This window comes from Lagopus leucura, unplaced genomic scaffold (genome assembly GCF_019238085.1).
Source record: "Lagopus leucura isolate 7727_CA_CO unplaced genomic scaffold, USGS_WTPT01 Super-Scaffold_100019, whole genome shotgun sequence".
Classification (NCBI taxonomy): domain Eukaryota; kingdom Metazoa; phylum Chordata; class Aves; order Galliformes; family Phasianidae; genus Lagopus; species Lagopus leucura.
Genome location: NW_024962273.1, coordinates 10526374 through 10814731, shown reverse-complemented (window position 1 = coordinate 10814731; position 288358 = coordinate 10526374). Strand labels below are relative to the sequence as shown.

General features: G+C 43.3%; 5 protein-coding genes and 1 non-coding gene across 23 annotated transcripts; 2 read left to right on the top strand and 4 right to left on the bottom strand.

The window, feature by feature from the left end:
- Positions 1-29295: 29295 nt before the first annotated feature.
- On the bottom strand, positions 29296-63188 carry TFCP2L1 (transcription factor CP2 like 1). Of its 2 annotated transcripts, XM_042877961.1 has the most exons (15): positions 63017-63188; positions 60200-60351; positions 47323-47399; positions 45652-45757; positions 45257-45363; positions 44542-44694; positions 43173-43283; positions 41351-41442; positions 39711-39759; positions 39519-39612; positions 38398-38488; positions 37613-37713; positions 36932-37074; positions 35173-35224; positions 29296-34735 (listed from the first exon to the last, which is right to left on the bottom strand). In XM_042877961.1, exons 1-15 carry the CDS (start codon positions 63076-63078, stop codon positions 34698-34700), a joined length of 1428 nt encoding a protein of 475 aa, XP_042733895.1. In that variant the 5' UTR covers positions 63079-63188; the 3' UTR covers positions 29296-34697. The 2 variants fall into 2 exon arrangements, 1 of the variants encoding a protein (XP_042733895.1); XR_006180339.1 differs by lacking the exon at positions 37613-37713 and having other exon boundaries at positions 34702-34735.
- A 12653-nt stretch (positions 63189-75841) lies between these two features.
- CLASP1 (cytoplasmic linker associated protein 1) lies at positions 75842-231160 on the bottom strand. Of its 17 annotated transcripts, XM_042878002.1 has the most exons (40): positions 231124-231160; positions 221205-221679; positions 197263-197341; positions 197028-197131; positions 196426-196517; positions 196262-196337; positions 193122-193219; positions 192269-192336; positions 163161-163313; positions 162163-162233; positions 160966-161058; positions 159506-159651; positions 158776-158911; positions 158026-158096; positions 157046-157105; positions 156294-156371; positions 154564-154731; positions 153972-154021; positions 152563-152733; positions 144047-144154; positions 140648-140815; positions 135464-135571; positions 131390-131452; positions 130492-130494; positions 127401-127504; positions 124928-124951; positions 123774-124018; positions 120824-120887; positions 119544-119707; positions 117902-117980; positions 116702-116845; positions 106354-106497; positions 105257-105363; positions 97031-97181; positions 96081-96327; positions 95103-95296; positions 93861-93989; positions 83996-84202; positions 81564-81680; positions 75842-79850 (listed from the first exon to the last, which is right to left on the bottom strand). In XM_042878002.1, the coding sequence occupies exons 2-40, from the start codon at positions 221397-221399 to the stop codon at positions 79764-79766; spliced, it is 4566 nt and encodes a 1521-aa protein (XP_042733936.1). In that variant the 5' UTR covers positions 221400-221679; positions 231124-231160; the 3' UTR covers positions 75842-79763. The 17 variants fall into 17 exon arrangements, with proteins under 17 accessions (XP_042733936.1, XP_042733918.1, XP_042733919.1 ...); XM_042877984.1 differs by lacking the exons at positions 130492-130494; positions 131390-131452; positions 135464-135571 and adding exons at positions 110304-110399; positions 119940-119942 and having other exon boundaries at positions 162163-162236; positions 231124-231159; XM_042877985.1 differs by lacking the exons at positions 130492-130494; positions 131390-131452; positions 135464-135571 and adding exons at positions 110304-110399; positions 119940-119942 and having other exon boundaries at positions 231124-231159.
- LOC122183760 lies at positions 197972-198089 on the top strand. The gene has a single exon (XR_006180355.1). It is a non-coding gene; the product is annotated as a U4atac minor spliceosomal RNA (small nuclear RNA).
- An 8247-nt stretch (positions 231161-239407) lies between the features above and the next one.
- Positions 239408-242947, bottom strand: NIFK (nucleolar protein interacting with the FHA domain of MKI67). The gene is given in 7 exon segments (XM_042877907.1): positions 239408-239812; positions 239815-239959; positions 240885-240962; positions 241180-241391; positions 241927-242035; positions 242605-242730; positions 242817-242947. Coding segments are annotated over 7 exon segments (840 nt in total). The 5' UTR covers positions 242943-242947; the 3' UTR covers positions 239408-239768.
- A 379-nt stretch (positions 242948-243326) lies between these two features.
- Positions 243327-248256, top strand: TSN (translin). Its single transcript, XM_042877804.1, has 6 exons — positions 243327-243417; positions 243494-243587; positions 244906-245002; positions 245670-245785; positions 246346-246425; positions 246739-248256. Exons 1-6 carry the CDS (start codon positions 243352-243354, stop codon positions 246973-246975), a joined length of 690 nt encoding a protein of 229 aa, XP_042733738.1. The 5' UTR covers positions 243327-243351; the 3' UTR covers positions 246976-248256.
- A 6119-nt stretch (positions 248257-254375) lies between these two features.
- LOC122183630 lies at positions 254376-268555 on the bottom strand. The gene is made up of 7 exons (XM_042877838.1): positions 268519-268555; positions 265199-266931; positions 260067-260241; positions 259102-259306; positions 258068-258690; positions 256559-256704; positions 254376-255760 (listed from the first exon to the last, which is right to left on the bottom strand). The coding sequence occupies exons 2-7, from the start codon at positions 266767-266769 to the stop codon at positions 254965-254967; spliced, it is 3516 nt and encodes a 1171-aa protein (XP_042733772.1). The 5' UTR covers positions 266770-266931; positions 268519-268555; the 3' UTR covers positions 254376-254964.
- Positions 268556-288358: the final 19803 nt, after the last annotated feature.

Sequence of the window (288358 nt, the reverse complement as noted above, 5' to 3'; positions counted from 1 at the left end):
GTTTATCATCTTGCTTTTTACACAACAGTATTTACCATCTCAGCTCCACTGGATGTGAACATCTTACTCCCTTCTGTCACATTCTTATTGTTGGTCTACAACATAAGTAGGTTCTTGCAAGACAGACCTGTCTTAGGTTCCAGCCCTGCAACTAGATCAGCAAACGGTCATTCTAGGGAAAGCTTTATGCTCTGCAAACCTCTGAGCGACCTGCTGCTGTCAAATCTCAGTGATCAAAGACATGACTCACACTCTGCAAAAACTGCACGTTTAGGTTAGACATGATAGGGTTTAAAACAATGTTAGGTAATTAACATTGGGCAGAGCTCCACCCAGCCAGGTGTGTGCATAGGATTAGCTCTGCACAGCCCTGGAGAAAAGAGGTACTGCAATGTGCACAGATGGCAGCAACTGCAGCCTTTCAACCAGCCATCCTTCCACATCCAGCCACTGGCTGAGACAGTGGTACTAGCCATATGAAAATTCTAGCTACCATGAAGCTTTGTGGATTTACTCCTAAAAAGGAAGGAGAAATGGAACCCACAAATGGGTTCACTCAGCCTGCCCTCCATTCCTTACACCATCACATATCAAATATTTTGTTGACCATATTGCTTCTGAGAACAATCCTAATATAAAACAGATGTGGAAAAAAAATCTTTTCTGGTTCTGATTTCAAGACTTCACCAGAAGGGAGCAGGAGAGACTTGCAGAAGAGCTCCACTTAACATCTGCACTGTGGACAGTGCTGTCCTGCACAGAGCCTGATCACAGTCAGGCTCCCAGGAGATACAACTGCAACAGTAAGAAATCTCATCAACCAGCTCTTGTGACCTGGGAAATTGTGCCTTTGCATGTGTCACAGTATGTATTATACATGCATGATAGAACAAAAGTCCATTTTCACATACTTCTATAAAAATGTCACTGTATCTATGCTAACTGCTAGGACAGGTCAGGACCAATCTTATCTTTCTTACTGACATAGTTATACTGCTCCTCGTGTCCAAGGACTAAGAAGTCAAGTCTTAATCTATCACCATGAAAAGAATAGTAAGAAAGAATCTAGTTTTAATCCTGCCTGGATAGGAAAAATATTTCAGGACTTGTTCAACAAAGAAAATAAAATACACAACTGAAAAAAAAAAAAAAAAAAAGAAGAAGAAGAAAAAAAAAAAAAGGAAGAAAAGAAAGAAAAGGGAAAAAAAAAAGAAACAATAGATAGAGAAAATGAAGCTTTTCCCCATGCTGAACAGATTCCTAGACAGCAGTCCATGAACCCCGTCCTGGACACAAGACTCCAGCTGCTGGCTGGCACACAGTTGCAGAGGCAGCCCTGGAGCAAATTGGACAACTGGTTTCTTGGAAGACCAACATTAGCAAAGTGTTGTAAATACATCAGGATGTAAATACAGTGGTCCTTAATTGCTTGGAGTCTTGCTCTTACATACTCTTGTCTGGCAGCAGCTCCCCTCATGGGCAGGGCTCTGGAGTGTCAGTGCTGTACACACGGCCTTGACAAGAAGAGAAGGGCAGAAAGGTCTGTGATTTCACATCTGGACAAAATTGAGGGTCACAGGCTTTGGGAAGGCTGTGGCCCTTGTCCCAGAATTCTCATACTGCCTATGCTTACAACTAGTGGATGTGGTAGCTGAGAAACATTGGACACCCAACCCAATGCATTTGGTTGTACATAGTCTACCCACACCTGAAGAAAGCCTGACACAATGGATGTGAAGGCTGTGTTAAGCCTATCTTCTTCATGAGTGAAAATTCAGATTTATAAGCTATCCTGAACGATGTCACTCAAAACTTGGCTCTGCAGGACATTTGCTCATTTGCAAGCTGATTAAAGAGTTAAGCAGGAGAAATGCATGCAGGTTTCTTCTCAAGTCCAAGAATAACTGTCCTTGCTGGGTCTAGCAGTGATGGCCTTGGACATTTACTGTCTGCCTTTCACTCCCTGGCTCAGTGCTGATGTTGCCAGAGTTCATCTGGCAGACAATGCCTTCAGAGAGGAGTAGCTGGCACTTTCAGACACACACTGCTGTCCATCTGCCAGAGCTTGCTGTGAGCACTAACTTGGATTAAATAGTTTCAGTGTTGGCTCTGAGTCATCTCAGCTAATTTTGCTCCGTGTGAAGGAGGGAAGAATCACACCTGCTGCTAAGAAGGTGGAAGACAACAAGGACTCAACAGACAGCGGTAGGCAGGTGGTACCCAGGCTGATATCCATCCTCACCCATGAGAGCTGACTTTGCCCCACAGTGGCTGAAGGATGCTCAGAAGTTCCAGGTTCTGGGTAGCAATGGGGTTCCCCAGCAAAGCTGCAGAAGGGCACAGGCAATGCCCAAAACCTATCTAGATATCTATGGGAATGTGGAGAGGAGTTCGGTGGGCTGAGGAATTGACCCTGTTTGTCCCCTAGACACAAAGCAGAGTCAAAACTCAGGCTTTCCTAGCAGCTGGTTTATATACACAAAATACTGGGTGTTCATGTTTACAAGACATAGAGCTCATTTCTGTTTCTTTCTATGAGGAAAGAACAAAATATGTAGGTACTTTCTATCTAAAATAACATTTCTCTTATCCTTTTGCCTCAGCCATCCAAGAATGAAACTGTGTGCAACTGGAGAAGGAAAATGCTTAGAAATCCTTCTTTTTCTACTGCGGCTGTTCCTTGCTGACATTTAGCCCAGACAATGTGAGCACCACCCTCAGCTACACCCAGCTGGGCTCACCGACTTCACATGATGCAGCACAGCTATAACCAACAGCACGAACAGCCCAAATATTTCTGTGCAGAGCATGACACTGTTTGCTAGACTTAATTACTCTTTGCTTGGTATAGTTTGGGAGCTATGTAAGTTGTTTCAACCTTGCTGCACCGATCCTGCTCCTAGAGGTAACAGGATTGGATGTAAGAAAGAAGTGTTTTACAATAAGAGTGGCAAGGCACTGGCACAGGTTGCCTCAAGAGGTGGTGGATGCCTGGAGACATTCAAGGTCAGGCTGGATGGGGCTTTATGCACCCGATAGAGCTGTGAGTGTCCCTGTTCATTGCAGAGGGTTGGACCAGATGACCTTTAAAGGTACTTCCAACTCAGATGATTCTATGACAGGGCAGAAGAGCCAGGGACATAGATTCCCCTCCTGGCCTTGCCCTGAGGACAGCTTTCACCTCTGCTCCTACCTTGTCCCTGGGGAGGAGACCTTCACACTGGTATGTAGGGCTCTGCAGGTTGTAAATCAAAGTGTAGACTGAGAAGCTGGCAACTGTTGTAGTTGCTTTCACATGCAACCTTCAAAATACTCACTGCAAAGGGCAATGGTGGGTCACTGAAGGGTGTTTATGGGGACATGTGGGGTCTGATGAAAGAAGCAATGACTTGGACTGCTGCTCTGCTGATGAATTCAAATCTCAACCATTGCAGTGTGGCAAATCTTGTCTCTGAGATTAATCAGAATGGCTGAAATATTGATCCAAACATAGAATCATTAAGGTTGGAAAAGACCACTAATATCACCAAGTTCAACCATCAACCCATCTTCACCATGCCTACTAGCTATGTCCCTCAGTGCCACATCTCCACAGTTCTTGAACACCTCCAGGGACGGTGACTCCACCGCCTCCCTGGACAGCTCTTTTTTAGAATAAATTTTTCCTACTATCCAACCTGAACCTCCCAAGATGTGCTGAATAGTGATACCCTAAGTGGGGAATGAATGTGGAAGCAGGAATCATCTCCCTGCCAGCTCCTTCTAGGCAGGCCCAGGCTTAAGGAGGACTCTGAGCCAGGGAGCACAAGCCACCAACCTGTGTGTGGCAGGAAGAAAACCCCATTGCAAGGGCTGGCTCTTCACTGAGGGCCACCAGAGCCCACATGCCATCGCACACAATACCAAGCATGGAGCAGATCTCAGCCAGCATCTCGAGACAGCAAAGCCAGATCTCCATCTGAGGAGCAGCTCATTTCACTCGTTTGTTCACCACAGCCCTGTTTTCTGTTCTGGGCAGCCCTCAGCTTAGTTTTGTGGATGCGAGAAAATACGTGCTGCAAACAGAAGGCAAGGATCAGCCTGAGGTGCATGCCTGAGCACTAGATTTCTGTATGCATCCCAGCGGCCCCATCCACACCTCCCCTCCCATAATACAAAAATAAATTTAAAAAAAAATTGGCATCCAGATTGTCCCAGTTAATGCTTAAGTGGTGACAGTTACACAACTTCCCCTGGAACGTCTGTTCTGATGGCTGCGGTACACTGGCGGGCAGGAATGGTGACAACAGGCAGATGGTGAAGAGAGAGTGGGACCGGGTGTCACAGTGGACACAGCAAGGCTTGCAGGGACAGGCCTGCCCTTGCATGGCGGGGGAACAGTCACCATTAGTATGGCTCAGCTCCAGGCTTTGAAAGAATACCGGAGTCCCACTGGCATGGTGAGATCTGTGCAGCTGGGTCACTCGCGAGCACAGATCAGTGCAAAGCAAATGCAAAGCTGATGCCTCAACATCCTTCTACATGTGTTTAAAAACATGCAGTGAGCTCATAAAAAGGCCGAGTCTTCAGGGCTAACTTACAAGCGCCAGACAAAAATCCATCAAGATTGATGAATCCTTTTTTTAATATGGCGTTCAGCACGTCCGACATTTTAGTGGGCTTTAAAAAGCACGGCAGGAACTAGGGCCATTAAACATCTAGGATAAATACAGTCACATAGAAATTCAGGCATCCAGCTGTTCGTTTGCTCGGGCATGTCCTCTACTTGGAAATATGGTAAGCTTTCAAGTTAAATTCCAGGGAAGATCAGCGTAATGCACAGCACCCAGATAACACAGCTCATTAGAAGAGACTCTAATGCAACACCATCTGAGCAGCCCATGCGTGCACCAGCAAGGCAGCTTCTTGCAACAGCTATTGGAGACAAAAACTGCCTGGATGGTAAGAGATGTCATCCAGCCACAGGCAGCACCTGCCCAGAGCTCCAGGGTGATCCAACAGCATGTCAGTGTGGCAACATCCTGTCAGGATTTTGCAAACCTCCCTTGCATCTTCCTTTATATTTATTTGGCTTGCTAAGATGAGCAATGCCAGTGAAAGTCTTGGGCCGAGACCTCCATTTCTGAACACAAACAAGCTGCCCAACATCTCCCTCCTACTGCTGCCTCCTGGCTCACAGAGTTGATCTGGTTTATCTGGGAACCTGAGCTGGGAATCACAACAGCTTGTCACAGGGAGTCAGAAGTGCTGTGTGTGTGTGCAGTTAGAGGGAAGGAGGGGACCAGATGTGACACTGCTTCCAGGCACAGGTGGTGTTATGTGTGTGCACAATGCTCCCTGAGTTTCCCAGCTCTTCATACCCAGTGCTTTCCTAGCAGCATGGCTGCATTCATCTACGTTTGTGGCCTCTACTTGCAGCACTGGCAGATATGTACACTCAGTTCTGGGTATGCCTGCCATTGTTCCAAGGGTTTTACCTACCAGTATAAATCAATTATTTACATCTCTGCTGAAAATGCTTCTCAAGATACCGTTCATGATGCATTTAGTTTTCTGATTTTCTGAGTATGATCTTCTAACACCCTTTTAAGCCTTAACATCAATTAATCTTACAGGAAAACTTTTTCTGTTCTCCAGGCATCCAGTAAAGGGCTTCAGACATCAGAGAAACAACATCTTAGAAAACCCCACATTTGCAGATGTACCAGTTTTGCATGCACTGCATGCCTTTCTAACCCAGGAAAACACCATTTCTAATAGCAGCACTGATGTCCATGCAGCCACCCTGACATCACAAGGGCTTGTAGGAGTTGGTGTCCACCATGAGATAGTAGCATGCTCCATATATCCCACTGATAGACTTAAGCACTCTCATTTCCACTTCATCTCAGGAATACTTGAGAACTAACAAAACTAGGATTTTATTTCCATTCTTGTGAGTTCAGGGTTTACAGTGCATTAAAACAATGCAGTATGACTCATCCAAGTGTTTAAAGAGTACTTTTCACGTCTGTGTTTCTTTCCCATGTTTTGAGTATCAAGCGAAAGGGTTTTCCCTGTCATTTTTTCCTACCAGCACATTTATGGATTTTTTTTCTTCTATTTTTTTTCCATATTTTTTTTCTCTTTTTGTTTTTTTTTTTTTTAGCCAAAAGGAGGACTATGTATGTATGTTTGCCAAGAGGCAGTGTACAAAAGCTCTGTATATCTACAGCATTAATACCTGAAGTTTCAATTTTCAGGAAATATTCAGCCTAGTATATGCAGTGGGCTGATGTCTCATAGAAAGCTCAGGGAGCAGATCTCCATCACACGCCCCATCCTCACTGCAAGGCGCATGCCTCTCCAAAAGAGGGGAGAAAAAAGCAGAACACACCTATGCAGCTCTCTCCCCAGAAAGGATCCAGGGACCACCTTCTGACTGGAAAAAAAGGACCATAAAGAGCACAGTGAAGTATAGTGCAACATAACATAATACAATATATTTACTAGAATTGCAGAGATCAATATCCACGTTTAGAAGAAGTGCCCTTTTTAATCTTTGAGAGCCATCGCTCAGCCCTTTAACAAGCATTTAACTTTATGGTAGTGCCAGTATATCTGTGCTACTGCATGTGATTTAGTCTCTCATACAAGAGATTATGTTTTGGTTACATTTTAACTGAAGTAAGAATACCAGTCATGCAGCTGTTTCATATTTGGTAGAGTCTCATTTGTGCAATGTAATCAAAGTGCCCCCTGAGAGCTCACACTCGTGTTAAAGATGTCATTGATGAGTGCTGTAGAACTGGACCATGGGTAACAAAGCAGCTAATAAAACCATTGTGGAGGTCCATAATGCAAACTGCATTAGATCACAGAATGCCAAGAACAATCATGTTTAGGTGATGGATAAATATGTTTATGATGACTGTTGGTGCTACCCTCAAAAATCTCTGTGAATTCCTGAAGCATCTCATCAAGTCTGTATTTCTGACTGCTCTGGAAGAGATTTCACATCTAAACTTCACATCATCCCTGAGGAGAACATAAAGACATACTTCCAAATGGAATTATGCTCAGCCATACAGTGTACAATCCCAAATGCATTCCATTTTTTCCATGAGTATGGTATAGGAACCAAATCAAGGCAAGCAACAGACAGTCTGATTGTCATATTGGGAAAGCTTCTCTGAAAGAACCTGCAGAAACATGCATTATTCCAGAAACTCTCTGGGGAAACTCCAGCTTTTGGCCAGGTGTATCATCCTTAAGTGTAAAAACTGTTGCATGCATGCATCATGTTGAATATTAGGAAAAAATTCTTGAGTAGGATGGTCAGGCACTGGCATAGGATGCCCAGAGAGGTGATGGGCTCATTAATTCCCTGGACAAATGGCACTGAAAGAGGTGGCTAGTGAGTAATATTGGTGGTAGAAGGACAGTTGGACAAGATGATCTTTGAGGTCTTTTCCAACCTTGGTGATTCTATGATTCTATGGTCAGCCATCAGAAGTCAAGAACACCAAACTACAGACCACTGTTATTGGAGCTATCAGAAAACTGGTCAGCTCTGTAACCAGCTGTTACCCACGGCTTCTCTAAACAATCTGGAGTCTCTGTATCCGCAACATGTGAAATTCTGTTCGTGGGTCCTTAGAAGCTTAAAACTGGCACTGAGGAAATCTGTTTCACAGAGGAAGTCCATGCTCTGATAATGATTTTATATTTCTGAATACACTGATTTTCAAGTGTAGATACTCTGAAATCTTTCAAGAATGGATGCCAGCCCTTTGCACATTACATAAACTCACTGAAGAAAACCAGGACTCTTTCTCAGTGAAAGGATCCCAGCAGTAAATCTCAGATTACCATATTTATGTCAGAATAATTTTCAACTTGTCCCCGAAAGATCAAAAATTGATGCAACACCAATCAAACATTCAAAATATTAAAATGAAAAATTTCTATAGATAATTTTTTTTACTCTTGTCAAAATGAATTAGTATTATTAATAATATGCAGAGATCTGTGTAAATGAAAGTAATATATATGTGCATACATATGTGTGTGACGTTCATTATGCAGTCAGAATTTCCCCAGCCAAGTCAGTTTGAATGTATGCCTTTCCCATCTCACCACCTTTTCTAAAGAGCATTCTTTGGTTTCAAAACTGCAATACGTTTTATGGAGAAATAGCTCCAACCAGTTCAAACTGGTAGAAAATTATGTTCTTTCTACCAGCAATCAGTCTCTTGCAAGGAAAGCTAAAGGGAAATGATCCTTGAAACATCACTGTGAGTGGCTATGGAAATCCTTTTAATTGCATACAACTCCCAGCAGTGACAATAAGTAGATATGACTGCCACTAATGTTGATTGCCATCAGTTTGAGCTGCTATACTTTCACACATATGAACTGCACCTCAGAAAGCCTGCATATAAAAGTATGAGTGATAGTAAACTTGTCCTCAGCTAACCTCAGCTACAAACACCTCCCACAGAGCTGGAGGCGGGCACTCATCAAAGTGGGCTGGGTTGGTGGGGTGCAGCCAGTGCTACTGTGAACACAAGCATGCATGTCATCCCTCCTACTGCAAAATCATGGGTGTTCTACTACAGGTGATGTGAAGATGCACAGGCATGAATCACTGTAATCAACCCACTGGAGAATTTTAGTTTTAACAAGTGTGTACTCCATTTTATTTCTACTAGCACATCGCTACCTTGAAATACTGGTAGGAGAATGAGGATGCCTGATAGCATAATTCAAGCTGGGCACCCAAAACTCATCAAAATCTTCAGACAGCTGTCGATTCAGCCAAGTAACCACTCCCCAAAGATCTTGGAGATACAGAAGCAGACAACTACAATCTGGCTTAGATGGTCACACCAGTCACCTTCTGTCACTACCATCCAGGATGCAGGGGATACAGAAGCCACAGCAATGTGCCAAAATGTCATTCCAAAAGCAAACCCTAATCTCCACAGGACAGCCCAGAGCCTGGCAGAAACTGTACTAGTGTTACCAGGACCAAAGGAGAATACCATATGCCTGCATGCTTACAAGAAAAGTCATTAAAGTTAGAAATGAGAGACATGCTAGGTCAGTCAGTCCTGCACCCACTATTTCTGACAGCTGCATGAAACGAAACTGAGGGGACAGTCAGTCACATCCACTCCCATCCTTTGCTAATTCACTTGGTTTGTTTATACATTATTGCTATATTGAGCAAAGTTCTTTCACCTCTCCCATGCAAAACAGCCTTTTTGTTATTTTGGTTCTCCGCTTCTCTGACTCTGTGCTGGTCTCAGTCTGTTTTCCCTTACTGGAAATCACCACAGTTGCAAACCACAACTACAGAGGATGCCTCTGGAAGTTTTTCTATACACTTTATAAATGAGATTGGAAATATCTGTCCTATAACAACATCGAGCTTTTGAGAAGTCTCTTCCTATTCTTTCACTGCACTGAGGAACTGTCTTCTATTTCATTATTACTGCCTTCATACCTACAATATTTCTAGATGTAATGTTGTATCCCCACTTATTTCGGCATGTAAGAGAAGCAAAGCACATTGAACAAGGTAGTGTCTTTTACTAAGCCAGAAAACGAAGTCCACATTCACTTCCCAAGAATTTCATTGCTCTCCTCTTGTACGGCCAAAATAGCTCCCTCTATTTATTTTGCTTTCACTTGCAAAATCCAACTTGGCTTGACTTTTGACAGTTCCCCCATTATCCATTGGCCTTCTGACCTCTGCCATATGTCTTATCCAATCCATCCTTCCAGTACTTGCAGGCTTTCTATTTACTGCAATGTAACTTGATTAGAATAACCAAGGTGACAAACAATAAACCCATATGTTTACTTTGACTTGTAGCTTGTATATCATGACATATTTTTTCCTAGCATGGGTGCAAGAGCCAGCTCTTCTGAAGGAAAGATCAAGAGGTCAAGGCAAAGCAAAATAAGAGGAAACAAATGACTAACAGATTCATGCTGAAAATCCAGTAAGTTCTGGTTCTCTTAGTGTCAGGTTTCACTAGATTGACAGCAAAGGTTGGATAGAATCTAGAGGAAGTATTGCAGAGAATAACTAATTTTAACAGCTGACTACAGAAAAGGGACCCAAAATATTTTATTAGTAGTGCAGTGTCTGAAAACACCCCTTTTAGGAATACCTTGATGCTCCAACTCTACGCATACAGTTCAGACCAGGTAAAACTAGTCACGTTTCCACTTCCTTCTTCACTGTTATTTATCTAAACCTCTCAACGCACTGATGCCAAGTGACAAGCACTATCAGAAGAGCTTCACTCCAGTGGAAGAACTTAATTCTATGTTTTAAATCAAAAATTCCTGCAAGATATCCTTGATTTTTAGCCTGTCAGATTGAAGAACAGAGAAAAATGTGATTTTTATTTTATTTATTTATTTATATTACCATGAAGGTAGCACAAACTGTCCTGCTCCCCTTTCTTCAAGCAAAGAAAGATTGCATCAAGGTATGTTCACCACAAGCCTCAGTACAGCTGTCAGCCCTAGTGCTCTGCTGAGTTAGAAACACAGAATTGAGTTGGAAGGGACCTTTAAAACCAAACTAGTTCAATCTCCCCGCAGTGACCAGGGACACCTACAGCTCAATCAGGTGCTCAGAGCTCAGTCCAGCCAGTCTTTGAATGTCCCCAGGGATGGGACATCTGCCACCTTCCTGCGCTACATGTCTCCCTGTAGCCTTCTCTTCTCCAGGCTGAACAGCCCCAGCTCTCAGCCTTTCCTTGTAGGAAAGGAGTTCCATCCCCGGGATCATTTTTGTGGCCCTCCTCTGGCTGCATTCCAGCAGCTCCTTGTCTCTCCTGTACTGAAGACTCCACATCTAGATGTAGTGCTCCAGGTGAGCTCTCACAGCACAGAGCAGAGGGGCAGGATCCCCTCCCTCACTCATCCTGCTGGCCACTCTGCTTTGGATGCAGCCCAGGATACAGTTGGCTTTCTAGACTGTGAGAGCACACTGCTGGCTCATGTCCAGCTGCCATCCAGCTGTACCCCCAACTGTTTAACTTATAGGTTCACAGAGGATGAAGTTTCAGAACATGGTAAAGATGTAAGCAGGAATTAACCAAAACCTGTCCCTACAGTGGTGGCTGGTGACAGGTCTGTCACACTGGGACAGCTCTGCTGAGCAAGAGACACCCCAGTGCAGGGGCACACTCTGTACCCATGTGTTAATCCTTGCCATAAACCATCTCTTCTCATCAGAGGTTTTACTGGAGAATGCTTCTGTTTATGAGGCAATAACCATCTTCAGGCCCAAGTAAATTTGATAACCGTAGGCGGAGGAGATTAATGGATAATGCTGTTACTGAGCAAACAGAGAGAATGCCAGTCATTGTGGCTGGCACTAGATAGTAAAAATATAATTTGTTCTGGCCTCAAACCATACATACATACAGGTTAAAGAAAAAAAAATCTACCTAAGAAACAAAAGAGGCAGTGACACCTCCAGGTATTAGGATCCTTGACGTGTTTTCTCTTCCCAGGTCTCAAGACATGCAGCACAAAGGCTTCTTCTGTTCAGAGGACGCACTGCTCCAAGATCTGTCCTGACACTTCTGCAGCCATCTCAGGTGTTTGCCAGCCTTTGCTCCCCAGCTGGGGCTGAGCATGGGTACAGCCCACTGAGGTGTGCCCACACCTGCTGCAGGCTGCTGCTTGGCTCAAGCTTAGCTTTTGATGGGCTTCACCAGAAAAGGGATATTGGCAGCCATGGAAGTGATAAACAATATAGGGAAATTGTGTGTCCAGAGCAGAAGACTGAAGTCTGCTTTGTAAGCGTCTGGCAAAATGGAGAGGCAAATTTGGAAAATCCAGAGAGCTGCCCAAGCACCAGCCTTCCAATAGTAAGCAAGAGCATGCAACCAAGATGTTTCCAAGACACACTGGAATGAAACAATATTTCAGTCCTCTTGGAGCAGGAGGAAGAGCAGACACAAGTGGTTTGTGTGCTCACACTAATAGAAACAGTGCCAGTGCACTGAAATACAGAAAGCAGCTTTGATTTAAGGGTTAAACTATTACATTCTTGTGTACAGTACAATTTGGTATCTTGTGAAATATTGCCTCTAGTTCAGAACTATGTGCTCTACAAATGTGGGAAAAGAGTGAGGGACTGAAGAAATTTTCTTTACAGCGTTTAACAAAAACATGGAGCAGCAGAGGCCATAGAGAAAGTAATGGTTATGTCAATAAAAGACTTGTCTAATCTCAGAATAAATGGTGACTGTAATTGTCAGAGCTATTGCTGAGAATTAGACAGTAATTAAAACACAGTTGGGTCAGGATACCATATTCCCTACAGTTCAAGGTGGAGGTCACAATTGCATGCAGGATTTTGTTGAAAAGCATCAACAAAATACTCAATAGCACTTTACAGTAAAATAGTGGTTGACTCAGCCAATTCCCTTTCCATCATTTGAAAGTCATCAGTACAAGCTGGATATCTTGGCCTCTTCAGAAGATGATTCAACAACACAAGCTGATATACAACCTGAGTTGCTTTGTTCTACCTGAGCATAGTGGAATACAGTATCAGTGGCTTAGATAAATCATTGAACTTCAGAGTACCTAAAGATGAATTCTAGCCACAGTTTGCAATTTTACCTGAAAAGGTCTCAGTACCAGGCAGCAAGCAGTGCAGCACAGACATAAGAACTAATGCTGTGTGGTCTACTGATTTTATTTTCTCCATAGAGTTCAAGAATGAAGTAGATCTTCAAATCCAAGCAGCTGTACAGAAAACTGAGCTTCAGTAACCCAGGTTAGGATTTAAATTGTCGTTCCCAGGCAATGGAAACAGCAGTATTCTGGAAAACAGTGAACCACAGGGAGCTACATTACTGAAGACAGAAGGCTTCTTTCAGTCACTTCTGCCCACAGTTACTCCTGAGGTTCATTCAGCTTCACAAAAGTTATCATTTGACTACCTCCAAAATATCTTAAATTCTCCCTTGAAGAAGGATTTATTCTCAACACTGACAGTCTCTGCCTGATAAATTTGTCATAGAATATTGTAAATAGTCTCATAAATATAACAGTTACGGACATTTAACAAGCCTGGATCTTCAGAAGAACACCAACTTAAGTCAGCACGCTTAGTAACATGAAGCTGTCACATCCAAGTAAATACTGGGACCCACAAAAAGTAACGTCTGTATTTCTGAGTCAAAGGATTGGCAAATATTGCTTTCTGAAGGCTACTGTCTCATCCTTCCCAGCATCCACAAATGGCTTCCCTAATGTTAGAAGGCATCTTATTCCTTTTGCACATCAGGCTCTCTCTCTTACTTCCTCCTCAGGAAGGTTTAGCTCCTTCTGCCCATTTCCTTCCTTAACTTCCATTCTCAACAACAGCACATAACTAGTTAATTTCATACTAATAACTCAGAACCTGTTCACTGTTTTTGCCTACAATATTGCTACAACATTTGGTTTCAGTGCAATCAGTTTGGTCCTGCAATCAGTTTTGCTGCTGATACATTTTCCTTTTCTTATTTTCTATGTGCTTGTAATCTCTTCTATTTCGTGGGTCTCTGGAAGAAGTGAGGTTTCCAGCTTACAAATTTTCCTTGGAACCTCTCCAACTAATATTTTGCTAGTTCTAGTTGTGTCCTTGTGACTGTGTTGAGCTGCCATTCCTAAAGCAATTTTACTGTATTTATTTCTTCCTCTCCCAGGACGAGAACACATAGTTCTTGTTCACATTGTCTTGAATTCAGTCTTCACAGCACTACACACATTTTCAGCAGTTTCCTTCATTGTAGCTCACTTGAATTGTCTTAGGATACATCCCAGAACACTACACATTTTCTCTTCCTTTGTTGGTGGCTGCAGTAAACCCACGAGACCAGAACTGGCATCCTAACTGTTGCTCACCATACTCCATGCAAAGAGACAATTTATTACACTAATGGATTTAACATTCTGCGGCTGAAAATTTACATTCTCAGCCATGCCTGGCACGCAGGGTTGGCAGCTCTGATTACATACCAGATTAGCAGACCTGAATGGCACAGCACATTCTCAGATCTAAACAAAGACCTTTCTAAGCCCCCCCAAAAGGAAGCTGTCAGAGGGAGTAAATTATCGTGGCTCGTGGAAGACAGTGGTACAGTTTCACCAGCCAGAGTTCAAGCTAACTTCATCAATTTCTGAGGCAACTAATCAATGCTATGCAGTCATCTCTTTCTGAAGCATTTCTATCATTTGTTTTTTAATTTCTGCCTGCACTTCTGGTCCTAACGTTGATCTTCAAGCTGTCAGCTGAACAGTTCTCACTTCTTTCAATATCATTGACAAACCATCTTTGGTTACAGTAATGATTTTTGTCTGCTGGTCTAGGTACTTGGCTTGTATTCTTTCACTATAACCAAATTTAGCTTTGCTGTTATGTTGCAATTTTTGGTTAATGCCATATGTTACCATTCCTTTCCAATTAGCTTCTCTTCTAAACATGTGTGATGGAGAAACCTTTTATTTTCTAAGCACACACTGCCAGACAAAATTAACATACAGCATCGCCTTTGTCTCTCAAGTGAGAGCGGTGTATTTATGGCCAAAACATCAATAAAGTTATGACAACACAACTCAGGAGATTACAATTCAGAAGCTGCTTATTGGTGCCACAGGTTGTATTTTCTTTACACAGAATTCCTCTTGTCCCTGAAACCAGGAAAAACAAAAACAAAAAGATAGAAAAAAAACAAAGATAAAGGCAAAGGCAGTTGAAAAATAGATGAAGGAAAGGCAGATGTTCTACAGTCCAACACAGATAGACCCTCTGACTCTGCACGTTCCCATCCTTTGTTTAGGTAAAATGAGATTGAAGGTCAAGGATCTCCTTCCCAACAGTCAGACAAACAAATGAGCCAGCATCAGATGCCTGTGAGAATCATAGAGAGGACAGGTCATGTATTTTGCTAAAGCCCAGGTTACACCCAGCTCTTTGGCCTCATCTGACCCCAACACAGAGAAAGATAAGAAAAGTCACAGCATCATAAAGAAAACTTCCTTCTCCACCCGCTTTTCAGTCCTGTAAGTTGACATTGTCCCTTTACAGTAGAAAGCCTTAAAAAAATTAAGCCTTTCCTTAGGAATGTCAGAGCTTTCATATAACTAGAAAATATTTATTTTTGCAGAAATAATTTGTGCATCTTTAAACTGGAACCTCCTGTCCCAGAGTACAAGTTATCGCTGATCATAACTCTCTTCACAGATAAAGCCTTGTTAATGAGGAAACTGTTCAGAGGCTTTCAAGTTAACAAGTTTCAGTGCATCCATGTACTTTGCGCATGTATGTTTTCCCTGCAGAACTGCGTATGTAGGAGCAGGGCACCACTATTACCATCTTTAATTAAATGCAGTGTCAAAGTGCATTAGACTCAGTCTCAGCACATGCAGCAACCAGTGCACCTGTGAGGTGCATGGCCCTTTTCTCTACCCAAACAGCAGGAGGATGGAGAAACAACCTGGAGCAAGTAATTACCTAGGTCAAGGAAGTCCTTCAAAGGGTGAACATTTCTGATATCATGTAAAAGATTTTCACCAGAACTTAAAGTATGAGGAAACTATTACTGAAATAATACAAGGCTTTATGATTCTCTACCATAATAAACCTGACTTAAATCCCTAAATCGCACCCAAAATACAATTGAGACACTGTAGAGATTGCTTCTCTATGTCTCCTGCCCCTAATGTAATAACACTTTACAGAGATGAGAGCTGAGCTTTCAAATTGCAGAACTGGCTTTTAAGAGGAGCCATTGCAAACTCACAGGGCAACAGGTCAGTGCCTCTCCAGCAATTTTTTAATTTGCTTAATGAAAGCTCATAACTAATTTAAGTCATCCAAGCCATAATTTAGAGTAGCTGTTCATGACAATGAGAATTCAAAATTCAACTTTATATAAAATTAGAGGAAAGGGATTTAGAGAATGAATAGAAGTCCTCCTGCATTGCGGCTGAAGCAGATGAGACATCTTGATGTTTTGTTTACAGTTACCAAATGTCAGACAACACTCAGTATGCACAAGCTGTCATACACACAACAAGATTGTGTTTTTGCTGCATGACTCTATGGCTGTCAGTGAGAAGGAGGCTGCTGGCTTTCCCTCTGATTTTCAGAGCTCAGCTTCTCATCAGTGATGAGATCTGTTAGCTAAGGACTCCCAGAAAGCAGGGAGCACTCAGCCTGGGTGGAGATGGACTTGAGCCGTGAAATCTGGATGCAATCCCATGATGTCAATGTCTCTTGTACATATATGTCTTTCATTAGGAATACATAAGGTGGCTAGACAACAGTCTGATTCCCACCTTTTCCATGTCCCACAATAGCTTCTTTAAGGCCTCGTCACTGCTGCCTCTTGCACAACACATGCTTCTCGTGCTTCTCTCCAGTTGTGTAGGGCCAGGCCATCCTTATGCAATGCTGTTGGCATGGCCCTGGCTTGCTCTCTGCTCCTGCCCCCTGTTCACAGGCAATGTCTTATATATTCCAGCCCAGTCCTTGACCCATAGCCAAGGAAGCCATGAACACTACGCTCTGCCCACACCATGGCCAGTGGAGCCTCCTGGGCCCACCTGCTGGCCCCCTGCCCTAACTGCTAATAAAGGGTGAAGTGGAGGCACAAAGGTTAAATAGTTCCTTCAAGCTATGGAGCAGAGCCTAGTTAGGAATCTTAGAACTGGGCTACAGTTAGACCAGTAAATTTCAAATAATCATTCCCACAAACTTCTTCTGTGGTGATATTTCTAAACAATACCAGGGAACATTCCTTCATAAATTGTGCTGTGTTCCAGTTTCCACATTATAGCTATGATGTAACTCAATAACACTTTGTCCCATCAAGCCCAGCAACAATAGATTTAATCAGGGCATTTGTCTCAGAGAGACAATGGGGAGTTTTGACTAATCTGGCACCTAACTCTGGCAGTTGCCTATGAAGGATTTTTTAAGATTAATTATTTATTTAACTGGGTGCCCTTGGTAGCTCTTCAGTATGCAGTGTGCCAAGGCTGAAGGCTGCCAGGAGAGCTGCAAAAATGTCCTATGCCATTTGACGTGCCAAAAACATACTTCATTTCAAAAATACATTATTTCTGCAGAAGCACAAGGAAGACGACGCTCTTCCCCATATCTCCCATCATCCAATCAAATGATCATCATGGACATCACAATCAACCACAATGGCTGATCTCCGAGACCTCACTGGTGGAAACCCCACTGCAGTGACTGAGCACCCAAGAGAGGGGAGTAGACGAGGGTAGTATTGCATCACTGCTCTGCAGTGGGCTGGTTGGTCCTTTTTGCATTTCCACAACTTTTCAAGCAACTCAGACCATGCAAGTCATATAGGCTGGCTCTGCACATTGAGTAGGTGTGGTTGAAATTCCACCTCAGAAGCCATAGCTTGTCCTTGGATATGATGATTGACAAACATTGAAGACGCAGGAGCACAAGATACAGGCTGGCGTGACTGCAAACAAAGGGAAGACCCAATTCTGTTTCCCCATGTATTTCTGTGAGGCTTGGTATTGTGGCAGGACAAAATAACCCAGATGGTGGTAGACTTAACAACCTGCAAGGCTCCTGATATCTCTTTCAGCAAGCAGTGCCTAGAATTTCCCTCAGGCCTGCAGGGTGAGATGATATTTTTCAACTGAGACTTAGGGATAACTTACATTGTACCTTCTCACAGTCCCCTCTGGTCAATACCGAGCAGTCCTGGCCAGTCCTGCTCCCCAGCTCACATGCCAGCAGCCTCCCCATTCACCTGTCCATCCATTTGCATGTGCTGTTCTCACTACCCACGGCCAGGCTGGATCCCTGCAGCCACCTACCTCCCTAGCAACGTAGTCTCACAAAGCTTTTCTGTGAGAGGTCAGGATATATAAAAACTAAGGTTCAAGCTTATCCTTAAAGCGGATTATTGCCAGACAGTAATGTTTAAACATTAATGCTTAAGAGCATCAACACTTACAAACTGAAAATTTAGTGGGAGTTTCTTTCTTAAATCAGCCTCTGGCATTTGCAATCTAAGAATAATTGGCATGAGGTAGGGAGACGATGATAAAACAAACAAACACAAACCCCAGTGAATAAGACAGAAGAAATATAGTAACAAAAGCATGCAATCAGGTCCCAGTGCAGCTATTAGCCTGCAACTCTCACTACATCCACAAGACCCTTCCACCTCCTGCTGCCACTACTTTCTCTGCAAGAGCACAAAGGAAAATGACTACTGGCATAGTGTTCAGAGAAAGATAGGGAGCTTCTCCATAGGTCTCCATTAGAGAAATGATAAGTAGCAGGAGATGCCAAACTAATACGTGCAAATTGTCCTTCTTTGGCCAACTTTTTTGTTTTGTTTTGTTTTTTTAATAAAAAGCAGCTTTCCCAATATTTTGAGACACAGTAAAATTCCATGTTTTCCATCAACACCTTCTTCTGCTCTCATCTTTTTGCTGTGTTTACAATCTGCAAAGCACTTGTGCTCTCGCAAAAGATTCCCTACATGTTGATGCTGGAGCTGGAGACAATTCTGTGGATCAGTGTAGTCAGCCAGAGAAGGAGCTTGATAGTTACTATCAGCATATTACTCATCTGGGCCAACCCCCACCTCCTGTTCATTTCAATAAAATATGTTCATTTTGTCATAAATCTTGGTTTGATTTGTCAGGAAGTTAAATGCCCATCCCTGCCAAGATAATATGGTACATTGTACATGTCACTACTACACCTTCTATTTCTTAAGAGCTAGAAGTTGTGAAAGAGAAAGATAACTTATATTAATGCCAGATTTTTATCAGATTAATTCCTTGCAGTAGAAGACATTTGTGTATGGAAAAATATATTAAAAATGCTACAAAAAAGTTACCAGAAAATTAGTCTCTGCTTAAAGCATATAAGCCATCCCCTTGTTTACTATATGATTTACCCCAAAACCCCTAGCCTTCTCATGATACCTTCTGCTCTATTTGTTTTGTTTTTAGGGCTTTAAGATAACAAGTAGAAACCTGCCTGGTTTCTTAAAAGCCTGGTTCATCTCCTACCTTGGAGAAATAGACGTGTTTCTCTAAGCAGATACTGCTCCCAGAAATTATTATATGGGTAACTGTACCCACAGTTAGTCAATGCTTATCTGATCAGACACCAGCTACAGTAAACAAGGATTGAAAGCCAGTGATCCCCAGGTGAGTTCATCATCTGAAAATGTTATTCATTCACCCTTAACTCTTTTTAATATAAGGCATTTGACATGTATATTTGGATTTCTCTTTTGAATTTCTCATTTCTCTGAGTCTAGTAAGTTTAATTATTTCCAGATTTCACAGCAAAAATTAGAATGCTGAAACTTAAAACGTATGATTTGAGCATATTTTTTTTTCCTCCCTTAAAACATGATGAATAATCCATTACAATTATTTATGTCTTTGGACTGAGTCAAGTAAGAAAACAACTGTGACATAAATGACATCTTGATATATTTTGGTATACCACTGAATTGCGTCAATGAAAAGACTTTTAGCTTGTTCAGTTTAGGTTCCTGAGAAATCTTATCATGATTACTGTTGAACACAAGCCAAAGTTGATGTTGTTTGCTTTTTTTATTCAAAGTGGCAAATTAAGGGAAAATACAATTTGTTTAAGGTAACTCTGAAGGATAACTCAAACAATGGTTGACTTTGGGAAAGCAGCAATGGCTGTGATGATCTAAAGACACAGGCAATGAGGTACCTGGAGGGAGAAGACAGTATCCCCAAAGTTCTTCTCTTGTGCTTGAAACAAGATACTTTTTCCAACAGTCAGTCAAACAAAAGATGGGGTCTCAACCCACAAGCCTTCCTATTCCAGGAATCCAGTTGCTTTATGTCAGGTGGGATACGAATCAAATCAACTGATGACCTGTTTTGCCTTAAGATGCACAAAGAGTAATTGCCAGATGTATAGGTGCCTTGAGACATGTGACATTGAAGAGCATCATACAGCATGTACCTTTCATCCTTTCTTAGTCAGAATTGGCTTGTCAGTGAATTGACTTGTTTTGATTCAGTTTTCAGTTTGCCATCCTGTTATAGCAAAATCCACTTTTTTTTTTATTTATTCTGCTGAAAAACTTGATGATGGAGCACACTCTCCTAAGTGAAAGCTGGTTCCTAATCAATTCTCATAGAATCATAGAATTGCTCAGGTTGGAAAAGACCTTAAAGATCATTGAGTCCAACCACTACTTAACCATACTACCCTAACTCTAACAACCTTCTGCTAAATCACGTCCCTGAGCACCACATCCACACAGCTTTTAAACACATCCAGGGATGGCTGACTCAACCACCTCCCTGGGGAACCTATTCCAGTGCCCTTTCTGTAAAGAAGTTTTTCCTGATATCCAGCTCAAACCTCCTCATGTATAACTCCTCCAGGAAAACTTTCATTACATTCTGCAAGCAATGCTTTTATGCTAGCAAGAAGATCAGGGTACACCTTTCAGCTCTGAGAGGTAGTTTCCCAGATCTAATCTGATTAGCAGTTTTCTCCTCTGAAAAGCTACAGGTTCTCCATCACGACCCTTATTTTGTTTACAATTTATGTGGATGAGCTTCCAATTGCAATCAGCATTTGGGCTTTCAATGGCCTGTGAGTAGACTAGAGGAAGTTGGTCCATTCACTCATCAGAATCGGTCAGCACAGAAAGGACAAAAACCACAAAGGAGAACTTGCACCACACTGAGTTCAAAGCAAGTTTGTCTTCTTACACATAATCTCTCTCTCTCGAGGAAAATGGGGACGCTCCATTTTGCTGAACAAAACAGGCAAACAGGAATGCAGAAATAGGGTTTAAATAAAACTGACTATCCACACTGCCTTATAGAACGACAGGTACTCTGCATTGATTTTTTTCTTTTCTCCAGTTAATGCCACCCAAAAAAAATATCACAGTGCAAGGATTTGGCACCAATTCCTTCACTTCTGCCAGGTCACTGTATCTCCCAGATCGTATTTGTGCACTGCCAGTGCCATGTGGGAGCTGTTCTGCCACAGCAGGGCTACCTGCAGTGATTAACTGAGTTGACTGAATGTGCACTGAGTCTCTTCTGCAGTCATACTGCTTTGCTAGAACTTTGTGCTGCCATAAGTCATCTTGAAAGAGCAGCTCTGATTTGAACCTTATGGAAGAAGATTCACAAAAGAAATGAAGCAAAATTAGCTGTGCTGGCATCTGTGTGTCGCTGCAGGTAAACAATCTTACGACCAATCTACGCACTCCATGAACTTTACTAAAATGACTCATCTTGAATTCTTTAATGCAATGTTATGGTTAAAAGAAAAAGCCACATCAAGCTGTTTTCCATCGTTACTTTCAAAAACTAATGACACAATGTCTGTTGTTGCAGATAAAAATGAGAGCAGTGTGCGTGAGGTTTCCTGGTTGGAGCAATCCTAACTCTTTACATGGTATGACAATTCCAAGGCTCTCACAAAGTCACTGAGAGACAGTAAGGGCTTCCCCTCCCTTTCCCCTCCTCTCCCCCCACACACAGTTTTCTCTTGAGGGAAAACAAGAGAAAAAGAAAGCATGGGTTTGTTTTAAAGTAAGTGCAAGAGGTGTGGAGCTGTAGAAAAATCAAAGAGTTAAGTTTAAGAAGGGAGCAGCAAGGGTAGTCATGGCTTCTTGCTCTTTAGCTGTAAGTGCTGTGGTAGCACAATAGCACAGGAGAGGGCCAAGAGGACTACCTCCACCCAACAGCTGCTCTGCTCAGAGATATCCCTGTTCTGTGATCCTCTGGACAGTCACCCTTGGCACAGCTTGCCCCTTACTCAGTACCTCTCTGCCATGCTGGTGGCAGTGTATTATGGTTACTTCAGATGGCTTCCTACTGGGACAAACCCTTTAATTTTACTGTGTCCTGCAATAGCATGTACAAGATTTAATAAGCCAGGAGCTTCCCGTTTTTCAAACATCAGTTTGAACAGATCTGCTATTTTTCAGTTAATGATCACAGTACACTTCATAAAGTAGTAAGAAATAGGTTTTCTCAGCTTCTCTTGTCAGCTGGATCACAACCATATGATTTTTACTCCAACTTCCAAGTCTTGTAGAGCCAGACACCAGCCTGCCCACCTTTACATAACTAGAGGAAGAACTAGATGATGAAATTCTCCCAGGTCAAAGGCAGTCATTTATTTGTAACCTAGAGCAGACGCTGCACATGTGCTGGCAAACAGTGCAGGCAGCACACCACAGCCCAGGCTGCAGCAGGTCATGGGGCAAAACCATGCTGAGGGTCACTGCAGCAGCTGAACATCCCCTGATGCAAGAGCCTATGGCAGCCCCCTGACAGCTCATTCTGAGACAAGCAGGCAGGACCAATAGTGGGAGCAAAGCAAACCATAGGTATGAAAGCTGAAAGGAATAGAGAATGGAAAGGAAAAAAAAGGATAAATGTACTGTGAAAGAGAAAGCCACTTTGGCAAGCTTTCTTCAATCTTACTGAGAAGTATGTGTTGATGCATTGCACCAGTGGTATATACCAGCAATATGAAAGCTTTGTTGTTAATGTTTACATCAATCATTGGTTCTGTCTGACCAGATCACACTTTAACCAAGACAGTGTGATGACATTTGCAAGAGCAGGGAAGTAGAAGGTTTTACTCAGATCTGTTAAGAGCGCAGAGGAGGTCCACCATAATGTTTACATGAGGATCTTGCCTCTTGGCAGGTCGTAAGCTTGCAAAGCCTCTGAAGACAGGGGAGGCCCAGGCTGGAAATGTCACCAGCAGGTGCTCCAATTGTCCACAACTCCTGCCATACCCATGCAGAAAGATGAAAGACTGCCCAGGGCAAGGAGTCCCACCTCCGAGCCCTAAATCTCTGGTGACAGTGGGAACTGGTGCAGCCTCAGCTCCCATCCCCTTGTCCCAGGCTCTCCCTGGCTCCATTTTCCCATGAGGAGGGCCCACTCTGTATGGCATGATACACTATAGCTGCTTCGTGCTCATCCAGCATTTGTATGGCTTCTCTTCCAGGGCACTAACCTCTAGGCATGACTGCCATACAAATACACTCTCTCTCCACCACACTTTTTATCTCTCCAGTCAGTAATTGCACCTAAGGAGGCTCTCAGATAGAGATCAGTAGTAACACTTTCTCCCTCAATGCCATTGTTCTTCCACAGCTCAAACGGCTTCAAGTGACAGATTTGAAAAACAGCCAGGGCTTGTAAAGTGTGGGAATGGAAAGTTTCTGAATGCTGGCAAGCGCTTATCAATCCCTGCATTGTAATATCGGCAACCAAGTGGCACTAGAGCTGTGCCAAATTAGGTGGAAAAGGAGAGCACACAAAGAAAGATTGATAGATTTCAAGGCAGAATTGCTATGAACGCAAATGCTCCTGGATAATTTCATCCACTATTTGCTGCAGCAGGTGTTCCTCTTTGGTGGCATCCCTAACAATTGTTCCCTTATGGAAGGGGACAGAAACATCCAAGCTTTCCTGACACAGGACAATATCTACTGTACCTAATTTTGCTGCTTTTATCCTATACTCTCATTCATAGTTACTTGAGGGAAATATTTTATGAATTTATGACTTGCTTACCAAATTAAGATTAGTGTGCTCAGGCTGACCTTCAAAGAGAAGCACTAATGGGTATCAGTTGCTTCATGATACCACAGAAGATGTCCTTGCTCAAGAATATGCACTGAGTGTGTTGATGCATGTGCACTCTGGCCAGTTCAGCCACAGACGGTGTAATCTCACTGATTTGCATGCAGCGCCCAGGCTACAGCACATGGGACATCAAACACTTTGCAGTCATACAACGCACAACTTTTCCCTGCAGTGAAGAGCACCCAGGCACAATTCACAATGAAACTACTCGATGTGACTGAATTTCCATAAGAAATTTTCAGGGGGAAAAAAGAAAAACAAACACAAAAACCAAGAAACAACAACTCATTCAATAGCATAACAGAACAGCTTAATTTAGAAGGGACCTTAGAAACATCCAGTTTCAAGCCTGTGCAATGGGCTGATTGCCACCTCCAGATCAGGCTGCCCACAGCACCATCCAACCTGGCTTTGAACACCTCCAGGGATGGGGCATCTACAGCCTCTCTGGCAGCCTGTGCCAGTACCTCACCACTCACTCGGTGAAAAATTTTCCTATGACAACTAATCTATACCCCAACTCCCCCACACAAAATCAGCTTAAAACCATTCACCCTTGTCCTATCACTATCTACCCTCATAAAAAGTTGGTTTCCCACCTGTTTATAGAAAATCCAACTAGTTAATAAAGTCTGGGTTGAAAACTAATGCTACAGTTACTATTAGCCCTACAGAACTCACAAGAAATCTCAACTGAGAGGCTCCCAAGGATGCTGGATGTCCCCACAGCCAGGTGACATTTAAACATATCCAGCATAATTATTCTTCCTTGAGAGATGGGGAGTAATCACACTGTGGTTTGTTGGTAGAGCAGCTAAGGAGATATTTCACCATGAAGAACATGTTAAGAGCCAAGAGCAAAGGGACAGAAAAACTCAAAAAGACAGCTTGCCCAAATTTGATGTAGTACAGTGAGTGATGCTTGTTCTGTTCCTTTTCTGAAGGCACAAGAAACATAACATTCACTCACCCCATCTGAAAATACATCCTGCCTAAGCCAAGCCTGTGGCACATACAGCTGTAATGTGCCAGGAGGTGCTTCAGCCAAGTCACCGGGTCAGGTGCTTTTTAAAAGACAGCCTGCATACTCCAGGCAGTGAGAACAAAGCGTACAGGCTAAATGACTTAATAAGAAAAAGTGTACCTTTGCCAATTGGGGTTCTACCCTCCTCTGCTGCACTTCATTTGCTGAGGTAAACAATGAATTAAATTACATTTAGCCAAGGGGGAAAAAGTCTGGTGAGTTATGTGAGAATATCCCATTTTGGAAATGAGGCAGGAGAGTTTTGAATAGTAACGCCTAAATTTGCCATTGGTTGAGTCACAGTTTGGAAGTGCTGCTTTCACCTTAAGTATAGATTACACAAGGGGTTGGGAAGGATTTTGCCACTGCTTAAAGAAGCTGCCAGAGCATGTGCTAGAATTTCCAGGGGTCATGGTAATGCCACCACCATGCTTATATGCCCACGAGGTAGAACTGAGGTTCTCAGACTTCCCATGACTTCATGACATTAAGTCTTGCCTATTGTAGCCTCTCTCTTTAAATTAACATGCACAAGAAAATTTGCATCTTCATTGAATATAAGCCTGTGGTTTAATCACTGGTGTCTCTTATCCACCAACTGCAGTCATTTCTCTTGTGAATGAATATCCTTTCCTAAATACAAGAAAAGGTAAGTTAGCACACTTCCTCACAGCTACATATTAAGGTTGGAAAAGACCTCTAAGATCATATAGTCAATCGAGCCACCCACCACTAATTTGCAACAATACTATTAGTAAAACCACAGATGATTTACAAGCTATTGATATGTATTCAGCTCTATTGTGACTACTTAGCAACCATATCTCCCCAAGAACTCTCAGGCTTAAGAGAAAGCAATTACCAAGTTATATACTTTTTTGTTGTTGTTGTTTGCTGGGAAAAAATATTAAGTAAAAAAATACTCCCTAGTTCAATTTTTAAATTGCCTTTTTTCATAGACAAACTGAAAGATGATTACGGCTTGGTGTGCCTGTGTTATTTTACCTTCCTCCCACCCAACACTAGAAAGGCAAAAGCTTTACTTAGTGGATGTATTAACAGATAACAGAGGTAAGAACTGAGCATTATGATCTCAAGGAGGATCCCCTGGCAAGCATTGGGAAAGTCTTCCCTTTGCTGACCCCATAGGATGCTGAGCAGCCTCTGGGCTGGCCCTGTTTCCAGCAACCCTGCACATAGCATGGGGGTTGAAACAAGATGATCATTGTGGTCCTTTTCAACCCAGGCCATTCTACGATTCCGTGACTCTATGAAGTCTGGGCCAGGTGACTTTCAGAAATTCCTTCCACCCTAAATTATTTTATGAGTCTATAATTTTATAGCCTTCATCACAGTCACAGGTTGACGTCAGTCATGCAAGCTGGCAAGGGGATGAAACATGAAACAAATTTCATCCATATTGCCTGTTTTCAGGAGCAATTAAGTACAAAATTACCAGCCTGTAATTAGCTTAATCTCATCATTATGCCTCTCCCATCACCACCAAGAGCCACACAGCCAACACTGGGCTGGTGATAGATTGGAGACCCACAGATGAACCAGACCATAAGAGGCCAGCTCAGCACAGGGCAGCAGCACTCTTGGACACCCCAAGACTTTGGCTTTATAGTTTGGGTTCTGAAACCTAATGGCCTGCATGATTATGTTCTGACCCTTAAACAATCTAAAGAAGATACATTTTGCTCTGACTTGCTCGGGAATTGACTCATTTATCTCCCTGGATAGGCAAAACCCCTGTTCACACAGACTCTGAAGAACAAGCAGATGGCATATTACTCACTGTATAAAGACCATCAGGATTACTAGATGTTCTCATAACAAATTTTCTCCAAACTAAGCTTTTAGTTTCATTTCTAAGGAGGTAACACAAGTTACTATTGACACAAATCCCCATTGCAGAGTCAGCACAGACCAGGCATGCTAATCTCCAGAGAAAAGAGAAAATAGATAGGTGAAAAAATAGAAGTGGAAAGAAAAGGAGAAACAAAGATCTCTATGTTGTGAGACCCTAGTATAAGTGAGAGCTTAATGCAACGCTGAATAAAATGCAGTACACACCAATGATAAAGCCCATACAAATCCAGCCACTCACCTAGAACAGTCCCAGCACAGCCTCCCCTACAGCTACCATGGGGGGAGGGCAGCTGGTTTATAAAGCCCTGAGCAGGTGCAGGGAAGGCTCCTGCTCTGTGGCAGCAAGGCTGACCCCATCACAAACCAATCTGTGAATCAAAAACACCTGGGGATGCTTGGCAACTTGTTTGCATCTCTGAGGATTTATTCTACCAGCAGGAAAAGGGATTGCTAGCTCTGGCTTTCTTACAAGACCTCCTCAGAATTCAAATGTGTAGGGAAAGAAATGTCACTCTTAACCAAGGGTCATCATTTTTTTCTCCAGTGCTTATTAATAAAAGGTTTTTTGCCCCCACCACCTGGCATCCTCCTGTTGGTGTCAGGGACAGGTGTGATTCTGAGCCTTGGGGTTCCAAGCAGTGCAGGGATGGGGTTTAGAGTCCTTGCACTCCTGACTACCAAAATACCCTGTTAATTTTTTACTTAATGGCCTCTCCTGGCTTCAGCTATAAATCTCCACAAAAAGAATCAAGTTAAAAATTGCCTTATGCACAGGGACACACCCTAAATAGACACTGCAGACAACACATATACAGTCACAATGGATCTGTATATTCAGGTCAATTATTAACTCAGTGATGCGCATGAAGTTTAAGGTCTTACCATTCTCTGCTTAATGAGTGCCAAATAAGATTTCATTTCTTATTTCAACGTATGTACTTTATGATCTTTTATTTCACACTTGAACTCACCCCCACGTACATATTCGTATATTCATTCAACTGGGATGGGTGGCAACCCATCAGGACTTCATCACAAGTTGGCTGCTTTGGGTCTGAGTTCTAGCACGTCAATGTTTTATGTTAAATGCAAGTTCAGAAAGGCCCCTGACAACCCCTCCCTCCTGTTGAGGGACCTTTCCCAGGGAGCCTGGTGGACACAGGCGGTTGAGCTACTAAGCCCTGAAGAACACATACATCCCTTCAGGCCATATCCTTGGTTTCAGCTCCTGATCCTCATCTTTGCACCACTGGGGCTCAGAGGCATTACATTTAACTATTACCTTTAAGAACTCTCTCACTGAGAAAGAGCAAGAGAGGAACATCACCTGCGTCTGTGAGAGCCCAAAAGGTCACTGATTAACGTTACTTGGTGGTGCTCATCACATCCACCTCCTGGTATGAGTGGCTCTCCATGGCTGCTCTGCAAATTCGCATCACTCTGCCTTAGAGGCTACACAAGAGGGGCAATGCCTATTTTCCTCGCAGGTTGCTTAACAAGTCATGTGCTACCAGCCAGATGACTGCAGTGAGTCAACAGCGGATTGCCACTTTGTCCCCGTGGCACTAAAAATGATTCATGCTGTGTTATGAGTGAAAGCTAAGTTGCTTCACTGCCTTAGTCGCTGTCAACTAATAGTGGTGGATTTGCTTGAATTTGCCATAGTGGATGGGCTGGGGACCATTTTTTTAATGTGGGCTTCAGCTCCAGTCCATCCAGTGATATACTGGCACAGGCCACCCAGGGAGGTGGGGGGGGTCACTGTCCCTGTCCTTAGCGCTGTCCTTAATGTATGCAGCCTCTATGGTTTCACGCTGAGCCTCTACTGCCAACAAAATCTCATGTTTTTTACTCAAGTTTTCCCTGATTTTTCTCCCGTGAGTTAAACTACTGGGTGATGTCATGGAGATCTTAATTCCCAAAGTAGTGCCAATCATCCAGAAATTTTTCCTTGGGGAAGATGATAGACTCTGATATCTCTTTCATGAAGAAACTCCTCCCAGCATTGCATGTGTTCAAGGCCATCCAATGTAAGATTTCTAGCACCTCTCCTCTTACAGTCCTTGCTGTAATATACTAAAAATAGATGCAGAAATCATTGCAGAATCAAGTATTTCCCGTGCAGGTAAGCCTGGAAGCATTCAGCTCCTTTCGAAGAATGAGAATGAGGAATGTTATTCCTCTGCCTGCTCCATAGTTGGGACTAACACTTTCAACTGAAAGACTGCATTGTTTTATAAATTGGAAAATTAATTTTGAAATGTTTGCTTGCTGTTGAGGATTTATATGAGATTAAGCCACAGTTTTGGCTTAGGAGCTCTACTCTTGGACCATAGCTCTCCTCACCCAAGACCAGCTCTTTTCAGCTCCCGTCCAGTCATAACCACAGCTTCTAGGCGTGTTCCCAAGGAGGTCTTTTTCTTGTATGCTTCCCTCCCAGTGTCTGCATCAAGCAGGCCTCACAGATTATACATGATCTTGTTTCTGCATTGTATCGCTGAGAAATGAAGCCAGTCCCAACAAGAAGAGATGGCTGCAGGACATTTTGCTATGGTCAACCCTCTTTCCCCAGCACTGTTCAGACTTTTCTCCTGTTGATCTTGAGAGGGCACTCAGCACCACATGGCTGCAACGCATGGCTCTCCCGCACACATCCACGCCAAGCAAAGCAGAAATGAAACACAGGCTTCTTACAAACAGGTTTATTTGCATTTTGACTGGAGCACAGATTCTAGATACAGATTTCTTCTGCACAACAGTACAATAGCCAGTGCAAAATATGCTTTTTTTTTTTTTTTAATTCATGTACAAAAAAAACAAACAAACTATAAGACAAAAGGTGTGGCAGTATTTACTCACAACTGGTACGCCTCAGCCTCCAACCCATCCTCCTCTATTCGCCCTCACCCATCACGCCAACTTTGGGGTCAGCATCGCCCATCTCCAATGGCTGCATTGTCAGTGACAAGAAGTAACTCCCATAGCCCTATGAAAGACAAACACTTGCCCCAAGCAACCTGGGAAAACAGCAGGCTACTTAAAGAAAAAAAATAGGCACACCGGCTGCTTACCTGCTCTCCCCACACAGAGCAGAAGTATTTTGAGGGATGGCAAAGAAAAAAAAAAAGGTACAAATCAGAAATGCACAGAAAATTAGGTACCAGCTTAACCTATTTTTAAACAGAGGCAAAGATACTGAAATACATCTCCAGCCTGCCTTCTGATATTCACCCACAGGAGCAATGATTGACACCAAATGCACACTCCCCACTTGGAGCAGTACCCTGTGCTGTCAAGCAGGTTATAATCTTAAGAAAATATGTGCACTACTAGCATAGGGTAAAACCATTTCATAACTGAAGGAGAAAGGCAAGCCACAGTCTGAATACAACTATTTTTCTGAGAACAGTCAAAAAATGAGAACAGAGACAAAAAGAACTGTCCCAGTCATCCACCAGGCAGTTGCTAGAAATACAGCCAATGCTTAAGCAATATAACGTCAAGGTAGGAAAGTCACTGTACAGCTGTTCTGCTTAGGGAGTAACTCTTACTAACTTAAAAGCATTGGGCCAACAATTTATCCTTAACTAATTTTCAGAAGCTGTAATATAAAGCTGCAGTGTTAGCTCAAGAATGTACTCATCTTCACCAAGGCTTGGAATTTATATTGCAGAAATTCATAAAATTTACATAACTCCAAGTGTTCCACACCCAAATCACCCAGAGCTTCTATTGTAGACTTTTTCTACCCAAAAATGACTGGACTTCGAAGCTTGATCAACGAGAGCTCTTTACATTGAACTGCAGTTAAACAAAGTAGAGTACCACTTAAAGGACACAAGTACTCAGGACAGATATGTGTGAAACAATACAGCATGTATGTGTATATGTCTATATGCATAAATATGTATATGTTACACTATAAGGAGAGTGCCGTTCAGAACATCTCAACTGCAAGGATCTTTTTACCACCTGCAAATCCTGAAAGTTCAGTTCAGTACATTTCACACCAAGCTGATGAAACTTCAGTATTTTCTAAATTGAATTATTTTTTATATTTTATTCAATTCAGCTATTCTTCTATCCTTTCATCCCCAGCAGGCCCACTTTTACTGATAGGCTTATGTTAAAGGAGAGCCCACTAAGAAATGGACAGGCTGGGACATCACACTACTTGTTAAAACTTGTACCACCCAGAGCTGATAAGCGTCTCCTGAGCTAAAAAAGTCTCACTTAAATTACTTTGAGCGGGAGGTTTCAATTCCTACTTTTGAACAAAGAATTAGGGACTGAAAAAAAATAAAAAAGACTGCACTTAAAAGCAGTGTACATGCAAAACCCCATTAGTCGCAGGGAAAGCAACTTATCTCCCATACCTTCAGACTATGTCGAATTTAGACATTTAGCCCAGATTAATTATTTGTGCTTCTTTTATTCTTGAAGAGAAGGTTTTCTTAACACCCAGAGATGCAACAAGTGGAAATAACTTGTCATTCTTCTAAATGACCGAGCTAGTGGTGTCTAGATCTTTATGGGTGTGTATGCTACAGGAATACAAGCCTCCAAGTTTCTGTTGGGACAAAAGCTCAGCAAGGACTAGGTTCAACTCTGTCAAGTAAGCATAAGCCTTACATACACATTAGTTACACAGCTTAACAAATAAGCTAACATAGATAAAAACAGTAGAGCCCACCTAGTTAAGACAGTATTCCTATTCTACTATGTAATTGTTTACTCTGGAATACCTTCTTACAGTGTGGAAAGGACAAGAAGATACATTGTCAAATTTGTCCTTACATCAGTATAAAATTATTTGATTTAAAGAATCTAAATGTAACGAAGCCCTAACAGAGTTATTTGCATTCAGAATTAATCAAGTGCTACTGAAATAGCATTAGGACTTCTGCATATACTTCCTTGTAGCAAGACTTGTTTCTAAAATAACTAAGAACAAGTTATACTCTTCAAACATAAGTGAACAGTCCTTAGTTCCTAACTTTGAGAGAAACGCAGTCTCTGTCCTTCCTTTGCACTGCTGTGTTTCAGTATTGCCATGTACCCAGAATTTCAGGGCCATCATGTGCAAGTGAATCAGCTACTGACTACACTCTTCCTACCAACTCCAACGAGCCTTTTAAATTGCTCTCATCAGGTCAGATTCACCTCTCTGAGTTGTATACACAAGCAGCTATACCAGATATACAGTACTGGGCCAATATTACAAGAAAGCATGAAAAAACATAGCCAGTCTTCTGAAGCATCTTACATAAAAGAAACGAGGTAACAGCCCTGGTACACAATGGCATGTATGTCGTGGCATGCAGAGCAGGCTGCAGTGCCTGGTGACAGAATAAGGAACATCCACAACATCATTTAGTCCAGTCAATAACCACAACTTCTATCATTTATGTACTTTCCTCAGAGCAGTGACAGAAAAGGGATAGATGAAGGAAACACAGATGTAGCTCTGCAGTGCCTACATCACTTGGCAGCAAGTGCATACTGGAAGAAATGAAACTGCCCTCCCTCTTTAGGGGAGTTTTGAGCTGGGAGGGTAGCTGAGAGGGAAAGGGTCCACCTTCCACTGTGGCTCACCTTGGGACAAAACTCCTGCCTGCTTAAGTGACACAAAGGCCAGCAAGAACTGCCCAATCAGGGTGAGAAGACAGAAAGGAACAGAAGAAAGACAGAAGGAGTAGACTTGAAAAGGACCTTCAAAGATCACCTAATCCAACTGCTTGCCCACTGCAGGCTAGTCAAAAGCTAAAGTGTGTTATTGAGGGTATTGTCCAAACGTCCACTCACAGGGATAGGGAAACAACCACCTCTCTAAGAAGCCTGTTCTAGTGTTTCATCAGAAATAAAAGTTTTGGTCACACATGGGCTCCCCTGCAGCTGCAGTTTCACTTCAACGCAAGGGTCAAGTTTCACGTGGCCTCAGCTTTCTCTCAGAAAGATGATGTTTTCCAGCTTCCGAAAGGGCATTTCTTCCCCCACAGACTCCCCCAGCCACTGTTTGGCCACACCTCACTCCATGAACCCACTTGCAATCTCCTCACCTACACTGCCTGGTCCTTAACAAAGCAGCCTCAAGTTCCTTTACATACTTCAAGGGGTGGAATTGCCATGTCCCAAAGCCTGAGAGTCACTTCAGATAAATGCTACAATTCATGGAGCATCAGGACAGCCAGTTGTGCAAGATCGTGCCTAAGCATGCAATTAGAGAAGTTGGCTGAAGCTTTTCCCATTGTAACATAGTTTTCTATTCTAGTATTATTTTTGGTGTAAAGAAACTGGTAGGGATGGGTGGTTGTTTTTGCACAAAACTTAATGTTTTTAATGAAAAAACTGTTGCTCTTCTCAGTATTTTGCTCTTTAGTTCTGTAGGGAAAATTTGAATTCTGTCAGAAAAAAATATCCATCCGTGTCTGTTCGAATTCCTCCAGTGTCAGCTGGGAGCTGTAATTCACAGGCTGCTCGTCCCCCTCTCTCCCAGAAGGCTGAGCTCCCGGGCACCCCTCCAGCCTTCGTGACGCATTCTCCCTTTGATGAACCCGCAGTAAGCACATCATGGGATCTGACATCCAGCCAAAGAGCTCAACCCCAAGGGAGACATGGCGCTCAAGGCACTTGAATGGTAATTTCTGAGGTCTGCAACAGTAGCTGAAACCCATGCTGCATTAAGGGTCAAATGGATTTAATTAAATATTTCCATTTCAAAACGCTAGAATATTTTATTTAGCATTTTTCAACTGATTATTTCTCATTAAAAAAAATAAAAAATAAAAAAAAATTCCATGCCAGGAAAGTTTCTGGTATTTCAGCTTGCAACCCAGGTGAAATGAAAGATTCAAGTGGATCAGTTTGATGCTAGATGGCCATTTGGCTTGGGAGACAGCTTATTAATTACCAGCCAAAAAACCAAAAGACTCCCTCCATGCAAGAAGGGTGTGATTCAGTTCGCCTTTGGACATCAGTGGAAGCCACTTTTTTTAGCTACATGGAGCCTGGATGGTTTCCCAAAAGACCACGAGAGGGTGGGGTTGAGAATAGTTGAGAATATTTGAAACAGGAGACGAGTGAAAAAACAAGAATACAAGAAGCAGCAACTAAGATGATCCATTACCCACACTCAATCTAAACACTGTTTTACATACTGTACTAATTTTCTCCTCCCAACTACTCACTAGGATCAAAAAATCTAATTCCCAGTTACAGTTAAAGATAGCAGTTAATTAATGTTTTGTAGCGTGGAATAAACCATGGTATGAATTTGTCAACAGCTCTGTAGCTTTCAACATTCAAAACATTTCCTTGGTAAATCCTCATACACTCAATTCAAGGAGACTATTTTAAAGCTCAAGATAGAATACAGTACTGAACTGCTCGCCTCAGGTTATATATTCCCCCTTGAACCCTGCAAAGCTGTTCTGTTGGATGGGTGTTAAAGAAGCTCTATCAGGTCAGACCAAGGTCTCTGGACTTTAAGCATATCTACAGGTGGAAAGCAGCTAATTGCAAGCTTCCAGGATTGACATTCTGAGTAGGGACTGGGAATCAATTCTATTCTCTGCATTGCTCAGTCTGATGCAGGATTAAGCCCCAAGCCTTCCACCTCAAAGAGTAAAAGAGGATCCCCAGGGAGCCTATGCTCATCTGCAATGGGGTGTGTGGTGAAAGACAAAATAAAAACAAAACAAAAACAAGCCACATTCAGAACTGTAAATAAATCAATTCACCCAACCATGAGGGGTCTAGAGAATGTTTTTTTGTTTATCTTTCCCTTTAGTACAAGGCAGATGTTTCTAAGCAATATGCAGAAACCTCAGTTTTTAGGACCGTAGAGGAAGGGAGGGAGGAAGAAACATGTACAAGCTTTGAGAGTGTTCTCAACTTCAGGTTCAAAACAAAAAAAAAAAAAAAAGAAAAAAGAGTATCTGCAAAAGTAAGGTTTTCCTTAAGCTGTTTGGTAATTCTTAGTTCATAGGAGCATTTTATCCAGAAGGTTCTTCATGTTTCCAGTCTAGGTTGTAGCAATCTCAGTGAGGCACTAAATTTTAGGCTGTCAAAGTCTTTCTGTGCAGCAGGGTCATTTTAAAATGATGTGGTAGCCATCATTGCTTTCAGCTGTAACAAAGAAAATGCAAAGTATTTTTTCATCGATTTTAGAAAACAACACGGATGAATAACTCCAGATTTTCTTAGTTTTCACTAGTTCGCATTCTTGTTCCACAATCCATTCACGACATTCAATGCTGAACATCTAGGTCAAAGCATTTACATCATTTACATTTAAAAAAAAGAACAATAACATACTAGCATTCCTCTTTGCTTTAAGACTTTCTGCTCATTTATGTCAGAGGTGTTGGTGGAATTATGGAAATCTTGTAACAGTGTAACAAAGGAAAATATATATCAGTCTATCAGTAAACTGATGCAACTTCTTGACCTCCTTCAAAAATTACATTAGTTTCCTCTTCAGGACACCAGCACTGAGTTTGTGAAAAAGTTTAGTTCCACTGAACAGAAAAACAGAAACATGGAATAAGAGCACCAATAGTTACCTTTTAATGTGCTGATAACGAAACAAGATTCATCCTGGAAGTTTTGCACCATCTGAAGGGAGAAGAAAAAATATTTTTAGCCATTTAATTCAAGTTTCTTTCAGTGTCGATACTAACTTTAAGGAAAAATTATTGAACAAAACCTGGTGTCTATATATTTCTCAGTAATCCTGTCCATAGATTATTAGAAGTACATGAGTGATTACATGAGGTCCTTGCAGCTGCTAGTGTGCTTAAGAGAAACTTTCATTGAGGTGCCTTGCTTGGAACTGATCTGGCTGGTTCAGCATTCTACCCATCCTATTTGCAGCTCCTGGTCCTGTAATTTCTTTCAACACTCCAGCAAATCTATTAAGTCTGCTAAGGGACATGATCTTTACATGATGCTACAACATTTCAGTCTGAAGACAGGCCCTCTCCTAAAAGCCAGCAAGTGTAATACACACATACACACAGGTGTGTGTATACATGCACACATTCAGCAGAACCATAAAACTCAGTTGTGTTTACATTAGGCTCTGGGATAATACCTAGAGATGTCCAGCCCTGAGAAATATGCTCCTTGCTGAGTAAAGGAATGTTGCTAATATGAAATCATTTCAGAAGTGTCCAACCAGTTATTCTGACCAGCCAGTAGCTAGAAATGCTGTGACTCAGTGGTTAATGGAGGTGATCAGAACCTCTCTAAGATCAGCCAGAAAATCCAGCTTTATTCAAAATCTTTCTCCTAACTACTGAACAATATTCAGTATATAGAGTAGAGCATTTTACAGCTGCAAGTTCTCACAATAAACACCCTCTTCACCTGCTCCTGCAAATCAAACTTCACTGGCCAGTCTGTGTGCCTGCATCTAATGATGCATGAAGTACATTCATACAGCGCCTCACTCTTGCCACTACACTACCAGAACAAGGAAAAAAAAAAAAAAAACCTCACAAAAATAAAGCAATAGGCATTGTTAATAATTGACTTAAGTAAATAGTTAGAGTCTTATACCCAAGCTAGTTCAGGCAATTCCCCTACCTAACGTTGCCTTCAAGCACTTCACGTCCATAAAGCATTAAGGTTTCAGATTTAATCAGGCTGAAATAGCAAGGAGCCTTCAGGAATAAGCATTACGTCCTTCATTTTAGGCTCCTGTTGAGACCTATGCTCTGCTTCATTTGTTTTAAAAATGTTTCTTACATATGAAGCTCCCTAAGTGATTCTGGTGCATTAATAAGCAAGTCATTTAAAGGGGGGGAAAAGAGGAAGAAGGGCAACTCGCTATTAACCTACAAGTTAATGGAATGGACTAAATTAAGCCATCATATAATGGGACACAAGCAGTTAGCAGAGGTTCATGAAATCATAGTGCGCATTTACACAGCACTAACTCTGACCCAGTAGTCAGTCGGTCATTACTTGGCTCTAATGACTGGCCAAGATGTAAGATTAATTGCCCTAAAGATTTGCAAACTTGTCTTCTCCAGAAAACTTTCCTATTCATTTCTAAAGGATCTCACTTCAGATCTTCATTTAGGAATTTGTTTAAGCAGCCAAAATGAAAAGGAAATGCATGTTCTGTAACACAAAAACTTTAAAATCACACCCAAGTCAAAGTTATGCATGAATGATATAAGTTACTTGTTTTAACTTTCTGGGATTGATGATCTTGCAAAGTTTCCTCCAAAATTCATTCCATAATTTAAAAGCTCATTCTTACTTCAAGAAGTCAGACAGCTGTTACAGCTCTGATAGTTTGCTTTAAACCCTTACCTCATTGCTCACTAATACATGGATCCCTGTGGGTCCCTGACGATAGATTCGATTTATCTGCTGTGGAGAAATGCTGTACAAGTTTGCAATCTTCTCCATTAATTCCAAGGTGGTCAGCTCTTCCAAGAAGATTGCATGATATACTGCAACAAGTTAAAGTAATTATAGAGTAATTATAGAGTAGTAATTACAGATAACACCAAGATGTTCAATATCAACAACCAAATGGGTTTAAGATCAAAGTTCAAATTCTGACAGCAAGTAAGCAAGCTTAGTATATTCAAAGATGATCAAAATAAGCCACTTGATGATTTGTAGAATACTTAATATTTGGGTTCATCAGGCAAATAAGACCCATGTCAAATTTGTCCAGAGAAAATCATAGGGACTAATGAAAACATGTATCATAGGGCACAAAAAAAATAACGACCTTACAGGGATGTTAGTATCGTTGGATAATCTACTTTTAAATTTTGATATTTTAAGCTTCTGATAAGTAGAAAACTACATTATGAGATGTTTCATAGAAGTATTATTTTATTAGATGTCATAACCTAACAGTATCAAAACTGGGATAAATGGGGCCTCTTTAAACACATAGAAACCCAAACTGTACCATGCAACAGAGCTCAGGCAGAAAGCAGTCTTTTCAGAAAACAAAATCCATACATAAAAGCTTACCACAAAGACTGCCATCTCCATTCTCTCGTTTTTGGTGGAGATGGGATCTGTTTTGCTCTGGTTCTTGACAGACATAAATTGTCATCTTGGGCCTTACATTTCTATGGATTATTAAAAGATAGTAATGAGTTGCTAAGATCTAAAATTGTTCCACTCAGCCCCAAACACTGAAAGATAGAATCATCCAGACTGTGCATAAATAACCAACTAAGAAGAATAGCCTTGATTCTGGTGGCTAAACGATGCAGGAGGTCTGGTAAAGGCCCTTTGGGAGGTGGTGGCAGGCTGCAGAGCACCTTAACCTCCCTCAGGGATGGATAAGAATAAACAGTATTCATCATCTGCAAAGCAGTTCATCAAACCCTTCTTTGCTGATTTAAATTCTGACCAGATGAAGAATTTAAGATGTTGTTGCCATTTAAATTAAATTTTAGAGTCATTTGATTTATTTTTTTGTTTGTTTGTAATATGTGACAGATATGCCAGATGGAGTATTATAGGCTGCGTTGCCTATGAAGTCGATGCAAACTATCAGCTGATAGCAAATAAACCACTGGAGATCCACATTATATTGCTTCATTTTTAACTCAGGTGAGAGTTTGATAGCATTTCTGATCTCTGCCTGGATTTGAATACCATTGTCATCTCCAGCCTTTAAAACTATCTTTTGAGGTGTTAAAAGGAGGTCTAAGTGCTACAGCTCTAGGATTAACTTATAATTAACAACAGAAATATATCAATTGGTGCTGCCATAACAAGGAAAGTAGGAAGGAAGAAGTACAAACCTTCCTTTGATGGCATTAAACAGCCGAATTCCATCAGCAGGCCCACAGATTTGAACAAAATCTTCTTTGGACATCTTCAGTAAGTCAGCACCTACATATTTCAAATTGATTTTTTTTTCAGAAGTTAAGCAAATCTTAGCTTCCAAATTGCATGTATGGGCAACAGGAGAGGGAAGGGAATCCACAAAGTTAAACTAGACAGATTGGAGAGGCTGCAGATTCAGACAGTTGTACGCTACAGATCAATCACTGAGAAATAGAGTGCAAGAAGCCATCAAAAGAGCAGTGGTCCACAGGAAGATATTCAAGCCAATACAGAAACAAGCTTCATTAAATGTCTCAATTTTTTTTGACTGCTACATTCACCAGACTGCTTCAGAGAAAGGCCTCTCAAGGCTTCACTGTCTTTAATACTACCCCATTCCACCATCTTACTGCTGTGTACAACTACCTAATGGAAGGGTACAGCGAAGATGGAGCCAGACTGACAGGGCATGAGACAGCAAATGGAAGTTGGAAGACGGAAAAACATACCGATCAGGTAAAAGGGAATTTTTTTCACTATGAGATTAATCAAGTACTTGAAGAGATTATACAGATCACAGAATCATGGAATGGTTTAAGTTGGAAGGGACTCATAAGATCATCTAGTTCCAACCCCCTGCTATAGGCAGGGACACCTCCCTCTAGACCAGGTTGCTCACAGCCCCATCCAGCCTGGCCTTGAATGCTTCCAAGGAGGGGGCATCCACAGCCTCACTGGGCAACCTGTTCCAGTGTCTCACCAACCCTCACAGTACAGAATTTCTTCCTGATATCTAGTCTAAATCATGGATTGCCCAGCCTTGGAGATACCAGGAATGCAACTACACATGGCCCTAAGCAATTTGATCTAACTGGATTTCCTTCAAGCTAAAGAACTCAAGAAGTCCCTTCCAACTTCTATTTCTACAATGTATGTTTTACCAAATGCTAAGCAATTTAAGAACAAAAGAACAAGTATATTGGATCACATCAATGAATCCACCAACACCGGCCAGCAGCAGACGCTATTGATAGGGAGCATGAGCTGGACTTATAAGAGAGAATAAAGACAAAATAATTAGATCATTTAAACTCACCCGAAAAACTTGAGAAGAGTCTACAGAATGGAGAGAACCTATTACGATGAAGCCACTGCTGGGCATCTTGAATAGAAGCAGAAGGAAGGAGATGCTACATTGCAAAAAGAATAAGAAGGTCTTGAAATGAACTGTGTTCACCAGTGTCCTAAAAAAGAAAAGCACCACATTAACATGATCTCAAATACTTACATCATTGCTGGGAGGCAGGAGCTCCACTTGGTGGGTTGGAGAACTGTTGCTAAAAAAAATTGTATGAAGTTGGAAGAGAAAAAAAAAAACAAAAACATTATTTTAAATTTTGCATTGCAGTGCCCAACCTCCTCCCCCTCCTCTATTTGGTTCAACTGTTACAAGTTACATACCAACTTGGCTTTAACCTCTATCAGATTTTTAAAAAGGTGCCCAAAATCCAAGGACAAACAAGAACTGATTGAAATCTGCTTGAGCTTTCTGTTGCTCAGTTGAGCTCCTACTCAACACTGAGAGAAAAACATCAGTTCCGCGATCTCATTCAAGGTATTCCATACAAGTGACTAAATAATGTGACGCCATCTAATTATGCAAGTTGTGACACACCAGCAAGGCTGAACTCAACCATTCTATGAGCAAGAAACCCTCTAACATTGTCTAATAGCAATTCTTACTAAATTTGAATAATAAAGGGCCTTCTAATTCAGCCCTGGTGTTATTTTAAACATAGTAAGCTGCAAGTTAACTGTATTAGACAAAAACACATTTCTAATATTTCTTAAAATATTTATATGATTTTCATAGAATCATAAAGGTTAAAAAAGGCCATTAAGATCATCTAGTCCAGCCATCAACCCATCACCCATGCCCACTAAATCCTCAGTGCCACATCTACCCTTTTCTTGAACACCTCCAGGAACTCCAACTCTGGGCCGCCTGTTCCAATACTTCACCACTCTTTCAGAGAAGAAATTTTTCCTAATATCCAATCCGAGCATTTTCCCATAGGATTAATAATCTACCACTGGCTAAAAAATGCTCAAGGGTTCTCTCTGCTAACACTGCTTTCTGCCATTTCAGTGCTCATCTTTATCCATAGGTTGAAGTTGCTCATTGAAAATCTGTGGCACGACATCAATTAATTAACAACTCATGTGGGAATCTAACAAGGTTGAAGAGTCCTGGAGGAGGAATGGAAAGGGCTACACCAAAGTACCAAGGGAAAATGTGTTGCAGAGATGACTCAGAGATAATGAGGTTCATTGCTGTGTATTTCAGCCATCAACAATAATCTTGCATATTTTTGATGGCACTATTAATGAATTAATAATGAAACGTCTCCTTTTTATCCTTCATCCTTGAATGGTTTCTTAGAATTCAGGTTGTTTTGTTCCTCCATACAGCTTCTTGAAATCCCATTCAATTGGGAATGCAGCACACCATCTAAAGATAAAAAGGGAGTAATACCAGCTCTGAAGAGATGCTGAATGCCCCTCACACTATTGTTGGAAGATAGTAGGAATTGCTGGAACAGTGCGTAGTGTGTTTCCTGATCTCCACAGAAAAGTGAGAGAGGAAATTCATGGCAGGAATTGCCCCAGTGGTTCTCTGATGTTCGCTTCCCAGCCATCACACAAGCAGTGGGCATACACATCATAAACGGGCCTCTGCATTACGGGGAACTTTTGCCTGCAAGGTCTTAAAATCTTCGTGAAAAATCTCTCTCCCTTTTTAGGAAGGGTGCTCAGAAGCTAAAGTGCCTCTTGAACTCTTCCAGGATATGAAATGCCTGGATACATGAAACATACCCAAAGGCTACCATATCAACAGAAAAGATAAAGCATTTATTTGTTACATACCCATCTCCAAGGTTGAAGCTGTTTGGAGAACTGTTGTAGCTTGGAGATGGAGCACTGTTCATTTGATAAGGCAGATCTGGCCAAGGAGAGCACTGTTGGAAGAAAGGCAGCGGGGATACTTTCATGAGGTTGGAAATAAAGGATTTGATTCTCCTCTCATACCACATTCATGCTGTTGCCACACCACTAACTTCAGCTCATCGCTCCTGCTGGGAGGAGGAGACGGGCCATGGATCCTACGCTGCACTCCAAGCAGGCTGTCAGGGGGCCAGATTGATTCCAGTTGTGCATTCCACATTTCTCCCATTTCACAAAGCCTGTCCCCAAATAACACTGGGCCAAAGTGTGCACAGCTGTAAGTCAGAGCAACGCCAGTAAGTCAACTCAGACTGAAAGCAGCAATGATACAGAAATACCACTGGTCTCAATTATGCATCCCTAATTAAATCCAGGCAAGAGTGACAAATACACTCCAGTGGCATTGCTTCAGGTTTATACCAGCGAAAAAGCAGAATTTGAACTAGCCTGTTAAAACCTTTGGCTATCAGTTGAAAAGCTCGAGATATAAATGCTTAATACACAGGAAAAAGTTTAAGATAAAACAGACAAAAAGCTACTAAAAGCCTTCACAAACTCAGGACAAATTCTATACTTCATCATAAAGCCAAAGCAATCAGCTAGAGCTGGTGACTCTGCTCTGTATTTATGCCACAGTAATCAGTAGGAGAAATCTAGCCCTTTAGAAGCCCCTGCCATCAAGAGCTCAAGAAAATGCTCTGCAGGATCCTTGTTTGTAATGATAAAAAGAAGACAAGCTGGAGTTTTGGAGTTTTATTATCTCCACATACAGCACTAGCAAATATTTAACTCTTTAGCAACCCACATTTCCCTGTGCAACATGTCAAAGTGTATCAGAGCTAATAGCAAGAGTTTAGGATCTGCCAACTCAGTAGAATTAAGTCTGTACACAAAAGCCTCATTAACAATCACCATGGTGAGTTAGAAAACACCCTGGTCGCTTCTGGCAACTTGAGGAAAATTGAGTGGGAGGGGCTGGATCTCACTGGAAGTTTACTTAAATTAAGAAAAAAATCCTCAATTTCAGAAGTCCAGCAAGCTACTTCAAAATAATAATAATAATAATAATAATAATAATAATAAAAAGAATTAAATCAAACTACAAAACATTCTCATAGAGAGATGGAACAGTGCTTTTAAAATATTGTTTAGAGCCCTTTTCCTTAGTAATTCTGCAGCCTGGGATGAGCTTATACATACATCTTTGCAATGAGGGGACAGGGGTTAACACGTTAATCTATACTGGAAGAGTCACATCCACAGAACGTAAGACATTCAGATATTCCTAGAGAGCGAGCCAGAATCTTCTAAGAGCTGGTATGTGACAGTAGTCTCCAAGGAACAATCACAGAGAAGCAGATTGATAATTTAATCAGTTAGGCTATTCATGTGTTCAGTGGCCCCACGTCCAACACGAGCCTGTGCCAGGCAGTTCTGAAGAAAATACCTCATACAGTTGGCATCTGTGTGCCATTACAAGTGCCCAGAAGCATGGCAGAGGATAGAGAAAATGTTTCTTTTAAACACAGGCTGTAAAGGGCTGTTTTATACCCTCTAACATAGGAAAGTTTGACATCTTTTATAACACTGCTGAAGTTTATAATTTCACCAAGCTCTCTGGTTCCGTCAGATCTTGGTGTAACTGTTCCCACAAGAATCTCCAAGGCTCAGTTACACTGCATTTGCTCTGAAATCTGTTTCCCAATATGCTGAAGTGGTACAACATATGTTTAAAACATTTTACCTCTGTGAGAATAGTTGTCTCATAGGAAGGCTGATACTTCTCCTTTTCTTGGGTGGTCTTCTTCTCCATTTTTTCCCTGTCAGTCTTCTGTTTTCTGTCTGCTCCTTTAGGCTATAAGCACAAGCACAAGCTTTGCCTTATGCCAAGTATTACAAGTTTGGAAACAGAAGCCAACAGATTTTTTCTGATCTGTTCACAGAAGACTCCTTAAGATTTATGGGGGCTCCACATACGGAGCAAGACCAGATCTGCATTTTCCAGACAGAAAAATTAATCTAACATCTCAACTGTTTCTGTAACACCTCCCCCTCCCAATTAACTCCTACTGCAATTCCAAAATAAATTGACCGCGATCTTGAGATTTGATAACTATTTCAGATCATGAACCCTCTAAGTTCAACCTCAACTGCTTTTGCACCACCTCTTCAGGAACAGGAAAGGCATTGCTTGTAGGAGAAGAAGTAGAGCAGCAGATCTTTCAAGCAGGGTCTACAGAAATCTCGTTATTAAGTGGCTCCATGTTTGCCATGTCCATTTAGGAGCTTTGGAGATGTACACAATCATCTTTCTCTCCTCCAAGTAGCAATGAGAGGAATTGTGTGGCGAAAAGCAAAGGGTATTTAAGATCTCCAAGTTATGCTCTCATTGTTTATGGAAGATTGAATCAAAGAAACTGGCGATGCCCATGCTTTCTTTATTGCCTGGAGACATTTAAACACAGTGGATATATCCTGAAAATCATCGGCATAATATGTTGATTCAAAATGACTTAAAACGGTATCATCTATATTCCTTAGAATCTGGACTATGTTTTGTATCACTGATGATACACAGAATCACAGAATCATAGAATGGTTTGGGTTGGAAGGGACCTTTAAGAACATCTAGTCCCAATCTCCCTGCTATAGCAGAGATACCTACCTATACATCACCTTCAGGACAAGAACTAGAAAAAGGCTTCTAGACACTACTCAACTGTATTACACAGAGATTTGTTTTGTGCACCAACACATGTCTGATGGGCTTTCATTTCAACCAGTCAAGGTTTGAGATCTTGGTTTTCATTCAGTATTATTTAAGACAGCTGCACAGCCTAGATCTCCATGTGCATACCGTTCAAGGCACAGTGGACTGGCACCAGAGTAGGCATGACACTCAGGTTATTTGAATTTAACTAGAATTGCTGTGTAGTTCTGGGCTTATGTTGTTTTGTGTGCAAGAGTTCTGTTTAAGATTTTAAGCATATCCAGTTGAAAGTCTCTGTTTTTTTACTGTGCTACTGGCACTATTCCTTCATGGTTTACAAACCAAATTTAACTGTTAACTTTTCTTTAATCTAGTTGATGAAAAAGCCAAAATTACTTCTTACCTTGAACACCTTGATCTGGCAGCTGGCAGAATGCAAATGTTCTGTGTATTCACCATTTTCATTCTGCTTAAAAGTGTCGATTTGCACCCGAAAAGGCACCCCTTTCTCTCCTCCATGTTTCCGTGGAGTAAATTCTGTGCTGATACAATGCACCTGGGAAAACAAAAGCTGTGCTCATCTCTGGAGAGTGTTCAAAGCTGTAAAAAAAATGAGTTTTAGACTTCCTGAACTTGCAGGGTTGCCTGAACATGAGGTTTTGACTCCTCTTCAGAAACTAAGAGACAGAAGGGTTCAAAATATTTTCATTTCTATTCCTCAAGTAAAAAAAAAGAATAGAAGAATAAGAATCCTAGAGGGAAACAGGGCACCAGGAAAAGCATCCTTTGACTTAAGTAAATCCCACATACAGATTAAAAACAGACGGTTTGCATTTCAGATGAGAAATACTCATGAACAAGGACAGCAAGCAAAACTAACAGGCTGTGAACAGCTTCCTCCATCCTCAGAAAGCAACATCAATGTGGATTTCTTTTTTTTCCTTTCTTCTAAATAGCCCAGCTAAAGCAGATATTACTTCAAAACTAACAAGTAACTAGAAAGTATCCTATCATTAGCACCTTTCTCTCTTCTTCGTGTGCTGGCTATCTTAACCCTCCAGGTCTTTGTAAGATACCTCATTGCTGTATTTACAATAGGACTATCACTTCTCTCTTACCTGAATGAATGCTGAGGCTCTCTTGGATGGATCCCACAGAAATTCAACAGTGTTCAACTGCGTGGGGCTGGCCCTGGGATCCAAGATTCCAACTGACAGCGGAATATCTGTAGAAGAAAACCCCTAAAATTTTAAAAATATTACACCGAAGAAGGGAAAGCGTTTCTATACAGTTACAAGATGCATGTGAAAAGCCAAGCCATCCACAATGTATCTATTTGTGACCTGCAGTCCTTGACCTATTTCCCACCCAAAGTATATAGATTTCCTAAGAGAGGAGTATATTTAAAACAAACAAACAAACAAACAACAAAACCACACATGAAAACACGTGGTATAGCATTCAGCACCTCACTTCCCAACTCTGCAAAAGAACCAAAATGAAATAGTCTCACCTATATCAAGGATGCGATCCCCAGGCCGACTCCACCTCCAGCCCTCCAGCTGCTGATGCTCTGTGTATTGCAGGCGTCGGTCATGGAAAACAACACGAATTATACTCTGTTAAGAAAAGATGGCAAGGTGAACAACATGATCTAGAGGCCCTTCTCTTGAGATGACTTTGGTTTTCCAGTGTAGGAGTAGAAGCTGATCTGTTACTTCTACGTGTTTTTAACCCCCATTCACGATGAGAGCAGAGGTTTCCCCTAAGAGACCCATTTTCATGTTTCCCACATTCCTAAGAGACCCCTGTAACAAGAAAGCAACATAATTTCCCCCTCACAGGGCACATCTGCACTGAATAACACAGCCCTACACAGCTCTCTGGGCTTTGGTCTGGAAGCACTATAGCAGTGTCCACCTAATGTTAGGTGCCACGCCATGTAAACATCACTATACTGCCTCCACATCCAAAATGGCTCACATGGGAGTTGCATTTAAGGTGTCAGTAACATGCCCCATCCCCTGTATATCCCACATCTGAAAGCCAGTCCACTTATCCCTGCACTGGTGGAGCTGAAATGCCCAGATACCCTGTCAGTGGGAAATAAACTTGATTCCAGCCGTTAACCACCAGTTGTTGATAATGAATTTGCCCAGTGCAGTAAAGGAGTGCAGAATAGGAAATCTCCTGCAGTAGGGGAAGGTTCTTCTCTGGCCTGCAATGGTTCGTCCTCGTCAACAACTGGAGACAAAAGGCTGGAATAAGGGCATTTCCCAGGGGAGACAAGTCCAAGGTATCCCTAAATGATAAATCCTTTTGGACACTCAGAGTTCTACACTAGCATGAGATAATGGCCCCTTACCTCCCAGTTTCTCAATTCCCTGCTCCTACTGGGGCCCTGCATATCAAATGAGTGAGTAAATTTTGCCAGTGAACCTGAGAAAGGCCCAAATCAAACCCAAGCTACGAAGCAAGCAAGCCACAGTGGGAATGCCTGCAAAATTGGAATCCAAATTCATATGCTTCCTGAAATGGGCCAAAAGCCAAGTGTGGACCTGCCTAAACTTGGACAATTGAAGTCCAGATTGGAATCCAAATTTTGCAATTAGTCCCAACTTCTCGTAAGAAATCCTGAGGCAGAACAGCCAAGAATTTGGGAAAGGAAGGCTTGAAGGTTGGATCCAGAAACAAGATCTGGAGCCAACTTTTTGAATTTGAACAGAAACAACCAAGTTCTATATGTTTCAAAATAATGCTCATTACTGATGTATATTGGAGCTATGCAGAATCTGTGTGGCAGAACGGTGTGAAAAAAAAAGTCCAGGGTCTTCTGCATGACATGGAATTGAACAACACAGGTGTGCTGCTCGGGGTAAGAAGGGAAAAAGGCCTGCGGTTTTGACCATGTTCACCTCTGAACTTTGGGATTCCCCCGAACCCAATATTCACAGTGAAACTCTGGGGTCATGATCACAAACAGAACAGAAGTTCCCCTGAAGCCTTGTAAAGCCAAGCTGCATAGTCCCGTGAAACTCCAGCACTCAGAATAACTCCATCAGCCCTGCTCCCATTAAAAACAATGGCAAAGTATCTTCCATTGTCTCAGTGTGAGCAAGGTCAGGCCCTTCATTAGAGGCTGTATGTAGTAGCAGGAAGAAAAGAAATCTATGTTTCTCCTTACCTTTACATATTTTGTGTTTAAATCTTGAAACTCTCCCAATTTCCTATTCTCAAGTAGACGGATTTCATAAGACTGACCTAGAGTTTAAGGAAACATTTCCAAGGTGTTTAATATGTTGTAGCAATGAGAGAGTCATGCTGGCATTTACGTGGCTAATAAAGCATACGTTTGATCAGGGAAAGCTCATTTTTGTTAACATAATGCATTTGCCCCAGTAATAGAGTAGGAACTAAAGCACAGCAGAAATCTGAGGGGAAGGTTTGTCTGTTGGCTGCTCAAAGCACTCGGGCACCAACTGCACTCTGTCTCCCAGGCCTGTTACAGCCTTCTGGTCACCCTCCACAAAGCCACCACAGTGCTTGAGACCTGTTTTCCCTCTACAGCGGTGTTGCCTTCATCTGCCCCTTCTACTGAAGCAAAGTTGTGTGAAGAGCTGCTGCACAACAGGTCTAGTCACTGTTCTGCTAAGGACAGCAAGGTCAGGGTTGCAATGCGTTTCAGTGAACCAGAAAGACAAGATTTGTTCCATATGGCCTCACATGTGGCTGCCCAGTGCACAAATCTTCCTTCAGACATGTGTGAAAGCAACTCTGCATATTACAGTAGTGCAAGGACCGATCCCTTTGAAATCCCCACTGGAAGGGAGTTAGACCCCCTCTCCCCGCACTCCTTATCATAACAAACTCAGTTCAGTAGAGTTCCTCTAGCTGGTTCATGAAATACCATCACCCTCCAAGGCTGACAGTAGACCAAGAAGACTGGCGTCCCAAAACCTTATGCACAAATGGTGAAGGCATTACAAAAGCTTATAGTATCAGACCAACTGCACAACAAACCTATAGCTGGTAATGAGGTAGGAAGATATAACATATCCTCAGTACCTATTTTTTCTTGCTCAACGTGACATCCTCCCTTTTACTGAAAAAATGCGCAGTTACAACAAGGCAGGCACCAAGAGGGAGAGCAGTTTGGTTCTTCTGGTTCAACCAGCTTCTCCTCTGAACCGGCCCTGCAGAAAACTGCAAGGCAGATAGATCTCCCTCTGAGCAGTTGCTACCAGCAGAGAGAAGAATGCTACACTTCTGGCCCTAGAAATAGAAGACTTACATGTCAAAAGGGCACTGCATTTCAGTCAGGTTCCTTTTTGGGAATTCTGGCTCTCCCATTTGCCCTTGTGAGCACAGACCCTATCACCAGAGCAGAGATAGATGGCTGGGGCAGGGGGTGGAGGACAAGAGGGGCCATATTGGAGCCACAAATGTTTGCACAGCACTGCTACTGATGTCAGTAGAGGTTCTGCAAACAGGAAGTGACCCTTGAATCCAGCATGTGGCTTAAGGGATGCAGAAGGGGAAGAATAAACCATTTGAAGTGCCAAATTAAGCACTGGAAACACACACAGATCTTAACCCATCTCTTTGCACATAAGTAAACTGAATTAGGAAGAGTGACCTCCCTTTAGAGATCACTGGACAACAAAACTGGATGTTGTAAATTACAGTGTTGAAATGGAGGTCTCCCTTACTAACACAAGAGAGTGTTACCACTCATACAGGTTATTATTATTCACTTGGCAGTTTTATGAGAGACGTACAATAGCTCTCCACATAACCAATACCACTGTATTAATATAAAAAGTCAGGCTCAGGTTCACAAAATCAGAGTGATGCAGTTCATCATCTGAAATGAATTTACACAGCCAAGCATCTCTTGCATTTGCAATTCACTCCCAAGCAAATATCAGTCCAATCATTACAGAAAATTAGTTTAGAATTTGAGACTATAAGCTTCTGTGAGACAGTAGAATATGTCTGTGACCTTACTCAGATGTTGTTACAGGGACACAGAAGTGACATGACCTGTGCTACAGAGGAAAGCAATGGCTAAGCCACAAGCATTTCCACTCAGCAAGTATTGCAAGCCTTAGTTTGTGACACCTTTACATTCTTATATATACCCCACTCTTTTGGCAGCCCGGTTTGCATTTCCTATGAGATGAAAGAAATTAATCTGCATAAAAACATTGAGACATCATGTTCCTTTCAAACTGATATCAAGCACTTAAGAAGTGTGCAACATGCATCTTCCAAGCAGTTGTGTGGGACAGGAGCCATCCTGCAACCCAGCAGATAACTTGCACCATACACCTCATCCTGATGGGAGGGATTCTGCTTGGATAGAGTCAGAAACATATTCTGCCCACTGGTAAAACAGAAAACTGTTGTGGAGACAGAGTTAATGATAAATGGAAAGTCAAATAAGAAGTAAAATGCTTTGATGAAAGATATATGGGTCATCTGATGTAAGACACGGTACTCAGTTCATGCCATGATATGCCTCATTCAGAATAGTATTTTATTCTACTTTCCCTTCAGCCTCCAAGTGTTCAACTCCAGTTACTACACAGAGCAGCTATCAAAACAAGATGGCTTTCAGCCAAAATTCAATTGCAATTTATTTCCCTCTGTGGAACTCTCAGTGAGAATTTGGTCCTAATTCCTCATATTCCCATTGGCACTGAAGAGCCAAAAGCTAAGAAGTAGCTCAAGGCTCTGGCACACAGAATCCAATACCAGTGACTGTCCAGCTCTATCACACATGGGCTGTCAATGTTCTAACTAAATTGTTGTTACTCCAGTATCTAAATCTGTAGAGAAATACAGTTGCAAGTGTTACTAAAACAAACCCTATTCCCAGTTCCCATGACAGGCTGCAACTGGCGAAGGCCAAAACATACAACTGAAATACAGTGAGTTCGCCAGTGCTGTCTTTCTGTTTCTTCATTAATATAGGCTATACTAGATAGCTACAAGTCAGTGCTTGGTAATAAAGCCAGATAGAGTTGCTGAATGTCTGATGCTGAGACTTTGAGATGATACATAGGATCAAACAGCCTGACCTTGACCAGGGCAGTAGCTGCTCCTCAACTGATAAAGTTTTATCATATGTTGGGCTTAGAGGGAAGGAAAAACCCTATGGAAACATCTGTGGCAATGGAGAGCAGCGGTGGCAGATTCAACCTGCTGAAACCTTCTCCCTATCATGCTCTCAACACCAACCATACCTGCAGCAAGGCAGCAAGGGCTCACAACAGCCTCACAGCTGTCAACCTACCTGGTCTCAGGTTATGCTGCAGTATGGTACACACACAAACAAGGACACCTGAAGCCACCTATCAGTGTTTTTACCGCTATCCAGTGTGAAGAAAGCATTTTGAACACCAAATCCCCAGAAGAGCTGATGCCAATGCACAACCCGGTGCTCCTTGCGCAGAGCTTGCCACAAGCCTTCTTCCCTACCTCAGGCAGGGAACAGAATGGCAATAAATATTTGAATAACCACATTAAATTCCTGAGATGCAATTTGTCTCCCAGCTTCATTGGAAGCTTTTGGGGCACCAATAAAAACCTGGGCGGGTGATGATACAGTGCAATTTGTATTTTGAGCAGACAGTCCCTGAGCAACAGCAAATTTATGCAATCACCTCCTAGGCTAGGGTTTGAGCAACTCTGCTTTACAAACAAGAGTAATATCCAGCAAAATAGTAACCACCCAAGTCCACAGAGCTCCTGCTTGGTGATTCATAAAGCCATTGAGCCTACCCTAAAGAGGATTTATAGACTGTTTACTCTCTTCATTTTTACTGTCTTTGGCCATTAATGCATATTAAATGCAGGTATGGCCACTTATTTTGGGGACAAAATAACTGAAAGTCAACAATTTGATACAGCTGATGAAAAATTTGGTTCAAGAAAGAAATGCTTTCACATACTCAGAAGGCACAAGCCATCTCAGTTCCAGTCACCAGTAACTCTTGAGAGCTTCTGATTTCAAAAGATTATCCTAAACTCAAAAGTTACATTTTGTTTTATGTTTATTTGCTACACAATCACAATATCCAGCTTTCATTTTTGAGTGTTTTGGTGTTACGTTTCCAGGGCCACTTCCACTATGCATTCTGTGGTTTTCTGCACAATGCATCAATACGATACACTCACTTTCTATTAGGCTGCTGCTGTTCCAGACCAATCTGAGTTTACTTAATCTAGCCAAGTTGTCTGCTTGCTTTTCCAGCAATTAATTAAAACCTAACCTTACACTGAGCAATATCTGTGATAGAAGTCAGTAGACAAGAAAAAAATAATAATAATTGCGAGTTCTCTTTCACAGAATGGATCCACACAGCACTGGACAGAACCAGCCTGGAAACTGTTTGATTATTAAGCCAAGCTGGCCAATAAAAATTCCATTTAGCAACTTTATATGGACATCCTAAATAGCGCAAAGATAAAGGCAAAGGAATGCTGACAGATGAATGCAGCATGCAGAAGGAGGGGGGAGGAAAAAAGAAACAGCTTTTACCCCCGCCCAAGGCACATCCAGCAGGCAGGAGGATCACCTTTAAAGCAACCAAATGCAACTATTTAGGCCATCAGGCACACACACACACATTTATCTGACAAGATTAATGGGTCCACAGAATAAACAGGCAAGAGTGACAGAGCTGGCATCTCAACTTGCATGCTTGATTGCCCACACCTTTTTTGACAGGCAAAAGCAAAAGTATAGCTTAGCATAACACCTGCCAAAGTGTCCCATGTGCAGACATTCTCAAGACAAGGAACAAGGGCGGAATCCTCCCTTTCCAGGCCACAAATGGCGCTGGATATTCTGCAGTTGCTTATTGCATCCTCCTTTGACAAGATGCTCTAGGAGATGTTTATCCAGAGGATATTGTGAATTCAGCTGCTACACAATAGGCCACCCTGAAAGCTCCCGCTACGCTAGGAGCATGGAAATCCTGCAGAGGAGGACCAACTGTGGGCCAGGCAAAGCAAAAGGAACATAAGAGTCATCCTGACACACCAAATCCATCATGTCCCACATCTCATCTTCAAGAGCAGCCAGTTATAAGTGGCCAGGGATGGGGCAGGGCGAAGACAGTCAACCCTTCCCTGGCCACAGCTTCCCAGCAGCTGGTATTCAGTGTTCAGGCTGCATCCATATCAAGCTGTCCAGTCAGACCAACGGTCATAAACTCCTCGTTTGCAGTCTCTCTCTCTGAACGTGGTTATACCAACCACGCTGCATACATGCCTTACTTCAGTATCTGCAGTCTCAAGCATCCTTCCACTTATTTCCTGCCTGTTTCTCTTTGCAGCAAAGCTATCTTGGTGCCACTGTTTGGAGCCACTTCCAATGGAGTTCGCTACCCATCTGAGTGCAATATCAAAAATAGCTGCCCTACTTGCCATTACCACCAGAGGAACCTAATGGACCTATTCCATGACCAGTTCTTCCACCATGCCATAGAGCTGCACTGTCATCATGCCTCTTCCTGAGCTTCTCCTCCTTTTACGATCTCCTCAGAGCTCTGGGGGGGGGGTTTCTTTGTCCCCTTCTTTCTCTTTTTCTGCCTCTTTCTTGTGGAAAGCCAAACACATGCCTCAGAGCAAAGTTTGCTGGAAGAAAACTCCAGTGCTCATTTACTATATGAACATTTGGCTGAACACTCATCTTCCCAGACTTCTGAGGATAGTTCATTTTACAGTGGTGACACTTCATAGCTAACAGGCATAAAATAAACACTCTTCATTTACAGTGCTTTCCACTCAGATGAGTGGGACGTATATGTAACTCCTCCAAGGCTACAGCCTAGCTTCGAATCAAGGATACAAAAACAGCTAATACACTCAGAAACACTCTCAGTTGCTACTGTCACTGTGTGCACTTGTTCTTCTCTTGCACACACCTTGTCTACTCTGCTGAACCCCACCAACTAATCTGCAGGGAACCTGCTTTAGCAGGGGAGCTGGACTTGATGGTCCCCAGAGGTCTCTTTCAATCCCTACAATTCCACGATTCTATAATCTCACCTAATTGAAGACCTGGTATAAGTTTTGATTTTTAAAACAAATCAATCACTGAAGAAATTATGGACTTCTAATGGAAAAGAGGGAAAAAAAAAAATCTGACTTGAGAAAATAATTTCTTCCTGTACTTCCAGCTCTCTAGCATGTACACCCAGGACTATCTGGGTCACATCTGACTAGTTCAGAAAAGCTTAGCCCCCTCTGTGTAATTAAAACAAGCAGGCTTTTTCTGGTTTCAACCTGTACTGAGTCAATTTGGACAACAGGTTTTATAGCTCTGCAAGACTAGCTTGGTGTGTAATATTTACTTGAGCTTCAGATAACTAAGAAGAATGGTCCCTGGTGAGGGTGCTGAAGAGGGATGCAGAAGGGCCGAATGTGACTGCTGACCCCAATCAGCCCTCAGGGAAATCAGCCCCTCCACCACATTTCTGCAGTAATGTGGAGAAATGTGCTAGAGAAAGGAAGCCCCACTCGTGCACCTGGCTACTCCAACTGACAAATGCCCCATCACAGCAAGTACAGCTCAGAAATACGACAGCAAGCCAGGACAAGAGAAATCTTACTGCTCAAGTACGTGCCGTATAGTTTCAGAAACATAAAATAAATGCTTGGTTGGAGGCAAAAATGTTTTTGGTTTTTTTTTCCAGCCTCCTTAGAGATAAGGTATCATATATAATTCCCATAGAAACAGTTAACCTTGTCAAAAGGACGCTCTTCTGTAAGTTTCTTACTGTTAACATATGTCTTATAGGAAGGATACTGCAAGTTGGGAAAAAGTGAGTGGAAAATTGAAATGTCACCTCAGATTGACAAGTTCATTGATACAGTCCAAATGTAGAAACTTAGGCAAAAGTTTCTCTCAAAATTACAGAAATCTGAAAGGAGATATGGATAATGGAGAAAAGTTAAAAAAAAAAAAAATGACAGGGAAGGAAAAAAAAATCTTGTAGATATTCTGAATTTTCACTATACTCACAGCTACTTCTGAGCACTTCCTTCCTTCACAGATATTGAAGATTTATGGAAGTGGGAGAACAAAATGCAGTCTAGGGGCTTCCAGTAGGAGTTGTGCACAGGCTACGATCCAGCAAGTTCACAATCCCATTTGAATTTCATCCAGATGTTAACAGCAGTATTACCAAACGAATAGAAAACAGGCTCTTGGTTAAAAGACAACTGAGATTCTAGCTTCCTAAGGGCAACAGAAGTCAGATGCTCTACTTATGCAGAGGTGCCCTGTCATCTGAAGCAAGATTCATAGTGAGTTTAGGGATAGTGTGGTTTGGAGACAGGGTTGTTTATCCCGGGCTGCCAAGCAAAGACAGAGCTGCCAAGCATATGGGGAAATCGCTGCTAGCACGAATAACAGCTTCAGCTGAGACATCAGAGCTGTCTTCAGAGAAAGGTAGGAGACAAATGCCTTCTCCAAAAACAAAGGAGTACAGCACAAGAACCAAAAGGAAAAAAACATCCTCAGAAACAGAAAAGACAGCCTTTGACAGGCACTTCTTGAAGCTACCCAAAGCCAGGAAAGGAGGAGAGGACCAGAACGGCATGTCACATTGTGTGCCATAGGGATGATGGATGCACAGGTGGGCAGCCACTAGGAAGCACCTGATATTCACGGCCTCAGTGACACTCAGGCAAAGGTAGAGTGCATGTTCACAAGGGACAGGCCACCAGCAGTGTGAAACACCCGGGAGCTGGCCACTAGCAGCAGCAATTTATAGGGAGAGTTGGTTCTTCTGATGGGACAAAGCAAAAGTCTCCCCACAAGCAGAGCTATAATTAAACCAGAAGCACACCCAGTCAGAGCTGGTCAATCAGCCTTCTCTACACTTCATTTAGGCAAATAAAGAACTGTTCCAGGAAAACTACAAACATTCCGACAGTTGTGACCCCATAAAAACCCAATTACGTATGAGTTAACGTCAACAGAAAACAGCTTTTTTCATTTACTGTAAATCTCAGTATTTAAAACTGAGTTCCTTGCCTGTAGAAGATTAGCCAACTGTATGAACTTTAAATTTTTAAGGGAGGCAAAGGTTTTGTTGTAAGCAATGACATCTACCCAAGCAACCACCTTCCATTTATCCTCTGCGCTCTCCACGCCTTTCCTTGGAAGGGAAACCACAACATGTCTCTAGTGAGCTGAAGCAGGACAACAGCCAAAAAACCTACAACAGCAGTTTCAAGTGTACAAGTTTACACAAACACATCTTGGACCTGGATCCACTCCTGAGGACCCAATATCTGGAGCTTTTGTTTGTGCGTGACAGAACCCAACTCAGACCATCTTTAGCTTTGTGAGGCATCTGTTGCTTATGCACCACAACAGCTATGCTCCCAATAACATCACAGGTCTTCTTGGATGTTCGTGGTTTTCTCTCATGGTTTGGGTTTTTGGCTTGTTTGTTTTCCGAACTGTCTAGGACTGGCAATAAAACTAACTAACTCTTGGAAGACCCTGCGAAGCAGAGGTGGCCAGCCTTCCTAACTCCAACCGGCTGCATGTGAAAATCCTCGCGTGGCTGAGGACCACAAGTCATAAACCACAGACCTGGAGAGCAGGAAAACTTCACAAGCAGGTGATGGCCTGCTACTCTCAAGCACTGCTAAGGGACAGGGCTGGGTCTGGCACACAGCTGGGTCTCAGTGACTCCTGCCATCAGCCCGGACCCACCCTCTATTCCGAGCAATTTAGATCTCTGGCTCTGAGCCAACCCAACACTGGTCATGAAACAAAATCATGACTGGAACAGCTCATGCTCCACATGTGGTTCTGGCACTACAAGCCAAGTCCCTTGAGCAATGAGTTTTGCTTTGTGTCGTTTGTTGGGCTTTTTTGTGTGCGAGTGTGCCCTTTTTTAATTTATTTTTTTTTAATGATTTTATTTCCTCACATTTATTAGCATTCAGATCTGCTGTAGAGTGCTTGTTTCCTCTGCATTCCTCCTGGTACAGTTTCTGGAACCACCTTCATTACTCCCGTTTCTGTCCATGTCTGAAACTAGTTTCAACCAGCCCTGCTCAAACCACACCCCATATGACTGCAGACCATGGAACATGCAACTGCACCAAGACCGCTTGCTAAAGCAGTAGTTTGTAATATGGTTGCTGGTTGATTGTTTGTCTGAAAAATCCCTATCCACAAGAGACATTGCAATAGTGCTAAAAGGCAGGCTAGTTCCAAAAAACGATAGGTGATGAAGTGCTCCCTGACCAAGGGAACAGTGCCAGCAGCAGCTCCTTGTGTGAGGACACACCTTTACCAGCTTCGTGGACCAAAGGGGAAGTGGTTTTAAGGCACCATGGTAACATGTCTATATTACAGCTGTCAGATGAGTAATTCTAATGCAGTCCAGTAAAGATCTCTGACCATACGGACTGCCTTAAGGATTACCAAACTAAGATCACGTTGAATTGAGACTAACAGGGCTCTGGCTCCAATTTCTCAAGGAATGTGGGACACAGAAGGGAAGAGATCAGGAAAGACAAGTGTAATGAGTCAGTCTTTGGAAAGCGGGCTGAAGATTTGACTCTAGATGCTTGATTTACTGGCTAGTTCTAGAGCTGTGGCCAGTGAGCATTTGTGGTTTCAGACCAGAGCAGACAAGCTTGGGAGCCTGCCACTGGTGAACGTCCCCAAGTCAACTTCACACGACCTTCCCCTTTGCACCCTCAGCCTTGCTAAGAACAGCCTCTGCAGATCAGGACTCCACTTGGATTTTTCCCTCGTCTTTGTGGGGAGCTAGGGCTAAAGTCCTCTACCTCCACAGTGCCACTGACCAACTCCCCAGGGCCACCCAAGGCTCAGCAGAAGCCATCATGCTCTGTAAGACCAGACCTTTCTTCTTCCTATCTCTGTACACGGGCTATCTACTGAACCGGTCATTCTCCAACACTGAACTGGTCCTGAGGGAGCATCCCAAGGCAGGGAGAATAGCTGCTGCACAGTGACAGAAGGTCTGCTACTGAGTAGTGAAGAGCTCCAGCCAGGGAAGCATTTTTGGATAACACATTGCAAGAGTCAGTCAGCCAAATACTGAAGCAGCCAAAAACCCCCAAACCAGTCTTCATAGTCTGGATATGTCACTGCACTGGAGGTGAATGGGTTTGTTGGAACTGGGACAGCCACTTTTTCTTTGTATCTCTGTTACTAGGAGCCAGCTGTGACTGAAGCTCTCAGCACAGACAGGGTAGAAGGACACATTAATGAAGTTAGCCATTTGCTAAGGTCATCTGACCCAAAACTCAAGCATACACGCAAGAAGGAAGTTTTGTGTAACAGTATTTAGCCAGACCACGATAAGCACAGAAAGAGGGTAAGGTGCAAGAAGTGTCCCTTTTCTTATGTCAGCGTAAGGCAATAAGGTGTAAGGAATGGTCTGTGCTGCTTTCTGGAATGGTACCACAGTCACAGCATGCTGAAGTCAGTCAGCTCTTCTGCTATGCTACAGCTACCAAGACCTGAGCTGCCCCGAGGTTCCCTCCATGTCCCACCTCAGGCTCACACAGCATAGTTCTTCTACTTTGATGATGAACTTTGTGTTAGTCTTACCTCAGCTTGTACTAAGAGCAATTCAGAACTGCATGGCAGCACCTGGGTGGGATTCCCTGGCTTCTGTTGAACAGGTTTCAACCCGTGAGGAGTTGCAGCACTTTCCTCTGACTTTGGAGGAGTGAGAGGAAAATAACTGCACAGTAGGTATCCTCTGGGAAACTATTCAGTTTAAAAAAAAAAAAAAAAAAAAAAAAAAAAAAAATCAAAAAAATCAAAAGTAGTTTCCACAGAAGTGTTTCTCTTCTGCCTCAAGAATTTTCATTTCTGCTGTTACTTTCTATTCACGAGCTCAACAGAAAAAGAACAAGTTCTTAACACAGATGTTAATAGAAAATAAATCTTTTACGTAGGCATTCCTAAGCATAAAAATCTATTGCAAGACAAATCCTCATAACTTTTTAACCCCAAGCAACATCCCCACTAATATCACATCAGAGAAATATCTGTTGGTTCTGACCACAGCTGATGGAAACGTGTGCTTAGTATCCTCTTATTGTATACACAACCAACCTCACTGATTACACCAGCTCCTCACAGCAGGTCATATCCCTACAATCCCTTTTTCCTAACTAGCACAGGCAAGGGATTTCAGTTTAAATGACAAAGCACTGAGGAAGAGGAGGTTAGGGCCAAGGCCTGCCCTTCCTACCAAAAAGGAATCAATGCTGGGAACAGGAGTGCAGCTGCTGGTGTTGATTCTGAAGCAACTTGCCAAGTATGGCAGAACGGCTTTTAAGGCAGGCATACTGCATAGCCTTGGATTTCAACTGAATGTCAAGAGGATCTTAAAGAAACTAAGAAGAGCACAGTGTAATGTGCAAAAAAAATTGCTTAGGAACTTAAAGAAGTGAGGTAAGAATACTGCTAAGAAGGTGGCAGGAAGATGTGAAGTTTCTGTCAAGAATAGAAGGCAATGAGCTGTTCAACTTAGAAGGAAGGAGATGTAGCATCTTTTACAACTAATTACCTTGAAGATCCCATAAGAAAAGATGCTCTTTCCATCTTTCATGGCAAAGCAACAGCATTACAGTTCTTCCCCAAACCCCTTCCCAGCTCTTGCCTACTGCATGGCTTCGTCCAGTCTCACTCCTGCTTTGTTCCTCTAAACTGTCCAGCCTCACTCCCCAGGGCACATCCCCAACTGCCCCCTTGGGAGATGGAAGACGGGTGCAGAAGATACCTGGCATCTGGTGGCCTGTCAAGGAATTAAGTCAGTACTGTGTCAAGATGGAGCAGGAGACAAATATTCACGACAGTAAGCAGAACACAGTCTATGCTCATCTCACCTTTGACATGCCCCATGTCACCTGCTGGGATTTTGCTGTATTTGAATGGATAAACCAGGAACACAGTCACAAATCTTAAGCAATCTTCAATCTACATGGCATCTGAGCTTCTTGGGTAAAGCCTGCAGCACTTTCTAGCAGGGCTCTCTGGGCCTACCAGCAAAACAGATCCAACAGCCAGACATACCCGGAGGGTGTCAGAGCCCATGGGGTTGGGGAGGAGGGAGGAAAGAGGGGGTCAGGGCTCTGCTTTGCACAAACACTGAAAGAAATCCAGACAGAGACACTGAAGTGAGCTTCACATTCAATGCACAGAGCTTGAGGAGCTGGGGCAGTGCTCAGAAGCTAGAGGAGACACCAGTAACACAGGGCAAACAGCCCTCAGACTGATGCTATTGTAATGCCCTTGTTATCAAACTAGCAGAAATTAAGTGTAGTATGTTTTTGCATAGTCTGTGCCTGGAGATGTCTTATCCCTCTGGGACCCATATGCAGGAGGTACTACAAAGAGACAGCCAATCTCCAACCACAGATGCGTATGCACAAATTCTGACAAAGGAAAAAAACGTCCAGGGAAACTCAGGGCCTCGCATAAAAATTATGCTATGAGGTCCGTTATGGAGGACCTTGCTACTATGAACCCCATAAACTTGTCAAGTCAGGGACTCAGCAGATCAGAGCCACATCACCCAGCCAGTGGGAGCAACACCATCCTCTGCTGAGAGCACTGAGAAACCCACAGGTACTTGCTATCTCATCCACTGCAGCAATGATGCCCTCCAGTAGCTCTCAAGGGCATGCAATGTCAAGGTCCCTCCCCGAGTCCAAAGCTTGCCCACCTGCTGAATTCACCTGGCCTTTCAAGACGCAGGTAGGAGGCCGTATTTCAGACTGCTGGAGATCAAGCCAGTACCTGGCTACATGAAACTATGCATGATGCTTTAAGTCAACAATTAATCAACGGTACTTCATCATTTTGTATGAGTTGAGGAATCTTTAATTTTTTACTCTTACATGCCACATTGTCCTTTCCTCCATCCCCTTTCCCCCTTCCCACTGCCCTCCCAGTGATGCACCAGTATGGAATTCAATCTCTCTCTCATGAATCATTCCCAGGGTATGTGCCCTCCTCCACGCAGTACAAACCCTACCTTGGTTGAGGTAGGTCAGGGTTTCTTCGTGCAGCTTCACAGCAGGGGATGTGGCTGTGCAGAGGACGTACTGAAAGGGAGGCAGTTTGGCTTCATTCTCAGGAGACAGCTGTGGTTCCTCCTGCTTGAAGATCGGCAGCGCAAGGACATCTCTGAAACACACAGTTCACACACATTTATTTACAAAGACTCTGTGGAATATTCTGCTCTCAATCTGGATTTGATTGTATGCTCTGAGATAATGGAGATGATCTCCAGAGGAACACTGAGTTATGACAGCTAAGAATAAATTTAGCCTCCATAACGTGACAAGGCAACTTCTGCTTTCATGGAAGCACACAGGTGCTCAGCAGCAGCTTCACAAGGAGCTGGGTGCAGTCCCAGATCTCGCTCCTTTACAAGACATTTGCACTGACCTGCATGCTGACTCGCAGCCAGACTGCTCCCGGCCCACGCTAACCCCAAGCGGAACAGATGTCAGCAATGCTGAGAGCACAACAGAACCATTAGCACAAAGAGATGCCAGGAACCAGCATCCTTATCTTCGCACATCTAATGCTGGTGAGCCACATTAGCCTTTCCCACACCTCTAACTTCTCTGGTTGTTGTGTCCACCTACTTAACACACCGTATCCTTCCCAATTAGAAAGATTATGCTGAAAACAGAGAATTCAGCGTAAGTAATCAGATTTTCCTCCCCCCCCCAGTCCATTCCCTCTATATGCATGAAGACCCAAGATTCCCAGCAGAGGCTGCATGCAGTTCTGTTCCCCTGGAATTCCCACACACAAGAAGCTCTAATAAGAACTGTTCAGGAGCATGCCCGCGCATACAGGCATGCTCCCTATGGAAAGGCCATTACAAATTTTCCTTGCCTGTTCTGTTAATGATCCACCTTGCACTCAATCCTAACACCCACAACCTTGAAGGCTGCCCAGGTCACCAGTGAAATGGGGCAGCAGTTTGCAACAGAGCTGAAGTACCCAGCTCACACACGGGGCTCCTGTTAAGAAACAAAACCAGAGAGCAAACCGTGCCACTCCGCTTATCAGCAAGGACAAAGGAACACCCCTCTGTTTCCATTTTCCCCCCTAGCTGCACCCCTCTGCACTACCACCAACTCCAAGGCACCCAGCCCCACTTACTTGCTGGCATCACTGAGGTAACCACTGCTTGCTCTTACCCAACTGTGGCCATTGAGAGGATTTTTTCCTCTCAGTGTTGATGATTGACCATGGTAATGAAGTGAGAGAAATGCCTCAGAAGATGTCTGAACAGATACCACAGCTTTGGATCAACCCCCTATGAAACATTTCACCTTGCCAGAAGTGCTTGCAACACAGAAAGAAGATGCGAACAAGGGGCTGAAAGAAGCTCTAAGGTGCAAGTATAAAAGACATGGCACTATTTGCTCAACTCTTAGCTCAAGGCTGCAAACCAAGTCTTGAGAAAAGCAGGTGGGTGAGATCCTCAAACTCTCCCAATGTTCACCTCTATGCTGAAGCACTGGGGTTCTGCCATTAACCAAGGATTGGACAATGTACCGGGGAAGAGAGAAAGGTGTCTGAGGCAGGGCTCAGAGTGAGATACATGCAGGGTTCCCGTGACAATGAAGATCCACAGGGTTACTCTGCAGCACTGTCTTACTGTCATTGCAAATACACACAGCGCTGCGGTACATCAGAACTTACACAGCTGTTGCAAAGGCTTTGACTGTACAGAAGTATGACCCACGGGAAGGGGTCTGCACAACTTCAGCTTGCTTGGTGCAGTCTCAGCCAGCCTGTGGGCACGGGCAGCCCTGGGAAGCACAGCCCAGAGCAGAGGGCTCTCTCTAGAAGCACACGTCTCAACAGGCTCCCAGGAATTGGTCGCAATTACAACTCTCCACAAGAACTGGGTGTTTAACCCAGCTGACCTTCCCCAAAGCATCTGAAGCCAACAGTTAACATTCCAATCAATGTGAGTTGAGGGCTTTGAGCCCCAGCTCAAGAACCCTCATAGCTATAGCAACAAACATTCATTCAGTATGCTGAATGGCATGGTCAAGCCTGACCCAGACAGGATGATCCTGCAACACTGTGATGTTGCAAACCCACAGAGAACCCCACAATAGAAGGAACCCACAAGGACCATCAAGTCCAACTCCTGGCTCCTCACAAGGCCAACCAATAACCAAACCTTATGCCTGAGAGCAGTGCTCCAGCACTCTCTGAGCTCCAGCAGCTCAGGGCTGTGCCCACCACCCTGGGCAGCCCATCCTATGCCCACTGCCCTCTGGGGCAGAACCCCCTCTTGCTGTCCAACCTGGTGCTGCCTGGACTCGGTGTGCTCCTGCAGCAGCCTTAGGGGTGCACACAGGGTGCCACAACTCAGCACAACCGCAGCCATCGGCACCCTCTGAAACTCCGGCCATAGATATTCATAAAAAAACAATTCATAAGCACCCAGCAGAAAGGAAACTCCTAAAGTTGCCTGCTTTGTTGTCTTCTTGGGGGGAGGAAACACGGGTTTGCGCTACACATGTTGCAGACTATTGTTTCGCAGCCCTTTAGAGCTTAAATTAGGAACACTTAATTAAACGCGACTGTGCAGAGGCAGGAAAAAGCTGGTTTAGGCGAGTCGAGAAAGTGAAATTGCGAGCTGCTCGCCCATCGTCCCCAAAAGAGGAGGCAGCTCCGCGCCGAGCGGGGCCGGCAGCAGCCGCGGCACCGCCGAGCCCCGCTAATAGAGAAGGACGGGAAAAAGGAGCCCGCGGCTCTCAGCGAGAAGGGCTCCCCCGGGCCGATCCCTGTGCGTTACCCCGCGGGGACTCACCGCAGATAGCTGCCGGTCGAGTGCTGGTTGTAGTGCTCCGGCTGCGTGTGCCAAAACAGCATCTTGGGGACAGCGGGGAGGGGGGAGCCCGGCGCGGTCGCTGGGAGCGGGGACGAGAAGTGTCCCAGCCGGGCTGCCCACCCCGGGGCTCACAACCCACTGCTACCACCACCTCCCACCAACTCCAGTCGCGGCCCCGACGGCTCCCGGCGCTTTTATGGCCCAACCCCGGCGGGCGCGGGTTGGCTGCGCTGCGGAGCACCGGGACCTCCCCCGGCCCGCCCCGCACAGCCGCGCCGCCGCCGCGGGGCGCAGGTGGTTCCGTGCGGATGGGGCGGTGCTGCCTGCCCTGGGACGGCTTTTGTGCAAACGGTGGTTTGTAGCCACTGGAGGCCAGCGTTAGGATATGTGTTCGTACGGTATCAACCTCCTGGAAGGAGGTTGTGGCGAGGGGGGTCAGCCTCTGCTCCCGCGTAACAGCGATGGGACGAGAGGGAATGGCCTCAAGTTGTGTCGGAGGAGAGTCAGGTTGGGTATTAGGAAACGTTTTTTCTCTGAAAGAGTGGTGATGTGCTGGCACAGACTGCCTGGGGAGGTGGTGGAGGCACTGTCTGCACCATCTTTGGAGGTGTTCAAGAGCCGTGGAGATGTGGCACTGAGGGATGTGGGCAGCGGGCGCGGTGGGGATGGGTTGGACTGCATGATTTTAGAGGTGTTTTCCAGCCTTCCTGATCCTGTGATCAGGTACCCCCTCCAAATCTACCACACTGCTGCCCGTGTCTCTGCTCCTCTATGGAGCACGCAGCACTCTCTTCCACTCTCACTGCCACAGCCCTAACCCAGTGAAATCTCACAGCCATAACGGTTAGATCAAGATGACATAAAGAGGAGCTAGATCTCTAAGCACATAGCCTTCTGATTAAAAAAAATAAAATCAAGCAAAACCCACCCTTCAAGCATCAATACATGTACTTTCATATCAGGGTGCTATTGTTCTTCCACCCAAAAGTTTGTTCTACTGCTTCATTGGTCATTACAGTCCCCACAGCTGAGCACTGAGCAGAAAACACGCATGCCCTCTATCTGCTTCACTAGGTCAGTTTCTCAGCACTTTGAGACAAGACTTTGCACTGACGCGACTGAAGTGAAGACGCACATTCTGCTCCTTTTTTCCCCTCTGCAAAAGGAAAAGAAAAAAAACCAACAGTTTCCTTTTCGCCAGGAGACTGAAGGGATGTGAGCACGGGAGTGTCATAACCCTGCAAGGGCTCAGAACTGCAAAAGCAATCGGGCACTTCTCTCCCACCAAATTAAAAGGAAACAAAGCATCCAATTCTCTTTGCGGATTCTACCACAAGTATTTAAATTGCTTCTGAAAATCTAACTCGAGATCCTACGTCAGGTGAGCAATTTTGTTTTCATGAAGCCGAAAATAAACTGAGTTCAAGGATCAAGGTTGAACATTACCCTGTACTGAAAAGCTTCCAAAAGCTGCAATTAGCTCATTATGGCATTAGTCAAGGTTATTTATTCAGGGATTACTCCAACTCTCTCCTGCTGTATGGGCCAAAGCATCTGCTTCTGCACCAGTCTGTGTGTTCTAATATATTATCATACTTGAAGAGGAAGAGCATTCTCTCTCCCCTCATTGTCCTGGGGATCTCTGTATGACCAAACCTTTGTTTGTGTGCATCCTTAATAGTTTTGTCCCTGGCAAAGAGCCTGGAAGGCAATGCTACGGAATTGAGGAATGGGGCAAGAGTTAATCCAGTCCTGTGTCTGCCAAGGGAAAGTAAAAAGGAAAATCTGGCCCACATCTTCTTGCCCGCATCTGATCCACCAGATCAGGCCTTAGTGTTACAGTCTGACTGGATGATCTGCAGGGAGCTGTGATCAGCAGAGACCTGGGGAGGCTTGTTGGGTAGACACCCAAGTGCTGCGTACTCCTGAAGGAAAGAAATAGCATGATCCCTTTCATGTTGCTTCTGTACGTCAGCTCCTAGGTTTCCATCTTCTCCTCTGGGTACTCCTGGAGGAGCGACGTCTACACTCTGCAAGATAACCAAGACAAGTGTCAGCACTGTGGCTGGGTAGCTTGGTCTGCTTTTCCTGGAAAACACTGAAGGCACCAGAAACTAGAAAAGAGTGAAAACCTGCAGTTCTACCAGCTGCAATGTTACACACAAAAATTTTAGCAGTCATTGAGATGAACAAAGTAGGGCATCAGTAGAGAAAGAAGTCATTTCCCTCCACTCTTCAGAAAGGTAAGGATTACCTGTGGCTGTATGCCTTAAGTAAACAACAGCTTCTACATGGCCATTTTCATTCTAAAAGCTGGCAAAATCATCACCATGCCTTTGAGTTTGGGACAGCTTTCAGTGGCAGGTGCTGGCTTTTCCTTGGTGGTGTTCCCAGGTGGGTTCCCATTGACTTCTACTGATCAGCACTTCCAGGCCTGCAGTCTGGAACAGTGGCTAACACCAGAAGTGCAAATGTAGGACACTGGGTTGGGAAGGGCCTTATTCGTTCACTGAGAATGAATTTGGTCTTGAAAACGTGGAAAGAAACAAGGAGCTCAGTTTGGTTTTATCCAGCCAAAAATTAACAGGTGACTCAAACACTGTCTGTAAATACTCGCATGGGAAATCAACATTTCATAACCCGTGCTTCTAAACCTCACAGCAAAGATGCAAGAGCCAAGGAATAAACATTGCACATTAAGAAACTGAGGCTAAGATCAGACTGCATAGTTTAGCAGGGAAGGTTATCAAACGTACAAACACCTTTGCCAAAGTCAGTGACTAAAGGCCCCTTTCCCCATGCCCATTTTCTAGACCTAAACAAACTAGACTTCCCTCCCTAAAAAAAATACATTCTGGCTCAAAGAAGAGGGAATGCATGAAGTCCTGTGGCATGTGTTACAGGGGAGAGCAAAATGCTCAGCAGGATCCTTTTCTATCTTTATGACAGTCTCACAAAAGGCTTCCCAGCTCCTTGCTATGACAGCCACCTCCCTGTTCTACCTCACGTGTCCAAGGTGATGCCCAACACCCAGAGGTGCTCATGTGCCCTGATGCTTTATCAACACAAACGTCACGACACAATGAAAATGCCACTAACTGAACTTAATAGCAAAACAAATATCAGAATTAATACCGCACAGAGTGACTTATTTCTTATTCAAGTCATTCATTAAAACCCTTACTGTTTTCTCACTTATCAGAGGTCACCATCAAATTTCCAGCTGACACTGAATTTCCAGGCACAACCGAGCACTGATGAACCCATGAGGTGGCAGTTGGGTTTTTCTTTGCCACAGAAATTAAAGCTTGTTTGCAAGCTTTCATCAGTGTCACATTCATCATGTTGACTGTCCTGATTTTATCAACGGGATCAAAAATTTGTTCTTCCTTGTGAACATTTCTCTTCAAGTCATTTTGTTGTGGAAACAGAAATATTTGCACAATGAGGATGATAGATGATTAGATGACAAATAAGTGCTTTTTAAACGCTCATTATACATCTTATTGGCATTGGCTTTGTCATTATGAGCTGCAGGCTGCAGTTACCAGCCCTGGCACTCTCTCCATCCCAGCAGATGCAGGAGCTGTGCTGGCAAGGCAAGGGGATGTCACTGCCTGATGCCATGCAGGGGTGTGAATCGCCTTCACCTAGGGCAGACAGCAGCCTGGCTCTGCTTACAGCTTTACTGTCAGAGTCATTCTGCTTCACAGCAAAAAAACCCCAGTATCTGCAGCCGGGACAAAAATATCTGTGAGGGCTGCATGTATCCCACATCCGCCCACCAATCTGGTTTGCCAGCCTGCCCCCAAACAGCTGTGTCAGCACAAGTGGGGAGTGAAAGGGAGGAAGCCTGCAGCAGGGACCACTTAAAACAGCTTTGCCAGAGAGAAGAGTGTGTGAAAGTGCAGGAAATGGTGCCAGGAGATGTCTAGTGGTGGAACCCACAAGAGGCAGAAGCACCCTCTGCAAATGTGCAGACAACAGCAGATGAGGTGGTTGGCGGGGTGAGCACCAGCGGGACTGAGCAGGACTTGGACAATGTCAGGAGGACAGAAAGATCCTGGAGTTGAGCAGAGATGTGGGTTGGATGGGCCCCATGTTTGGGCTGAGAAGCAGCTGGCTGAGGAGCTGGACCTGTGGAGAAGGACCCATGGATTACCTTGAAAGCATTAAGATTACCTTAAGCAGCTGCCAGCAGTTCACTGGTAAGTGCAACACTGGGATGGGTGACCAGATATGTGGTGGCATCTCCATTCATGGAGGTATTCAAGATTCAACGAGACAGAGCCACAATGGACTCAATCCAGTGCAGACCCCAGCTTTGTTTCAAGGTGCAGTTTGGGACAGAGACACGCAGAGGTTCCTTCCCACCAACATTTCAGCAAGTGTGTGAAACCCAGCTGCAAGGGATACTGTGCTCCAGGCAAGTTTTACTGCATGTGCCCTACTGCCCCGTTCCCACTGAAGGCAATATCCAGGTTCAGCACACCACTAATGGCCAGGCACATGGGCTCTCTGTAGCTTCCTAGCTTTTGAGGAGACTCATTGTGAAAGGTCTTGCTCTACTGCATGTGCTTTCCTGCCCCATTGAGACTTGTAAGCAAAAAGCATCTGAAAAGTGGTTATTTTTAACTCTGGAGGAGAGGCATTATTATAATTTCAACCTGGCAAAGCAGCAGCAACAAGCAGACACATCCTCTCCAAAGTAAACTCCTCAAATATGAAATAGTTCCAGGACAATAATTAGACAAAGTTGAGCATGTAGAAGGATCTGAAATGCTCCACCCCAGGGCATGTATCTGTTGTAGGGCAACATTAAGCCTGGAAAAGTACATTACTGAGCCTTTCATCTCCCCCAAAACATTTTACAGACAGTTTTGGTTCCTTGAAAGTATTAAGACCCTCCATGTACTTAAAACGTCCTCTGTGGGGCTATTGGGAGATACTTTGTGCCATAACAGAGTCATAACTCACAGTTCACATGACCACCAGTCCTTCACAAATACTATAACCTGTAAAAACTCGAAATACAAGCAAATAATGAGCATCATTATTATTATTATTATTATATTTGACCCTCACTTCAAAGCGCTCTTCCATTAAATGAGGTTTCCTATACAGAAATACTCTAATTAGATGATTCATGAAAGAAATTTATAACCAGGAAGATAAACTGGAAGAGGAAGTGTGGTTTTCATGTCTTACCTATGCGTACTCCGACTGTGATTATTCCCAGCTGGTGTACCCACCCATAAGAGCAGTTTTGCAATGACAGTAATTTATACAGTTATTCTAACAACGTTATTCCTTTATTTTTTGTAAACTCATTTTAAGACTCTTACTTTGTTTGCACAGCGATTCTGAAGTCCGAGCAGTGGCACCTCCTGGGTCTGTGCGTCGGCTCGCTCAGTTCCTTTCTCGTTCCAACATCCCAGACACCAGTCTGCCCAAGGTGTCAGATCTCATCTCTGCAAACGCTGTGGGGAAGGTTAATACATTTGTATGAAGTTCATGTGATATTACACAGTGTGGATCTTGGCCATGCAGTAACCCTGATGAGATCAGCAGAAATTAGCTTGACTAAGATGCAACCAATTTAACTTGTTCCCACAGAACCTGGGGCGGGCGTGCTTATGGGTTAAGGTTCTGTTATTCCCAAATCAGTTAAGTTAAATCAGCATCGATTCCAGATCACTTCAATATACACATCACCTGATTGCTGAGGTTCCCCCTCTGGTGTTCATGAGGACTTCCAGGAATGGGGTGGGATGGCAGTTTGAGGGCATGAACCACAACGAGTACGCTCAGATAAGATGATGCAAGCAATCCAAGCTCAGATCTGCCCCAAACCAAGGCTTACTATTTGTTTTCATAGTGAAAAACCCCGCCTTGCTGCTGAACCCCCCCATGGTGTAGTTAGGCAGGGCAGCAGCAGTTCAGCTGCGCAGTGCTCAGTACTGATAACTCCATCGTGGCACACTGAGGATGTAACCAAGGCAGGGTGTGCCAAGCAGGAACCACTGACTTTGAGCTTAAGTGTACCCTTATTTCACAGTAAAGGCAAGCCTAGAATTTCACAGGACGTTTTCCTGTGTTCTGCTTTAATCAATAAGTGTCAATCAACCAACATTTAGTTGGTTGAGGAAGGAAAGGCAAAAATGAGACAGATATGCCGTCAGCTTCTCCAGACCTATTAAACACCTCAGATGAATTGGTGATCAATTAACTGAGATTAAGAAGAGACATCTAGTGCACAAATCACCTGATATTCTCCCATCCTCTAGAACAGATGACTACCCAACCTTCTCTGTATGTGGTCATATAACATAACTTGGCCCATAAAACAATTTTGGTGGTTCGTTACAGGACACGGACCTCCTCTGACACTGAAACACACCATGGATTTCTTCCAGGCTGTCCCTGGCCGGGAAACAGTAAGCCACTTCTTAGATGTCTGTCTGCATGGTGTCAGCTGCATAGCTCTATGATCGCAGCAAAGTACATTCAAGTGTGCCATAGGTTCAGGTTGCCCACTGTAAAAGAAATGTGTAGTTCTAAAGACTGCACCATTGTAGGTGGAGTGAATAATCAGAGATGTGAAAAAATACTGGTGTGAGATGGGAGGATAAGATTATCTCACCCAGATTTAAAGAAAGGCAAACCTACACTTTGTAAGCATCTATTTAGAGCAGGGTGCTGCGTTCTGGACTCCCTGCACCGTGCTACTGAGATCCCACTGTCTATAAACACTGGAGATAATCAGATCAATCCTTCCAAACATCTGCTTTCATTTATCAAAACAAGGTTAAGACACTTGATGTCAGTTTATAAACATCTCTTGGAGAAGGAACTCACCATAACACAAACAGAAGAGGCGGTGACAGTGAGCTGGGAGCTGCCCCAGCCTGCAGGCGGTCCTGTCCAGAACACCTGGTGTGAGCAGCAGCAGTCATGGAGATTATTACGTGAGAGAGTGCCGTCATCTTTCTCATGAATAAATAGAACAAACCCCAAGTGACAGTATGTATTTGGCAGTGTCGAAAGGTCAGATTTGTGTCCAGTTTTCATAGCTGTTCTCCACTTTTTTGGAGTGCCCAGCATTTAGGTTGTGTCTGTATCACCCATGGTTTTTTTCTTCAAATACTCGAATGGTTTTTAAGTCTGGGCTTCGAGTACCTTCTACCCTTAGAAGAGAGTAAGATTGCACCTTTTTGATCTTGCAGAGTTATGCAGCGATGTGCCAATGAGCGCCCTGCATTGCTGGTGATTGCCTTCTGGATGACACAGAACCTGTGGGGAATTCCAGAAGAAAATACATTGCAATAATATTTACAAAAGAGGAATAGGAGGAAGCTAGATGGGAATAGCTGATATAGGACTTAAATGATGCTATAGCAGAGGCAGAGAAATCGGTTTTGAATCACAGGACAACAAATCAGGTTTAACCAAAAGCATTTTTAAAATGAGATTGTAATTCCAACCGCCCAGAGTCATAGCACTGATGCAATGTACTTTTATAAGAGACTTCACTTCTGGTCTAAGTGCTGGGGAAAATACCAGAGCATAGGAGCAATGCTGCATGTAACACACAGACTTATGCTGCAGAGCCATCAGCTGAGAGGTGATCATCACCAGCAGCACTTAGAAAAGTCTAAATCATTACGCTTACAGAAGATCCAAAGATGGCCTAAGTGGAAGACGCATGAGTGATACCAAGTCTCCTAGTTTGCAGTAGAGGAAGATCAGATACAGCCAGGCAGGAAAGCAGGAGATGCATAGGGGCTGAGAGCATCAGCCACACTCCTAGGGCAATCTGCATAGGAAACACTTGTCTGTTGGGTAACAATGATAGAAGTATATCTCAAGACAAGACTTTGGAGGAGGAGAGGGGTTTTATTTTAAAAGCAAACCTGCTTTCGCTCACGCTCTCTCTACCCACATACTCACAGTCAGTACAGGTGTTTATCAACCATGGGCTGCTCAGGATCCCTCACAATGACCCAGCACAAGGGATGTGGCTACGCACTCCTCATCCTGACTCCTGTGGCTGACATGCTCTGCTCACCCTGATGTGCTCTGGAAGGCTGGGGCTGACACCAGCTGTCCTCTTTCATCTTCCCATCCTGTCTTACGCTGTAGGCCATTGGATCCAGCTCACTGCCCTTTCCTCCCTGAATGCCCTAAGGCTCCATTCCAGCCCTTATCTATCACCCTCCATGATCTCAGGCTTGTCTCAACCTAGCAGTAGGCTGTCTTTTGCTGCAGGCCACCCTCTCTTTCTTTGCCTATTCCACCCTGAAAATCTGCATGTAGGTGCGCTATGATCTTGACAATTTGCTGATAAGCGCGCCACTAAGTCATGCTTGTCTTGTGTACCCTATCCCCTGCTCCTGGTGCTTTCTAGCCAGCCACTACCATCCAAACCTGTGTTTATACGCCTGTTTCAGATCACTACCAAGTGAAGTTATCAGGAACACCTTTTGAACATCCATGGCCAGGACTGCTGTGAAGGTTCTGTGGAAGGCGACTGCACCAAGCTGGCCAGCAGGCTGCAGATCTGACTTCTTAGGGATCCCCATCTCTGCTGGAAATTAAAACAAAATGTGTTGGAAGACATAGAACTAGATAATGCAAGAGACTTCCAGTGGCATTGAATGTGATATTCACTGCAGTCAGAAGGTGCTATGGAATTTTTCAATATGTGATTGGATCTCTGCAGCCTCAGATCTGGAGGTGGAGGGAAGGAGCCCAGGAGCCAGTGGCAGTGGACCCTGGGGGTAGGGAAGGAGCATTTTGATGGCACTTGGCAGAGATGTTGATCAATTCCCACATGGTACAACAGCTCGCTGGTAGCACTGTATAGCTGGAAACACGGCATCAGGCGAGCTGCCTGAAAGGCCAAAGCTGTGCCCTGTGGTGTGCTCACGTTTGGTCAGACGGTCTCCATGCCACATCCCTACAGCTGCAATCAGGCTTCTGTGGCACAACACAGACACCACCTCAATAGCAGAAAGGCATCGCCCGACAGCAGCTTGCAAGGCCTGATGGCACCATTAGGAAATGATCCCTAAGGAATCAGAATCAAAGAGATGGCAGAACATCATTTAAACATGCCTTAGCAGAATGCCATGTCTGAGCATGTGTTCCATCTCCCTGCAGGCACAGCACAGCTGCAGAGGGCCTGGGGAGCACAGGGGCACAAAGGCCTTGTCGCCTCCTTGGTGACAGAGCATCCCTGAATGGCTCTGGGCAGCACTGGGCCCCATGTGCGCGCCTGCACTGAGCACAGGCCTCAGCTATGGGGAGGGGAGCAGGCTCAGGTTCCACCACGTCTTCTATGGGCGCCCCCTGTGCTGCCTCCACAAGTCTTTGTGGCAGCACAACGTCAGTGTCTTTTACCTTGCTTACACGTCTCTTTTGATAGAGCTTTCTTGCCCACATGGTTTCCCCACCTGCCCAACCCAGGAGCTGGGCCAGCCCCTCGGGAAGATGGATCAGTTAATATTTACTCCATGCTCTAGAGATAGCACTGTTTACATCTAATTACATTTCGTGCCCTCGTGTGATAATGTTCATCTTGGATTAGAGGGGATTAGTTGTTAATGACATTCCTGTACATACCAGTCCCCTCCAGGGCTTTGATTTCTGCTGAGGTTTTTCGTTCTGTGTTCAAATCAGCAAACTGCCCCTGGTTGTATTAACCATGGAAACAAAGATTTTTGGGTGGCTTAAACCAAAGCTGGATGGTACCTGGGTATGTCCCAGCCAAGCACAGGTGGAATGTAGGAATGCTGGAGGGCTCTGGCACAAACTTGGAACCACAGTGCTATGTGCCTCAGCATCCTTAAACCTTCAGCAGGGCTGGGAGATGTGTGCTGGGCTCCAACGCGATGCTGTCAAGTTATTAAGTGCAAATCTCAGTTAATATTTAGCACTAGCCCAAATGGTGCAGATTACAGAATTCCAAAGCAAATGGAGTGAAAACTCATATGCTGGGCAAAATACTACAGAGACAACATTCCCGGTGTCTCCACCACCACATCCCCAGTCTGCTGCAGTTTTCTAAAGTGGGAGCCTCTGCAAACAGGTATAAAATACGCACCTGCAACAAAAATTTGGTGGGAACAGGTCAACTGGGATCTCTGCAAAGCAGCGAAGGTCCTGCAGAGGTCCTAAGGCATGAAATGGGCGCTCAGCATGGCTGCATAGGGATGGCAGGCGAACCCTATCAGCAAGTGTTGCTGGGACTGAGTGAAACATGTAGGAGGAGATGGCCTTCCCTGACACTGCAGCTGGGAGCAGAGGCTCACGGCCTTACCTTGACACGGCAGCAGCATCTGGCTGAGGGGGAAGATGCTCACAGATCAAGGTAGGCCACGTCACACCAGAAACTGAAAATATCAGATGGGATTTTTTGGAGAATGCTTTGCATCAGTAAGCTGAGGGTACAGCAGCTCTGGAAAGTGAGTGGTAGGAGAGTGAATTTTCACTGAAAAAAGGAAAACCCAGAACAACAAGATTATAAAGAAAAGAAGTTCGGATCAGCACCAGAAATTGGAGGCATTTGCTAGAAGCTAACCTGTAGCACAAAAAGCACCAGGAAGATACAAACCAGGATTCTGGGGTCATGGAAGCCACGAGAGTGGCTCCCTCCTCCATTTTTGGCTATCCATTTTAAATAGGGGTGGTTGTGGAAGTGTTGACAAACAACGAGTGCCATGAATGGGCCCTTCCAGCTGCGTTTAGGGCACAGCAGGGCCAAAAGCTGCCTGGGGCTGCAGGTACCTCCCTGCAGGAAAAAGCAGGAAAAAACTGGTGGGGAGTGGAGAGCAGTGGGAGCAGATTAAGAAAGCAGCTCCTATTTATAGAGCAGCAGCAAGAAACTGCCCCAACAGCAGGGCTGCTGCGTAACCCTTCCAGTACTGAGCATCAATGCAGCAGGCTCAGCTGATGCCAGGCATGGACAAAGCACAGGAGATGCTGCACCAGAGTGCCCTGCAGGAGAGGGGCAGGAGACTGGGCCTTACCAGGGCTCTCCCCAGAAAGGAGCACAGTGACCAAGGGCTGTGCTTCTCCAGGAACAGAGGAGGGATCAGGGTGTAACTGGATCACTGGGAGAGAGGACTGCTTCTGGAAGAGACCATCCCAATGGTGGCTGGGGCAAGGAGCATGCAGCTCTCACCACAGGGAACTTCCCCCGAGGACCCCACAGATATAGGTCTCAGCCCACTGCTGCCTCTTCCCAGCAAGATGTTCCAGCTATTCTCCCACTAGCTTGTGATAATAGCTGTTTTTACAAGATTTTCTTTACTTCTTAATTGATCTAAATCCTTTCCCTTGGCTTTCTTGTTAAAGGTGGATTTAAAGAGGAGTTCATTATCTCAGCCATTTTTGAGCTGTTATTAATTTCATCCCTCTCCTCATTAATTACTTGTTACCCCTCTCTACACCGCATAATCCCCCCGGTCCCATGTCAGCTCATTCTGGTTCTCACTGCCCTCACGCTCCCTTGGCTGCTCCCAGGCGATGTTTTTCCTTCTCCCTGCTCCTGAGCAGTTCCTTCCTGCTGCTCCTTGTCTTGCTCACATGTGGCACTGAGTTCCCAGCCCAAGGAGATGGGTTCACTCTTGGTATGCTTTCCCAGCAGCTTTAAGCCCAAACATCTTATTCTTTAACTGGAGAAAATGAAGATGCGGCCCTTAGTCCGGATGTGCTTGCTTAGCAGCTCCTCGGTATATCCCCTGTAGCAGGGATATGGTTGCATGGTGCCAGGCTGCAGGGAGACCAGCTGACAGAGCCTGCAGGGCAGGGCCAGATATGCCAGGATCACACTCACAGCCTTTCACTGACAGCAGCAACTTTGCAGCACACGAGCACCCCCAGCAGCAGTCAACCCTCATCCCCCATCTGTGAAGCAGTCAAGTAGTTTAGGGCTACAGGGCGCTTTGCACATGAGAGCTGCAAGAAGAGATACTCTGAGAATGTTTGGTGAACAAACATCCCACTGTCAAAGCGCTGCCGTCTTCCTCCACAACACGCTTTGGCATGTGCAGGAGTCAAGGACAGGAACCAAGAAGCAAAGTGAGATTATGTTCTTCTGCTCCTTGCTACAGGACGCTCCAGTTGGGCTCCTCACTTGCTGTAGCTGCATCTCACAGAGCCACGGCTCCATCTTAGCATTCACTCTGAGTGACAGATCAAGGAGCCAGTGGAAGCCAGGCGTGGTACACAGATGCTCTGCATCTGCAGGGTGGTCCCCTGCTAAGCCCTCCCAAGAGGGTTTTCCAAGGACTGACCCTTTAAGCACTGTTAGTGACATCCAACTGTCCAGGCTGCTCATCTCAAACCACATTTGTGATGCCTCAGCCTTCAGAGCTTTTCCAAAGCCCCCACAACTCTATGGCAAAATTAAGCCCACATGCGGAGCTTTACAAGACACAGACACGAGCGCTCTGTCATCTGTCCCCTTTCTAAGAGCCACAGATGCCTGGCCCTGCAGTCCCATGGCTGCTCCATCAGGACAGAGCTCCATCTCCAAGATGTGCCAAGTCCCCACTCCCAGAGCTGCAGTCCGGTCCCTGTTCCTGCACACAACACAGGAGGTCCATCTGCACGAGGCAGCAGCAGCCCTTTGCCAAAAGGTTCAGTGTATTTTTCAACACAGAGAGCGAATCCTTGAGAAGCAAAAGGTTCACAGAGAGCAAAACTTTTACAAGCAAAGGCTGCTGGAGTGGGAGATGTGCTGGACAACGCACCTCCATTAATGCTCCTCTCCTGAAAACAAACCCAAGTTCCACTTGCTCTAGGGCAAACTCAAAAGGTTTTATTTTATTTTATTTTTTTTTTTTTAGCAAATTCTATCACGTAAATGTTAACAAAAAACATCTGTACAATTGCCATGATACACTCAAAAGTGAAACAAACAAGATATAAATACAGATATGGATGAAACATGACAAAAGCGGAAAAAATAGAAAAAAATACATGCGCATGAACACGGTGCCAACAAAGTCATTTCTCAAGGCTGGCGTTTTTAGAGAGGTTTTAATTCCCATTTCAAACATTGTTAGCAACATTGTTCTGCTGTATTCTACAAAGGTCTATTTTCCTGTCCCTTAGCATGTAATATTATGCTTGATAAATAAAGGGGTGGGGAGAAAAGGTTCGGATGACAAAGATGTGAGTTAGGTTACTTATAGAGGTTATTGGAAAGCTAGTAGTAAGCGATAAAAAAAGACAGTCTCGTATTGTAATCCAGGCAAGCACACATAGTGTACCTTAAGAAAGCCACATGCCTCGATAATTCTGCACTACATGAGAACTACAGTACGCAGACCAGGGGGCAGATGGATCCATATTCGCCCATGCCCACAGAGCACCGGCGCAGCCAATGGCAGAAAAACACATCCGCATCTGAGATATCTCTGCAACCTTGCAGCCAGGAGCCGCTCGCTGTCTGCTGAGTTCTCTCCCATTTAGACTTAAAGCATGGTGGGCAAGGAAAAAAGAAAAACACTTTTTTTTTTTTTTTTTTTAAAGTATGAAAAGTTGAAGCCCTGCATAATGGGCAGCAAGGAAAAAAAGGCAGCTGCAGTAGATGGCTACTGCTGGGAGAGGGTGAACACAAGCTTCACCGGTGCGGTGAGGCACTGCCCGCATGCAGATCGTTCTCTGCAAACATGCGTGGACACTGCGGTCTGTAGCCAGAGAGACCTTTATGCTTGCTGAAGAGAGAACAAAACGATTGTACAGCTGTTTGAAGTCAGAATGCTGAGATCAGAGAGGTGACATTCAGAGCTAGCCCTTTGAGTACTTCAAAGGAAAAAAAAAGATCATGTTCAACATACTAAACGACCCTACTATGTACATTATACGCAATGTTTTATAAATACCTAAGCAGAATGCCCCCTACTGTATACAGGTATAACATACTTCTAGAGTACTCAAAGGATGAACAGTCCTCGACTGACTCACGTAATGAAAGAAAGGAACACAATGAGCATCTGTTGACAAACAGAACGGCATCTGATTACGAAAGTAAGGCCTGGTTCTACTATTTTGCAGCCCCAAGTGTGCCAATGGTATCTGAGAAACAGGCGTTCACCTCTGCAGCCACAGAGCATGGCAGATTTCACACCTATTCCCATAGGACGAGCTGTTAACTCCTTTAGTGTCAGCACAGGCGCCAGGGTCAGTTCAGGGACATTACAGTGCGTTCACTCTCAGTGCATACTAACAGGATTTTATAAAACACAAAATCATTTGAGAAGGAATTCAATTCCTGGAGGTTTGCTACAGTGTGCCATTCAAAAAAAACCTAAACAAAACAAAACAAAAAACCCCCAAAAAGCTCCATCACAGCTGGGAGGAACTAAGCGCCATGTGGTCAGCTATGCTGACTGCTGAACCCCAGGACTGGAACAGAAGATGGTGAACTGAGATGGGGAGAAAGAGAGTCATAAATAGTAAGCAGTTAGAGTAAAAATTGGAAAAAAAAAAAAAAAAAAAAAAAAAGGAAAAAAAACCCCAAACCCACTACTAAAATTCAAACAAGACAGCTAACTGCTGCCAACGAGGTGGCTGAATGTTTCCTCAAAAGGGAAAATAAATTCACATTAAACTAAAATAATTTGAATCATTCAAAAAATTAAAAAAAAAAAAAAACAAACACACAAAACTCTAACAAGCATACTGAAAGGTGTTGAAAAGGAATGGTCCACGGACAGGGAGACACCAACCATGGAGCAGCCAATCCTCTCCCAAGCAAGGATGGCTCTTCTGAACCAGCAGCGAGGGCCTGGAGGAATCCCACTACCAGACCACGACACTCCCCTCCTGCCACAGCACTGGGGAGCACAAGGGATCAGCCCTGCAGCCAGCCCAAGCCTGGACTCATCCCAATGACATAAGGAGCAGGTCACCTCTGCTCCCACGGCAGCCAGGTGAGAGGCTGGGAAAGCCCCACAAACCTCAGCTTTTCTGGAGCTGCACCAGTCAGCACCTTCCAGCACAGCTCCTCATGGCTGGGGCTGAGCTACAGGAGCACAAACTGATGGAGACGGAGGGCCGCAAGGCTTTATCCTCTTTGCTGTGTTTCCCTGCTGCAGTTCTGGCAATGCTCACATGCTGCCACTGAGTCTGCTACCAAGGTGTCCCTTCAGCTCCTCAAAGGGGAAATGAAGGGGGCTGCAGAGAGACCAAGGCACTGAGAGCAGCCTGGGAACACACACTGCAGGTCCATCACCCTCCTGCAATCACTGTCACTGGGGGAAAAAACCCAGTTCTCATCCATGGCAGGTTGGGGTGGGCCTGTCTGTCAGCCAGGATCCAGCCTAGGGCCAAACGCAGCACAAGCATCCTCCTGCTCCCCCCAGTCACAGGCAGCAGGCACTCAGCCACTGCCAACAGAAGCTTGGAGCAGGACGGTGCTTTGGGGTACCTGCTGCTGCTGGTTTGGCTCTTACCTGGTCTGTGTCACAGTCTAGCACATCCCTCCAAAATGCAAAGCACCCAGCAGGGTTGTGCGTGGGAAGAAGGAGGCTTCTAAAGGCAGAAGACAGCACTGCAGGCTCTTCGGGCACAAGACAGGAACAGCAGCAGGTGAGCAGCACTATCCCAGCCAACCCTTAGCTTCCACAGGGTTGTTCTGTCCAGCTTCAGATTCCCTTTCTGTCCTCTTGGATGAACAGTCTGCCCAAAGCACACTGGATTTGTGTGGATAAAGCCATTTACCACCAACATCGATGGGTCCCGGTTAAAGTGGCAGATCAATCCTTTGACGCTACAGACTTCAGGAAGAACTCAGCCAGCCTCACAAGGCAGCACTGCAATACAGCCTTGGCAGCTCTGACTGTCCACCCAAGGATGCACCCAAGCCCAATCCAACACCAACTGTGCTCATGTCCAAATGCAGGCACCAGTCTCAGAACAGCATCTGAGGTTCCCTTTGGGGAGTAACAAGTAACCTGAAGAGTCTCGAGCACATGAAAGAGCCAAATGGGTTGGAAGAGGGGAAATATTTACAGTCAACGAAGGTAGCGAGAGCCCAGTTGCTCTACAAAGCACAGCTGGCTGGAGAGCAGTTAGAGAGATCAGCCATCAGAGGTCTGTCAGAAGAACTATATACAGAAAACTCAGATATTTAAAAAGAACCTACTTTTTCATTACTCACTTGATATCTCAGTATTAAAGCATTAGAGGCTGGAACCACAGCCACATCAGCAAAGATCTCCTCGTAGAGAACCCTGCACATTAGGCAAGCTGCGATAGGAAGTACAAAACAGGACCACAGGACTTGTAAGAGGAGATCCTAGCCAGAAAGGCTGCGGCCACAGGGAAAGAGCAGTAACTAGCGCACAGAAACCAAAACTGGGTATGAACTAAACCAAGATTTGTTTAACTTTTACGCGTATCCAGGTTTTTTGACTCTTTTGGAATGCTAACCTAAACATATTTCCAAGATTTCAGCAGGCTATACAATATGTTTAAGTATGGCTTTCTGTTGTTCATTTTTAATGAAGACTGCAACACAGACCTTGCTTCCTTTACATTCAATACCAGTAAGGTTTTACATGAAAGCTTTAAGGGACTAGAATACTGATTGCAATAAATATCTGCATGGCCTCCTTTAGCTGATGAAGTGCGCCAGTGAAGAGTAGCAGAAAGGTCTCTGAGAGGCACCGTTGATTGCTTCTAAGTCTACACATATGTCCACATATCTCCATTAACTGTGCGTTGAAACATCTGAAGAGGAGCTGCTGTTGCTGTTGGTAGTTTGGGCCCTCTTTATGTACAAGTTTAGTAGCTTCATCTGAAAGAAACAACAAACATCAGGAGAAGATGCCAGGAAAAACAGATGGACAAAAACCGACTGCGAGTCTTAATTACAGATTCAGTGAGCACTGTAAGAGCAAGTTAGCACCAGGCATTTCAGAACATGCAGAACCAGGAGAGGAAGCCTGGTCCCACTGAGTTTTAATTTAATAGTATTTAAACTGTATGTAAAAAAACAGTTGTGTTTCACTTCAGCAGTCATCAATTCACAGCCCTCAGCTCTGCAGATTGTTCTTGGTGAGCAGGATTCCCACAAAGGTCAGTGGGGCTGCAGACAGGTACGAATTCGCTCACACTGCAGTAATCCAAGAGCTGTGGTCCCTCCTAGGAAACAGCCTGAACTCACTATGCTTGGAGAAGAGAGGCGAGATGGGCTTTGTTTTTCACAAAGCATTCATTTTTAATGATATTTAAGTATCTTCACTACTTGGTTCCTCTAGTGAAACTGCAGCTGTTATGACTATGCACTTCCTTTGCAAGGGGTTGCTTTCTTATTCTGCCTTACCACCTTAGGCCCAGATCCTGAAATAATGACTCACGCACGTATTTAACTTTAAACACGTAGGCAGCCTGCATAAACTCGGAAGAATTACTCACATGTTTACAGTTAGTTATGTGGTGGAATATATCCATGGCACCCAGGATATTGGGATTATAAAGCCCCTACAACGTTTTATAGAGGAATCTCCCAACCGCCTAAACATAAATGAGGTAAGTCTCAGCATCCACAGCTCTTTTTCCAAAGCAAATGGGAGGTGAAAGTAACTTAAGGACACAACCCAGAAATAAAGTCCAAGTGTCTTAAATCTCAGTTCTGTTTCAGCCTAAACCACGCTTCCTACCCATTAAAGAAACCACTGGTTCAAAACATCCAGACGAAGCCCTCTGAACTAAGTAGCTTTTCACATTCAGAGACAACAATGCAGAATTGATCTTAAAATGGCAAAGAAATCTCAGGTATTATGACTTCAATCGGGAGAAGCCTTGTGACAGCTTCCTGAATGCCAGCTTTTGTCTGAAGGACAGAGCTGAACTGAAGTCTGACTTCATCTGCAGCATCAGGTCAGAATTCAAGTTTTGCTTCTAACATAAACATGGGTAGAAAAGCATTCGAAAAGTCATTCAAATTTGCTGGTGTCCAAGAAGAAAAGGACACATCTGCAATGCTATTAAGAGCAAAGCTCCACCTGCTTTTCTACCAGCCCTAATTATGACCTGCTGCTGAAAGGAGCAGTCTTGCTCTCCCACCCATCCCAACCATGCATTCTCACCACTCTTCACATTAGATTAACTGTCAAGCCATAGAGTGAGCTACAAACAATTTAATATTCCAGATTTGTTTTTTTTAACAAGTGAAGCCAGCTGATGCAACTGACTGCATTTTCACCTAACGATGCAATGCAGAAGAGCTAAGGAAAGCATGACTGTCATGGGAATGACCAGCTCAGTAGCAGCTTGCAGTTGCACAGGATCAAATGCATCAAGAAACCAATCCCTGAATCCCCTTCAAAAACTGCTCTGCAGGATCCGAAATGTTCACACTGCTGGGCAAGATCTGTTGCTCTAGTGGTGTTGGCAGGACCAGTTAGTCTAACACATTAGGGTTTAACACAGTACAGGGAATTTGACCCAGAGCTAGCATGAACGCACTGGCTGTTGTCATAATACCAAAGGCATTATACTCCCATACCTTGCTTCCTGTGAGTTGTGCGAGATGAGGTTTCAGTTCTTCACCAATTACTGAATAAATTGCCACCAGACAAAATACACTAGCTTTACGGACACTGCTCTCTGTATTATCATAACCCTAGGAAACAAGAAAAAAGGGTCACAAACAGCACACACCAACATCCTTACCAATCAATACACTGAAGAGTAGTTTAGGCTACCAGATTAATAGAAAGGCTCTGGCAATATGAACACTCAAAGAGCAAGAGAATACAGCATATCCAGCACGTTCTATTTATTCTATATAATATCCTTTCTGTAATGTCCTCATATTAGGCTATGAATTTATAAGTTATTAATGTCTTAGGTTTTATGTCATTAAGGAAGAACAGTTTCCAATCAGGTGGATTCTATCAGTTACGCACATTCCCGTGTCCAGTTCAGATGACCTTATGCCATATGTGATCATCAGGACATCTTGGACACAGTGCTCTGAGTGTGCCCACAGGTAAGTCTTTCCTGACCCAAACCCAACCACCTAAAGGAAATAGGTGAGCAAAAGACAGATGAAATCTTCAGCAAAATGGCCTAATGATTATATCATTTAGAATATGAAAAACAAAACATTGTTTGGTGAATAGATGTTCTATCCAGATAAGCATTTGGATAGAATAACTGTACTCAAGCATTCAAAATTGCAGAAGTCATCATCATTATGGATTATTCTTTTGCTGGGAAAGCCATGAGGAGTGATGCTACAGGGCTGGGGCTGCCCACTAGCAGGGCTAATGTTCTAGCTGCAAGGCCAAAATGCAGTCTGACATTACAGCCTGCAAACTCAAAGAGCACTACATCCCAAAGAGCAGGAGTTGGTCTGGATGCAGCTGTGAAGTTAAAGGCCAGAGTCACACACAAAAACTATCTTTGTCAGCACACCAGCTATTTGTTGGGATGCCTCATTTTCTACAGCACAGCAAGGCCTCTACTGCAGGCATATCAGTGTCCCATCTTTACCCTCACCAGGCAGCCTAACCACCGCTAACACAGCCAGGCCTCTTCTTGCTCTCCTCCATTAACGGTGCATTCCTTTCTCTAAACAATCAGGGCCTGCTTCAACAGGAGATGCGGACAGTGCCTCATCCCACAGCAGTCTGGTATGTGGCTAGGGCATGTCTCTGTGGAAGGAGCAGGAGTGCTGTGACTCTGCCAGCCTCAGATCACTGTGACAGCTACACCCATCTCCATGCCTACGAGGGCCTGCCAGGTTGGGCTTTGTCTCTCACCAGTAGGAGATGCCTATGGGCTGCTCCCCCTGCAGCGTGGGACCCAAAAGAACAACAACTGAGACTGAGGAACTGCAATCACTCCCCACCAAACCCCTCTAAGAGCTCTGCACTGCAATTTGCACCCAAACCCAGGTGCTCGACAGAAGCACAGCCAAGACTGTTTTATGTACTGAGATCCCTATCTGTTCACATGGGCCATGGGCATCCTGCTGTGGGGTGCTGAGCTGTACACTTGTATTCACATAAGCACTGTTAGACACACCTTGCCTGTTCACCACTGCTGTTACCCTCACCAAGATAAACAGCCACAGTGCATATCCCTACATACTTTCTAAATATGAGAAGTAGATTCCTTTGATCATTATGATTCCTCATTCAAGGAAATAACACTGGCAGCTCCAAGGTGAAAAATCACAAAGACATGGAAGCCATTTAATAAAGCAAATATATCTTTTTGTGCTTTTAAAGGCATGATGTTCCCAAGCACTTCCACTGCATTGAAGCTCCCTTGTCTAGGTTGTTCTCACCAACAACAATGGCTAAAAACTTCTTAAAACAAAAGTTCACATCAATACAGAATTGCCTGATTCCCAGAGTTTAAGAAAAGAACTGCAAAAGCTTATGTGACAAAGCTGGGACAAACACTAGGATGCATCGGGGAAAATCCTGACTTTGCCCTTGTCCTTCTGCTCTTTATGCTCACAAAAAGGATGCTTCTTTATCCTAATTCTCCACTGAAGTTTTACTCGCCTACAGGTATGAACTCTTTCACAAGGACCAATTTGTTCTTGCCACAATCCTCCCCCCCCCCCCCCAGTAAACACACTGGTTCACTCCTTTGTTATTTTCACCATGCTTTGTCTCACTCCAAAAGCTTAGTCCTGCCAGCTGCTTGTGCAAGGGGACTGAATACAACCCCACTACAGCCAGCACTGAAAGATAAATTCACAATGTAAGATCAAGCCTTAGTGCTGGCAAAAACACAGCTCCCCACCCAGGGTTATGAAAGAGACTGAAGACTGAGCATTTAGTCTTAATTTCAGAGAGAAAATAGTCCTCCCTATCTGTCCTGCTGTGCTCCAAATTCATGAGCAAAGTACACTCAAAGTGCAGAACATCTCAGTGTTCGTTTGTGCTCAATGAGCATTTGTGATGTGAGATTCTATACCTGTAACAATCCAGGAATAATATCAGGAAGGAGTTGATGCAGTGATTCCTTGGAAATCCTCTCAATGACCTTTGTCTGCATCTTGATGGCAGCTAAATTAATTGGATAATCTGCTGTCTGAATGATGGGGCAAAGCACCTTGATGCATTGCTCAGGATGGATGGAGCTTGCCAGGGTAGAAGCAGCTTCCTCAGCAGCTCTGACGACCTGAAAGGAAAGCAGAGCAAAACCTTGCATTAATGAGGCTGCACAGCAAAAAACACCTGTGCATATTAGGAATGAATGCCAGGAAATACTTGGGGATGTTTATTAATAAAACAGCAAGAGGCTTGTCTGAGAGGAGATCAAGTATAAGAATTCACGTTCTTTACCTCCAGAGACATGTTTGTTCCAGCCAGACAGTGTTACACAGTTCCTCCTGCCTGAAGTAACCATGTCAAAGTTTGAGAGTCATCCACCACCCAAGAAAGACAGGCACTGCTGCCCTGTTAGGTCAGCACTCTAGCCACTGTCAGGGAACATAAACCCATCAACTTAAACTTAATACGAAATACAATTGCTTAATACTACAATGAGTGATGTTGTGCTTTTTAATATGCATCTGCCTTGCTGAATGCTTGGGTGTCCAAGCTGAGAAAACCTGCCTGCACACGTGTGTCCTGCCAAGTCCCAGCTAAGCACTGCTGTGCTCAAATCCAGGCCATGGAGCCAAGCAAGATTCAGGATAATCTATAACCAGGCAACAGTGCTCTGAGCATATTTAATACATGAAGGCAGTGCTGAGACACTATAAAACATGAGAGGAAGGACAAGTGGAAACAGTGGCAGCACCCACCTTTAGTAGCTGCTTCACACTGTAAAGCAGACACACAGGATGAGGGAGGTCCTAAACTCAGTACTACCCTTCACCCAGAAAAGGCAAATCCACAGATTCCACACTGTTCCCCAGTGGATAGGACAGTTAGATGAAAGAGGAAGGACCTGATTTTCTTCTCCTATGAGAGTTTATTTTACATTCTGCAGTCATTGGATTAAAAAAAAAATAAAAATCACAGGATGGGAAGCAAGTTTTCTTTCTTCAAGTGCATGTGCCAATTGCCAGGCAACAAACTCAAGGAAAATGTGTCCCAGACAATAAGGAAAAAAAAAAAGACACCAAAACAAGTGAAGCCACAGGTCAATCACTTAGACTGAAGCCGTGACTACTGAATTCTCTTCAATCCCTTCTTCCACACAAAATGGAATCAAACTTGGGGGTTTCTCTTTGACTCAGGCAACTCATAAACAAATACAGCTCTATCAAAGCCCCAAAAGATGAACTTTTGAAAGGAACTAATGTGGATAACGTATGTAGCAGGAGTATTTGGAAGTTTATCCTAGTCCTCACTAGGACAACAATCTCTCTCTACCTGGACTACAAAACATTTTCCAGAAAGGACTAATTGATTTTAAGACAGAAGCAATGAAGAATGACCAGCTCAGATAGACTACTGATGTAACAGAGAGATTATCCCCGTCTACAAAACCTGCTTCACCCACAGCCTTAAATCATCATGGCTACAACACAGTGACTGATCCTCTACTCGTGTTGACAGCTGCCTCCCTGAAACAGGTATGGCCAAAGGTTACTTGTGCACCTGTGGAACATCCAACAATAAAAGTGATTTTAGATGGTTCATGTGGTACAAACATTGTATTTAGGCAAGGCACAGGCAGGAGCCAATCTGAGACTCTGATTGCTGAAGTTGTCCACACACTCATCTATCTCAGGCCTTTCTCAGCAATTAAACAGTGTTAAAACACATTCCAAAAATGGCAATCCACAACGTGGTCAGCATTCAAAAGATTTCATCCTGCAAGATCTGTGAATGAGTAACCAAGCAGAACAGAATGCTTGTTTAGCTCTTCCAGATATTTCTTTGCTAATTCCCTTTTCAATTTCACACATGAGAAGCATGAAAGTTAACATTTTTCCATGCTAGCTAGCTTAGGAGGAAGTACTATTTTTTGAGAGGGAGTGGAAGAGAGAAATACCCAAATACTCAAGGAAACCTAATGCCAAGGTTTGGTACTGTGGCACTGAATTGCTAGAATGGCTGCAGTCAGGGGCTCTCAAAAGGTCCCTGTGGAATGTAAGAAGGTTTCTTCAAAGAAATTCACTTCTTGGCACTGCAACTTTTGATGATGTCTCTCCTAGCACTGAAATACTGCTGACACCAAGCTCTCTACAAATAACAGTGCAATTACAGAGGGTATGAATACCTCATAATCAGCCCAACAACATTCACAGGCAAGTCATTTTAGCTAAATAAACATACAGATATATATTTATTAAAAGCTTTGTAACTGACCAGACACTGACCACTTGGAATTTTGCCTTTTAGCAACTCCAAATGCTTTTTGTAAAAGGAAAACTTAGACGTACATTACACACATTATCACAAATTACTAAAAAAAAACTTTTTTTTATTATTTTTTTTTTTTTTTTTTTTTTTTTTTTTATCCTTGTGGGTCCAGAGAGGTTGTGGATACCCCATCCCTGGAGGTGTTCAAGGCCAGATTGGATGGGGCCCTGGACAGCCTGATCTAGTACCAAATGTGGAGGTTGGTGGCCCTGCATGTGGCAAGGGGTTGGAGATTCATGATCCTTGAGGTCCCTACCAACCCTGGCCATTCTGTGATTCTGTGATTTTACAAGTAATAGCATCTTAGTATGTACTTACAGACGGACTTCATCTAATACACTTCAGTAAATTTGGATTAGGTAAAAATTTCAGTGAGTAACTCTGAGACAGAGCTCTACAACTACTGGCACAGTTATGAGGAGAGTGCTTGAGACAAAAACCTTTGTTTTAATTTTATTACTATTTCAAGCACCAAGGCTTGAAATACAGCTGCAATTCTTTGCAAAATGAGCCAGGAGTCAAAAGTACAAAGAAGGTCCCATGTATTTTGCACATCATAGGGTAGGTTAGAAAAACTGTATAGACATAAGTAGTCTTGCACCTTCGCAAGTCCTCCTTTCAACAAAGCTGGCCATTTCTAGCACGCATCTGGCTGTATTTGCACAGCAGTTGGGTATTTCACATCACTTCTCCATGCAGTGCGCATCCTTTGAATACAGAAGGGCAAATTACTCATGTCCAGAAGGCTTCCTGCTGATACTAGCTTGTAAACGTGACAACACCAGAGACATTTCCAAGTCTTTCAAGAGCACATCTGGCAGACAGCATCTGCATCCAAGCCACACTTCAGCATCCCCCTTAAGCGTATATTTGGCTTTAATAACATGCTTGAATCTTACTGACGTCAATGGGACTCAAGCGTGTGCTTACATGCTTGCTTGATTCAGAGGCTCTGCAGGTAACTAGCTGCCATGCAAAGGAACAGCAGGAAACAGGGTGCAGATGAAGGTGCAGGGCAGTACCAGCTGTGGGAGAACCCAGAGGACAAGCCCTTTCCTCCATCTCCACTGACATAGAAAGCCCAAATGCCACCACTCTGCAATGCAAATAGCAGTCCTGCCCTGAAGGTCTTCGATTCTGGCTTTGACAGAGTAAAGCATTTAGCCATCCGGACCAACTGTGCAACCCATGAGGGAAAGCTTATCTCTGAATACTTGCACAGCCCTGCCAGAGTTGCATCCCCAGTAATGCCAAAGAAAGGCAGCAACATTCCTGCAGTGAGGGAAACGCATTATCAAAAGCTATGAACTGCCAGGTTGTTTGGCATCGAGGATATGCAATTATAGCTGAGTTTAGTGAAGATATTTTGCCGTGAGGCATAACAACCATGTCTTGCAAATTATACATAACATACAATATAAAAAGTCAAATATCTTTTTAAATCAGGGTTTTAATCTGACCAGAGTAAAACAAACTTAAAAAAGAGTGGAAGAAATGAGGCAAACATCAAACAACAGCTCTTCCCATCTTTGGGGGGAAGATTGGAAGATAAGACACTGGGGAAGCAATAGGAATGGACCCACTAGGTTCAAGCTACCAGCAGAAACCACAATCACTATATCCATAAAATGCACACTCTTTAAATGTGGGGAAAAAAAAGTGCTGTTCACTACATGCTCAGATTGAGGAGCTCACTGTCATAGAAGGATGCAGACAATAGATTAAAAAAAATATATAAGGTCACTGAAGAGCCATTAAAGGTAAGCAGACAGAACTTTCAGCTTGGGCCAGGGGGGTTGGAGATTCATGATCCCTGAGATCCCTTCCAACTCTGGCCATTTTGTGATTCTGTGATAGGGAGGGAGGAAATCTTTGATGAAAAATCACTGCATGCTTGCTAGTCACTGTCTAAAGTAGGATATGGAGCAGAGTTTTTGTCTAACCTAATGCAATTATGTTCAATTATTTCAAAAACACAGAAGAAAACTACTAGAGTGTTCAAATGATGATAACAGCTGGAAGAAAGAAGTTCAAAAGGGTGCCTATGACGCAAGATCTGTAAGACCAGGGACAGCCTGAAGTGCTTTAAAAATACTGACACTAAGCTGTGTGTAAGGTATGTCACAAACATGACTTTACCTCTAGTAAAAGCTTAAAGCAAACCATGTCTGGAACTGGATAGTTTGATGCCATTCAACACAAGGCAGGTAGACCAGGAATGCAGATCTAAACGATAGCACTTTGCCTTAAAGAAGCAGGTTTTTCTCCTTTCCAAAGGCTTACCTTTTGCTCTACACACTAGAGACTAGATTGAGCCTCACTTCTGCTGGCATAACATAAGCTGTTTCCTAGTGGGCTCATTGAACAAATAACATGCCCGCTTCATAGGCTATGCAGGGCATCAGTGTAACACGTAATCTGAGTAGAGCAGCACCCGTATACCTAGATGAGAGTTGTATGGGAGTACATATTACACTGCAAGCTGGAGTACAAATGCTAGCTGCACCACCTCTATAAAACACACGGAATTAAGGAGTGCATGTTTTTGTTGTTGTTTTTAAGAGAAAAAGACAAAACACTCAAAAACCTTAAGAGGCTTTTTACTCCACTGTGAAACAAGTAAAGCACCAGAAGTTTACTAGGCAGAAAAACAAGGTTTTGCTTTTGGGCTTACAAGGCACACAACTTTGTTTTTAGAACCAACTTTTGGCATTTAGAGGTGGTTACTTAAAGCCTGCACAATGTAACTTGGAGGGAATGGAGGCTTACCGCTGCCTAGCCAGGCAAACTCCCATCCCTGAAGGGTATACAGTCTAATCCAGACAGGAACAAACAATTAAGCACTGAGTTTCAAAGCAGGAAGTGGACTCAGCAATGGGGAGCGCTAAGCAGATGAAAAAAATTAAGGGATTGAGAGGAGGTGAAGTAGATTAGATTGCTTCTCCTGGGTGCTAAATATTTCACGTGTCGGGAATTAGAGGAAGCACAGAAACGTATACAATAAAACATCAACTGCCAAACTGCAGTGCTCGGCAGCTTCCAGCACGGGCTACCAGTTAACTAACCTTAAAGACTGATCACTTAGCATTTTTCTCTAGTAGGCTATGTTGTACTGAAAGTGACACAGAGTGTATCATCATTGGAGGACATTTGCAAATAATCTTATAAATGTCAAGGGTCAGTCTAAAAGCACCTCAAGCCAGTAACAATTAAAGTTAATGGATAGCCGTGGTTTGCTCTTTTCACCTTCCTTTGGATCATTACAACAAGGAGTGTTACATCCTAATTATGCCTGTGGATTTCCTGGATAGTAAAAGACCAAAGTTAGGTACCTCATACATGGCTCAAAGTCTTTTCCTTAAACTGAGAAAGTACCAACCAGCTATGTCTACAGGTTTTGCTGCAGAGAAAAAGAGAGCAGCAGAAACAAAGCAAAGCATGAGCTGTCCAATGATTAGCAATGGTGAAGATGTTCCTTAACATTTTCACAAGATTTCTACTTTACTATAGTAAAGAATAAGAACTTATGCTCATTTTGCTGCTATGAATCTGTAGCAATGTCATATCAATGGTACTGGGTCAGCACACAGCATCTCTCCTTAGCTATGGGTGAGTAAGTACACTGGAACAAATGAGTTAATATTAACCAATTGGCAACAGAAAGACAGCTCTTTTCCAAGTAACTCCAAACAAAGAGTGATAAAAATCAACAAGATTTAATACCATCCACAACTTCAATTACATTCTAATGCTCTAAAAGTAAGTGAAAGGCATTTACATGTCAACTCCCATAAATATTTACAGTTCTGACTGAAGCAGGCTTGACTTTTCTCATCATCCCATTTAATTAACAGTACTGTGCAGACTATTATACAACAAACAGAGTAAAAAGAGGCTAGCATTAAAAAGTGCAAACTAAACATGAATCCCAAGTCAGAGTCTCCTAGTCTGTAGCCCAGGGTTATGTTAATTTTGGACCTGCACCGAGGTCAGTGCTTTGCTGATTTTTACTTGCACCCACACAACAACTCTCAGCATCCACTCCTCATACCAAATTTTCTTCTCTGGTGTCCCTTACTTGTGCTGCTTCATTGATGCTACACTTTGCCTTCAACAACAGAAGGCCAAAGAGTTCTCGCCACAGCAAAGATTCAAGCATTGAAAGGCTTCAGCTTGATTTGGCAAAAACACATTCAGGCATCCAAATACATCCAACCATGCTAACATAACATCGATGCTTCCAGCTGTAATAAAACCACAGCCCCTTTTGTTTCAGACACTTTTTTAGCTAGATACTGGCACTCAAATGGAGGAAGATACGGTATTTCACAGGATTGTAGGGGCTGAAAGGGTCCTATGGAGATCATTTATGTCCAAATCCCCAGCTAAAGCAGGTTCCCTAGGTGCCTGTTGGGTTCTGAAAGTGATGATAGCCATGCTGAACACAAGTAGTATTGCATTTGTGAAGTCAAATTAACTTTCTTACTGATTTTCAAAGAACTGCCTCTAAGTGCAATGACTTCTTGGAGCCATCTGAGGTTAATGGCCCTGCACTGTGCTCCTTTCCAAACTCCTCTTTCTTTGCTTGGTCATTTTACACTGATTGCCCATTACCCAAACATTACAGAAAATGGCAGCAATAACATACAGGCAATTAACAGTTCCTGTGCTGAAGGGGAAACTCAGGTAAGCAAAAGTGAAGTAGGTACAGATCTCTCCAAACAGTAATTTTCTGCTGATTCATGCAGCCTGTCTGAAATGATTTCAAACCACAAACCAGTTTTGTTTTCTAATGCAAAGGCAGAAACAAACCCTAGTGAGACCTCCTGTCAGGGCATTACATTGCTCAGGAATTAGCACTTTCCTAACTTTACTATATAGCAGCTTTCCTCCAAATCATTTTTACAGTATGAAGATTTTATTTTATGTAGTCTAAGGAGAGTATATCCACTGCTCTTAGTATCGCTCAGTTTCAGTGAAAAGTAAAACTATAAGACAGATGACTAAGATCTTTCCATTCTTTCTTCAGCTATTCTAAAAGCCTTCCAAACTGGTGAATTTTCACTTAGTCTCTCACTGAGTGGGATCAAGTCAAAAGAGGCAGCTCCTCCACAAGCCCAGGAGATAGCAGTGCTGCAAAGTCAGCACTGAGTGGGAGCTGGAGAGCCTCTGTTGGGTGGGAATCTGTGACATTCTGGCCCAGGGCTATGAGTTTGACCAACTGAGCCATACCCAAATGGACTCAGTTTTTTTGTTTGTTTGTTTTTAACAGACATAATGGAATCAACAAATCCCAGCTACAGGTAAAAAATACCTACAGCATTTTCACAGGTGTATGTTCGTGTAGACACACAAGAGAAGACTGAGAAACTTTTCTTAACTTCATGAATGCTGATGTCCTGAAACTGACAGAGAAATGCCAGTTTTCATGAGTTCCATTTTGGCTCTGAGAACCCCATTTACACAGGGATGAGAAAATAGACATACATAGACTTAAAAATACTATGTTACAATGGCAACATCCTCAAACTCAGTGGATAAAGTGGGTGGGATACAAATATCATGTACTTGGTTTATTTCTAGAGTGTTTTTTTTTTTTATTTTTTAATATCAGCACATGCCAGATAACACCAAACACCCGTTCTTTGGGCTGTTCTCTCCTATTACACCACCAGTACCAGTACTTAATACAGCTGTACAAACAACTGCTTAGAGATAGAAAAATGGAACTACACCTGCAGTGTCCTGCTATGACAGCCATAACCCAAAGGTCTCACTGGAGCAGTTGTAAATGTGATCTTTTTTAATGATAACAGTGCTATGCAAAACCACTGGGGAAAAAAAAAAAAAAAAATCAAAGGAATGCTATGTGCAGAACAGCAGCTACTTGCTGAGATCAATACAGCTCACACTTACTCTTCTATAAAGAAGTGCCAGAACTCATGACTCTTCATTCCTGGCTTGAGTTTTACTTTCTGTTACAAAAGCTGATCCTTCTCTGCTCTTCCTCAGAAGGCATCTCACATGCAAATCTTAAAAAAAAACCTGTCCATACTACAAACATGAAGTACATTGTGTGGGGGAGTACAGAGACATGAAAAGTTATGCTGTCAACATTACACCTGATTTCAGTAAAAACTGTCAGTCATACAAGGACAGAGAGCTCTGAAGGACATTAAAAAACATCAGAGACCATCTGAAAGGTGCTGTAAGTTTGGAAGATTCTGTGGGGAAAAAAAAGGGCACTGAGTCAAGGTGAGATGAGAAGTATGTAACCAGGAAAACTTGCCAATAAAAGGCACTCCTTCAGAACACAATGTTTTGTCTGACTATTTTATCAGGAAATCAATTTACAACTGCTTCTTATTACTCTGAACTGAGAACGACAGAAGGGTAAAAGCTCTGCATCGAGGAGGACAGGCAGATTGTGGCAGTCTTCATTCACTAAAGGATTAAACATTTTCTGCCTTTGTATTTAAGGGATATCCAGCCTGTTAGGTCCCTTCTTCCCTGTGGGGGTGTATTTGGTTTTGTTTTGATTTTTAAACAGTACAGTTTTGCTATGCACACCTAATGCAGCATTGTGTCAGTTATGCAATGATCTGGAAGCAGCCTGATCTATACAGTGATCTTTTCCATGGCCAAAAACAGAGATACTTAGCATTGCTAGTTTAGGGCAAGCCTTTTGCAGGGAAGATGAAGAGCTTTAAATTTCAAAGGAAGAAGTTTGGTAAATAAGTCATTGCAGAAATGGACAGAAATTCATGTGCTGTTTTTCAGGTTCAAACTTGCAACACGTGTAAGATAGAAAAGAAGATCTATCTTGGAAGCCAATTTGCAAAGACTGACCTTTAATGTACTTTGATCTACTTCCAATATAACCATCACGTCCCTGTATTTTTTAGACCAGAATACTTTTAATTTTGCATGAGTTCTCTCGCAATAGGAAAATGCATTTCACTCTTCCCTTGGCTTCCTCCTCACTGCCTCAGCTTCTTTCTAGCAGCATGCCTTCTTTGTCCATTTTCATCTGTTATTCCACAGTTCAAACTCTCAAATGTGGCTCAAGTTCATAATTTTCACACAGCTCTGCTGGAGTACAGCCTTAGTGTTCTTCAATACATTTCCCAACCTTCCCTGCGCAGATTGAGGGACCACAGTGCCCTTAATGAGCTCCAATAAATTAAGAAAAATGCACCCTCCTCCCTCTCCCAGAGCAACCAACCAAGCCCTGGAAAACCAATAGACGGCCTACAACTCCAGATAGTTCCAAATACACTAAAAATGAGTCTGTTGGTCTCAACATTTTTCTTCTTGCTTCAGCAAGTATACATCTTCAGCACTTAGGTGATTTCATATTGTTCTTTTCTACTGTCAAGATGGGTCAGCATGCTTGTTTGTTAAATCTCACATTTCTTCAATATTATTTTCCCAGTAGCAGTGCCAAAAGGCTCACTCACCTCCTTGTGGGAATCCTTGTGTGCTTCCAGTGTCTTCATGATGGTCAACTCTGCGTAGTTTTTGAACCTTGCTGGCTGATTCCGTAGGATTTCTCTAAGGACTCGCAGTGCCAATGCTCGTATTGAGTGCTGTGTCAAGAGAAATTGATGTTAGAGAATGTAATTTCTCAACAAAATTGCACTGTGAAGCAAATTCTCATGGCTCCCTAAGCAGTAGAAATCTTACGTAGCTCTACCAGCTCCAGTGGATCAAGCAGTGTGATCAATAGCTGAAAACAAGAATTGGTCTGCTTGCTTTCTGTTGCAGAAACATTTATATAAAATGACTGTTCCTACTGACAGAATCGGAATGATTCTACATTTTTAAATTCCATACTCTTCTGGCAATTAAGTATAAATTCATAACCAAAACAGCATAACTGCATTACACAAAATTACAAAGACATTCAGATTGTATTTGATTTGTTCTTCCCATTCTGCTTAGCTCTGCAGATATCAGATTGAGCTCCATTCATGCAAAAGCTGTTTCTCATGTACTATTAAGAAGCAGCATTGATTTACTGCAGCACCTCTGGAAATTACTTTCAAGAACAGTCAATTTTTGTAGTCACTACTGACCTGTGCGTTAATCCTTTATATATCAAAAGATCCTTAGGAGAAGGGATTTATAACACCTGCTTTACTTACACAACTGTTACATTAAGTTTTTGGCCAGTGGCCATTCCAAACAGATCTATCATTTCAGCAGAGGAATACTTTACTCTATACTCAGCCTTCAAATTATGCAATTTGTTATCCATCTGCAAAACTCACAGATTAGCAAACTTACTTGTACTTAAAGTCACCAAATCTTCCTACATACATGATGATGCTATGATTAAACATGTAGGACTACCAAAACTCATGTTGATTCTAAGAAAAATGATTGTGAGGAAATATCAGCCATACAGACTGCCTTAGAAAATAACTTTATTTCTGATTCTAGTTCAATTTCCTAGTTGTTACTAGACACTCAGATGGGAGCGGAGAACAGACACTACAGAGAACCTTGAAATTTGTCATGGAGTACATTAATAATGAAAGCAGAATCAATAACCTTAACAGAAAAAAAGAAAACAGCACTGCAGCATCACTGATGAGATGCCATAGAAATGTAACAAATTTCAGTTGAATTAATTTGCAGAACCTATCACCCTAAATAAAGCAATGCTACAGGAGAGTTAAGAAAAATCTATATCTCACATCTTTGTCTCCAAGTGTTTCCAGGAGCAAGAGCAGAATGGTTTTGAAATGTTCCTCCCAAACTCCAAGATTATCCTCCCTTGTGATTTTCAGCAGCTCCAGGAGAGCTCCTTTCCGCTCCTCCACCCGCTCATTGTGATTAGAGAGCTCTTTCAGAAGGTCAGCCACCAAATCTGAATGGTCAATGGGTACTTCTAGGACAAATGGAAGCGAGTCACTTGGGGAAATGGGGGAAAAGGTCAAATATGTCCATATTACAAACCTTCCATAGAACAAGTGCACAGAAAAAAAAAGACCACTCCCAAAAAGGCATCAAATCCCAAGTGGACTCTGTCAAGAGGGAAAGAGGATCAGAATAGCCCTAATTTCACCTAAGTTTCTAATGCTGCTCATGAATCTGCACATGGCTTCTAACAAACAAAGAAGAGATGACGATTGGATTTTATCCAATTCCAATAATTACTTGTACAAGAGGAGAATCACCAGTTTGTCCCAGACACACACCCAAAACTAGCAATCACATGCGTAACTTTTAGATCAAAGTACTGTGAGTCATCAATATAGTGCAAAGGAATAAACTAAGGGGTGCAGCATCGTTTAAATGAAGTGAAATACTCAATAACAAGCTAATGAGTCATTTAGGTTTTAGAGTAGAACGTCCTTAAATAAATCTCCCTTGAAGATATATTTAATTTAGACTTTAAGGGACTAGTTTGAGGAAAACTCCAAAGGAGAAAGTAAGAGAGAACAATAACAAAAAAAAATTAAAATTGCAGCAGAGCCTTCTCTCCATATCCATAAATCAAGTTCTCATATCACACATCAGAACAGAAAATATTTCATGCCAAGCCTTGACTCACTTGCAAAGTAATACACAACATATACGTGGACAGGCATGTATCTCAGTACTGCACAAATACAAATATATCAGGAACAGAACAAGTTGCCAACAATTTTTAAAGATACGCTAATACAAACCATCCCGAAGCTGATCCATGTCATCATCAAAAACTGCTTCCTTGAGGGCAGTCTTGTCATAAGTGTTAATTGTGTCGGAATAAGGATAGGGGTTATACTCTCGAGCTCGTGGCCCTGAAAAGGCGCGGGGTGGCTGTGTGTTAAGTAAGGAGGTTTTGTTATCTAGAGCCATCCTTCCTCCTTCTACAGTATCACTGCCTCCTCGGACATCACTGGTAGGTACTGCAAGGCCACCATCTCGAGACACCTGGAGATCAAATACAGAAAAGGCATAAGACCACTAAAAGGCTACAACTTCCACAGAGTTTGAGTTCACTCATCAACAGGATCACATTCATTAATTTTGTGTAGAATTCTCTATATACACATAATACCGCCTCTTAATTTAGGTAACAAAAGTATCTCATGATCATAGGGCAAAAAGCTATGCTAACATTTCTAAACAGAAATATTTCTAAAGCTGCAAAGGCTAGGAAAAAAATCAAACAAGGAACAGGACCAATCTGCTAATAAGTCAAAGGAAGGAAAGAAAAGTAACATCGTTCTCACAAATGATGCTTAGAACACTAATGTGAAATAGATAACAGCAGAGTCCCAAAGAAAAACATCAGATTACCAAGAATTCTAGCTTCTGAGACTAACAGTCTACACTTGTTTATCCACACAGGAAACAAAAATACTGCTTAATTCACAGATTTTGAATTTCACATGCTTAATTAAAACAAATGGCATCTCACATGTCACAACAACCTCTAGGACCTCAGTGTCTTTCTTGTTGTGAGAGGTTCAAATGTTGAAGTGTTAGAAACAATTGAGAATAAAAGAGTTACAGGAAAAATCCAGCTACCAAGAGCAACTGGATTTTGTACGCTAGTTAACATTCCAAAGCCAGGCTTGAAAACCATAAAAATTTCACATATCTCCAAGTATTAATCAAACCAAACACTTACCATGTCACAGTCTTTCTTCCCATCACGTTTGATTGGCTCATTCAGGTCCTCTTGACTACGAAAACTAAACTTTTCAATTGCTTCTGTGACTCCACGAAGAGAGCTGTAGATTTCATCAGAATTTAGGTTCTCCGTGTCATAATCCAGCATACTAAAGACGAAACGTATATGAAATGTTACACACAAAATTGGGATCAATTTTTGACTTAACAAATATACGTCAAGTTGGAAACAGATGATTTGGTGTATCATTTCTAACAGAGACTTTTAACGAAACATGAATGGAATTCAAAGTAGACTTCAGGTCTGAGTCTCCTAGATTTATCCCAGTCTGAGAGGAGGAGCTCAACTGAATGAAGTGGTACTATATTGCTGCAATTGAGGAGAAATCAGGTCCACTGTTTATAACATTCCAAAGCAGAGAATGTGGTAGATTCTATCAACAAAATATCCTGCCCCCATAAAGGTAATGGTGTTCATACAAAAGAAAAATAATCACTATGAGAACTCAAAGGGTTCTGACAGCTAGTGGATGTGAAATCAACAAAATTTAAGCTCCATAATATGTAAAATATATTCTGTCCATGAACTGAAATGCAGTAGATTTAAACAGAAATGAAAATGTATCTTGACATAAAGCTTTGTCTATCATATTCCAGTTTTCCTTTATAAAGTAGTAAAAACAAAACCACTTGCAAGAAGCCTTGAAAAAAATAAGATGCATTTCAGTAATGAGCCTTAATTTGAGAATTCTCTCACTCAAATCAAATGCTTTGTTGCAGTGAGTCTGTTTTTCAGAAATTCTTCAGGAGTATAAAGCCTAAGAGTTATCCAAAATTAAGTACTATGAGAAAAATGACCAGCAGGCAAGGGCAGATGATAGAGGGGAAAAAAAAAGATAAAAAGATGTAGCGAGGGCAAGAAGGTCCTCAATGCCTCAAGGAAATTAAAAGACAGTATTGGCAAGATTTTGCCGTATCCAGACAGAAGTTCAATCTGCATGACAGTTTTCCAAGACAGATTTAAAGAAGAGACCCCAGTAACTGAGAGGAATTTCTCTGGGGGAGTCTCAGATCTTAGCAAAGCCAGAAGCAAAAAACTCAAAGGAATTTAAGATATTTACATCAAGTTGTTTGTCAATAAATGGTAAGAAGCAGCTCCCTTCAATTATCAATTTCTATTTCTTAACAATTTGTGAAGGATGACAGGATGGCCTTGGAGGAAGATGGCTGAACAAAGAGTAGTGTTGCTTTCCTACAAAAGAACAATCACTTGTGACGTGGTAAGAAAACTAATACAGTAAAAATAGAAAATCTCTTTTGAATCCTGGGTACACAGTCATTATTTTCAGTACAACTAAAAGTAGGATGTTTGCTATCTGGAACTACCAATTCTCTGTCTGAAGTTCCTTGAGAACTTCAGACAAAGGATAAAACTTGTGTCGTCCAAATCTTTTGGGATTAACACACTGAAAATAGCCATAATCCCTGGCTCCAAGCAACGCTATCACCCTGCAGGCACACAAGCACCAGCACAATGCACTCTGGCAAAGAAAACAAAGCATTGCTCCCTGACTTTAAATGGTGTCCATCCAGCCAGGCCTGGCTAAAAAGAAGTCACCACTGAAACAACAACAGACCTAAACCAGGAAACAAAAGCTGTGCATAAACCTATAAAAGAAAGTATATTTAGGATCTTCCAGATAACTGAATGACATCATTGCTTTCCAGACTCCCCAGAGAAGTAAAAGCAGTTTTAAAATTCTTTTTAAGTATCAGTAATAGAAAAGACAAGCTTTGCTCTGTACCACCTTGAAAGTATCAGTCGAGTGTTCAAGCATGATTAATCCATACATTTTACAAGCTTCTTCAAGTGAGCAATGGAAGAGCCATTACTAGACAGTATATATTGATCTTAACAGCGTACTCACACTAAGAGATGAAATGACTTACCAAAGGTCACACAATGAAATCCATGGAGAAAGAAAATTAAGATTAAAAAAAAAATAAATTGACAAACAGTCCCAGATATACTGACATTAAATCTGCCCAAATCTCTGTTTCTTTCTTCAGGAATGAATTTTGACGAATGCTGCTCCCAAAGAACACATCAATGCACATATTCTACAGTGCAAAATGACTGCAGCTATTTATGAACAAAGAACCACTAAAACTGAGGTGTTTTTCAAAACACAAAACCACCTTTGACTAAAATCTGGAGAATCCAGTGATTTCATATGTCAAGAGTAAGCTCGTGTAAGAAATCACATTATGGTTGTGACAAAACTTTACATGTAAACACACATATCTACTGACAGTATGTGTGCTGGAATAATTCACAGACAACGTGATGGAGAAAATAAAATGAAGCTAAACCCACCTTTGAGGGAAAAAAAAACCAGCACAAAAAAAAAGCAACCAATCAAGAAAACTAGAGGAAAGTCACAGGATGAAATAAGAGTAGAGATGAGCAGTGTTCAGGGATGTCACAGCATTATTTTCCGTCTTCCGTCGCACTGAAACAATACAGCCCTCCACAAGCTTATCAAAACAAAATTTGGCTGTTTTGCAGTCTGTCATAAAGATTTTATTTTCATGAACTTTTATTCATTTTCCAATCCAAACTATGTGTGAGTAACTAACAGTTGAGCATCCTCAAGCAGTACACAGTTAGGGTTTCTTGCACTTTCATGCTCTGGGCTGGAATTATTTCAAAGCTCAATGCTGACTAATGAAAGGAGGAAAACATTGTTCTCAACTAGCATAACCCGCATACCCCAGTCCAAATTAACATTAACCTCTTCCACAGATTTCTCAGATGGTCCTAGAACCTGAATATTGATTTCATGTTTTACATCCTCTGCTATTCACAGGGATGCAGAATGTGTGATTCTATTTTCTATCTCAGTTGTCACAGACTCCCAGATTTTCAGGTTTCCAAGAACTATTTGTTTGGTTTTGCTTCAACAGCTTCCAGTTAGGATCTTCTTTCTTTGAGGGAAGATGATATAGCCCTTCTTCAAGTGAGACTCACATGTAAGTCCAAATAAATCACATCCACAGAAAGCCTGGTGATAGGGCTTAAACTTCATAATAATCCAAGTAATCTAACAGACATCTGGCAAATTAAATTTGGTTTTTGATCAAAACAAGTATGCAGTTTTAGTTTTGTACACAGGTTCAGTATCTACAAAAAGATAGAAATGCGAGTGTACAAGAGGAGGAATAGTGACCAAAATTAACTGCCAATCCCTTAAATCTTGTGGGAAGGACACATAATACATTTAATTTCAATACTACACAGTGCCAGGATGTTCCACGATCATCACACAAACAGCTGGTGAATCACATACACACCACCCTCACTGGCCGCCAGATACTACTGCAGATGGGAAATCACTGTCACAACAAGTGCATACAGAAAGTGCTCAACAATTGTGCTCTGCATTCAGGAAACCCAGCAGGGAGAAATTAATTTGGAAGAATTCACTTTGTTTTTCCACTGGCGTGCCACATCTCCCTCACAAAGAGAGCAGTGGCTGATTCATCTCCCCAGTCTGAGAACTAACATCATCCCAATTTCTTTTTCAATCGAAGCTTTTGGAAATCATTTCCTATGCTTGAACAAATTATAAAGTATGAAAGGTAAATAGTACTGTGACATCTCAGAGAAGTTGGTTTAACAGGTAGCTTGTTACCTGGGAGAATAAGAGCGTCTGAAAGTCTTGTGGGAAGGAGCGGTGGGGATGGAGTTAGGCTGAGAAAGGGGAGGGGGGTGCTTCGACAGCCCATCTGCACTCCAACCCCAGAACCGACTGCAGTGATCAGAGAAACGAAAGAGAAAAACAGAGAAAGGAGAGGGAGAAAAAAAAGAAACTATAATCTGAGTGGCATAGTGCTGTCATGCTGCCTTGAAGAGAGAAAAAAAAATTAATAGAAACGAAATTAAACAAGAATACTCCACTGAGCCCCTTAAGTCATTGCTTTGGCCTTTATTTTCACTTTTTTCTACCATAAAGATACAGCTCACACAAAAATAGTCTCTCTTAAATTGCATAAATAGATATAGTCTCTATAAACAACACTTAAAATGCTTTAAGTGAACAATCCCTGACCAAACATCTGTATCCAAATTCTATGCAGGTATTTGCAAGCAACAGAATTTCCTGAAAGATAAGAGAGCTGAAACTGAACTTCATGAAATAAATGAAAATCAGTCCAGAGCACACGAGTCAGGTAAACCAGGGGCTTGTTTGTCTCTGCAGACAACCTGGAAAGACTGAATGAAACCCAGCCTGAAACTCAGTTCATATTTCTCTTGAAACCTTTACAGGGGCCTCTTAGTTACCATCTGGCACTGCACCTTTGGTCAAGGCAACCAAATTTGTCTGAATGTGTTTAGTTTTTACTTTTGCCTTGTTCCCTTTCTGTCACAGGAATTATCAAAATCATCTTCTAAACAATACAAATGTTTGAGCTCGTGGAATATTCAGCATGCCAGTTTGTTTCTACTAAAATTAAGCACACTTGTCTCAGAGAGTCACATCAGTATACACAGGTGAAAGATGCTACAAGATCAGATGTGGCAAACAGGTTGAGAGTTGCTTCAGCACAAACAGCAGCAATGCCAGTTGAAAACTCATCTGAAGTGTGACGTCAAATTCACGCGTTAACCAGCAATCAAAACCATAGCTATTACATTCAACTACTACAGAAACGCACCAGACATTCAGAACGCTGAATAGAAATCTCACAGCTCAAGATCACACCTACCTGCCAATGGGCCACTGAATAATGCAGGCTTGTCTTTATTGTATAAGGTGGGTGGTTTAATTCTTTTTCCATGTCCTGCCTCGCTCAACTTAACATAGATGTCATTAAAGTTTATTTTAACAGTATTTTTTAATTTTCAGTGAAAAAGCAAGCATATGAAGCTTTCAAGGCCAAATAAAGCTATCGGCATTTTTTTTTCCCCAATTATGCACAAGTTTCTGGGCTGCTAATAGAGGCAAACTTATCCATTTGATATAATTCCTTCAAATATTCCTAATGGATTGTCAGTGAAAATTCACAACCTGTATGTGGCATCTGAGCTCACAGAGGACAGTTTTTTATTCAAAATAGCATTCACACACTGGAGGAATTCTTAGCTTAGTATTTTTCCTCTTGCTGTACTACATCACTAAACCTGCAATTTTCTCCATCCAACACAAACACAAGCCATTCATCTGTGCATTGCCCAGGAAACATTCATTATTCTTACTCAGAAATATGTTTTTTTTTCCCTATCATTTCAGTTTTCCCAAGTGTCTTCCTTTCCTTTCTTCTCCAGAAAGATCTCTCTTGCTTTGTAACTTCCCTCCCAAAAAGCTATCTGGACAACAAAAGTAGGTACAATTGCAGAAACAACTCACTGCAGCGGATATATTCTAGTCATTGTGAAAGCAGAACAGGATGGAGCAAATGAAAGCATAAGGAAGGGCTCTGTCCAAAGCCCCATGCTATTCTTCCGAAGACACTAATATACATATATATATACATATATACATATATATATATATATATATATATATATATATATATATATATATATTTCTAGGCAATCCAAACTATCCTTTTTACATGGAAGATTAGATATCCATGCCCCAAAAATACGCATGGCTCTAAATACGACTCTTCCAATCTGTGTATCAAGAGAAAATTCAAAGGAAAATAAAACCTTCAAGCCAATACTGGCACTAAGAACTGGAGGGCAAGCAGGCAACAGTGCACCACACAGACAACCTTGCTACACTTTGGGAATGAAATGGGTCCAGCAGAAGGTATGATCAAAACCTGGTTCAAAGAAGGGCTCTACAGTGAAACAGTGATAACTTCATCCTTTCAGATTGCTACCAGAATGACTTGGGTCTGCTTGTTCAAGTTTGTAGACATAAAAGTCACATTCTACACCGTAAGCTGCATTGCAAACCACAAGTACTTATAATGGAAAGATGACATAGAATCATCTACACCAACATCATATTGGTATACCACAACGTACCCTACTCACAACATGTTAAGTCTGCACATCTTCCAAAGCCTTTTCTTCTTAAAGAACAACCATACAATTTCCAAAAACAGAACTGAGTTCCCCTTTGTTCAGTAAGTCATGACCTCAAAGTGTGCTGCATCAGACACAGTGATGCAATCCAGCAGAATGTCATAAACTACTGCCACTGATTTGTAACACTTGCCACCGCCTCTTCTACAGGTGGTAAAAATCTGCAGCTACTGCTATTGCCCATAGGTTACAAAAAAGGTGGATAACTGATTAGTTTAAATGGCTTTTAAAGCAGCTTGCACCTTCATCCACCACTGAACAGTAATTATTACGTAGTCTTACCTAAATCCAGCAATGAATCAAGACAGATTAATTGAAAAGGTACCTAAACTTTAGGGTCAACAACTTCAAGAATTCCATGGAAAATCAAAGGAATTACTGATTTTAAAAGGACATTCCTGGATCAGAATACCAGTAACAATTTTGGTCTTCACAACTTAATGGCAGAATGTTCTAGAATTAAATGTCCTCTCTAACCATTCCTTCAGAACATACCCCATGTAATAAACTCTCCAGTTGCTTGGAACTCTCCCCAAAAGCTTGGAAAGAGCAACATTAAATTGAGTAGATGATGGAAGCTTTAATCTGCATCTTGATACGTATAACCTGACATCAAGACATAATAAAGACATAAAGCTAAACAGAATAGCAGTGAGTGAAGAGGAAAAACAAGTCGTGTCACAGTGGCAAAGCCCAAAAAGCATGGCAAAAGATCATAAATTTACAAAAAAGATGCCACATGCAAGTGTGACTCGCAAAGTTTCAACGTAACCATCAGGAGATATAACCTGTTTGTAATTCCACTGACAAACATCAATCAGGAGAGCAACAATACTCAAGTTAGTAGAAAAGGAAGCAACATTGTTGGAACCATTCCCCTGAAACTCTATCACTTAATTTCTTAATGGAACCATTGTTGAAAAGCCTCATAATAGGCAACTTGACCTTGACTTGCAAACTTTCAGTCTGGTTTTGGATTACATCAGATTTAGGATTACAAAGATTTATTCAGATACTCAGAATTTCCTCAGGAAACTTTATGTAGTCCCCATACACTGCTGGAATAGTCTAACTACTTCATTAAAAGCAAACAACCTGTGTTTTTCTGACACATGAAGTGCTAAGCATCCCCCACGGATACTGTCTAGCAAGTCATGACAAGGCTGATTAACAGATTTCAGCGTAAATTACTAAACTGGACTGTGAATTGCCATCCTTGCACAGTATGTTTCCTTTTGTTTCTGCTTCAGCCACAGCAAAGTGACTTCTCATAATGAGGCAGGGCATTTAAGCTTTCCCAGCATGAATCATCAAAGCATGACCAGGTAACAATCTAATACTTCCCATATTTCTAAGGTCCCAGAGCACACTGTATACATGCATATCATCTCTGTTCTAAGTTTTTCTTGTACCAAATAAATAAATAAATAAATAAATAAATTTCAGCACACAGGAGTTCATGTACACAGAATAGAAGGTTTTGGAGAGGACTAATATATTCTAGGGTAGCACCTGCAGCTTCAGTAAGATACCTGATTGCAACAGACATACTGCCCAAAGGATCAGGATGCTGTTCTGCCGGTAACCAAGGAGGGAGGAGATTTGTGAGGTGCTCAGCACTGAAATACAGTCACAACCTGTATTTTGCATCCTCACAAAGCATAAAAGAGGAACAGGGGAAGTTCAGCATTTTTCTCTGCAGTGCAAGCACTGCAACAGTCAAATAAATTACTGAACATAACAGCACACCCAAAAAACAGACAACTGAAACCCTTGACTTGAAAGTCTTACATACTTTGTGGTATTTGTAACCTACACAACACCTCATCACTAATGCTGCCATTTAGTATTACCTTTATTAAATCCACAAATGTGATTCTGGAGAAGGCCTGGTTATGAAAGAATTAATATAAGAACAGACATTGAGATTACACAGATCAACATGAGGACTCAAACAATGAAGTCAATCACCAACCATGTACTATCATGTTTGAAGCCTGCTCCTTTGGAACAGTTTACTGTAAACTTCTGATCTCTAGTTTGTTTTTAAAGTGAGTCATATTTTGCATTATGCATGCTCAGTGTTGAAATCCTTTAAGTGGTTTAATTAACCTGCCACATTACCTTGGAGACAGCCCACCATGGGAACAGTTGGTAGGTGAAGTCAAGGGGCTGGTTCTGCTGCTGGAGTGCCGAGAAGGAGTCCTACCAAGAGTATTGCTGGGGGAACCCTGGCATACAAACAGGAAAACAGGGATTAGCAACATGTTGCAACATAAGAACAGGAGGACACAACAGCAGCAACAGCTTCAAACACTGCCTTTGTGCTAGACAAGCTTGGCATAGTTTTCACTCCTGCTCTTGACCCAAAAATCAGCAGCCATGGTTCATGTAGTCAGTAATGTATTCAGAGGATGAAGAAGCACACATGTACCTCTCTACTATTCATAGAACCAGCAGTTTTAACTTTGCAGCATGTATGGCCTGCAAATACTGCCAGGAAAATGGTTTATCAATTCACCAAACTACCCAGTTTCTCAAACACTATTTTTCAGCTCCAGAGAAGGCAGACCATTACTCTGTCAATTTAGCAACTTAATTATGCAGCTATTTTACACATTGTCTAAAGCATTCTGATGGCTTACGATCTTAACAAGCACAATCAATTAACTTATTTTTCCACTGGCCTGCATAATAATTCATACCACAGGAAAAATGAGTAGAAACCATTCCCAAATCTGACTCACTCCACAGAGAGGAAGATAAACGAGGTGGAAGGGACTAGAGAATCCAGTCCTTCTCCTTGGAAGCCTAATGCTGCAATTCGAGTTTACACAAAGGTCTATCATTGCTATGGAAGGGCAAAGATGAGAGGGTTCAAATTCCAGCAAACTTCACAAGATTTCCATGCACAAAAAAAAAAAAGGCAAAAAACCCACACCCCTAAAAACTCGTTATTGCTGAGGGGAAAAGAAATGTTTGGAAGCAAACTACATCTCCATTAACATTCTCTCAAATTATATACGCAAGCACTATATTAAAAATAACTGAATTATTTGTTTTAACAGACTCATTAAAGTAACATCAAACAGAAGCCTCTGCTGATACACTGTTTCAAGACAACAGCTACTGATAGTGCATGCTACTGGACATCTGCAATAGCTTTTCAACAAGCTGCAGTCTGTGAGGTTCTGCTGTTTGCAAGAACATGGGCCTCTCACCACACTGGTGTTACTGGAGTTCTTGAGGTGGTTGTGCAGGAGCTTGGTAGCACCATCCTGGAATGTTTTTGGCAAGGCACCAAGTAGCATGGTAAACTCGGGAGTGTTCAGTTCAAAGAGAGAAATCAGGACTATTTGTGCTGCCTGAAAAGAAGAAAATAACATTAGTTTCTATTTCAAGTACACAATTTGTTGGTAACAATTCTTATGGCAAATTATACAACATCCACTTCAGAAGATTCCCATGTTCACCTTCTAACACATACCTTGCAGTGCGTCACAAGAAATTACTGTTAGAATTACACCTTCTTAGCTTCAAGCTTAAACACACCTTTACATTTATGCCATTTCTCAGATCTGTACAGTGTGCTCAGGTGTACTATCCCACAGCAAGTGAGAAAATCTAACCATTCTCCCATCCAGCACATATTTCCATTGAAAAGTTACTGCAAAAAATTTCAAGAACCAAAAACCAAGAGTTCAGATAACGAAGAATCGGGGACTGCAATTTGTCATTCCCATACTTGCTACCTTCAAGCGAAAAAGAGACTAGTCCCTTTCCCACACAACCTCTCCTCCTCTAAGGATCCAATAAATTCGTTTCATCAGACAATCCCTGCTCCTGCTTTCTCACTTCTTCATGCTTCACTGCTGTGGCTGTTCCAGCAGCTCAAGCTTCTGGCTCAACTGGAACACCTATCAGGATGGTGAGAAGAATCTTTCCCTAATCCTTGTACAGGTTAAACCCAACCAGATTCCCTGAATTCAGTAAGTAAAACAAAACAACTGACCATTTCACTGGAAAATGTTTTATCCTATCTACCTAGAAGACTGGCTGCCAGAGTAAGTTCTCCACTAACTCCATTAGTAAATGTACACTATATTGAGAAGATACGAAGATACAACATAAAAACTCATTCCAAGAACAGTCAAAATAAAGCAACAGTGAAGAACTTCTGATGATTTGCAGCACCATCTTCTCCAGCTGGTGTCAGTGTCATACCAATCTCCAGAATACTTATCTGGATACAAAAGCACTAGCTTAGATTAACAAAGAAATGAAGCTATGTGAGTTTTTATTTTGGAACAGCATACATGCTTAGGAAGAGCAGATACTTCTGTCTTTCTTTTTGGGAATTTTCCAAGACTTCTTAAGAATGAAAAATAATTTTAAAGAGGGCAAAAATATAATTCACTATTATGGTAATAACTGTACATTCATTGTTCTCATCAACTCAAAGGAAAAGGAGGTTTTAGTAAATAATGCATCTATAAAGTTGTGATAATTAATTGTATCTGCAGTTCCCTCTGAAGTGGAATCCATTATCAGATGATGAACCTGGGTACACAGAAACCCTTTCAGGGTGGAGAAGCATCAAAGTACCTCATTGTTTCAGTATGCTAATTACTGTTTGAGCTACACTGATCCTTTTACTCATCTGGTCAATAACGCAGCTTTACTTATAAGAAAACATTTTCCACCTGTAGATTTCAAAGTTTATTAATATCCTTTTCATATAGCCAACAAAGAAATTGAGGCACACAACACCCAATGGGCTTTCTTTCCATGGACTGCAGTGAACAGGTCTTCAGACTCTTCGTTTCGTACAGGTCATGCTGCATTCTACCAAAATCCCATTGACTTGAACAGAAACACAGCATGTCATCATTCACTTCACACTTAATTCTAAGGATGAGAAGTTGGGAGATAATTTTTTCCCCATGGCTTTCTTAGCTCCAGACTCAACTGTCCTTTGGCCTGAGTTTTGGGCAACTCTGTCATGAAGTTTGCAAGGTATCCAACTGGCATCTGTATTTCTGTCAAGTTTTGATCCAACAAGTTTCTGTAATGAAAATATTACTACAAACAAGATCTCAGATCAGCATGTTGAACCAAATGCAAAGTGACAAATCATGCCAAAGTACATTCCCAGTTGTGAATGCCATGCACATCCTGGACTGTTAGGAAATGGACATGCAGATCTTCTGTGTCAGAACAAGCAGATCACATGTTCACAAGGATCAGAAAAACAGGAAAACTGATCAAGAAGGTTCCCAGGTTTAAAGATTGCTCAAAAACTAGAATATCTGGAGATATTCTAGCAGTCGGGTGCTGCCCAAGGTACAGTGAGGCAGGAAAGGATTCAAGATACCTTTGGTTCCACACATCTCTCATCGATGGGTTAAAAAAAGACCATCCTTGGAAAACTCCTGTGTAAAAACAGCAAAAAAGGCACAAAAGTATGTGCACTCCAACACATGTTATTTCTGAAGTTATCTTTCTTGTCATATGCCAGAGGTGTAGCCACATCTCATCTCTGAGCAAAAACTTCACCAAAGCTCCGTCAGGGACTATGTGACACCCTGAGGCTTTACTTTAAAGCAGAGCATTACCTAAAACTTACAGCTGAATACTGATAGCTCAGCTGCTGTACTGCAGGAGTATCTGGAAGAAGTACTGGCTCCCTGAAATCACTTCAGTTTCATTTTAGTTTTCTGTGCTGGCTTTAATGAAAGCAGATCTCTGTCCACACTCCCTCTCTGCACAGACTACAGTTTGTTTTTAGAAATGTTTGCTCGTCTGCCAGTATTTTGTGTACACTGTGCTCTTCAGCAGCTTTGTTATTGCCTGCAAGTAGGTCACTGGGCTTTGAATGGAGGATTGAACAGCCGCTCACAATGCTGGTACTCTTATGTGGCCCAAAAGAAAGCAGACCTACAGTCTACATTATTTGAAAAAAAGCCAAGTATTACTTGCAGCCTGAGTGATGCTCCAGCAAAGCTCTCAAAAGCAGCACTAGAGTTACGTGGGTTAATCTTGGCTGTGTTGCTTTTAAGTAGCCCTCATCCAGTATATACTTAGTCAAAGTTTTGTTTTTTTCCCTAACTAATTCTTTTGAGCTTTAAAATCTGTGGATTTTCAGCCTGTGACAGACTATAGAATGTTTTTATAACCATTGGTTATTTCCAAAAATCTTGGTGCTTGTTTCATTACATTACTAAATAGGTAGAGAAAAACAGTCAATAACAAATTTCTGAACACAGCATCCTCCATGCAGCACGTGTGCCTGATGATACATAATTAGAACAATTTTCCTCTGCCTTTGTATCCCCATCCCATTAATGTGGAATGCTAATCCATCTCCTATCAGTGACAAATAACATAGACTCTATAGATGACCTAATCTTAACCAGGCAGTTCTCTGCTAGCTTGAGCTAGAGAAACTCCAGTCAATTCAGAGCCTGTCTGCTAGTGAAGGGGTCTGGCTCCATGTCAGCTTGCCGAATCATTTGCGAAGGGCTGCTTATGTAACTTTGTTATTTTCCTTAGAACAATGCAGCAGGGGATCAGGTTCCACCAGCTGGCAACAGCTCCCCACATCTCATACTTATGCCAATGCAGAAGTCATGCTGCCTAACCGCCAGCTGCTCAATGGACACAAGTGCTTTAGCAACTTGATGGGGGTGGTTTTTTGATTTGTTTATCAGAATCTAGTAAGCTCCACAAATCAGTTGAAACATTAAAGACTCTCTGAAGTAATTTGGGCTTATTAAGCAAAAAACATCGAGCTAACTGGAGAAATGTTAAGGGAAAATACAGTCAGTGACCTAAACTTAATACCAGTACCTGGTGATTGCTGCTGCAGCTGGCCTGCTAACAACCAAGCAGAATAAGCAGCTACCTGCCTGAACTACCTAAAAACAGTTTTCAAGTTACTCAAAACCTATAGTGGTGATGAGCTCACTACATTGTGACCTCCATAAACGGAGAGAACCCCCAACTCTGTTTCAGAGACACAAAAACAGGGGTTAACAGAAAAGCAGAAAGCCAAAAATTATTTCACACGCAGACACTTTTTTAGGCCCCCAGTCAAGGCCTCTTTACACAGCTAGACAGTGGCAACTGCAAACAAGATTAGTGTGATTAGTGCACACAGCTTTTAGTCTACCTGTTTACATTTTTCTTCCAAGTTTCCTTCACCGGGCCCTGAGGAAGCTGTAGTTGTCCTAGCTGGCAAATCCTCACCTACCCAACTATGCATGGTCTGGGTTTGACAAACAGGAAAGGTGGTATTATTAAGAGAAGGCACAGTTTTCAACTAAACCATCTGAACAGTACACATGCTATCTTTTTGCAGATGAGTTTAATCAGTGGCTTGCCTTACTTGAAAATGCAAAAAGCATTAATATTTGATTCAACCAAAAAAGCATTCCTTTCAGCAAAGGGCAGCACCGAAAAATTAAATTCAGCCACAACTCTCATCCATACATATCATCCCTCAGTGCTGCTGCGAGGCTTTGTTTTGGCAGCTTCCTGATGACCTCCACCAACCACTTGAGGTACAGAGCCCCAGCAAAACACCGGACTGAGATGGCACCAAGGCGACATGGGATCTGGCATCTGCCCACACCCATCCTTGTGGATGCATCTCTCAGGAAGAAGGAAGAGAGGAAGAAACAGCTGAGAACTTGCAAGCTCCTGACTCCAGTTTGGTTGTTGTCTAATAGATCATCATTAGCTACAGATGCCTTTTGGAATACTGGTGTGGAATGATGACCAAAAATCATAAAACCATGACAATGATGAGATTGGCCTGGGGAAGTCCCAAAGCCAACTTCTGACAATTATAATTACACTCTATATGCATTATTCATTTCACCATCCAGTCTAAGGCAAATGCATTAATAACTTAAGGCAGACTGGAACACTCTCTCACATCCCTTGGAATTATACTGCAGATCCAGTACAGATCCACAGAGATGGGGAGGCATCAGTGACACATTAAGCAGCTTGCATTAGCACGACTGGCACAGGACAACGTTTTGATTCTCCGATGAGCAGAGCTGATGCTGAGTTAATTCACATCCACGGAGAGTGTTTACAACCTCTAAACAAGTGTTATTCTGTGTATTTTCCAGCAGACAGTTAAGTGTTAGCTGGCACTAAACAAACAAGCTATCTGCCAAACCAAACCTCCTCCTTGTTCTTTTGTGAGACTATAATCAGATGAATATAGACATCCACATCACTAATACAGTACTGTGACACAATGGCTTCATCAATTTGTACATGACTCAATTTTCCCACGATTTATATTAGAATATGCTCTTTATATCTGCATCCTAAAAAGGAAGAAATTGTTTTTAATCAGATTTACATATAGAATTCATATACAGACTAAGTCCACATTGCTATTGTTTTATAGAGTATTTTATACATGAGAAGTTTTTGCAAATCATGGATGGTTGCATTACATGTGTCAAAGACATCTCAAACAGATGCCAGATAAAACTGCACAGCACTGAATCATCACATTCTGATTACAGATCTATAATAGATAAAGATTTCTTATATTCTCTATTGTCACCTGGTCATAGCAAAGACTTTGACAAAAATGTTCATTACTTCTGCAAAGCCAGGTGCTATCCCAGAAGTCAGGCTTTTGAAGGCTACCCTGATTATCTTTGATCCATACAATGTGGCATTTACAGCAGAAACAAGTGAGAGAAACTGTTAAAGTAAGTCTAGCATGATGCAAAGCTGAACTCTGAGGGGGAGACTCCCAGATACAAGTAAAGGAGGAAGAAAAGTTTCTGAAGTTCTGTTTGCAACAAAAACACGCCCTTTAAGCTGCAAGAAGTTTCAAATCCTGGTTTTCCAAACAGACCTGTCGCTTATAACCACGCAGGTGTGCATATATTTCTATATACGTGGCATCTACACAAACATGTTATGCCCAGACACATAATATAAGCATGAGTATACACATCCTATGAAGCAATTTCTTATCTCCTATTATCAGACAGTAAGTTCTTATTGTTTGAAGCAAACTGAGAAAAGATAACTACTCATACTAAAACTGCTTCCAGCTCAAAGGATGCTAATGAAGCTGTAAAAATCCAAGAGATTCACTTTAAGGAAACCTACCTCTGATACCATGTTTCCAACAAAGCATGTGATGATTTTCTGGCAACTGATGCTTGGAAAAACAATTTGCCTTACACTAAGTACACTAAAAATATTTAGGTTCTCATAGCTTTGTAGCATCAAATTCAAAACAAACGAAATGAGGGCTACTGTTTTGGAAACACAGTTAGGACACCAAGATCTTTCTGTTCTAACAGCATTAAGTCAAGTAAACACTGAAGTCCACCAAGTGGCACTTAGAATACATGACTCTATTTTTCCTAACACCAACTATTAAAATGCCTGAACAAAGCTCCTTTTTGCATTGAGATCTAATTTGACTTCTTTAGGACCATCCTTTGGCAAAAAGGCTGAACTCTGTATATGGGCACAGACCCTCCATAAGCTTAAGGTCTCATTCCCTCTGGTAAATCAGCTACTCGTGGGGGTCAGTGAGACACTACACGCTGTAAGAATATGGCAAGAATTTTGGAGAGCTCTCCAAACAAGAAAGGCAAGGCCCAGCCCACTGGGGAATACTGAAATGATTTGCCATTCAAAAGCGTTCCTGCAAATGCCCTTTGTGTCACTATTACTGTAAGAGGCCACAGCCAGCTGTATTTACTGCCCAACATTAAGGGCAAATGATGCCATTTGAGCTCAATGGGAGGCTCTGGGCATGCTTTCACACAAACTTCTGTCTCAGAACTGCTTGACACCACTAAAAGATTACAGCTCCAGCAGAGGTTTTCGAAGCTTCATGACATCAAGCTGCAAAGGAGTCCAATTTCACTCCCTTAGCAGTGTTTGCCAATCTATTGCTGGTCCTGGTACAGACACCACAGCAGCATCTAAATTATCTATGCTATCTAAAACTTTCTTCATGTTTTAGACATCATTTCCTTTTTAAAGCAATAATACCAATATTTCTTGAGAAATGATATTGAGGACTACTAGTTAAAGAAATAAATTTTATCTTCATTGGCTGTTTGAGCATACGAATAATTTGTTGACCTGCAGCTTCTTCTCTAAAGTCTTCTGCATCTTCTGGTATAACTCAGAAACAATCCCTCAATTACTCAGCTAGAGTCCAATTAGAGGCCTCAATCTAATTTCCATTCTTAAACTGATGGGCTCTTCTCCAAGAACAAAGTATTTTCCCACACAAAGTCCAGTAACGTTACTCCAACTCAGAATTTCACCTACGTAAAGAATGTACAATAACTTTACCAGCAACATGAGTGGTGGTTCCTGACAATGTCCTCAGACCATCCATCACTATCAACATCACCATTTTGAGTTGTTTTACTCTATGCCATACCCAGTGGTGTATCCTTGCTTGGGGAAAAAGCAGGATTCAGCTGAATGTGCAGAGAAGAGCAACACTTGACCTGCATCTCAGTTTCCCATGCAATGCAGCATGAGCTGCTTCTACCTTTTGTTCAGCACAAAGGACAAATGTATTTCACCTTTCTTCTACTACTGTTTGCAGGAAGTAAATCTTAACTTTAATGCAAGGTAAACATCCAGAAGTATTAACAATCTTTAAAACAAAACAAATATTTACCCGTAGCACATTGCAGATCACCTCATTTTAAACATAATGCCTGACAGTAATTTTGACCATATATTCATTGCTACTGTCAACAGCTTAAATGGTTTCTACCCTGAGAGTGGATCGTGACTTTTGGTCAATATCAACGCTGCTTTCCACAAAGTACATCATAGTTTTTTTGTGTGATAACAGAGGTTATTGTTCCATACAAGAACAAGCTGACTTCTGCACAACAGCATTTCCTCTAACTTTGTTTCTTTACAATTTCACTTGCTATAAAACATGATCTGGAGTTCAAGTCAGACAGGTTAAGTTGGCTCATTAAGTGTGCTTAAGTAGTCATCATAAGAATATGCAAGGTTTTATTAATAGAATATGTACTGTTCAGTTAAAAAAGGTCTTCGGACCAGATGCCACTTTTTGTTCTAATTTTCTCTGGTGCCTTAACACTATGGGGTTGGGACCTCCATGATCATTACACACACAACTGCTCCTGAGCATTTGGAAGAGTTGTGTCAATTTCAAGGGTTATCTCAAAGCTAGATTTGACTGAAAAAGTGCCTTCTTTTACATTTGTTACACACTCCTTGCAGCACCTAATCATTTGGAGTCTCAATTGTCCCTCCTACTCCATAAACTCAACTGCTCCCTCCAAGGTTATATTTTGACAAGAGTTTCAATTGCACAGCCTGCTCTGCATTGAGAACTTCAAACCTTTAAAGTTTTCTGTAGCGATACCTTCCACAAGGAAAAAAATGTTATGATCCATTCCTAAATATATCCTTTTTGATATAAAAAGTGGTACTTCTTGCTCCAGGTATAGTCTTCAAAAGTGGAGGACTTTTTTTTTTTAATGTTCTTGAGAACGTTTCACCTGTCTAGGCTGGTCCTTGATAATCCAGATTGTTTCTGCATAATGAATTTATTAGTGTGTTAACTATAGTCATGACAGAGATTATGGCCAATGATCGCTTATAAATCCTTTGCCGCATTGTTTCTTCTAAAGCCTGTAGTTTGCACTATGCTCTTAATAAAATCATAGTACAGCAACTGTATGATGTAATAAAGCTCACCTGTGCATTCCTTTCTAGTACCCTAAGTTAGCTTAACTGCACTATAATTAAAAAGCTAGAGGCAAAGACAAATCTAAGTCACATGCAGATTTAATAAAGAGAATTTAGATTTGGTCGCCTCTTATCACTTCCAAGGCACTTGCCCAGGTCCCACTCAGGTGGAGCTTGCTGCCGGTCTTTGAGGCAGACAGGACAGTCACTGCACTGTGAATACACATGCCCCACATCCCACAGATTCCCAACAGACATCCAAAATTTCAGCTGCTACAGAGACGCTCTTCACTCAATTTTTCATGCAGCACTGATGACCCCTAATGGTGGAATATTTCTTCCACTGAGCAATATGCAGAAGTTTACTTTCCAAAGTATCACTCTAGTTAGTTTACAGCTCCCTCTTGCCTGCAACTACCAGAGTAAACTGCTTGGGGCTTACTTGAACTGTAACAAAAGCAGTCTTTTCCCTTTTAATTCTGACTTCATATGCAAAAGTATCATAATAGAAATACACATTCCAGATTTAATTCTAGGACTTAATGTCACTTTATTTTCTGAACTGGATTATCTTGAAACAAATTTCAGTCATGCTAGTGCAAGTAAACCCTGCAAAAAGTCTTCTAAAAGCAGATGAGACATACAGTCAAGTGTACCAGAAAGCAAACAGCTTGCACTCAAAAACCTTTTCTGAATTCTTGGGTGAGCTATGAGATAATATTGCAGCTTCAGCATCTTTGATACTCAGTCATCATTTCATTAGAATTGAATAATCAACAAAAATAATTTTATTTCCAAAGTTATAAAATATAAAATAGTTATAAAATAGTACTATTCTAGCATTAAATCAATACTAAGTGCACGTAGAGCATAAAAACTTCATACAGTTTTTATATTCTGATACCATTAAAGTTGTTTGGGATTTTTTTTTAATTAAACTCAAAAACATTTCAAAGCCTACAACTCCTACTGGGATTGTCAGGGGAGATTTCAGCTGGACGTTAAGAAATACTACTTTTCTGAAAGAGTGGTCAGGCACTGGAATGGGCTGCCCAGGGAGGTGGTGGACTCACCGACCCTGGAAGTGTTCAAGGAATGTTTGGATTTCGTGTTGAGAGACATGGTTTAGTGAGAACTATCGGTAATAAGTGGATGGTTGCACTAGATGATCTTGTAGGTCTTTACCAATCTTGGTGATTTTATAATTCTATTCCTACATCTGGGCTGGGAATTGGAGGTCATTTTTAACTGTGTTACAGACGCCAGGTACACAAAACAAAGTTTCACTTTTCTCTTGAGAGAGATGAGTATCACTATCTGCTCCATTTTAGCTTACTTGGCACTTGCATCTATAGCAAGAAAAGGAAGAAGTTAACTGCATTATCTAGGTCTGACCTAAATGTGCCATTATTTTTCCAGGTTGAGAAAAACATGCATTTTTTAAAAGAAAAAAGCCAAGAGCCCTTGGCAGCTTACTGATTTGCTTACTTTCTTTTAACAGTATTGCAAGACAAAAATTGTGCAGATTTCATTTGAGTCTGCAAAGCAAGAAAATAAACAAGAACCTACAGATATTTTCAGACTGCTCAATAAAATGCCTATTTTCAAACTCTCTGCACAGTAATAGTAGCTAAAGTTACACAGCTAAGTCTCCTGAATTGGCAGTTCAGTTTGGAAGTTAAGGTACGTAAAAATCTAACTGATGAATTTTTAATTACCTCTGGGATCAGTTAACTTGTGGGGGGTTCTTTGTTGTTGTTTTTATTTGCTTTTCCTTTTTTGGAAGAATAAGGACTGCAAATACTTCATTATTTGGATTACCTTTCTCACATCTGAGCTCTTTGGTTCTGTTGTCCAAGTTATAATTCTAGACACAGCAAGTCTTGTCTCACTAGAGTTCACAAAGTCCGTCGGATCCATCTGTCTTGCCAAGGACTCAATATATTTCAGGATAGCTACTTTCACCTGAGAAGCGAAAAGGCATCCGTTAAAATCCCACAAGCTAGCAAAAATAGAATTATCCTATCATAAACAGATATTGCTACAGATTGACAAGACTTGTGCCACACTGGGGAAAAAAAAAAAACCCTTCCCTGCTGCATCTCTATGTCAGTTATCAAAACCAAACAACTTCCTACACAAGAAAAATTTGGTCTGGAATGGTCCACCAGAATAGGCTCAAAATATGCACATGCCTGCTTGTGCGTTAGTGTGAGCACATGAGGACTCCACCACACTGTTTCCAACAGTATGGAACATTTTAAAGTGCTGCAGTTTCATCTGATTTCCAGAGTTTATGGTGTTCCCATAGCCTTGAAACAGCAGCCTCCTGAAAAACAATCTGCACAGCAGTACCCTCTTAAAAGGATTTATTAACAGAAAGCTCTGCATCTTCTCCAAATTCTACATGGACTCTATGAGTTCTGTGCAACAAGCATTTTCACCCCTGTCACTGTCCAGAGGGACCTTGGTCCCTGCTGTCCTGCACAGGCAGGTTTCTTCCCATCAAGATCAGGATGAGGAAGAATTTTCAATGTTTAAACTTTAATATTTTTTAGTGTGCCTAAAGCCCAACACTGATTTGTGACAAGTCAGAAAGCCTTATTTTTCAAAAATTTAGATTTATTAATATAGAGAAATAGAGAGTGGGATTTTCAGAAGTGTACTGATAGCCAACCTCTGCTGAGGTAAAAACAAAAAACAAACAAACAAAAAAAAAAACACAAAACAACTCTTCTAAACCTCACCATGGCTGTCTCTATAGCTTTGGATATTTAAAAAAAATACAGACAACCTCAGTATCAACAAAAGTCATCTGAGTCAGGTTTCTGGAAACTATCTTTCTTCTTTTACAAGATATGCAAATTACTGCAAAAATTTAATCAAAGCTGCTGATATCATTCTTAATAGCATCAGGTGCTGGCAATTAGTCATCTTGTCACAAATCGTGTTTTCATTATACCTCAGAAGGTAAACTAAGATGACCATGCTTACGCTTGATTGAAAAGGTTTGATACTGACCTTGAGGTTTGGTGTTTGCGTCTGATCCACAATAAACCTCATCAAAATGTTAAATTGTTGATCAAATGGAAAAGAATCCCTGTCCAAAGAAAACCAAGCCAAAAATGTGATGCAACACACACTCCCAAGACTGAATTAACTACATACATAAGAAGGTACATAGCCAAGTTCAGCACCTACAGCACTTTTGTTCTAAAGTTTATCATCAACCATTCAGAAAATTCCAAGTTTAAGAATCAGTTGAGTATTGTTTCACTACAGGCTAAAGACTGCTAAATCAATATCCACTATACACTGTTACTCTGCCTTCTGTACACTTCACCAGTTTTTGGCATACCTGGCCATCTTCATTTCAGGCTGTGTTTTTTTTTCTTTTTCTTTTTGCCTCATCTCTAATAGGAAACTGGTTTCTCTTTCCCACAGAGTCCATATCTGGCTTTCATTTCTCTTCTCTATCCTATTTTCTCCTATCATAGAATCACTAAGGTTGGAAAAGACCTAAAAGATCACCCAGTCCAACCGTTCACCTATTCCCAACAGCTCCTACTAAACCATGTCCCTCAACACAACATCCAGTCTTTCCTTGAACACCCCCAGGGTCGGTGACTCCACCACCTCCCTGGGCAGTCCATTCCAGTGCCTGACCACCCTTTCTGAAAAGTAATACTTCCTCATGTCCAGCCTGAATCTCCCCTGCCGTAGCTTGAAACCATTCCCCCTGGTCCTATCACTAATGACATGAGAGAAGAGGTCGACCCCCAGCTCACTACAACCTCCCTTCAGGAAGTTATAGAGAGCAATGAGGTCTCCCCTGAGCCTCCTCTTCTCCAGGCTGAACATTCCCAGCTCCTTCAGCCTCTCCTCATAAGCCCTGTGTTCCAGACCCCTCACCAGCTTTGTTGCCCTCCTTTGAACACGTTCCAGGGCCTCAATGTCTTTCTTGCAGTGAGGGGCCCAAAACTGGACACAGTACTCGAGGTGCGGCCTCACGAGTGCTGAATACAGGGGAACAATCACCTCTCTGCTCCTGCTTGCAACACTGTTTCTGATGCAAGCCAGGATGCCATTGGCCTTCTTGGCCACCTGGGCACACTGTCGGCTCATGTTCAGCCGAGCATCAATCAATACCCCCAGGTCCATTTCCTCTACGCAGTCCTGGCTAACTACTACTACTACTACTACGTTTGTTTGCTTTTAAGTTACTCTTTTCCATGGCAAGCTGAACTTCATTGTAACTATGTCCTGTGTTGGAGGTCCTTAGATGAGGACAGGGAGTACAGAATTGGTGTGCAAAGAGCAGTTGCATTCAAGGTGTTATCTCTGACATTATCTGTCAAACACATTTAAGATGTTATGAATTTTGTGTTAAAGAATCATTTGTTTAATGAACATGTAAAGTAATTGTTTTCAATAAAAATGAAAACTGATGTCCAAACACATGCAAACTAACATAACTGATCAGTTATACACTTGAAACATTATGCTTTAGGTACTGTGACATAGTTTTGTTCTCATTTATGCTGGTGTTCCTCAGGATTGAGGCCTTAAAATACATGGTGCCACTGGGTTTCTAAAACATCCACCATGTGCCTTCCCATCATCCTGTAAAAACCTGCACAGTGTTGCCATTTAAGTACTTTACCTGGTGACATCCAGAGCTTTCTGAACTTTCGCCTGCACAGACCCCAGCAAATCTGCTCCCATTTTCTTCAGCAACTGTGTCAGGAGAACAAAAAGCCAATCCTGCAAGTCATCTTTGTGAATGATGATGAAATCAACCAGGGTTTCCAGAAACATGCTGAAGACCTATAAGCAAAACAAGCATCACAAGGAGGAAGGCTGTGCTTCAAATAAAAATTAATCAAAGTGGAAAGTTTTAAAAACCTGGGTTTCAGAATTATTGTTACAGACAGTTTCATGAATGGATGATTTTAGTGACCTCACTGCTTTGAAAATAAAAATCAGACAGACATATATAATGTGCAGTATTAAAATACCACATGAAACAAATGAAGGAAGAGGAACAGAATACACTTACTCTCTGTTGTGAATTCCATAGCAAAGCAGGCCATGCAACAAAACAAACAACTTGTTAGCACACAGTGATCAAACATGATTGTTCAAATGCAGTTTGTCAACATTAAAGATACATTCATTCCAAGTTTACATTTTCTCAATACAAAATACCTTCTCACTAGAGTTATTTAAAACATTATATACCTTGCATCAGATTCAGCTCATGACAAGTTTTTCCCTCACTTCCCCCAGCTTATTCTAATCTCTGAGACTCAGGTCCTATCTGCTGGCCCAAGCAGTGTTTAGTAACAGCAGGGGCGGTGGGTAGAAAAATCCCTGATTTTGCAATAAAGGACTAATGTCTGACTTAAGTTATACTGTAGCAATTTTGTGATTGTAATTTGTATTTCAAAATGATCAGTTTTTGGCAATAATTCTATAAAAGCAGTGAAAAAGAGAGAATCACTGTCATGGAGAACATACTTTGGTTAAACACGTAATAAGCCATCACCTTATTTATACATTGGAAATATTTGCAAGCAGATAACTGTATCTATGCCTTTCCTACAAGGGACTGAATTTTTGAGAGTCAAAAGGTTAACACCTTACGGGTAGGAACTGTCACACCACATGTGACCTGTTGGCCAGCTGGTCCAGACTACAATTACTTGAGGAGTTGACAGCCAGAAGGCATTCAGTTGCTTGGGAAGCACAAGGTAACCAGCTCCTAGCATCAGCAGACAGGCTGGCATCCATACTTTCACAGTAAAACAGATTTGAGGTTTATAAATGCCAGCTTTCCCCAGCAGATGGCAGGGGTAGAAATACAAAACATTCACCTCTGAAGAACATACAAATGTAGATACATGGTAATTCAAGAGAATGACACAGTCTTTGTGATCTTACCTTGCTGTGAGGGTCAGCAAACATGCGAGTAAATATTTCACACAGCCTTTTTAATTCCACTCGGCTAGAATGCATAATAAAAAACAATATTAATGCTACATCTCCTGTTGACAAAAACAAAACAAAACTAAAACAGTGCCACCTGAAAGAGATCAGCTTTCTTTTAAACATTCTTAAGTCACACGTCTGAAAACTCCTACATATCTCTAGGCAAAGCCTTGAGCGGCATTCCAGTTCACGGTGCCAAAGCTCTTAATTTCCAGTACATTGAAAGACACAAGTTCTAGCTTTGCTTTAAAGTGTCAAAGAGTGTAAAAGTTTTGTTTGTTTATCATGCTAATGAAAACAGAGCGATTAACACTTCCTGCATACTATGGATGCAATTAGATATTTTTCCACAATTACTATGAAACCAGAGCAACTACTAAAATGCCTATCAATTGCTAGGGCAACAGCCATTTAGATCACGATTACAGGTACCCCCTTTTCCATAAAGATGTAAATTCTACATTGCAGTCATATATACAGCCAGAATTTGCCAGTAGTCTATAACTGCTTTATGCTAGCTTGCAAAGATATGTGAGATTTTTTTTCAATAGATCTGTTTAAAACAGTACAAAGACAACAGTCTGCCTATGAGTTGGATATAGAGAAAAAAGTACTTGTAACGATGCCAAAGAAAGCTGGCAGCTTCATTCAGGATGAGACTGCAATGTCTCAAAACATTGTCTTGACTTAATGCAGATTGTTGTTTTCTGAATAATGCTCTATTTGTTACTCTAATTAAATTTATTTGTGTGCAAGGGTTATGTGGAAACCGCACAGTAGCCAATCTGTTTTTCCAGAACCTTGCTGTGCCAAGGTGACAGTGCAAGAAACAAACTGACAAGCAGTGGAAGGCCATTTCCTTATCAGATTTGTTGGTCCCGTGTCATTCAGACAGCCTTACTGGGGAGCCCAGCCACATGAAGTTGTAGGAAACAATGAGGAATATTAAGTTCCGTATGACTTTGCATGCACATCTTTCTGGACATGTAATTCACCACTAATGTAAGATTAGACGTCTTTCTATTCAGAATACTAAAGAAAACGTATTAACATTATTGCTTTATATTAAACTTGTTATGCCTGAACAGAAGATACCAGATTTCACTAGAAGACAGGCTTTCCTCTTATACTAATGGCTTTATGTTTTTCATGATACTGTGAGAGCAGGATGAAGAAAACTGATCACTAGTACTGGCACCAGAACATCCCTGAACTAAGGTGTGAGCAGACCAAAAGCAAGCTGAAAAGAAATATAATCTAAAGAACTAAAACCAGTGTCAATTGAAAAAAAAAAATACAACCTCTGCAAGGGTGTATTTTCTGGGTAAGGTTTATAAACTATTCAGAACCAGAGCCAAGGAAACTTGCTAGCTCAAGAGACTACTGACATCAGTAATGTTCATATATTGCAACCAGAAGGAATGAAAACAGCAGCACCTCTACTAAAAGTTACTATGGGGGCAAATAGTCTGTCACCCCAATCTTCTCAGCACTTCCTGACTTAAAACATTCACCCACAGCGTTCCAAGCTATGATGATAATCCTTGCACACCTGTGGGAAAATCAAGATCTCACCCCAACTTTTCATACAAGTATGTTAGGTGTCAGAGTTTTCTCAGAAAATGTGCTAAAATAGAGAAAGAAAAAATGGCATCATTCACATGGGAAGAATCTTTTAAAATACTTGTAAATGGACTACATAAAAAGCCACTGCTGACCTAGGGACTCCACCATACTAAAAACCTGTGGCACTTCCCACCTCAGGATTGCAACGTATCATGTGAAGTGCTGAGTATTTTTATGATGGCAGGAGGATGACCTTCGCAGGCTAGCCGTCAGTACATATTTATCCAGACTGTTAATGAGGACTGACAAACACTTTCAGTCAGTATAAAGACCTTTTAAAAGCAAAACAGCTACACAAATACAAGCAGGTAGGAACTAAACCTATACAACAACTGACTTATATATCTAGCCGTAATTCAACTTCATAATATTCATAACATGAAAATAAAAATGTCATGGCTATTAGTAAATGCTACCTTCAAAGGAGTCAGAAGGAACAACTTATTTCCAAATACATCACCATAAACCAATAATAAAAAGCCTGCGGCACAGGAGTCAGTAAATGTGATCTACTCTATAGTTAATGTGACACGTGGCCATGTGAAGCCTCCCCATGACTGTTGTGTAATTCTAAGATCTGGTTTTATGTGTGACATGTCAAGGGTGTTGGAAGAGTTTATTTGGCTTTCAACAAAGGGAAAACATCTCTCTCCTAGCACACAATCTCAGAGTTGGCACATCTACTTCATTGCCTTACTAAACTTCCCTCTATCCTACAAATTACACCATTTATAGGACACTCAGGCTTTTGATATTTTTGAAGACTTACAAATAATTATACTTGATGCGCTAGAAAGAGTCATGAGTAATTATGCCTAACACAGCCTTCACTACGAGTCAAAGTATACCCAACACAGGGCACATCATTTGATCTCATCTTTTTGAAACACACACACCCTGAGTTTTTATAGTAAACGCAGTCAGTATTTGCTTCTAAGATGCAGAGAAAAAAAAGTACTGAAGGTTCAAATAGACTAATGTGAAAATGGTACCACCCATGGAATGCATTTTCATTACCATCACTGTGGGAAATCTCACTGTGCTGCAACAAGATGGTATGCTTGAGTACTATCTATGTTATTACTAAAAATTTCACACAAACAATAGCGATGACAGCAGAATCTCTTCTGAAAGTAATTAAGTCCCACATTGTGGAGACAAAGCTTCCACAGCTGTGAAAAGTACTATCTGTGTACGTGAGGGAAGTACATATTACTGACTTCTGACAAGAGCCGTCGCCCATGCACGACTAACACTACAGAGCTATGAGGGTCACCTCAGTGTCCGCTGGCTTTTCAGTAAGTTCTGGAGACCTATGAGGCCCTCCTTCCTTTCAGACCAGTTGGAGCTGGCACAGTGGTTCAGGACCTCAGCCACATCTTCGGTCTGCCGCAGATAGTGAGGAATGCCTCCATTCCTGGAACCATAGGAGCGCTCTGAGCAAGCGCTTGATGCATCACTGTTAGCGTCATCGTCGGAGTACATCCCATAGGGTTCATATCTTCTTCTCACTGGCTTTTTCTGGGAAAGGGGAAACTGAGACTGAATAAATTATATACAGTGACATCACTTCTAAAAGAAAAATGTTCTACCTATAATCATTAATCAAGGAAGATTAATGCTACTGTTACAGTGACATGTTTTTAAAAGACATCACTAAGCACTGCCTGCTTGTCTCTCTCAGCAGAGAAAGACAGATCTCATTGATTTCAATGAGCATGAGTGGCCAAGGAGAGCAGGACCTGCTTTTCCCAGCATGAAAGCTCAATACTTATGCCCAGTGGAATTAGCTATATTAGCTGTAACAATGAAATCGTAAGTTTTATTGTAAATAATAGTCAGTTCCATTGTTACATGTTCTGTGATGAAATAGCCTCTATTTCAAGAAAAAACAAAGATAAGGAAGAAAGAACTGTAGGAATCTGTGCTGGCACGTACAGACATTTCTATATTGATGATGGAGTAACTCTAGAAATGCACTGGGATACAGAACAGTGTTACTTTTAGCTGATTTTTTTTACATTTATTTATTTAGAGAGGTTCCTAAAGGTGATGAGTAATCAAATCCCACTAATTTCCACAGCATGGGATAAGTGGAGCACATCCTTGACAACCACAGTCCTTACAAAAAGGATATTTCAATAATTTTGATAGCTCTACAAATTGTGTACTACAAAATAAACTTTTAAATGAACTTTAACAGAACAAAATAAGACAATGTCAGAAAAGATTGCCTAAATTCTTAAATAAATGCCTAAATATTTGATACAGAATTCCTTCCAGAGTCCACTCCTGCAGTTCTCAGACTTGTGAAGCCAATAGAGATTTTCTTTGAAGTGAAGAAATTAACTCAAGTGCGGTATTATGGGTGTTAGCAATAGGGTAGGGAAAGTTGAAAGTAGAAATAAAAAGTTAAGAAAGCACTAGTACCTTGCTCCTGGAGTCTCCTAACAGCTGTAGAGGCAGGAAAATATTGAAGGGTGGGAAAAAGCATAGAGAATTATGTCAGAAGCTTATGTGGGGTTTTTGTTTTTGCAACACAAATGTATAGCAAATGCATCTTAGCAAATTAAAAAAACACAACAGTTTATGCAAAGCAAAAGTGGGTATAATAATACCTGGCTTTATTTCCTATCAGCTGAAGTTGTATATCTTACACTTTCTATTACAGATCTTGGAAGTGAAATCATCTGTTATGCTTTTGATGACATCTACGAATGCAGCGCCTCTGCCTGCATCTCAGAAATGCTGTTTCTGGAAGATACCAGTTTTGGGTAGTGATTTTTCTCCACACATTCCCAGTAGCTTTTGATTTCTCAAGTCTTAAAGAGATTCTGATGTCAGGAAACCACTATCTACAGTACAACACATTTAATCCAACTTCACTTAACCAGGTTTTCTTTCAACACGTAGTTCTTATGCTGATTTTTTTCTTTTTTTTTTTTTGAAGCTTAACTTCTTTAAAAGACAAGCTGGCGCCCATGACTTCAAGGCCTTCACACCAAAGATTCCATCACCCTTTGAGCTTTCCTGACAGATCCAAGCACTGATTCAAAGTATAGACTGTGTTCTTAGGCCAAGTTCAGCTCTCAGACAGAAGCAGTGGATCCAATGAGAATTATATGCATAGAGCAAAGGTTACAGAATGACCCACTGAGTTTTGTTTAAACTTGGCTAGAGCCATCTCTATAGCAGCTTTTTTTTTTTTTTTTTTTTTTAAATTCTTACTACAGGAAAAAGAACACTTGTTTGAGAACAAGGTTGCTGTGTACAAGCTGGCATCACACTAATCTTTCAAAATGAGCCCAAACAGAGTTTGTAAATTGCTTGTCAAGAGGAAGCAACTAAAAAAAAAAAAAAAGAACAGAGGAGGTGAGAAAGAAGGGACAACAAGATCACATTACATCCATTAAAGTCATACGAATTCAGATTGATCATCTTACACATATCAAGGTAGCTAAAATGCTTTCCACTTAGACTCACAGACTTCCCTTTTAAATGTTTAACTCTTTAAATAAGATTTTAATATTCCAGCATAAAGTTACTTAGTTTAAAACAGTGAAATACTTAGAAGTGAACTTAGAAGTCCAAGCTGAAGTCACACCAAGAAATCTTAAGTGATCAACAGTGAACTGGAACACCACTGCTACCCTCTCCACCTCCGTCAAGTAACCAAGCGTTCACTGCTCACATTCAGGGATACAGCATGATTCATTTACAAAGGCAAACTATCACCTATAACTATGCTGTGAACTACTATGGTGGCAAATTTGAGGAGCCGGGAGCAAAAACTGCCTCATGATCTGCTGAATTTAGTAATGAAAATGCCCACTAAATACAACAGCTCCATTATATACTGTCCTAACTCAGTATGATTCAAAAGAAATTATTTATTCAAAAACAAAACAAAACATTTTTCTAGTACTCTGATAATACTCTAGAAATGGAGGTGAGGTAAGCTACATGATGATTGCAAAAAGAATGATGTTAGCCAATATTAGAGAAAGTAAACTAGGAAAAATGGAAAAAAAAAAAAACCAAACCTTTCACAAACTCTGGGGACATTATTTGTTCTCCAAGACAAATAAACAGATATCTGCTTCAGATATATCAGGAAATCCTCATCTCAGCTTATGTCTAGAGATGAGGAAGACCTAAGGTTCACCCAAATAATACTTCAGAGTAAATGCTCCTGCCTCTTAAACACCCTCTGTCTCCTCAAGCCCCAAAGTAAATCCAAAAGTTTATGACAGCACTCAGCTTCTGAAGAGCAAAAAACATCTTGTGTATTCTACCCAAGAGATTTTATATTGCTGTAACATTATATAGGACAATACATTTTTAATAATGACAAATTTACTCAGAAATGCACTTAATATTTAGAAAATAATGGCCGTATGTTACACAAACACTTCAGTTTAACTGCATGAAATGATATCAATTACAGAAAAGCCAAGCTTTGAGCTGATCTAAATACCTAGCTAGGTGTAAACAACAGAGCAGGACATGACAGAGTTCTCAGTTCTTTCCCAGACAAATGGAATCCCATCTTTCCCAGACAGTTAATGGACTCAATGGAATTCCCTCACACCACAGGTGGTGAGCACCCATACAGTGCAGCAGACAGCTTCCAACAGCAAATCATAAGACAAACAGCTCATTCAGCTTCTCCTGCGGCTCCAGTATCAAGCCTCATCAGTTTAACTGTGGAGAACTAACATGGAATGAGGAAAAAACGTTGCTGCTCGTATACTCATGCACAGCACAACACAAGGTAACCAACTCTACAGCATCAGACACTCAGCACAATCAGAACAAAGCTACTTAGAAAGAGGAGAACGTACGTACAGGTAACTTTAAGCCACTTTCCGGTGTCGGAAGCATTTTGTATTTTTCCCCTTACCAGTGCATCAGCCACAGCGGCCTCCAGGTCTGTGCTTGTGCTTAGGACTCGCATGGCATTCACAGAAGCAGGCATCCTGCCTGACTGTCCGAGTCCAAACCGGTCTGCACAAAAGACAACATTGAAAGGGATTGTTAAGTAAATTCACATTCACTTGGAATCCTAATCAGGTGTCTGAACAGTCCTCCCCAAAGGATCTGGGAACTCTCAGTGCTTTTTCAAAGACTCTTTTATCCACAACTCTACAAGAGTTTGTCATGACACTAAGAAATAAACTATTGTTTGTTGGGTCCCCAAGACGATTTCAGATCCTCGGGGCATGTCTTTTTTGTTTTTGCTGGGTTTTGGTTTTGTTTTTAAGATGGGAAGAAGGGTATCTAATTTGTGTTTATTTTTAATAGAAATTATTTGGGGTTTTATTTTAATGTCAGAGGCAGACATGCAGGTCCCAGTCTGGCTCTCTCAGGAATCAACTGAAGACTTCTCATTAACTTCTGAGAAACAGAGCTGTGCCCAGTGTCAGAGTTGCATGCTAATAGCAGAGCACTCATCTTGTAGCTTGTTCTCAGGCAAGTACGTGAGATCATCAGCAGCAGTACATTAGCTCTCTTATGTTGCAAGGCTTGATTAACCAGAACATCTCCCTACGCCTCAAAGAACAAAAATAAGGTTTATTATTTGTTTGTGAAGTTACTCCAGCTCTGTTTTATTGTTGCTCTTGAGAAGCAGCTTAAAAGTTCATTGAACTGAAATGCAATTCAAAAGTTTTATGATAAAACAAATCTTTCTTGGGGGCGGGATCATACAATATCATGTCTCCCTATGACTTGATGGCAAAGCTCTCAACACATCCAAAATAACAGGATTGAGTCCCAAAAGCCACTTACATCCACAATAATCACTAGCTTACTTCATCATTTGCCCAGACTGTGATAAAAACATTGCAGAATGAATTTCTCTGAGCAAAAGTCGTATTTGGAAAGCTATCACTAGCAGTGATACAGCAGAATCAGCAACCGGAGCCACAGGCCAGGCTCCAGCAGCGCAGCCCCTCCAGATCAGAGATCTATTTCTGCAATCCTGGCTCCAGTCAATAACCAGAAAGAGCCTGGTTTCAACATTTCAAGTTTTTGTTTCCACCTGGGGCTGTCTTTGCTCCAGAATGGCTGGGAAAGATCCCTCTGGGACATATCTTACACCATATGTGCCAATAAGAGCTCTGCCAGCGTTTCAGAGGTGCACAAATCAAGTTGCACAAACAGATCATCAGCTGATCCACATCTTTCAGCAGTTCATCTATATTTAATTTAATGAAGGAAAAAGACTGCTTATTGAAATGTGTTTCCGTTGTGGATTTGCACAAATTGAACATTACATTTAGCAGTCTACTGTATTTATTTATTTTTAAAAACTCTGCTTTACTGTATTTATTTATTTTTAAAAACTCTGCTTATCACAAAGTTTTGTTGCTTTTCTCTTTAGAAGCCCATTGCACTGAAATCTCTTTTAGGGAATTTGCTCACACTGCCCTGCGTAACTGAAATCAGGGTCTGAAGCCTGCCCGTCTGTCATCCTAATTTTAAAGCTTTACCTGAGCACTTCAGAGCAAGGATTAAGATACAGAGAGGAGAATAAAGACAACTTTTTAAAACCTAAAATATTTTTGAGAAAAAAAGATGAAGATTAGCATTTATTTCAGAAGTGTTACCACAACTTGCTCTTTCTCAGTTACGCAACCAGACGAGACATTTCTGATTTACAACAAAAGCACAATTTCTACAAAACACATTACAAGAGGAAAAAAACAAAAACAAACATCTTAGAACTACTGCCAAAAAGTAATCAAATGATATTTCACAAAGAAATAAAAGTTGTATGAGTTATTACTATCCCCTTTTTTAATGCACTCGGGTTGAAGAATCATTTCAAACACGTAGCTGAAACCACACTTGATCCCTAAAATGGAAAGATCTGTTTACTCTCAGTGGAAGCACAGAAGATGATAAACCATTGAGTCAGACTGAATTTGAAGTCACTGTTACAGAGATACATACTAGAAGATGTACAAAAGATGAATATTTTTCTAAGTGGAAATGAGACCTGGTACAACACAAGGGCTGTAAATGTTGAGACAAGTTCTGGACTCAGTTGTATTTAAATCTATTAATTTGACACTGTTACTCAAGTCTTACTGAGATCAGAATTTGGCTTTATAGCTTTCAAATGGCACAATATCATATAATACCACTGTTACACATTTTCATGTTAATTTAGTATTACATTAGAAAAGGGAAGATAGCTTTGTTTTTATTTAAAAAAAAAAATGAAGAACAAAATGACAAAGTAATTCAACTGTAGGTCAGTTTAAATACCCAGCATAAAAAGGAAAAACAACAAAACAAAACAGGGCTTTTTAATCAAATTGAGTAAGCACAAGGTGGCATGCTGTCTTTTATCCATCCCAACAGCTGTCAGGAAATCTTTAAAACGCTTCTCGCAGTCACTATTAAACCCATAACATCCATATCAGTGTGGGCTTTTCCCACACTGCTGCCACACCTCAATGCACACATTTGATCTTAGAAGGAAGCTCGACATCTCTGCCATAGGGCTGGGAATGTGCTTGGCTCCAAGAATAACCCTTAGAGACAAGCCCAATGTTACTGTCAATAAATAAGCTGAACAGTAGGTGCTCTCTCTGGTCAAACTCACTTTTCCTTCTGGCTATTTTAATTACAGTTGTTGCTTGGTGAAAAATTCCTTGATTTTGCTACTTCTTTGGCTTTCTTTAGAATCAAGATAAGCATATATAGTCTCATTATGCTTTGTACCAAACCACTGGAGCAAAGCATGAATTGACTATCACGCAAAGTTGAAGGAAAAAAGCTTAAGCTTAGATCTCAATTAGATTTGAGGGCCCTTTTTGTTCTTGACAATTTTTTTCAATACAAATTCAAACTGCTGCTTTGAAACATGCCAGAATCAAACCTGCTTGCACCATTTCTGCAGTAGCTCGATAGGGGAAATGTTTTGAGTTTAATTTAAGTGACAGCAATTTAACTGCACTTAAGAGGAACAGAACATTTTTCACTGCCTATCTGAAGAAACTTCGTTAACTAACTTTTAGTGTCACTAATTCCTTATGCAGTTTTAGCCTCCAATCAAACACTGAAGCTCTAAGTCATCTTCTACATCATCTTCGTACCCACATTTGAGTTTCTGCTGACCTAACACTAGCAGCACTCATTCGTTTTTGCTTAAGACTCCTAGTGAAATATCCTGTTCTCAAAGGGAGTTGCAGGAATTCCACAACTGCAAATCCAGCATAGGAGAGGAGAAGGCAACTGGAATCTGAAGGTTTTCCTCACTATTTTCTACTATGCAAAACCCACTGAAATTAAAGGAATTATTTTTCCAACAACTTCCATGTGCTTTGCATAAGGTCTTCAGTAGAATACGAAGGATGAATTAGCACGTGTTATGCTCCAAGGTTCATTCTGAAAACTCATTAGATGCTTAATTCTTGCTGCTTTTGTGAATATCAGACAGGATTCCACAGCGCACATTCATTAACAGACAGGAGTCTGAAAAACTTAGTAATAAATGGAATGAGACCCACTGGGATCCTGTCCTAGACACTGGAAACTGCTACAGTGCTGAAGAGGAAACAGGCATGAATTGCAAGGACTCTGCATTGTTCAGGATCTAGCTGATCCAACTGATCCAATTTACAAGAGAACTGAGAAAGCCCTGGATCACCCTTTGTTCAAACACTGCTCACAACGTTCCTGTAGTACATAAAATAAAAACATTCAATAAATGAAATTTTCAAAAAGAAAAAGCCATGTTGAACAAAACAGAACAAAAAGCCTCGCAGCGGTGAGAAGCACATGCCAAGTGCTGGCTGATGCACGTGACAGCAAATGTTAAAATGGTGTAAAACAAGACTACATATAAGAAGCAGATTCATGCAGTTAGCGCTTGTTCACCTGACTGCCCAACAGAATCAGCAGTGGAGAGAGCACTAGTGGACCTGGAATGACGTCGAGAAGCTGCAAGTAGAAGGAATGGCAAACACCCACAGGATTAACACACATTTAACCCAAGACAGAAAATGCCACAATCCGAAGGGGATGCACGTGAACATTACCAGTAAACGTGTTTCATAGTGACAGGGAAATGACGTTGTATATGAATGCACAACAGATACAGTGCAAGCCCCACAGAGTCATCTCCATCTGTAGCTTCTCCTCCCCTTCCCTCATGACCATAAACACCATGCATGACAAAACTCATTTGTAACAGTTGCAAACCCAGTGCAGTTTCAGCAAAGAAAACCAGTGTGCGTCAGTTCCATTCCAGAACCACAGATCTGGAAGATGGCCATCATGACAACATGGAGCACATAACCATAGAGCAGGATTTAGATGTGTCTGATCTAAACCCCAATGGGAAGCCATGATAAATGGTTACAAACTGTGCTTGCAGGTCTTTTTCCAAAACATTCTAGCCTATGCGAAAAAAAAAAAACCAAAAAACAATGCTCACAAAAAGAACGAATAACCACAAGTTGAAAGAGTACAAGGAGTCACACAGGGAGGTCAGCCAACAACTGCTTATAGCTCTTCTGGTTTTGACGTAATTTTCTTTCATCAAATAAACACACATACTGGAGCTGTTGCTACTACCAAAAGTCTTCTGCTCAAACAAATTTTGTATACATGCTTTTTAATCTAATTCACGTGTAATGTGAATATGCACATACATTTATCTAGGACTGTACCATATGTATACAAACAAATTGTTAATAGCAACAGAACAGACAGTAGCAGAAGAGCTGATGCCAAATATAGCTCCTATTTCAATGCTCAGCTGTCAGCAGCACATGAATCACAAAATGCCTTTGGACAGATTTTCAGTTATCGGGTTTAGCATAAAGGTGAGTTAGTTCTTCATGAAGGCAAATGGGAAGCCAGCCCAGACATTTCTGAATTACAGAAATTTAACTTTTCTGAAGAGAATTTTCCTGTGTGCAGCAATGATACTTTCACCTAACCTAAAAAGCAAACACTGATCGTCTGTGTGAGCAATTTGTCACCAGACTCACCAAAGGCCTTGTTGATGCAACATCATAACTAATACTGTCAAATTGAAAAAAAAAAAATCACTATCCAATAGCTTTGTCAGTTGTGTGTTTGTGTGAGCAATAGAAAAATTGTCTCCGCTTAAGCATTAATAAACAAATGCTAGTAATATAAAAAAGTGTGCAAAATGAGAAAAAGTTCAAATTTCCTCCCAGTTGTGACAAGTTGGCCGAAGCTCCACACAATATGCAATGTGGTCTTTAAATACGTAGGACACATGCATTTATTCAGGAGAATAATCCCGCTGACGCCATAAGCAAGCCATGACAGATTTGCAGGATCAATACAGGACCATGGTCTGAACCCTCAACTAAAATTCTGAGCTTGCAAATGTTTTCTTCTGAGCCATCCATAGATGTCTCATAGGTGTCTCTATAGATTTCATTGCCAGATCAAGGCCCAAGACAAAACAGCAATAGAAATAATAAAAATCACTTATCTTCAATAATGTTTTTAAATAAATCATATCATCGACGCTTCCAGGGAGGGGGCATTCACAACCTCGCTGGGCAGCCTGTTCCGGTGTCTCACCACTCTCACAGTGAAGAATTTCTTTCTAATACCTACTCTAAGTCTACCCTCTTCCAGTTTAAAATCATTTCCCTTCAGCTCACTCAAGCCTCCTAACTTGGAAAGAAAGACAACACACAGATCTGTATGGAAGCTTTGAAAATAAGCAACTTGCAAGGCCAGGATGCCAGTGCTGACACTGATCATTAATACTGCTAAATGCAGGAATCCTGCCGTTTACATATAGCTAGCTTAAGTAAAATTCACTAATACAAAGTTAATCTTCATGAGCAAAAATGGACTACGCTATTTAGGGATTAATGTAAGATTAACTGGATTCTAAAAATACAGTAATGGAACCATCTTGGCTTAAATTGCTATATATACACACACACAGAGCTTACTTTCAAATGAGTTACAAGCTACAGAATGAAGTTTGCGAACTTAAGCTGTGTTCCAGCTTACAGCATTCAATGAAAATACAAGAAAAGGGATAACAGAATAGCAACTATATTAGGTTACCATTACACTTCCATTACACACTACCACTACCATTTCCCCCCATCTTCCATTTTCCCTTTCCTGACTGTATAACAACTGCATCCCTAGAAATGAATTAAGCTTCATTAAAATGAAACACTCCTCCTCCCCACTATGAGATTTGTTGAAACCACCGTAATACATATATGTAATTGAAATTTCATATTCAGTGTACAAGTCAGACTTGGTGGTGGTGCACAGAATTCACACCAACTGTGGTACTGGAATGCTGCATTTAATTTTTTAGATCAAAGGCTCAAGATGGTATCTCAATGTAATAATAGAAGAAACAGCAAAAAAACAGAATACAAACAAGTTAGCCTTGACATGCAGCATGCTCAAAACATTTTGGCTGGAGAAAACAGCCTCATACAAAACTGAAGCTACACAGTTAACTATAAAAACAAGCTACAGTTGGATATTTACCATTCCTTTATGGCTCTGATATCAAATCAGCTTCATTTAACCCATAAAAAGCCTCTTTGAATTATCTAAAATATCTGAATGTTAAATTGAACTCCAGCCATTTCTCAGTAAATTTGAGATATTACAGATAGATTATATTTCATAAATGAATTAAATAATGAATTTCTGAACCCAAAACCTTGTTGAAGATTCTACTCTACATCACCAAAATCAATAGAAATTTTGGCAATGATACGAAGACAACTGCACTCTCTCCTCTGACAGCATTGGAAGTCAGCATGAGTAAATGAATCAATATTGACAACAGCTATGTAGGGTTAACAGTTTATGCAAAGTACAATGTATTAACTAGGAGAACCAAACAGGAAGATTTTGCCCATTTATCCTTTCTTTTTTAAATAACCTTTTCTTACCAATTGATTTGATGCAGAATTAGGTCCAAAATATTACATTCTACTTACATAGTATTTCTTAAAGATATATTTTGTCACTTACGCGCAAAACACATCTTGAAATAAAATTATTCAGCCCTAAGTATATAAGATCTTCCTTCTCACTTCTACTATTCATGCACAACTGTTAAATTACTGTTATATATGTAAATGTATATGTATTTTATATATATAAAATACTGTTATATATAAAAACTGTTATATACGGGAAAGGGGGCTGGAGATAAACTATGCTTAATTATGTCTGAGATGACAAATTTTTCGTACAACAAACAATGTAGTTGGTTGAATACATATGACATGATATTTGATCAGAAACATTAACTATCCTGTTTTTAGCCTCGTGCAGAAGAACATCCTGCATGTGGTAAGTGTAATGAGATTTCCTATTCACACCATGCACCCAAGCTGTATGATAGTGATGCTCCTTTAAAACTTTAGTCTTTTTATTTCTGTCTGCTTGAAAGTCTTCTATGAAATTGCACATGCTACTTATGATTAAGAGTGTTGAATAAAACCAGTACAAAAAGAACACTCTCTTCGTTGCAGGATTTATAATAGAAATGACATTGTACCTACTTGCAAGAAAATCAGATCATGGATAGATTTAATCAACAACAGACTACAGTGGTACTGACTACTTCACTGTGACCTAGAAAACGCAAGCTTACTCTCCCCCAAATTTGCATCAGTGCTGTAAAGCACGGCAGCCCCACACAAGCTGATTTAATGAAACTGAAAAATAACAAAATTCGGGGCTACACTATTTTCATACTAATAGTGAAATGCTGAGAACCAGAATTGAAGCATGCAAAAGAAAACAGAAGGGAAACAGGGTTGGAAATAGGGAGCGTGTCAGGAATCTAACAGAAGATAGGAAACAAGCTCATTTCACCTGGCAGTGTCTTGATCTTGAAGGGGCAATCAGAACAAGGAAAAAAGGGGAAAAAATTGATCCTTAAAACTCCAATGCCTACTACAAAGTACTCACCAAGTGGAGGAAAGCCCCGAGCAGGGCTTGTATCTCGACTGCTCTCACGGCTGGTATCACGGCTGCACCCCTGACTCATGCTGGGTCGGGGGATACGACTGCTCCGTGCTAGCATGCAGCATGGAGAGTTTCAGAGAAGGTGAACAAGTTTAATGAGGACAGAAAAGCTCAAAGTCAAGTCACATTTCTGTTAGTTAAGGTAATTATTACATTAGTAATCATCAGTTTCAGCAGCCAGCTCAGGCTCTTACAAACCAACTATGCTACGTGCTGAGCTGCGTTTGTGAAGTGAAATTTCATCAGTATTAAATGTCTGGCTGATAGTATCCTCGTTTCTTAAGCAATCCAAGTTGTGTCATTCAAGTGGAGTAGGACATCTTCAATCATTTAGGGAAGCTCTACAATTACAAAGCATGCAAAACAGATGAAGCTACAAAAAACTCTCATGAAAGATTTTTTCCTTAATTAAAAGATAAACATCCTTCTGGAACAAAGAAGCAGCATTTTTAATCAGATTGAAGTGTTTTAAAAGTCTGTCTCAATACCAGCATAGTAACTTTGAATAGATTTCGTTTTTACAAGAATAACTTTGTCCTGAACAAATAACCTAAGAAAAAAAAACGGTACATACTGAAGGAATTTTCTCTAACAAATGATACTGGGCAAAATCATTCAGACCTAAATACCTGAAAGACAGCTTTGAAAGTGGTTTGAATTTCAAGATAGCAACAGTTTCATTTTTATTTTTATTTTTCAAAACAACAGCTGTCTAACTTCTGATCCTCAACATTTCCAAGCCTTACACTTATGGATGAGACATATGCACACATAAGGAGAGTCTTTAACTACAATCTTTACTTTGACAAAGCCTTGCATCAAGGAGACTTATCTGTGGTCTGGCAGCTATAAAGCGTTCCGTTTCCCCTAACAGATTTCCATCTATCAGCCATGTCAAAGCAATTCATCATATGCAGCCTTCATTGGGCCAAATGCACAACAGAAGACAGAAGATGCAGTGGCTTTCTTTGTAACAAGCAATCCCACTTCATTGGAAATTTTGTCCATGGAGGAGAAACAGAACTATAGTGCTTTCTGAAAAGTTACTTAATATTATGGATTTGAATTTTAGTTTTTTAAGGAGAACAATTAACTCCTGTGCAAATTCTTTGCCATTGATATGAAAGATGATAGCAACATGTTATTAAAAAAAAAAAGCTCTATGCCAAGTAGAGAATAAAACATTTTTGGATGCAAAAAAAATGGCAACTAATTGTCATAAATTCGTTTTGAAGAACTTAAGAGCTTCCGTGAGCTCACCAAGAAAGCAGATCACACATTTATGCAGCTCCTCTTTTTGATGAGGAGATTTAGATATACGAGAAAAACCTTGCCAGAAAATAATGTCTGATTCTGAATGGTCATTCATGCCTTGGGTGTGTTAGTATCCTTTCAAGCAAAACAGTACAGTATACAACAGAAAATTTCATATCTAAGCTTTAAAATTTAAAATATAAGCTTTAAAATACTGCCACATTCTTGGTTTGTCATATCCCTTCCAAATTTGTTAACCCCAACTAAAATCTTTTAGATGAATTAATGGTTCTGATGCTTGAACTTTGATGTCAGACAATACAAGATGAGATAGTGACCAAGCTGATTTGATCAGTGCATGTCTAAAAAGCCTATGTGAATTAGATGGTCTTGTAATAAATAAGGCAGAACAATAAAGAGGTTGAAATTAGGGTCCACAAGTACAGTGATCCCATGTCAGGCTTACAGGAATAAAGCTGTAAGGTGAACTACAGACAGAGGTAACACTCTGAAGTCTCCTGCACAAATACTTGCTTCAAACTGCAGGCTCTCTAGAAGCTAGTTCCTCATTCTTGGGTCTCATGCTTCTATGTAGATAATGGTAGCCTTCACATCATGTTTGCACAAGCAGTCATTTCTCTCAAAAGAGATTTATCAGACTTTTGTATAATGCAACCCTAAGTCCACCAAAGGCTCTTCAGAGAGAGGGAGTTGTGAATGATTAAAAAAATTAATTGATGTTCATAGTACATACTCCTTCCATTACTGACAATCACAGCAGCATGAAGTATGAAGACAAAGCACTTTAAACTGCATTAAAGCAGTCTAACAAGACAAAGCCAAAGATAAACCACAATATTGACCACACAGAGAAAGCCCAAAAGCAAACAGTGTATTTCATGAGCAATGGTCCAAAGATTTACACGTTACTAAATAGAGAAATACAACAACAACAAAAAAAGAATGGATTGAATAGAATAAAATGAGTCTGTTATGGACTCCCAGGCATCTGCCCCACCATTTGTTGTTTTTTTTTCCTTTCTGTTTTGTGCAGAGAAGATTGAATATCAGTTATTCAGGAGTATTTTCTTCAGGTACTACCAAAATCAAGGGCCAGCAGCGCTGTCATTTAGACAAACTTTTCATATACCCAAAGCCTGACTGTCTTTTCAGAAGACAGACGAGAACTTCAGAATTCCCAAACTCCACCAGCAGAACTCAATCATTCCCCTTTTTATCAATTTACCACTTGAAAGCCTACATTTCATTAAGGTGTGGTTTTTAATGATTTCTAAGTCTGTAAAGTCTGTAAATGCCGCAAAAGCAGCCCATACCAAGCACAGCAGTAGGATATACCCAGCAGAGGCAAGCAAAGAGCTGCCTTTGACTTTCCAATAGATACACACAGCATAACTACTGATGAAAAACTGCATGCTATATGTTAACCAACTGCACCTGCACCACTTTCTGAAGAACATTATCTCACATCTCTTGCTTCTTTCAAATCCAACTTGCAATCAAAGATCTGACTCCTCACCTAAGCTCAGAATATGGGAGGTGCCATGGAAGCTACATCCCCACTCTGATGATGGGCTTGAGGGGAGGAGCAGGTAGCTGGCCTTCGGCACACACCCACACTGCAGCACCTGTCAGGATACACAGCCTACTGAGCATCCAACAGCATCCATTTCCAAGGCTTCCAGCAAACAAGAAAAATACAAGAGTATGCATGGACACCTGTGATCAGCAATGAAATTAATGTGGCAACAAGCTACTGATGCTTACAGGCATCCACATGCAAGGCTCTATTAGCTTACACTGTCTTTGCTTTCCAAAAGGCCTGATGAACTCCAGTGGGTGGCTGTTCTGTAAAGCCCCACCCCATACACACACTTGCATTGTATGCTTACTCTTGCACACAACTGCAACTTCTAGTTGCCCTTGCAAAATACTACGTATCAACTCAATGGATGAGTTATGAACAGGACCCAGAAATCACCTATTTCTAACAGCTTGATCTGCAAGATTATTCAACACCCTCTGCACTGCAACATGACTATGTAAGTTAAGAGCGATTTTGGTCCATGGGTTAAGAACATAATCCCACAGAGCTTAAACGATTGCACGCACATTTGATGCTGTATGTGAGCTCAAGTATTTGAATTAGAGTGTGAAGTTTATTGGCATCCTTAAGATCAAGGTGAATGGGAGTCCATTTAATGAAATGAGTGAGTGAAAAAAAATGTGTCACAGAGAATGAAGCAACAAAAAAACCAAAAACTGTAGCTACTTGTAAGTCATAAATACAATGGGATAATGGTATAAAGATCAAAGTTACCTTCACATCATATTCAAAATTCGATAGAGACCATTTCTGCAACTGAAAGCTAAAGCCAACACAAGTGTTAAACTACTGCTCTCATGAGAGCCTGAAAGAACAGGCTTTGGTCAGTCATCAACTTGGGAATGGGTAGAAAACATACATCTGCTAGATGACAGAGTTCTCTCACTCTCAAACACTGACTGTTCACAGACAGCACATCAGAGCAGTGAGAGACATGTTACATTTCCAAAGGATTTCATGGCTCCCATAATATACCTGAAAGCAGGCAACCCAAGAGTGAGGATTTTACAAAGTTAGTTCAGATGCTAAACACTGTTTCAAATCAGACCACGTAACACGATGATAAACTTAAGCATAATTGATGGTGCTGTCCATCATTCTTCATTTACTTTCAAAATGTATGCTCTTTTGCAGAGTGACAGCACAGTTGTCTCTATTTGGAAAACACCACATTTTGAAAGTAATGAACAGAAGAGCACAAAGCATTCATACTGAAGTCATAAAATAGATCAGACTAAGAATACTACTAAAACTGGAAAAATAATCACAATAACCATGCAGTATTTTTTATGACCCCTAACAGCATGTACACTCACGTGCTTTAAGTGCATTTCATTATATTTGAATAAGACACTTCTCTAGAAATGCTCTAAACAGAAATGCAGCTTACATTTCAAATATAGTTGCTAATGTAATAGTTAAAAATTCAACTGCCAGCACTAAAGTCATTATTTCAATTTAATCTACCAATAAATTTTTTGAAGATACAAAATATAGTAACAGTTCTTTAAAACGACATGAACTTCAAGCTACTGAAAGCATTTCCATTTCAGAAATGAAAACAGTATTTACTTGCTTAGCCCATATCTTTTTTTTTTTTTTTTTTTAATCTCAATTCAGGTACACAAAAATTTCTATACGACGATGCTTACCCACCTGTTCATAAAAAAAATGAGTCTGCTGACAAATTTGAAAACAAATATTATTATGGATTATTTTCACAGCAGTCACTAAGCCAAGAACTTTGGAAGCAGAATATTTAAAGCATAAGTTTAAAATACCATCTAAAAAGTAGCTCCAAGACATTCCAGACAAGAAGCAAACATTTAAGCTGCAAAAATTGTTAAATAATCACAGAAGGTGCTCAGCACCCTTGATTTCAGCTAACTGTAAAATTGCTCAGCTGGTCCTAGGACTAAGCCACTCATGTAAATGAGGTATTTTTGCTTTGAAAGTTATTCGTGGCAACTGTTTTTGCTGCCTGACCTAAAAATATCACTCATGTCATATTTCAAACAGGAGATATAAACATCTTTGGGTATTTTGAAACTATGCCTCAACCTGGAAAATTAGAACTGCTTTCCTACAAGCCATAATAACTAACAGTTCATTTCTGGAAATAAAACATTAACTTGCCAAGTTGAGGAATTCAGAAGAAAGACAACAACCACATACATGTTTCACGTTCAGTAGGAAAGCCCACCCTTTGAGCACACTGGCCAATGTGTCACTGCAGTGACTACTCTTACCTAGTCCTATTCTGTTGGGACTCGTCTCTCGACTGCATCCCTGGCTCCGGGGGATCTTGCTGCGCTTCTCTGAAGATGATGGCACAGGTTGAACTCTGGATGTTCCACTGCTCAAGCCACCATAGGTGCTTCCTAACAGCTTACCCGGAGAACTAGACCGACTACCAGCTGGAAGAGAACCAGAAATGAGGAATACAAGCAGTTAAAAAAATAAAAAAAGCAAAACCAAAAAACCCGATACCTCCAACACCTTAAATACTGATGGCAAAACTGAAACAATCAGCTCTAGCAGTGTGACCCAAAGCACACAGAAAATTAATGGGACAGCTTCCCACAGGCTTTAAGAGGATGACTGAAGAAAGCCCGTGGACAATAAACACTGACATTAGCAATTCTGTACATATGCATGGTGCTACCCAATCAAGATCAAGACCAAAATAGACACCGCAGTGCAGGAATATCCTAAGCTGAATTTCAGTGAGCTTGTGGAGATGCCAGGAGCAGCCTTGCAGCAGCAACATAGGGTCCATAGGCTGCTTTGCCTCAACAAGCAGCAACAAGAATTAGCTCATGTGGAGCGCTGTGCAGCAGATAACCAGCTTTTGGCACAGGTAAGCTGCTGCAAGCCCCATCTTCACATTATGCTACAGTGGTGACATTGTATTCCTACAGTAATTCAGGGAAGAAAAAACATTGCCAACAAAAAAAGAATACTGTCTCAACAGCAGCAAACCAGCATGTTGAAGGGTAAACCAACTAACCCTGTCACAATTGTAGAGATGCCGGTTTACTTGGGTCTGACTATAGCTAAATAGTTATTTTTCAGCTGGAAAAAGAATATTTAGCAAGTTAGATAGTTGGCTGGGTTTATTTTTCATTGTCAGTTTGAATTGTTCATGGTAAGTTTACATTTTTTCTAAGCCATGATGTCTGGTCCGCTGACCAAGATTTAGTTACAACATTTACATTCCAGTTGCAACAGACATTTGTCCAAAATATTCATGCTGTCAAACTCAATAGGTTGAACAATATAATTATTTTTATCCAGGGAGAGAATCTTATTTTTGTAGCATGTTTCTGCGGAAAATCAAGTAATGTTGGCTTTAAGGTAACCAAGGAACTATAAAACTAATGGATTTAAGACCCTTTTGTTTCTTTAGGTATACAAATTACACAATGAACATTTGCCATTGATATTATCATCCCTAACATCCAACATTTTGTTGTTGCTAGAATAGGAAGGAAAATAATAGCTAAAAAAGGTTGCAAAAATATTCTCTGGCAAGTTCATATTTTGTACAAATACTCAAGTTGCCTGCTTTCTAAAAAGTATGTACACATCTCAAACATTTAAGTCCCCAACTCTGTTATGATTAATAAGAGTTAACTAAGAGATAAAGGGCGTTCTTAATTTAGAGAAGGTATGCAGTTTTACTCGTCTGATGGACAAAAACATAAAAGCATGTATTATTTTAACTTGCTTGCTCCCCTCCTTTCTTGGATAAAGCCATTTTGAATCAAATTACGTATTCTAATATCCCCCCCAGAAGTGAGAGCAGTTGTGAAAGGTGCCAGTTTCTCTCACAACATCCACACCCTGAAAGCCAATGCTCCTACCAGTTACTCTGCTGCATTCATTGATGTCAGTGGAGTCTCACCAAAATAACTGTAATATGAGGAATTATACGCATGAAGTTTAAGCTCCAGGAGCTTCTCTGCAATGCTTATAACAATGAGCCAGCTTTAATACACAATTTATGCTTACTGTGTTTGATTACTTTGAGAAATCTAGGTCATCTGCCATACATATTGGTTTTCTAATTTTAGGAAAATGCTTTTTAAGCCTTGATAACCAGGAGAGAATGAAGGAAGCTAAAAGCTTAGCAGTTAAAAAAACTGAAGGAAATAACATGAGAAAGCAAGAAAGGGAAAATGTTTCTTACCACCAGCAGGATTAGCTGATCTGGATCCTTGATTATGAGGGCAGACCAAAGGACAGGCAAAAAGTGGATTAAAAGACATGAAGACAGTACAGCGTTCAGCATGCAGTTTATGCTATACACAGACAGATATATTCACAAATGTGCCACTCCAAGAGCCCCTGCAGAATGCAGTGAGTTAATGTGCAAATGCAAGTGATTTAATTTCCAAAGGCTTAACAGCTTCTCAGCAATATCAACCCACACTGAGACCCAAGTTCTGCTTAAATTATACCCCAAGCCCATGCTGTAAAACTGAAACAAAGCTACAAATGCATAGGCATACAAGTTTGTTCCTCTGAACATGTTATACATTAATTCATTATTTACTTCATGTAATGCTTGGATTAGGAGATTAAAGATCACATCTAGTTGTGCTAAGCTGGAATCAAGATTCAGCAAAGTAGACCAACAATAGGTACAGATGTGACTATCCTACAGCCTCATAAGTACATTGCATGAAAAAAATTAAACCCATAATGTTTGAACCACTCCACACTTCCTTACATATATCTGAAACTTGTCTCATCTGATCATTTCTCACTAAAGTAAAAAAAAAAAAACTAAGATAATTTATGGCTTTTAATCAAGTTTTAAGTTTCAAATGATAGGAATTAAGATCAGAATACCAAAGCCCTAATTCCTTCGTGACTTCAATGTAAAGACTTCCATTCAGCACCATCCTAGTTATAATGCTTCTCTCTTCAACCATCCCTGGTTATCATAATGCTATAAACTGCTTTCCCATATCTACAGCATGATAGAGCAAAGCAATGATGGCACAAACAAAGCAGAGCCTGCTTTGAAACAATTTGAGAGGTTCCCTCCCCCCCCGTTCCTTCTGAAGTTTGAATGACAAAATTCTCTTTAGACTCATGACAAATATGCAGCAATGTTTGCATGGCTCCTGGGAGAAACCACAGCTTGTAAGGAGGTCAGGGAACATGGATGCATCATGTGAATAAAGAGAATAGAGCCACCTCCCTCATATATACAGAAAATAGGTAGCATTCTATTCTAAACTGATGATAAAGCACGCATTAACTTTAGACAGTTCACATTACACATACAGAAATATTGTAACATAAGCAGGAGAAGCTTGACAGGGCAAGAACCCAGGACAGCAATTAGCTACAGACACAGAGGGCATCTCAGTGGGACCCAGTACAAGTTTAGTCTAGCATGTCACAAAAGCCTGCAGTTCTGCTGCACAACAGCAACTAAACATTCTGTTTTGGTGCCCTTTGTCAGTAAGAGCATACACTGAAAGCTAGCTAAGCGGGGATTCATTACATTATATGTCCAAATATTATTCACCAAAAGTGAGCCCAATTCTCAGCTGATGCTACCATAATTCAAGAGAAATGTAGTATTAATAATTGTTTTTTTTCTCCTCCCCCAGAAGTAAAACACTTCTTACGCTGGGACTGGGAAACCACTTTAGCCCGGCTGCGGCCTCGGGTATCAGCAGGTGTTGAGGTGACGCTGGTGGCACTGCCAGAGCTCTGCCTCCTTGTACGAATCCGACCTGGAGGAATGCAAAGACAAACTGTTAACAGGTTTCTTCCAAAGGCAACAGCCGTTTTCAAAGCACCATCTGTTCTAGGCTCGCAGCGTTGCTAAGCACATAACTAACCAGACTCAGAAGGCAAATTTTACAGGGAGACACGATGAAGAACGAGGGGATATACAGTGATGGTCCACACATCCAAAACTCTTTTTGCTTTCAGTAAAGCTATCAGCTGGCTCAATTTAAAAAAAAAGTGATCTCTAGTGCCTGTGCTTCTGTTCTGCAGTACCTTCTTTCCTAAAGAAGGGTCATAAGAAAATTCAGTTATCTAACCGCGACTCCTATGTAATTACTTTCTGATGAGGCGATCCCCCTTTCGCAGACAGGCACAGCAGCTGCAGCCACAAATTCCATGGCTGGGATTTGCGGACAGCTCGGTGCTTTCCGTCCTGCTCTCCATGTGCACCCAGCACGCACTGCAGTGAGTCTGCCAATGCTGCCCAGCTACGCTTTTATTTCAGCCTTGTTCACATCTCCCCGCTGTTTACTGATCCCTTGTATTTATACTGAGATCAGTGTAACTTTACTAGTAACGGTGATTCCCCTTTAACACAATGAACATAGTGGAAAAAACATTCCATGGTCTGCCCTTTATTTAGGCAGAGAATGGATACAAAGTCTCAAAGTGTTCTTGGTCCTTTTTCTGTCCTTTCCTCATGAAAAAGCCACAGTAATTTGAGCTAGAACAGCTTACGAGGCCATCAGTTCACCCCCCTCCTGCAGCAGAGCTGTTCCCCTCAGAATGTTCTTTCCAGTGCTAAGGTTCAATTATCAGTCTCTAGCTAATGGGAAAGAAATGATAATTAAGAGTAACACAAAGAAAGCCTCCACCAGCACTTTCAACAACTCTGTTCTCTGCCAAATCTGAAGCTGTTTCTCAGGACCAACGCCAAGGCTATCCTGCATTCAGAGGATGATTTCAAGTTGCAGGCATAATAATAAAAGGAAAAACACAACAGGTAAGATAACAGTCTTGACAACTGCATCCACCAATTAGATATTTATCTCCCACCCCACGTATCCACCATAAGCAAAGAAACACAAACAAGGAGATATATACCTCCCACCCAAAAACCAGGGAAGATTCACATGGAGAACAGGGCAATGGCACGCAGCCCCAGGCTGAGCAGAATGGGAGCTCTGTTCCTTTGCCTGAGCTCTCAAAATACTCATAACACAGGCTGCATCTTTCTGATAGACAAAGTGACAAAGAAAACTTTGAGAACAAAATCTAGATTTCTTTTCAGGGAAAAAAAAAAAAAAAAAAAAGGCATATGTACTTTACAATACACCTCATTTTAAAATCAAACTGGCAGGCTTAAAGAGCTATTCTAAAGCCAGCTAAGATAGACTGAGCCAAGATGAAGCAAGCCAAGAAAGAAGACTATATTCAAATCATTATTTATAAATGTGAAAGTAAAAATGAGTAGCCCAAAACCAGGAAGACACAAACAAACTGGCAGCTGTTGGTGTACAAAGCAAACAAGACGTTTAACTCAAGCAGTTTAAGGAACCAGTAATGGAATTGACCATCCATCCTTCCACAATGGCAGCAGAAAGCCTGTAACACAAATTGGAATTCAAGGCCCAGTAACAGGCAGCACTGGCAAGCGCAGTGATGTGCATGGGCCATGGATGGGTCAGAAGGGACTGATGCTTCCTTCTATGCATAGTCTACTGTTCTCACACTTCTCACAATTACCTGGTTTTCCTGCATCCACAAGATCACGGTGGGGTTTTTTGTTTTTTTGTTTGTTTGTTTATTTGGTGGTTGGTTTTTTTTTTTGCTTCATTAAGTATTAACTAAGAACAAAATTGAGACAAAATATAGCGACTGCCCAATCTTTAGGAAATAGAAAACCAAAAATAGTACATAAAGAAATATCAAGATCTGCTCCTGATGTCAATTTTTTGGACTTCAACAAAAAACTGAACCAAAAACTCAAAACAAATTAACATGCAAATACCAGCAAGATTAGAAAGTACTCAGTCTTATTTTGAAATCCCTAAAGGTCAGCAGAGAGATGCCTACAAGTTCATCAGTTTCTGAAACAATGCTCATGAGCAAGATACTGCTTCATTCTGGGCTAGTAGATTTTGGCTTGAACCCTGATGCGACTCAGAATGTGTCACGGAGAAGACTGGGATAAAAAGTGTCTCTTGAGAAGTGATAAAGTTTCATTAATTTACACTAATCCACCAGACAAAGATGGAGAGGGACGTGGGGTATTTCACAAGGTACCTCATCTCCACACACACACGCACAGTCCGTAAATTAGTCTTACAATATCCAAAACGTACTTTGCTTTTGTAATAATGCAAAATGAATCAGTAACTACCTGAGTGGAAAAATCAAGGTTTTAAGGTTAAGTTTTCCAAGTACAATATACATGTTAAAATGTTCATTTACACAACGCAAATGTCTCTATTACATTTCCTTAAGCATTCCATCTGCAAACAAGAGTCTGCACGCGTATCCACATTTGCACATAGGACTGTGTCATTTAATCCCTATCATTCTACCGCTGACAAAACATTTCAAGACCAGAAATAACATAGCAAAAGTTCAGCAGACCTTTTGTTGTTGTTCTTTAATGCAAACAAATCCAACTCCTGAACGCATCTTTGCTTTCAAAGAGGTTTGTTTCCATACTCAGCTCAAACTGCAGATGCAGCAATTCATATTTTATAGCTGATATTTTTTTGCTCTTCTTAAAAGAATTACTTTAATCTGAGAGCAACAGCACAGCAAATGAACAGATAAAGTCTGCCCCAACTAGTTTCCAAAAAGCATTAAAGTGCTACCATTTAGAAAAGCCTTTGATCTAAGTTTGACATGCAAAGGTGACACTCTGCTGGTACAGAAAGTATTTTGGAAGACTCCATATAAATGTTTTCTGTTAAGAAATCATTTGTAGGCTTTTTGTTTGTTGGCCTTTTTTTGTTTGGTTCGTTTTGTTTTTTTGTTTTGTTTTGTTTTTGTTTTTAGTTACTGCCATTTTTACAACAATTAATGGATCAGAATCAACTTTGAGATGTCTAACACATGCCTAAATCTAGCAGGGTCTTCAAAAAAAAAAAAAAAAACACAAAGACAACAACAAAGGAACAACTAAAGTAATTAGTGATTAGGAGCAGCTTTGCTCAGCAGCACTGTTCTGAACCCTCCTGGGTGGATACTACTGCATCACCACCCCATGACTCAGAACAAACACAGGCTTCTTGAGATTCAGCTTGAGAAGAAACTGCTTTTCTACTACTCCAGAAATCACAGATCGTATATAACAGACCCACAACTAAGTTTAATCAGTTCTGTGCTGTGAATAACAATGCCTACAATCACACAAGTTATAAGCAGAAGCACTGGGATGATAAGGGTATCCATCATCATGGATCAGTTCATGCATTCCCTGGGTTTTTTCCTCAACTTGGAAAAAGAGAAAAATCCCAAAAGAGCCCCTGGGACCCCCGTAGGTGTACATGCGTCATTTGGTGGTGATACAGTTGTGAAGAATACACAGTTATTTGATTTGTATGTAAACCTATAAAAATATATCCTTCTTACAGTATGCAAGGTACAGGTTCCATACATAGCACAAATCCAACATTACCAGTACATGACCTGACTTCACAGCACAATTTCCCCTGATGCACACCCTACCCTTACCATAAACCATCAGTATATGCTATTGCTTGGTTTTGTATAAGATCTTCTGACTGAGCAAAAGCAGCACGGTGCTGCTCTACACCAGTATGCACAGGCAACTCATGCCAGCACTTGCAAAGGGATCAACCAAGAGAAGAAAAAAATCTACTACCTGGGCATTTCACTTTAAGCTACCATGTTAAGTCATGTCTTCGAGTTAAACCTTGTTGCTGAGGACAATGAAGAGCTTTAAAGCAGAGAAGAAAACAAGAACAGTCATTTCTTGTCATTCTTGAAACTGTTATCCAAAGCCTTCGTTAAGGCTCAAGACGCTCGATCTTTTGAAGTCCAAATTATTTGAGAGCAATGATAAATCAGACTATTTTCTTTTTGGAGCGTAACAAGTATTATTAGGAATCGTGCCACTGAGTCTGGAAACTGCCAATTGTTAGTTATAAACTTGTCAGTTTGGGGACAGTCTTGAAAAATTTCCATGATAAAACAAGAGGAGACTTCTCTGAAGTTTCTCTTTAGTCATATACAAAAACAAGGATTTAGAGCACAACTGTTACTTGGATGGCACAAGCTGTAAAACCCCCATCAAGACTGAAAAGGTTTAACTCTTACAGGCTTTCTGCCTACTGAACTCTTCATGACACTCTGGAGACACAAAGGGTCTGGGTTATCAAAACATACCCTGCACGAAGACACAAACTCACAGCACACAGGCAGAAGATCTATCCAGATTAAAGTTGTATACAGATTCATGATATGTTGTCACACAGAAGAGCACTTTTGCAGCATTTGCTAACTGAGGTGACACTACTTAAAACCAAAGAACCAACACTCTCCTCAGCTTGCCAGTGGCACAAGCCACTTTTATCTTGCTCCTCTTTTAAGATGCCTGGCTCAAAACCAAAACACTAAGGAGAACCAAGGGCAGAGCAGATGGGAACTGCCAAGTTTGCACAATGCTGGCTCCCAGCTGAGGGGAAGGTGCAAAACTTCTACACTGCAGCTACAAAAAGCCATGATGGGAGCCAGATTGCAGATTAAACAATGCTGAACGACATGCACATGCACACACACATACAGAGGAAAAGAAAACAAAGATTTGCTCTTGTAGTAGATACTAGTAACCTGCAACAAAACAGAGGTATACATGCAAAAGGAACTTTTGCTTTCTGTTCAAAGTTCATCTCCTGCCCACATGCTATTTCCAGAAAAAAGATCACACTTGGATCTGCTAATTTTCATTTCTAAGAATATAAAGTTCTGCCTTCTCTACACTCTGCAAGATCAGGCAAAAGGCCCCTCTCCACACCCTCATCTGAAAGGCACAACAAATTGCCATCTGAAGGCTGTTTTTTGCTGTAACAAAGAGAAACAAAGATCACAATGAGTTTCAACCACTGATTAAACTCATCCAGGGCTCTGGCTGTGGTGTGCCACAATGCTATAATCCTTTGTGAACCCTGCTCCCCTCACCAAAAAAGAATCCTACAGCAAAAGAGATGAGCTCTCATATTTAAGGTAACAAAGGCAACAAAAAGCAATTTTTGAAAGTCCATCCCCCCAATCTTCCCCCCCACCTCACCCCAGCAAGTGACTGGCTGGTTTCTATTACAGATTTTATTTTTTTTTAACCAAACCACATCTGTATCCAGTGTAGTCAAATGGGAGGAAAACAACCCTAATTTAAAAAGTATTTTGCATAATGACAATAGAGCATTTAATAAACTAAAAGTGAGGGCATACCAGAGGACAGCTCCCAGAACAGACCTCCACAAACACCATTACAGTCCAGGAGAGGATCTGTACATTGCATAGGCTATTTCATAAATTAACACAAAACATTCAGTGTTTCTACATTAGGGGAAAAAAAAAAAGAATTTTTGAAAACTATGGAGAAGAAAAGAAATGAAAAAGAAAGATCAGCAAATTAAAAAAAAAGCTAAGGATTAAAACAACTTGGAACTTTCATTTAATCTGACACTGACTTCAATACAAGCGTTTAGGCCAACTTCATATACTGAGAGATCATGAAGGATAAAGAGCTGTTCATGATTCTAAACCAGTTCACCTTCCAGTCATAAGTTTAAGAGCCAGTTCTGGAGATGGTAGACACTTCTCCCACTAAATATTAAATTGATGCATCAGTAATAGGAAGGAAAGAAAATACGTGATAACAGCACAGCGGCACTTCTCAGAACACCACATCCACATACAAGCACTCATCAAGGATACTAACACAGTCCCATCAAACAGTAATAGATCCCTTGAAAAGAGACTTCTAACAGGAAAAAATTGGTTGGGCTGGGAGGAAGTGTCTTCATTATGTGTAGAAGGCCTTGTTTTCAATCCCTGTCTGCCTCAAAAAAAAAGTTTCCCAGTGATTTTGTTTTGCTTGAGAAGAAGAATAAGCTTTGACAAAAAGCCAGACAGCCAACCAGACTGCAGGCCTTCCCAAACTAGCAGGCTCAGTGTTCTTGAAAGAAAAAACTTTCCTCCAACTGTTTTAGATGTAAACATCTCAGTTAACAATAAAGAGAGAGAGCTCAGGTTTAAAGAGGGTGACTAAATGCTCCTTCCCTAGAGATCATTGTTTACTGTCCTCATTTTTCTGCCATGTGATCATCTCATTCAATTCTCTTGCTGCTCAGTCTCTTCCTGAAAGCATTTGGCAGTTGTGACCTGAGCTTTGGATGGAAAAACACAGCAAACCTTTACACAACACGGAGTAGGAAAACACAAGCCCTGCTTTTGTAATCTGTGCTCAGGTCACCGTCAACCAAAAGCGCTGCTATGAATAGGAAGACACACATGCAATTCTGTGATTAGAAATCAGTCATGAAACCAGAATAGTGCCATTAGCAGGGAGCAGCTTGAAGAGAAAGTGAAGAACACCCCATGGCATCAAAATGAGCAGGACAACCATGCAACACTTCATGCAGGTCACCAGTGAACATGGATGAGAATCAGTAACACTTTGAGAACAGACCAGGTAGAGTGGTACGACTGTAGACACATCTCAGTTACATAGAGAGACTGCTTACCCTCAGTTTTAGTAGTAGTACCATCTTTAAGCAAATTAAAAAAAAATAAGGCAAGGATTAATAGGGAAGAATTATTAACATTAACAGAAATGGGCACTATATATTAGCTAGAGAAGTATGGTAAAGAAATTAACACGAACAAATGCAAGAAGTTTGAGCAATAAATTAGAGCTTGATGAATCTGTAGAAAAGGTTACAAGTTTTTCTTCCCACATACATCTAATGTTTGTCAAACCCCACTTTCTTTGTTTGCCTCACCATTTCTCTCATGGAGACGCAAAGATAGCAAATATCCCTGCTGGCTCAAAAGGAAACAGACAGACTCCTTTAGGAGCAGCCATGCTTGCATAACATGAACAAACACAACACGTTTCCTGGTTTTCTCCTTCAGTGCCTTAAGAGCAACAGTAACACTGTACTCAGTTTCCAGGCTTCAAGGACAAAACCAGCTTTTAGATTTTCTTCCCCACTTTCTGTTCTTCTTTGTGACATACATCAGTGCAAAAGCATATCTGCCATTGAAGCCAGCACACCGTGCATCTAAAGGGTGGCTGTGTCCTTAAGTTCTGAAAGCACATTCTTAAGCAATCAACTCCATGGATCTGTATTAAGTGCTCACTGCAGTGCATCTAAATCTTGAACTAAATATGAACTAGCAATATAAATCAGAATAAAACATGAACTTCTGAAGCAAATACAACCAATACATTAAAGACACTATAAAGGACTTCAGATATAGAAGAAATACATCTACAAAGGGAATCTATAAAAAGCATCCTTCTTTAATCTGAAATAAGATCAAATGCTCAACACCAAGGAAAAACTACATTTCAGCTGACTCAAGGAAGGAATGAAGGCTATCTGCACAGCTAAAATCAAGAACACTGACTTTGACACTCACTAGGCATCCAATTTTTCTCCTTCTTGCAAAGGTAAAAAATCAATAAAAACCTCAAGAATTAGATTACTATGCAATCTGCAGAATTATTTGGTGTTGGTCACTGCCTTGTACTTCCTACTTCAGCAAATTAGCAGCATCATCTCCAGGAGAGAAAGATCAAATGCAAACTTTGCTGTAAGAAACACTGGTGGGTACCTGACAGCGATACACAGTGCTTGGACAAAATAGCACAGTGTGGCTATAATCCAAGAAGAGTCAGCAATATCTTACATCCCAACTGTGTGATGAAATGAGAAGGCCTGCTTTTCTTTGCTTCTGTATCTTTTACAAAATAAAGTAATCAAACTCAACAAAGATGTACTCCTCAAAGCACAGAACAATCCATGGAAAACAAGTGTCAAGGAAAGGAAGGAAGGAAGAAGAAGAGAAGGGAAAGAGACAGAAGGAAATGTCAGAAGTAATAAAGCACTAAGCATTTTCCTCAACAGCATCATGGAACCAGAATAAGATCTACTTTTCCCCAGAAAGAAGGCTGAGACTATCAAAATAATTCACAAAAATGGAAAGTTGTTCCAAGACAGTTCCTTCGCAAATTTTTTGCTTAATTCCAAAAAGCAAGAGATCACACATGTACACCCAAGAACTGTTAGCCATCTCAGAGAAATGTTCTTCCAGTTACAGAGTTGGACATTCAAATCAAGTTACCTAGGCAATTCCTGAGAGTAAAGAAAGCTGACTGCGACAGTAGAACATATAGGTTTACCTAGTGATGCATATGAGCCTGGGGGCAGGGCTGCAGCAGAACTGAAGGGGGTGGATGCTCCAGAAGATGTCACTTTTGACTTGGCACTAGCTGCTGCATTCACATCAACGTCACTGCGGGATCGCTGCAGAGATCCTGGTGTTGACACAGATTTTGTACTTACTGTAGATGCTGCAGATGGGAGTGGGAGACCCAGATTAAAGAGATTAATTTTTTGAGCTGTGTGCTTCAAAGAGCACAGCAAGCAGTTTAACGTACTATTTTTAACTCTCTCTAATTGCACTGAAATACTTAAAGAATGTCTTATCAGGGTAATGTGGGTTTCTCCACAGTGACTGAAAAGACATTTCAAGAACTTCATCAGACACTAAACCTAAATGACAAGAAAAGGCTACCAGGCCAGCATTACAACAAAACTCAGGCAGAGTACCCATCACCAGCTTGTGAGCTGCCATCTAGAAAAGACTCACAAAGGTCCTTCAACCAGGTTTTATACATTGCTGGAAGTACCTTCCTTCTCAAAGCATCTTCTCATGAGGATCACTGTTCCCACTATTCCATGTTATTTACCCTCTGAAGCAAAAAATTTGCCTATTTTGCTGCAAGCATGCATGCATTTGTGGGCACAATAAAGTAGGCGCCACACAAAATTCTCCTTGGATCCAAGGTGTCAGCAAAGTATGCTGACAGGGGCAGAAGGTGTCTCTGTTATGTTCTGTATTCAGATGTACTACTTAGGTTATTATATGCATATGCTTAAGACAGGAAGGTTGTCTGTACTTGTCGACAGGAAAATACAGAAGCATACAGGCTTGGGTTGGGTACCTGAATGAAGAAAACAAACACGCCTATTGAATAAGGAAACACTTTTTTTCTTATGTATTCCCTTGTTGCTGCACTTATAAAGCAAAATCAGCAACTCTTGGTCACACCCAAATATTCTACTCGTAAAAATAGACTAATCAGAAAGCGAAATTTAACACTGTAGGAATTCTGTGCATACAGTGCTTCCAATGAGTGCTGAAACCATAAAAAACAAGTGAGAGAAAAGTGTAAGGGTGAATGCTAGGTAGACTACCTAGCTGCATGTACTAGCATCAGTAGGAGTCAATTCCAGCTATTTCACCCCTAAACTTACCTTAGCTACAATTTTTAAAGCATTTTAGCCTTCCTTCAGGTGCAAGCAGCAACAAAATACAAGCTTTTAAAGGCATCAGTGCATCAGATGCCAGTGTACAAAAATGGGTGTACAACCCAGAGCTGATTAAAAACTACATAATAAGGTGCCATTTTTAAGGAGTAGTAAACAGAAAAGTTGTCCTTTGCACACTATAGTACACAAAATACTCATTTTACTTCTTCACAATTCCTCAGCAACATCTCACCGCATTTTCAGCTCCTATTCTCACCTCTTGATGTAGTACTTCCAGTAGGACTTCTTTTGGCAGACAGTGGACGGCTGGAAGTTAATATAAGTATTTATTAAAACAAAACTGATATATCACAGTCAGCAGTAACAGTGCTTCTCTGTTCCCTCAGTACATAACTGAGTTAACAGGAAGTTACTTATATTCAGGAAAGACTAACAAAGCCTACTTTTTAAAAATATAAATACAGCATCGTTATGAAATTCTCTGCGAAAGGACTAAGGACTTATGTATGTTAATTGGGAAGTGATCATTAAGAACAGGCTGTAGGTTTAAAAGGTTGTATCAACGTGATGGGTATTTTTCAGGTATCTTCAGTTGCAGATATTTGCAGCCGAAGTTGATCATCTCTTCAAGAGAAGCAAGAACACATACATGTATCAGATGTATGCATTTTATTTTAATATAATGTAAGCTAGATTTTAGTATAATCAAGCTTTGAGGCCACCGATAACCAGACGAGATAAGCAAAGCACAGAGTACCCAAAGCAGCTCCTGTGAATTTGAGGAAGCAATCACGTTATCTCTGCAGTTGTTTAAACCAAGAGAGAGGTAACGATGCCCAATGACTTACTTGAGACTCTCCTGGGAGCTGGAGGAGGAGCGATCCGACTGTGGCAAGGACACAATGCTGTCAGAGTTCTTCAAATGTGACTGCAGGGCCTTCTGGTAGGAGGACTCCAAGGTGTGGTACAAATGGTCTGCCTCTCTGCTGAAGTGACTGTGGAAACCCCAGTAACACCTGGGAACAAGGCACGATGCTGTTAATACTTCCTTGTCACATTTTAAAAGGTCAGCGAAGCACAGGTACAGTCAGAGCCTTTTTCACTAATGGCTGCTTAGCAGGCTGCTTAGTCCAGACATTTCAATCATCCACAGCCTCCATGCACTTAAGGCATAACACTGAGTAACAAGATTGCAAGAATGACAGCCTCACAGAAGACAAACAAAAATAGCAAAAAGGGGAACTTACCACCTGGGGCTCTGTACAACATAAATTACCAAAAAAGCTTTGTCACAAAGGAAATTCTCATATCCCTCCAGCTGTCTACCATACATAAGTGACAGACCGAGACTAGAACCATTACCAGAATGAAGTTAGCATAGGACTAGCTGATCAACAGACAGTTCAAAAACAAGCCAAAAGCAGAATACACATGCATGGGTCTGATTCAGGAAATCACCAGCAGGTGCTTTCTTCCTCAAGTTTAACAAATAGCTCTCATGCATCACTGCAGAGAGAAATCTTTTGTAGAGTTAAGGCTGCTGACTATCTTTTGGGAAAATTAAAGAATAAGATGCTTCAATACACTTCCAATCAGTACCATACTGAAAGTAAAAGAGCATTTAAAGTAGGAATTCCTCTCTGGTCCTCATCTCCTGACTGATGCTAAAACACCATTCATTCTCATCACAAAGGAGATGAAGTCTCTCAGCACTTTTCAGGGGCCAACTAAGGGGCAGTTTGAGAGCAAGACCATTAGCTCAAATGAATCAAGAATTGTTTGTATGAGACAGTCAGTTCTCAGAGAAGTCACATGCGTTCTCACAGCAGTAAAAGGAAACAAATTTCTGTCTTACACACAGTAATGCTTAATTAAGAAACATGGGAAAAGAGAATTAAGTTTGTTTTCTAAGGTTTTATTCCATTTTCCTTGCTGCCTTTTCAGCTTAACTAGTAGCCCGCTGTGAAACCTCAGTGGATGCTGTATTTTTCCAGTAATGCAAACTTTCCCTTTCAAAAGGATTTCAACAGTCCTACTGTAAAACACCTCTGCCTACAATATAGCATTTAGATTAACAAAATATATTGTTTAGTGATTTCTTATTTAACAGCATCCTCTTTCTGAAGAAAGATGTCCCTGTTGTCTTCTAAACAGAAGATCACGACCCCAGTATAAGAGCACACTATCCTAAATACAGACATTGTAACAAATGCAAGGGATCTTCAACAGAAAAAAACTAATTACATTCTCTGTACACACAAAGATATTGTTTCACTGTCAAAAATAATTCCTCTACTTAGATAATATTTAGCAGCATACCAGCATAGTGACTTTTATTTCAAGAATAACAAATACCACATTATTGTATGTAGGTAAAAAGAAAAGAAAAAACAACAGAATAGCTTTCTTGCAATCACTTCATATGACATCTTCTACTACCTATTCCCTTTGAAAGGGAAGAAGTGCTAGCCTCAGTTGCCAGAACATTACTTGCCTTTCAGAGTCTCCAACATGTAATACCATAACTCACAACATAAAGAAAGGGAAAGAAGAAAAGGTAACAATAGCTTCTACTTACTTTCTTGCTTCTATCCTGGCTTCAGAGTCTGCATCATGAATTCCCTTCTTTATTGTTTCAGCTAACACTGATATGTGTCTGAAATAAGAAAGATACATGGTCCAGCAATCCAGACCAGCACACTACTTTTACAAACAACTAACTTGGCTTTCCCTAGTGTCCCTGAACAGAGTTCTTCCCATTTCCACTCTGTACATTTTGTAGCTCCTACTCTTTTAAGTCTGTTTAATTTCATTCACACTGCTGAGTAGAAAAAGGCAAGTAGCATTCTTCATTGGTCCATCTTTAGTCAGGTAGTTGAAACTGCCTGGGTCTGAAAACACTTTTCTCAACCCTTATGATGTCTGGTCAGCCAAGGGCTAAAGAAATTGGGTCCCAATAGGTATCCCACAATTTCTTCTACTGTTCATTAGTCTCAACTACTTTACAAGCCTCAGATGCTCCTGTTAGATGTATAGCAGCCATCACCTCATCTTCTCACTTTAAGGTGCAAAAGGAAAAAAGATTTATCAAGTTCAGAGATTCGTTCAGACAGGTTTTCTAGGGCTGGCGTAAGAAACAGACTTGCTGAACTCTGGCTGCCAGAACTACATGGATGAACTGCAAACATGCACACACACACAGATGCTTTTCTTGCCACAAATATATTTACTAGAACTATGTGAATCTCACCTCTAAGACTATTCTTTCTACAGACCTCACCTCCCAGACATTAATAGGCTAGAATTAACTCCTCTGTTTTCAGAGCTTACCTTTCTAGGGAGTGGGTTTGCCACTCCTGCAGCAGCAGGTCTAAAAATTCAAAACAGCGCCTGAGAAGAAAAAGGAGAAGTGTTGAGTTCTCAAAGTTAAGAGGCACACTGACTTCATCATATCTGCCTCTGCACAGTAGTCACCTTTTGTTATGATGGTTCTCAGGACATTATAATTCAAGAAGAGCCACAACAGAAACATCAAGAACTCTACAAATACTGTCAATAAAAACTGCAAAGTAACTGGATTCATCTCTCTAGAGGGTCTCAACAGAGAGATGTAAAACAAACCAAAAGGCACCCTTAGATACTGGCAAACATACAAATTAGAACCACCCTGTACTCACAAGAGTTCAAGCTTCACAAGGAAACTCTGCATCTTGCTTCTTTTCAGCTTCGCTCTTCATCATTTACAGAAAGGAAGGCATTTGTGTGATGTGATTTTTTTCAAGTTTTCTCACAAAATTCATCAACTACAAAGACCTTTTCATTTAACTAGAGAAAAAAAGAATCAATCTGTATGGCACAAGCAATAGTCTCCCAGCAAGGCTGGCAGAGTGTACCACACCTTGGTTTTAAACGTAGAGGGAGCATGTACTCCCCAGCAATACCACAGAGCAGCATCTCTGCTGACAGGCTCAAAGAAAATACATCACTGCAAAGATTAGTAGTGGGGAACAAAAGCATGTCTGTGGAAAAAAACAATTTTAAAAGCTAGTGTGACATTATAGGTAAGCAGAGAGATTAAAAAACATGCTTCTTTCAGAGAAATTGCCTTTTTCTCTCAGTGATGCTGCATCTTATGTATAATAGCTGATTTTGAATTCGTTCCCAGCTCACTGGGGAGAATAAGACGAATTTTCTGGAGCAATGGCTGTAACAGCTCTTTCCACAAATAAAAACAAATATGATTTTTATCTAAAGTATACACGATTCTATTTACAGGTAAACTACAGCAGAACTTCAAACTAAATGCTCACCTTCTAACCGCAACAGACTTGGAGGTACAATTGCTGGTTATGATGGGTATTAGTCGGGGGATGTGTGTATGCTAGAACAAAAGAAAGAACAAAAACAGGAAGAAAACTTTATAGTTCTGTGGAATGAAAAGTAATTTGCAACAGCCACCTGAGCTCTGTATGCTTTTTTTTAAAAATTGAACTGCTAAATAAGGAAACAGTTCTGAATGTAGACAGATTCTTCAATGTATACATTTTAACAGTAAAAATACTTTTAACAGATTTTATTTTTTCTTCTGTCAAAGAGCTGGAGTCATTTCAAGAGGATCTGAACAGTCAGTGGTCACAGCTTAAGAGTTGTCAGGCTATCTGCAGGTTCCCTAGCAGAAGCCACCTCTGCAACCTAACTGTTTTAGGCAACATATGCTATCTCTGAGGAGTTTTATAGCATATTAAGTCTGTATTGCAAGTCAAGATTTAAAACCAATTCAAAAAATTTGCTCATCTCTGAGGGATAGAAATACCTCACTCTATAAAGAAACATTTTTCTTATCACTTCTGCCACTTTTTCCTGCTATGTAAGAATGGCTTACCTATCATCATCTACCTACACAAGGCTTTATTACAACTGGAGACAGACAAGCCTAGCTCAATCAGAAGAGTAGATTTGACATTTAATCAAATTTTCATGGCAGTAACATCTGTATTTTCTCAGAAACAGCATAGCATTTGGAAACAATGAGATGTTGTTCTCTTTTGACTGATACTTACTCGAATGATTAATCTAACTGCTACAACACCAGAAGTGGCCATGACTTTGGCACTATTTGGAATTAGATTAAAAATTGTTGGCATAATGGCTTCTGCCCCATGATCAAACTTGTTTCCCAGAACTGATGATAAATGTCTGTAAAACACAATGAAGTCATACTGTTAAGAGTGCTGAGGATTAAGCAAGTCAGATTTCTACAGAACATAACATCAGCACATATAATATCTCACTCTTCACAACTGTCACCTCCTCTCCAACTCTAAAGGACAGAGCAATTTGTTTTTGAAATAGTTCCTTTCATTTCAAGTTCATGTTCCTCGTTGAACTGAACTGTGAGAAATATTTTCTAACAAACAAGTGTGACAGTAATAATAGAACTATTTCTCCAGACTTGTTAGTTTCTTTGAAGTGATCAGTTTTGCATTCATATGCATGAATTTCCACAAAAAATACTGTTAGAAGCACTACAGGCTTTTTCTTAAATCATTTCATTAAGAATAAAAAAATCAAAAATATAGCTCAGTCTGAACTAGAACAGAACTCATTTTTGCATCTCTCAATCACTAACGGTTAAAACTCAACAATATGGGTTTGTTCAACTACAAGAACATGGTTTTAAATAGCCATAGCAAAATTTCAATCCATTAGTTAATTCGTGTGTGTCTTCTATCCATCATCTGTTCCATGTTCCTACAACCCATTTCAAGCATGTTTGGAAAGTAAACTTACCCCAGCGTGATACAAGCTTCCCGCACTACCTGAGATCGCAGGTCTTTAGCAGATAATTTAAATGCTCCATCCAGGAGCCGTAAGTGTTGGAAGAAGTTATCGTATTCTGCAGCTCCAGCCAACAGTAAGGAGCGGATCTTTTTCAACTGTTGGCATGACAAAACAAAGCAGTGACTGTTAATGAGCAATGTACAGAAGGACACTTAGGTTCAGAGCTCGTGTGTTGCTCCCAGGGTCTCTGTACAATCCACTTGTTAAAGAACACCAAGCAATTTTATTTCAGACCTTACATATAATTCACAGGTTAACATAATAAGAATACAAAGTAATATAAACACAGTAGCTGATACAGCAATCCACAAGTATTACATATGGCTTCTACAACTGTATTGTTAATGACCCAAACGTTACTTCTTAAGCCAACAGTTGTCAAAGATTCATTTTTATTCCTCTTAGTATCGACCTACTTACAATAGTTTCTAAAACATAGAACCTCACATAGCTACCTAGCTTCTTTGAAAGATGGGTTAACTCGAAACGCTTGACTTACACTCAGATCTGAGTTGTACTGACTTATATCTAGAATTTGTTCATTGACTTCATTAAAGTAAATAATTATATGGGCCTATTAGAAGTGCAACCCTGACCTTACTAAAGCAGCATATTTTCTAGTGATACTGGGACCACAATTTCTTCATAAAGAGTTTATTCTGGATATCTCCATGTGACCTCATGAACACAGTCCCTCTATTCAAGCTTACTACTCTCACTACAGCAAAGAAAAATGAAGCTGAATCAGCACAAGCTGATGCTTTCCTGTAATAGATGACTTGACAGACATGTCATAGCTGCTGTACCAGTGATCAAAGTCTACTATATAGAAAAGTGTATGCATCTATTTGTATTATGCAAATGCTCATCTCAGAAAACAGGACAATCTTGGTATGCATACAACACTCACTTTTCCACTAATGCATTTCCTACATTTATAACCATTTATTCAAAATTTGTTTAAATTTTCTGAATTGTTTGCTTTTATTTCTGTTTTGCAAAAGTATAAGTGAGCTGTCTACAGGCAAAATGACTTTCTGCCTCAACAGGAGGTTTTAAGGGATTCTGGATATCATTTTTGATATTTCCATCACACTATTTCAGCATCTGTTAGCAAATTTCTAGCTTTACATCTAGATACATCTAGCCTGCATGACTTCCAGTTCAACCTGATGTTGGCTTACCAGATGCCTTTATATCAAAAATAGTATCTTCATCCAGAGACATGGTTTAAACTCAGTCTCATAAGGAAATGTTTCCCCTAATCTTGGGGAAATACAACAAATGCTTACCACTTAAACTGCAATTCAGTCTTACTCTGAGATTCTCTAAGCAAATTCTTTCATAGGATAAGCTCAGTGAAGGAAAACCTCATATTAATAGAGTTCATGAGGAAGTTAACTACTTACAGCAGATACTCTCTGCTCCCAGTCATGTTTATCATCAGATAGTATCTCTCTTATTTTGTTTATGGATTCCTCAAGATCCCGGCTAGAATAAATCTGTAAATTTAAATAGAGCAGAATCATAACATGGGATTTGCATAATGCAAAAAATTTACAGAAATCTCCTTCAAAAATTATAACACGATCAGAGAATAACTAAAGGATTGTCATCTACTATTTTACTGCAGTTTCAGAATTTTAAGCAGTATTTCTGTACTGCATACAGCCAAAAAAGTTAATGAGAAAAGTTAAAGTCAAATGTATAACTGGCATCTACAATAAAACAGTCAGTAAAATGCTAAAATTCCTGCTTTATGGAAGAGATAACTGGATATGCTTTATGGAGCTAGTCAACAATCAGGAGCTAGTCAACAATAACCAGGGAAAACTCATTCCCACATAGAAGTGAGACCTTAATCTAAACTGGTTATTAAAACTACAGGTACTAAAAATGTGTATACAATTAAACAGACACCCTGTATTGGAACACAGAAGAAAGCTGTCAAAAGAACAAAGCCAGTCAGTTCGAAAGCAGATTCACTGAAAATACACAAGTGTATCAAAAGAGTAAGGCTAACTAAGTCACCATCCTACCCTTCAGCCCAGGTTAGGTTCAAGGGTGAGCTGGTAAAAATCATGAGCACACTCGTGTGGTCTTCTTGCCCCAGCAGGTAAACTGTGAAGGAGGAGAGGTGATGCACCCCACATACCAGCTACCTGACTAAACCTGCCACCAAACACGCACTATTCCATCATAGCACTCAAAACAGCAGAGATCCTGGAGGCACAAATCACCTCCATTACTTTCAGTTTCCATATAAAACAAACGAAACAGAGAGGCTCCTGGGGACTGGAACAGTGCTGTATGATCACACAAAACACCAACAGGCCCCATCCAGTGCCAGCTCCAGTATCTTCTCCTATGATGCCTCTACCACAAACCTCCTGGCTCCCTTCCCTCCACTTCTGAGCACTTCACACCAATCTAATGGCATCTACCACCATTTTGAAGTTCAACCCCTACATCCTTCAACCTACCTTTCCCTTAAGGAAGACTCGCCAGCATTCAAGCAAAGGGAGATCTATCAGCGATAAGAACTGGACTCTACACCTATCTTTTGCTGTTCTGTGTTATGTACTTTAGCTTATAATTCTACTTACTTGAACTGTTGGGACATCTTCAAATGCCTTAATGAAGTCTTCTTCATCCACAGCACCTGCTCCCTCTTTGCCTGCTGACAAATAACAAAAAAGTCTTTTCGATCTTCTTATCAAGAGAATCAATTAAGAAACCACCAGCTATCTATCAAGGCACCTAATCAGGAGAAAGTTCACTATCCACACACAACCTCAGAGTGCTGCAAATGTAATAAAAATAGAGGCAGGAAAATTGAGTGCCAGGCACGAAGTGCACATTTGTAGCATCCTTCAGCTCCAAGGCACAGAGGGCATACTACTAGTCATTACAGTAGTCACTCAACAGTTAGGGGCATAGTCTGAAAGATGAAAGGGAATATTTGCTTTCATTATATGGGAGATTTTATTTTAAAGGATTTAATCCTATCTATAATAGATGAAGGTGCAGATCTTCTGACACCTGCACAAGCAGACAAACGATAAGGAAGATAAACAGTCTCTGGAATATTAATCACATTAGAAACCATGAAAGACAACTTCCTCCATTTCTCTAGATCTTTTGTAATGACATTTAGAATTGATCACATTCCAAATTATCACTCCCTTCTTCTCTTTCACCTTCACTGCTAGCAATGCCTGAAGGTCTTAAAACAAAGTCAACATGTTTTGGCCCTTAAGTTTTATCACGTAGCTGTAAGCTGCCTGCATCAGTCCAGCTGAAGAGTGTCAGCCATAAAAACAAAAATTCAAATTATGCATCACTGATACGTTTTACCCAAAGCTCTCACTGCACAGTGACACAGTTCCAACCTTACACAAAGGCAGTGTATGCTAGAGGGATGTGAATAGTGTTTGCAGACTCACGTACATTGTACAGACTCACTTGCATTCAGGCAAACATACAAGTAACAATCTCACATGGGAAACAACTGCTTCTGGGTACCAGGAAAATGATATGGCCTGAAAATCCTGGAAATAAGCTCAAACATGAACACTACAAATATTCCATGTAATCAGCTTACTTGAGGACTTGGATCCCAGAGCTGCAGACCCAAGTCTGCGAGTAGTCCCCATTCCAACTCTACGTGAGTTTGCAGGGGCCTTTGATGATGTAGAGGAGTTAGCTGAGGAAGGTCTGTTCCCATCCACAGAGTCTTCATCATCAAAATTTTTATCTGCCGAAAAAAGAAAAAGCATAGTCAACCATATCAGGGATTTCTAAAGGAACATGCCAATGTGATGGCAAACACATTGCCTGGCCTGCTGAAACACGAGCTGGATCTGCTCTGCCAGTTTCCTTCTAAGCAGCTTCTTTATGATGGCAATCCAGTTATTCAGGAATGACCACCAGCCAATGAGACCATTTCTACACTACTGCTGCCACTACTTTATAAACCTTTCAATGACTGTGTTCTGACAGAAGAAACCACAAAACAACAAAAAAAAGATAAAATCAGAGCTAATACTTGAGCTGCCTACAGTCTATATCTCCAATTCATGTATTTGTTGCATGTAGTTTAACATGAGCTGTTTTGTAAAAAAAACAAAACAAAACAAAAAAAAAAACACAACAATAGACACGAGGAAATCCATGTGTGGAAAAAGATCAGGAAGAGCCAGCTGCCCTTTCACACCATGCTAACTGCCTGCACAACATCAAGAACAAACAACAGACTAATCCAGGAAAGATCACATGGCAACACCTATGCTGCTGATAAGCCACAGAGATTTCCCTTTGGGACCATTAATCACAGACCCAACCTAAAGCTGTACATCCATTCTATGTTTTTAAGTTATCAGCAAAGCTTCCCTGCAACAAAGCAAGGAAACAGCAAACGATTATCTAAAATTAAAAAAAAATAATAAATTTAGGTGAACTGAAACATATAGAATCCTTTGTATCCATCCAAAGGCCCTACTTCCAAACAGGACATAAATTAACTTCAAATGAATTACAGTCACTTTGATTTTCAGTGAAGGTCAATTCAATTCCAAAAGAGTGCTTATATTGCAGTTCTATACAAATTAGCTAATCCACTTTAAAAAATGGCCTTAGGTTGAGAGGTGACAAAACATTTGGACAGCTGATATAGATGAAGTGCATAATTTATTCAGGGTAGAAAAAGCCCCTCAACCCCTCAACATGTAGCTTTTCCACACTAACATTTAATTCAGGATTTGAGACATGATCCGTGCCCATCTCAACCCAGTGATTCATGGTATGGCCCAATCTCACTGTTTCCTTTGAGAAATTTCACTCAACAAACACCACAAGCAGGAGCTTTAATCCATCCCTACTCAGGAAAGCACCTGGGAGCATCAAGTAACCAATACAGGCTCCTATTGGACACTAATGACTAAAACTCAATACACGTTGAGCTTCTTGTAAGAAAAACTGGTAACAATAAAGACACATTCTAGTCAAGTAAAAAAAAAAAAAAAAGAGAGAGAGAAAGAAAAAAGACTGTGTTGTCCTTACCCTTATTTTCCCTCCCCAAAAAGGCTCATAACAGCTACATAGAGCTGTCACAGTTTATCTGAAAATCTAAAAACTACATCTGCAACCTGTACATCTCTGCAGGATGGCACACTCCAATCACAGCACTGAAACAATACCAAGACAGCATCCAGAAAGTTAAGATGGCCAAAGATGCTTTCCCATTAATTTTAACATTCAAAAAGCCTTGGATTATGGCAAAGGAAAAAAAAGAGTAACTTGTAAAGGAAAGCAGGGGCAGTAACAGGTATTTCAGTTGCTGCTCAGGCAGAAGTGAACAAGACAAAAATGAACACAGAAGCTTTATGATTAAGAAATTTAAAGTCACAGCAAGAAATTTGACGTCAACTTAAGGAGAAGAGCAACCATTACATTTAGGACATGGGATCCATCACACAGTGCCCTAAGGCAGCCATGGAGACTGTACTACTTCCCATTGACACTTGCTGGTTTGTTCTGACATACATAATTGAAAATATGACATTCTTAAAAAGAGCTCAGAGAAAAGCCATGAGAATGACTGGAAAATACATTTTTAATCCCCTGCAATGAGCTTCCACTTAATTTGTTTACCCTGATCAGATGCTTAGCAAGTTGCTTGACTGTATTTGTTAACACAGCAGCTGAAGACTGCGTGTAGTTTTCCAATGTGATTTATTAGTGTTGTTTCTCCATCTAGTAGAAAAGGTGCCTTACTTGGCAAGTTCCACTACAGGAGTATATTAAAAACACTGAATTCTGTAGGTTGTTTTTTCTTTTGCTTTCTTTGCTGTTTGTTTTGTTTTTCGTTTCCCCTGAAAGATACAGCCTAGTTCAAACAGGAATTTTACTTCAAAAACATTATTGGTCAGAGTTGCACAGAAGGTCATGGTAGATGAAAATAAGACTCTAAAATGTGTGATCTCTGAAGCCTACAGAAAGGGGTTTACGGGAGGATGATAAACTCATACAGACCTTGAATACACCCAGGCCAAATTCATCCAATTTACATTTATTTCAAATGCTTACATTTAGATATTAAGCAAATATTATTTATAATATATATTACCAGCCAAGAGAAAGTCAGTCATTCTCGGAAAGTACTTCATTACTTCAAAACCACTTTTATCTGGTAATGCAATTCCCCATCAGTTGCACTACAGGCTATCTAAACACTATTATTTAACTTACTTCCTCTTCTACCCGTACTCTTAAAACCCCTCCAAAAGGGAGTGAGGGTGTTGTTTGCTATTTTATAAAACATGCAAATTCAGAAAAACATTATAAAGATTGCACTCCTGTAGTTTATTTAATTGCTAAAATGCTATGTAAAACAGGCTTCTCTGAGCATTAGCTATAATCAACACACACAAAAAAGAAATACAAGAAACAACCAGCCCACAGTTTTGGAGACGTTTAGGTTACAATCCCATCTCTTGTTCATTTAGCCTACAAAAATATATATATATATATAGTTATCAGAATAGTTCAACAGCCAAACAGCATTTTCTAATCTGAACAGTGAAGAGTAACAGAGCCACATTCAGAACTGCACACTAAGTCTTCCAGCAGCACGTGTGCAGGACAGAAAGAGAAACAAAGAACAGAAAGAAACCTGAACACATAAGATCAGAAAATAAGAGAAAAATAAACAATTATGCATTACCATGAAAAAGCCTTCTCCCCCATTCATTGACTGGAATCACAGCAATCATTTCAACTAAGATCATTGTGTTTTTGTTTTTGTTTTTTTTCAATCCATCTGCAAACCACAAGGTACCAAATTCAGCATGGGTGTAACTCATCACGCTGTCAGAGGTGCACCAAAGCAGAATGTGTACCAGGCTGTAATATTAATATTTTCCCACCTTACGAACCCCCCGGTGCTCATTTAGTGGGGACACAGCGCTCTCCGCCACAGCCGTGCCCTGATAAAAGAGACCTTTGTCTGCTCACCACTCCGCTGTCTCAGGGAAACAACACAACTGGCTTTAAATTTTTCAACTCCTTTACATTATTTAAGAAGAAAAGAAATGCTTACAAGTACATATCCTTCTGCAAATAAGCTTCCTCAACATTCCTTCATATTTTCCATAGCGTGCCCAGATGTAAGAGTGCTTCGCAGAGAGCCGCGGCTTTCAGTCCAGAGCATAATCAATCACTGCCCCCCGTATTCATTAAGCATGCTGTCTTCGCACATGGATTTAAACAGCTACGGCCTCAGTCCTCTCTAGCAGCTCTGTGGGATTCTCAGGAACATCCATTTCAGCCTGGGAACTGCAGTGCACTTGAGGAAGGGAGCAAGGGGAATGAGCAGCACACGCTGCAGCTGAGCTGCTCTGCCCGGCTGGGCTGGCTTGCACCAGGATCCAGCCTGGCTTTATCCCCTGGGAAGCGCTAACAGGAGCATCTCAACAGCTGTCATCATTTGGCCATGACAAATAAATTTAGTCATTATTCATTTTAGAATGTAACCCCTTCATGGCCTGGCCAAGGTGTAAAACAAGGTAAAGAGAGCATCAGTTGGTCAGGAACTGCAGCAGGTAAGGACCAGAGCTTTCTCTGCCTGAACCATCAGCTGGGACCTTTGAAAGCCAAGTGTCTGGGGTTCAGACTCCCTCCCTGATGAAGTGAGATGCCTTCTGGCTTTTAAAATAGAAATCACCTCTGTCCATACTGAAGATGCCCTGCCACAGCCTGCAGGAGTGACCACAAGGCACCACATCTGTCCTCACCCCGCTGCACTCATTTACCACATGCCCCAAATACAAGCCTTGGTGCAGAAGAAGAGGGCTGGCAACTCGTACACATCTCCTATGACAGCACAACATCTCCCTTCTCTCTTCACTTGTACATGAAACGTAAGCAGCTAAATCTTTATGTTGGCATCTAAGTGGAGGGGGCCTGGAGAAGCACTGTGTGCTGTGCTCTGGAGGTTTTCCACTTGGTTCTCAGCTCCTGACAGCAAGCTCAAAGGAGAACATTGATTTTTAATCAGAAAATTCTATCGAACAGCATGCAAAACAGTAACTGCAAAAAAATCAAAACTCAGACATCTGCACCTGTAAATCACTCATTTCAAGACAGCTGTCAGCTGGCTGTACAAAAGCATTGCCACTCGGCACTCTGGTACCTCCTGCGAACAGAAATCAGCCAACACATCTCACATTTTACCACAACTGCTGGTCTCTGACAGCAGTCTCCCCCTGAGGTTCAGGTGAAGGCCAGCCCTGGAGAAGCCCTCCTTCCTTCTGTCCCTAACACACAGGGATAGCACCACTTGCTGATGCTGAAGCACATCATTCCATGCTCAAGCCCTGCTAGCAGTTAAAGCTCAACTTTCTGAAGACCCAAGGGCCCCCTCTGAATACAGAGGACACAGAATGCAAAGCCACCAAAGGCTATACAGTATGCTTCCAAGTCCCTCCTTACTCCTCCTCCCAACCAACAAAACACAGCCTGCATTTAGCCAACATTTTCTCAAGCAGCTTCCTTGGGCAACTCAGCCTCATCCTCATGTTCACAATACAGCGATGATCATCAACCTGAGATAAGGTGGTACTCAGTGCCAATCCAAGGATATCATGCCAGGCCAGTGGATAAATGTTGGGTTTTTATTTTTTAACAATCCTCCTAGTAACAGCAGGCTGTACATTAATCCAAAAAGTTGCTAGAAAATGGCATTCATCTTTTTAGTTGCTGCCTCATTCTGTCTATTATGAGCAAATGAAGGTGCTCATAACCTAATGAGTCAACTGCCATCAAAAGGTAAATAAGATTCCTGACAGAAATAACATTTGGAATTGCTTTCTGCTCCAAATATATCACACTTACAGACAGGCAATTGTTTTGATATACATTCTGCTCAGTCTGCAAGCAGACACTGACATTTCACAGCGTATTGCTTTCTATCATCCCTCTCAGCAGAAAAACAATTGGATACTAATGGCAATAATAAACAAGTCACATTTCTGCTAGTGCATTTATTTCACCAATTCCAGTATAATAAAGTTAACCAAGGAAATGTACATAGACCCTGACATGACATCCCACAGCAGACTAGGCAGACATAGGCAGCCTACTAAGGAAAGTAACTACCAACTTTGTTCTAGCAGAGAACATAAGCAACAGCCCCTGCAAAATGTAAAACCTGCTTTCAAGTACCAGCCTGGTAAACTGGACAAAAACTTTTGATAGAAAACCAATCTGAAATCGTGCAACTCACAACTGATTCAAATGATTTTTCTGAGGGGATTTTGTAATTTTCAATTCAAGTTTTACTCATGATGACTGTGCAGAAGAGTGAAAAAAAGCCTTAAAGATTTGAAAACTAGAGACAAATTAAAAGCACCTAATACTTAATAATACTTAATGCTTCCGAATATGGTCTTTAAAATCATAAGGTTGATAGTGTTACACCTTTAGGCTAACAAGTCACACAGTGCGCTCTCTATAGTGCAGGGACATTAACGTGACTAAGAATACAGCAGCCAAAGCATTTTTCAGAATCTTGCTTGGGAAACTAAACAAAAGAATACGGGAATTAAGTTAAACTTCCAGAGTGTTCAGCACTGTGACAGTTCTCGTTATCTTTTAGGAGACCTGAAAAAGAAGCAGTGAAGGATTCCTAATATTCCTATAAGTATTGTAAAAATAACAATAGAACAAAACAGCTGAGCTACTGAGCAACAGCACACACAAATCCTTCTGCTCAAAGAATACACAAAAGGACCAAAAGTTAAGATGAAGCCACCAAAACAGCAGGAACCAATTAGTTCTAGTGATTATTTTAGTGAAGTTCACACAGACACCTACGCAAGGATCACAAACCTGTGTTAGAGGCGCACAGAGATTTTGCTCCATAAAGATTAAAAAAATGTGAGACAGACTGATGTGCTCACAAGGCAGAATGCAAAAGGAGAAACAGATTTGCCTTCCTCAAAGACGTCCTTGGGAACCTAATACTGTCACAGTGCCCCTTCCAAGCAGCCACACAACAGCCTTCCACCAGACTGCAACCACAACACAGACCTTGCAAAAAAAAAAACAAAACAACAAACAAACCAACAAATTGGCACTCACTCAAAAGCCCATGTTTGCATATAGTTTCAGCATCAAGAGCCAAATCAGCCCTGCCTACACACAACCTTCCTGTCAGCTGGGCTTGTTGGTTGGCCTTTCAGAGCACAACCTGCCCACACAAAGATATGACAATCTCTGAATGCAGCCTTCCACAACCACACCGATTATTTCCGAGTCTATCCCATGCTCCACAACAGGGAGTTCGTTCTATGTTTCAATGCTGCAGCTTTCCTTGCTGCCTTCACTTTTTTTTTCTTCTGGACCCTGGAAAACACCCATTAAATACAGCAGCAGTAGCTGCAAGCAAAATGCACCTCCTCACAGCAGCCTCGTTAGCATAATCTTCACAGATAAAAACACAAAGTGGGTCACATAACCTGAGCCCCAGAGATACCAATCAATGAGAAAGGCTATTTATACAGGATGGAGCAGGGGGATTTTTAGAGTCAGGAAATATCCGTTTCCAGAAGCACAGGCATTAATTGCCTTATTGAAGGACTGGGATAGCTGCAGGAAAGCATTCCTCAATTTCCAAACAGCAGTTAAAGCACAAAGCTTTCCATTTTAACTAATATTAATTCTCAGTGCTCCAGTGCTGATGTTAGGGTTTCTCTGTGTTCTTAACAATATCCTAAAATACTAAGGCAAATAAATTTAAAAAATGAAGTGAATTATTCTGACTTTGTTCACAAGACATTAAAAATTAAATTCTGCAGCAGCAAAGGGGTTCCCTCTGGAACCACCTCCCCATGCACACACAAGCAGTGAAGCTCAGGTTGAAAGGTAAGGTCACACCTCTGATCTTATTTAGTATTTAACTTCCTTTCCACTCACAAAGAAGTGCACACAGCAAGTCCCCGTTCTGCTAGGAAGTCAGGCAGGAAAAGATACAGGCAGTGACATCTTTCAGCTACTGGTCATTCACACAGACTGCTGTGCCTGCAGCCAGCCTGGCACAGTGCTCCTCCTGAAGTGAAACAAATATGATTAAAAAGCACAAACACCGTACTGCAGTGAGAAGTGCTTGGTAGAACCTCAACACATGAATAAAAACTCACTGAGATATTCTCAGGGGCAAGGAAACTTCAGGGTCATTGCCAGAATCCAGATTAAGTTCCATTTCTAAACATACATTCTATTCCTAAATCATTTTTTCTCATTCCTACAAAGGATTAGTGTAGTGTTCTAAAGATGTTTGCTTACTTTAACATAATCATTAAAATTGATTTGTGCATATTCAAACAGAACACCTGCAAGTGGCTCAGCAAAACCAGAAATCACATCCCAAGGTATTCAAGTTTTAATTTAGCTGTCCTCAAACCATTACTTGAAGTTAATCCATAGCATTCTCCGTATCTTGCAGGGCTGGTTCACAGTAATGCTGTACAGGAGCTGCTCAGCTGAGCTCCCAGAGAGACATCTGCTGGTGAGGGCTTGGATTTTACTTGCCAAATCCCATCTGAAAATGCAGATTACCAGAGAATCAAAGGGCGGCTTTGTTTAACCTGAACTGTCTACATTCTATTTGAATAAACTGAATCGAGAGGCACACCAGGAATAGAAGCCTTTAAATGGACAGATGCTTTTCAGCCAGGAAGGACGTGAGCACGGCATGCCGGCTGACCAGGTGCCTCCAACCCACAGACCGTGGTCAGGTTTCCAGCTATTAGCACCATCTGTTGCCATGACGTCATACAAAAAGGCATCTCTTCCAGCCTGCACAAATCCTAGCCTGGCCTGCTAATCATCACTCAGTTTAGCTCACCTAGATGCTGACTGCTCTATAACTCGCATCATTGTCAACAAAAGAAAACTGCATTTTCTGTTGCTCTTCTATATTGCTTCCTGAAGGGCTGCTCCTTTTATGTAACACAGCACTTTGAGTTGTGAAGTGTTGACAACAAATACACAGAAATGTATTAGGTAGGAAAGAATAGCCTGACATTTTTAGGACAAACCACTGTTAGAAAAAGGCCGTAAGCATCTTATTGCCTTGGGTTTCCCAGAGCACACTGGAGCGTGGGGAGGCAACAGCAACAGTAAGCTTTCCAAAAATACCTAGTCATAAACATGCCAAAATGCAGCCTTGTCTCCTTCTGTGATAAGTCTCAGGATAGCTGGGTTTGTGAAGTTACCCCAGGAAGGTGTGCAGAGAGCCCTATTGAAAATACAGGCCTGGCCCTGTCCAAGACCCGTGTTTCCTTCTACAAGACACTGGGGCTTTTCAGAACTTCCCAAGCAGGCCCCTCCAAGCCGACAAACACCAATGGGAGCAGTTTTTGACATCCAAGGAGAAAACCAAGGCTGTCAGTCTGCATCCCCCGGAGCCACAGACGAGAGGAGCCCAGGCTTCTGTCCTGAGGCATTCATCTGCCTGGCTGAAGGCTAATGCAAGAACAGATACTGCAGCTGCAGACACTGGATGGTGTTATGCACATTACACGTCAATGATTTCCACCCCGAATGCCTGGCCTGATGCATAATTAATACATTGTAATTAGTTAACCATTTAAAATACTCAGTGGGCCAATAAGCATGAGATTAGACTGTCTAAGACCACAGGTGGTTGAGACAGAAGAATCACCATAAAAGGAACAATAAAACAGCATTTCTATAACCTACATACATCTTGAGAAAGACTTAAGTACAACAGGTATGATCAGCACACCCCCAGGAATTTATAACATAAGGAAATGCATAATAATGCAGCATATTGCTACAGCCCGTGAAGGCCCTATAAGCAAACACTGAAGTATATAGTTGAATTCTGGTTTATTTAAAAATGATTCAAAGTTGGATTTCATGATGAAGTTACCAGCTATAAACAGTTACCAGACATGGTTTGAGATGCTTCTGCTGATGGCAGACGTGGCTGGCAACAGCATCAGGAGCTCCAGGGACAACCACTAGTGAAGCTGAAGAGTTGGCTCTACACTCTCTGTAGGACTGGACTGCAACCAACAGCAAGAAAAAGGACTGAGGGACCTGCCTTGGTGCTGATTCTTGCTCCAGGGTATTTGTAGCAGCAACCAGTAGCTTGACACTCCATCACCTCAACCAACTTGTGTACTCCCAATCACAGTCTGGCTTGGATAAGCCACATGCACACTGGATCTTACAAAAAGTGCTTTAAAACCATTATGCCTAAGCTTGCATGCTGCATCAGCATTTGTAATGCCTACAAAGGCATATTCAATAGCAATCTGAGCTTACTTAAGCATCCTCTTTGAGCCAGAGGTAAATATATATTACACACAGGCACAATACCTTTTTTTGGTATACAATGGCAGAGAGCAGCAATGGTTAGCCATAAATCTAGCCATCTTTGTTCACTCTCTTTTTGACACAGTGGGAATAACAAAACACTAACTGAATAATCACCATTTTACATTTCCCATAAGTACTGTAGAGGAAAACAATGAAAGCAGACTCAAGAGAATCAGTGACTTCAACTGTAGCCTGGAAAAACATTTGTTTAAAAAGTAGAAGCCTGTAGATAAAAGCACAGAGAGATTTTAAGCAAAGTGGTGGTCTATTTAATACAGGTTTCAGTAGAGTACATGGTTTCATAACAACTAAAGAGAACCAAGCTTTCAATATAAGCACAGACTGAAATCCTCATTTACAAATGTAAAGCTCCACATCCAGACACCAGTTTCATAAGTCTTCTTTACTTACCTTCAAAGCTACATTTTAAGAAAACCGCTGCCTTAAGGAAAGTAGTCTTAGGGAAAAAGGCTCAAAAGCCAAAAATATGTCAGAGCTTATAAAATATTAACAGTCCCCACGGCTTCTGCTTCCCAAAGCATGCTCCCCTCCAACTCCTTTAAAACAAAAGATATATTAAGCTCCTACCCTTAACAGTCCTTCCCCATACACAAACATCATCATTAGGCAAAGGAAACAAAACCATCATGTGTGGACTGGGGAAAAAAACAGACAGGGGGTGAGTCAAGATCTTGCTGCAACTTTCTTTCCTTTTTGTCATTAATGATGTTAGACTACTGAATTTATATTCATATTTCAGAGGGACTGTTAAACCCTGAGCAAGCAGGGACTCTAATGTGCTACAAAGATGAAAGCATCTTTCTCAGAGAGCTTACAATATAGCTGAAGAGAATTACTGCTAATCAGACTTCATTTTGTAATAAAGATAAGCATAAAGCTTTTCTTTTAAAATAAAAAGGGCACCTAAAGAAATTCAAGTCCTTGTGTCCTCATCAGTTATCCTGCACAACTCATTCCACCTCTACCCATGGCGCCACTCACTTTCTCTTCATGGCTCAGTGCCCATTTTCAAACCTTCTTAGGTCTCTGTGCCCAGGTAAAATGCAAGCCTATCACACAACTGTTCCAAACTTCCCGCCATAATTGAAGGATGATCCCCAAGTGGAACTTAGTAATTCACTTTGATGTCACGCAACTGATCATTTCAGTTTTGGTAGCCTCCCATAGATTTTGGGTGCAGTAGAAGGCTGTTCCACAGCTGTTACATCCTTGATGAAACAAGTCAGTTTCCCCACACAAAGCTCCATTCTGTATTATGGGAGACAGATTAAGTTACAAAATCAGAACTAGGACGATGTTATGACAAACAAGTTCTGATTATTTTGACCTGAATTGCAGCAGTTCCCCTACCATATCTCTACCACTTGACTCTAATCCTGAGACCACCCAACCAGCAAAAAGAGCAAAACCAAGGGACTAAGGTAGGAATATTGGTAAATTCATTTTGACATTAGTCACCTGTTTTAGACTGAAGATCAGAACTCGGTAAGAGGCAGCGGAAGCTACGCGTAAATATTTTACAACCAGGCAGATCTCTTCTGGTACAAGGACAAAATCTGCTGGGTAAAATGAAGGATGAATTTGCCACTGGACTCAGACCCATAATCAAATTACTGCAGCTTAACAAGTTATAAGACACCGCTGAGCTGCAGAAACAGCCCTTGTGCTGCTCTTAAGCTACAGCAAATGCAAGGTAATATAATTTAACCTTCTTTCTTGAGGGCTAAGTTAAGCCAAGCAGAATCACCCACATTTACCACAGACAACGAATACAAGCATCAAGCAACAACCAAGCTAAACCAAGCGAAATATTACCCTGGATACAGCCATTACAGTCTGCACAAAGCAAACATGGATGCAAGTGGAATTCGAGAGCTTAAAACCCAGAGAGGCTTACATGTCAGAGCAAGGAACACTGACTGCAGAACCTGCCTTACCCATTCTCATCACTGTTGGGGGAAAAAAATCAAATCCTCTTTCACTGTAACACTTCCACAAACTACTCTAACAACCTGCAGCAGCTGATGTGGAATGAAATGCAGGTGAGCAGTACTGGATTTCATCCTGCCATCCTCACTGCTTCAGAAAAATCACTGAGATCACCAGGTGGGGGCAACAGCAACTATTTGCATTCAGGAAGCTAAACATCCAGATCTGAACAGTTGTGAAGAATTCCAGATCTATGCTGATGCAGAGAAAATCTTAAGCCCAGTCTTATAGAGATGGGGAATTTCTTACACTAAACAAAACTGATTTACATCTATATAGATTTACAGTTTCATACTGGCATGCTTGTCTCCCATAGGACTTGAAAGAAATGAAGTCAAAAAGAAAATGTCGCTTTTTAAATATAAGGAACCATATTGTAAACAGCTCGAGGTAGCTTCTCTCCCTTAGGCAAGTTTGGATTGTTTAGATTCCGCTGCCATTTCATACAGCTGTGACCCTAAAAGATCACTGCACTAATAATACAAACAGACACATTAGATAGCAGCTTTTTCCCCCTGCACTGTGTTTGTCCTGGAGAGAGCTATTTCCCGTTATATATGACATTTACATTTTTTTTCCTAAACTGCAAACAGTGAAGTGTACTCCATATTAAGAGCTGCATCCTAGAAACAAGCTTTGCCCTTTTTAGCACACTATTCATGCTGAAAAAAGTCAAGACTATTGCAGACTCCATTACACCACTGTGCTTCTGCTTTATAAAGTACTGGGTCAAGCAGTAAATAAAGCCATAACTATATGTGTTGGTAAGAAACATCTTGTTTCAGTTTTAAGATGTACAATCCACCCTAAAGCTTATACTCACAAAGCTCAAAAATTACAGGGATTTTTACTACATAGCCTCAAATACGGATTAGCCAACACCATAATCCTGCTCCACAAGCAACAACCCTACGTTCCAGCAACACCTACGCAGACCCCACACCCTGACAACTTCTCCTGCCAAGTGCAAGGAGTGAGGAAATTAAACTTAGGAGACTATTCTCTCCACTTGGCGCATCAGGCACCATCCATCCATATTTTCAGTTCACTAGCTAATTCTGAGTGGGGTGGGGGATTTTTTTGCAAAAAATACTGGATTCAGTGATCCTTATGCATCCCTTCCAACTCAGGATATTCTGTGATGATTCTGAGTGAAAATGAAGGCAAAACACTCAACTAGGTGATTTTTACTGTCAGCACAGTGGGTATTTTTGGCCTTGCTGGGGGGGGGGGGCGGAACGTCAAGCAGTGCACATAATTGGGTTGCCAGCACAACGTTCAATGCGATACCTGATATACGTTGCCTGAGTTAAAGTTTTGAGAGATAGAAACAGCCTTTGGGAAGTACCAAGGAGAGACAAAGATTAAGTTTTTCTAACACACAGGGTAAGAGGGATGGTTGACAGAAGGAAAAACATGGAAATCACTGCCAAAAACAAAAAAAAAGGAAAACAGACTTCATTACCTGTGCAAAGCTTTGTGAGACATCCTAAGAAATTACACACATGAGCATCCTTATTTTGTCAGATCAACTTTCATGCTTAGAAAGGAAGATGCAGGAATCATTTTCAGTTCAGTAATTCAATTAAACACTTCCTAGCAAGTGAAATCACGATCTTGTACCCTCTGTTATAAAATCTCTTCACAGAGTTTGACATTTAAGGAAAAAAAGTGATGTTATCCTTTATATCATACCCAAGCGATAATTGGGTATGGTATAATTGTCTAAAAATCCTACCAAGAATGTCATTTGGATGCATTTTTTTTAAACTGTTAAGCACATATGTTCAATTCAATAGGATAACTACCTAGTATGAATCAAGGTTCAATTTAAACCTTGTTTTGGTTCAGATACTTGTGGTGTGTTGTTTAATACACGAAGACTCTCTGGTCAGGTCACCAAAACATCAGGTCCACCTCCTTTCTGTGACCTGCAATGTTTTGAGGCATCTTGGTATTGGGAGAGAGATAGAAGGACTGAGAAATCAAGATAAAGCGGGTTCATAACATTGTAATAACTGTAAGAGAACAGAGCATGTGAGCAAACAACTACAAAACATTTGGGCATAAATCTTAATTAGGACTGTCAATAAAAACTAATAGATTTCCTTTGTTTTCCAGGCTTTTTCAAAGTTATTCAGCAAACTAAAATAAATAAGCAAGGCTGAAATTTTAGACACTTCCATAATGGAAACTCCAGAACGGCTCCTAGAGTGGGAACGTTCACTACAAAGAGTCACCCCAGGTAAGTATCTACAGGCAGTGGGCAAGAGATGACAGGGGCGAACTGAGGCAAGCAAGCTCCCTCCAAACACCTATTGAAAACAAAAACAGAGGAGACTGTTTCCTCATGTTTGTATCATTTCCTGTAGCCCCATCTTTTACCAAGCCTCTATTTTTAGATTATTGTGTTGTGATCTCCCCCTCACACTGCATTCTTACATAGGAGAAAATGCACGACCCACAAGACAAGAGAAACAAAAGAGCACCTTCTCTGCTTTGCAAGAGGCTAAACTGATTATTTTCTGTATAAGTTGAGCTCACACAGTGAGCTCCCTGCAGCTTCCCACTCAAGTACACAATGTTCTGTAATACACCCGTGTATTAAAAAGCATCAGTTCAAGCTTATTAAAGGCACTTTGCATCTTGGGCACTGGAAGGTCCTCTGGACATATCTAAACTTAACATTCCAGGTAAAAAAGAAGAGAAGCACAGCAACACAGAATTGCAGGGGTTGGAATAGACCTCAAGAGATCAAGTCCAACCCCCTGCTGAAGCAGGTTTCCTGGTGGGCATCCAGGTGGGCCCTGAATATCTCCATGGAAGGAGACTCCACAACCTCTCCTGGCAACCTGTTCCAGTGCTCCGTCATAAATAATTTATTCCACATGTTAGTACAGAACTTCCTGCGTTCATGTTTTAGATCATTAGTCCTTGTCCTGTCACTACAGAGAACAAGAGATGCCAGAACAAGTATTTTATTTTAAACATAAACGTTTCTGATTCAGAGGCAAACCTATGGCTAGAGGAACAACATTATGGGGATGCACTGAGACTCAGCTGGTTTGGGTGTACTTTCTAGCATTAATACTTAAAAATTCATATGGGAGACCTTTTAGAACATGACTGTTCCTTTTATACACACCCATAAGGAGTATATGAAGTGGAGAGAATTTTTAAAAAACAAATGTAAGTTGTTTAAAATGAAATATGTTTTATATGTTCAAACCTAACGAGGAAAGAGATGTCACTTGTATGCCATTCATTTCACAGTAGCCTCTCACTTGGGTGTGCAAACCTGTGTGCTTTATTCACTGTTCTGTAGTTATTTGTACTGCAGCAACATCAAGAATCCAGATGAGGGCAAGGCCTTCCTTCTGCTCCCTCAGAGAGGGCAAAACGAATTTTCAAGTTACAGCAGTCAGCTACAAAATTAATCCAACCGCATCATTCCTCAACTTCCAGCTTTTGGGTTCATTCAACGTGGCTTTTTGTACTGGCCCACAGTTCTACAAGTGGGTTTGTCCCAAAGCATAAACAGCTTCAACAAGATGCAACAAGCGCTTGAGAGTAGAGCTTCACTATTTCCACTCATTTATTGATCAAAAGTAGCTTAACCAGCAAGTAATGTTTAGTTAAATATATATTTCAGTTACATTATTGTTTAAGAGCAAAAGTCAGGATTCCAGACTGTCATGTATTTGCTTTTTTTCCTGCAGATCAGAGCAGAATGAGTAACCATGTCAGTGCTGTCTATGCAACTAAGCGTTAATAATCACTGTGGCAGGCAGGATGACTATCAGTAGGCACATGAAATAACACTCAAACTCTATGACTCAAACACTATCAGGGATAGAAGTGGCAATAGCATGGAGGAAGTGTGAAAGTGGAGATAGAGCTGACGACCAAATTAGCAAGTCTTTATTATTAGCAGCTGTTTCCAGGCATTGCTTAGACTATCTGAAGTCTCAGCATGAAGAACTAACATTAAAATAAATTTGCATAAGTGATTGACTATAGTCTGTACAGATGTGAACTGAAGGAAAACAGGAGTATACCAGTAGTAGCAGATCAGAAAATGTCAGACTGAGTCAAAGAAGAAAATCTGGTAACTCGCTCTCCAACCAATTCAGCTGTTGCCAGCACGCAATAACAGCAGGCTGTTGGTACCCCAGCTACAACAGGCAGTGCTCCAAGGCACTGTTATCCATCAACAGCTGCGCCCAAAACTGAGCAGTGCAGCAAGCAAGCAGCTAACAGCACACTGCTTACAAACTCAGAAGAAAAAGGACTAACATTTGTTGGAAAATACCATCTCAAATCCTGAAAATCACATTCTACGCTTGAAGTATAAGTTGACCTTCAGTGCTTCTAGAGAATCAAAATGCTGGCTTGGGGCCCTGCCAGATTGAGCTGCTTCTTTGGCAAGCACATAGCATAAAGCCCCAGGAGCTCACTGGGACCCCATGAGGTTTCACCTGTAGTCAGTCACTCCTATCAGACGTAGCGTTTGAATTTTGGGTGGTCCTGTGTGGAGTTGGATCCAGTGACCCTCACAGGTCCCTTCCAACTTATGAGATTCTGTGATTCCTCAAAACAGGGCTAGCTGCTTTACCAGCTATCAGTTTTCATAGAGAGTTGATTCTGGGCCTCCCCCAGGACAAGACAGCAGGATGAGTCTGGCTCACTTGAGGCTCATAACTCACTTGGGTCTCCTGAGACACTCAAATCACCCACCTCAATCAGCCAGCACTTTACTTCCAGGCAGCAATAATTACTATTTTGCACAAGCAGAAGCTGAGCAGTGCAGTTACACAGCAGCTGATTGCTGACCGCACTGCTGCAGCAGCACAAAGCTGTGATCAGTATCTGCTCCATGCGCTCGAACAGCAAAAGGTGGAGCCAGGGCACAAAAACTTTTAGCCTACCTGAAAGTTTTTGAAGCAGCAGCACTGTAAGCACAGCATGCAGTCCCCATAGAAGGGCAACCCATTGTTAATGAAAGGACTAGGGCTTCTGTAGACACAGGCAAACCACGATGTTGAGCAAGGGGCAACTGAAGGACAAAGCTCAGCACAGTAAGCACAGATAGCTTTTTGTCCTGCTAAGCTTCAGTTGAGCTCTAAATACAAAACCATGCTGCTGCTGCCCAAGTGAGGTTTTCTTCTTGGCATCATTTAGACTGAATGATACATACTGTTAAGGGATAAGAAAATCTTTGCCTCCTGACTCTACAGCTGAAGTGAGCCATGCCTTACATTTGAACCTCTCCACCCAAGTCCTGTTCTCATTTAGGCTCTGCATTTAGAAAGAACAATTCATTAACAAGGATGACCTAAAGGTCAACAAGCACCTTTTCAGAATGGAAAAACATCAAATAAATCCCCCTCAAATTGAAAATAAAGTAACAAATGAGGAATTCCAACTCTTTAAATGAAGAACCCAAAGTACTGACATCAAAGCAGCCTCAAGCCACTCCAAGGCTCACTCCTGCAAGCACACCACCACGCTGGCAAGTCGTCTGGTTCTTTTTAGCAGCCATCTGCGCCTGTCTTCACTCACAGAAGAAACATCAAACAGAGGAACAGGCACATGAAGTACAGCACGTGACTGACATCTACATTTACATTGCTTGCACTCCAGGCTCTGAAAACAAGTTCAGGTGTTTTAATTGGCAAAGATGGCAACATCACCTTCACATACTGGCATTAATAAGAAGTCAGTAGCTAAGTAAGTAGCCTCATCTTAAGCTGTTTGCTTTGCCTTCTTTAGTAGGCATGCAAAGCTTCATGGGTCCCTACTATCATGCAACCTCCACTTACATGGAGATAAAAACCAATGAAGTTTTCACCAAAAGGCAGAACACAGGGAATGGAAGTTCACTGGCAGATAGCCCGTTTTATTAGTTTTTGTTTAGTTTTTATTTTTAATATTACAAAAACCAACAGGATCCTAGTAATCCCTGCCAACCTCTGAGAACCCCTTCCCATTCACACACAGAACCACTGTCGATTACTTTGTTTGGGAAGGGTTGTTTTTTTTTTGTCTTGGTCACAGATCACATTAAAACATACATTACTTTGGTTTCTTTTGTAAACATCATGACTGAAGACCGTCAGAAATGAGTTAAAAAGCATTCACTTTTCCTACACAGGAAACTGCAACAGAATTCAGCCACCAAAATATCTTGCCATTAAAAATAAAGGTTTAGGAGAGCTGAAAAGGGCATTTTAAAGTATGACATGAAGATTTAATAGAATGAAACATAGCTTCATCCATAACAAGCAAATCTTCTGAAACAACTGGAATATATCCATGCTAAATATCAAACCTCTGGGTTTCCACATTAAAATCAAAGAGTGATCAGCATCTTAATTCTTCATTGAAATACTCTCATGTACATCTTGACAGTCATCGTGATGACAGATCAATAAAATCAGAATAAAGTATTCTCATCAATTCTACTCTAACTTCAAATTACCAGAGGTTAAACAGCACTGATGCACGCTGCCTTTTTTAGAGGTGCCTCTCTTGTGGCTTGTAGGTGTTTTATGCTGACATCACGCTGTGCTGTTGGCAGAGGTCACATTTTCTCCCGCCTTCAGCACTGTTATCACTTTGGATAAACCAGTGTTCAGTAACAGGCGAACCTGCTGTATCAAGTGACACCAGCAATCTTTGCAGCTTACTAACACAAACAGCTATGGAGGTGCCTAGCCAAAAGCAGCTGATGATTTTGAAGATCTTACATAACTCCTGTCTCCTAATGAATGAAAAAAAGGAATTCAGGTCAACAAGGACCTCTGGAGGTCAAGCGGTTCAACTTCCCACTTTAAGGAGGGCTCAAAGCTGTACCAGGCAGCTCAGGGCCTCATCCAAATTTACAAGTCTCCAAGGGTAGAGATTCCCTAGGCAACCTGTTACAGTGACTGACCATTCACATACCAGAAAATTTTCAGCTCATGGAAAAAAGCAAGCATAAAGCTGTCCTGGCAGTCCCCACAGTACACAAGCGACTAGAACTTGCATAAAAGTTAAAATCTCTTGCTAGAGGTCTTACTTTTATATTCAGTGTTTTCTGGAGTTAGTGGTATGTGGATTAAAGGTACAGAAAATGAATATCCTACCCCAAAAATTAAGAGATGAGATGCTAGCCATAATCTCCTTTCATTGCCATTTGTACTGTCTCATCTTCCAACAAGTGAAGGGAGCAGAGACCACTTGCCTTCTGATGGGATCATCAGTGGCACAGAGCACTGTCAGACACTGCTCAGGTAAATGCCCACCTCCAGCTGTTAGTATGAAGCATCTCCCAGGGAAGGTAAGGTGCTTTAGAAGGCTGTGCGCTGCAGTCTTTTAGGATGGAAGCTAGCAGAAAGAACCAAACTCTTTTCCTCCCACACTCTGGAGGCCCACAGGGAAATTCCCACTGCAGCTGATGGTGCACCATGCCTGCTTATGCTAAATAGCTGTTCCCAATGGACCTTTTCCCCACCAAGAGTTTCAAAAAAAATCCTAAGGTTTTTACTTTATTTTTAAAGCACACCAGCTGGACAAAAGGAAGGCTCCATGTTTATCTTTAAATGCTCTGCAACATCTCGCACAGCTCAGTCCTCCCAGATCTGTCAGGCAACAGCACATGCAGGGCTGCTTTTACCACCCTGCTATGAACAAAGAATGGCTTGGACAAAAATAGGGACAAAACTGCTTTAGAACTCATAATAATAAACAGGTGTCAGGAAACAATGTGGAGAGGAACAGCAAGCAAGGAGCACACTGTTCATGTGCATAAGCAAGAACTTAGACTCTTAGAAAATGCCTAGAATAGTGAGACAAGATGCTGCACATTACAAAAAACAGACATTTGAGGAAAGCACCAGATGAGTATGAAGCTTAAGGGGTTGGTGGGCTAGAGAATAAGTTCCAGGGAGCTGGCGCATGAACATTTTGCCTGTGGAAGTTCAGGATCAGGTCTTATTTAGGTCTCATGTGAAAAAGAGCGTGATTGTCTCTCCACATCATAAAAGCTGCATGTGATATGAAATCTCTGCAGACTCAGCTCAGCCCAGCACAAAGCTCAAACAGCAGGACTGTAAATCAGAGCTGAAATGCACTGGCACAGCTACAGAGAAAGAGATGCATCCCCAGCCACTGCCTCTGCAGCTCTGGCTCCTGGACTGCCCTGTTCTCACATTCACAAGCAATAATTTTTTTTTTTTTGGGGGGGGGGTAGTGGAAGAAATCAAATAATCTAAAACCAAGTCACACCCATTCTTCACAAAGTGCTCCTAATTAGAACTGTCAGGTTTCATTATGAGCCAGAGCCCTGCTACACTGGAAACCCATTACTCAGGAGAGATGGATATGGAAGACGTGCCTCATTCCTTGAGAAGATGAATGCACCTTTCCCCTCCCCTCATCACAGCCATGGAGTACAATCTCATTAAGTGGGATAGCTACAGGAATAGCTATATAGAATCTCATATAGTGGGATAGGAAATGTACTGTCAGCATCACTTCATACAGGAATGTATGTCATGATACAGTCATGTCTACCACACACATACAAGGCTACTACAACACAGTCAAGTAGCATTTTACAAAGCACCCTGTTCATTTCCCACTAAAATCCTCGGTCAGCTCCATTTACACCAAAGAGCAGAACGGGAGTAAAGGAAAAAGTGTGAATTTGTCTTTCCCATGCCTGTACATAAACGCTCTATGCTGTCAAATCACCATTCAGCCTGGCCTCCAGAGAAATCCCAGGATGTTTCGTATTTGTTGGACACGAATACTAGTATCTGCACCTATACCAGGCACCTCCTTGTGAGCACCACTGGTGTTCATTACAGTTCTGAAGAAAGGTGGGTGAGGAAAGGGAGCTGGGCTGGAAATCCAACCACTATAGGCTTTGCCATTCAGGTGACATTCATAGTGAATGAAAAAGTTCACCTCTTCTTCTACAGTGCATTGTGTGCACTGACATTCACCTGGCTTCACTCTGAAGGCCAACTGCAATGAAAGAGTCATCAGCATTCCTTCTCGAGGCCTTGGCTGCAGTGAGCTCTCTGCAGGCTGCATGTACATGTAAACCAAATACAAATTATTCAGGGCTGTCCGTGGTCTTGGGCTTCAGAGGAATTAAAGAAAACATTCAAACTGCTTTGCACAATGCAACAAAAGGATTCCTTTGTCAGAGCAGCAAGGCAGAATTAATTCCTTCAGAGGGCAAAAGAAACCCAGTCATTACACAGCATTTGCTGTCTTAATGCTACGCTACAAAAATAGGACGCTCACTTATTACAGTTGGGTTGTGCTCTATTTCACATCACTATATCTGAGCAGCAAACATAATGAAGGAGGAACATAACGTAATGCTAGAACAGGGCCAAGTACAGACAACGTGTTAACTGTACTTCACACTGGAGTAACAAACCAATGCCTGTGTTTAGAGAAAATAGCCTCTTCGTGCCCCTGACTTACAGGGCTGTAACTGCAGTGACTCTACAGCTGTATGTTAGAACCAGTCAGATACACTATCTGTACCAGTATGCCTATGTCTCAGAAAGGCACTTGACAGCATAATCAATCTAGTCTAAGATAAGATCAATTGATTGAATATGTAAAATGACAAGATTTAAGGCTACCCTTAGGCTTGCAAAAGCATTGTTCAAAGATCTTTAATAAACAAGCATGTGCTCTTTAGTCTAGATACTGGAATAAATGATTAAAATCTCAAGCTTATGGAAACATCAGCTGCTGTGGGTACATTATAAACACTATGTCCATCCACAAGGATAGTAACCCATGTCTCATGCTCTAACTGCTATTAAAATCCTATCCTGTAGGCTCACCAGTTACCTTGGGATGAAAGCTGTCCCTTCAGAAGCTGATGGCTGCAGCAGCCAATCTCAGTTTACTTGTTACATGCTTAACCCTAAAACAGATCTCAAATGAATGAGCTGTCACACAGAGTTACAAGAAATTTCAATTCCTCCAAGCAGCTTATGGCCACTGCTGAGGCTGCTGATTAAGGACAGCAATTTAATTCTAACTGGAACAGTGATTCTATATAAAAACAGCTCAGCACATCAGCTTACAAGAACTATCGAGAGACTACTTTTAAGCACCCAGTATTCAGGCTGAGCTGCAGAATCAAAATATGAAAGGAAAAAGGAGAGAAAAAAAGAGAATAGGGCAACAATCCTCAGCTGCTTCTTGAGGAGACTAAACTATTCATGGACATCATGCACAGTTATCTGCATCAGATAACTGTCATCCTTACCTTGGCAGCAGAAAGCATGCGACACCATCATTTTGCTCAGTGAAATACTTTCCTGTGTTTTCCCAACAGCACTGAAGCCAAAGCACGTAAAACACAAACAAGTCCAACCAGCTTCACTTCTGATGCCAACCTTCTTTTAGGATATGTAATTTGTACTCCTGCCTCTTTGAGAATCATTGAGAACTGAAAGCCTGGCTTACATCAGTGCTACACTCAAAGTGATGTGTGCACACACGTGAGTCATTCTATCAACAAATTTGCCCCCTTGTATAATAAATGTCAAAGCTAACAGATCAGGATCATGAGATGCAGTCAGTCCTTTTATCTGAAAGTGCCACTGGAGTTGATATTGCTCCAGCCTTAACCCCTCATTTTCTAGCAGAAGTGCTAGGGGTGCAGGGCAAAGCAGCACAGAAGATACCAGCACACTGGCTCAGAGACTGGAGAGGCAGTAGCTGCAAACTTCAGGCTTTGTTTTAAAGGTAAAACCAATATGACACATACATGAAAAAAGTTGAGACAAAAGTCCATATTAGAGAACACAGCAATGTCTCCACAGCTCTATCAAATATTACTGCAGTTTCCATGGGAAAAGTATGGTAGCTTTGGTAATTCATCCTAATTTTTGTTATTGACACTGGACTGTAGTGACTATAGTTGAGAAGGTAAATATCAGCACACCCAGCATCCATGCAATTCAGGCCCTCTCAAACTTCCTAAATTTCATCTGCTGACTCCACAGAGCAATAGGCATTTCAACAGGACAGCAGTACACTGAATGGAGAAAAAGGAAGAAAAAAGACACAGCTTTTGCAAAGATGGCTAATAGAAAGCACCTCCTCTCAAAGCAAAGAGAAGAGGCGCAGGCTTCTGATATACAAAAATAAATGCAGTACATATTTTCACTCTATAAATTAATTTGTCACAAGTGCTTAGATCACAAACTCCATTCCAGAGCCTTTCCATTTGCCCTGGTTCCCTCCTGCCTCTTCCACAGCCAGTCTGTCACAGAAATGTAGCTAAAACAAAACCACATAAAGATGGTGGTATCTCATTTCAGCACACTCTTGGCACTACAATTCACTGTTACCTGAAGGAGCTGCAAATTAAATGAACTTCCCAACTGATAATTGCAAAAGGCAGCAATGAAAATGCCTTAGCAACAGCTCGAAAACATCACAAAGCAGTCTGAAAACAGCTCCCCTTCACCCCATCACAATGTGTTCTCTGTCCTTACGAACACATGCTTTTCCTTTACCCTAGTCAATCATATGACCATAAACGATCAATCATTTATCATATTTTATAGCAGCTTACCCTGAACACGATGTCACCATGCTACAGATGCTTGCAGGCTATTTGTTGAAGTTTCACTTTTACTGCGAGCTGCCTCAATCTCTTCAAAATATTACAAAGAAAATTAACAGGAAAATATTGAAAGGCTAACAAAGACACCCACCAGCCCCATGGCACATTCATTAGCACTTACCTTTGCCTGTAGTCATTATCTGCAGTGCTCCCAAGCTGCTGGGAAGAGCTCTGAGCCCTGCAGTGCACATCTCTGTAACTTCCCCACCAGCAAACTCTCCACCTCCCAAATGATTTCTCCCTATGACCGAGCAGACTGCCACCCCTCCTCCAAAATAAAAGCCTGCTCCGCACTCAGCTGAGCACTTGATCGTCCTCCTCTGCCTGTTGGCTCACATCACTCCACTTTAAATGTAAGGGTTTAAAATCTAGAGGGCAGTAACATGCTTATTTACAATGTTGTGTAATAGGAAAGAAACAGAGCCAGCGTGGCCCATTTCTATCCCGCACAAGGAGCTAACAGTCCCGATTCAAAAATCACAGCATCACTTTCCCAGCCCCTGTGCATGTGAAGGAGCATTTCCTTGCTTTTTTTTTTTTAAACACATTTTTGTTTTCTATTTCAATGTGAAAACAACATTCAAAGAAAACAACTCGTAACGGAAAATTAATTTGCACAGTGAGGCACAAATACATGAAGCTTCAGCACAGAGTGTCAGATCTAAACCTGTGTTATCGTAGCCACCCCTCCCAGTCTAATTCTGGTGCTGGGATGCATGTTGACACAGCGTATCCCACCCACAGACACGTGGCAACATCCCTCATATGTAGGTTAGTTTTCTCCTTATAATAAACAGGAAAACAGCATCCAGTGACTAGCTTTCCTATCAGCATAACATGGGAATCCAGAATCATTCATTTTCAGCTAATTGCCTCTAAGCTGTCAGCTTCATCACCAACCAGGGAACAAACTCAGCAGACAGCTTATTTACCTTAAACAGTACCTCAAATACAGAAATTGTTCTGTATTTCATCTTCACAAGACTTCTGGCAGTTGGAATCACCTTTGCTATTTCAACACTGTTTAAGCCTGATTTCTCTTCAGCTCTCAAAAAACCAGGCAACTACTAAAACCACATCCTCCCCTCACCTTACTCTGCATAAACATATCAGGGGAGAGATCTCTTAGATCTGCTTTGAGTTCCCTGCACGCAGCCAAAGACCACTACCACCTTTTGAGCAGAGTCAAAGTTCCATGCAGACAAGGAAGTTTAATCTCCTCCAGACTAAGCCAGAACAGAGGCACACCACCACACTAAAGGATTTGCAGAAATCATGTCACTTAGGTAAAAATAAAATTGAAGAAGTTAAGGCACTGTATTTTGATGTCATAATGAGAAAGAGCACAAAAACGCACTACAACATGTTAGTGGCTAATAGCTTTGGTTTCGGTCACTTCCTATCAGTCTGCATCTGTCAGCAGATCTCTTTCTACATTCCCAATCCGTCCTGGAACTTCTTCCAGAGTCCCGGTCAGACTCAGGATAACTCAACCCACGGAAGAATGGCAAGCTTTATGCTCAGGTCCTTCCACACATGAGGCCAAGGAAATCTGTGCCGCACAGATTTCCTGCAATAAATAGAACTGTTTACATCCAGCAGCTCCTCTCCACATCACAGCCAATTACAGATCATCATGCAGTGCCACATGAAGATGGCAGCAGACTAGCAGGCAATTATTGGGTCTTTCATGCTGAAAATGTATTTGTCCCAGGGGAATAAGGCATCTGCATAATTAGCAATAGCAGTTACACAAAAAATAATTAGCTGAAAGCTTGAAGGAGGAAAAACTGTAATTTTTGCTTCAAGAGGCTGACTAATTACATGCCAAATAACAAAACAGAGATGCACTAAGAATCATCGAAAAACCAACATGGATTTTAACTTCATATTCTAGACAGAGAAAGGTCCTCTGGTAGCCTAGCAACAAGCAATACTTCAGCATACCAAAGCTTTCCCACCTTGATGAAACCCTGCGCATACCGTGCAAACCTCCCCCACCCCACTGCTCATTTGATTCCTGTATTATCAGACAGTGAAAACAAGATCTGGCAAAAAATAAAAATAAAATTCAAGATAAACTCAAAGCAGCACTAATGGTTCATGGTATAGAAAGGTAAATAAATGTCTGAAAATAATCATGCATTACAAAACTCATTCTGATTAGAAATGATGCGCAATACTTACACGTGGGGTCAGGACGTGACCTGTTCTTTTAAGGACCTTTTCTAGTAAAGGTGAATTAATTTTTGTTCACCTGGGAATTTGTCTCTCAGGAAGCATGAGTTAAGAGAGATTTTTAACCAGCAGCACCAGCACTCATCCCACCCATCACTGGGAGCAGCCCAGAAAGCTTATCACAAGCAAATCTCAGAGCTAGAAGATGGTTTTAATTGTAATTCTCCTCTGACAACTTATTATGACATGTTTCATCACTTCAGAAACAATTCTTGCCATCCCAACCTGCACAGCTCTGCAAGAAGTCAGGTCTGGCAACCACCAGTCACCACTGTCTTTATTCCATCTTCCCTACCCAAGAAGTACAGATTTCGTGTACTCATACATAAGATCACAAAATTAGACTGACACTTTGCTAGTAATATGGGAAGTCCAGACAACTTCAGCTAGTTTTGCCACTTCGGAGGCATGCCTCAACCCTGACCACATAAAGCCCTTACCCTAAGAGGGGAATCTGAGAAGAAATGTGTTAGTTTTCAGACAGGTCTGTTCCATGGCCTGATCCCTGCCAGCAGCACCAGCCCCTGCCCCACCTAAGTAACTTGTGGGATCCAAAGGCAGAAAATCCAGAGCAAGCAGATACATCTTCAGCACAGTACAGCATTGCAGACAGGTGCTTACAGAACTGAAATCTGCACAAACATTTGCCCATCTGCCTTCCCAAACCTCTGGGAGACATGCAGCTTGTGGAGAGCTAGAAATTGCACAATCCAGCTACAGAGAGGCACTTACATGAGCATTTCAGACATAACACCAGCTTACCATAATGCCAGAACTCATCCAATCCGCACTATAATATCAACTACCACATACTGGTAGTGTGCTCACACAGCTGCTATGGGCAAGGCCTGGTAGGGTTACAAACAAAAAGGAGTGGTAGCAATGGCATCAGATAGGCATCCATAATCAGTACTGTACTCTGCCAGATACAAAGGATTAACTAGACAAAGTTGTTTCTTGACAAAGGCTAATCTTTTGGTTGTGCAATATTTATTATTTTCCCTAATGACTGACAGATACTGAAAATGTCACCTTTGTTCAAAAGCAGGAGGCGTGAGGGATGTATGAAACCCTACAAACTTAGCTTGCCTTTAAGTCATAACAAACTTACTGAACCATTGATGAAGGTAAGCCTTGCCCACCAGCTGACACAATCTCAACAAGATAAACTGCAAGTCGGACAGAGTTGTTGACACGTTAGACATGAGAGCAAGCATGCCATGCTTGTGCTGCTCTTGGAAGACAAGGAAGAAGCAAGGACCTTGCCTACAGGACTATGGAAAACAGAACTCTACGTCAAATGCATATTAAAAATATGTATTAAAAACTAATGCTCTCATTATTAATATCACAAATGAGAACTACTTTAATAACTCATGCAACTACAAGTTTTTTTTCACTCAGACCAAAAAAAAAAATAATCCTGTTAGACCAAAGGGAGATCCTTCCATACTATGTCATGCTCTGACCCTATAAGCACCCCACACTCCTCTACTTATTTCCTGGAGAGATGGCACTCTAAGAATCAGCTGTCTATAAGGGATCATCCCTATCAACCCACCTTGCTTCTTTTGACATCTTCAGTAGTGCCAGCAACTACAAATCACACCACAACATGTGCTGGGATGGTCAGCAGGTTGGAGACCAGAACCACCTCTAAAGCCAATGGTTAGCAAGCAATGGCTCTGATACCACTCAGGATCGTGCATATCTGCACTATAACTGCATAATAACTAATAACTGCCCAGCTAATACTCGCACTGCAAATCTCAATGAACTTCAGTCTCTCACTTGAAGTTCAGTTTTTACACACATCTCATCTATCTCATATTAACGTTGCTCTTATCAGTTGTGACACACACTATTTTCAACAAAGAACACCTTCATTTGGGTTAGAAAAGCCCATGTAAACTTTATTTAGCTAATGCCAAGATCAACTCCTAAATCCTTTCTCTCCTCTGAGAGAATAAACCCAACAAAAATCCCACCCTCAGTCATCATCCCAGCACATTTGTTTAAAATGATACCACAGCAACACCTCTCACAAGACACAGTCTATCTCCTCCAGCTCCACAGAACAGCAATCTACAATGCATCAAAGTGACTTTTTGTGTTCTGAAAATCCAGTCTATTCCACAGAGTAAATGAAGTTTGCAGAAATTCTACCTTAGCCTACCCAAGTGGAAAGCAAAGAATTTGGATCAAGTGTATGCTTGTTTCAGTTTAAGCTAGGATCTCAGAAGAACATCTACATGTTGTACCTATTAAGATGCTTGTTAACGATTAAATATTTGCATCCTCTTTTTACAAGGGCATTTGCTTCTCAACTGTACTCATAAACAGATGAGCATACCATAAACCACAAGCATCATCTACCTACACAGACTACTTTCCTACTTTACACAAAATCACAGAAGTGTTTTATCCCATTCCATCACAAAGGAACCTGCAATAGGCTTTCATCATTCCCAGATGCAGAAGGTAACATCACACATTTTGGAATAACTCAAAATATTACTTAATTATCAAATAAATCCATTTTATTATTTCTTGCAGAAATCAAGTCTGCTGTACTTTAAAAATGAGTATGGCAAGAAGAAGGGCACCTTGGAAGTGGAAACACATTTTCCCCCCCAAAAGAGCAGAGATCTCTACTCTCTTGGCTTCTAAGAGCTGTGGAAAAGAATGGAGACATCATCTTTTCTACTCTCAGCTTTGCAGAAGGCACAAATCCAAGAGGCACCTGCAGCACCGAACTCAGGTTTTTCATCTCTGCTCTTGGCAGAATGATGAATTCCCTCCTTTGAACCAGAAATTCACTCAAAAACATTCCTAAAAGTAAGCAGTACATGAAAAGCAGCAACAAGCTCTTGTTTAAAAGCAAGTAAAACCCAAGTCTCAGACAAGAAAACAGAATAAACCTCTGTTGAGAGCTTTGACCTATTACCAGTCATACACATACAAAATAAATGAACTTAAAAAGTGCAAAATACAATTCTCAAGCAACATTAACGCAGTAGTGTTTGATGTTCATCCGCACACCCTGTGCTTTGTAGAACATTAAAACTGAAAAGGCTGCCTCCGTTATTTTTTACTTTATTGACAATTTAAAGTAACATGCACAAAGACTAGAAAACAGAAGTTCCATTTCCCTAATGACAGTCAAGGAAAAGGAAGACAGTCAGCAACACCTCATGATCTCAGAATTCTTCTTGGTGCTGCTAGGAATGCAGCACTGACCAACTAAACATCAATTTTGTTTTCTGCAGAAGTGATGCGGACATTTGTGAATTATCATTCAGACTTGTTTCTCTTAGCAGAACATTGGCTTTGCATCCATTTGAATGTCTCACTGATTGAAAACTACTGAAGATACCAAAAAGAATCCAGGTACTTCTACTCACCACTTGAGCTCTGGATCATGTTTCCAGATTTTTGGACCTCGTCAAATTTCGTGAAAATTACATTCAATCTGTTTGGAAGTTAAAGAAAGAAATCCACAATCAACAGTTGAATTTAATCTTTAGGAACCTCCTACTTTAAGATGTTGCAAGACAAATTTTGTTTCAACTCAGGTCATTGAGAACACTGTCAGAAACATCAAGGGGGAGGGGAGTTACTGCAAAATTAAAAAAAAAAAATCACAACATGCAATGACTGATAAAAAACAGAAGAGGGATACTGCAGAGATGAAAGAAATACGACTGGAAATACAACACTGAAGATGTGGCAGATCTCATTGTAAAAATACCTTTCCAGTTCATGATTACTTTGCCTATTTTTAACAATTTGCAGAAAAAAAATAAGAAGAAATGCAAACTTTGCACAACACTTGTTTGGCCGTGACATTTCTTTCCTAAGCATCTCACAGGCCCAGCGGAGCATGAGATCTTTACAGCATCTCATTATTCTTTCCTAGAGATCATACTCTGAGGCCACACTACAGCAGATGTTTCCACGGGAAAACAAGAGACAGCAGCATTCCTTCCATCTGTGTGCACCCCGCCTCTGAAACAACCTCTCCCAATGCTCCCCCTGTGTACAGTCTGTCATCTATGCCATCCTGGGTTTTAATTCTGTTCTGTCCTGAATGTCAGAGACTAAGCGCATGTAGGATGGAAGAAAAACTCTGACCCCAGGAAGAGGTTCAATTATGCAGCATGTGGAGCTTCGTAAAGGCTTTCGAAGCCTTTCATTTTGCTTTCGAAATAAAAAGAACCCCTAAACAGTTAAAATATAGGGACATTCTCAACATACCGGGATTGGGGTAATCCTTTTTTACTGAGATCAGCCCTTACACGTTCACCAACATGTCTGTAGATTTCCACAAGGCTGTTTATTGCTGCATCTCGAACCTGAAAGAGAGATGTGAGAAGTCAATCATCCGCGCAGTCTAAAGAAATAAATCCCTGCCCTACCTTGGAGAAAGAAATTTGCATATTTCTCAGCAACAACAGTTGCCACTATGTGCACAACCACAGCATCCACAAGAGCTTCCATTCTTTCATTTCAGATAGCAGCAGGATCAGTAGGTCTAACTTTACCAAACTTCCACACTGATGATAAATGTGTATCAGAAGGGTAATCAGTCACCCAAGTCACCACGTGGGCAAATGACTCAGGCTCAGTACTCAGCTGGCCTGCTACAAACAAAGCAATTTCCCAATCAAAACTGCACGAAGTATCCCTGCAGTAAAGCTCATTCTGATCCAGATGACATTACCCAGCACAAGAAAAACAATACATAGAAATACATGCAACAGAAGAATGAAGGCACAACAACCCTTGTAGTCTTGCTGTACTCCTGGTCCTTAGTCACATACTTCCACTGAAGTCCAGACAACAGGCAAAGAAGCAAAAAAAAAAAAAAAAAACCCAACTACATAGACAAGAACTAAAAACTCCCAACTCTCTGGCCAGTCATCAAACTCACTGTAACACAACAGAAAGGCAGTATCACTAATGGCTAATTGCTTACTTTTGAGTGTCCCAGGCTTTAACTGCAACCCTAAGTATCTCACAGGAGCAAAGGCTGTATGAGCAAATGTAGTTTTACATAAGTTTCCAAGCTGACTTGCAAAACTGACTGGGAAATCCCAGTGCAGTGACACATTTACATACCAACACTCCCTTCCTCTGGGAGGCAGACAGGTAAGCAATCTGCTCTGTCTGCTGGAATACCATCAAGCCACGCACTTCTGCTTGCTTCCAACATTAACCTTCCCCTCCACACACCCTCACTCAACAAAGGGGGTTCCCAAAGCTAAGGCTGGTTGCTGACTACACTGAAACCACCAGTGCTGGAGCAGAGCTGCAAACGGAAACAAAGAAAGCATGGAAGCACAACAGCACTGGGCCTGAACGCATCAGGGCTAGATAGAAGGTATTTCTGTGGGTCCAAACTAAAATTAGCTTTATGTGGCAAGGAAGGACAGACATGCACACCCTACTTCCTAGGGAAGAATGACTAACACTCTTCTTTCACCCTGCTCTCCCCCTTTCTACATCATTTCCATCCAGAATGTTCTGAAATGCCACCTTCGTGTATTTCAGCCCTCATTTGCTAGTTTTGCCTTTCTGCCCCACAGTCCAGCACTGCAGCACAGGACACAGCCTTCCAGGTGCCAACAGGGCAGCTTTCAATACTGAGCATGGCAGGAGGAAGTGGGGAGGCCAGCACGTGCAGACTGTTTCTCCACAGAAATGGAGGCACACTGCAGCTGGTCAGAGGGAAGACACACTGCTCCTCAGCAGTGACTACACTGCGCATATCTGCATGAATCAGTCACCATGGGCCACACACCAGCCACAGCAGCCAAGGGCTGTGACTGCCCAACAAGCAGCCCTGCTGCCGCTCTGTCCATAGTGGCAACAGCCCCAAACACACCGGGCCACAGGCTGCCTAGCAGGGAAATCCTGGAAGGCTCGCAAGGCTGTGTGAAGCTGAAAGGGCAATAAGAAAACAGCTTCTGATACCCACAACAAAAGGGGAAAATGCCACACTTGATGGGGACCTTTGTTTCTCCATCATGTTTCACCAAGAGAGGGCAGCACTGACCCAGCAAATGGCCCAGACGTCCCACAGCTCAGAAGAAGGCACACTGCTGCTGACAGACTGGTGTTCAACCAGTTCAGGTATGAACTTTGCACAGATGAGGTGGAACAGGTCCCCAAGAGATGAGTCATTAAATCAGCCTCATTTCCCACTCCGTTCTGGAAGCTGAGATTGGGCTGTGCCAGGCACATGAAAGGCAGCAGTGAGGGAACACATCTCAGTCCCCTCACCTGCTTTCTGGTTTCTGCAACAAGCTCGCTGATTCCAGGACCACAATGCCTCTGTGCAGCAGCAACTCAGCATGCTGAACCCAACATCTCCACAGAGTAACAGCTTGCTCAGCCACAGCTCAGGAACAGGGAGCACCCTGAATCTTACACTTCCTTAGAAGCCTTCACAGAGGAACCAGCTTATCCTCCCTGTGTTGGCAAAAACGGGAGAAGCTGCTTCTCACTCGGCCCTCCCCTTTAGCAAGGGGAGGCTTCAGAGCCACTACAAACCCATTCCACAGTTGTCACCTCACGCTTCCCTCCAGCTACATTCCCACTCTAAACTTGGATCATGAACACCACCACCCGAATTGGATGGAGATCTGAAATACTCAGAACCTGCAGGTGCCTGCACTACCTCACATTATCTGAACTCTGCTTCCTTATCCCCTTCTCTCACTAGCCTCACACATTTCCAATTTCAGATTAGGTTACAAGCTCTCTTTGGCAAGAGAGCTCTCTCCTATGTAACAAAACTGGGACAACCCCAATTTAGGATGTTAAAATTGTAACAAAGCTAGCAGACAAGATACAGACAATTGCATCTTCCAAAGCAGGATAGAAAGCACATAGAAGCAACCAGATACTTCTTACAGTATGTACTGCTGATGTAAGTTTCCTATACAACTTATCTTCTCTCTGCCCCTTGTTCACAATCTCCCCATACAAGCGCTGGCAGTGCACGTGGCCAGGCTGTCAGTCTGGTCCCATTTGCCCTCCCTGCCCAAACTGGTTCTTATCTGAAGGTACACAGATGCTTCACTGAGCCTGAAGGGATGCCTGCAGCTTCCCATGCACTCAGCTGTAAGGTACAGGAGTAATTCTCTTCCTAGACAGATTTCCTGTTCTGTTCAATATCGTCTGCAGATTGATGCTGTTCCATTGAATTTCTGATTCTACTGTAGGCATATTATAACTCTGACTCACACAAAATCAACCAAGAGCTTTTCATAAACATCATTCACCAACAGCAGCGCATTTTTCAGCTAATTTATCAGCTGGAATACAGAGCCCCACCTACCAACAATGGCACTCAACACTACTTTCAGAAGCAACTCACAGCAAAAGCTTACCTGGCTGTTTGGATCTCCAAGTAAGTTACATATATGCGGCACTATCTTACTCAGTGTTAAACTCTGAGCTCCAGATCTGGGAATAAAGAACAAAAAGGGGATCCGTGTGAACCACAGAGCAAGTCTGCAAGCGTAACTTAGAGTTGCAGGAGGTTCTGACTTACGCATTGAGTGTTGCAATAAGGCAGAGACAGATCCCTTCTCTTGTCCGGAAATTCTTGTGTTTGAATCCTCCTAACATCCTATCCCACACGTACTGTGGGAGACAGAAAACAAAGTGAGACAAAACAGGAGGCCAGGGAAGAGAGATTCATTCTTTCATACACTGTAACATTTTTGCATGACAAACTTTACGTCCATTCAAGCTGAATAAGACAACAAGCAGTAAAACATTTTTAAGTATGACTAGTTCTTCGCTAACTTGCCACAAACTAAAATAACAGCACTATACAAAGCAAGTGCCTTCCAGCACCCAGAACAATTACACTGACTGCTCCTTGATAAATCCAAGCAGCATTCACACACTCTCATGCAGACCCTGACCACCCAGCCATCCAATAGCATTCTCACATATGAATCATTCATAACAGAGCCATAGGGAGACGAGGGCATTAGAGACTGCCATAGGAGAATACTCTGATAGAAGAGAAAGTAAGGAGAAGTTAACATCTACACAGAGTACCAGGACACCAACAACAGAAATACTCAAACAGCTCCACTTCAAGCAGCTCCTCTCTCACACACCACAAAGGGCTGTGAAGCATACCTGAGGATTAGCAGCCTGTTCCATGATTTTCAGCAGCAAGGTCTGATCCTGCTCCCGCACAGAGTCCTTGGAATCCCCCAGCCTATCCAGCAAGCTGGGCAGCACTGCAAAAGGAGAACAGCAACATCCAAATCCCTCAGAAGGAAATCACCACAGCCACACAGCCCCTCTGCCCCTCAGAGGAGGGTGAGACATCAGAGCTGTGCCACAGGAGGGGAAAGGCAGCATCACTTACCTGTGCCGATCTGAGCCTTGAAGCGGTCCTGCAGGCGGGACACCAGTGCGGAGATGATGTCGATCCCCAGCAGCACCACCTGGAAACAGAGGACAGGTGTCAGCATCAGGTTGAGGCCAGGCAGGAAGCAGACCCTGTGGGCTCGCTTCACAGGGCTTCCAGGAGCACGGAGAGCACTGAGCTGTGGTGCAGAACCCACACTGTTGTACACAGAGTGCACGTGTGCTGTATGCGTAGAGACCATAGCACATGGGAACAAACACCTTAATTAATTGTTATTACACTTGTAATCAGGAAATGGCGTGCACTGACATCCGTCTCACCATTCGCCTGCAGAAATTAAACGCAGCTTTGAGGAGGTAACCAGGATCTGAGGAGGGCGGTTCAGGCAGTGCGACTTCGCCCAGGCGAGGCCGGGTGCTGCCGGCAGGGGGCGCTCTCCGCCACACTCCCGCCGCGCGGCCCGGCCCCCTATGCAAATCGCCCGGCGGACGGCGCGGAGCACGCTGGGTAGCGCCCCTCCGGCCCACAGAACGCCTTCAACCGAGGCCGCGAGGGGGGAATAGCGGGGCCCAGCGGGAATAAGTCCCGCGGACCGCGCCCCCGAGCTGATGGGGCGTGCGAGCAGCGCCGAGAGCGCGCGTCCCCTCACCCTGACCCGTGGCGCGGTCGGCTCGCGCTTAGGGCGGGCGCGCGACAGCCCCTACCAACCGTCCTTATCTTGGGGTTGCGTGGCCGCTCGATGAACGCGTGGTGAGAGCGGCACTGCTAACGCCTGAGCAACACACGTAGCGCCCGCGTGCGCGCGCGGCGCAATTTTTGGAACCTCGCACCGGCGCGTGAGCCCGGCGCGTTTCTCACACGGCTGCGCGCAGACCGACCTGCTGTGCGCGTGCACGGCGGCCGCCACGTTCACCTACGGGCTGCGGCCCTTTGTCCTGAGCTTCGCCCCGCCCCCACCGCTGCAGGTGATGTCAGTGTGGGGGCCGTAAGCAGGTCACGCAGCAGCCGGCTGTGAGGATCTTAACGACCCACAGAGCACGAAGTCAGCACTGTAGGAAATCAGCGAGAAAAACAACCTGTGCTACCGACTGGTGCTGCTTCTGGCTCCTCCCAACTCAGTAGTTAGGTGTCTTGCTCACAAACACTGCCACTGCACCATGCACAACTGCTGCCAGCTGAGCATTACACGGCCACGTCCTCAGCCAGGAAAATGCAGCTGGCCCTGCAAGCACTGAGATCACGCATGTGTCAGACGGAGCATGAGCTGCAGCTCTGCAGACAAGGCACCTCTCAGGTGCTGAAGGCAGCACGAAGCATCGCACATAACCACATCAGCTGTAGCAGCTCAAAGCTCCTAGCACAGAAGCGCTGACCCCAACTCCACCTGCAACGCTACAGAACAGAAAATGCTGAACACACTGTAGGTGGAAGCAAAGTGCTTGTGAGGGGTTAGCTAGCACCTGGAAGAACAAGGCAGCCCAGCACAGGAGCAGCCAGGGGTCTGCTGGGGGGCTGAGCAGGTGCTGCTGTGAGGCACCCATAGACCAGAATGAACAGGGCAGAGGCCATGCACCAGGTGTTAATGTCCATTGCTAGAACACACCAGTAAAGGTTTTTCTTGCCTTGTTTGGTAAAAACACTTATAAGTGTGCAATAGCATTTTCAGCAGCCATTACTTTTGCAAAGCTCTGGAAAGACCCTAAGAACTGAAGCTTCCCCAGCAATTCCCAGCCTTGCAAGCAGAATGCCTAAGCAGGACCTACACACACCTGTCTCCAGACACTGCCATAACCTGTAACAGCATCATCATCCCACAGCAGCCAACTCCAATTGAGAAAAGAAGCACTCAAGGTACTTCGCTAGCTGCAAAATGAAAAACTGCATAGACAATAACCCAAGAGACAGATGTAAGGTACAGAAAGGAGCCACAGCAAGCAAGAGGGAGCACGTCATCCACACAGGAAGGCATCATTTCAGCAGGAGCCTTACTCCTGTGAAGCTGCTTCTTTAGCACCCTGAAATCTTTCTGCCAGGCTGCACGGCAGGGTCACTGCCAGCAAGTGTGAGGTCTTCCCAGAGATGAGCTGAAACATCCATCAGTTGACCACAAAGGAAGCCCATAATCACACAAGGACAATGACCTAAATTCTGCTAAATTCCACCTTTGATTTATCACAAAATTCCTGTCTGGAATTCCCCCTTGGTTTCTGCCAGAGTCCTTTCTTCACTTTTTGTTGCTAAAGGCTGCTGGAGAATGCTGCTAGCATCATAGCATTCCAACTGCCAAGTGAAATAGCACTAAGTATTCTACTGGACAGTGGAGCAGGAGGAAAAGATGGGAGCAAGCAGGCTCCTGGCTCAGCATTCAACCAGCAGAGCTCCAACCGGTCTGTAACCCATGCAGGTCTGTTCCAGCTCTTAGTACAGTTCTCCATCAGCTCAGGCACAGTCGTTACTATTTTAACATCTGGCAAGTAGATATCTTTCAAGAATTTGAAATATCTGGTCTAGGAAACAGCAATCAAAATAAAAAAAAAAAAAAAGTATCCCCGCTCATTCAGAAAGTAATGTTAACTGATGACAATGCTTTGTACATGCTCCAGATCCAGACACTGCAGCCACAAACACATAGGAAATCAGCATTCTTCTGCTTCCTGAATACTTTCCCTCTCTTCAACGCCCACTGACCTCTGAATCTGTCCCTTTGCCTTTCTGTCACTGGTGAGATCTGGAGCAACAGCTGAAGCATTGCTCCACTGAGCTCCCACACGAGAATAGAACATCTGTTTTCCTCCCTCAGACTGCAAACAGACAGCCCTTCCATCGCTTCCAACAGATACTCAGCTATATGAGAGAATAGCAGAGCACACTGCATCTACATTAGGGCACACCTATGGGCCACTCTGGCACACAGCATGCAGTCAGAAACCCAGAACAGGTTTCTCAAGCAGGCTACCTGTCCCCAGATGTTGGGGGCTGAGCCAGCCACCCATAGGCAGGGGCAGACTTCTCACCAGGGCACCAAAGCAGCAGATGCCTGCAGAACAGCTCTGGAGCAGAATGTGCACCCAGACCTACACACACTGCAATTCAGTTATGTACTTATAGCTTCTCTAACAAGCTACCTAGAAAATCCAGTTACATACAGGTAATATTCCACACCATCCTATACACCTGATATTCCAAGTCTGAAGTGGGTGATGATCATCACCACAGGGCAGCTATTCAACAGAAGAGAGTCAGACTGCCTTACTGCAGCCCTGTTGGAAGCCTACCACTACAGCACTCTCCCCCACGGCAACAGCCTGACAATATCTGGGTCAGGGTCCAGCTGAGGCATGTGGATGGGCTGATGCTGGTGAAGACACACACCTTCCTGCAGCTGAAGCATTCCAACCTCCAGAGCTGCTAAACCAGTGAGATGTTTCACAGAAGTCACTGAATTCCTATAGAACAAAATGAAACAGAAGTGCCGCAAGAGAAGAGGAGGGAATGCTTCCTACCACACTGTTTGAAGGAACCAGCATTTTCCTAAGGGAAACCAACATGCCCAGATAAAACAGCTGATAGCACAAGAGGAAAATCAGTTGGAAAATTTTAGGGACAAGCCACATACATTTACTTCCAGAAATGCACATAAACATGTGAGGCAAATGCTTCCTGTCAGTGCTCCAAGGTCTATGACACACTGAAAAAAGCACTCTTAGGCTGGAGATGCACAAGCAAGTGTCCCTCAGTTCTTGTGGATTAATATAAGAAGGGAATTAATTCAGTGTTTAACTGAACCATTAGCTCTTGGATTAATTATTTCAAATGGAACTCTTAAGAAACAGAAATACCTCAGAGGAACAAAAGCTGCAAGCACTATACAAGAACCCACTCAGCTCAGCCTGTGCACAATGCTGGCACTCTGGGAAAGCACCGAAGCCTGCAAAGGAATCAACACAATTCCAAAGAGACAGCAGCTCTTCAAGCCTTGGAGCCAGAGCAGAGCTCAACAATAAAATCAGATTGTGGAGGTCTCCAGGGGCCAACCAGTTCAACATGCTCCCATCCCACTGCTCAAATTTAGATCAGGTTGTTCAAAATTATACTAAGCACTTTGTTTTGTTCAAGCCTTAATATCTAGGCCTTCAACTGCCAGTGATTTTAAACATTCATTAACACTTGAAATAGTTTTATGTATTCTAGTTAGAAGCAGCCCTGTCCATTTACGAATGGATTTAATGAGCTCCTCTGTCACCAATACCAAGGCTTTGCTGGCAGACTGTGAAACAGATGTGTTTTAATCCTTCTGTAGGCACAGAAGCAGATGAGACAACTCTTTGTAGTCCTCCAAGGCTCCAGCTACGTGACCCAATCCATAACAACCGTAGATTTCTAGTTTTCTGTAGGTACCAATGACCTAAGAGACGGACCAAGCAGCAAGAGCAGGGGTGTGTGTGTGTCTCAAGTTCACACCAGCCACAGCAGGCACTGGTACATTCCTCACAGTAATGAAAAGGCACAGCGCTTTTAGTTTATTTACCTAGGAGGTTTTGTTTAACTTGACAACATCTGATAAAAGTAAAAAGTTCAAAGCCGTACACAACGATAGGCTCCAATTACTGCTCCTCTCTATCAGTCTGTGTCAAAGCAGCCTGGCTCAGGAAGGAGGCTGCTGCCTGCCAGCTCCTTGCAGTATGCGGCACTGAGAATAGGAGGTTGAGTTTCACAGATAGCAACTATGTCAGGCTAGGAAACAGCACTTAGAGAAACAGGAGTTCAGATAAGGCGATGCTCAAAGATAGAGCCAACACACACAAAATGTTTCCCTGATAACATTGCTCCTGCTGCTTATTTAGAGATCCAGCAGCGGCTTTTTCTTCAGTAGAGGCTCTGTAAGAAAAGCCATGCACCTCAGTTGCTACGTCTTACACAAAAGGAATGACATCAACTGATTACGGAGGGAACCCTACTACAGTTGTGTCTCTGTGCCCTTCATCTATTTCCTCCTGTAATGCAGGGCTAAGAGCAACCTGGCAGGACGGGGGAAATATAAACTGATGTTTTCCAAGAGCTTTCATATCCTCATCTGGAATTACAGAGCATTATTACTACCATAAACTTGTCATGGTGAGATCTAGCAGTCTCATCTGTATGTTGGAAGAAGTGTTGTTTGGCTATTCCATATACATCTGCCTGCAGTGCTGGGGCTGTGCCAGCATGCAGTCCAGTTATAAAGTTCAGCCTAAGATCTATACATGCAGGGAGAAAAAAAAACACGCAGAGCTACTCTGTACACTCACATCACCATTTAAAGAGATTTCTCCTCTCTCCTTCAAAGGACTTAAAATGTTTTGAGAGCATATATATATACATTCTGTTCCTCGTCTTCAAATTCATACATCAAAGAAGATGCCACAAACACAAAGCACCATGGAAGCAAAGCACAGATTCTTCATTAACTCTTTCTTTAAAGAAAATAGCTGCAAGAGACACAGGCCTTGCATTCTTCTGGCACATTTTGACTTTTTGTCAACCAAATGGTAAGGAGTTACCTACTCCAGCAAACTTGCTTTAGCAGGGGGTTGAACTAGATGATCATCTATTCTGTGACTCTGAGCTGGGGCATACTGCTGCAGGCCTGATTCTGACCCATCATGCTGGCACAAACCCAGAACATGAGGTGCAGTTGCCTGCACCCACATAATTCTCCCCAGAAACAGAAGGGCACAACAATCTGCAGTCATTGCACATTTCTTACCCGCAGATGACTTCATTCAGACCTTTAAGACTACCTAAATGTTACTAGGAGGGAGAAAAACAGTTGCAGAAACACATTTTTGGATCCTAAGCTGCCCGAGTCCGCTGGGCAGCCTGTATGCTCTTTGAAGAGTCGCCCAATTATGTGCTGACCTCACATGTGCCTTGCTGGTTTCTTGGATGAAGTGACTCATTAAATAACCCAAGAGAGTGAAAGCTTTTTACTTTGTAAGACAGATTAATTCAGTTGCATTGTTTTACCACAAAATCCCTCTGGTTCACTAAATAATTTGGCCTAGAAGTCAGGATATGGCAGCACCAGCACCTCTGGTGTCATTTGTACCAGATAGAACAAGGAACAACATCATGGCAAAGCAGTCTCACTCCCTGCTCCACCTTAAGCTGAAATCCCTTCTTAAAAGGGTTTGAGAAAGGCTATAATACCAATCAACACCAGCACTAATTGTATTGTTCCTTTTGCCTGCGTGAGGCAGCATGCAGGCAAAATAACATGCAGGCCAATAACGCTCTTCCAGTTGACAATGCCTCTGTGAGGATGTGGAGGGATGCTGTTTTGCTTCCTGGACAGGAACCAGGAGGCTGCCAGCAGACTTGCATGCATCACAGCCAGGGCTCAGCTCCAATCCTTCAGTGACCCTCCAGTCCTTCCACAGGAGACACAGCTCCAAGCAGCCCCAGCAACAGTCACACTGCATTACACCTGGCAGGGGGCAAGCAGCAACATCAGGAAAGATCTTAATGGACCTCCTGGGCCAGGAACCCATGTGCCAGTCCACATAGCAACTGGTAGAAATAGCCTGGTACAACATAACCCACTGGCTGGGGGATTCTGAACTTTGAGCCTCCGCTGCCTGTGCTCCTGGAGCTGTGACACCGAGCGCTATGCAAAGAGCCAGCCCAGCACATGCCCCACTGATCACACTGCAGCTTGCAGCTCTCCTTTTCCACGAAGTTTAACCAGGAGAGCCCAAACCAAGAGAGCTTTCTGCTCACAGGAGTTGCTCAGAACCTTCTGGAGCAGACTTAAAAGCCACCAATTGCTCCTTTCAAGCACTCGCTATGTTCTTCTGGCCTCTATCAATATAGCCTTCCAGGCTGTACAGCCAAGAATTTCACTCAGACTGCCTTGGGCCCTTCTGTCTCTGAGGGTTATGATCTCAGTGCATGTGTATCAATTGCCTCATCTTTCACAAAAATGCCTTTAATTCACATTATCACATTCAGTTGTAGCACAAGTTCTTACACTCAGGGTGACAAATCAACGTTGTGACCCATTTGTCTGCCACAGCACGAAAGCTTCACCACGTTGTCTCCTCAGTATGACTGGAGCTGTGCTCACCCCATCTGCCAGCCTGCTCTTTTCCCTGCCACATGCTGCGGCCTTTCCAGAGATTAGAGATCTCTGCCCACGGTGATGCTGTTAGAGCTCCATCCCACATCTCCCCCCACCTCCCCTTTGTTAACGACACTGCTGTAGAGCTAGAGCAGAAACCTGGAGAGCGTGGAAACCAGAGCAGCAAGTGTAAAACAAAGACTTCTCTAGAGGATCTTTTTTGAACAGTGATGTCACACCTTCAAGGGCATGAAAACCATTAAAGAAAGGCATCAGCAAGGACCCTGCCTTTGTGCAGCTCTACCTGCAGGCAGGAGAGGTCCTTTGTACCCTTTGGTTATTCAGCAGCTTTCTAGTAGGAGAAGTGCCTTGATCTCAGAACCTCACCAAATCCAGCAGTTAGAGATGTCTCAGCACAGACAAAGCACTGCCATGTGCTGCACAACAAAGTACAAACTGCCAGCTTCAGCTGACAAGCACACTGAAGAGATTTTGCTAGCATGGACTTCAAGAAGGGTGGCAATCAACTTTTCCCTCTAAAAGAAGGATAAAGATAAATCCTCTTAGATTAGCTGGAAAGGAAATTAGCATAAAGAGGAGGACACTGAAACCAAGTAATTCAGAAGGCTTGGAAATCATGACATCATGTATCTTAAGCACAGGTTGAGCAACTGTCTGACAGAAGACATTAAGGCTGAGGTGAGCCTTACACTGCCTTTCCCCATGTCTGAAACTCACACTACATCCTTTCTTCCTTCCCTTCCCCACAGGACTCCTTCACCAACTCCACACCAGTGACTCCCAACTTAAACAGAAAGAACAGACTTTTCTTCATCACAGAACTATTGTGGGCCCAGCTCTGAGAAGCACGCATGCCGTGACATTTCTTGGCAGGACAGCCAAGGGAAGCTCTTCTGAGAAGCACTTTTTTCTTGCTGCAAGACACGAGGAGGCATTTGGATTCCATCACAGAGCTGCTCCGAGACCCAATAAAACTCCGCATACTTGTGACATTCATTATTCAACAGCAAACAATAGGCCATAATACACTTCTGGCTATTCTGAACACCCATGCATCTAACTTCACAGACCACACATGCTGGATACTGTATGAAAAAATCTACATTAGCATATTCAGCATGCTCTAGACTGACTTCCTTTGCAATACAACCCAGTCGTGCTGCTCTGCCACAGCAAGACCTGCTCCTGAAGCCAGACTAACACAAACCAAACCTCTCCCAGTTAACTGAACTCTTTTCTGCAACACTATCAGTGAGCTTAAAACATTTAGGAAGTCTCCAGGCTGCCCAAATCAATATAAAAGTCAGTTTGGCTTGCAGCGTTTTTGTTCATTAGGGACATTCCAATTCCACTGTACTAAATTGCATCAAATCAAATGAAGAACGTATTTTAAAAAGGTCTCAACAGTTTGTTGTTCTTCTACAGGTAGGCACCAAACCCTCCATTCATCATTAATGACCCTACAAACAAGCTGGCTGGATGGCTCTTTTGTCTACTTGGCACAGCTCAGCTGCAGTGCAGGCCCATAGTCTGCAAACCTGGAATACATCATCACCATCTCTGTTTTACAGCCTCACAACTGAAGTGCAGTAAAGCTTTTGCCCAGCAGCAGAGAATAAGGTTGGCTGCAAGCAAAGGGTCAACAGGAGGCTCCTCAGTATTGAGTGCTCTTCACCATCACTCTCCTCTCATTCATACACCTGAAATGAAATCCACACAGCTCATTTCAGGTCTGGCTGTCAGCAGTCCTCACCAACTAACAGAGCTGCAATCTAAGTTTCATTATGTCATATTCTAAGTTTGCAAGATGTTGAGGGCACGAGTGGGGAACAGCAAGGCTTCGCCCTCCACTAGTTCCCTAAGAGCCCCAAGGTGCCAGAGACAGCACCCACCAGGAACCACTGCCACAGCCAGCAGCTCAGCAGCAGCCAAGCCCTTCCTGCGGCTCCTGAGCAAATTCACACGGGTGGTTTTAGGAACAAGGCCAACAGAGCAGCCTGGGTGCTTGAATCCTGCCAATGCACTTCTCCCTTCTTTAAGCATGCTCCTCAAGACCTTGGGGAACAAAGCATCATTAACCTGGAATGAGAAGCAGCTGCACGTGGTATTAGCTCCAACACCTGTGCACCTAAGCAAGAGAAAATACCTTTTCCCCTCAGAGCTAATCCCTGCAAGGGTACTGCCTTCCCGGCAAGCATTTACTCCGGGAGAAATTCACTTCCCACTCAGTTCATCACAATCCAGCAACTCAGACAGATGTCTCTGATCCGTAACTGGAATCTTTAGAGATGCACACAAAACCCAGTCTGCAGTATTTCAGTCACGTTTTTGTATCTCAAGGGACAAGTGATCCACCCAGACTTCACGCTGCTAAGAGTCTTTACCACAGAAACCTATGGAGAGGTCTTCATTCTTTTGGGACTAGACTTAAAACTTCAGAGAAACTATGCATAAAAAGAAGAGTGTAAGAAATGACCAGGGGTTTCTTCCCTGCTGCAGCATCACTCAGCCCAACAGCCTCCTTGATGCAGATGGAGGAGGGCTCTCCCACCACTGCTGTGCTCCAGGAACTTATTCTCATCACAGCAGGCCGGTGAGGCTCAATAATAACCTGGAAGGGAAAGCTCTGGGTTCTATGGTGAGCAGAGCAGCAGTGACAGGCTCCAGGAACTACACAGCCTAACGCATCTGACAAAGCAAAAAAGGGAAGAAGCATCTCCACACAAAGTAGGCAACACCAAGAAAGAACCTGTATGTTATTTGCAAGTGCTTCTACATCTTCAGGGCAAGTATCCTGCACCGCTTTCCAGTCAAACCAACAAAACCTGAGTTTTGTAGCTCAGAAAAAGACTGGGGAGGAGAAATCTTAGAGAATAAAGTCAGAGAAAGCAGCCTGTTACCTCCTGCCTAGCTCAGGAGCACGAGCAGAACACACACCCTCAGCAGGGCTGCAGGACAAGGATGCTGTTGGCTTTGGAAGTCACATCTTCCTGGGCTCTGGGATGACACACAAGCTGCCTGGCCTGTGCCTCACTGATTTCCCAGCAAGAGCAGAAGTTCATTGGCCCATTTCCAAATTTTTCTGTAGGACTGTCCTGCTACTTCATTTGTGAGCTTGGGACTACATGCAGCCTCCCCATCAGTACCTGGTGATTAAAGACCATCCCATCAATATTTAAAGCAATCCAATCTCCTTGACAGAAGAAAGTACGTTTGTACCAAGTCTATCATTAAGTCAAGTGAAAAGCTGCATGCTCAAGTGATGGGTTTAGCCATTTTGCTGGTTTGAAAATACTACCAGATCCTTTTGGATGAAAAGCAGAACTGAAAAACAAAAACAAAAAAACATTAATCTCATCCTTCCAAAACTATTTTATTTTCCTTCTTTTGATCTAGCATCAAAGACTTCCAGGTTTCGCCTATCATTAACTATGGCAGTCAGAAACACAGTGCATCTCCAACTTCCTTCAGAATATGTAAGGGAAATGAACGTGCATTAAATATTTCCACATCAGATCTTGCAAGGAGAAGCAGAGGCCTTGCCTCTTACCAGGCAAGGGGTTTTTGTTTGCTTAAGTACTGAACAGCTCTGGTGAAGGCCTGAGCTCTCAGACATCACTCAGCCTGAGGGTTCCAGGCAGACGCAGTTCATACCACCTTAGACCACTACACAAGGCATGCTCCATCATCGCAGTCTGAGGCCCACCAAGTCTAGAAAACTACGCAAGGATGAAAGAGGAGGCTCAGATGTCCTTCGTTTAGTGCACACAGACCACATACTGTTCTTTACTAACAAAAGAGCATCAACAAAACTGGGAGACCAACAGATACTCTGCAAAAGGAGCACTTTACCTCCCCTTGGCTCTTCACTGAGCGCAGACACAAGCCTGCTTTCAGCAGAAAGCCAGAGCTCACTGCGTTAAGGAGGAAAGTAGCTGTGCAAGTCAAATGAAGAAAGTATCCTCCTTTTCAAGCTTCTTTTTAATCTTTTGATACCAGATAAAAGAAAAATAAGATCTTTCAGGTATGCAAGTGTTGCTAAAATGAACACTGAACAACAGAGGTTCAAAAACCCAGACACAAACAAAAACAATATCCAAATACAGCTTAAGTGTGTCAGCTGCAAACACAGGGAACCCATCAGTGAGCACAGTGATCCTGTGGCTCAGCCTCACCTGGGGGCAGTGCCCACCTCCCACCCTGCTAAGCCTCAGCCCTTGATTGCAAGGAATACAGTGCACCTCCAACCCTGCAAGGATGAGGGCATACCATGGGTCCTGGGGCAATCCACACAGTCCCTCAGCTCTTACATCTGCTGCAGAGCACAACTGCCCTTTGCAATCAAAGGCATAACTCCAAATGACAATCCAGTTAGCAATTCCAGTAAGTCAGCCACTCTTTTCCCTGCTAGTTACACCTATACTGATTCTATTCAAGCCAAAGGAGATTCTCAATTTTCTCCAAAATAACCAAGAACAGAATACAGAATGTCAAAACAGCATTGTTTGGAAGCAAGGGGACAGCCTTCTCACACTACTGATCTGGGAAGGGCAAAGGAAACAGCAAGGACATGGGAACAAAAACTCATTTGAAACAGTGTTATCTCTCATCAAGCCATATTAAAGAACAGAGCCAGCAAAGACCATGACCTCTTTACTCCTCTATTATTTGCACCAAAATCCGATTTTTAGAGGCAGAAGGGGCTCATTAGGTCAGTTAATCTGACAGCCTACACAGTACAGTTCGTGGAATCCCAACCAGCTCCCTCAGCTCCAACACCAATTATGTTCTGTGAACAGAGCATTTCTTCTGGAACAGCATCGGGACTTAACCTGATTTAGGATCTTCAAATCAAATAAAGGAAGAAGATGAGAACTAAGAATTCTGTACAGTGATTTATTTTTTGTTAACAATACAACCGTTGCATATACCTCAGAAAAACAGACACGAGGATCCTCCACCCCACCAAGATCCACATGCAGCAGTTTCCAAACTTCTGAAGCGTACATTACCTTCATACCTCTCTGATAAGGCTATGGATTACTTCACAGCAAATGCAAGCAAGCAGTGGTCTCACTTCTTTCTAATTATCTTTTATAGCTCCCTAAACAAGGATCTGAGCTCCACAGGCACCACAGGTGTCAAAGCTGCAGTACTCCATGCAGCCTGCACACACACCAAGAAGGCTCACACTGTCCCCATATCAATTCCCATGGCAGTGTCCTCCCTCCCCCCCCAAAAAGCTGAACACAGAACAGCCACAAGTTTTCCCCATCTTCTGTTCTGTATAAGCTTTATACAGAAAACATCATCTTTCACAAACATTCACACTGCTATAGTAATTGGCATAAAAGATGATTTCTGATAAGCCCACATTTAATTGGCCATTAAAAAAAAAAAACACTGTTAAGAAAAGCAATGTGTTTTTACTTCAAAACCACCAGGAGTATAATAAGGAAATGCAGACTTGCAAGCTTCAAAAGAGAGTGGGAAAATCTTAATCTTCCATCACACACACTGACTTCTGTAACAAAGAAGCAAATAGGATTTGATAACCCCAATTACTTATTAAAGGTTAGTGTGGAAGGAAGCATCTCCTAGAAAAAAAAAAAGCCATAAGAAACAAAATTCAGACAAATTATCCTTATTAACAGATATTACTTCAAGACACAGATTTTATTTCAAGCATTTCATGTGTTAGCTGTGTTATTTACCCAAAGTGATGTCCCATCTCCAAGCAGGCAGCACAGGGGCTGTGCTAAGCAGCTGCTGGGGTCACTTTGAGTTCCTCCTGACTTCAGAGGCAGCAGGAGCTGGCTGTCAATGAAGCAGCAGTTTCCCATTGTCCCAGCCTTACCACACCTTTCCTGAATACAGAAGACAGCTCTTGAGAATTTTCAGTTGCTGCTCAGACAAGTCTGGCTGCAGAGCTGTTTTCTGCATACACTCTATCATCACACGGCTGCTCTCACAACCCTAAGTGCCTGCCTAATCCCCAGAGAGCAGCCCCCAGCAATGCCTCCTTTTCCCCTTAGCTTACAGATGCCACTCACAGCTGCTGATAGCTTTTCAGTAAGTCAGAAGATAAACGGGCTGGAGCAATCTTCCTGCCCTCCCCAGAGCATTTGCTGGCCCACTTCTCATCCCAGTGAGCACCATCCCAAAGTCCTGCCCTCAGCTCTCCTTGCCTGTGTGCTTACTTCCCTCCTCAATTAAAAAGAGGCACACGACAACCTGTCCTCCTGCTCTGTTCTCCCAGAGGATATATGCCATGGGGAAGGCAGGTATCCACCCTCATCTTTTGCCACAACTCCACCATTTCTCAGACCAGCAGCTCCCCTCTTCCCAGTATGCACAATCTCCTGGCTCATTCACCCTCCTCACACTCCCCACAGGACCTTCCCTGAGACTTCAGAGCTGCCACCACCACTTAGCCTGTGTGACAGCCAGATCTGAGACACGGCCTCACACACCACTCCCCACATCGTCTCAGTAGGTGTCACTTCCTTCAAAGCACAGCCAGAGCACAACACTGTATTGGAGCTGCAGCAGCACCAAATGAGGATGACAGTAGCAGGACCACCTCCATCCCTCATCCAGTAATTATGCTGATGTAGGACCAACAACCCTGAGATCACCATAAAACACATTCCTGAAAAATCCTTGGGATAGATTTGCACTCAGGTTTTAAAAAGGAAACTCAGAGGCACATTGCAGCAACTAATCCTAACTCTCTAACTTAAACTCCCTTCCCTTCATCTCGTTCCCCTCCTTTACAGTCACTCAAACACTTGGGGAACCCATGAGATCTGCATGCCCAAGATGACCAGCAGACATGGCAAGTAGCCTTCTTTTCAGACAGAAGTCATTAAAACACCTTTCTTCTGACCTCATAACAGAGCCACCACCTACAAAAGCATTTCCAAGTGATCTTCCATCTACACCACACTCTTCTGCTCCAATTCCCATGCACTAATTCCTCCTGAAATGAAAGATGCCTGAACGAGCTGTTAAATACCATCAGCCAGCAGTACTTCAGCTGCAGCACACTGAAGGGTAAACATCTGGGATAAGACCACTCTGCTTCCTACTATTCACCTCCTCCTCAAAGAAGCAGGCCTGCTGAATATGAAGCATCTTTCCAGCAGCACCGCATGCACACTCAAGAAACACTGTGTGGCTTTGACTTGATCGATGATCAGTTATTCACTGATGATCTAAGGCAGCTGGTAGAGCTCTCAAAATTAAGCTGTGCTACAATAAAAGCTAATTAATGTATTTATAGTAAACTAAGGGGAATGGTGTTTTTTAATGCGCATCAAGGAAAAAATTTGGTAGTTGCAGGAGTGAAATACAGCCTCAGTGTTAGTGCCAACATCAGTACCCACTGCCAGGGACAGCAGAAGAACGTATGCACAGCCAAACCCTTGCAGGCCATGAACTACTCCAATTCTGTCTTAAGAAATTTCTTAAGTGCTGGAGATTGAAGGCTCTTGATAGAAGGAGTTCTGTACCACATCATTCTGTTGTCTGAAGTCCAGCCCAGCCTAAAAAGGCACACTTACCCAGAAACGCTTTAATTCTTTCACCAAGGACTTTCAGGAGAAGATCAGAAGTGACACATCCAACTGATGCACTCTGCACCCAGGCACACTGAACTGCCTGCTCAGAGGTATTACAGCTGCCAAAAGAACACATTTCTTAAATCCTCTGAATTTCTGCCCACCACAGTGAACAAAGCAATACCAAGAAATTTCCAAGTCACAGAAATTACTGTAGAAATTGCTCTTTATAAGAATCATTTTTCTAAGTTTTCCTCAGAAAGAACAGACGTTAATGCTCAACAATTCACACACATTTAGATCAAAAAGGCAGTGGTGTGGAGAACACATACTTGTTCATCCCAACTCACAGCACTGGAAGAACAAAGCTGCCGGGTAGCTCAGCACATAGCCTATGTGGGTGAAGGCACAAGGAGATGCTACAGCCCAGTCCTGCAAGCACCACCTAAGCTCTGCCTCAGCTCTGGTGTGCTGAGCCCATCAGTCACACATGCTTCAGCTAGCCCCCCAAAAAGCCAGCTCCCCTGCTGAGCTCTGCCTACTTCCCAGCCTTAGTTCCTCCAGCCTTCCTTCTTATCCTTGCCCCTTTTCTCCCAGGGCTCCACACTCCCTCTGCTCCTCAGCCTCCAAGTCACCCAATTCTTCCAACATTCCAGACCTAAATTTCTCTTCCCATTCTCCTTTCAGCCAGCTTGTCCTCAGAGACTACATTAGTCTCCACTTCCACAGTCATTAAAAAGCAACAGTAACAACAAACTCAAGAGTTAGCACAAGAGGAACAAATTGGGATTTCAGCCGCTGGCACTATGCCAATGTGGACCACCACCAGTGTCAGGACAGAAGAAACCACTACCCCAGGTGAGACATGCTAGGAAAGAGGCTTTCAAACTCAAGGCTGGGGAGTAACAGGCCTTGCACTAAACAAACTAATCTTGTATGTGGGAAACAGTGATCCTGCCACGCTTACACTGCTACTTCTGCAGAGAGAAAAGTTCTTTTTCTGGTATGCTGACTAGGGTGAGCCTTCACGTCACACCTTCATCTTACTCCAGTATTCCCACACATTGATGTTCTCATCTCTGAGATGTCTGCTCTTGCTTCCCCATTCACCTGCACTGCATTTCCTACTACCCCCACCTTTAAGCAGAGGTTTTCAAAGAAGCACCGCTGCACTTTTCCTCACGTGTGCCCTCCTGCTTGGGAAAAGCACCTCTCTGATTTTCATGAAGCTTCCAGTAGACAGACGAAATCACCTGGAGACAACAGGACCTGCACAACATGAAAGCAGCAGTTCTCTTCAAGACCAATGAGAAAGCTCAGGTTCTGATGGGGGCTGGAGCTTGTGGAGGCTTTCAAAAGCACTGATATCTTATTCACAGCTCACAGCATTATACAGGCATTCACTTTCTAAAGACTTTTAGGGACAGATAAGACAGAAGAGGTGGATGGTACATTACCTGAAAGGCCACCAATGCACACCTGGAAGAGAATCTCTATCCAGACAGAAAGAAAAGAAAAACAAACACTGCAATCTGTAAGAGCAGGTACTTTCTAAAGCCTGTGCATACTTATAACTTTCCACACAACATCCAGAGAAGAGAAATTTCTTTTGGAGGCCAAGCAGCTCAGGCACACACGCCAAGAAGCACACCATGGCACCCTCTGTTCCTCAGGGCACAGCACTGCTACATTCCCTTGCATTTCTCAGCTAAATGAGCCACACAGACATCTTCTCCAGAGCCTTCTTCAATAAGCCAGAAGTATACTGCAGCACCCACCCAAGGACTTACTGTCCACTGTAATTAAGCAGACATAGGAATGTGTCTAGATATGCTGCATACCAGAGAACAGGGGTATAAGCAGTAAGGTGCAATGGGACCAACTGCATCAACTGTGAGCAAACAGGATTCTCTCCAAAACTTCAGTGTGCTTTATTCCAATGTGAAAGCCTCAGAATCATCTGTATTTATAACAGAAATACAGGAATTGCATTCTTGAAAATTAGGTTACATAAAACCTGGTGGTAGGTGAACATCAGGAAAAGCCTCTAAAATTTAGCTATAAATCATACCAAACAAGTAACATCCCTAAATGTAAGCACTGAATAAGCAAAGACCTAACTGTTAAAAGCAGGTATTTGCTACGTGTCACTGCACAGACTATAACTTACTCCACTTGCAGTAAGGATTCCAATCAGAGCCAACATGACTGCCACCTGCTATTAGTCAAAGAGGGAGCCATGAGAATACAAGGCAAGAATCACTACCTTCCAGTGGAATACAACTGTAACAAAGAGCTGCTATAATTAGTAGTAAGAGCTCATTTCTAACGTACAATTTACGGTAACTACAGAGACATCTCAAAGGTGCAACAACAAAACACACTGAATAGAAGCATCTGGAGGTTTTCCGTTTGCTGTTAGCCAATTCTCAGCCTCTCAGGCAGGCACAAACACAGCCCAAGCAAAGTGGTAGCATCAAGGTTAACCCTGCACTGCTCCCACTTCCCAGAGGAGATGTCCACAGCCTGTATGCCATGCATACCCTGCACTACAACAAGGGCACAACAGGACAGGGTTCTACCACCTCTTTTCACATTGTCTCCCCAAGTTCTCTCAAAGAAACTATTTTTGGAGATGAAAAAGCACTACTTTCACTTAGGCAAGAAAATTCTCACACTTAAAATTCAGGACTTGATCCTACAGACTTCTTCCTCTAGCTAAGTTGCCAGCCACGCTGTTATCAAAAAATGATCTTGCTTTCTTCCCCGCTCTTATAACTGGGACTCTGCTCTTGGTCGTGAATACTCAAATGCTGCTTTGTTTTAAGGTTTCATATTTGGCAACAAACGCAGTACCAAATGAGGAACAACAGAGCAGTCTCGTTAAAAATGAGATCTGATCTAGGAAGTAAGTAATGAACAATTTGTAGGTGGCAGCATTCACCTGGAGAAAATAGAGCCTGCTTGTCTGCACTGTGATCCACACCTCCCACACCTCCCCTGTGCTTCAGGGTCTGGTCCCAGAGCACACAGGATACAAACAGAGGCAAATTATCTTGCAATCCTACAAACTGGTCCCCGTGCCCTGCAGGAAATCGTACTTTTCAGTCTCAAAGGAAGCTGCTGCCAAAGGAAGGCGAAGCCAGAATCACTTATCTGAAAGGGAAAGCATCCCTGCTACACACCACTGAGTCCAATGGGCTGCTGCTCCAAGAACCAATGTAGCTGCACTTACAGCCATGGACACTGAGCTTTTTTTTTTTTTTTACTAAGTGCCAGGATGAAATAAATGTATCCATTTGCATTACTACACATCAATGCTTTTTCAGTTAAACTATTAAGGAATAGACATCAATGTAATTGTACCATGCATTTATCATTCACACGCTCTACACTCTCCCCATAACTTGGAAATTCTTTAATAAATTTCAACAAACATCAGGACAATCACAGCATCAGATAACAAACTTGCATAGAGAAAAATATAAGGAAATGAGGCTTAACAAAGACAACTTTGCTTGTAAAGAACTAAAATCAGACAGAGGCAGATAGATCCCACCTGCCAGTGGGATTACCAGTAGGCAATTCTTCATACTGAAGTTCAAAGCAGGAGACAAGAATGGCTTTCTAAAAGAATTTGAGGAACATCTCACAAAGAAGACAGACTGCCGGTAGGTCCTTTCAGCTGAGAAATGAAGAGGCAGGTAAAACTGGTGTTGGTGAGGACACCTTTGATAAGTATTTCTTTCAGCATCAAAAGGACAGAATAATTCCACTGAGCCATTTTAGAGGCCCTGCTCACATCACCCAGCTTGCCAAAAATCAGGATGCCAGTAAATCCCACCCTGGCAACCAACCTCCAGTTCAGGTTACAGCCCCCAGGCACCAGTCCCAGCAGCAGGGAAAGCAAGGGCTCATAGAGCCTATGGAACACCAGGGAGCCTGATCACATACACACCTAACAGGCTGCTCCTCCATAAAGGCATTTCTATAGGGGCACTCAGGCACAGCATGAACAGTCTCTGTAAATCTCTGTGGGATTTCTAAGGACCCAAGCCAGCACACATTTTAAAATATTCATGCTTTTTCCAAAGTGTTAGCAGTTTCACACACTGTTCTACCAGAGAGACAAAGGACTGCAGTGGGCTTTCCCTGTAGCCATGGATAATCCTGTTATTCTATGATGTATTTTATAAACATACACTACTTATAAACTACTCCAAAGCATTACAGGAACAATCCTAAAACCAAATACATGTCTTACTCTCACCCATTCCTCTTTAAGAGTTTTCCAGTCCCTCATCTCACATCCAGCCTAAATTTACTCTGGCCCGTCCATACCCATCTGTTCTTGTGCTAACCTTGCCCTTTAGCTCCAACCGTTCGCCCCCACCCCACATCCACCCCTCTGATGTGTATTTATAGACAGCCATCACACTCCCTCTCAGCCTTCACTCCACAAGCTAAGCAAGCCCTCAGCCTCCTCAGGCCAGCCATGCTCTCCAGCCCCCTGAGCACTGCACTGGCCCTTCCCTGCACCTGTTCCAGCCCAGATTCCTCCCCCAGCACACAGCCAGCACCGCACAGCACATTCCACAACAGGGCCCAATAAGGCCCAGCACAATAGCATTAGTGCACCCTTATCACCAAGGGACTAAATCCCCAATAATCTGCCTTTTCCACACAGGCATCAGCTGTGACCCTCAGGCTGCAGCCAGCTAATATACCCCCTGGCTTCCCAGGGGACAGCAAATCATGCCAGACCTCTGAAAAAGCCCCAGTGACAAGCACCACAGCACTGCAGCTGACACACTACACCAGCATTAAAGGAATAGCTTTGTCCCCTCAATTTAGTAACCGTGATGGTGGCGAGACCCCGGGAGGGCTGGCTCTGTCTGCCCTCACAACCCAGCACCCCAAAGCTAAGGGCAGGTCACCACACAGCCTGAATGGCAGCTGCTGCAGTGCACATCCCAGCACTAACACCCAAAGTGAAAAGGGACTGCAGCAGAAACCAGAAGAGGGGGCTCAGATCCACAAGCCAGATGGATTTACAAGTGAGAGCACTCAATGACCACCCAGAGTGAGCCCCAGAGAGAAGAGACAGGAAACAACACAGACCTTTGGACTGACCCTACCCAAATTTGTGCCATTACAAGAACAAATTCCTCTCCTATTTATTTCAACATGGGGGCTCTTCACACTCCCTAGGGATTTCTGTGGCTTCTCACTATTTATATTCCATTTCATAACACGTTGGTGAGTAACTGAAAGATCCTCTTGTCTGCACCACTTGGGATCACAGGCTTATTTGTTGTTGCTTTACAGGAGCACAAACACACCACATAAACCAGTCAGAAAAACATTACCACCCCACTGTCCAGTTCCTGCCATTCCAGGTGCTAGAGGACAATCCAGAGCCACTGCTACCTGGGAAGAGGGGAAGATGAATTCATAGGAAAGTTCTCAGTGCTGATTTGCTACAGCTGCCACACAGAGCAGTGAGGGTTAAAAAAGCAGCCACAGATACTGCACATACACAGAGGAAAAACAGCCCTTCAGCTGGCCTGGGAGCTGCAGGGAAATAACTTCAATGCCTACAGGAAAATGAATATCCTGGAGCCAAGCCTCTGCTCTTTCCTAGGTTTCAGGCAGGATAACCCACCTATTAGCAGCTTGCCAACACCAGCATCTTAAAATCAGGGCCATATTCTGCAAATACAGTTAAAACCCATTGATTTTTTTTAGCCCTTGCTAAGATAGCTTTTCTCCCCACACAAGAGTTGGAGTCAGAGTTCATTTCTGCAATATGAATGCATACATTCAGGTACAGATCTCAAAACCACTCTTGGTGGCCCATTTTCTCATGTCTGTTGGACATCAGAATAATTCTAGTTCATCTTCCTTCCTATTAGGAGTTACCTCTCCACAGTAAAGAGGTTTTCTGGAGAGAAGCCATTAAATAAATGCAGCTCTCACTGATGTTCACATACCCCTCAGCATCCCCAAACTCACCAGCTAACAGCTGTTTGGAAACTCTTTAACTCTTTTCTTCTTCCCCAGATGCCAAAGACTCCTTTCTCTGTGCATTAAGCATTCAACAAAGCCCACCTACCAAATTACCACCTTAGTCCATAACCACGCTTCGTAACTGCTTCCTTCAATCAGGACTTTTTCCACTGAATTTCTTCTAAAATAAACATGGTATAGAGAACAAACATATGCCTACAGTGAACAACCATTCATCAGCTTAAGTAACTCTAATGGATGCCACTTTAAACTAAGCCTGCACCATCTGTTCTACCCCTCAATTAGAGAAGCCAAAAACATTACTCAATACAGAGTTTAAGAAAAGCCAGCTAATTTATGTAAGTTTTCCTTCTCAGCTCGGCGAAGCACGCTCTTGTAACATCTGATATGCAGACACAGATGAGAAAGGAAGGCTGCCTTCTCTAACATGATTATGAGTTCTGTCAGGGGAAATAAATTTCCCTGCAATACTTCACCACGTGTTTCACTTTGTTATCTCCGTAAGTAACAAAAACCTTCAGGAGGCAGAGGAATCAAATCAGGAGTCCCACACACAGCAAGAGCAGGGCACAGCTCACATCCTGACAGACTTGTCTATGCACCAGGTTCACCTGGGAGACCTCTGAGAGAAAACATCTTCAGCCACCGACTGGGCTCTGTTACCATAGCCAGCTCCTCATGTCTCTTACAGGTCAACCTACTGGGTACAGAGCATCTCTCAGACCAAGCTGATCTGGAGCAAAGGGATTGTCCCATGTAAGGGTAAGAGGATCCTCCCCCTGGCAAATGCACTGAGTACAGCAGCACCAAAATGATGATTACTTGATTAGAATAAAAAGCAACAAATCTCACAAAGTTCTTTACCTATTTTCACTTCAAACTACCATGCCCCGCCATTTTTCAATGAGAAAATGCCAAGAGAAGGTCACTGCCAAACACCCTCAGCCCACTTCCAGAAGCACAAACACCACTTTAAGATCCTAGATGCACTACTCTGCATCCCACCACAAAACATCACTGGTTCATCAGTCTGGACACAAAGGAAGTCACACTGGCCACAAATGCATTTATCAGGAGATCCTGTACCTACCTGACAAGAGTATACAAGAGTATACGCTGCTGCAAGCAGCTCAAAGTAAGGTGGTCTATCAATGACTTCTGCTGATTTCAGCATCCTCCCCTTGCTATAGGATTGGGAAGGTAAGACAATCCACCGAAGCCCCTAGCATCACCACAAGTCCCACAGCACATGCCTCAGTGCAGCCTTTAGTTATTCTCAAGTGAAAGAGAAGATGGTATTGTCTCATGTCTCAGTGCTTCACAAAATACTGTCAGGTTAAATAAAAGCAGCCCACAAAAACACCAACGTCTCAAACTGTCAGCGATGGTCATGATTTACACAGCTCAAACCAATGACAAAGACAACTCGAGCCCTCCCTGTAAAGGCACAGCAGCAGCTGAAGCTCCCTTTAGCGCAAACTGAGCTGAACTGTGCCAAAGATGTCACATTTCACAGCAGCCTGGAGGAAAGTTACCAGGAATATAAATACAGGCACTAAAACAAAAAAGGGATTGGCACATTGAGATGAAACATCATCTGGATATTAAAAGTAGTATCACTGAACTCCAGGTAGTCTGCCTGTCCCACTTAAAAGCTTCACATACTCGATTACATCCATTTACTGAGAAAACAGCCTCCAGAAATTTGAGATAAGTCCATGTTATGCTTACTAGAACTTACTGAATGAAACCAAATGCCACCTATAGAACATGAGTGGAATCACTCCAGTACAGAAGTACCACTGTTTTGCTCCTGGATAATGAACACTGCCATGGACATGGTGGGCTGTAGTTCAACGGAGAAAAGAAAAAACACAACCTAAGTGTGACGCCAAAAGTGCAAAGTACTGCACAGTTCTGCAGTTCACATCAGTTCATGAAGTCTAAGCAAATGGCACATTACACAATGTCAAGTTTACTCTGTTTGTGTTGGCAAGAGCAGTTTCCACCAAGAAACATAGAAAGAAAGGCAGGTAGTGAGAAAAAGGGGAATGAAAGCTCTCAGGAAACTGCACAGACAACTTTTGTTAATGACAGCAGATTTCTTTGTGTGCTCAGCCAGAATGGATCCACTGGCTTTGGGTTTTTGGGTTCTTTATGCCAAACAGCTTTGAACACAGTAGTTTGTTGACAAACAAGAAAAGCAGACATGCAGCCCCGCAGAACACAATGGCCAAGATGCATCATCCTCACAGCTACCTTTCAATCAAAATTTCTATTAAAAAGTTTAAATGAATCTGAGGATGTTCTGCTCCAAAGCACTCACAACCCACACAGTCAGTCTTTCCCTCACTTCTATGTGCAAGAGCTCCAGTATAACTCTTGTTAATGAGCTTCACCATCAAGTCTGTAGGAGGTTTTACTCCCAGATTTTTCTGGACTTACCAGAAAATACCAAAACCTCTTCCCTGTAACAACAGCCTAAATATCCTACCAGCCTTGTCAGCATGCCTGGGAAATGACCAGGACACAACTTTTCCAAAGCACAGCTGCAAACCCCTCCTCAGTGAGGAAACTGCAGACAAGGGATCAGAAGCAGCATGACAGGGATAACAAGGCAGCTGAGTTCTAAATCCCACTGCTCACCCACTACTGTGGATGCAAGGTTGTTCAATTCAAGAGAACACGCTCATTACCTTTCCTGAGCTAACTGCAGTAGATCCAGTAGTACTTAAATTATCTCCAAAAAACATTTAGCAAGAATTAAGGACAGTATGAAAAAGCAAAAAAAAAAGCAAAGGCTGTATATATGTGTGTGTATATATATGTATATAAAACCAGGTATATATATGTAGATACACACACACACACTTGCTTTTCACCATTTTTATTTGGCAAGAAATCATCCACACTGTCAATTAATGGGATGATCAAAGCATCCCACAGACAAACAAGATATGCAAAGAAATCAGGATATCACAGAGTACAAACACCCAAAATAAATCTGGTTTGCTGAAGTGTAACTGCCATGAATCCCTAATATCATATCAGCAATCAGCTCCCAAGAAATGGGACCAGGATGGTTGACTCAGTGTAGTGATCAGCTTGCAGAACAGCATATTAAGTACAGAACAGCATATTAAGAAGTACACAAGTTCCACTTGGATCAAGCATCACTTGGAATTCAATTACAACCAAAATCTTCATTGTAATTTGACAAGTCTTACCTTATAATTGCTGGAATTCACCCAAGAGGTGGCCAGTCCATCGACCATTTTATCCAGCATCGTCTGATCATGTTCCAGATCAGCTGACTTCTGTTTATCTGAGAAGTAATCTATCAATTCCTGACCAACCTGAAGTCTCTTCCCAACATCCTTCTGCAGCACCTGCGCTAAGCAGTACTCCATACTGGGCTCCATAGTGTCTCAGAAACACAGCACTAACAAAAAAGCTAGAGGGCAGACAGTCCAAAAAATCCCTCTATGAATGTACGCAGGAGGTCACTTCTTTGTTCAGTGAAGGTTACTGAGGGCCTGGGTTTCAAAGATGCAATTCTGAGAATGGCAACAATGCAGCATGTGTGTGTGAACAGCAGCTGGCAGGATATTAAAAGTCCAATTTAAATAACTAGTGATAGATGAAGCAATGAGCAGTGCTGTACTGTTGGGTCTGCAATAATTCTCAATTCAGCAGTCCATTCTGAAAGAAAAAGAACAGTATTATAGGTTAAATTAAGAACAGAGGGAAAAAAAAAGATTGAAAGCATGTCACAAAATGGGTTATTCACATACAGCTGCAAAGCTGTGATAAGTTGGATATGAGCATTGTTCTATTTTAAGGAATCAGACAAGGTAGGTCAAGACAAAAACCTCTGGTTATTCTTCACAACAGTTAGCCAGCAGATCCCCAGCAGCAGCTTTAGTGACAGACAGCAAACCTGGGCCTTAAGTAAGAATTAATAATATTCTTCCAAATACCACCACCACCATTCATCCACAAAAGAAGAGACAAAACCCTTATGCAGGCCATCAGGAAAACACATCTGTTTTAAGGAGTGAAAGCAGGAAGGCATCTGGATCCTGTTTGTACCACAGGCCACCAGCAGTCAGTGCCACCAGCTGCCTGCAGGATTCAGCCCTAATGCTGGGCTCCAGGAACCTAAAGCAAGCAGTTTTCAAATACCCGATGCTCAAGCTTCTTCCAGGCTGAATCCTGACGCACCAAAGCACAGACCTAGGAAAAAGTCTGCTGCAATAGCATAAGCAGGACTCAGCCAGCAAGGCCTGTGGCTTCCTGAGAACCACAGCCATGGAGAAGAAAGGCCAGGACAAATTTTGCTGCCATTCACAGGCACAGCATCTTTTTTAAAAAGAAAGTAGTTGCACATCTGAATTTGGCTATGCTCCCCAACACCTGAAGTTCTCTTCTCCATGGACCGCATTATAAGCTTTTTTTCTTTAGGGTTTTTCTCAACCTGCAGCCAAACCATCCCATCCAGGCACAGACCTCCCAGCTGTCCTCCACCAGCCCACGGTTCCCATTGCATCCATGCTGCTTCTGAAGCACTTCCTCTTCCAAGTTAGCACTTCTAGTTAGAAGAGGATAAAAACCCTGTATACCTTTTTGTTTCCAGCCTAATAATAGCCAGAGCTTGACATCTGCTCTGCTTTCTGCACCACAACAAGGAAAGCAAGCCAAGCTCAGTATGAGGCAAGAGGCTGTGAAGCAGACACCTGGTTCAATACACTACTGGAGGGAAGCAGGAGGCACACGTTCACTAATTGGAAGCACTGGGGCTGCAATTCCAAATACCTTCCATTTGAGCAAACAAGGCCTTCGCTGAAGCTAATAAAAAGCAAAGCAGGTCTGAAAGCAGATGAGATGCTCACAGAATCCCTTGTCTGGAAGTAAAAGCACACTTGCACAGCACGCCGTATCAGATCATTATCTCACCTCCATCCTCCCTGGCCACACTTGCACACTACTGCATCCCACAAATGCCACTCACAGCTCCAGAGGCAACAACCGAGTTTGGGATCTAGAGCCTGCAGCTCTACTGTGGCTGCCCACACCAGCTGCACCACTACTCACCAGGCAGGAAGAGCCCCTAGAGTACAGATTCCCCCTGCCCAGCCCTGCAGCTCAAATCCCCACTGGCTGACAGTGATCCAAACTGGTTCTGTACAGCCAGGAACATACCTGAGCCAACTGCCTGGCAAGCCCTGCCATCAACCAGAAGGGTTGCTTCATGCCCTTAGACTGAAATCCCTTCTCACCAGCAAAACCTGACCCTCTGGAGCAGCAAGGAAGCATCAGCTGCATCTGCACAGCACCTGGGGCTTTGTCAGTGCCATGGGAAACGACCAGAATACAACTTTCTGCTTGCTTCTGATCAGCACACCTTCCTGAGCTGTCCAGAGAGCATATCAAAGTCTTATTGTTTCATAAAACCTATTTATCTACCTATTAAGTAGGAAATACAATAATGTCTTCTATTACTAGCTTCTCTGTCAGACCATAGCTAAGATCTCGACTTCCAGTTCTGAAATTGTCAACAACAGCTCAATCAGCACTCAAAGTCACAGCAACCCTTATTTTTTCCTTTCTAAATGAGACCCTGGTTCCAAACTAGCAGAAAGCCATACCTCTCCTTACTACTGGAGCTGCAGTTTGTCCACTGTGTCAGCTCAGCACCAATTGAAATACTCTGATCTCTCCCATCCTTACAGAACGCAACAGATTTCTAGCAGCCAACTGCAACAAGAAGTGATAGTTTTAAACTGATCTTGACAAAAAAATAAAAAGAAAAACCACTCCCCAAAATGGCACAGGGGAAGAACTGGGCCACTTCAATCACAAAAGCACAGAAGTCTTCCACTGAGTCTCCTCATCTGTGCCTCTGAATACCGGCCCGTCCCTGCCCTTCAGCATGGGCTGGCCCTGCTGCTCCTTGCTCAAGGCACTCCTTACACCAGAGGGTCCTTCACATCCTGCACTGCCTGTCTGAAACATCCCAAGCCAGCTGTGTGACCTGCTTCTGGATTCCACGAGCTGCCCACTTTCAACAGGAGACCTCTGTTAAAATTAGGTCGGTGTGGCGAGGAAAGCCCCCTAACTGCTCTTAACATGGAACCTGCTTACACCTGAAAATTAGTTCAGAATCCAGGAGGGTGTGAATGACTGCGACTTACCACAGAATAGCCATCTCTGATTAACTTCACACCAACAAGTCCCAGCACATCCAACAAGCCATTAGGTGCCCACAGGGCCGTGAGAAAGAAACAGCCAAACTTTCAAGCCTTTCTTCTATGTGGTTTTCATTTAAGAGTATGTAAGTCTGTGCCTACAAGCAGAGAGCAATCTCTTAAGTGAACTAATTTAAGCAAATTTCAATAAGAGCTCCTAATTTTTTTAAGACACTTGAAGGAAAACATGGGACCAAGATTACAGTGCATTATAGAAGAACAGATGGATGCTATGGACTCAAGGGCTGTACACTACAGAAGACCCACTGCACACGATGGCACCGCCTCATCACATGCAGGAGAAAAGAGCCACAAACACCTTTGAATCCTGAGGCAAACCTGAGCAGTAAGCCAAAAGGAAAGGCTGGTGGCTGCCTAGCATCTACCAGCCAACAGGTGTTCAATTAGCACCTTTAAAAAAAAACCTTTTCTATACATGAGGAAGCTTGCTAATTACCACCCTTTCCTCACAAGAGCAAATAGTACCTCATGAGAAAACCAAGACCCAAACTCCAAAATATGAACATCCCAGGCAGTAGAGAATGCGGCTGCTGCATCTCAACACACCTGAAACTGATCTGGCAGATGCTCCACACATAACAAACTCTGGGAAACACAAACTCACAATCTCAGCCCCAGGAGGCCACTTCTTTTCCTGCAGAATCTCATCACCATTGGTTGTGGGCAGCCATTGTTACAGGACACAACTGTTTCAGACTAAGATTTGAAGTACCACCTCTTCCCCTGAAGCAGGGTCACACAGGCTTGGAAACCAACAACTCAGTGGCACAGATCACGTGCATGGATGTTTCAGAAGAGCTGTGGAGCACGGTCCTCCAGCTATGCTTGCAGCTTCTAACAAGACTGACAATGTCAGTATGGAGGTTAAATAATGTGAGGTGGGAAGGGAGAATATCCCAACCACCCCAGCTCTGCCACTGCAAAAATACAGCTCCTTCTTTCACTACCAAGCCATGAAAACTATGCGCTTAACCAAAGCCCCTGCCAGCAACACCTGCATTTTCCATCAAGAGCTATCCAGCAGAAAGTCATTAGAGAGGCTTAAGTGTAATGCCAGCTTGGAGCTCTCCTCAGTTAAAGGAGAAAGCTGACAGCCTGAACAGTAGTATCAAAGCTAAGTAACTTCAGGCTATCACCATAACTTCACCAAAGCTGCCACAACTCACAGCAAAGCAATTGGAATAAGTCAATTCAAAGAGTAAAAAGGAAATACTCGTTACCCAAGATGCACCCACTTTCATGCCATCGCATAAGCCAACAAAGTCTTTCCAGTGCATAGCAGAATCCCACTCACTCCAGACCAACCACCCTGCTCTTACCACCATGTTGAGTTGGCACCTTCCAATTATATGGGCACCTTCACACGCTGACACCAGCGCAGGTCACAAGCTCCCACTGAGCCCCCAACACAGCTACCCAGGAGCTCACAGCCAGCAACGCTCCCTTGTCCTCACAGGCCTTTCCAGCCCTTCCTGAAGGTTCCCCTGCCTGCTTCCAGCTGTAAGCTGGTCCTTCTCAGCAACTCCCAAACCAGACAGCCCTTTCTGCTGCAATGTTTTGTACATGGTGGGGTGTAGCAGAGCAGCTGTATGAGTAACACAGCAACACAGGAGTGCCAACCAAGCTCCTTCACAGGTCTCAGGACATAACTGCATGCAAGATTCAGCTTAAATTTAGTTCAAGGTACATGAGACAGACAGTCTTGAACCTTGACTTTCCACAACAAAGAGCAACTCCTCCCAGTCTCCACCCCAGTCAAATGCAGCAACTCTTCAGGTAGCTTTTATCAGCTTCAGCAGCTGAGCACTGCGGGAGGGCTGTGCCTGGTCTCAGCAGCCAGAGCCCTGGGCACGCTGTGTGCAGAGGCACCTGGAAACCATGCCCTGCAAAGCACAGACAGGGCCCATCAGCATGGCAGCTCAAAACCCAGGCTCTGCAGGAAGGGAGGTCCTCTTCAGCCCTCCATCTCCTCTTTCTCCTTATGGCCTTCTCCGCATCCTGCCCAGGGAGCTTTGATATCAGCCCTCACAAAGCAGGACACTCATTAAGCACCCAACTGGACCTGCTCCTCCCTACATATGCAAAAAGCAGCAGTTTGCAGGAGACGCCCACCCAGCACTTGGCTTGGAGGGGCTCTCCCTTCTCTTCACCTGCCTCCATATGTAGGAGATAATGTTTATTTGGTGCCCGGGGGTATTTCACAATCACTGACTGCTTTAAATCAGTAATTAGTGCTGCCTTGTACTTAAACCTCCCCCTAATCCAGTGATCCTCAGAATTCCAGCCTAACAACTCCTGCTCCTCTAAGGAGGAGCTGGTCACCAGCGGAAGGGGCAGCTCCTCTCCCCTTGCTGTAGTGCCTGCCAGGTCCCCTGGACCCAAAAAGCACCAGCTGCACTAAGGCAACTCCTCTGCAGCCCTGCTGCTGGGCTCACCTGCAGAACCACCTCTGGCTGAAGGCTGCTGGGACCCTGCTATGTACCAGCTGCTCTTCAGGCTTGCTTGGAGTGTATGAAGGGGCTTTGTCTTTGAAGAAAAGACAGTAACCAACCCACACCAGCACACAAATTCACTGCCACAGGCAAAATCAAGGCAGATTTCCAGAATGAAGTCTGAAAGATTTCCAGGGCTTAAGCTAAGATCCTGCAGCCCCCCTGCAATTCTTCCAGGACAGATGCTAGCTGTGAAAGTTGCATTACACTGCCCTGGGTAAGATAAGCTCTTAGACAGCAGGCTCTCTTCTGTGCCTCCATAAACGTTTGCACTGCTGCCTCAGCAATGGGACAGCTCACAAAGGTGCTGATTTCAGCGAGGCCTCATCAATCTCCAAAAACATCTCTGCAGCAAGCCCAGACTACCTACAGGCTTACAACCTCAGTGTGCTCCCAGTGCCTGGCACTACGGAAACCACTGCACTGAGCAGGAGCCACTCCTCCAGAGCACGGCAGGAAAACACACGAGTTCCAACAGCCTTTGTTTTCCTAATACAGATCTCCCCTAGTTTCCCCTCTTCAAAATTAGCACTGACTCTGGATGATATCCAGCCATACAGTTACAGTACTTTAAAATGGAGGTGTCTGGCTCCCTTCCTACCACAATCAAGTGCAGGGCAGTTTCCCAGCACCAGGCTTTAAACCTCTCTCCGTCCTCCAGCAGCAATGGGATCTGCTGGAGAAATCTGGGAAGAAGAGAACACTTTCACCTGAAGCCTTGCTGGACTGTGAAGCTTAGCAGCTGTGCAAGGTTTGAAAGTAAAACATCACTAAAAATGAGTGGCGTCCCATTCATTCCCCACTCACCAGGAGCACTCACACAGGAGCAGGGACTTCCAGAACACATCTGAGTCCTGCAGTCCCTATCTGCACTGCAGTAAATGAAGTCTCATAGGCTCAGACCACTAATTTACATGATCTTGGAGATGAAAAGCATTTCTTAATGTAAATGAGAGAAAAGGTGGGAGAATACCAAGAGCCTATTTTGCAGGCAGGAATGGGGCAGAAATTCACTGCCTTTCCCAGAGTTACTGGGAACAAAGTCTGCAGCAGCAGTAGGAACCGAGGGCCAGATAGCACCGTGGGGAAATAAAACCCCACACTACCACATGCTGGGTACAAGATCCGGATAATCTAGTTCTAAGAGATCAGTGGGGTTGTGGTAGAAATGCCATATTCCACAAATCCTCCAGGAGCCTGTTATCCCCAGCAATACATAAGTGGATGGAGGCACAGAACACAGAGGTAGGCTTTTGTGTGCCAGCCCAAGCCAGAATCACCCTGGCAGCAAGTAACAGAGAGGGAAGCCCCAGTGCTCAAGTGCCTGCTTGTGAAAACCATCATTCCAAGGCACTGGTACTCTGAACACACACACACACACACACACTTCAAACTGAGCAAGACATTCACTCCAGCAGGCCTAGAGAGAGCTTCAGCACTGTGGAATGGGGCACCAGCAGATCCTAAGTTAGTCACTTTGCAAGGTTTATTTTTGTCCTGGGCTCCAGAGGCAGCTCAGTAACTGCTGCTATAAGAAGCCACCTGCAGAGGAACAGGCGCACCTGTGAACCCTCCCTGCTGCTTAGCATCACCCTGAAATACAGGTCAGAACCAAACTCCAGCTGGACCAGATCCCTGCTTCAGCAAACCACCGTTGGTTCAATGCAGATTTCTGAAAGCTCCTGGAATGGAAAGCACCTGCAGGCAGAGCTGAGAGAAAATCCCAGCCCAGACGTGAAACACAAATGCTGCTGTTTATCAGTCTGCTGGCAGGGCAGGCAGGTCAGACACTGTAAGATCTGACTTCCAATAGGCTACTGATGATGATGCCTTTCTAACATGTCTATGACAGAGCCAGGTATTTAACAGCTCAAAATGCCAGGGAACTTGTTGAGTTTTTAGATATCCAGCTGTGGAAAAATTCTTAATTAGCTCACTTCAGTGGTTCAGACAGCTTTAAAGACTGATAACAGGTTGGCCCAACAGACAATACCCAAAACACTGAAACAGCTATAAAGAAACATGCTCTAAACTTCTGCATAGGCCAGTGAGAATGAAAAGCAACGTTAGGGCTAAAGCTTAGGCTGTTCTGCATGAGGCTGCCACAATCAGTAACCATTCATCAAAGAAGAAATGAACCCCTTTCCTCACATGCAGACTTTGTTTACAATTTAGTAGAGTTTGAAGAAATCAATAAACAAATTGGCTTCATCTACTAATTCAGCTGCACAATTTTTTGATACTTGTCAGCATTTTTAACACACCGACAAGAGCTGCTGGAAGGTGCCCTGGCCCCGTCAGGATCCAGGAGGGAGCTTCAATTCAGCACAGACAAGGCTATGGATGCCCCATCCCTGCAGGCATTCAAGGCCAGCCTGGATGTGGTTCCAGGCAGGTCGGTCTAGTGGTTGGTGACCCTGCACGTAGCAAGGGGGGGTGAAACCAGATGATCACTGTGGTCCTCTTCTACCCAGACTATTCTATGATTTTATGAAAACTGCAAGCCCCAGCCATGGCCCAGCCGTGATGATGAGAGGCTCGGAGTGACACATGTGCCTGAACCAAGTAACCTGAGGCCAGACAGCACCCAAATGGCAGCTCTCTTCAAAGCCACATTGCTCTGCCATCTGCCTGTACAATGGAGTGGGGAGATGCGTGGATGCCCTTACTGCATCCATCAGAATATTTTTATGCCCAGCCTGTTTCACACTTTCTATTGCAGTACAGCATGACAAACTAACTCAAAAGGTTGTGAAGGACAAGATTTACCCCAATTTGTAACTCACCACAGCACCTGGACCTGCTGTCACCACCCACCCTCTGACAACCTGCAGCCCCAGAACTAAGCAACTTGTGGAAAAACGAATACAACATTTCCATTTTGTTCTTTAAATATCTGACAATCCTAACAACTACAGCTATAGCTCAAATTCAAGGTTCTAACAGGACTTCAGAGATGAAGTGTTGGAGGACCAGCTCACTTGTTCACTACATTCTCTGCAAGTGTCCCTCTAGGGAATGTTAAATGAATAGAGAAACCCCTCCTGGCCCACAAGCACACTGTTGTCTCACTTTCAGCACCGTATGCTGCCAGCCAAGTGAAGCAAGGACTGAGTGTTCTTCTTGGAATACAGACATTTTTGAACCTGTCTAATCAGTCGCAAGCATTTCACAGGAATGCTGCACACATCCCTGTAGAAAAGAGATCCCATTTGTGCTGGCAGTCATTTAAAGAATAAAAAGCACGACTATGAAACAGAGGCTCACAGTGACAGTCATTACCCGGTCCCTCTGGTAACTTCCAGGCTTTCATCCCACTAACCGATGGGATTCCACGGTGAGAAGAGGCAGGAGCTGGACTCGGCCAAGCCCAGCACTGCAGCACAAAGGCTCATCCCATACAGCGAGCAATGCTGCTGCAATAAGGAATACCCTGAACATTGCAGTGCCGTGGTTCCACCCCACTCGTGGTTCACTCCTTGACTGTATCAAAAACTCCACTTTTGGAAGTTCCCAAACCCATCCATCCCAGACCTTTCCAGCAAACCTCGTTAAACCCAGGTCAGGACCCTGTATAAACAGCTGTGCTTCTGATGCCTTTGGGAACGACTGTTTGAACGGCGGGCTTGTACTATGGAGCATCAAGCAACGACATTCGGCTTCCTCTAACACCAGCGCCCACTGGACTCCGCCAACAGAGGCAAACGACAGAGACAACTCATCAAAAGAGGTAGAAAAACGTTACGGACTATTAGGCTCCGATAACAAAATGGACTCCAGCACATCTGCACGAGACGCTGGCACACCACCGGGGCGGAGACCGCGCCTCTGCCCTACCGGCTCCAGCTTGGCACGCGCTTCTCTTATGGGCTCTCTTCTTCACCAAAGCGCTCCGAGCGACGCGCGCAGCCCGCCGTGCCGGGGCGCTGCCGGGGAGCGCCGCATACAGCGCGGGGCCTTCAGCTCCCGCCCGGCGCCCGCGGAGCGGCGCAGCCCTTCCCTTCTTTTCCCTCCCCTAGCGCTGCCGGGGGCGCGCGGACAGCGCCTCGCGCAGGCGGCGCGGGGCCGCGCGTAGCGACGAACAGCCGCGAGTGACCCTGCCCAGAGCCCGCATCTCCGATCGCCCGCGCGGGATGCACCTAACGACGGCGGGGCTCTTCGTGCCGATCCCCGGCCCCGAGCCCACGTTCCGAAGGCGTTCGGTTCAATAAAGCGCCGCGCACACAAAAGGGGCGGAAGAAGCCCCGACCGCCCCCCCGCTCCCCGGCCCTCCGCGCCCCTCGGCGCTGCCCTCGCGCGAAGCTCCCCCACGCCCCTGAGGGAGCCCGGCCCCGGCAACCGCCGCCCCGCTCGCCTCGCGATCGCACTCCTCTCACAGCCGTTACCTGGCGGTACGGCGGGGCGGGGGCCGGGCGGGCTCAGTGCCGGCGGCGGCGCCCGCTGCGCTGCATGGCTGCGCCCGCCCCGCTGCCACGGGAAGAATGGGAGCCGGCGCGCATGCGCCAGCCTTGCCTCACGGCGCAGGTGCGGCACCGCCCCGCGCCTCTAGAAGGCTCCCGGACGGGCAGCGCGCATGCGCAAGGGGGAGCGCGCGTCCATCCTTCACGCTTCTCTACCACAGAGCGCGAGGCGGTGGCTGGAGGGAACGCGCCTCTCACCGGTCTCTATGGTAAGGCGGGGCGGCGGTGAGATCAGTGCGCGCGGCGCGCATGCGCGAGGCCGGCGTTCTAGCGGCGGCCGTGGAGGGCCGGAGTCGGAACAACCCCACCACGGCGCCGCATCCACTTCCGGAGCGGCAGGCGCCGTTTCGGCGGGAGGGGGCTCGCCCCGCCCCCGCGGCCGTTACACGGGGCTGTGCCCCGCCGCTCTGCCCGGTCGCCGCGGCTACGGCGCCTGCGCAGTGCGCGATCTGCGGGGCTCCCCGTGGGCGCGGTCCCGCCCTGCGCCCTCAGAGCGCGGCGCCGGGGCTGGCCGTGGCCGCGGGCTCCGCGCAGCGGACAGCGGCGAGCGGGTGTTCGTCTGTGAGGAAAAACGACTCCTTCTCCTCGGCTACCGCGGCTCACACGCCCGTCTGCGCAGCCCGCTGAGCGCAGGGCCGCCTCTCGGTACGCGGCTGAGGCGCAGGCAGTGCTAGCTCGGCTCCTTCAGACCGCGTTTCCCAGATCGGTGCCGCGCCCCCGCGGCTCCCAGCGACCCCGAGCCGTGCGTGTGTGAGAGCTCACCCACGGCCGCTGCAGGGCTCCCACCGTGCCCGAGTTCTGCCTGCCCTCCCCTCAGGCTGGCAGAATGTCAGCTTCCACGGTGCATCAATTGTATTTGTTCTAGCATTATCTATGGAAGACCCGTGTGTCCGTTGCTGACAGCAAATTGGAACAAAAACCCATCATGGGAGCACATCGGGCTACTCCAAAAGGAAAGAGATTGAGTTTTCCTGACAGAACCAGATCTAAATCAGTATCTCAAAAAGATGTCTCCAAAGTTATTGCTAGATAAGGGCATGCTTTTCCTGTCAGTCCTTGAGCATTCGTCCAGGGGTGCAAAAAGGACTTAAGTGAAAGAAACAGCAGTATCTCATCCACAGGAGCTATGAAAAGCACACGCGAGTGCTTGACATAGGCTTTAGCTGGTGGTTTACCAGCAGGTAGTATTACCATTGTAACAGATATACCTAAATAAAGGTACTTGCTTTCACTATGCTCTCATTTCTGAAAGATCTGCATTTACTCATACATCTCACACATGGATCTCCTGCACAGACAGGACTAGCGCAGCACAAATGTAGCAATATCCACCTCCTGAGATTATGCTGTTCCCAGCAAAGCAGCACAGATTTTTCTCAACCACCTGCAAAATGCACCACTTCCTGCTTGCTGAGAAGAGCTCTGTTTTGTCCTAAGGAGGTATGTGAAATATATATATATATACATACACACACAGTTCATTTGGAAGGTGAAACATAAGCTTAGAGATTTCTGCATTTAGAGCCCAGAATGCTGGAAGTAGGGGCAAAGTCAAAAAGTTTTTGTTTTTTTTTTTAATATAAAGGAATATACGGATATAAATAAAGTAGCTTTTATTTTAAAACAGTGCTCTTTCAAACAAAACACATCAGTGAAACAGAACTAATGGGAAGCAGAAGGAAGAGCTGGGAGGGAGAGGGGCTCTTATTTAATAGAATCACAGAATGGCTGGGTTGGAAGGGACCTTAAAGCCTACCCAGTTCCAAACTTCTGCATGGGCTGGTTGCCACCCATCAGATCAGGCTGCCCAGAGTCCATTCAGCATGGCCTTGAGCATCTCCAGGGATGGGGCATCCACAGTAGAAACAACTCACTGTACCTGAACAACTTGCTCCTTCCTTTTCCTTTAGGGCTCTTTTGCACAATGTCTGCACAGGAATCTGAAGGCTGAGCGCTCCAAGGTGAAACACTCATTTACAAGTAACATGAGGATAGTTTGCTGCCCATGAGAGCACAGGACTGGAGCCAAAGCATGGCTGGCCCTGGGTTGTTTTCCTAGAGTTGAGCTTACACTCATGCAGACTCGGAAAGCCACATTTCTTTTATGTGCTGTCACAGCTCCACTGCTTGCATAGATGAGGGATGGCACAGCTTTGCCCGATTCTTGTAACTCTGGATCTTTCCCTTTGCCCTAACCCTGGCACTAACACCTCAGGCACTGTTCACCTGAACACACCCATGCTGTGCTAAGGAAAAGGCAGCACTGCTCCTGGCACAAAGATAAATAGCACAGACTGATGCAAAGTGCTGACCAAGCTTCCAAGTGGCGTCGATCTGCTCTAGCAACATCCCTGGGCAACTCACCTTCTCTACTCCTCACCTCTGAAACAGGGAATAAGCTCCTTGCTTGTACCCTGACAGAACACTTGAAACAGAGAAAGCACTACCTTGCCTGGATCAGCTACTAATGTAGCAATTCCTCATTCTTTCTCTTGCACAACAGTTGTCATAGCTCCAGATTTGAGCACTTTCAGCTCAGACAATATGCTACCTTTAATTGGTGCTTTCCTGCCAAGCCTTACGTTCTGCATCAGGCTCTTTCCACGTGAGAGCTGCCATTAACAAAACAGCTGACCCACTTAGCTCCCATGCAAAGGCACATGAAGCCGTGCTTCAGTCACCAAAGAGAAAGGAAAATCTGATAGCAGTAGGATTTGATTAAAGGGAAGTGAGCAAATGGCTTTGAGGTGTGTGTATGTGGGCACGTCTGCGTGTGCCTACAAGCTCACAGTAATTTGGCCATCCAATGGCCAGGAGAAAGATCCCACATAAAGGTCACCCCCACACAGTATCAATTGAGTTTGATTTCCCATTGACAGCGAGGTCCCACAAGCCATGCACACATCTCCTGGGCCTCCTGCATTGACCTGCAGCCCCTGGAGGCAGCCGATGGTCACCTGGCCACAACATCAAGGCAGCGTTAATTGTGGTGCTTTTTTGTTTTGTAACTCAAGCTGAAACCCCCCAAAAACTGGGTGCTGGCTACTGGAAAGCTGGTGCTTCCAACCCTTTCTGACCTGAGATGGACTGAATGCAGTGGCCTAGGAGGCAAGTGGTGTCCCGCCTTGGACAGCCATAGGCAGTGGGTCTCACGGGTGTGTTGCAGTGTATGTGTGCCCCTGCTCTTCCTGGCAGCCCTCAGGCCTCTGGGAAAAGACGTTCACAGGTCAAACTAACAGGCATTCTATTTTTGTCTTACATTTAAATTGACATTCAACAACATTTCAGCCCCATTTCCTCTTCCGTCATAACATCCCATTTACACATTCAGATGGATTTTTCCCTTCCTGTTCTTGTTCTGTTTCATCATCTGCTGTTTTCATTTTACCTTTTTTTCCACCATCCAAACACTTATAATTACGCTCACATCTCCTGTTTTATACAAGCACATCACACACACACGTACCTTACCAGCATGGATCTCTTTAATCTTTGAAAAACATTTCCTTTTTATCCTCACCCAAATATTAAACCAACTGGAAAGTGACATATCAAGGTTAGGAATGCAGCTTGCTCTTGACAAGGGAAAAACGCTGAGCTGTGCAAGAAGCTAAGTAAGTGGATTAAGACCCTTTCTAAAGATTAGCTCACCCTTCACCCCAGATGCAGATTTCTACTGAAATTAATGGATGCTCTTATAAAATTCAGTGGGAGGGCTGACATTGAACAACAGCACAGCACACGCATACCAGCAGCCCGCTCAGAACTGACTCCAAATCACCAACTGCAAATGGCCCTTAACAACCAATGGATTGAATGTCTATCATGCACTGACACAGCAGGATTTCATCTTGTAAAATTACAAACCAGTGGAAAAAAAGATGAGCCGGGAGTTCAGGACCAAAACAAGCGCTGCAATTCATCTGACGTGACTGCACTGACGTTACACCAGAGGATAAGGTTTGCCTTAGGAGTGTGTGTACTGCCTTTAAACTGAGCACTTTTCACTTGCACAGCTCCCTCCTGCCCAGGCAGAGCCATGCAGCTCCAGCAACTGCAAACTTGGATCCTTTGCTTTCAGGAAACAATTCGGTAGAGTATCCTTGAAATATCACCCAATTAATAAACCGCAGAACATCATACTTTACATAGGAAACCTGAGAGAAATGCTTTATAGCTTTGTTTTACATTTTCCTCTGCCCATCCTGCAGGGTCAGCCTGGCATTTGGAGTCACGCTGGGTTTCTTCCAGCTCTCCCAACAGAAATCCAAACCCTGCCAGCAGCAAAGCAGCTGTGCTGCTGCTGTCCTGGTACAGACCACGCTCACTCCCCCTGGTGCTTCTGCCTTCTGCAGGGCATACTGACAACAGCACCATGACAGAGGCACTGCCCATTTTAAAGAAACAGAACCACACACAAACCAGGGGAACGGGCAGCAGTGTCCAACTGTAGAGCAATCTGAGCCCCAGGTCAGTACCTGCTCACCCAGCCCTCATCTCAGCCAGCACCAGAAAAATGCAGAGGAAGGAACAGAGCATTTCCAACTCACTGAAGAACATTTTGTTTTTCATCTGTGCCTCTGAGATACTTCCAAGGCTCCAGCGAGCAGATGCTGTGCTGACATCCAGCTTTGCACATCTGGGTGGTGCTCCACAGCTCCTGCTCCCTATCTGCTTCATTGGTTGCCTCTCTCAAATAACAGACAGAAGTGTCTGTGTTCTTGTTTTTCCCCATCTCTTACAAAGCTATTTTCGGCTGCACGTCCCATTTTCACCTCTGCATTATTCAGTACACTGGAGCTTTAATGTGAACCTGCACACAACGGAACTGTTTGCAGTAAGGCAGCCCAAGGGTTGAAGAAAACCATAAACCAGCATTTTCCTCTCTGATTAGAACCAAGAGCTGTGCAGGAACCCCCTCACAGCATATCCTTTCCATGCATATGAGATCCACATAGCTACTGGCCACAGGAACTCAGCTGTGTAAGTAATCCACAGCTCCCAGGACAGCTAAGCAGCTCCGTCCCTGACACGTGCTTAATTAATGCTGGGTGTGAAGCAACGAGAGGCCTCACCATCCCCACACAGGAGAAAATGTCTCACTTCAGCAGTTCTCACCAGGAGGGACATGCCTGGGTTAGCAACGTCAGGCAGAATCGTGGCACGGGATCCTTCTCACCACATTCCCACCTTCTCCATTCAAAAATTCATAAACTCCAAGCAGTTCAGAGTTGTCTCCATGCATCCTCAGCCAAAATGGTGCAGACTGTCAGTGCCTGGAGTTGGATGTTTCGTGGGGTTCGGATTACGGAGTTTCCAGCCTAACAGGATGTGTTTGAATGGCTTATTGGACAATGAGAGAATCTGGTGTGAGAGAAGGACCCGTAGGAGCTCCTGGAACACATCTGACAGCGACTGCGTCCCACACGCTTCTGTTACCCTCCCTGCAATACCTTGCCCAGGATCAGGGACTTGCACAGCACATGGCACAAACAGCCCTGCCCAGACTCCTGCATCACACAGGCACAACGTGGACCAAACAGCTCAGCACAGACAGCTGGGAGAGGGAGAAGTTGCCAGAGCCCCCCACCCCTGCTGGTACTTTGCATGGAGAGCAGGATGCCACTTCTCAGAGCCACAATTCTTCCCTTGTGCTGTGAACAATTTGCAAACTGGTTTTAACCTTGTTCCTTGGGGCTGCAGACATTTAAAAGCCAGGCAAGCAAGCAAACAGGGTAGTTATTGACAAGAACAAGTCACTTGCCCAGCCTGCTCTCCTCGCTTGGGGCGACAGGCAGGCACTGCCATCCACACCATCCATTCCTAGCACACTGCTCATGCACTGCGAGGTCCGGGGAGCCTATCCCACATCTAACAGGTGATAAAAACAATTCCATTTATTTTCTTCAATTTCTAGCAGTCTAACACTGCCAAGTTCAGACACACCTTTTTCTCCAGACTGGCTTCATCATTTCTATCGTCCCTCTATTTTTCAGCTAAATCTGCCTTTCTTTCCTCTTTTACTTTCAACGTTTCATGTACTGGGGAACACTGTACTCCTAAGCTGCATTCCCCTTCCTGCAAAACAGAGGAAGCTTAATGAGTGTAAATGAGCAGGCTTTGCTAAAGAGCATCTGTATTTCTAAAGCTTGAAAATGGTACTAGGTACCAACTCCAGAAAGTTTCTCATCACAGAAAGGCAGAGAGCTTGCAAGCTGTGCCTTGAAAACAAAATCCCCAGCACACCTTGCATCACTGTAAGAACAGTGCACTGCCTGCCCTAAATCCAGGGCATAAACATAAAATTCATGTTTGTGCAAGAATGAACCAACGACTGGAGAGCTGAAAAATGAGGATCAGTGCACGGACTGAGGCATAACTCATGACACAGCACGTCTGTTCATTTGCTATGGAAAATATGTTTGGCAAGTATCAGGTGTCTGAATTTCTGCTTATGCACATCTCCCAGGACAGCAGTATATTAATAACTCAGGCAGCCTAAAAACAGAAACTGTCACCAAGAAAACTTACCCTTCTGCTGAGAGCTCCCTGCTTAGTGACTGTTACTCGAACGGCACAATTTTTGTTTCATTTTAAGAGTCACCATCTAAGTCAATCTAATTCAAAAACCAACAAGAAAGGAAAATTATAGCAGGAAGCAGATCTTATTATAAACACAGTTTTCAGGATTATCTTCTTCCTATCAAGACTCGTACTGCCACACAAATATGAAAAGAGCAGGGTCCTAGTTTAGATACACAAACCTTTCCAAGAGACCCACAGAAGCATGCGAGTAATGCTCTGGAAGCTCATGCAACCAGACAAGCATGACAGGCAGCGTGAAAAGAAGCCACAGGGTCTGGCAGGGAAAAAAGCAGCAAGCACACAGAGGCTTCCAGGCATGGGCAGAAGACCTGGCACCAGGAGGAGCAGCAGAAGAGAGAGAAAGCAGCACAAGCTTAAAAGGCTGGGCAGGGAGTGGGACACATGGGAAGGAGTTACTAAGACCTCAATGAAAGTGAAACTATACGGTGTAAGTTACATTGTCTTAAGAGCAGCTTTAACTGAAGAGCCTTGGCAGAAGTAGTATTAATGGTGGCAGCACCAAAGGAACAGGAATATTTAAGATTCATCTCAGATTTCTCCTGTATTAAGTCCTTAATACAGGAGAAATCCTTAAGTCATCTTAGAGGTGCAGCAGGCACACCAATGCAGGTCACTCCAAACGGCTTGGCCTAGATCAGTTTCTCTGTAAATGTGGGAGGTCAATTCCCAGAACTAACACTGCTTGCCAGAGCAGTGTGTCCCACACAACTGCAGTGCTGCCCTCCTGTGTCAGGCTGCATTCAAGGGACCTGGCTCCACACAAGACTGAGTGCATCACACCGCTCACAGCCATCTCGACTTCCACAACACGAAGTTAAAAATATGAATTTTAAAAGAAAACTGTTCATTCTTGGCAGATACATTTTATTTCTCTTCTGTTGCTCTGTTGTATGAAGCCTTGCAGTAACCTTTTCCAGTGCTGCTTATCTGTTCCTAACACACTCAAAATGTGTTGGCATTTCTGCCAACCACGGTGGTCACATTAATTAATCTCAAAGCACACTCCAAACCTTAACTACATGTTCTAGAGGCCTGAGGTGTAAACACAGCCTGTTTCACATCAGTAAGTAGATGTGCCCACCCCAAACAACAGCCAACAGTGGCTGATGGTGATCATCAGACTGTCAGTGGAACTCCATTGCGTGCCTAAGGTGACGAGTGTTTGGTGTAAAGACAAACTCAGCCAAGTGGCTTCCCCAGCAGTTCCCCAACAGCAAAGGAAAGTGATTTGAGTCACGGAGAGAATGTCATTATAATCACATCTACCTCCTTCTCACTTTCTCACCTTCCTGAAGCCTTTTCAAATCCTTTGTCCATTCCACACTGTGGCAAAGAGTGACATTCCCAGCATTGCCGAAAGCAGGACTGAAAGCCAATGGCTTGCTGGGGCAGCATGGTGTCCTGTTTCTGCCCAAGACAGCTCTGGGAAAACCTGACTGACCACCAGCAAGATGAAATGCAAGGAATGTCTTTCTTGAAGGAGGAAAAAAAAAAAAAAAAAAAAAAAAAAAAACCTCTCCCCTTCTATTTGTGTAATTATGTGAGAATTCACATACAGCACAGACTTTCAGTTAAACAGAAGCACTACAAAAGCCAATGCAACTAAGAACAGTTAAAAATTGTATTTTAAGTCATCATTAGTAAGTATAAAATACAGATGCCATCAGCAGGCTCAGCATGGATAGCCTAACATTGCCTTTCAAATCTGTGTGTGCTAGAGACAAATTACAGAATTAACACAAGGTTCTGGCATGACTATAGGCACTCATGAGTGCAAAGTCAAGAAAATCTTCACAGGCAGTGAAGATGCAGCTCCCCAACAGCTAACAGGAGGGGAACTATTTGTGAATATTTTCCCTGCCCATGAAAGACAACCAGTCTGGTCAGAAAAAACTGAGACAGGGCAACAGAAGGTCCACCTCATCATTTTGAGTTGAGAAAGAGGAAAAACACGGCTATGGCTGTCAGAATTTTAAGCCTACTTTTGTTTCTTCAGGTCGTTTTTTTTCCTTGGCTGTTTCTTTGGTCTCTGCACAGCTTTCTTAACACTCGGAGGGGGCAGTTTGATCATTATTTCATTGTCATCTGTGTCATCATCCGCTTGCTGAGCTTTCCGGCGCTCAAGCACTGTAGGCGTACAGACCGGAGTAGGATCCTGAAGAGATCAGAAAGACATCATTCACTGCAAAGCATCTGCCACAGAAAGTTGTCACTGCCTTCGTAATACCACAAGGCACCTCAGTGCAGCCTTCCTTCACAACTTCCACGTCCTAGGGAAACCGCTTTGTTTTTATAACTGCCTTCAGGCAGTCCTTCTTCAGACTAGGAGTGTCATCTCCAGAAGAGCAGATGTGAAATGCAAACCTAAATTAATGTTTTCCAGTATGCCATTATGAATGTTGGTTTTCTAAACTTTTTATTTCCTGACTCAAAGCACTAAAATTGTAAGATGGAGAAAGTCAGGAAAAAAACACCGAAGTTATTAGCGAATGGCAGACAAAAACACCACGTCCAAGCCCACAGCAGAGCAGAAACATTACAGTCTTATCATTTCAGTCATTTCTCACAACTGAGTTTTCCTGTCTTTCTAAACACAGCCCTATCCCAATTACGAGAAGTAAAAAGAAATAATTTTTTTAAAACAACAGTAATGAAACAAAACAAAAATGCTGATACTTGAAAGATTTTGACTGCTGGTGTCCCACATCTCAGTGCTGATGACCCTGGCGCTTCCTTTTATCCTGTTAGTTTCAGCTGGCATCAACTTTTAAAATATTGGAAAATCGTGCCTGGAGAGCATGAGGGAGACGGCAAACTGCTCATAATAATGCGTAAGCAGAAGCCTTTGCTGCTGATTACCCCAACGGGACAAAGAACTGAGGGGATTCAACCGCTGTCTTCCATTCCAGTGTGTTCATGCACCCCAAACCCTCTTTTGCCACACGCACCTCCCAGAGGAAAACAATGCCCAGGTTTCCAGGCACTGAAATCAGCAGAAAGAAACCAGTTGCAGACTTGAACCATCTGTCTCAGGGTGGACAGTTGGGGTGCTGGGCAGCACCAGAACTGTTTGCTCTTACCTGGCTACTCAAAGAAGCGTTCCGTTTGACCTTTGATGTTTTAACTTTCTTCCTCCTCACAGGAAGGCTCTGTGCAGCCTGGGAAGCAAAACGAATAAGGTGAATCACTACAAGTTTCCCATATGAAGAAACTCTTACCTAACAGTCTATAGGTTTGGGTTTTTTTGCTTTTTAACTACAAAAGCTTCGCTACAGGAATCACCCAAATTACACACAGTCCAGAGCTCAGGAAAAACCCCTACTGCTCTTCTGTGACCTACGAATCAAAACCTCATCAAAACCACCCCAGACTTACAAATCCAGGGAAGCTGTACTTGATCCCCTTTTCGGCCAACCTCTTCCGCAAGCAGTTCTCCTTCCGCAGCAGCCGCTTTGCCATCTTTGCCTTCTCCACGAGGGAACGGACCTTATTGTACCGCTTCACTGCCGGCTGAGAGGGCTTCTGAAACATCCGGTCGCTGTTTTTGAAGAGGTTTGCGTGGACCCTTTCAGGAGGCATGAACTGACCTGACAGGCATACGACAGCAGGTGATTGATAGCAAAGCTGCTCTTCTCACCAACGCCAGTCGGGTCCCTTTGTAACGTTACCCACAGCCATAGCAAGTGCTGTGACAGCATTGTAGGAACACAGAAGGCAGAAAGTAACTGAATGTGCAGTAGACAGGGAGTGGAAGAATGGAACAGAAGAGCACTCGGAGAGACCCAACTTTCAGAACTGATGCAGCTATCTGGCTCACATTCCTTTAAGAAAGAATACCTGAGAAGCTTGCTAATTTCATTAACCTTTTAACCAAAAGAATGCCTAACTGCACAGCTACAACAGGTTAAATGAAAAAAAAAATCTGCATTAAAGGAACAGGCTCTGCAGCAACCCCACCCCTCCCTGACACTGTGCTATGTGATCAACACAGAAGAAAATAGCCTGGGGACAAAGAAAACTATTACAGAAACAAGATTCTTCGTATAGCTCCCTGAGAAATAACATGCGTGTACAGGGATTTGCTCTGCACATCACAGACCGTGCGCTTTGGTCCATACTCACACTTGAGCAGTCTTTCAGAAAAGAGGTAATTGTTCATTGTGTCTGCGACAATCTTGGCCACATCATCACACTCGAACTCGATGAAGGCGTAGCCTTTGCTCCCTCCTGTCTGCAAGCAACAGCAGAGAGACCTGAAACGCTGCTTTGGTGCCTGAAGAGCTGAATTAAAATGTTTTGTGCTCCCAGAGTTAATGCACATTTTCAACTGCATGTAAGCATTTTCACACAGCTCAGTGAGTTCTCAAAAAAGCACCAGGTTCAGTCCCACGTTGGTCAGACAGAATTCCTAAGTATATACCTGCGCATGAAACAAACTGTTCAGCAACGTACACTCACCTTCCTGTTGCTACCATACGGCAATGCTAGATAGTAAATTCACAAACATGAAGCCACAAGAGAGACAGCACAGCCCTTCCTGGGACATTTCAGGTTCTACCGCGAACCAGCGCGCTCTGCTCACGCTTCTCACACCCCTACATCTAGGTGGGGAAAAATTCACAGCCGCCGTGACCGCTCAGTGGCGGTTCTGATACCGCCGGCCCTAAGCCCTCACCCTCGAGTTCAACTAAAGCCCTCATTTCTCAGGCACGGCGAGCAGCGGGGAGCCTCCCTCCGCCCGCTGAGGAAATTGCAGCTGAGTTCCCCACGCGGTGCCGCGGCCCGCCATGCTCTACGTACCTTCTTGCTCCTGGAGAGCCGCAGCCGCCGCACGGTGCCGAACTGCTCGAAGTACTGCCGGAGCTGCGGCTCGCCCAGCCCGCGCGGGAGGTGCCCCACGTACACGACGCCCGGCGTCAGCTCCTCCTGCGGGGCACAACGGCCGCGTCAGCGCCGAACGGATCGGGACAGAGCGGCTCGGCTCGGCTCGCCTCTCCCGAAGCCCCACTCACCTCGGCCACCCGGTTCTTGCGGACGCGCCGCACTTTCTTCTGGACCGTGCGCTGCAGCTGCGGCTCCAGGGACAAAAAGGACGCCGGCGCCCCGGCTCCCGCCGCCGCCGCCTCCGCCGCCGCCATGCTGTCCCGCTCGCAGCCGGAAGCGCGTCATCCTCCCTCGCGGCGGTGTCGCGCGGCGGCGGTTGCGCGCAGGCGCGTGCCGTCTCCTCAGCGGCTCCGTGCCGTCTCCTAGTAACGGGGCGCTGCTCGCCCCCCCGCCTCGCGCCCCGTCTCCCGGCAACGGGGCCGCGTCCCCGCGCAGGGCGGCCTTCGCGCGGAAGGCATCAGCGTGGGGAGGAGCCCTCGCGGCTCCGCGCCGTGACGCCGGCCGCTGCCCGCCTTCGCTTCTTCCTCGCCTGTCCGGGCTCCCCGGCTCCCTCCGTCAGGCGCCGCGCGGGGCAGCCCGGAGACGCTCAGGCGGCGCGCGGGGCAGCCCGTCGCGACGGGAGCCGCTCGGAGGCCCCACAGGCGGGAGCCGGCGGCGGGCGCCATGTCAGTGAGCGCCATGTTCGTGGAGCTGCAGGGCGCGCTGACGGCCGACCAGGACATCCGAGAGGTGCGCGCGGGGCCGGGCCGGGGGGCGGCGGGCGGCGGGCGGCGCGCTGAGCCGCGGCGGCGATGTGTGTCCGCAGGAGATCCGGAAGGTCGTGCAGGCGCTGGAGCAGACGGCCCGCGAGATGCTGACGCTGCTGCAGGGGGTGCACCAAGGGAACGGATTCCAGGACAGTGAGTGCGAGGCCGTTCGTGGTAAAGGAAGTAAAGCCGGCCAGCGCAGGAGACGTTATGGGGACGAGTAGCCCGGGCTTTGTAGCACCGAGGGGTTTAGCCCTGCGTTCTGTATCAGTATCTGTAATTTGAGCTTTCTTAACCCTAGCAACTCCTCGAAGGTGACAGGTGGCAGTAAAAGTAATGGCGGTTGGTCACTACAGCTGTATTTCCGTGTCGGTTGAGCTGGTGCTGCTGCCAAAAGAAGCTGTGCTGTGTGCTCTGCCCTCTCTTGTGCCGTAACGAGTGCAGATTGCTGCTCCCTGCTTCAAGATCCGTTATAATGAGTCCTTTATCAGCAGTTGGAGTAGAGAGATGGAACTCGAGGAGAGCAGAGAGCCAATGAAAGCACTTGGCAGATTTAAACCAGGCAAGGCAATCTGTAATGCCAAAGAGAAAGGCGAGGGGTGGCTCGAGTTACCTTCATAGAACTGTGTGATAACTGGAAGTTTGATAGAGGGCAATTTTCTGTACTGTTTGGTGGTGCTTAGAACATTATACTGCACAGTGGCTTTCCCCTGTTCTCCAGGGATTTAAAATACCTCTTGGCTAGACCTGTTCCCATGGAGCTGCAGGCTGACCTCTTTCATTGTGGGGCTGCAGCTCTTTCGCAGTGACTGATGATAAAACCATTCAGTGCAGTGCTGCTGCTGAGTGTGTCAGGCTGCAGTACTGCACGTACAGGCCTTTAAAAGTACAGCTCTTCTACCTCAGATGGGGTCTGTCTGACCTTGCACTCGATGCTCCTTTCAGCCTTTCCCCATCTCTTCTCATCTGTCCCTCATCATTACACGTTTGCAGCCCCGTTACACGCATGGGCACCAGCCTTATTCGCTCCTTGGTTCAGTCTGCAGGTGAATAACACGGTGATCCTGTGTTCATCCCTTCCTTCCTCTCTGTCTGTTTGCATCTCCCATTACTTCTTTGTGATTGTATGACCTGGTGTTTCCTTCAATCAATATCCTCTACAAAATGCAGACTTCACCCACTGCTTAAGTTCTATGGCAGAAGTAATTAGTCACCATTAACAGTGTTCCTTAAGTAACACTGGAGTGTCTTGTCTCAAATTCAAAGCTAAGGAGCCGAAACTCTGGGGTATTTGTGACCTACCTGTGCCTGGTGCTGTAGCTATGACTGCTCAGAGCAACCTGAATGTTGGTGAGCTGTCTTGGACAAAAGTGAGCAGTGTCTTCAGAGGAGCATTAGTGCAGTTACAGCTCTTTGTTTTCAAAACCCTGTTCTTTGTGGACCACTGAATGTTGCATTGTTTCTTTTTCAGTACCAAAGAAATGTCAGAAGGCTCGGGAACACTTCGGTACAGTAAGAACACAGATGGAATCTCTGAAGACTAAGTTTCCTGCTGATCAGTATTACAGGTGGATCTGAGCATGGGGCGAGTGTATTTGGCACCATTACTTTAGAAGAGTGATTTTAAAGGCTTATGGGCCCAGTGGTTCTGCTTGAGAACTGATGAGCAGTAGACAAGTGTGAGATCTTAGAAAGGAAAACTTAAGAAATTGGTGTTCTGTTGGTGCATCCCTTGTTTGTGAAAGCATCCACTGCTCCATTAATTTCAGTTAAGCTGTTAGGTTAGGGACGTTTCTGAAAACATAGCTCTAAATCTGCCACAAAATAGCTGCTTGATTCTACAGATCGTAAATGAAGTCACCGCCTTTGTTTTATTTGCCGCCAGAAGGGGACAGTGTGTAGCAAGAACAAATCATAGACCAAGAATACCAGCTCAGACATGCTGCTGGGAGACAGGAGGGAAGGAGGTGATTGTCTGGCGGGTGTGAGAGCCTGAGAAACAGCGAGCTGAGCAGCTGCGTGAGGGCTGTGAGCAGTGCTGATGTTCAGCACAGGGGTACTTCTGGGAGACTGAGGAGTGGATTTCAAGCTCAGTGTAGTTTGGTGAGCAAATAATCTTGCAGAGTGTGATGTGTAACGGTAGAAAGCAGTCTGTACTGCAGACATTTGAAATGCTCCCTCCTCGATAATGGATGTTGCTTATTTTTTATCATGATTTGGTGTTTCCTTCAACAGATTTCATGAGCACTGGAGGTTTGTGCTTCAGCGGTTGGTGTTTCTGGCAGCGTTTGTAGTCTACCTGGAGACAGAAACGTTGGTGACCCGAGAAGCTGTTGCAGAAATACTTGGGAGTAAGTTTGTTGTAACAGAAGAGAGAAAACCTGTGAAGTTTTCAGGTGGTGTAGCTTGGAATTGGAGAACTGAATGTAAACAAGAGTAGTTATGTGTTAGAAAGTTCTTCATTGCAAAGAGCGTGCATGCAGACTGCCTCTCTGCCAAAAGAATAACACAAGGGTGACTGCTTGTTTTTCTCACCTTTTGGTTTGGTGTTTAAAAAGAAAAGATTTTTTTATGCTGTGAGAGAACCGTTGCCTCTCAGAGCACAGGATTTGAGGGGGGGAAAAAAAACACCAAAAAAACTGCAGACCTCTCTGCTCTCTGTAAATTCAGTTATTGTGTTAGATTAATTACGACCTATTGCAAGTCTGGTTGAGGATGTAAAAGATGCTGAATCAAAATGCTATGAAGAGGCGGTGATTGCATCATATGCAGGAAGAGGATGCTTTTTATTTTGTAATAATATTTCGTAAATTTGATATTTCAAATTAGCTCCGATAAATAAATGCAATTTCAGCTTGCTGGTTCTGCTCATGTTCAGCATCACCTGATCACCACTCTGCTTTTTTCTCAGTTGAAGCTGATCGGGAGAGGGGCTTCCACCTGGACATTGAAGACTACCTTTCTGGTGTCTTAACTCTGGCCAGTGAGCTGGTAGGGAAGATATCCATGCAAACGTTTGGGTTGAAACTGACACAGAAGTAGCCGTTATTCCTTTAACTGTCCCAAGTAGTTTGTGTAATTATGGTTTGTATTTGAAGGAGTCTGACCTTTAGCCAACTGCTTGCCTGTGTGTCAGGGTTGTGCCTCACTGATACATTAAGTGTTAAACGAGGCTCTGGATTGAAAATTCATGAGTCTGGTCAACAGATCTGCTGCATTTGCTAAAGGATCCGATGGGAAAGGGGGAGTGGCTGGAGTGTGTTCCTCTGACGTTCTCCCAGCTGATTTGTGCCTCTTCTCCCAGGCCAGGCTGGCAGTGAACAGCGTCACAGCCGGTGACTATTCTCGCCCGCTGCGCATCTCAACCTTTATCAACGAGTTGGATTCGGGCTTCCGTCTCCTCAACCTGAAGAACGACTCCCTGAGGAAGCGTTACGACGGCCTGAAATACGACGTCAAGAAGATTGAGGAAGTGGTTTATGACCTGTCCATCAGAGGACTCAATAAGGAGGCAGCGGGTGGCGCGGGTGGAGAGAAATGAAGGATGCTGATTTTAACAGCATCGTTGATTACCTCAAATGGTTGCCAAGTTTGGAGGCATGCTAGCAAAGCCTTCCTACAGTAGTTTAGAAGAACTGCAGCCGATAGCTGCTCTCTATTTTCTTACAAAAGGTGTAGCATGGGTGTTAGATCTCAAAATGTTTTGTAAAATCATGTGTAGGTTAGCACTGCAGGCCCTCTGTTCCCAGTTAAATTCCTCTGTCAGAACACACGTTGCTGTTCTGTGCACAACAGCAGGTGGTCAGTAACTCCACGAGCCAGAATTCTCACTGGGTCTGTAGTGTTGCTTCAGTGCTGTGGGAGTTGTGTGCTGCAGCTGTTTCTACTCACACCCCTTGAAAGATGTGTGCACACCATGCAGCTTGGTGCCGATGTTTGTGACATCTTAAAAGCACAGTCTATAAACATCAGTATGGATTTTCTAAGACACTGGGTTGTTTTGCTTTTGTTGTTTGTTGTTTTTTTTTTTTAATTTTCACCTACATCAGTTAAGTTGAAACAGATTTGCATAACTTTTATTAACCAGATCTTTTAGAATGGCTCCAGTTAGCCTATCTCCCCTTGGAATCAGTGCATTACACCTGGGTGCATCTTCCTCATTTTTCCCCTCCAACGTGCCTGCTACCAGAGTGTACAAGGCTTTCTCAACTATCTGCTTTTACTGGCTGCTGTCTCATTTACTGACATGAGTAAATGTTGAGTTTGAACACAGTCATTTACATTAGGAACTCTGTAGCTTTTTTATTTTCTTTTGAACTAGCAAAGTTTATGAATAGAGAAGTGTTAACTGACAAAGTGCAGGTAGGATTTGAGTTTTAACAATCTGTATAGGCCATGATTGTTCTGTTTCCTGGGTTTAAAAAGTTCACACGGTAAAATGTGTGCCCCCCAAAAAGGAAACTATTAGTGTCAGATACTTTGCATGTGAGATATTTGCAGATACCAACAGCCTTTTCCATCTGTGCAGATGGACAGATCCATACCTCCCTGTGCATTTGTTCTCTTGTCCTCGATGACTTTGAGTCTTTCCACTTTCTTACTTCAGGGGGTGCAGTAGCACAAGAGAGAAGCAGCTTGTTTAGAAGGAGGAATCTTTCCAGAGGATGAGTATGAACAATCAAGCTTACGTGGGTTAGTTAGGGTTTCAATTAGTTGACAAACGTTTCCCATTGTTTCAGTTATGTTTTTATTTTGTTTATTGGAAGGAAATGGTTTCTTGGTTACTTTGGCCAATAAAAACTGTTCTTTGGCCATTTGGTAACTCTGCCTGTTGTCTGATTATCTGATGTTCCTGTCTTTCCTTCCTGGGAGCTTAACTTGACATACTGTAGTTCAAATTCAGCCTTTATCTGTATGTGGGCTCACTTTGGGTGTATGCTGTTAAATGGAGCACAGTCACAAGTGGCAAGCAGAGCGCTAGTCAAGCTGCACACAGATTTGATAGACTTAAAAAAATAACTAATTTTGACTTGTTAAACAAGTTAAAATAGAGAGATATGGAGGAGGCTATTAATGCCATGTCCAAGATGCAGCAAGGTTTATCTTCAGAGTGCCTCATAATATTTAACATTTGTCCTCATCCTGCCACATAACATAGCCAGATAGCAGTGTGCCCCTATCACAGCTGAGGAAAATGAGGGTATAACTTCCTGAGGCCCTTGGCGCTGAGTCCAGCTTTAAAAGCGTGTGTTTGTTCTCGCTTCTTTCTCACTTCAACCCTGTGGAGGTGGGAGGAAGGAAGGAATTAAGCCACTCTACCATCAAAAGCAAAGGCTCATGAAACAACGCCCTTGGGCTCTGAGACTGGGGCCAAGGTTACACAGGAAATGTGTGGGAGCAGAGGAATTAGAGGCTTCCTGAGCATCAGACTGGTGCCGCTCAGGTTGGAGGGTTCTTGGCGTGTGGGCTTGGGATGTGAGGCCACCTGGCAGGCTGGGTTTCTTCTTGCAGGACATGTGTTAAGGCTTTGTGCTGGCTTAGTGTCCCAGCAGCTCTGGATGGAACTTGGTCATGGAACAGCTCTGCTTCCTGATGTGGAATCCCATATACTTACACAGTTTCTCAGTAGATGCCAGATCTGCCAGCTTCTGCATCTCCTGTGGCTTTCTGCAGCTGGTGAGACAGCAGTGTTGTGCCACACGTGCAGACATGCAGGAGCTGTGAGAGGGACAACTGGAAGAGCAAGTCTCAGGGCTTCTAAAGTCTGCAAGTCGTGGCATTGTTTTGTTCTGTATGAAGAGCAAGTGCCTGACACTGCAGCGTCACCTCCACCTCGGGCTTAGCAAACCCTTGTTCTTTCCTGTCCCTAGGTTCTGTGAGAGCTTAGCAACTTCCTCTGGAAAAGCATTACTTGCAAGAGGCAGTCTGCATAGTGCACTTCCCAAACTGGGTCTGGGGAAGGGAAAAAGAAACAGCAAACGTTCTCCCTAAGCAGCAGCAGGAAAAGATGGGTACACGCATCTTTCTGCAGCTTCCTCTGGACAGATAACTCGTAGGATCTCCTGGCCTGGATGGTGAATCTGCATTTAATGCTGGTGCTAAATAAGCTGTACTTATGTCCCACAGCCGGGAGCAGAGGGAAGAAGGGAAGACTCAGAATGGAGTTTGAGGTCTCTCCTCTCTGACCCTCCCCTTTCCCAGCAGTAATGGAGTAGGTGAGTCAGTGAGGAATCACAGAATCACTCATGTTGGAAAAGACCTTAAAGATCATCGAGTCCAACCACAGCCTAACCATACAACCCTAACTCTCACAACCCTCTGCTAAATCATGTTCCTGAGCAGGAACGCCAAGGAGAGGCAGAGCTCTGAAGACTGCAGAAGCTTGATGGCTCATAACAGAACTCTGAACCAACTCCTCCTTGGTACTGAACACACTGCAGCGTGTGCGGGCTGGGAGGGGAGGCAGTGAGTCAGTGCAGGAGCACCAGAGAGTCTGACTCAACAGCCAGCACAGCTGTTCTCTGAACCACTTTGGCCTGAAATGTGTTCCAGCGAGCGTTCTCTTGGATTGTCTTTGTGTTTGCTTACAGTTTTTTTCCTCCATCTTGACGTCATTTCTCTGCTGCTTCTTTGCTTCAGTAAAAAGGGCACTCAAACAGTTGATTAACTGTTATTTGTTAATAGCACTGCCTGTTCAATCCCTGCAGATCAATGAAAGTACTGACCTGAAACCATTCAGGAAATAGGGGTGAGCAGTGCCATAGCACAGGATGCAGCGGAGACTTCAGGGTGGTTGTTTAACCAGCTCTGTCTGCTGGAATTGATAAACTGTAGCCTGAGCCCAGCACCCTCTTTGAGCTGGCAGTCGTTGAAGGGCACATCATCACCTCCAGACTGCCCTTTTCTGGTGCCAGCACACGTCTTTGTGCAATGGACTGGATTAAGGAACCGCTCTAGCTGAAACAATCCTTTTCAGAGGTGCTTGCTCCAAGGCCGGTTCACTGCACAGCGCTGCACACCATGTGCCAGCACACAGGGGGAGGCTCCTTCCTCCATCCACCACCCTGTGGTGCCTGATTTAAGTGTTTGCTGAACTGCAGTGCTATCTGCTAAGTTGCCTGATGTTCTTGCAGTCATTAACTGCTTCCAGTGGTTAGGAACTGCTGAGGATTTTCTCTATGGGCAAACAACATGCCTTCCTTTACTGCAAAGCAGTGCCTTCAGTGCTGTAGAACCTCACTCCCCTTTTTCAGCCAGTAAAGTCATTACACACCAAGGCAATTAACAAGAGCAGAAAGTAAACATGGATGATTCCTGGCTCTGCTACTGACCTTGGCTGCTCATCAGCAGCCCATCCTCCCTCATCAAAGGACTGTCTGCTGTCTGCTGTTCGGTCATGTGGTGCAGCTCTGTACAAATGTAGAGGCTGTCCAGAGAGCTGGCTGCCTGTTCAGCTCAAGGGGTGTCACTGTCTGACTCTGAAAGGAACAGTCCTTTACGGCACAGCATCTCCTGTACGCTTGCTGTGGGCCAGGCGTAAATTACTGAAGATACGTATTTCCAGGCAGGTTTTTCTTCCTTTGTTCACTGCCACTTCTGGCTTGCTCCTGGCAGCCATCGCTGGGGCACTGCCCTGCCTGACAGTGGCTGTCCCAAACAAGCCCTTGCTTGAAAGAAGGGGGAGCATGCTCTCGTCTGAACGTTGGTTCAGCTGCACATTCACACTATGGGTATACAAACGTCCAAACTGCTTCTGTTGGGGAAAATGTAAGATCCTCAGCACATGTACTAAGAGGAAGCAAAACTGACATCCCAAAAAGATGCTTTGTCCATAAACCTTGAAAAGGTATCTGTGACATGATGCCAGAAGATGTGAATCCTTGTCCCCCTGAGGATGCTGGGGACAGAATGAGGTTCACCAGTTCCTGCAGCCTAAAAGACAGATCTTTCTCTAAAGCAGAAGTCTCTGCTTTCTAAAGCTGTTACTCTTTTCTCCTCAGGTTTGTTGTTCTTTTTTCCCCAGGCTTTCCCACCAGCATGCTTACTCCTGAAGTGGATTTTCTCTCCTTCTTTGGGTCCTGATCTCATGGGGAAATCTTAATCAAGCACTGTCTTTCTGGGCGCCTTTTGATCTCAAATGATGATACAGACTGACAATTTCTTCCCCCCCTTTTTTTTCCTGATACGTTACAAGTAAGATTCATACTAAATTCCTGCTAATGGTTCTTTATGAGTTGTGATGAATTAAGGGAGTAATCTAACTTTCTTCTTTTTTTTCCCCTTTATCCCAGAAGGATCTCTCTCCCTTGTGTCCTCCTTACACCAACGAGATCAGTTGGAAGGAGTCTTGAAAAGTAATCTTAGTTTTGTCAGTCATGAATTCTGAGAGGCATAAAAGTATTGTACAGCCTTAAGGAGGCCAGTTTGGAACAAATAATGACTTCCTTGGCTTGTAGCCTGCTCCCAAGTACCATGTGTTATGACAGCATGTTGTCAGGTTAATGGAAAAACACCCCACGGCTAATCTCTAGGGCTGCCCAGGAAGATGTGTGCATGTGATACTGAAAGACCTGCAGCTTCCCAGGAGAAAGACCATCCAGGTTCAGAAAGGTACTTGAGGATTATGGAAACTTACTGCCTTGTTAATGTGCTGGCACTGCTCACCCTTCCTGTGCAGGCTCACCCCACAGCAAGAGTGTTCGCATGGCTGAAGAGACCGCTCAGTGCTGTGCTCCCTTCAACACCTGTAATTTAAAAGCAGGCAAGCAGCTGAGCACACACTGGATACGTAAAAGATAACATTCAAAACACAGCTGTCTAGTGGGGCATGTTCCACAATCAGTCTGTCCCTAACCGTAGCAGATGTCCCAGACCCAAGAGCTTGTACTGTTCCCTTGTTTTAGGACAGGGCTCCAGCACCAAGTACAAGTTCTGTTTGTAACAACACAGGGCAATTATTTATGGGCTTTCTTTGGGGAGTGTGCCTGGTGCAGAGGAAATAGCCAGGCAGGCTGCTGCAAACACTGCCTATTTCCTATCATACTTAGAAGAACCCAGAACCTGAAAAACAGAATGATCATCCAGATGCAACATTGATAGTGAAAGTTAGACCTTTTCCATTTACTTACTGTTCCCTAATCTTTTGGAGCAGCCAAGGGGACCAGCGATAGCTTGATTTAAATACATGACTGCACCAACAGTTCACCTCTGGTTTTGAGTGTGAATTGGAGTGAACTGGAAAAACACTGGAAACTAATTGGCATCTCAGGACACAGCAGCAGCTCTCTGTGGCTGTGAAAGCCACTTGCCATTTGGATAATTATTACGCTTACTGCCCTTATGTCTTCTCTTAACACAACTGCCACGGGAGGTAATGAAGAGAAGGACGCTGCGTTGCTCTGATCGTGGAAGAGAGAATGAAGGCACAACAAGCTGTTGTTTTTTGCATGGTATGAGAATGAGGCTCAAAGGCGGTTCGACGAGGATCTGTCATGAGAGCATCGCAGAAGTCTTCATCCAGCAGCTGCTCTGCTTCTGTGTCAATTTATTTGAAAAACAAACAACAAATTAAAATAAATGCCTCATGCTATTCACTGGCTGCTCAGTGCATGTTTTGGGGAACAAACAATTTGTTGTCTAACAGCTAGAAATAGCTGGAGGGAATGCCAGCTCACTTGTGCGGCTGCCCTGACAGGCATTTTGCCAGCTATGGCTCACTGCAGCCTGCTGCCACCCTCATCTTGGATACATGTTTGCAGTGTCTCCAGAGGATGCAAATACTCCTATTTTCTCATGGACAAAACAAAGCGCTAAAGAAAAAATGCAGCCAGCAAGCATGTTTCACTGCTGGTGTCTTTTTCAGCACCCAGAGCAGAACAAGGAGCCCCAGCAGCTGCAGAGGAGAGACAAACCTGGATACACTGTGGAGGCCTACTTAAGGGTTGGGTCAGTGGGGACCTTACAGGGTCAGAGCCTACCCACCCTTGCACAGACAGCCCTGTCTGCCTTTGTCTGTGGGCTAGCTGATGCTGATCTCTGGAGAGATGCACAAATATGAAGTATCGTGTTGATGGCGAATAATGCTGACTGGCTTTGTCCTTACCCTGGGGATCTGAATGAACGTTTAAGGACTGTTCTCTGAGATTCACCAACCAAAATTCAAGCTCCTTTAATGTATCCTCTCGGGCTGTAACATGGCCTTTGTCGTGTTAGTCACAGCGTGACATTTTGCTGATGGTGTAATCGTAGGGCCACAGTCAGTGGTAATGTCAGGCTGAAAAGGTTAGGGCCTTTTTGCCTTTTACCATTGTTCCTCTTCAAGTAATTTCTCTGCCGAGGAACTGAGAGAGGCTGGACCTTACAGGGGAGCTTTGTGGTCCCAGTTTCAGCTCTCATTTCTCACGTACTGGGGCCTGACCTGCCCAGGCATAACGTTTTATGCCAGTTATCGTTTCTTAGGGCAGCAGGGCTGCACTGTTCTCCCAGTTTCATTAGGACTACCTCTGAGCTCTGTTCAGGAGACACAGGCAATCATTCACTCAAATGCCACTCACATCAAATGAAATGTCTACTCCAGAAAACCCAAATATTTCTTTTTAAAAATACCCACCTAAAGTCATTGAAACATAATTAATTATTAAAACCTTTTATGTTTTCTCTACAGGACGATGTAAAGTGTTCCTTTCAGTTAAATTTTGAAATACACTAGATTACATCATTTAAATAATTGCATTTTAAGTTCACTATTAGTGGTAGCAGAGCCATATTTACATACAGTTCTGAAATACTTGAGATGCACTGTAAATGTCTCAGTCTCTGAGTCCATTAAATACAGACTTCCATTGGGGGGATAACTGCTCTTCCAACGCTCTTTACATGTATTTGGGGTGCACACGGGAGAGAGCAAGAACCCCTTTTATCATCTGACCTTTTTCGTGTGCTGTGTGCATGCAGCTGGATCAGAGTAAATTGACTCCTACTTGACTTGGATTAAATATGAAAGACCTTTTAAAACAAGTACTGTGACTGAAGATACAATTGAAAAATGAAATACAGTCCTCAGGAGTAGCAGTGGAAAATATTTTCTCCGACTTTCCTCCTCTTCTGCATAATACTGCACCGAATGTTGACCCTGACTTTACCTATAATGAAATATAGTCAATGGTAGAAACCTCTCTCATATTATCAAGACTGGCTTTCAACAGAATTCATGCAAATGCAAGCATCATACGTCATTCTCCCACAGTGCAATATTAACAAGTTAAACTCATTATTTTCCTCCAGAGGTCTGCTCCTCAGCAGGCCCCTCTGTGTATGTACATCAGCCACAAACAGGCTCTGAGTCCTGAGGCTGGAGACCGGGATCAGGCTGTAACCTCAGTTCCGGCGCCGCTCAGTTAGTAGCTCATGCATCAGACTCCTTTCCATGTTGTCCATGAAGCAGAGCAAATTCAAGCCACCCAGGCTCTCAAGGGTCCTCGCATGTGGCTCTGGCCAAGCCCAGTGTCACTGCGTGCTGCCCACACTGGTCTCAGGGCCTGGTGTGAGGCGTGCTGATCATGATGTTGGGCAGCGCGTTCCGACGCTTCTTCCAGGAGCCCAACTCCCGCGAGTACCGCCGGATCTGCCGGAACCAGTGGTGAGTCCGTGCCCGGTCGCTGTCCCGGAACACAAACGCCTCCCTCCTGATTTCAATGAGTTCAAAAGTGTCGTCACAGTCAGGATCAGTGGAGACAATGCAATTACTCAGCCTCAAGGGCTCCCTGAGCAAATGGAACTTCCCATTATTTTTGTCCCTGATGAGTACCAGCACGGCATCCTTCACAGGCCCGGGCTCAGCTGACTCCAGGCTGGACTCAGACACACGTTTCATATTCACCAGGAGGAGAACCTGCATGTTCTGAAACTTCAGGGTCTTGCTGCCTTTCTTTACCCACTGGCCGTCAGGGGGCTGAGCCAGCTGCAGAGACCCCTCCATGACAAATCGTGTTTCCTCCCGCAGCCATCCCACAGTTTTGAGGGCAGTTTCCCTCATTTCAATGTTGATGACTTCCCTCTTCTTCTTGCTGTCTTGGCGAAAGGAGCGGAGGGTCCACGTGTTTCCTTCCTGCTTGGTTTTCATGTTGATGTGCTCCAGGTGGGACTCGATGCGGCTCTTGGCCTCCCGCAGGCTGCCGTGATCTGGGTGGTACTCAGTGGTGGCCTTGATGATTCTGCTGAGCAGCAGTGGGTACTTTGTGACCCTTTGCAAGGGGGCCATCAGAAAGGACCTCAAGTTCATCCGCCGCAGTGCTGTGTTGTCATTCTGGGACACGTTGAGGAATATTCTGCAGGGATTTAAGAAAAAGGAATGAAATGGTGGCTGTTTTGTCAGCAGATGCTGCAATCCGAAATGCAAAGGAGCAGCGAGATGCTGACAGCTGCTGAGTGCTGCTCTGGTTTTAGCAGCCTTGTGAGTTCTGTCTTTTCAAAAATTAAAAATGTCTGCAGCCACGCTCAGCTGCAGAACTACGACAAGAGGCCTGGTATGCTAGAATGTAATATCTTAGCAGTCATCTGTTAATCACTGTAAAACAGTGAGGGTGTGATCTTTCTCTGGTACACACTGACATTGGCCCAAGGCAGATACATCAGCTTATATCAGGTTACATAAATTTGTAGGTTCTTTCATCATTCGATTGCAAAGCTCTCTAAACAAGAATTTGGTACTGTCATCATTTTATAGCTGTTGCAGTGGACACAGAGAAATGACTCACCCCACAGGCTGGGGCTAGAAATGGGAAACATTCAAGTCATGCATACTTCACTCAGTGATTTTTCCCAGTGGAAATCCAAACCACTGGTGCTCTGGTGCAGGGACTGAGAATGTTCTTAGCTGGGTGTTGGTTAGCGAAAGCTAAGCTCTGTGGTCAGTGGGCAAACACTGGTACCACAAAATACCATACACAGACGGACACCAACAGGCTGCTTCACTGTGCCTACTGAGGACTGAACATATTCTGAAGCATAAAGTAAGCTCCTCACCCCAAGACATTGCAGTTTATCCCAAACGAACATTAGCATCAAAACTCTGATGTAGTTGAGCTGACAAAGGCTTTGCCCTCAGCCTGGTGCCCTCTTCTCACCTGAGCAACTCTTTCTCCTTTTCCAGAGCATTGAGCATGTTCACAGAGGAGGACTGCTGAAGACAGTAGGTCTGAAAGGCTGGCAACATGTTGACGAACTCTAGAAATATTTCGCCGATGCACACGGTCATCAGGTCATCGTCCCCCTGCAAGCATGCAATACAGCCCCTGCTGGGTTAGCTCAGGAGAAGCACAAGCACAGAGCCTGCATTCAGTCCTATCACTACAAACCTGCTGTAGGATCTGGTGAGCAAACAACTGGGCTCACCCTGTTGGAGGAAAGGCAGTCCCTGCATGTCGGAGAGCAAGTGGCACATGGGGAGGTGAAGGGAATCTGCTCTAACTGCTTGCTCTTCTACATGTAAAGAAATGTCTTCTCTGCCTTTGTGGGCTCAGCCAGCTCAACAGACCAGGGCCTAAAGGCCAGAGTCAGCCTTCTAGTCAGGAGGGCTTTAAGGGGCCTTCTTGCTGGCAGGTCTGCCATAAGACTAATGCAGCAGTGCATAAATTAACAGACAAAGTTTAGGCTCAAATGGGCAGGGAGGCATGTAACTCAGGGAACAGACATGGCCGTTAGCAACTTCCACATTTGTTCTGAGCAGCTGGGCTGGCTGGGAAGCAGGATCTCCATCAGTTGCACTCCTACTGGCTACTTTGATGCTTAATTGAAAAATAAATTTCATAGTAAATTGCTCTTTGATTTCCAGACTAATCAGAAATATAAGCATCTTGTGCCACATGCTTTTATCTTTGTCTAGGTGCATGCCGATATGCTCTGCAATTACTACTCATTTCAGCAGCAAGAGAGGGAGCAATTCTCTGCTGGCAGCTTTTTGATGCAGTACTGAGCTCTGACTGCAAAGGGCAACATGGAGGAGAAACAGGGAAATCCACAGCTCTGTAGAAGCCATTGTCTCGAGAAATTATGCACAGAGGACAACCGCAGTGCATATCTGACTTCAGTGTGCCAGGTGCGTGAGAGAGGCTGTCAGTTTCTGAGACACCTCGCTCAGTTTGATGTTTCAGAGAGGGAGAAGAAGGATGTGTTTCCTAGAGAACAAATGTCCTGGTGAAACTGACAAAGCAATGAGTGGGGCTTGGTTCCTCAAAGAAAGGATGGTGTGAAGCTGTTCAAGCTATCTGGCTTAAAGCTAACTATAGTAAAGGGGCAATTAGGTCCTTAATGGGATAAATGGCTGATGATCTGCTGGGCAGCCCGGTCTGGTAGTTGGCAACCCTGCACATAGCAGGGGGTTGAAACTCGATGATCATTGTGGTCCTTTTCAACCCAGGCCATTCTATGATTCTATGATTACCACAGCAGTGAGGCCAGCAGCTGTGATTTGGCAGAGATCTACTGCAATCACTGGTTTACAATTGAGGGAGCAACGGACTAGGGAGATGACCAGAACCCATGATCCTACCTCCCAATCCCCCTACTCCAGCTGTGCTGCCTCTCTAACACAAAACCTATTCCTGTCTGCCCAGTGCAGCACACAGGCATCATACCTGATCAAAGGCCTGATCGATCTCTTCCTGAAGTATTTCCAGGAAGCTTTCATTGAGATCAATGAGCTCCTGAATATTGCTGAAGATGCCAAGGAGCTGCTCCTGACTCAGCAGCCCAGCTGCCTGCATGGGGAGATAGAACTCCTCTTTGATGATGCGCAGGTCCTCCCCATAGCTGGCCTCCGTGTTGACGAACTCCAGCACAGATTCCTTGCGCTCCGTCCTGCGCTTGCGGCACTTCTCACAGAGGTCAGCCCGCCTCTGATTGCAGTTCTGCATATCTGTCTCTACTGGGAGGTCCCTTTCTCCACAGTCGGTACAGGGCCGGTGGGCTTCCCAGGCCTGCAGGGAGCTCAGTGTTTCGGATGCCCTGTTCCTCCACTTCCTGGCTGACATCTGGCTAATGCCACTGTCTGCCCTCTCCACCTCTGCAGACTTGGTCCGGGTGGCCTCACTGGGATCCAGGTCATCACGGACATCGTTCACACCCACGATGCCACTGTCGGTGCTTAGGCTGCTGATGTTGCTCCAGTGATGTCTGGAACGGAAGGAGCCACGTGGGGCACGGCGAGTCTCGTCAAAGCTGCTGCCATGACCAAGGTTGGCTTTTGCTACCACTGGACCTGAGAACAGACACAAATCATTACAGGCACTGTCAGCTGAACAGAGCTCACCTGGGGAACTCAAATTGGCACAGCCACCCTGGTGGGGAGATCTGATGAAAACAGGGCTGTTGGCTGTCTACCCTCCTGTTGTGCTGCTGGAAAGTTAGGGAGTGGGGATCAGAAGTAATTGGCTCCCAGGTGAAGCCTGTCTTCCCTGCACTGCCTCTACCTGTGAACTTGTTTGGCCTCTCTCTCCCGTGCCATCTGCCAGACAGGGACAGAGACACAGCAGGATAGATCCTGATTTCTTGCATATGAAGGTTAAATCTGGAATGCTTCCCTCCCCCAGGTCAGTAGAGTTGCACCGTATTTACACTAGAATAGCAGGTCTGAGCATCTGGCCCACCACAGAGTGCAGACTGTGCGTACCGTAGTCTCGCTCCTGCCGGCGTTTCTGTGCATGCTGCCGTGCTGCCGCTGCAATCTTCAGCTCCAGCTGCTTCCTCTTCACTGAGTCTGTTGGCATGGGGTCACTGAAATGCGGCCGCAGCCTGCACTCCCTCTGGGCCTTGGCACCATCCGTGCTCTCATGGACGATGTCAGAGCTGGATCGGCGGCAGCTGGGACTGGAGGTCTGCAAGAAAGGCAAGCGGGGTTGGAGCAAGGCAGCGGTCAAAGCAATGCCTGGTTTGCAGCCACTGGATTTCAGATGCCAAAGGAGGAAAAAGGCAATTCATTAGCAGTGTGGTTTGAAATGCAGCTCTTCAACACAATCAGTTTGGGATGTTCTGTGATTGTATAATCACAAAACCCAGGTCCCTCTGTCTTGCTTGGTTCCAACAGCAAGAACTCCTCTCCCCTGTGGCTCTGTAGCTGTCAGTACAGTGGCTCAGTGGTGGCTGGGCCACAGCTGTCGAATAAGCATGGAGAAGTGAACAACATAGCCCTGGCTAAGGCTCTAAAAGTGGCAACTGCACCAGTCCTCCAGGGATCTAACTTTGCTTCCCTCTGATCTGTGAATATTTCAGAGCTGCTGGCCCAGGCCTTTAAGCCTCACCTACATTAATGGATTGACAAATGGGGACAAGAGAAGGACCTGGCTGATCTCCCGGGCAGTGCAGCAATGAAGGGGTGGCGGCATGGTGAAAGCCACAGGGGGATTATTGCTGAGCTCCCTTCAGAGGCAGATAGGCAAGGGCATACAGCTGGCTCCCATTTCCTTAAGTGTAATAAAATAGGCACTAGAAGTCCTTCTGATAAATCGATCATGGGAGTTGATGTGATCTCAGATGCCAAGCTGCCCAGCTTCTGCAACAAAGAGATCTTTCAGCACTTCTGACAAGAAAAAGTCCAAAACAAACATACAAAATGAGAGGTGAATTCCTCTGCCTTACATTCCCTGCAGGTTGAGTATCACTCGATTTCTCATTGCTTGTCTTATCCTCCCAGCTCTCTGTTGCCATGGACATTGCTGAGGCTTGCTGGCTGTCCTCTGGAGGTGGGCGATCGTTTTCCTTCAGATCACACTGTCCCTCAGAGGGGGATTTGGCAGCAGTCTCAGCATTGCAGCTGCAGGGAAAGAAGCAAATTCTGATGAACATCACGTCTGCAACTTACCTGCCATTCCTGACCCAGATGAGACTGAGCAGAAAGCCACAGTCTGATCAGCCCAGCCACAACAGTTCATGGAAAGTTCAGGCAGGAATCTAGTCTTGTTGGCATAGATTTCTGTGTCTGTGTTTCAGGGGCTCTAAATACAGCTCTGTTATAGCAGTGCAAATGGGTAATTGCACTCATACCAGCATCAGCCTGGGATATCAAGTCTCAGGTGTTCACAGCACTATTTTGTGTTCATAAAGCATGAGGTTTACCCACTGGGACCAGAAAAACCTCCTTCTAAGTACGCTATATCCATTTTTCCAGCTATTTAAAAAGATGCTGTCAACAGAGAAGCTGTAGTGCTCACGTGGAAGAAAATCAACTGCAAGAAGTCGCAATACTTTGAAGAGATTAAAGGATTAAAGGAGCTCTCCCTCTGTTCTTCATCTCATATGATCCCAAACTCACAGAAACCACTGGAAAGATTCCCTCTGCTTTCAGGGAGCTCGTGATCAGCACCTTCGGTGCACTGAAGAGCCCTGAAATAACCTGCAGCCTGCGAGTCTCACTTGGCAATTCTGGGGTGCTCTTAGTCACAGCTGTCTGCTGGTAACAAGGGCCTGGCCTGGCTGATACAGGCAGCCTGTTCCAACCCCACGCTCCTCTCCCTGTAGATAACACCCCTCCATACAGACATAGCCTGGTGCAAAACCACTGACTTGACACAGTAGTTGACAGGCTGCAGTTTGTGACACAATCTGTAACCTTTTTTTTTTTTAACAGGCTCTAAGACACTTTTCTTGCATGCATAATGAAGCCTGCTTGGAATAATTTTTTTTTTTTTTTTTCATTTTGGGGTTACTTAGGGCTTGGATTCTGTTAAGAAGGGTTGTCAGGACAGAATATGGATGTTTGTGCATAGTGGAAGCCAGTGTCTGGAAATATTTAAGGTTATGAACGTACTTTATGCTTAACAAACATCTTCTATGATAAAATCTGCTTCTTTTTAAATGCTTCACTTGTGAACTGATGCTGGTAGGTCATACTGCTAATGCACAATTCCAACATTGCCAGCTACAAGCAAACACATGAGACAGATGGGCATTTTCTTTACGATGAATGACAGTTGGCTCTGACAACAAACCATCAGCCAATACTGAAATCACTGAAGAGGGAACAAATCTCCCAGAACACAAACTGGCTCTTGTTGTCAAGCCAAAAAAGTTGGCCTGCAACTTTGCAGTTGATGCTTGTTCATCTTCCTCCATCAGTGCTTCCAGCTCCCAGCTGACACCACCAGATTTACCAAATTAAAAAGAGTTGAGCTGTGGGTGTGCAGCAGTGGCACAGTGTAACAGCAGACTCCTGGCTTTTGCTTTTGCTGCGCTAATGCCCTGCTCTGTGGATTTGGAAGTGCCATTTCGGCCTTCCTGGCCTGTAGGAAGGAGAGGCCAAAACCCACACTGCCCTGGAGCAGTCTGTGTATCTGTGTTAGAACACTACAGGCACACAGTAGTGCTGTGGTCCCCTGGTACTGGCCTGGTCCTGTCTCTTTCCTCTCTCCTGTCCCCAGCCATGTGGCAGTATCACTCCTTCAGCACTGTATGTGGCCATGATCTGGATTCTAGAATAATTCTTTGAAACCACCTGCGTTTGAAATATATCCTACCTCATATTCCCATCTCGATGATATTTCACTGATTTGGGTAAAATACCAAGAGCTGAGCAGGGCACACCTGAAGGAGGGATGTCAGAGGTTGGGGGCATAAGAAACTCTTGATGAGGATCTGCCACAGCCAAAAAACAAGTTTCCAAAACTTGTTCCTGCTCAGAATAGCTATATATACAAAAGGAAAAGAGTAGGCTGAGGCACACAGAGGCAACGGGGTGTATCCAAGCTTAGTAGCAAAACTGGAATATTATCTTCTCTTGATCATGACACCTTCAACCATATACACTGCGCTCTCAGGAAGAAGAGCTTTCCTTGGTAATTTTTACAGCAGTTTGGTGAGCTGCAGCCCAAGCTAGATGTTGGTTCTTTCCTATCCCTGCTCTCAGCCTTCCTGTCCCTTCCCTGTATGTTTCCTCCTGCAGCTGTACCTCCCCAGCTGGACCATCACTGCTGCCAGCTTTCCTCTTTACAGACTGCAATAATCTCTGCTGATTCACGCCGTAAGACTGAGCTGAGCATGCTGCTTTTTCACACCACTCACATCACTTAGACAGTGGTGTAAACTGAGTTTAGAGAATCCTTTCTTTTACACCTCTGGGATTATTCATCTTCTCATTTTTTCCTCCTTTCACGATGTTCTCCCAACACCTTACCATGCTCCCTGTGTACTGTTTCTTCCTTGTGTTCTGCCCTCCTAAGAGAGGGAGGGAGCTCAGCCAGGTGCAGCTAACCAATGGCTGTAAGCACAACGGAGTGGCTCATGAGGATCTAGCTGCCAGGGCTCTGAAATTGGCATTCTGAAACTTTTTTGCCTCCTGTCCCTTGCAATAGCATAAGAATAGTTGTATACACGTTGTACTGAACCCTCTGGGCTCTCTGGCATGTTTCCTTTTTGCACATCCTTATTCCAAGGTTCAGAAAGTGGACAATCTATAGAAATGCCTACAGAATTTCTGCCTAGATCTCAACACCTCCTCCCATCTAGGACTACAACCTAAGTCAAAGGCATCCAGTGACCCAGGAAAGGATGAAAGCTGCTACAATTCCTAAGTTGAAAATCAAACATTCTCTGCTAAAACATTCAGCCAATTAAATGAGTCTTTAACAAAAATGTATAAATTAACAGGAACTTACTTACCAGACACTTACCAGACAAAGCTGATCTGCAAAACTGTAGCACTTACACAAAACCATTAGAAAGAGAAAAGAATTTCAGCTGTCTTATTCTGTAACGTTCCATCACAACATCTATGTCAAAGGCTTGCTGAGCCCTATATCTGAAAATGGGACCAAATCCCCAGCTTTCAGCATCTTTCATGTAAGACTTAGGAAAAAATGTAGCCCAATCATCACAATATAGGACACAAAGGACAAGAAGTCTCCTACCTCTGCAGTGAGAATCAGCTTAGGTTATAAACGAATATTCAGCTCTTTAAGTCTCAGGTAAAAATGATGGAAAATGGAGACTTTTCCAGCCAAAGGAAACTAGTGTTTCCCACTAAACACTACCTTGGCAATGCCAACAGATGAGTTCCCTCCTGCTATCCTGAACAAATAACAGCCTTTACCACTAACTGTTGTTACTATCTAAAATGAACAGGCCAGAGTTGTTCACTGATATGAAACAATCTTTCTAATACTGCCATTCACATTTTCAGATGAATTCCCATTCTGGTGATTACAAAATCATATCATGTATTTTAACAAACCCAACTAGGGAGACCGAATACATTCACAGAGACAAAGGCTACCAGGATATTAAAAGCACAGAAACTGCACTGAAATCATAAGAGCCCTGAGCAGAAAGTATTTGGAAGCAGAGAGGCCACGTGCACTACCCAGTTCCTGTATACCTTGCTATGCATGCACCTGAGGCTCTGGATACTTAGTCAACCTTTGATCTGCCCAGACAGCTGTTCTTATGCTGTTACTCATAGCTTGTGCCGTTCTGTGTATTTCATTTCACATCGAAGATAAAAATAGCCTACTCAATGAAAATGGTTGCACACCACAGCTTTTTTTGGTCTATTTCCTCATCAGGCTTTCATACTCCAGCACAAAGGCTAAGCTGGACAGCTGAAGGAAGCTTTGGATTACAGAGTTGCCAAAGTATCTCTGCTCATCACTCTTGGTTCTGTTTACAGGAGCAGCTACAGCTCCATAGAGGCTATTTCAGATGACTCTCATTCCTGCGCAGAAGTCACCGTCATCTCTAATACTGAAGAGTCCAGTCTCAGAGCTCTAGCATTCCACAGATACGAAGCCAGTGTTCAAGGCTGATGCCCAGGCATTTCAACACTGTGTCTGCAGATGCTGGAAGCAGCCAGGAAGCCAGTCAAATGTAATTCTTGGCAAAGCCAGTCCAGAAGCCAGACTTATGAAACAAGCCACTCCACCAGCACTCCTTCTCTTCCCACCAGCCTGCGCTCACAGTGACATTGCCTGGTGTTCCTAACTTCCAGAACTTTGCTGATTCCTGCTGTGCCACTTGCCTGCACGGGAAAATTTCCATTTCTCTGGGAGGAAGGAAGGTAGCAGGATTGCAGCATCCAAAACCAGGACAGAGAAAGCAGTTCTTGTGAGCATCTTACCCAGAGAGAGGAATAAACTGAGAAGGAGGAAGGTTTTACACAATTATTTTGCTCACAGTGCTGGTGTTGGCAGAGGGACAGTAGGTACTTTCACTTGCTGGCTCTGCTGATCTCTGGAGGGTTGTAAAAGACTCACAGAAGTCATCCTACTCTCAGTTGTTTGCCAGTTCACTACACAAAGACAGTAAGTGAAAGCCCTTTTTGTTGCACATCACACTACCTGAATTAATGTTCTGCAATGACAGGACAGACTTTATATCTTTTTTTCCAAAGGGATTGTGTGAATGTTTTTTTCCTCTCTCTGTTGTTTTATACTTTTAACAAATATTTCAGGGAAGGGAAAAAAAAAAAAAAAAAGGCCCGTCAATGATTTACTACAGAAATAAAATGAGTGGGAAATTGAGCACCAAAACTACTAATAACTGCCTGGACAGGATTAAGGGACTAAGGTGCACAAAATGAATTCTTTTTTATTCTTACCCCCAAACAAAGATGGATTTTAAGCTCAGTGGCTTAAAGATGCATCAACACACTGCAGAGACCTCAAGACAAAAGTCTTTGTCAACAGCATATTTATGCTACAGGAGTTAAATGCACATATCAGGAGAGAGACCAGATAGCTAACAAAGGAACTACTTTCAGGTGACACCACAGAGCATGTTACCTTTTCTTAATAAGTTCCAGGGCTGAACCTATGAATTCATCCTTCATTTTTTGTAGCTTAGCTCCATAGCTTGACAAGTCTGCGCCTTCTAACAGCAGCGATGGACAGCAAGAGGACTGGGCTTCAGAAGCCAGTGACTGCCCTGCAAGGTGGAGGACATCATTTAATTGTCTTGTCTCTCCTTTCTGCTGCTCACCACTGAAGATCTCCTGCCCAGCTCTGCGTATTGCTACTGCCTGCAAAGGTGATCGTGGAATAGGGCTAGAGCAAATGGGGACTGGGGATATATCCAGGCTGGAGATCTGGACAGTTCTGTCCTTAACTTCAGAGCTGCTTAGCCTGAAACCATCCCACGTGAGTGGATATTGCGAAAACCCAGCAGAGGTGTGGTTTTCTTGGAACACATCGTCATCATCCTCTGCTGTGATGGCAGCTTCATTCACAGCTTTGGTTCCCAAACCTTCTGGACAGATGTTCCTATTGCTCTTCTCATCCAAGAGCTGGTTTGTAAGCAGCCCCTCACTCAAGCACTTTGCTGTCTCACTGCTGCCAGCAGATGAATTTGCCTCCTTACTTATCATTTGCTTGAATTCCTCAAAGGTGGGTATGTACAGCCTCCCTTTGCAGTGGTTTTTCCTGCTCTGCCCCAGTGTTTCTTTGACATCTATTTCCCCACTGAGTCGTTCCAGGGATTCTGCTGTTCTGGATTTCTCCACCTCATGGCTTTCCTCAGCATGCTGGAAGGGCAAGCTAGGGGAGCTATTCTGCCTGTGGAGCCGAAGCCTCCTCTGAGCCTCCTGTTTGATGTCTTCTGGACTGATGATCCTGTGTGCGACACAGAGTCTCTGTCTCCCTGTGAGGCCACGTCTTAGGGCAGCATGTTCCACCAAAACTGTGCAGCAGCTGACAGCACAACCGTTCTTGTACTGCTGGCACATCTGGCATTCAGAAAACTCCTGTGCTGCCAGGTCAGTCAGGACTGCCTGTGGACGCACTGGCTTGCTGGGCTCTGCCACTTTACTGCTGTGCAGCCTCAGCTTCTCCTTCAGCTCTTTTTTGGCATCCTCGCGTAGGGCTCTGTCCTCTGCAGAAGGGAAGAGCCACTGAGGCACTTTGACATAGGGAGGGAGGAGCACATTCTGTGCTGACTGTGATGTCTGTTTAGGACGGATAGAAAGATTTCTCAAGGAGTCCAACGTGCTCCGTACAGGGGCCACATCCACACAGCCTTCTGACCACTGACGGGTGCCTCTATAGCGAAAGATGATCTCGTTATCCAGGCTCCGGCAGTGAGAATACAGCCCAGAGTCAGCTACTGTTGCCCAGTGAAGGTTCTCCACGCTCCGATACATCCGCTTCTCCACAGGATTGGCCAAAAGCGCCTTGCCTGTGTGGCGAGAGTGTAGAGTGTGGAAGTCCCCAGAAAAAATATGAGTGTCTAAGTTCTTTAGTGGATGCATGCTGCTAACTGAAAACTCCTTTAAGCCATGTTGCGCACAGAGCTGATTATTTTGGCAGCTCAAGATCACCCGGCAGTGTTCCTGTCTCTCATCAACATTGATGTATGTCATAGCAAATGCACATGGAGGCTCTAATACAGTGGCTTCTAAGGGGAGAAGAGGGAGCTGTGTTGTCTCTTAGATGGCAGTCAATGTCCACAGACAGCAAAGTGTGCTGCTGGGTACTCACATAAGTGGACTCTCACATGGGTTGAGTTGCCATGCGCAGAAGACCTGTGAATGGAAGGAAAGATGAGTTACTGAAGCAGCCCGGTGATGGCTCGCAGGATGCAATAGCAGGCCTGCTTCTAGGGAATGCAGAAGCTGAACACCAACAGCTTGGGTTGAAATAGCAGCATAACTAGGTGATGAACTGCAGGGCTTGGGGCAGGGAATTTTTTTCACCTCTAGCCAAGCCAGCAGAGACCTTACACTACCTGTTTTAATTTTGGAGAAGTTTATGCTACCCTCAGCAGCTCCCTCACAAAAACACTACTCATCTCTAGTGAGGAATACTTAGAAGTGCTTGTTGCAGTCCTAGCTTACTTGCACAGTAGCGCTAAGGAGGTGGAAGATTTACAAGGGAGCACAAGTTCGTTTTCTCAAATGGGTTGCAGACAAAAATGTGAGAGCTGAGCAAGAGGGAAGGGGTGGGAAAGGATGGCATAATGGTGTGGTTTGCAGGAAGGCCCAGGCAGCAAGGTGGAAGAAGAAGGCTCAGTGGTGGTGACTTGATTTACCCTTCACAGGTTAATGACTGTTAAGCAAGTCTTTCCAAAGCCTTTCTAGTGCAGAGATAGAGGTGCCTCACAAATGTACCCTCTGGAACACTCAGCAGCAGGCCTGAATGATCATCCCAAGTTACAGCTCAAAAAGAGAAATTGTGGTTTTCAAGATTGTTCCTATGTCCTGTGTTCAGCATCGTATGCTCGGGAAACATAACTGATTAAATCACATGAGCAATACAAAAAAATGAAAACTTAAAATTTCAGTTACAGGCAGCAGGATGTAGCCTGAGATCTAAGTCATCCTTGGAAATGGAAGGAGCGATCTAAATCAGACCCACCCATTCCCTCCATTGGCAACCGGAGGCAAAGGGAATGAGAGGGTAAGGGCAACTAATGGAGAAACATCTAATTTCTCTTAAGGATTTGGATTTCATGGACTTGACAGCAGTCACATAAGACATCAGTGTCTGCTTGAGACCCACCCGTTCCCTCCCAGAGGCAGAGGGAATGAGAGGGTAAGGGTCATACATAAAGAAAAATAAGATTAAGCAGGGGATATGAGCTTAGCTTGAGATTCATAGGGGCATCATAGAGCTGGGATGGTGGGGCAATAGTCTCTAGTAACAAGCTAAGCAAGAAGCTACCAGCTAGAATACCCAGAAAGAGGCCTTCTGCTAAAGCAAGATAGGATCATATAAGCTACATCCCAGGCTGCTTGCCTGTCATGAGGCTGGATTCTCTGCGCACTGCCAACTACTAGAGCAGCACAGACACCTTGATCAGACGGGGAAAGTACAGACTCATTACTCCCTGAAGACTAAATCACCTGAGGCAGTTTATTGCCTGGAAGTCAATCTTACTAACCCTAGCAACTTAATTCATGTCTTGATTGAGAGTGGTTCAAACTGACATACTTTCCCCTTGTTTATAAAACTATCTCTAACATCATCCCAGAGAAGGAAGACAAAGTTGCTCCCGTGGATCACTGTGAAATGAAGAATATTATTACAGTCCTTCATAACTACTAAAAATAAAAATTAAAACTAGCTCTTAAGGTGTGGCTGTTCCCCAAGATGTCAAAGGCACTTCTCACCCAGTCTTCTCATGGTGGGGCTGGAGTTCCCCCTTCTTCACGGCTCTGGAGGAGCCCACAGGTGACAGCAGAGAAACGTGATCAGGACTTTCTGTGATCATAGGTTATAACATGATCTGTTAAGAAAGAGAGAATGAGATGACATGAGAGCCAGTCGCTGTGTAGGGGCTCCTGTGAGATGGTGTTAAGTGCTTTCTGCACTCTGCTTTCAGATTGAGTCAAAAGAGAAAACAATCCTTGCTGCAGTGAGAGCTGAAAATAAAGCAGTCTTTGCCCATGGAAGTGAGCTCCATACAGTTAAGGCTGAAGAGAAACTACAGCCTACATGAGACGGCTACCCAGGCTGCACACACCCTGTGCAAAGTGAGTCAGTGAAGAAAAAAGACAAGAGAGAAAGCAGTCAGGAGAAGAAAGAAGAAGCAAGGCAGGCAGCTCTGGACAACTGCTGAGGTGGTGGCACAGACCACACAGGGGTGCCTGTGTCCTGTGAGCTGGCCTCTGTGTGACAGAGCGGTGACAGGAGAGGGCACCCCTTCACCCTGAAGGACAGTAGAGCCCAGTTTCATCAGGGTGCCTGCTGCTGCTTCATCAGGGCTGGATTTTCCAGACGGAGATGTGCGTGGGGTGGCAAAAGTTGCTTCTGAGGAAGAAGCAGCCAGGAGAAGCTGGTGCTGGCAGAAAGGCAGGCAGAACAGTGACAGAGGCAGAGCAGAGAGGAGGACCAGAGGCAGAGATAGAGGTGTGCTGGAGGCAGCAGGAGATAGAGACTGCTCAGAGGAGGCTGTGTGGAGGTTGCTGACGTGTAGGTAGGTGCCAAAAATAACAGGATTGAGTGGAGAAAGGGATGTTTTGTTTCTAAATTGCAAGCAAAAATCTCCATAAAACACCAAGAACAACTGGGGCAGCAACCACAAAACACTTTTCTCTCCTTCCCCTATTCTTTGTGCTCCCTGACTCAGGGCACAGAGCATTACAGTTTCAGCTCAAATACTGGAGTGTGTCAGGTCAGAGACACTGCTATAACATAAACCACACGTCCACGTAGTCAGCTCTAAAATAACTTTACCACAAGCACATCCCAGGCTGTCTGCTGTAGGATAGAGGGAGATGGAGACAGAATAAACCATCTGAGTTCATATGCTTACGCCTGATAAGTCAAAGGTGACCTTTCAACACATTCTTGCAGGCTGTACGTATAGAATATTCAGCTGCAGTCTGACATTGAAGAAACATTGCGAACTACAGCAAAATGAAGGAATTTGTCCCCTGGCCCATACAGAGCTATAGATATGCACTGCAGGTGACCCCAGGTGTAGAAACCAGTGAGTGTCACTAAGTGTGAGGCAAGGAAGGAAGTAAATGCTGATCTCTCACACAGCGTTCCAGTTCTGGGTCCTAACTCATCCTATCCTAAAGGTACACAGCAGTTCCAAAGCACCATTTTCTTCTAGTCAAACCAAGCAGTAACCTGGCAGCTCTTTGTTACTCCCCAACATACCTGAGCACTATGGGTTGATGCTGTCCTCTCCTACCCCAAAGCCTTTCAAGTCAAGCAATCCTCGAGTCCAGTGGAAAAAAACAAATAGCAAAAGAGAGCTTAGTGTTGACTGCTGCTGCAGGAATGGCACATCACTGCTGTTTGATCACACTGCCTGTTCCCTGGCTCAGCTCCTGGCTGTCATAAGCCTCACGCCTTAAGTAAGCGTAAGACTAAAGCCATCGCGTGCTCAGCTTATTTTCTACCATGTGACTGTGTTCAACTTCTCCCCCACTACTCTGATAAATGCCTGCTTGGAGACTTGCCACTCACCTTCATTTTCTTGCAAAATCCTCACAGAGAACTTACTTCTTGAGGATTAGAGCTTGAAGGATAAATCATTCCTTCCCATAGCACACAAGAGCCGTTCTGCTTGGCTGACCTTCCCAGCAAAGAACCAGGAAAATGTCAGGAGGATGAAGCAGGCAGGGACGAGGATAAGCTGTTCAGTGCTGGTGAAAAGCACTGTGGGGAGGATGGGTCACATCCAAGGTCTCCAGGGACATCAGCACAGGGGACCAGAGAGCCTCACAATGCCTCAGAAAAGGAGGACACGGAGTCCAGCAGGGCTGAGCAGGTTTGCCAGTGCTGCCTCACAGGGTTTGCTGCTCTGAGATATGCCTGACAGGCTTGTCAAACTGGGCAGCTTGTCCCACGCAATGGAGAACAGTAACTTGCTATTGCCAGGTGTCTCCTGCCTTCATCAGAGAGATTCAGCAAGTCTGGTACATTTTCCACTCTCCACATTTGCAACACTTTAGTCCCAAACAGATTAATTTATGAGTCATGCTCATCACACCAAAATCCTGTTTCCACAGGAGGGGAGTAACTGAAGCCATCTCATTCAAGCTTGAAATAAGTGATTAAATAAGCCTTCAGGTCTTATCCTAATTTCTCTGACATAGGTTTTGCAAACTGCACCACCAAAGCACAGTCTCCCTTTTGTTTCAGAAATCCAACCAGCTGGAGGGAAGCAAAAGGCACATTTCAAAGAGTTATACACAGGATTTTAACAAGGTACAATGCTGCTGTGAATTTTGTGCTCTAATACAGCAAACCCAATGGACACAGCACGATCTCTCTCCTGCCCTGACAGGCACATCACTTCGGCTGCTTCGCAGTACACCAGCAGTCTCAAGGGAAGGAATGCCGTAAGCATCTACTTTTTCAAGCTAAAGGTCAACAAGAAAAATAAAGGTGCTGTGACTGCTTTCTTAGATGTTCAGTTAACCAGAGCTGTGCTGCAGGAACTAGTGGATGCAGTACAACAATTAGACAACTGCAGTTCTTTTTCTTTTCTCTCTTCTAATGGCTGAAGCAGCAACCAGCCTTCCAGTGTGTCTGTTAATTGTAGCTGCAAAGGTACAACCACAGCAATTATCTAAATGGGTTCAGTTTCCTGGGTTTCTTTCCTTTCCTAGGGTAAGCAACGGAGTACGACTTTCCCTGAGTTTAGAGTTTCATCACAGCTTTCATTGTTTGCTCCGTGACACAAATGAGGATCGCTAACAAGAGGAAAAATCTGCCATCTAGTTTCAAAACTAGAGAACATAGAGAAAATCTTTCCCCATCCTCTTCCCCCATCCTACTGCATTCAACACAAGTTTACACAGCCCATTGGTGGTCACTGCTTAACTCAGGTCACTTTAAAGCATCTCCACCATTGCCACTGTTTCCAGAAAAAGAACCAGTCTTGGCCAAGGTCATGACTGGCTGACAGCAGCCAAAGGTATACGGTTAGCATCCAGGTGTTCTAGAGAAAAACAATTCCTCTCTATAATCTGCTGTACATCATAGGAACATACAGCTATAGCACATAACTTCCACACGGAGAATGTAGGAATTACTATAACTTTATGTGAACTCCTCTTTTGGTCAGATTAGCTACTAAATATTCTGAAAGTAGTGGAAAAACTGATCACAAAATTGTAAGGAATCACTTGAAGGTCTTAAGCATTCTTGGCTTCCTTTCTGTGGAATTTTTTAAGCTGTTTGGAAAATTTGCTTGATTGACATGAAAGGTTTCACCTGAGGGGTCCTACTGTTCCACACATCTGTGCACTTGGCAGCAGTGCCCTTGCTGAATTTTTCTGCTGCTCTTTAAGTCTGAGCAGCTTCTTCTTTATGACACAGAGTAGTTTTCTCCTTGTGTTCCTCTTTCAGAAAGTCTGTGATGACAGGATACTTCCAGACTGCCTCTAAGGAAAGGCCAGCTCACTGATTTCAGTAGTGTAATTTCAAGGTGACCTGAGCTCCTAGTTGTTTTACTTTGGGAAGGAATACCTTGCTTTGTTTCACCAATGCACCACTCTGTCTCTTGGAGATATCACTCCAGCAGTCCTCCTGACAATATAGCAGAAGGATTGCACAGATTAGCACTCCCCTTGTAGCAAAAGAAGGCTGAGTACATCATTTTTTGTAGTAAAGGCTCTTGCAGACACAATCGTGACATCTCGAGTCCCAGCTGAAGTAACGTGGCAGCAAGTGCTGTGAGGCACCCTAGGAGACAGCATCACACAGCACCTGCCAAGCTTTCAGTGGGTCAGCACTCTGAACTCCACTGGATGACTCCTGAGGAGGAGAAAGAAAGTCCTATCTGCAATGAAACCCATTCCCAGGACAGATCACGCACAGCACCTGTTGCCCTACAGGGTGCATATGAACAACAGATTCTGCACTTCATGGAACACCATTAGCCACTCCACTGCCCTCCTCAGCTGGAGGAAGAGTCCATGAGGTTTACAATCAGGCAGAGCCAAAGCTCAGCTTGACTCAGCTGACATCTGGGACCCACATCAACTTCCCAGCCCTGTCTACACACCATGAACCAAGCAGTCCCATGCCTTTGGTCACACAGAGATCTTGTCCACCATCCATCCTGGTGCTGAACAGCACACAGCAAGCACCATTAGCCTGAACTGAGTGCAGCCTCCAACCCTGCTCCCTGTCTGGCTCCAAGATCCCCACATCAGTTGCACATGCTTCTTGGAGGTAAACCTGAATCGGGAACAGCCATCCAGCCCCCACCAGTTCTGGGAAGCACAAAGCTAGACAGGAGCCTGTTGTACAGATTGGCACCATCCAGTTCCCACTTGGACACAGCAGCAAATAGTTCAGGCAAGGCACAGATGAATTTTGTCGGCAGCAAGAAAGAAGTAAAAAAAATCAAGTCATACTAAATGGAAAATAAAATCAGGTGCTTTTTTACCAGCGTAATTCAACCTACTATTTAATCTCAGAATGTATAAGACCTGAGTCCTGATACTGGACAAACTACCAAGACACAACCAAGAAGGAATGGGGTGAGAACACAGAACCAGTCCTACAAAGTTGGATCCATCAAGGTTGCTGAAAGGATTCCTAATTCTTGTTCTAACATTGCACCTAGAGTCCCAGTCTGCTCTTTAAAGTGCATATGGCAGAGGAAGGAAATCACACATTAATTCTGCTAGTAAGGTATACGTCATCAGCTTCTGCTCCCTAAACCTTGAATTTTGAGTGCATTAGTGGCTTCCTTCACTGGTATTTCCAACAAGGCAATATGAAGCCTAGCAGAAAAATATCTCCCAACGTAATTCTATTGATGTTAGTTCATTATCTGCATTGGGACCTAGCCCAGCACCTCCTGAAGCTGGTGGAAGGTGGATGAGTGGAGTCCTTTCAAGCCAACAGTGCATGCCCCACTGGCGAGCTCAGAATTACATCTGAGGGAGGAAGGAGATGCTGTGAAGGGTCAGAGAGATGATCTCGTCCTACGACTTATTTGGTCACTTCTCAAGGCTGCCAGGCACTGGAGTACTGCTTGCAGGGACAGCTTTGGCATGGGAACACCTGGACTGCAGCAGTGCCAACAGTCCTCCTCAGCGAGGGTGTTCACAGACAGTCACACTGCCCACTCTGCTGAGCGTGGATGTCCAAAGCAATGCTTCTGAAGAAAACCTGGGAAGGCTGTTCCAATCAACTGTGTCAGCCCAGGGATTAGTCCTAAGAAGTCCAAAGCTGCATGCTGCTCGTTTTACCAGGCAGTGAGAGCCCTGACAGAGAGCTGGTGCAGCTGGCCAGGCTCTGCCTCTGCGTCAGAACATCACAACATCACAAGCCTTTTCTCATCCTATCTACTAGAAAGAAGAAAGTCGCTTTCTTTTCTTCTTGTTTGCACATTTTCAACTCCTCAATCCCCAAGTCTCTCCGTGGGCCTCTCTAAACAACCCCCTCCCTTTCAGATGCTGATGCTTTTCATCTAATTAAACAGCGGGCCAGACCAGAGTTGGGTGTAAATCAGTAGAGCTTGTCAATGCTAATTTACATCTGCTGAGAATTCCCCTTCCTTCACCATTTAGCAGAGTTATATGACATGTCTTTTATCTAACCTTGCAGTTTAACTTGCCATTCCCCTTTCCTGGCCCCTGAGCCTCCTGCTTTGCTTGGAACTCCCTGTAGGCTAGCTGGATAAGTTGCTTATTTGCAATGTAAAGCATCTCTCAGTGCCACAGCCCCATGCAAACAAACCCAAGAGAGGCACATCTAACAATACCTCTGCAGTAAACCCAGCCCCAGCTTTTTCTGGCTGCAGTTCCCTGCAGCACGCACTGCTTAAGACTTGCTAAGGGAAGAGATATGTCCCTTACCATCACCACGCAACGCAGGACCCCTCTAGGGAAAAGCAGGGGATAGAGATCAAGAGGTCTGACTCCACAGTGGCCCTAAACTCTCTTCTTTCTCCCAGAAGCTGATGTTGACAGCCCACCACCCAGCACAGCACTGTGTACACCCTGTCGATAGGCAGGACACCATTAATGACTTCTCGTTGCTATGGTGATATTGATGGATAGTCCCTGGGGCTGGTGGGAATTCAGGGAAAGCTAGAAAAAAAGTGGGTCAAAAAAATTCTGCACGAAAGTGTGAGTTTGTCTATAAATGGACAGTTGAATGACAACCAGAAAGGATTCAGCAGCACCGTGCACTTCCTGAATCCTCCTCCCTTTTACAGGAACAAGGCAGTGCAGAGCCAGCACCATCACTCCTGCCAGCAGCAGGACTCTGCTGCTTCAGTACTACAAGGATATCTGCAGGCCTTTCATTAGCAGGCACTATTTCTGCAGCTTCACCCTGGCAATTTACTACACATACAGAGTCAAAAACTTGGCTCCAGTGAAATCATCTGGAGCCCAGCCAGCGGGCAAGGAGCCAAGAGTTTCCCTAGCTCTCAAAAGGTCTTATCACAAGTGACAATTTCATTCAGCTGCCACAATAGCCACCAGCAACCTTCTGCCTTTTCAGAGCTGTTTCAAGTGTGGAAAAGCCAATACAACCCTGCTTTCTTTGCTCTGCTTTCCAGAGGCTCAGCTCAGTGTGCTTCCTCACAGCTTTCCCTGCAGTACATGGTGCAGTGTGATCTCTTACCCTTCATCCGAGCTGAGTAATGAAGCAGTGACCGCTGGCAAGGACAGGCTGTGCTCCACTTGCAGTTGGGCACTGTTACCTTGCACCAAGTGCTCCAGGGATGTGGTGTATGGGAATTGGCTTTCTAAAATGCCACTTCTCTCTTCGGCCTTGCAATCTGTGGGAATAATGTTTCTAATCCAGGCTACTGACATCATAATAAAAGAACAATGAAATCTCAGTGGACTTCTTCCTCTGTACACACCATTTACCTGAGCCCATTGAAGGATGTACAAACTGCAAGGTGCTTGTTTTGTGGCCCACATTTTAATACAAATAATATATCTTAGAGCATGCTTATTAGCCTAGCAAAGTTTCTATGTTTTCTGCTGTACTTTATCTAGGAGTTGCTCTAAACACGTACAAACGCATTAAAGAACTGTTTGCTCCTAACATGGCACCGCTCCAGGTAAGTAATCACCTGGTGGGCACTTATTCCAGAAAGCTGTTATTTATGCCATAATGACAGATCCAAAACAATATCATTACACTGCCAGTCTTGCCAGTGACTGCCCCTGTGTAGATCAGATCCAAGTGATGTATCAGCTTTCCCATCGCTTGTGCGTTCAGATCCTTCACTCTCATGTGAATCAGGACCTGGAGACAAAATCACTCTGTAACTCTCTTCTGTATCCTTTGATAAATGTGATTTTAATGGACTATGGAGTGTGAATGCACTTTACGACATGAGCGGATCCCAAGAGCAAAATTCAGTGAGTTTCTCCTACATCACATGTGGCTGTTCATCAAATTTATTAAGCAAGATTCCTAAGCACACTGAGGCCTAGCCAGCACTGACAGAGGCTTCCTCTCATATAACAACCCTTTCATCAGACTGTCAGCATCATTTATTTGCTTGTGTTTCATATTCTTGAATGCTCCAGTAAATTATTTTTCCCAGCTGACTATCAGAAACAAAGGCTGCTCTTTCAACTTGGATTTGCACCTCTTTCCTTCACCTCCACTTCAATTAGCTATGAAAATGTTTTTTTTTTCCTCCAGCTCCTTTTGTCAGCCTGCCTATATTAGATGCTTTAGGAACACTGATGGCTGGAGAACACTCCAGTTGGTGTACTCCCTACAGGAAAGGCTGTGATTAGCAATTAGCAAGCCTAATGTCTTGCTTGACCTGCTGCTGGCCAGGGCAGGATGCACAGAAACAAGAGTAGCATCATCTTTCCCCCAGCTAGGAACAAGGAAATGGGTGTCTGTGAGCATCTCAGGTGGAAGAAAGGTTTTACCACTAATGAGGTGTGGTGACATAGTCAGGAATTATTTTTTTTTCTCTGGGAGATGGGGGAGGCTGTAGGAACATAATATCTCCTTTAAATAAGATCTTTGTTACACATGTATCACGTCAAAAGTAGTTTACTGGCAATGTTTTATATCATCACCATTAAAACACAAACTCTATGACTGATCAATATCAGCAAATATGCTCTAAGGATGCTCCTAACCACATAAATATATTTTAACTTTTCAGTATTGCTAATGGACTTTGTCTTTTTGGTGCTCCACTACTTGATACTTCAGAAGTTGATGGGAGCCCCATGGTGCTAAGCATAAAGGAGACACAGAACCAGTCTCAAGATACCCTGTGGCCCTTCCTAGGCCACTGTCTTGCTGCAGGCTCTGAAGCTGGCTGCTCCCAACCAGCTCTGAGCTTTGCGTTTCCCCAGCAATAAGAGACATTGTGACTTTCTTTCCGTTCTGCAAAATGTTCCTAGTATCTCAAGAAGGTTGCTGTTTTTTTTTTTTTTTTGGCAACTGGAGGAAAAAAAGAAATAAGGCACAGATCATAGTAGCTGACAAAAGTCCCTGACTGCTAATTGAAATTATCAAGGCAGGACTAAGCTGATCCAGGAGCAGCATCATGGCTGAGCTGCAGGCAAACAACCAGATTTCTTCTAATAACTAACTTGGCTCCTACACAGCACTGAAGTCTGAAGCCTTTGCAGTTGTCTCCAAGTACTGACACCTACCCAAAGCTGAACACTCTACAGCAAGGAGAGACAGAACCACACTACAGTTGGGTGATATCAATCAAAAGAGAGGACATACTGTCTATGCAGATACCCAATCACTCCCAGTAAGCAGATCTGAAGCCTTCACAAATTCCTTTTTTAAGAAACGCCCTGAGAAGATGGTGCCTATGCTACAGCCAATATGATGGTAAGACTCCACAACACGGCTCCTCAGAAAATGATTTAACCTCTGCTTCACAAATACTGTCTGTCAAGAATTTCTGCATGTAGTTATAACACCTCTGAAAGTTTAATTACTTTCAAGTAAGACAAAACGAGCTATGTGACCTTTCCCACCCCAGAATCCTGTAGGTCAGCATTATTTAAGACAACTGGGAGCCTGAAAAGCTAAACATTAGTGTTGGCAGATGAACAGATGGATGGATTACTGCCAGCATAATCCATCTTCCCACTTGCCTCCACAGGACTGGGTGACATTCAAAGCTAACTACTTCCCTATGCAAAGAGAAATGCATGCAGTGCAATGAGCAGGTTTTAAAATGGACTCATCAGCTGGCAGGACCAGTAGCAAAATGCTTTATGGCTGCTATTTAATGTTGCAGGCAAGGCTATAAACAAGAGACATCAGGCTGTGACAAAAACGGGTACTGTAATGACTGCAGTGGATTTGCTATGAAGAAACTCCCTAGCAAGTTGCAGAAATCTGTCAGGATTCTGTCACTTTTCCTCTGTGTATAAACGCCCTAAATCTAATTAACCTTTTAATCAGAGCAGATAAAATCACGTGTTATCTTAGAAGGGGATACTATCTACAGTTTCAGGAAAAATTTTCAGGAAAAACAAAAAATTGGATTTCTTTCTTTTTTTTGCTTGGGGTTCCAATATTAAATCATCCAACCGCTGAAAAAAAACAGAAAAAGAGCAAAGTCCATTTTGTAGGTTTACCATGACCAGTGACTGTACAGACATCAGCTGTTCTGGAAGTTGCCAGGCAGACTCAGTTCAGAGCCAGCTCACACAGCTGATTCTAACATGCACATCTGTGCCTCTGACACCCTAAAGGACAGTCACATTGCTGACTGCCCTGCAGGACCATCCAAATCGCAATGTATGTTGTGGGTTTAATTTTTGCAAGGGCTGAAGTCTTCAGGACATACTACACGGGCTGGCAAGCAACAGCACTATTGATAAAGTCAGGCAGAGCAGTCAGGTGCAGACAGTCTGGTCCTGGGATCCAGGCGAATGGAGCTTCCTGTAACATGGAGCATCTAGCCTATATCATTTAAACCAAAAACGCACTACATTTCCATTTACTATTGCCCATATGCCACTGCTAAATATACTTGGGTATTAGCATTTATGTGACATTCAGTACAAAATCCATATGGCTCTTTTCAGCAAGCAGCAATAGTAAGAAGGGGGAAGTGAAGAGATTCTGGATAGAGCCTGCAAAGCTCCTTTTAAGCACCATGAAATGCTCCTTGCATTTTAGAGACAGTTGTGGGGCCTATTCTGCTCATCCCACGTGAGCACAGTAGGATTGCACCCCTTGCCCAAGCCTGCCTTGCTGCCAGTTCCCACGTCAGCCTCCTCACCAGGGATGTTCCTCTCGCTGCTCCCTGGCACGGAGTTTTCTGAGCCCTCAGATTTGGAGTGTTACTTTCCCAGGTTAAATAGAGAAAGAAATGTTTATGATGGAACAAAAGAACAGAAAACCAAGAGTTTTCAAATGCCCATGCAGCAAGCACTGCCAGGTGACCTTCCAGGGCGGATGTAGGAATAAAGCAACTCAAGACTGGCGTCAGCGGCCTTTCTGACTTCTGAGTGGCAAACAACCCAAAGGAAATCCTTTGAAGGTAAGGATTTGCTTTAGTAGATAAAGTGCAAAAGTGTTTGCTATCACTGTCTAAATCACAGAAAAATAGGGCAGGTAATTAACTGCTTCTGGGTACTGCTTACCTTAGCCATCAAGCCCGTTAAACATTCACATCCACAAAGACAAAAGCTGTGTGCCTGCCAGAGCCTGCAGTCAGAGCAGTGAGCCAGGGCCTCCACTCCTATAGATGATGGGGTCTGAACTCCAAAACTTGTTGTATCCCTTATGGGCACTTGCTGTGTTAGATTTCATGTTGACAGATAGTGAGGAATTGATCACAGAATTAAAAACATAACTGGTTGCTTAGTTACCAATGATCTGCACACAGTTATGTTTGCTGTGTGCAAACAGCCCAGTACAAACCAACTACCCATCATTGCTACTCTGAAAATGCTGCTTTCAGAGAGCTGAAAACAACCACGTGCCAGGTCATAAAGAAGCATTAAGCAGAAAAATCAAAATTATAATTGAAAGTTTGGGGTTGGTTTTTTGTTTGTTTGGGTTTTTTGCTAAGTTTTCAAATAGCCACTCTATGACTGAGCACAATAAATACATTGGCTTGGGAAAAAAACAATAGTGTTCTTGTTTGTTAGGAAAGTGAAAGCAGGTGTGGTACACTGGGGAAAACAGAAAGTAGTGAATTAAAACGATAAGCTAAGAATTGTGCAAACCTGATAAGGGGAAAAAAAGGGGGGAAAGAAAAAGCTGCGGGATTAATGATAGCATGAAGCAGCTGAAATCTGTTGGTCCTAAAAGCAGCATAGTCTTATTCCCACACTGTAGTGGAACAACAGACAGCAGCAGTGCCGTGAATGTAGAGTGAGTAGCAGCTACCTCAGTCAGCTGCTCAGCACTAACTGCCCTGGGAGCTCTGTAAAATTGATCTGAGCTGATTCACGTTCTTGCTTCACTACTAAATATGAGATTAGTGGCCTTAGACTTGGGTCACTTTGGAAAAGAACATAGGAGCAATGCATTCCTGTTAGCTGGGAACAGAAGCTAGAGCACAGCAGACTACAGGTAGGTGCTTGATTTCATGGTGAAGATCTGTAACGTCCAGAATAATCTCGTGGGGGCAGTGATGAGTAGTGGAAATGGGTAAGACATGGAGAACAGAGCCCAACCTCCGTGTGAGGCAGATGAGAAGAGCCAGCAGGTGCAATAATTACAGAGATCTGCAGATATCCTCTCCGTGTCTTAAAACACAAATATATGGATATTGCTATTTAACAGACTGTGAGGAGACACACCATGATTTCTCACTATTAGATGCCATTCTTTCATGCTCCATCCACAAAGATTGAATGATTAAAACTCCCGGAACCATGACCTTCCTTTAGCAAGGTCTGTCCTTCATCTATCAATCAAAGTAAGTCTTAGTGCCAGGTCTGTGGATAAGCCACTATACTTGAAGGCATTATTAACAGCATATTCATGAACATGAACCACTGGCAAGTTAGGTACTCACGGACTAATCCATGGACCAATTCATCACCGTGGCCAGCACTGCTTGTGTCAGCCTCTTCTGCCAGCAGTTCATCTTAGCTCTCCTAAAGTATGTGATAACAAAAGCAGCTACAGAGATTTCTGCCCTCCTTACACACGCTGTAAAGTGCAGTTAGGCTACACCTGATCACATCCTTATAGCAACTTGAGTTCTCTGAAGATATGAACAGCCAGGGGCAGGTGCAGCAACTGTAGAAATGGGTTTGGAGTGGACTCTTCTTCTCTCTGACAAAATCTGCACCTGTCCTAAACGCGAGAAGGACAAGGGCCCTAGGTGCTAAATGCTTTCCAAGACCTGTGCTGGAGAAATCCCCTGATCTATGTAACGCACAGTTTTTACAAGAAGGACAGAAAGGATGAACTCATTCAATCTTGCTTCTTTATGCAACACAGTACCATATGGAAAAAATAAATTCTACTGGTGACAAACAACGTTCTTTTGCCTTTATCTCCATCATGAGATTGGTTCTTTTTCAGCAAGGAGAGTGGAAACAAACAAAAGGTGGACTAATTTTGAGGTTGATAGCCCATGATCAGAGACAAGAATGTTTCTGCACACTCAGAGATGTACAGAAACTGCCAACACTGCTTCAGTGTCAGAAAGCATGTTCTGTTGTTGGGCTTGAACAGAAACACAGGGAAAGATAGGCTACAAGAGTCACCAAATTAGCTTTCAGGTTGCTGTGGCACTATTACATCATGCAGAGGTTTGTCAGCAGCCCGGACAGGATTTGTGCATGGCACTGAGATGCCACTTGCGTACATACCAGCAGTACCAGACTGATCCACATAGATGTTCACTAAATAGACTGGTTCATAAATGCTACAATCTGCCCACTCTGGGGAAATATTAGAGACCTAGTAACAATTTCAGGAGAACGAGTATGAAAGATGCAAAGTGCCTATTGGCTTCTGCAGAGCCTAGGCCATCTGTCTGAAGGGTTACCCCCTGTTCCAGAGGTCAGCATTTAGCAGCTCAGTCCACTTCTGCACGTGCAGAGGAACCTTCCCTATGGAAGGACACAGCTTTGCGATGCCACAAGAGACAGAGGAGTTCTGTTGCCTATGCCCCAAATTAGCACTGTTTGCTACTAATCTCATTAACAATAAAGGCCTCAGGTAAGTAAACCTGGATACAATGAAAAAGGCCCCAGGATATAATGGGCTTACCTTATCGTACCCCAGTTGGCATCACTGTCTCAAACATGGTGGAAAATTTGAGCTATTAAAATTAATGAAGAAACTGGCTATTCTTGAATAATTCATTATGTATCAGCTGCTGCTGATGTAATAGGAGCTCAGCAAGATCCTCTTTAGCACCTCACAGCGCCTAAAAATCTTTAGCTAAAATAAAATTGAAGACTGGCTAGTTAAAGGTTGAAGGGCTTTCTCTGTGTGAAGCGAGAGGCCCCGGTTGCCATCTCTGAGGTCATCCAGCTGCCATCTATGAAAATAGCCAAGGTTTCTCAAATGGAAGACACCCAACTAACACCACGGATTGTTACCCGTACACGAACCATTCTGCCTCAGCCATCAACTTTTGCAGAACATAATAGTTCTATATTTCACGATTCTTTCCAAAATCAACCTTAGATTTTTTATATTTACCATATGCTAAGCATACCTGAAGATAGTGACCAGAAAATCAAGTCAATATGTTTGAAAATGCATAATCCGGTCATGCAAAGAAGTAGGCATTGCCATTCACAGTACAGAGACCTTAAGGTATAATGCCTGCTGCTGCTAAGGGCTTTCATTACTACAGGAATCAAATTGCCCACTGTCTGGGCAATGGCACAGCTGGATTTGGGAAGCATGTCAGTAGCCCTGGAAAAGAAAATGGTTAAATGGTCACTCTTACGCCACGTGTTCAAACAAGGACTCTTTTTCACCTATGCTGGTAAGTGGTAAAACCTTCAGTAAACGTCTAAAAGCAGCAGGAAAAAAAATCAGGCACAGTAATTAGACCAAAAAACAACCCCACATGTTTCTCTTCCTCTATTTCCTCCGTATGCAGAATAGAAGAATTACAGTTAATAAAGAAAGAGGAACAGGATAAATGCAGTGAACGCCCTCCTGCTTCTCAGCTGTTGGTATAAGGACCACTAAGGCAGTCATGAAACCCTCCACCAGCCACAGATGAAGACCCTCTCAGAAGTCCAGAACTTTCTCTCTTCCCAACCATCTCGCAGCAGTATTGATCTCAGCTCTAGTTAGCACTGCCTTCCTTTGTCCCCCACCAGAATTTGTGATTCAGTGATGGTACAGCAGCTCTGAATTATATTCAGATAGACAAGAAGGCCTTTAGCTCAAGACCCTGATGAACAGGGAGAGATCTCTATGCCTGCTAATTGCCTCAAGTCAGATTTTATTTCCAGGCGCAATTCTTGTTTCAGCTGAAGCCAATAATTTTGCTCAGGCCTCAGTGGCTGAAATATTTTGGTAGAAGTACTCCAATGTCAGCAGCTGACACTCTGAGACATTTGACCTAGCTCTGTGAGATAAGACCACCAATGTCTCCTCTTTCCACTCCCTCTCCAAAAATACTGCATCATCAATCACTTGGGAGATTAAAGCCTACCCCCTTTGCCTGGAAGCGAAGGCAGCACTTTCTCTTCCAGCTGTCTCCTCTCTGTGGGAGGTCACACTGATTTACACCCCTGGGCTTTTTGTGGACGTGGGCAAAGATAATTTGGAGAAGCCACAAAGGATACTGCAATTTCTCACCCTGGTGTGCAGATGAAGCAATTACTGTAGTACTTACAGTTGCAGGGTGGGAGGTGCAGTGAAGGTTGTATCCGGTTAACATGAGACCCGAGGTCCAACCCTTGATTTCCCCATGTCCATGAGACACTCCAATCCCTATCTTTCAACTCTGACATCTGTAAAAAGCAGTTAACAAAGCAAACCTGCCAGCACCTATGAAACCAGACCCTTCCTCTCCTCAAGGTGCTTGAGTATCAAGGAAAGCAGTGTACTCTAACTATTTGAATTAACTGAACACTGGGATCTCTGTTCCAGTAGAACGGAATAGACTTTCAAGGAAAGTTTTCTGGACTCTTGCAAGTTTTCTTTTCACACTGCCACCCTAACTTGTGAGACAACAATTGCTACCTGGCTTCTTTGCTTTCTTCCTCAAGGAGATCAGCAGGCATTGACTGCATTTTCTCCAAGCAAGACATCATGCCTGAGATACGATCACGTGGTAATGCTGTGAGGAGTTGAAGTTTGGAGCTGGGAGTAAAGGATTTCACCATTAAACGAATAAATAAACCACCACTGCAGAAAATGGCAAAGAAATCTCAAAGATAAACTATTTCCTTCAAGCGATTCTGTGAATGAAGTAGAGAAGCAAGTGTTTCACTATTTCCAACACAGTCCTATTTTTTATTTTCAGGAAGATATGAAAAGTACACTTAAGCAGATACAGTTCTGGGGAAGGGTGGCTGCCTGATCCTGTTCAAACATTCACCTGGTTTCTTCTTTCTCAGTCTAAGTAAAGAAAAAGCAGATAGACAAGAGAATAAAGCAGCCTAGCTTTGAATCACTAGGTCCCCAAGGCTTTTGAGCTCCCTAAATGAGTATATTGGAGAAATGCTACCAGGTGCAAGGACAGTGTGACAATGCTGAGCTAATGCACGACAGGTGTGTGGCTGAGGGTCTGTGGGACACTGCCCCAGTCTCCCTAAGGTGCTGATGTATGCCAGATTCTCACTGTGCCTCAGTTTTCCTGCCTAGTGCTATTTTTTCCAGTCTTCTGAAAGTGCTTTCCTAAGCTGTTGCTTTGCTGAAGAAACTGGTAACAGCAGCTCCTCACTGTTAAGGGGTCAGTGTGAGCAGCTGTTGGCAGACAGGCACACAGGATAGCACTGGAAGCAAAGGAAAACAGAAACAGATAGAAAATGGACGCTTTGATGATGCTACAGATAAGTAATACACAGCAATGTTTGAAAACAAGTTCTGCAAGATGGAGATAACGGAGGCAGGAACAGATCTACTCAGATAAATCTGAAGCTTCCTTGCAGCTACTGCAGCCATACTAACGTACACTAAATGAAGATGAGGCTCAACTGTTTTGATGTTAATTGCCTGGCTGCTCTAATTGGATATGGACTTCTAAGCCCTAAAGTAAGCTGTGTGAAAAGACAAACCAGTACTTAAATCTCATCTCCTTTATCATGGCTTGCCCAGTGCTGCATGGTCAGCACATACATTCCTGTGCATTAGAACTGTCCATGGAGCTCGTGATTATTTTGCAGCCAAAATTACTGTTCAGATTCTCTGAATTGAGGCAAAGTTACTCTGGCCTGAGCTCAGTTCCTGCTGCAGGGAATGCCCCCAGGCACCAATAACCATCATCAAGAATCAGGTAATAACCACTGAACTGCTGCAAACTCAGCAGTGCAACAACTGCCCTGATACCCAATGGCCTGTGATGATACAACACCGGTGTCACTCATTCAGTGCAGGGTTCCCTTGGACTTGGTGAGGGACACAATGGTCTCACGTGGCAGTAACATCTGAAGAACCAGTTACTCCAAAGCAGTGTTTTGAACCAAAAGATGATGAACTCAGCTTCCTAAAATTGCTCAAAGTCCTGACGCACTGGAACCCCTGCTGCCATGCCAAGGGGCTAGCACAGAAGGGGATGCAGTGCTGCAGTCAGACTCCTCTTTCCACTCACAGCACAACGATACCTCCCTTTATCCTTTGGCTCTCTACTAGCCAAGAGTGGACAGAAAACATTCCCTCTTCTGAGCACTGCACTCCCCTCGGTTAAACTGGTGGAGCCCATCAACCAAGCCTGCCACGTGAGGACCAGAGCTGGCCACTGCCTTGCAAAGGGTTTCGCAGGAAGCTGTGTGTTGGAGGAACTCTGGTAGAGAACACCAGCCTGCAGCTTTCCTCCCACCTTGCAACATGATGATAATTCCCCTCAGTGAGGCTCTCTTCTGTACGCCAGGAGCAGGCTCATCTCCATCAAACCACAAACCTTCACGCAGAGTAAATGGAGCAGAAAGGAAGCTGGACTGTTGCATTTAAAGAAACACCGTTACAGACCTGATTTTATCCTTACTTACCAATGTAAATAACCCAACCAGAAGCAAGCAGAGGTACCTGGCTTTGGCTACTACCAGAGCAAGGGGGACACTGCACAGAGCTACCAAGGGACACTACAATGAAACTGGCAACTTGTTTGAACAATTAATCACATCACAAGGCAAGATGAATCAATAATATGTATCGAGCTGGGAAAGTTAATCTGCATCCAGAGCATCATAACAAATTAAAAGGAAATAAAATCAGTACAACTCCACTGGCTCTCATTACTTTCACAGTGGAGAGTAATTAAAATCCATAGGCCAAATTCAGTGCTGGAAGAACTCTTCTTCTGAAGCTGGAGGCACTGTCCAAGGGCATTGCTTTCTCCCACTGCTAACTGTGTGTTTCAAACAGCAACAGGGTAAGCAGGCAACCACATTAGAAGTGAGGCACCCTGCTCCTTGCCCTTCTCTCATGTGCAGTCATGTTGCCCATGCTGCCTTGGTGCCTGATGGGTCTGAACCTCAAAAGCTCCAGGCACTTGTATGCAGGGTTCCTACTCTGATGACAAGACCTTCCCAAGCTGATACAAAACCAGCATTATCAGCCCTAACCCCCCTGTCCTGCCTATTCCCTGCTCCCACTGAGCTGTGCTCTCTCATCCCCACTGCTGAGCACAGCCATTACTGCTATACCCTCTCTTCCTTGCTACAAAAAATTCCTTTCCCCACCACAGAGCAGGGAGCTTCTTAAGCCATCTGGTACAAAAAAAAAAAAAAAAAAAAAAAAAAAAGAAAACCTACACACTAATGCACACTGCTCTGTCATAAGAATGGAAGGGACATTTGATGTGGCTGCAGGCTATGCGAGTGTCTGTGGCTGTTTCTGGGCAGGCCTACCTGTCTTACTGATTTGCTTCATGCTACTGCTATAGCAATGAAAAGCCTGAGGTACTCACTGACAGCCAGGATAGGTGTTGCAGGGTTATTACTTCCCCTGTTTGCATGTGATCAGAAATAGCACAGTAGTGTATAGGAGCTATGACTGTGACCCTGGCAGACATCGCTGTATGGCAATCAGGTAAGACAGAACCTGGAAAAAAGGGCAGAAGATCTCTGAAAGATGTGGCTGGCTGCGGAAGCACTGTGGTATTGCACACCGGGTTCTGAGAGCCTGGAGTTGGAGGTCAGTCCTTCCCAGCCCCAAGATTCAAAGAAGCTATACATCCTAGCCTTCAAAAGCTTATCAGCTCAGGGTTGCTTATCAGCAAGGGAAGCTTCCATGGCTTACTCTTTCCTCTTCCACAAACAGATTTGCTTTTCTTTCTTCTTTCACCTGTGACTCTGGCTGCTGTTTGTTCTCAGTGATGCTCTCAGAGCTTTCAGCAAAGCTGTGCTAACAACTTGTGAGGTCTCCCCACTGCAAGTATGGCTTCTCCAAGCATAAGGCACTGATTTCCAAAACCACGTTGTACCCTCCAAGCAGGAAGCCACACTGTGGCTCACAGACAAGTTATCTTACACTGCAGAAACCTGAACCCTGATTGCCCACAGAGAACAAAGCTGTTGCAAAAGCTGCGGTAGAAAATGGGGCACACGAGTGCAAAACAGTTAAGTACCACAAACCAGGCCTCCTGAGGGAGCACTGCAAGATCTTCTTTAATTGAGAGGTCTCCATTCAGCTCAGGCCTGAGGCTTTTCCAGGTTAAACTAACGGCAGCAGTGAAAGTGTATCGATCCTTTACAAGAAGCTGCCTCCTACAGCAAAGAGGAGTATGACTGTAGTACAGCTGCAATATTATATGTAGCAGATTAAAACAAAAACTTGGTTAATTACAAATGGGACTCTAGGTAACGTGAAATCTCCTGTCTTTAGCAGCATGCAGTGCTGTCAGAAAACTGGTTTGAATTTAGCTTCGATTCTCTGACCTGATATGCCCAAGGACAGAGATGCCCTCGTCCTGTCTAAAGAATCTTCCCTCTACCTTACTCAGAAGGGAATTGAGCACTTCAGCTGTCCATTCACATGTATGTAGGGTAGAGAAATGCGAAGATCAAGAAATCTCTTGGCAGAATGCACTCAGCAACACTTCTTATTGCATACTTGCTCCAAAGCCACCTCCTCTGCATCTTGTGTTCTGAGCTGAGAATGATGTCGGAAAGGGAAAGCTTGTCTGTTGCTCCAAGCACCTAACAAACGCTGCCTGTGGAAGGCTCTGAGCTCCTGACTGCAGGATGGGGGAACTAAAACCACTGCTGATCAGCTTCACTAGGCACTGATTCCCTGCTAGTCCAGTCTAGGACTCTGCTTCAATTCAGCATCGGCTGCCATTGCTACCAGTCTGCCCACATCACACTTCAAATTGCTGCTTTCCCTCTTGATCTCTATGCAAGGTGGGTTTACTAAGCAAGGGCCTCAAGATGAGCAAGGACTCAATTAGAGGAATGGTAG

What these genes read in the sequence shown, in the direction of transcription:
- TFCP2L1 (XM_042877961.1), bottom strand. Translation starts at nt 63,078, where the DNA reads ATGCTGTTTTGGCACACGCAGCCGGAGCACTACAACCAGCACTCGACC. An exon ending in ACTCTTCTCAAGTTTTTCGG is followed by an intron (nt 38,489 to 39,518) that starts GTGAGTTTAAAT and finishes TGAAATATGTAG; the next exon opens with GTGCTGACTTACTGAAGATG. An exon ending in ATGTATTAGTGAGCAATGAG is followed by an intron (nt 35,225 to 36,931) that starts GTAAGGGTTTAA and finishes TTCTCCCTTCAG; the next exon opens with ATGGTGCAAAACTTCCAGGA.
- CLASP1 (XM_042878002.1), bottom strand. Translation starts at nt 221,399, where the DNA reads ATGGAGCCCAGTATGGAGTACTGCTTAGCGCAGGTGCTGCAGAAGGAT. An exon ending in TTGGAGATCCAAACAGCCAG is followed by an intron (nt 193,220 to 196,261) that starts GTAAGCTTTTGC and finishes TCTCTCTTTCAG; the next exon opens with GTTCGAGATGCAGCAATAAA. An exon ending in AGTGGTTTCCCAGTCCCAGC is followed by an intron (nt 140,816 to 144,046) that starts GTAAGAAGTGTT and finishes GTTCTCTTCCAG; the next exon opens with CTGGTAGTCGGTCTAGTTCT.
- TSN (XM_042877804.1), top strand. Translation starts at nt 243,352, where the DNA reads ATGTCAGTGAGCGCCATGTTCGTGGAGCTGCAGGGCGCGCTGACGGCC. An exon ending in AGGGAACGGATTCCAGGACA is followed by an intron (nt 243,588 to 244,905) that starts GTGAGTGCGAGG and finishes TTTCTTTTTCAG; the next exon opens with TACCAAAGAAATGTCAGAAG. An exon ending in TAACTCTGGCCAGTGAGCTG is followed by an intron (nt 246,426 to 246,738) that starts GTAGGGAAGATA and finishes CTCTTCTCCCAG; the next exon opens with GCCAGGCTGGCAGTGAACAG.
- LOC122183630 (XM_042877838.1), bottom strand. Translation starts at nt 266,769, where the DNA reads ATGACATACATCAATGTTGATGAGAGACAGGAACACTGCCGGGTGATC. An exon ending in CCGGCAGGAGCGAGACTACG is followed by an intron (nt 258,691 to 259,101) that starts GTACGCACAGTC and finishes GTCTGTTCTCAG; the next exon opens with GTCCAGTGGTAGCAAAAGCC. An exon ending in AAGGAGAAAGAGTTGCTCAG is followed by an intron (nt 255,761 to 256,558) that starts GTGAGAAGAGGG and finishes AAATCCCTGCAG; the next exon opens with AATATTCCTCAACGTGTCCC.